This window comes from Misgurnus anguillicaudatus, chromosome 25, assembly GCF_027580225.2.
Source record: "Misgurnus anguillicaudatus chromosome 25, ASM2758022v2, whole genome shotgun sequence".
Classification (NCBI taxonomy): Eukaryota; Metazoa; Chordata; class Actinopteri; order Cypriniformes; family Cobitidae; genus Misgurnus; species Misgurnus anguillicaudatus.
Window position 1 is genome coordinate 29,719,637 of NC_073361.2, and position 244,983 is coordinate 29,964,619.

General features: G+C 37.4%; 20 protein-coding genes and 2 long non-coding RNA genes across 55 annotated transcripts in view; 9 read left to right on the forward strand and 13 right to left on the reverse strand.

Moving 5' to 3' along the window:
• The window catches only part of pak1ip1 (PAK1 interacting protein 1), a 4,460-nt gene extending 4,064 nt beyond the window's left edge, over positions 1-396 (reverse strand). Inside the window, exon 1 of the mRNA XM_055182867.2 lies at positions 174-396. Within this exon, the coding sequence (XP_055038842.1) occupies positions 174-251 (78 nt within the window). The 5' untranslated portion in view covers positions 252-396. The remainder of the gene's footprint in view (positions 1-173) is intronic.
• A 962-nt stretch (positions 397-1,358) lies between these two features.
• esco1 (establishment of sister chromatid cohesion N-acetyltransferase 1) lies at positions 1,359-9,880 on the reverse strand. The gene is made up of 10 exons (XM_055182832.2): positions 9,748-9,880; positions 7,117-9,013; positions 6,575-6,659; positions 6,078-6,144; positions 5,835-5,922; positions 4,594-4,725; positions 4,393-4,482; positions 3,777-3,920; positions 3,497-3,681; positions 1,359-2,278 (listed from the first exon to the last, which is right to left on the reverse strand). Exons 2-10 carry the CDS (start codon positions 9,010-9,012, stop codon positions 2,131-2,133), a joined length of 2,835 nt encoding a protein of 944 aa, XP_055038807.2. The 5' UTR covers position 9,013; positions 9,748-9,880; the 3' UTR covers positions 1,359-2,130.
• A 410-nt stretch (positions 9,881-10,290) lies between these two features.
• Positions 10,291-18,303, forward strand: rbbp8 (retinoblastoma binding protein 8). Its single transcript, XM_055182844.2, has 19 exons — positions 10,291-10,418; positions 10,509-10,683; positions 10,829-10,871; positions 12,150-12,245; positions 12,560-12,657; positions 12,749-12,821; positions 12,972-13,123; positions 13,206-13,292; positions 13,537-13,607; positions 14,036-14,109; positions 15,276-15,555; positions 15,653-15,755; positions 16,912-16,982; positions 17,096-17,195; positions 17,280-17,438; positions 17,587-17,644; positions 17,737-17,824; positions 17,922-18,063; positions 18,187-18,303. The coding sequence occupies exons 2-19, from the start codon at positions 10,578-10,580 to the stop codon at positions 18,288-18,290; spliced, it is 1,905 nt and encodes a 634-aa protein (XP_055038819.2). The 5' UTR covers positions 10,291-10,418; positions 10,509-10,577; the 3' UTR covers positions 18,291-18,303.
• A 1,434-nt stretch (positions 18,304-19,737) lies between these two features.
• On the reverse strand, positions 19,738-26,729 carry tmem241 (transmembrane protein 241). The gene is made up of 15 exons (XM_055182868.2): positions 26,534-26,729; positions 26,298-26,344; positions 26,130-26,207; positions 25,972-26,053; positions 25,659-25,736; positions 25,516-25,544; positions 25,228-25,279; positions 23,824-23,878; positions 23,677-23,722; positions 23,547-23,582; positions 23,434-23,468; positions 22,506-22,575; positions 22,253-22,346; positions 20,957-21,027; positions 19,738-20,854 (listed from the first exon to the last, which is right to left on the reverse strand). The coding sequence occupies exons 1-15, from the start codon at positions 26,603-26,605 to the stop codon at positions 20,797-20,799; spliced, it is 903 nt and encodes a 300-aa protein (XP_055038843.2). The 5' UTR covers positions 26,606-26,729; the 3' UTR covers positions 19,738-20,796.
• Positions 26,730-27,108: 379 nt separating this feature from the next.
• Positions 27,109-36,552, forward strand: riok3 (RIO kinase 3 (yeast)). Its single transcript, XM_055182847.2, has 13 exons — positions 27,109-27,383; positions 28,058-28,173; positions 29,374-29,516; positions 29,608-29,715; positions 30,929-31,038; positions 32,607-32,750; positions 32,837-32,964; positions 33,043-33,225; positions 33,322-33,481; positions 33,767-33,847; positions 33,939-34,028; positions 34,101-34,208; positions 35,923-36,552. The coding sequence occupies exons 1-13, from the start codon at positions 27,348-27,350 to the stop codon at positions 36,031-36,033; spliced, it is 1,518 nt and encodes a 505-aa protein (XP_055038822.1). The 5' UTR covers positions 27,109-27,347; the 3' UTR covers positions 36,034-36,552.
• Positions 36,553-44,400: 7,848 nt separating this feature from the next.
• On the forward strand, positions 44,401-60,053 carry LOC129426483 (myosin light chain kinase, smooth muscle). 3 transcript variants are annotated; one of them, XM_073864145.1, is made up of 16 exons: positions 44,401-44,455; positions 44,599-44,709; positions 48,087-48,161; positions 48,523-48,618; positions 51,209-51,336; positions 51,707-51,862; positions 51,953-52,265; positions 52,662-52,758; positions 52,832-53,035; positions 56,182-56,399; positions 56,567-56,690; positions 56,763-56,915; positions 58,800-58,929; positions 59,019-59,109; positions 59,189-59,329; positions 59,471-60,053. In XM_073864145.1, exons 1-16 carry the CDS (start codon positions 44,416-44,418, stop codon positions 59,674-59,676), a joined length of 2,283 nt encoding a protein of 760 aa, XP_073720246.1. In that variant the 5' UTR covers positions 44,401-44,415; the 3' UTR covers positions 59,677-60,053. The 3 variants fall into 3 exon arrangements, with proteins under 3 accessions (XP_073720246.1, XP_073720248.1, XP_073720247.1); XM_073864147.1 differs by lacking the exon at positions 44,599-44,709; XM_073864146.1 differs by lacking the exons at positions 44,401-44,455; positions 44,599-44,709 and adding an exon at positions 47,073-47,240.
• Positions 60,054-62,431: 2,378 nt separating this feature from the next.
• On the reverse strand, positions 62,432-65,191 carry LOC129426486 (uncharacterized). The gene is made up of 6 exons (XM_073864171.1): positions 64,991-65,191; positions 63,485-63,544; positions 63,320-63,361; positions 63,016-63,230; positions 62,710-62,869; positions 62,432-62,602 (listed from the first exon to the last, which is right to left on the reverse strand). The coding sequence occupies exons 3-6, from the start codon at positions 63,324-63,326 to the stop codon at positions 62,442-62,444; spliced, it is 543 nt and encodes a 180-aa protein (XP_073720272.1). The 5' UTR covers positions 63,327-63,361; positions 63,485-63,544; positions 64,991-65,191; the 3' UTR covers positions 62,432-62,441.
• Positions 63,521-72,994, reverse strand: LOC141349110 (uncharacterized). Its single transcript, XM_073863879.1, has 8 exons — positions 72,426-72,994; positions 70,752-70,969; positions 70,466-70,547; positions 70,249-70,359; positions 69,931-70,134; positions 65,311-65,499; positions 64,991-65,170; positions 63,521-63,544 (listed from the first exon to the last, which is right to left on the reverse strand). The coding sequence occupies exons 1-8, from the start codon at positions 72,723-72,725 to the stop codon at positions 63,521-63,523; spliced, it is 1,308 nt and encodes a 435-aa protein (XP_073719980.1). The 5' UTR covers positions 72,726-72,994.
• Positions 72,995-74,592: 1,598 nt separating this feature from the next.
• Positions 74,593-90,490, reverse strand: LOC129426495 (uncharacterized). 6 transcript variants are annotated; one of them, XM_073864164.1, is made up of 7 exons: positions 80,969-81,125; positions 80,718-80,890; positions 76,507-76,724; positions 76,234-76,327; positions 75,998-76,096; positions 75,435-75,641; positions 74,593-75,142 (listed from the first exon to the last, which is right to left on the reverse strand). In XM_073864164.1, exons 1-7 carry the CDS (start codon positions 81,018-81,020, stop codon positions 74,954-74,956), a joined length of 1,032 nt encoding a protein of 343 aa, XP_073720265.1. In that variant the 5' UTR covers positions 81,021-81,125; the 3' UTR covers positions 74,593-74,953. The 6 variants fall into 6 exon arrangements, with proteins under 6 accessions (XP_073720265.1, XP_073720267.1, XP_073720266.1 ...); XM_073864166.1 differs by lacking the exons at positions 80,718-80,890; positions 80,969-81,125 and adding an exon at positions 90,358-90,490; XM_073864165.1 differs by lacking the exons at positions 80,718-80,890; positions 80,969-81,125 and adding an exon at positions 90,094-90,336.
• On the reverse strand, positions 82,518-86,990 carry LOC129426500 (uncharacterized). 2 transcript variants are annotated; one of them, XR_008638452.2, is made up of 3 exons: positions 86,663-86,990; positions 85,113-85,308; positions 82,518-82,751 (listed from the first exon to the last, which is right to left on the reverse strand). It is a non-coding gene; the product is annotated as an uncharacterized lncRNA (long non-coding RNA). The 2 variants fall into 2 exon arrangements; XR_008638453.2 differs by lacking the exon at positions 86,663-86,990 and adding an exon at positions 86,600-86,624.
• A 944-nt stretch (positions 90,491-91,434) lies between the features above and the next one.
• Positions 91,435-95,360, reverse strand: LOC129426494 (uncharacterized). Of its 2 annotated transcripts, none has more exons than XM_073864167.1 (5): positions 94,861-95,360; positions 93,582-93,799; positions 93,345-93,420; positions 93,000-93,065; positions 91,435-92,766 (listed from the first exon to the last, which is right to left on the reverse strand). In XM_073864167.1, exons 1-5 carry the CDS (start codon positions 95,185-95,187, stop codon positions 92,437-92,439), a joined length of 1,017 nt encoding a protein of 338 aa, XP_073720268.1. In that variant the 5' UTR covers positions 95,188-95,360; the 3' UTR covers positions 91,435-92,436. The 2 variants fall into 2 exon arrangements, with proteins under 2 accessions (XP_073720268.1, XP_073720269.1); XM_073864168.1 differs by having other exon boundaries at positions 95,131-95,357.
• A 939-nt stretch (positions 95,361-96,299) lies between these two features.
• LOC129426493 (uncharacterized) lies at positions 96,300-105,456 on the reverse strand. Of its 5 annotated transcripts, XM_055182858.2 has the most exons (7): positions 100,424-101,031; positions 99,837-99,988; positions 97,876-98,093; positions 97,717-97,804; positions 97,351-97,485; positions 96,943-97,074; positions 96,300-96,686 (listed from the first exon to the last, which is right to left on the reverse strand). In XM_055182858.2, exons 2-7 carry the CDS (start codon positions 99,924-99,926, stop codon positions 96,369-96,371), a joined length of 981 nt encoding a protein of 326 aa, XP_055038833.2. In that variant the 5' UTR covers positions 99,927-99,988; positions 100,424-101,031; the 3' UTR covers positions 96,300-96,368. The 5 variants fall into 5 exon arrangements, with proteins under 5 accessions (XP_055038833.2, XP_055038830.2, XP_055038828.2 ...); XM_055182855.2 differs by lacking the exons at positions 99,837-99,988; positions 100,424-101,031 and adding an exon at positions 105,066-105,456; XM_055182853.2 differs by lacking the exons at positions 99,837-99,988; positions 100,424-101,031 and adding an exon at positions 104,373-104,869.
• Positions 105,457-106,258: 802 nt separating this feature from the next.
• On the reverse strand, positions 106,259-115,685 carry coasy (CoA synthase). Of its 2 annotated transcripts, none has more exons than XM_055182846.2 (10): positions 115,503-115,685; positions 113,421-114,134; positions 113,005-113,219; positions 112,545-112,676; positions 110,870-111,059; positions 110,165-110,229; positions 110,007-110,091; positions 109,831-109,928; positions 108,070-108,216; positions 106,259-106,539 (listed from the first exon to the last, which is right to left on the reverse strand). In XM_055182846.2, exons 2-10 carry the CDS (start codon positions 114,094-114,096, stop codon positions 106,456-106,458), a joined length of 1,692 nt encoding a protein of 563 aa, XP_055038821.2. In that variant the 5' UTR covers positions 114,097-114,134; positions 115,503-115,685; the 3' UTR covers positions 106,259-106,455. The 2 variants fall into 2 exon arrangements, with proteins under 2 accessions (XP_055038821.2, XP_055038820.2); XM_055182845.2 differs by having other exon boundaries at positions 115,499-115,684.
• Positions 115,686-116,697: 1,012 nt separating this feature from the next.
• naglu (N-acetylglucosaminidase, alpha) lies at positions 116,698-123,520 on the reverse strand. The gene is made up of 7 exons (XM_055182833.2): positions 122,724-123,520; positions 122,004-122,151; positions 121,746-121,892; positions 121,133-121,218; positions 118,978-119,234; positions 118,032-118,759; positions 116,698-117,906 (listed from the first exon to the last, which is right to left on the reverse strand). Exons 1-7 carry the CDS (start codon positions 123,134-123,136, stop codon positions 117,415-117,417), a joined length of 2,271 nt encoding a protein of 756 aa, XP_055038808.2. The 5' UTR covers positions 123,137-123,520; the 3' UTR covers positions 116,698-117,414.
• A 346-nt stretch (positions 123,521-123,866) lies between these two features.
• pus3 (pseudouridylate synthase 3) lies at positions 123,867-127,942 on the forward strand. Of its 2 annotated transcripts, none has more exons than XM_055182849.2 (7): positions 123,867-123,992; positions 124,546-124,981; positions 125,293-125,564; positions 125,727-125,910; positions 126,141-126,250; positions 126,331-126,509; positions 127,377-127,942. In XM_055182849.2, the coding sequence occupies exons 2-7, from the start codon at positions 124,565-124,567 to the stop codon at positions 127,649-127,651; spliced, it is 1,437 nt and encodes a 478-aa protein (XP_055038824.2). In that variant the 5' UTR covers positions 123,867-123,992; positions 124,546-124,564; the 3' UTR covers positions 127,652-127,942. The 2 variants fall into 2 exon arrangements, with proteins under 2 accessions (XP_055038824.2, XP_055038823.2); XM_055182848.2 differs by having other exon boundaries at positions 123,914-124,046.
• Positions 127,943-128,776: 834 nt separating this feature from the next.
• Positions 128,777-140,129, forward strand: grnb (granulin b). Of its 4 annotated transcripts, none has more exons than XM_055182836.2 (16): positions 128,778-128,931; positions 129,695-129,783; positions 131,925-132,068; positions 132,239-132,361; positions 132,447-132,545; positions 132,642-132,792; positions 133,034-133,066; positions 133,181-133,272; positions 133,390-133,519; positions 136,217-136,314; positions 136,497-136,730; positions 136,810-137,052; positions 137,304-137,567; positions 138,970-139,218; positions 139,481-139,711; positions 139,806-140,129. In XM_055182836.2, exons 2-16 carry the CDS (start codon positions 129,781-129,783, stop codon positions 139,917-139,919), a joined length of 2,208 nt encoding a protein of 735 aa, XP_055038811.2. In that variant the 5' UTR covers positions 128,778-128,931; positions 129,695-129,780; the 3' UTR covers positions 139,920-140,129. The 4 variants fall into 4 exon arrangements, with proteins under 4 accessions (XP_055038815.2, XP_055038811.2, XP_055038812.2 ...); XM_055182837.2 differs by having other exon boundaries at positions 128,794-128,936; XM_055182838.2 differs by having other exon boundaries at positions 128,819-128,940.
• A 1,168-nt stretch (positions 140,130-141,297) lies between these two features.
• Positions 141,298-152,355, forward strand: map3k14b (mitogen-activated protein kinase kinase kinase 14b). Of its 2 annotated transcripts, none has more exons than XM_073864143.1 (15): positions 141,298-141,856; positions 142,752-142,934; positions 146,124-146,211; positions 146,814-147,996; positions 148,078-148,212; positions 148,285-148,414; positions 148,500-148,628; positions 149,159-149,263; positions 149,348-149,511; positions 149,693-149,843; positions 149,921-150,679; positions 150,896-150,969; positions 151,047-151,161; positions 151,397-151,503; positions 151,596-152,355. In XM_073864143.1, exons 2-15 carry the CDS (start codon positions 142,760-142,762, stop codon positions 151,797-151,799), a joined length of 3,519 nt encoding a protein of 1,172 aa, XP_073720244.1. In that variant the 5' UTR covers positions 141,298-141,856; positions 142,752-142,759; the 3' UTR covers positions 151,800-152,355. The 2 variants fall into 2 exon arrangements, with proteins under 2 accessions (XP_073720244.1, XP_055038806.2); XM_055182831.2 differs by having other exon boundaries at positions 146,142-146,211.
• Positions 152,356-154,092: 1,737 nt separating this feature from the next.
• Positions 154,093-167,455, reverse strand: LOC129426501 (uncharacterized). 5 transcript variants are annotated; one of them, XM_073864150.1, is made up of 6 exons: positions 166,993-167,455; positions 163,811-164,028; positions 157,840-157,921; positions 157,594-157,704; positions 156,394-157,141; positions 154,093-154,538 (listed from the first exon to the last, which is right to left on the reverse strand). In XM_073864150.1, exons 1-6 carry the CDS (start codon positions 167,386-167,388, stop codon positions 154,228-154,230), a joined length of 1,866 nt encoding a protein of 621 aa, XP_073720251.1. In that variant the 5' UTR covers positions 167,389-167,455; the 3' UTR covers positions 154,093-154,227. The 5 variants fall into 5 exon arrangements, with proteins under 5 accessions (XP_073720251.1, XP_073720252.1, XP_073720253.1 ...); XM_073864151.1 differs by lacking the exon at positions 166,993-167,455 and adding an exon at positions 164,147-164,506; XM_073864152.1 differs by lacking the exons at positions 163,811-164,028; positions 166,993-167,455 and adding exons at positions 159,867-159,985; positions 160,130-160,564.
• Positions 167,456-168,545: 1,090 nt separating this feature from the next.
• arf2b (ARF GTPase 2b) lies at positions 168,546-173,904 on the forward strand. The gene is made up of 5 exons (XM_055182879.2): positions 168,546-168,687; positions 169,332-169,487; positions 169,774-169,884; positions 172,445-172,569; positions 172,879-173,904. Exons 2-5 carry the CDS (start codon positions 169,340-169,342, stop codon positions 173,038-173,040), a joined length of 546 nt encoding a protein of 181 aa, XP_055038854.1. The 5' UTR covers positions 168,546-168,687; positions 169,332-169,339; the 3' UTR covers positions 173,041-173,904.
• A 1,167-nt stretch (positions 173,905-175,071) lies between these two features.
• On the forward strand, positions 175,072-185,265 carry grb7 (growth factor receptor bound protein 7). 3 transcript variants are annotated; one of them, XM_055182877.2, is made up of 15 exons: positions 175,073-175,266; positions 177,330-177,492; positions 179,058-179,193; positions 179,678-179,834; positions 180,398-180,519; positions 180,663-180,737; positions 181,760-181,897; positions 181,988-182,098; positions 182,200-182,298; positions 182,393-182,473; positions 183,975-184,091; positions 184,177-184,249; positions 184,348-184,432; positions 184,516-184,609; positions 184,705-185,265. In XM_055182877.2, the coding sequence occupies exons 2-15, from the start codon at positions 177,332-177,334 to the stop codon at positions 184,849-184,851; spliced, it is 1,596 nt and encodes a 531-aa protein (XP_055038852.2). In that variant the 5' UTR covers positions 175,073-175,266; positions 177,330-177,331; the 3' UTR covers positions 184,852-185,265. The 3 variants fall into 3 exon arrangements, with proteins under 3 accessions (XP_055038853.2, XP_055038852.2, XP_055038851.2); XM_055182876.2 differs by having other exon boundaries at positions 175,074-175,266; positions 184,345-184,432; XM_055182878.2 differs by lacking the exon at positions 180,663-180,737 and having other exon boundaries at positions 175,072-175,266; positions 184,345-184,432.
• Positions 185,266-189,758: 4,493 nt separating this feature from the next.
• srcin1b (SRC kinase signaling inhibitor 1b) lies at positions 189,759-241,885 on the forward strand. Of its 9 annotated transcripts, XM_055182168.2 has the most exons (21): positions 189,759-190,069; positions 211,037-211,278; positions 218,288-218,311; positions 224,553-224,757; positions 225,033-225,325; positions 226,172-226,914; positions 226,996-227,079; positions 227,250-227,290; positions 229,529-229,552; positions 230,373-230,533; positions 231,599-231,774; positions 231,880-232,010; positions 232,125-232,272; positions 232,362-232,564; positions 232,756-232,967; positions 233,066-233,351; positions 233,430-233,572; positions 233,673-233,858; positions 233,958-234,077; positions 235,944-236,087; positions 241,457-241,884. In XM_055182168.2, the coding sequence occupies exons 2-21, from the start codon at positions 211,087-211,089 to the stop codon at positions 241,478-241,480; spliced, it is 3,540 nt and encodes a 1,179-aa protein (XP_055038143.2). In that variant the 5' UTR covers positions 189,759-190,069; positions 211,037-211,086; the 3' UTR covers positions 241,481-241,884. The 9 variants fall into 9 exon arrangements, with proteins under 9 accessions (XP_055038143.2, XP_055038145.2, XP_055038148.2 ...); XM_055182170.2 differs by lacking the exon at positions 218,288-218,311 and having other exon boundaries at positions 241,457-241,885; XM_055182173.2 differs by lacking the exon at positions 211,037-211,278.
• On the reverse strand, positions 212,100-233,845 carry LOC129426045 (uncharacterized). Its single transcript, XR_008638282.2, has 3 exons — positions 233,713-233,845; positions 218,691-218,895; positions 212,100-212,969 (listed from the first exon to the last, which is right to left on the reverse strand). It is a non-coding gene; the product is annotated as an uncharacterized lncRNA (long non-coding RNA).
• Positions 241,886-244,983: the final 3,098 nt, after the last annotated feature.

Below are 244,983 nucleotides of genomic sequence, written 5' to 3' on the forward strand. Positions count from 1 at the left end.
AGGTTTTAGTGATACCCTATTGGTTTAACATCCCACCGAATAACCCAATTCATTACCAAAAGATATCAAAAGAGACCATAGTTTAGTTAGTTTCTATTAAAACAGCACCTCCATTATATCCAATAAACCCAGATTAGAATTTCGATGATGGTTTCTAACTACTATTAACTTACCTTTTCACTCGTGCACACTCGATATCCAAAGACTATCTGTTCATAACATCCCGCGACCAACTCAACACGATCCCCCATTATTTCTAAACCCACAGCTACTAAAATAACAAACTTTATTAAATATATAATCTCGCTGTTATTGTATAAAAGTTATACTTAAAGATAGCAACGTGTGTTAGCCATGTGAGTACGAACGAAACGCCCACCGGAAGTAATACATTTCATAATAAGTGTCCCTGTCGTAATAAAAGCCCCTTGGAGTACCGTCAAAAATGATTTTTTTTAAATGAGCCTAACACAAAAATGTGTGAAAATTGCCACGTCAGTTTGTTTTTCTTTTTATGTATGACTATGTTAAGTGCAAATTCATGTATAATGCATTATAACACTGTCCAGTACCGTAAAGGGGTCATATTATGATTTCTTTTTAAAGATGTAAGATAAGTCTTTGGTGTCCCCAGAGTGCGTATGTGAGAGTTTAGCTCAAAATATCATACAGATAATTTATTATAACTTGTTAAAATTGCCACTTTGTAGGTGCGAGCAAAAATGTGCCGTTTTGGGTGTCCTTTAAAATGCAAAAGCTGATGAAATGCAAACACTGATCACATTGATAGGGATTTGTTGAAATTAAAACTCAATTGTGCTGTCAATTATTTTTTCTCTGTACTAAATGGCAGTGCCGTGGTTGTATAGTTCAGATTAAGAGGCGGTATTATTGCAATTAGACTCTGTACCTTTTTCGCAAAACAGGCGAAATCTGAATGACAAATTTTTCACATGCTTGCAAAGAAAACAAAATTGCTAGGTTGTTAAAAAGTCAGATTTTGACACTAAGACCCCTTTAAGAAAATCAGGTTTGTTTACATTAACAAGAAAAACATAAGTCGTACCTCATTTTTTTGTTTGTTTAAAATGATGCTCAAACTTCCAAATATATAAAATTTTCATAAACCTAGTTATCGCAGGGAGCTACTTTGTAATTTTCGGTTTTTTATGTAATACACTTCTTTTATATACCCGCAGAAAACCATGACCTATAAGTGAGCTGATTCAACTTTTAAGTGTGAAAAGTGTGGTTCTGTAAAACCAACTAACATCACCAAATTGAAATGCAATATCTCTCTTCAGATATAATACAGTTCAAATTTAAGTGATTCTTCACAAAGTGACACACAAAAAAAGTTGTTTTTTCCATAGGTAAATTAATATAATTCAATCAAAATACATATACATACATAAAATCATTCAAAAAATATTAAAATGAGGGAAATACTATGACACTTATTACACTCCTGTTTTAAAAGTGAATTAATCAAATTTTTTGCGCACGATGACGTGCGAAATTAGTGACTTCTACGAAATCATCTGCCGTCTATCGATGTCAGTGCCATGCATGTAAACCTCTTTAAATGCACATGAAACACGATCAGAAAATATGCTCTCTTTGAAAATAGATGACGTGTGGGGGTTAAAGGGAGATCAGATGAGAAATACATGATTTTCAACCTGAGATTCAAAAGACGTCACCTCATAACCGAGGCATTGCTTACAGTAGTAAAGTTCCTACATCTTCTCAAGGGACCCGAGAAGAAGCACTTACACTGATTTTGCAGTTGTGCACCGGACAACATGGCTTCCACTAACAGGAGATAGGCTGCGAGCTTAACCTGAGACAATGTTGATCATCAAACAAAGCATCAGGTAAAAGCTATTGCGTAGTCTCATTGAAATCCAATGTCAAATGGCCAACATAAAAGTTTGATATTAGGGTCTACACCTTAGCATCCTCTTGGTGAGGAGACAAGGGCCAATTAAACCTTTATAAGACTTTATAAAAATCTTTGTCCATCTCTTATGTTCTTCTTGTGTTTGTTTGGTAGTGAAATAAAGTTCGAGTTTTCCACTCAAATGTTAATATTTTGAAACAGAGTGCTGATGGCACATCCACATTCTGTCAGGTTGGGCGATTGCCGCTGACAAAGTTATAGACCAGAAACCGAGACGTTCCACAGTAATGTGTGGCAAAGAGTTTTCCATCAGGCGTGGGGTCGGAGAAGGCGATTTCATCTTTACTGAGATGAGATCCGTAGATGAAATTATTCCTGGAGAAGAAAAACAGAAAAAAACATTAATGTCTGGTTCTTAATGGGATTTATTTTGATGCTTTAAGCAAATGGACTGTATGTTATTTTGTTAAAGTTTGGTAACCACAGACAGGACACCTGTTCTGTACTTTCATGAATTATCTCCTATAATATAATGCAATTTTAAGACATAAAATAGGTTTGATTATGCATTTAAGTGCATTTAAATGGCATAAAAATTATAAGACAACTACACAGTATTTGTGTTCACCAAAACCACAGTTTGACCCTTAAATGGCGCTGTCACGTGAGCGGGACATCTGAGTTTACTTCAATATTTTGCATACAAACAAACTATATTTTGTTGAAAAGGTCTAAGAATGTAGATTTCACATTTCAAAACATTTTTGCAGTAATAATAATGCAGTGACAGTAATTTATTAATTTGTGACAAGAGTATGCAGCAAACCGTTGACACCTAGTGGCCATTGTTGGTAAAACCACTAAAAGTGTAACTAAATTTTGTGATAATTTTTTATAGTGATAGACCAGCCGATATATCGGGCCGATATTTGCGAGTTTTATGTGTATCAGCATCGGCTGATACGTGGCTGCCATGTTCGCCGATTTTTTCTGCCATTATTTAAAGACAGAGTGCTGGAACCCGCAAGCGATTGCAGGTCATGTGACTAAAAACAATTAACCTTTCCACGACAACATCGAAAGCTCGGCCTAACAGCTGATCATAGCTGAACAAAGCTGGTTTTTATTTCTCATCTCTATGGGCGGTTTCCCAGACAGGGATTAGACTAGTCCTAGACTAAAATGAATGTAAGAACTGTCCAAACTAATAACATCTTTTTTTAACAACATGCCTTTTTTTACATAATTTTTATTATGTAAATTGAGTGAGCAAAAGCAGTATCGGCTCCAAATATCGGCTCAAGAAAATCGGCAGCCCGTATCGGTCATCGGCTAAGGCTGATGAAACAAAAATCGGTATCGGCACTGAAAAATCCATATCGGTCGATCCTTAATTTTTTATATAAAACATATACTTTATCGCATTATTTTTATTTATTACAATAAATTTAAACTGCTACAAAAAACGTATTTAATTTTTGTACTCCCAGACACTACTGTGAAAACAGTAGTTTACAGAGAATTTTAAATATATGACAATATCTGTTTTCTCAGATTCACAGTAACCATCAAAATCACAGATTTTAGCTCTACCTGAGGCACTCGATCATGCGTGAGGCGATTCCTCTCCTTCTCATCATACTGAAGACCCAGATGCGACTGATACCACAGAGCGCTGGTTCAGGAACAGTAGAGCAGCACCAGGCCCTCTGACGCTCGTACATGACCTTCTCTCCTTCTGAACCCTCAGGTACAGACTCCTCTATCACCCTGTAGCCCTGCGCACATCAGCCAGACGAAAAAAGTAGAATAAGACGCACACACCAACATTAGAAAAGAGACACTCCTTGAAACATCTGCATGTTTAGCTGACCTCCTGAATGTGCTCCGCGATGAGGCAGCCTCCTACTTTCTTATCATTTGAAATGAAGAGGAATGTTTTGGTCTGTGAAGGGACCTTGGTCTCCGCCTGGTGAAAGCCCAAGTCATTGTCCACCATTTCTCTAATCTCCTCAACCTACGGACAAATAAAAAACAGAATGAATATGTAACAAGCCATTAAAGATTATTTAAATGCAGGGCTCAAAATTCACTTTTTTATTTGGTAGCACTGGTGCTCCCAACTTAAAGAGTTAGGAGCACCAGCAAAAATTTAGGCGCATCCATCCAAAAATTAAAAAGCACCACAACTACAATGTAAATGTTAATAGATTTATTTTATTAAAAATAAAACACCACCACCGGGCTTTACACGTCCTATGGCCAGCATTTAAAAGTTGGTCTTCTATTTTATTTTATTTTATTTTTTGCTGCATAAATTCCTAAATGAATACCCAAATGCTGTTGAAATAGTATAGCAGCAATAATACTTTAACAATTACAGGTAACATGATTAAGATTACATAGAAAATCTAGCAAACACGTAAAACACTGATTAATTGTGACATTACAAAAGTGACCCTATGTGAAGCTGGAGTAAAAGCAAGCACCTTTTTTAATGCATATTTGGGATCATCTGGCAGAACGAGAATAATTTTGCCATCTGGATACTCTCCCAGAATCCTCTCCTTCTTCCAGCCCTGCAATAGATAAAAGGTGACTTATTCCTCATCTGAACATAAAATATGTACTTGACAAGGACCATTTTTGACCGTCATACTAATAAATATAAGGATTTAGCACTGACGCACCACATATTTGACAGCGCTGATGAACTGATTGTGAAAGAGGAGGTGTTGTGATTCGTCTTCTGGGCTGCTCGGTGAGTACAGCATCCCACATATGTTACAAGTGACAGCACCGAACGCCTTCTGACCAGCATCCTGATAACAAAAAACACACAGCGTGAGCCCCACTAATCCAATATAATCCACCATAAATGTTTCCTGTTGGAAGTGTTTCATTAACATTCCAATATTTTCTGGATTCAATAAACTTATTATTATTATTAGTTTTTTGAGGAAAACATTCCAGGATTTTCCTCCATATAGTGGACTTTAGGGGACCTTAAAGAGTCCACTAAAGTCCACTATACAGAGAAAAATCCTGGAATCAGGGTTCCCACACCTTAGTTAACTTCTAATTCAAGAACCTTTCAAGGACTTTCCAGGTCCAATACCCTCAAATTCAAGGACTAAATGTGGGGACACATTTCAAGTGAGAGCAAGGTAACATCGTGTTACCTTCAAAGATACATTGTTACAGTTCCCTTTTTAGGGAACTCGTGCTGCGTCACTGCGGTGACACTTTGGGGACGTCTCCAGGGGTAAGTGCGTCTGAATGTGTATATCAAATTGAGCCTTAACGACAAAGACAGGGTGACGCGGGAGCCAGTAAGTATTATCGCTATCTGAAATATTGCCAAAGACGACATTACAGGGAGGCAGGAAGTATGGCAAGGGAGACGCAGCGTCTCGTTCCCTTCTCAGGGAACAACAGTTACATACGTAACCAGAGACGTTTTCATGTGTCAAACACAACTATGCAAAAAAGCATTTTGGTATGAATCAACATTCGCATACTGAAGATATAAGCATTTAAAGCAAACAGTTTGGCACGTGTGCTTAAAATGTCAAGAATTTTACGATATTATCCTACACTTTTTTTCCAGAAATCTTTCCAGCAGTTTCAATGAGCTGAATCTATGTATGTATATTTCAAAAACTTGCCAGGGCCTTGAATTTTTTCCCCAAGATTTGCAAACTTTCAAGGATTTTAAGGACCCATGGAAACCCTGTGAAATGTTTTCCTCAAAAAAACGTAATTTCTTCTCGACTGAACAAAGAAAGACATAAACATCTTGGATGACATGGGGGTGTGTAAATTATTGTGAGTTTTTAATGAAAGTGGAATATTCCTTTAACATATAAATAACCTTAATATTAACCTATCAATCTGTGAATTAAAAATTAGAGTCAATGATTTTACTTACATTGCTGGATTGTGCAGGTGTATTTGTAGGTTTTGAACCATTTTTGACCTCTTTCTTGTCTGCGCCTGGTTCAACAACTGAATTTCCCCTATAATCACAGCAGAAAAGCTTGAGCCCATGCATAATAAACAGTATAGACTATGGTTTATATGTTTCCAGATTTATAACTACAATACAACAGAAGATCCTTATGAGGATACCATTCCCATAACACATACAGATAACTAGTATAACTGTTCATACTCGTTGTCGCTTTCTGTTTGCGTCTTTTGGAGAGGTTCTTGTTGGGGCGAGGGTTTTGGTTTACCATCTATAGACAAACGGAAGTTGAAATAGGACACACGTTATAAAGATAAATAAAATTTTAGCATCTTAGGGGTGGGCAATAAATCGCCTGCGATTCTCATGCGTATCTCATCATTTCGTGATTAGTAGTAAATCGCCAACACCTGCTTTCAGATGGAGCGACATTTACTACACAGAGCCGTATTTCACCAAGAAGCTCAGCAAAATCACATACATTATTGGAGGCGATTTGTCCACAATTATGAATACAATCCTGCCTGACTTCTCTGTGAAATACGGCTCTGTGTAACAAACGCCGCTCCATCCGAAAGCAGGTGATGTCGACCCACCACCAATCACCAAACCGGCTTTACTGATGAGATCTGCATGAGAATCGCAGGCGATTACATAATTACACGATTAGTGGCTTACATAAAATAAACACTGATGTTTACCTGTAGTAGTGAGAGGACATGACTTTCTTTCCACTGATGGCTTAGGCTCCGCTTTAGTCGATAAAGACGATTGCTCTGGTTTGACCTGTGAGAGAACAATGCATTTATTTTACACTTATTCAGATTGCTGGGTCCCAATTTGACGGCTACATCCTAAGGCAGATTGCATCACAGCAGCACGACTGAAAATTGGTAAGTCCGTCCCTTAAAAACAGGCCTTAAAAGTCCTTCGAAGGATCAAGCCTTTGAATTCGGATGCAGTTAAAGGCAGGGTGCATTATTTTTGAAAAACACTTCGAGAGTCGGGCTGAGTACCAAAAACACCAGTAAGGGCCATGTCTACTAACCGACATCGTTGCCTGGGTTGCGTATGTGTGGGGCGGGTCTATGAAAACAAGGTCCAGATTCTATTGGGGTAGGGGTGTGTTTGTTTAGGTGATTTCAAATGTAAACATTGGCTTTCAGAGATCATGCACCACACCTTCAATAATTTTATTTACACAATTTCCATTGAAATTCAACACAAACTTTTGGTGTTTGACCTCATTGTTGGGTGTCGCTGGTTTATTTGTCTCTTCTTCAAGACCGTCAAGCTCAAAATCATCTGGTGAATACTTAGGTCTTGGGGTGTAGGGTTTATAGTCCACCACAGATTTGGGCTTTGGGCTGGTGATTCCATTAGGCATGGGTGGTGCCTGAGCAGGGAGAGCCCGTCTGGGTTCATTCGAGCCCACTTTGGGCACACTCTCAGGGACAGGATGCTGGGCAGGGGTGGCGGCCTGGGCAGGTGAAACCGAGACAGCGCCGTCCTCCTCTTTAGGGGAGCCCGCTTGACTCAACTGGTCGGACTTGAGCTTCTTAACACGAGTCCAGGTGAGCTTTTCCCGCTGTAGTTCCACCTGCCTTAGCTTCTGAAAGCGGGTGAGTTTCTTCTTCTCCTGCGTTTTGAGGGGCAATGAAACCTGACTAAGGAAAAAACGTTTCTTGGGTGTGCTATCCTCGAGCATGGGTTCAGCGTTCCCCTCGCTGGGAGTTTCGGGAGGGTCGTTGCTGTTGGAGACCGTTGGCGACATCACTTCATCTGTTTCGTCTTTGGTTTCACTTACCTCCGCAGACTGGCTCACCTCTGAGTCTGATCGATGCTCACTTTGCTCAAGTTTCTCATCCGAAGCTGCAGGGGCATCGGAGGCGATATCATCTGCGATTTCCTCACAAAGCGCCAGGAGGTTGAGCTGCCGAGGAGGGGCTTTCTTGGCGGCAGCCGCCTTCTCCTCTGCCAGGGCGGCAAGACGTGCCTTTGTACGAGCCTGCGGGTTCATCGCTTGCTTTTTAGGAGGTCCTCCCTGTGTTGAGTCTGTTGAGCTTTCCTGGGGCAAAGAAGGAGAGGAAAGAACCTCCTTAGTAATCATTGCTTCGTTTGTTTCCTCGCTTGGTGTTACATCTTTAACATTGGAAGGTGACTGATCATCCTTGACTTTATCGCTCGTCGCAACAGAATCAACCTCTGAATCGTCATAGGTTTCGATCTCTACAACACAATGTTCAATCTCGATATCGTCATCCAGAATCACATCGGAGTCCTCGAGAAAGTCTTTCGCCACATTGGATATTTCTGTACTCTGCACCCTGTCCGGCAAGGAGCAAGTATTCACCAACTCTAACTCACCCATGTCCGAAATGTTTTTACTAGTAAACACGTGTTTTGTGATGCTAGTCTCCTGGATGACTTTGAAAACAGCCTCTAGAGGTGGAGGAGATCCGGTCATCACATCTACTTTTGCATCCAAACTCACTGTAATTTTCTCGATAGGATCTGCTGACAGTTCCTTTGGCTCTTCAAGTGACACTTTGCATGGGAAACTGTCATGAAGTACTGACTGAAGATCAGTTACGTTGGCCACGTTGGTTTTCTCAGGTTGGGGTAATGTGATCTCCTCACTTTCAAGATCGAGAAATCGTCCATAGTTGTGCTCTACTTGTATAGGAAAAAAGGCCGCAGTTACAGTTTTAATGGTTTCGGAGATGGTGGGTTTGTCTCGTTTCACTCTCGAGACGTATTTCTTGGTTCCTTTTTTCAGGACAGTCATATTATGTGACGGTTTATCTCCTAGTTTCTCAAAGTCTTTACAACCTTGTTCTTTATGATTGGCTGTATCAGATGCTTTCCGTCGTTTTCCTCTCGCACCCTTTTTCTGTACCGTTTTTAGTCGGGATGACCGACGAAGAGCCTTTCCATTTTCTTCCCTCGACTGTGGCAGATGTTTCTGTTTAGACACATTCGTTTCCACGACTTTGCTTTTCGGAGGTCTTCCTCTTAAAGGTTTCTTAGGGGTTTGAGATATCGGTGCAGGTTCATCAGATGCTGCAGGGCTTTCCTCCATCCTCGTCTTTTTAGCTTCAGGTTCACAAGACAACATTGTTGTTTTCTGACCGGGCATCCTAAAGAAAACCAACTGAAAGTTATATATGCGATTGCAAAATTCACTGTAGAAAGCAACACACATTAAAGCATGCAAGGAGATATTTGCTTTAAGACATACAGAGATTAAGGTTGAAGCAAATAATACTAGACTGGGCTTATTTTTAGCCATAAGAAATTAGACATATAATCCAAATTATAATTATAATACTAATACTTGCATTAAAACAACAGATTTCCTAAGACAAAAGCTCAAGCTTGTCGCAATTAATTTATATTAAACTTAATATTATACGTAATAAATTATTTTGTATTTACAAGACATTGTATATTCTATATCCACAAAGCCTTTAATAAAGTGCATGAATAAACCAATAAAATGATGAGATCTCAAGTGTCAACATGCCAAGAGCTGAAGTCTCAGATGACATCTCTGAACTGAATATGTCTCATTTATTCCCATTAGTACAGTATAAACTGATTAGAGTGATAAATTAAGCCAATTTCCCATCATAACATACATTAATCTAATTTTATTTGACTGTTACAGTAACAGTCAAGCGATTAATCTCTCTCTCTACTCTGACGTCGACTAGAAAGTTAGCAGAGCTTGCTAGCACTGCTAGCTGCCTCTTTAAAAAGCGCCCGACACCCTTTGTCCTTAACTGCATATATGAAATAATGGACATTTTAATAGGACTGTTATTATAATTAAAAATAAATCAGAAATAATACAGTACGATGCCAAACTTACTTATCTTTTCCTGTTTCTGAACAACAGCTGTTTTCCGCTGTGTGAAGCAAAGTTTAGCCTAACTTCCGGTGCGCATGCGCAGTTGAGTTTGTTTAGTCAGTGACTGATTGAGCGACACCTGCTGGACTGGAAAAGCACTATTTTTCACCTCATGTTTTTTCGACTTGCAAAATAGCAGCATTCTTTTCTTTACAGTAAAAGTAATTTATGTTGTTATTTTAGTTATTTTGTCTTTGATTCGTATATTATTTTTATCACAATTCTTGCATTTACAAAAATGTTTTGTTATCTGCATTGATACTTTGAGAACATTGTGTCTAAAACAATCTCACCTGAAATAAAACTTTACAAATCAAACGTGTAAAAATTTGACTTTCTGTGAAAAAAATATTTTTTAATCGGACATGGTAACTTCTGCTTGCGCCCACTGGATGGCAGTCATACGCATGCGCTTGCGCATCTGAGTTCCCAGAAGCCCCTGCGAGGCGCGCAATGCGAATGTTTTTATAATGGACACGAATTGACAGTGTCTCTTTTTTTTAATTATATATTATCTATATATCTGTTTATACGTCTGTACATGTAGCAAATTATCTCGCAGCCGAATGACTGTTATTAGCTGTACCACCTCCCGTCTTTTTGGACAATTTTGACGGAGTTTCCTTTCACCAGTACGTTAGTAAAAATATCAGAGCTGCGCCTGGATTTTCTATCAGTCCGTGAGTTGTTTATGAGATATGAATGTCATATTGTATGTGTAGAGTTTAGGTGGTTATCACAGGTGTGCTGTTTGGAGTAGATCAGACTTAAGTCTGATTCACTAGACAAGGATGAGTGTTTCAGATCTGAGTGCATCCAGTACACCTTCAGACTCCAGAGACAAACTCCAGGATCTGTTGAATGCTGTGAGGGAATTTCATGAATCCACACTGCAAGGTATAGAGTTTAAACTTCTAATAACAAAAGTTTTTGATAAAATTATGTTTAGTTAGTTTAGTGTTAGTTCACACCAGTGTTAGTATACACCATATATTGATGTTATTTGATGCTTTCATATTGCATGAACGCATGCTATGTTTAGAATTACAGGCAAAAGTAAGCAAACTGAAGAAAGAGCGATGTTTGTAAGTATAAGATCTTCTCACACACAGTACAGTTTCCTTTCCATCTTTATTGTCATATTGGTGAAATTCTTATGTAACCCTGTCTGTGAAAACCCAGCTAAAGTCATTACTGTTTTCTACATAAAATCCTCTTGTATAATGTAAGAACATTCCGTAAAATATTATTTTGATATCTTTAATATTGACTGAGTAAGATCATGTCAAAGATTGAAATCAATGTGAAATTGATCACATGTTTATACTCCTAATCTCATAATTCGAATATGAGACTTTAACTTAATTTCACACACATGGTCGTGTTTTGTCCATTCCTCTCGAGAATGATGGGGAAGAACATGAGAAACAATAAATTACAAAACCAAAAATATAAATTAACATATAATAAAGAACAACCCAGGAAAATACTAAGAATAACCAAACATACGTTTTTTTTTTAATGGAGATTTATACATCATTTGAAAGCTAAATAAATAATCTTTTCATTGACTTATGGTTTGTAGGATAGGACAATATTTGGCCAAGATACAACTATTTGAAAATCTGGAATCTGATGGTGCAAAAAATCAAAATATTAAGAAAATCGCCTTTTAAAGTCCAAATATATAATTATATATATATAAGATTAATCGCATACAAAGTAAAAGTTTGTGTTTGCATAATATCTTTGCGTGTGTATTGTGTGTAATTATATGTATATATTTTTAAATTTATATGTAAAATAAATGTACATATAAAAAATATATATATATATGTAAATGTTTCTTAAATACATGCATGCATGTGTGTGCATTTATATGCAAAAACAAACTTTTATTTTGTATGCGATTAATTGCAATTATTCTTTTTGCAGTCCTAATAAATAATTTATTTTTTATTTATATGTAGGAAATTTACAAAATATCTTCATGAAACATGATCTTTACTTAATATCCTAATGATTTTTGGCATAAAAATCTGATTATTTTGACCCATACAATGTATTGTTGATATTGTGGTCCAGGGTCACATAAACACTATAAATAAGAAAAAGAGTATGCAATTAAAACAATAATAGGAAATTTCACATTATTATGATGTTGATAAAATGATAAGCGAGGTCATGTTTTATCTTCTGTTTGGAATCACAAATACCTTGATTTATTATTGTTGCATTTGTGTTATTGTGCTGACGCATTGTTCATTTTTAACCCGCACTAATTGTTGAATAAACAGGATGAAATAGCAGTGTTTAAAATCATGGTAATGAGACGCTCTGTAATAATCCCCTTTCTCTTTCAGAGATGCTCAGAGATTGAGTGAATTTCACAGCAAGAACCAACAACTAAGAGAACAGCAGAAAGACTTGCAGGAGAAGATCAGACAGCTTGAGAACAGGTGCATTATATTTCAGCTAAGACATTTATGGGTCCATTAACTCTTTAAATGTGACCCTTCCTGTGAAATCCAGGGTAAAGTCTCATGATTTGGAGCCTCAATTTTAATTTAGTTTATTGATTTCAATCTGTGACATTGACATGATCTTACTCATTTAGTATTAAAGATATCAAGATTATATTTTCACACAATGTTCTTTATATTATATAGGATGATTTTATGTAAAAAAAAAAAAGGAAAAAATGAATGATGTCTCATTTATTCTATTTTGTGTGATTATTAACAAAATGTTTTGTTTTGGTTTGTCGTGTTAGGGTGCGTTCTGGACCATGTGACCGTTGTGCTACAACAGAGAAGCAGATTCAAAAGACAAATACTGATAAAGAAAATCAGATTCTCATCGCTGAGCTTGGTGGGAAATTTCAAAACGAGCATTTGTGTTTTGTGTATCAGCATCCAAAATAGTATACAGTGTGTGTTAATTGGAGGATTGTTGTGTTTAGAGGCGGAGAGAAAGAGTCTTACAGATGAAAACAGAAGAATGAGGGTTGAATTGGAGCGACTCCGAAAGTCAAGGTCAGTTTTCAAATGAAACAAATATGCCTGCTTTATTATATACAGATCTATATTTGAATGATTATGTCAATCTAGCAGTTTTTTTATAACTTTATTGAAAACATGTTATATTTGTGTGTCTATTTTAAATTTGTCTCTGTCTGTGTGAAGTTCTCCTCAGCATGTGACTTCTGAAGCGGAGGACGGCATTATTCCCGACTCTCCGCTGCGCCCGCTCTCTTTACCTGTTGTTAGTAAGATGAAACGACGGAAAGATCATCATGTCCGCTATGCTGAGAAACCACTGTCGCTCTCACACCCCGGTCAGAAACCCAGGGACTTCAGATATCTGTAAAACTGTTATTCTGAATAAGCTATTTAAACCTTTTCTCTTGTTTCCAACAGAGCGCAGACGAGGCGATCTGTCTTCTCGCGATGACACCGGCGTGTTAGTTGCTGAGACATGCGAGATGGACGTGACTTGTATTGCAGGTACCACAAGCGTTAATGAAACTTCTGATCAAATCAATATTTAATGTTCCTTACATTACTTATGAGGTAAATAGGCATGTAATAAGCTAAATAATGTATAGGCAGCAGGTTGTTATAGTGAAATATCTGCGACCTGCTGCCTGTACATTATCCCTTACATATAATATGTTTATATTTTAAAGCATTGTATGTTCTGATCCGTGATGTTATTGGGAAGCATTACCTTAATGTTTTGTGTGTTTAGAGCCGGTTAACAAGAAGCATTACAGGACGGTGGTTCCTGAGACCTGCAGAATAGACGTCCAGCCGGAGCAGGTTTAATATTCCCAATATTTTGATTTTTTTTGTTCCTCAAGTTGATCTTAAACTTGATATCAGTATCTCAGTGATTCTTTTCTTTACTGTTTTAAAAAGCTTTATAGCTATAAGCTCAGTATTTTGTTCTCAGAAACATTTTCTATGGGGCAGTTTCCCGGACCAGCATAGTCCCAGACTAAAATGAATGTCTGTCCAGTCTTAATTTGTGCTGACATATCCTAAAATATATCACTGATCTTGTTTTATCTGAAGATGCACAACACCTGTAATGTTTTTTTGTTGTTGTTGTAATGTATGTTTATAAAAATATTTAAATGTCCAGGCCTAGTCCTAGCCTAATCTAAACCCTGTCTGGGAAACCGCCCCTATATCTCTATAGATTAAACCCAGTGTGTGTTTACATGTCCAGTGTGTTTTACCCCCAGTTTGATGAGGATGATGAAGATGGCCTTCAAACTTTACCACGCACTGACACAAGTAAACATCAAGACACAACAATGTGAGCAGGCACTTTTTTAAAGCTTTATTTAAAAGTTTTTGACTAAATAAGTTTTCCATTTGATGTACGGTTTGATTGGATCTGACAATATTTGGCTATTTCCATATTTGGAAATGTGGAATCTGAGGGTGCAAAAAATCAAAATATTGAGAAAATCACCTTTAAATTTGTGCAAATTAAGTCCTTAGCAACACATATTACTAATTATTTTTCTGATGATTTTTGGCATAACAAAATTTATCATTTTGTCCCATACCATGTTTTGTTGGCTAATGCTACAAATATACCCGTGACTGGTTTTGTGGTCCAGGGTCACATATTTATTTGCAAAGGTCAATACTTCCTTGGGTTTTTTCCTCCTAGGACTTTTTTTCCCCGGCTAAAAAAGTCTGTATTTTTTCTCCTAGGGGGTTTTTCAACCCAGGGAGTCAGCCTTCATTGGCTTAACTTAGCACCCTCTTCTATACGTTACATTAGTACAGTGCTTCTCAAATAGTGGGGCGGGACCCCCAGGGGGGGCTCGAAGCAACACCAGGGGGGGCGCGCGAGACCCCTGGGAAAATACTTTCAGGAAGTGTTTTTTTTGCACTGTCACTTAAAGACATTACATCTCAATCACGCTGATAAGCCGCTTGAGTTTTTATTATTATTTATTGATTATATTTAATTTAATATTTCAGTATCAAATGGTCAAAAAATATTATACTTTAAATAAGGATTGTTTTTTTTTTTCAGGCAAATTGATGCATTTTAAGTCTTTTTTGTTACAGACTAAAAAACAATGTTAATGAAGTTATTCTTTGTTGTAAGTTGATCGATATTTCTATTTTTGTGTTTTCGTTAATGTTAATAAGGATACAATGTTTTGCAGATGTGTCATTTTATAGACAAATTATACTATTTACAGTCGCGGCGGAGAGTTGGGGGGCGCGAAATGTTTACTTCTTCCTAGGGGGGGGCGTGGCAGAAAATAATTGAGAAGCACTGCATTAGTAATACGCTCACTTGTAATGTTGATTCATGCTATCTGTATTATGTTATGCTATCTGTCGATTTTTCTGTGTTTTTTCCTGCTTCTATTAATGTAAAGCTGCTTTGAAACAATAACCAATTGTGAAAGCGCTATATAAATAAAATTTTATTGAAAAATTTTAATTTCGTTCCAGCACCACTGCGATCAGGAACGATGACTCCCAATCCATCTTGAGTTCTCGAGAGCAGCAGAAGTCAACAGACGACATCCCGCTCACAACCCCAAACAACAACAAACGCCTGCCGGTTACAGGAAAGAGAAAACACAGAAACTCCAAGATTATGGAAAAGAATTTTGATAGCAGTCTGGATGACCCAGATGAGACGGAAATCAAAAGCATGATGTTTGCTTCTACTCCAGCGAACCACCGTTTAGAGGAGAGACACAACCAGACACAACTGATTGAGACGCAGGTGAGTGGTGACCTGAATTTCACTTTTTGTTCAGTTTGCATAAACAAAATGATTACAGCATACTTGAGTTGGGTTTTAGAGGTTTATTTCTTTCTAGGATTCAAAGATTCCCTCAAAGAGGAAATGTTTGGAGACACTTCAGCACACATCACTCAAAACTCCTCACCCAAAGAGCCAGAACAACGCACCTTTTCCTTACGGTGTGTGTATGCATTTTGTAACCATTACCCATCATGGATAGTTTTATGTTGTTTATAGTTCATTAAGTATATACACAGAAGTATTAGGATGCCCCTTCCAGTCTTCATTTAGCCCAGATCTGAACCCAGCACCTTTGGTATCCACACTTTAGCCAAACACGATTACCCAAACCCACTAGTAAATGCGTTTCCATTCCTATAAGGCAAAAAATATATATTTCAAAATATACAAAAAATGGCCAAAAAATATTTTTACTGAAATATATTTTTGCATATGTTTACAAAATATATTTTCACTGATATATTTTTTGGTCATTTTTTTGTATATTTTGAAATATATTTTCTAAAATAAATAAAATCTTAAGCATTAAAAAATATATCTAGCCTACTATATCTACTTTGTTTATGTTACGAATGTATAAACATAACAGCTTTAAAAAGATTACAATTAAATATATTTTCAACTTCAAAAACATACTTCATAAAATTAGCTTGTATTTAGCATATACTTAAAATTTATTTAGGCAAAGAATCCTTTTTTGCCATATGGGATGTCAAATTAGAAATGTATTTGCTTGCCCTTGAAATACATTTTGAAATATATGTTCATATATGAAGGTTAAAACTAAATATATTTCTATATTCAAAAATATATTCAACTGAGCATTACTTTCTAGAAAATGTATTTAGCATATATTTAAAATATATTTCTGGCCATGGGTTTAAATTGCGCTCTAATATATCGCATAACTGCAATGGAAACATTTTTTTTTCTCGAATTTACAGGTCTCCTGACGTGCGTAAAAGTCATCATTCTTTTAAATATGGCACGGTGTGTTTGGTTGGAGGACAAGACCGAAGAGGTGTGTTCGACCTTATGAGGCATCACAACAACCGGCAAGCCCATGACATTAAAATACCACAAGCGATTCGGGAGTCAACTGCTCTGTATGTTTTCGAGTCGCTCTCGCTGTATTTTGATGTCATCCGCATGTCGGTGTGCCGTATGAAGTCGAACACACGTCGGCATAATTTTTGGAATGACTGATGGCGATACAAGAAGATTGTGTTAACATCAGTTATGGAAACGACGTCATTTTGAAAAAAAAGAAATTCAACGTTATTTAATCTTTAATTTCTATATTCACTTTTAAAGATCAAAGCTGGAGTGTTGATCCGGGAGCAGATCTGCATCAATATGATTCACAACACTCTCCACAACCAGAGGTACAGTCCACAGTAATCCTCAAATCATTCAACTTTTGTTTTAATAAAAATTTAAAGCTAATAATCATTTACTAATAAATAAATAAGTCAAGTTTTAATTTTATTTGCATTAGGCCAGACCTGACTTGGAAACATTGGACAGCGACTACACATTTGTGAGTCACAGTATGCTGCTAAGAGGCCAGAAGAGGCCAGAATTAAGCCAAACGACAGGTATTACCTGAATCTACAGTCCTTTAAAAAAATGTAAACAGTAGATGACATGCTTTGTAACGTCCACATGTGATTGGTCAACAGGAATCGGTCAGAAAGCGAACGACAGCCTTGCTGACATTTTCGATAAGACGGCGTACGGAGAATACGAGTCATGTCCTCGAGATGAGAGCTGTGATGTGGACGTTACACATGCTGATGAAAGAGAGCAAGATGAGATGGGAGAGGAAGAGCAAGTTGAAGGTAATGACCATGTTTTCATCGAATCGTTCAGTATTACAGTAAAAGACACATACACATTTTTATTTATGTTGTTTTGCTCACAGTAGTTTTGCAGTATTTTCTGTAATCCTTGAAACATTTTAATAAACGTGTCATGCTTGTTCAAAAGAATTTCGCAGGCCTGCAGACAGGAAACAAATAAAGTCAAATGGTGATGCTTCTAGCAGGTGAGTATGTTACATTACATTTAAAATGTCAAATATAAACCACACATGACATATATTTAAAAGATATTCGACATGTTGTTTCACTTTAGCAGGAATAAATCTTTTGCTTGCGTGGAAGTTGTGCGCAAGAAAGACGAGAGGAGAAAGCTGAAGGGCCACTATTGTAAAGAGTGTGAAGTAGTGAGTCTGTCTCCTATCCTCATATTGACCAATACATTCAAAATAAAAATGAAATACAATTCAAGCTCATGTATGACTTCAAACTGTGCTCTTTCAGTATTATGCGCATCTCCCAGAGGAAGAGAGAGAGAAAAAACTGTCTTCCTGTTCGCGCCATCGTTACCGGTACATTCCGCCCTCCACTCCGGAAAACTTCTGGGAAGTGGGATTCCCATCAACACAGACCTGCGTGGAGAGAGGTACTGCCAGATGCTTTTCATTGTCATATTTTTTGTGTATGGTTACTTTTATGAGACATTTATTTAATGAGTTTATTATGGACATTGGACGCTTCATTAACGAATGATTGTCTCTTTTAACAGGATATATCAAAGAGGATGAGCAGCCGGACGTGAGGATACGCAGGAGACGACCGTACCTCGCCATATTCTCACCAAAAGCAAAGTCACAAAACAAGCAGATCTGAGTCGAATTGAAAATTTGAAAAAATATGAATTGTATGTTTCTTTTCATTTTTTGTATCTGTGTGTGTGTCACACTAAGTCATATGTTGTCTTTAGATTTTATGAAATAATTTTGATTAATAAACAAATAATCTTACTAAGAATTATGTAAATAGTTGACACTTTTGTATTTGATTTTACCTGTCATTGGTGAAAATACTTAAAATATTATTTATACTGTAACACAATACTATAATAAAAATGTTTTTGTAATATGCTTGTCTGCAGTGCATGCTTACTAAGGAAAATCTGTTATCATATAAGCCAAATCCATAAGGATGCATTTTATCAAAAACATGAGACAGCATGATACTCACAATAGCAGGTAGCGAAAATGATGTGTATATATACAGCATTATTTCAGTCCTGTCCAACCGAGACCTCAGCCAGATTACATATGTCCAGCCCTAGATGTCACTTAGGTGGTTCCGTTTTGGCAAAACATATATTTCAAAATATACAAAAATATATGTACTGAAACATATTTTGAAATATGTTTACAAAAAATTAATTTTTACCAATATGTTTTTTTAATATTTTTAAATATATTTTAAAGTAAACATAACAGGTTTAAAAATATTAAAATGAAATATATTTTCAACTGCAAAAATATACTTAGAATTGTATATTTTATACTATTTTTTACAAGCTTTTATATTTTGGCCAGAACAATAGTTTTTGCTGTCTGGGTTGTACAATATATGTATTTGTTGCTCCTGAAATACAATTTGAAATATATGTTAATATATAAAGGGTTAAAATTAAATATATTTAGCAAATTTAAAAACACTTTTAAATTAAAGCTTTACTTTCTACAAAATGATTTTTAGGACCTCTTTTTTTAGGACCTCTTTAAAGGGTACTACTGCCCTAAATGTGGGACCCTTTTTTCATCACAGTGTAAATGACGTACCACTCAGGTGAAACGGAAAACTTTAACATCATAAAGTATTTTATTTATAGAGATCTCTTCATGTTTTCTTGAAGATGACAGTCATTGAATACGTAAAGCCATTGGACCCGAAGAATATATGAACGAGAGCTTCAGTATCAAGTTTTTGTTTAGAAGGTGCCAGCTTTCAAATCCACCTACATCAGTGTACTGGATCAATGTAGTTAATGTTTTATTTACGTTCACAGTCTAAAAAAGAGGTCTGTAACTTGGCCTGGGAGGATTGTGGGTACGACGAGCACTTGAGTTTAAATTGCATTTGCCACGACATGAGATCTTACCTCGCTAGCTACGTCTGCTGAAGAGAACCAAAGTCTTTAAAACACATATGAATTAAGAGTTTACACTGTATATGCATGTGGTAGGAGGAATTCAATATTTAAAAAGATCATAGAAGATAAATACTTTGTCATTGAATTTTATTTATTTTATTTGTGGGAAATTCATTCAATCCAAAAATGTGCAAAGACAGACAAAGACAGAGCAATTTTACAGATGCAAGGTGCAATTTCTTATTAGAAGTATTGGAAATACAGTAAAATGCCCTGCACACTATAAAAAGTGGAAGTTAGATTAACCTAAAAATATATATTTTTTCCAACTTTAAGCAAAACATTTAAGTTGACAAAAGCTAATTTTTTTGTTTAAGTAGATCCAACTTTTATTTTTACCGTGTAGTTTTAAAATAAAATAAATGTCATTGAGCTCAAACATCAAATTTTTTACAGTACTTGATGTATAACTCATTTTAAAATGGCAGATTTCTATTTAGAAATATGAGATACCCTGACACCTGATTTTCCAACCCTAACAATACAAGCCAACCCAGTGGGCTATTGATGTAAAAAAAAAAAAAATCAAATATTGATGTAAAAAAGCAAAACGTCAAGAAATATCGATTTGATGCAAATTATACGTCACACATATTGACCTACATCTACATTAAAACCAATTTAAGTGTTTTCAGGATTCATTTCCTATTACAACTGGATGACATTGCCACCCAGACTGAATTTAAAATGATGTTATAGCATCTTGATCAAGTCTTGACTAATATTTGACATCAAATTGATATAAACGCACACACTGGGAAAGTAAAATACGTTCAAATACATTTCTGTGTAAACCCCAAAAGAATTTGTAACATTATTCATGATAAAAACAAGGAAATACTGCAGGACGATAACATACAAACATTGAACACTTACAGTAACCGGAATGTTTGGTGCTGAAATAAATGTCAGAGTAACCAGATTACAGTAAACAAAGACTGAAGGAAAATGTAAATATATTACAAAAACATTCGTTCATTATATTAACTACATTCAACACTGACAAGCTCTATGAATGTTATTATAATTTTAGGATTTTTTTGAGGACTATAAGAATCTCATAAGGCAGGAACTGCATATATTTGGGTCATTTTTGGTCCGTGTAAAGTTTACAGATGAAGAGTTCAGAAAAGGGGGACTGATGGATGAATCTTTAAAGGCACTGAATGTTTTCTTCTCGCAATCTTATTGAAGTCTGTCAGAATACATAAACAAGGCCTCGCCAGTGTAATTCAAGATGATGCTACAAAGAGAAACAAAAACAATAGCATTTATTTCATTATGTCATGGTCCTGTTTAAGTCTACTGAAACTCGTGTTGTGACATAAAGTTGTCATGAGCTCACCAGAATAATGTTGCAGGACTGAGCACAGTGTTGAATGTGGTAACAAATGAGGAAAGACCTGAAGCCAATACCTGCATCCAAACACAAAGAACGGCCATTGCCTCATTTACACTTCTTCATTTCTATTCAAACTACACAGGAAAACATTCAAAGCACCTTTGCATTCTTTGGGGCAGTTTCCAGGACAGTGATTAGACTAGTCCTAGACTAAAATGGCACGAAATCCAGACTTAGAAGCTGTCCAGCATCAGATTTTTTAAAAAAACCCTTGAAGCCAATTTTTTTGCACATATAAGATTAAGATCTACTATAACCATTATTTTTAGAATATTTAAAAAATATTTCCTATAGAATTATTTACATTTTTTAGATTATCATTATCAAAAATTATCATTACCGCAACATGACATTATATTAAATATATGCATTTACAAACTCATGTTTCGGTAATGAGAACTAAAAAGTTGTCTAGGTACTATGACAAACAAAATTTCAATTTTTATCTGGAGAGAAAAATAAGAACTGCTTACCTGGTAGCCATCTTGAGTGTCACAGTCAATTATGTCCCTTCCAACAATTTTTTTTAAATGTTAGTTCCTTGAGGGCTTAAACAATGATTGAAAATTGTTGCGGAGGATGAGAACATTTTTCTTGGAGACATTTATATTCCTTATTATTGTCTCTACATTTACCAATAATCACCAAATACCACATGTTTCTTTACTGTAAATGTTTATAGTATAACATGCACTGAAGCTTTTTATTTTTAATTATAAATATTTCCATGTCAAAGAACCCAAATCCAGTCATGGACACGTTGTGGTAATGAAAAATTTCCCCTTAAATGTGGAAAAAACAACAAAATTGGTTTGTATGATATCATTTGAAATCATGTGCAAAAAAGTACATGAAGAGATATATGTAACTGTATGCTTCTTATTTTGATGCTCTTACTTTGCATTTACTTTTTTATCAAAATGTTTCATGACACCTCATAGGTCTAATTTCGCGAGAATCACCCAAATAAATGTAAGAACTGTCCAAATTGAAAACAACTTGCACTGACATATCTTAAAATACATCAGGACCCTTTGTGTTGCCTCAAAATGCACAAAAGTAATGTTTTTGTAAGGCATGTTTGTTAAAACTAGTTAGATTTCCTGGCTTAAGCTAATCGCTATCCGGGAAACCACCCCTTTATACTTTGTGGTTATGTACAGCTAACTTTCTTAAACAAACTAAAGACTTATGCATTTAAAAATGGGATGAACTTTAGGTTTCAAATGTCTGTCTCACCTTGGCCAGGAAGAACGACAGCCCACAGTGTTCCTGAGGTAAACCGCTCCTCAACTTCACCGTCACCAGCATCAGAAGAAAGCCAAATATAGCACTATAAAAACCATCAGGTCAGATTTGCAAATACAACCACTTTCTTTAAATAAAAGAATAAAACATTGTTTTCTTTATTGTTAGAATCTAATAAAGTTTACAGGTTAATGCTGTAGTATGTTTTTGCCAAATGTATAAATGATGAAAAATATCTTCATACCTGCCCAAGCAGCCAGTCTGAAAGCTGTATGAGATCAAGAGAGGAAAGTCCAAGGCACCAGAGAGATCGCCTGAAGAAGAACGAGACATTACAAATATACTGTAGATAAAATGTCTACAACATTTTTCAGGCCAAGGACCCCTTAAATCGATAGAGAGGGAAATCATGGACCCCTAGTACATACAGTATATCAAATTAATGCTGGATTTATATAATTTGTTATGATGGTTACATTACAAAGATATTAAAATAACAAATTCTTGGTATACACAGTCACATAGTGTTAAAGGAAAACACCACCGTGTTTTTCAATACCCCACTACGTTATTAGCTCAACCTAAATGAATTAATATACACCTATCTTTTTTTCAATGCGTGTGAATGTGTTAGCATTTAGCCTAGCCCCATTCATTCCTTAGGATCCAAACAAAAGTTTTATTTTGTGCCACCATACTTACGCATGTAACTACTCATGTAACAGTCTTTAAATAGAGAAGACATGGAAGTGTTTGGTGGCTTTTAAAATCATCCCTGTTTGGAGCCATTGAAATGAATGGGGCTAAGCTAAATGCTAACACATTCACGACACGCTGTACAAAGATTAAGTGCACGCATTGAAAAAAGATGGGTATGTATTAATTCATCTAAGTTGAGGGAAGAACATAGCAAAATATTGAAAAAACGGTGGTGTTTTCCTTTAACATAATACATAACATTTTAAAATTACTAAATAGATTTTAATTCAGAAACCTTCAACTTAATAGTTTTAATTTGTTATTATTAGCCTAATACCTATAATCATTTTTCATTTTAAATTCAAACATTATTTGGAGGACCCCTGGTTATACCACCAGGGATCCCGAAGTGGCCCCGGACCCCCTGCTGTAGATCATAATAATACTGAAAGAGTTGCAAAGCACTTTATTACCTGTTGTGTGTGCAAGGGAGGCAAGTAAAAATGTACTGTAAAAAAAAAAGAGGTTGTTTAATGTATAACAAGTTGTTTTACCACAAACTTTGTTCTGTATGATGTTGACTTACCTGATCACATAGTTAATGAACTGCTCTTCCAAATCACTGGATAAGAAAAGACACAGATAAGTATTAAAAACATTACCAGATGTTAACCGATCTGTTTATAAGCAAAATATGTAAAAAAAAAGCAAGCAACCTGAGGTGGCTGGTCTTTGTGTTCTTCTGGAAGATTTTATATGCGCCTAAATGAGACGATATGCACATAACAAACAAGATGTTCATGTAATGCATCTCACTTTTGATTTAAAGGTTATTATTGCATATCAAACAAATACACACTCACCAACACAGAATAGATGAATGAATGCCCATGTGTAGCCATCATGTGTGGGACCAAACTAGAAGATAAAATAAACACTTTCAATGTTTGCTATTTTACAGCAAGCAAGCAGGAAACAACACTTAGGACTTTTCCAAAATAATGAATTAAGTTTCGAATTTGAAATGAATGATGTGCTTTATAGGCAAGAAAGACACAATTGTTACATGGGTGATTCTCACGAAACCATTGAAACACCACAGCACTAATGATTTTAGCTTTAAAATGTGTAATATAGTAACATTAAAAAGCATCAGAATTAACACAATACTGTGTTCTACCTTGCACAATGTGTGATTTCAACATAAGAATTTATAATTGTAAATTTTATCTCATTTTCTGCTGAAATTCTCATTACCGCAATGTGTCCGGCTGTGTTTGAACATGCGTTATGTTATAATTTAATCAAATTAACACAAAAATATTAAGAAAAAAAAATGGATGTTTTGCTAGACTACTTTAGATGACAGAAAAAATATTTACTGAATATTCATGTGTAATAATAATGAAGAAAAATTAGAAAAATGATGTGTCCATGCCTGATGTTCTCATCCTCCGCAACACTTTTTGAGAACAGTTTAAGCACACATACAGAATTTTAATAAAGTTTGATTTTGAGTGACCAAGCACATGGACCAGTTACTTCAAGATGGCTACCAGGTAAGATCATTTTTTTACAGTTAATTTGAAATATTGTCTTGTCAGAATGCTTACACGACATTTTGATTATCATTACCGCAACAGATGCTTATTAAATGTTAATTTAATTAATAGAAGCATAATACTTTGATTTTAAATGCATGTGCAGAATCTCCAAATTATGTTCTTTCAGGTTTGTCATGTCATTTTGAAAATATGTCAGTGTTGATGTTTTCTGACTGTTGCGGTAATGAGATTTTTTAGGACTAATTTTTTAAATTATGTTACAAAAAGTGTTAAATGATAAGTAAAAGGTTTTAAAGTAATTTTCCCTATTTACTCCAGACTTTGTTTTTCAATGTCTGGTGGGAAAAAAAGTAAATGTAAGCAATTTTTACATTTTCATGCTTGACATTTTTAAAACCAAGTTTTCGTGAGAATCACCCACATAATAGTACTAATTAACCCATTTTCACCTGATGCTGCGTACACCGGCATTAGATGTAATGTTCAGGCGCAAATGGGTTAATACAGGACACAGAGATAATTCAGAGACATCGCTGTGCTTTTGACCGGCTGCTGTAATCGGTCAAGGAAACTTATTCAATTGATATTTTATACATTAGGATACCAGTGCTCGGGTGGCATTTGGGGTGGCAATGCTTTTTCTTATGATGGCAGTTGCCAACCCCATGCCACCACCGCAGATTCGCTCGTGTTTCAACTTACCCAACGATTGTAGAAAATCAGGCTAGAAGCAGAACCCAGCAACATACAAACACTATATTAAGAATATAATGCAACAATTAGATCAAAAGTTTATTGTAGATCAAACTAACAAGAAAATTTTATTTAAACTGAAGTTTGGATTGAAGTTAGCTGATCTATTCTTGATTCAGAATTCAAATTAAAATGCAGTGCTTTTCAGTTTACTATTAGTTCAGTTTACTATTAGTTAATATTATTCCCAAATCTCAAAGTTTTGTACAACCAATTTAAGTCTTAAAAGAAACATACCTTAATACTTTCATCCATGAGGCTTTCTTCTGAGTAATGCAAAAAAAAAGAAATCTAACAACATTAGTACATGAAAACTATTATTATATCTAAAATACTATGAAAAAATTTAAATATCTTTACCCTAAAGCATTCATACTTACCTCTCTTTGAGTAATGATTGCAGTTAGAAACGGAAAGATCTCTGACACATTTTGTAACACAAAGAAGAAAGGAATGGGCTAAATAAAAACAACAACAGAGAAAACTTAGATAGCTTTGTGATGCTTTTAATAATTTAATATTGAAATAAAAAACAACACTTATTTTTCACCATTATGTCTTGTGCGACAGACAGCTTACTTAACATTTTAAGTGAGACTGTATTGTATTGTACTGTACGTGACATTGTATAAAATGACTACTACATAAAATGCAAAATCTGAAATGTATTTTTAGGATGATTTTTGCACTTACCAAAAGTGACAATGCTTTGGACCCAGCATAAATGTTTCCAATAAATAAGAAAGACCCAGGAAGATGGGAAAACACTGCAGATCTAAACACAGACCGCACACAGGCTTATATAGATTGTAACCATTCAATTCAATTATGCAGGTGCAAATCTTACATACCTGGATAACCCATTGATTTCCACCAAACCCAGTTTCCAGATAACCAGTAGCAATAGAGCTCCTGTTGAGGTTTGCCAGCTGTAGATATAATGAGATATTATGTATGTAAGGAATTACATTGTATACTTACGGTGAAGATTTAAACATAAAGAGGTTCTGTATACATACCCCTGAAAAATGGTTGGAAATGTAAATTTCAAGACAGACAGGACATACTGTAAAACACACATGTATAGTCATTCACACTAAACAGAGCCAGACAACTTAAACACATGATTACTTTGAATCAGAAACTGCACAAACCTTTAGGTTAAAGTAGTAAACTACACAACACAGATATAACACTATACACCATTTACAAACAGTAATAATTATCTGAGACTGCTCAGCAGTGGAAAATTTACCTTATTTGTGAAACATGACAAAGTAAAAATAGTGCAAAATACTAAAGCAAGGATCACTCGAGCTACATTCATTGGACTGGATGCATTAATAACTTAAAAAGTTTCTTATACAGCTATTCTGATATCCTTTAATGTCCTGATACTGTCATATTATTTGTACTTCCTATATGCTGCTGGCCACGCCTACTGTGACACGCTGGACTTTTTAATAAAAGTCTGACTGAACCTCTACATTAAAATAAAAAAGGCAACGGATTTTTTTAATTTGGAGTTATAATCATTTAAGCACTAAATTGTTGTTGGTTTATTATAATTATTCGTTATACAAGATTAAATGTAAACCTTTATACTGTCAGTGCCTTTTTATATTAATATACGTTGCCACGAGAAGATGAAATACACAGTAACAATATTACCATTAGCTGCCAGAAAAAAATATGAAAAGCTAATAAAGCAATAATTAATAAATAATACAAGATTTTACGTACATTTCAGTGCTTCACTATCAGCGACCTTTTTTTTTTTACTATCAGCGACCTTTATTTTGAAAGGCATACATGTGTGACGTCACCTAGGGCTGTCTTCTGACCATTGTATCTTGCGAGTCGCTTGATCTATTTTTGTCTGTCATTAACGATTGAACTAGTCGTTTTAAACCGTTCAAAGCCATCATCGTCAACGATAGCGATACGTAGAAGTACCTTTAAAAGTCGATTCAAGTCGATATCAACGAATTTCAGTAAATCTACTCGCAAAAGTCGATCAGCTGTGTTATTCCTAGTCTGTTTTAAACTAAAATCTTCTGACAGTCAAGATGGATCAAGTTGGAGTGTCTACAACAGAAATAAAGGTAAGGTGTATTCGTTTATAATGTTTTAAAACTAATAACTTAGTCTGATAATGTGGGCAGAAGTGTAGCATGTGTTAAATATGAATGTAGTTTAACACCAGGCCTTTACGTCAAGGTTGACTCTATGAGTCAACCTGGCCGGCATGCCTTGACATGTCTGTGCGTTGGATTTAACTAGCTGGTTGACCTAACTAATTTACTCTAACTGACATTTTCCATGTACATGTTTTTAAATGTATTTGAAAGAAAAAATGTGGTACCAGGAATTGTTGGTTGTATCTAGTGTCAGAAGTTAATGTGATCATTTCTAGGATTTATGACCAGGTTAGGATTAGTATAACAAACATTAGCATACGTCATACTTCTATTTGCTTTTCCTAAAGGAGTTAAGACAGATTATATCTTACCACGTATTATATGACCTGTAATCTCAGTAAACTCTGCCTATATAGGCAGTTTCTTTTATCTAAAGGCTGAAAGTTAGTTTTTAGTTTTAGATTAAGTTAACGTAAAAGATTATTATGTTTAGTTATTATAATTTTTACTCTCCTTATCTAGGTGATAGGACTTGTCAATCAACTGCTAAGGTTGAGAATTGGGGTGGAGCTTACAATTTATAATGATTACAAAGTGTACCGCCTCTTAATGTCAATCATGTTTTGATGTTCTTTCAGAACCCTTGGGGTTCCCCGGCCCTGGCGCCTTCACCCTGTTCTCTCGCTGATGTCATGAGCGAACAGTTGGCTAAACAACTGCATGAGGAGGGAAACTCATTCACCGAATGTCCAGAGTAAGTCCACCAATCATACCAAGTTTATTTATTCTGTTGAACACAAGATGATATTTTGATCAATAATGGTTAATGGCACCCATTAACTTACATAGTGGGAGAAAAAAATCCTATAGTAGTCAATGGGTGCCATCAGCTGTGTGGCTACTAGGGGTGTGACGGATCACAAAACCCACAGTTCAAATCACATTACGGTTGCTGAGGCACTTCTGACATCACAAGGGGAGCCAAATTTCAATGACCTATTTTTTACATGCTTGCAGAGAATGGTTTACCAAAACTAAGTTACTGGGTTGATCTTTTTCACATTTTCTATGTTGATAGAAGCACTGCGGACCCAATTATAATACTTAAACATGGAAAAAGTCTGATTTTCATGTAACCCCTTTAATACATAAAAAAATGTTTTTATTAAATAAAAAATACTGTGGTATTTCGAGATCATTTTGTTTTATGTGTCCTGTCAACAACAGAAAGATTTTATGTTCGCTTGCTTTTTGAAACGTGTCTCGCCGTGTGTGCACTTTTGAATTCCAAATGGTGCTTCGGAAAGGAGATGCAACATAAAAAGTCGCTCCACTTAAAGTGAAAATTGTTGCTTTTCTGATTGGAGTTGGACCGGACACATTCAACTGTATGTGCGTCTGGGTCTGTGCATACAGAAAACTCCTCACTTTTAAGGTTAAATTGTTTAAAATAACTTAAGTGTTAACATTTGCAAGCCTTTGAAATGCATGCAAATGATAAACTTTCCCTATTTAAATGTGCGTATTAATGCGCAAATGGCATGTGAGCCGAACCGTGGGTCGTGATCCGTACGGATCACCTTGCCATCCAGTACATCAAAATATCTTGCACCAAGTTTCTGTATTCTGTTGAACACAAGATGATATTTTGATCAATTATGGTTGATGGCACCCATTGATTTCCATAGTGGGAGAAAAAAATACTTTGGAAGTCAATGGGCTACCATCATTGGTCAAAATATCTTCTTTGGTGTTTAACTAAATAAATAAACTCATACATGTTTAAAACAACATGAGGGTGAGCAAATGATGATCCCTTTAACTCCTATTTAAAATATTCTGTAGTGGGCTAAAGAAAACAATTTAGGTAACAGTGGTATTATCACACAGATTTGTTTCATAATTTCTTCACACAAATTGTCTTTTGTAAGCATATTCCCTATATTAATTTCAGTACGGATCTGGAGCTGACCTGCACTCCAGAAACAGAAACATCCAGTGACCTGATATTGGCCCAGATGCTTCAGATGCAGTTTGATCGGGAGTTTGATACGCAGCTGCGGATAGAAGAGAAAAAGTTTAACGGAGACAGCAAAGGTTAATCACATTAAATGCTTGTTTTTTTCTGCTTTATGAACTGTGTGTGTGTATATAAGATGAGCAGTTAATCTCCTGTTTGTATCTACAGTCTCAATATCTTTTGAAAACTACCGTATGGTCCATCCATACGAGGACAGTGACAGCTCTGAAGATGAGGTGGACTGGCAGGACACACGTCACGACCCTTACAGAGCTGGTGAGAAACGATTGAGGATGAATATAATGAAGCTCATTTAAAAAAAAAAAAAAAATGAAAATGTAGGTGGCTGTGCAGAGTTCGGAAATTTTTAAGTTCGGAAATTTTTAAGAACAAAACTGGCATTAAAATGGACAAAATACCACCCCAAATACCAAATGTATGTCAGGTGCAAAAAGTAAGCACGCTTATGTTAATAAAAAGTAAATTTTTCTCACTTGAACGAAAGGAACACATAAATTTAAATGTTTTTGTCTATCTACGTATATATCTATCTATCTAGACATGTAGTAAAAATTTATTAAAGGAATAGTCTACTCATTTTCAATATTAAAATATGTTGTTGCCTTGGCTGGGAGTTGTTGATATATCCCTCTATCATCTGTGTGCGTGCGCGTGGGCGCTGGAGCGTGCTGCGACGCTTCGATGGCATTTGGCTTGGCCCCATTCATTCAGTGGTGCCATTCGGAGATGGAGTTGGGGGTGACCAGGCACATCAACGTTTTTCCTATTTAAGACGAGTAGCCATACGAGCAAGTTTGGTGGTACAAAACAAAACGCAGCGCCTCTCCAAGCGGATTCAAAAGAGGAACTATACTCCACGGCGCAATAGCACCTTTGGGAGTACTCCGACTCGGCGCAGTAACACCCTCCCTCTCCCATTATGAGAGGGAGAAGGGGAGCGGACTTTTCAGGCGAGTCCAAGTACTCCCAAAAGTGCCATCACGCCACAAAATATAGTTCCTCTTTTAAATCCGCTTAGAAAAGCGCTACGTTTTATTTTGTACCACCAAACTTGCTCATATAACTACTCGTCTTAAATAGGAAAAACGTTGATGTGTTTGGTCACTTCTAACTTTATCTCTAAATGGTAGCATTGAATGAATGGGGCCAAGCCAAATGCCATCGAAGCGCCGCAGCGCGCTCCAGCGCCCACGCGCACACACACAGACGACAGAGGGATGCATCAACAATTCTTAGTTAAGGTAATAACATATTTTAATATTGAAAATGAGTAGACTATTCCTTTAAGTAGACTAAATAAAGCTGTTTTTAAAAAGCTTTTTTTCTACAGAAGATTTATATTGTTTATTGTTCTGTAATATATTGTTAAATTATCTGCATTCTTAATATCTGCTAATATTTGAAAATGTTGTCATTGAACAGTTAAAATGTGTTTATTTGAATGTCTATTTTATATTTACTCAAATAGATAAGCCAACAACTACCCCCAAAAAAGGTTTCACCGGTAAAGGCAAGAACATCACCACCAAACACGACGAGGAGGTTTGTGGACGGAAGAACACGGCACGCATGGACAACGTAAGATTTATTCCAAGAGAACATCTAGTGGTTTATCCCATGTTTTTTCTACCAAGTTTAAATAAATTAATTAATGATAAGAATGAAAATTTTAAACCAGATTTACCATTTCATTATAGAAAACTGTGCACAAAAATAAAAAAATGTAAATAAATTATGAATAAAAACCAAACATGAATAAAAACCAGAAAATCATTTACCGTATTTTCCGGACTATAAGTCGCACTTTTTTCATAGTTTGGCTGCGTCCTGCGTCATTAACATGAACCAATATAAAACATTACCGTCTACAGCCACCAGAGGGCGTTTTATGCTGCTCTTCTAGCCCACCCCTGAAAAAATAAACTGAAATTAAAGACAACTGAGAAAGACTTAACACAAACAAAATGCCCCCAAAAGAAAATCCTAGAATTTGCAGATTACAAACTGCAATTAGTAAAATATGCAGCCGGAAAAAAAAATTCTAAATAAATGCGACTTATATATGTTTTTTTCCTCTTCATGACGTATTTTTTTGACTGATGCGACTTATAGTCCGAAAAATACGGTAAATTTTATTTTTGCCACTATTTTTTAAACCTTTTTAATAAATGTATTTGCAGTTTATTTTTCAAGTTTGCCTTTTCATTTTAACTCTTTCCCTGCCAGCGTTTTTTAAAAAAGTTGCCAGCCAGCGCCAGCATTTTTCATGATTTTCACAAAAGTTTAATGCCTTCCAGAAAATTTTCTTCTTTGAATATATAACCAAACAATATATCAGATGAAAGAACAGACCCTCTGCTTTCAAACAAAAAAAACTTTTCATCCTACCTTCATTATTTCTCTTGTAATCACCTCTCAAACATGGGTAGGTTTCTTCAAAAACACCCAATTTTGAGCAAAAAACTGAGATAATTCCATTTTTGCGAAGGACTTTTGCTAGAGATCAGATGCAGAGCGATCTTTAAAACACACACGGAGTCCTTTCTCTTTCACGTGAGGCGCTACTTCTGGGTTGTATAATAGCGGTATTGCGGAAAGACGGAAAATCTCGTAATTGGCGGGGAAGCGTTTTCTCTTAATTGATGAGATATCTCGTCAATGGCGGCGAAAGAGTTAATATTGGCAGTCTTGCCTCGAGATTGTAGTAAAAATTATATGTCAAATCTTAAAAGATTTTTAAGTTATGTTTTTGGGGCTTTTGTGCCTTTTTATTTAGACAAAAAAGTAGAGAGTAGACAGGAAAGTGTTGGGTGGAAATAGGGGAGCGTGATCGCCAAAGGACCTCAGAGCTGGAAAACGAAATCGGGTCGCCGTGAGCACAATGGTGCTATATTTCGGTGCACAAACCACGCGGCTATCAGCGTCAACATGTCAAATCTTAAATTGCATTTTATTTTTCAATGTGACAGAGAAGATAAAATGAAAATGAAATCATTTCATTTTTTTTTATTTTGGCACACATGGTTTTTTATTTTATCATTAATTAAAACATCCACATTTTTTATAGTGATTCAATGATTCAACAAGAAAAATTAATCTAACCCTTCACGATTTGTCATCTCTATCCCTGAATCTGTTTCGGACAGTTTGCCCCTGAGGTACAGGTGGGAGATGGGATCGGCATGGACCTGAAGCTCTCCAACCAGGTGTACAACGCCCTTAAACGTCACTGTCACACAGAACAGCGTCGTAGTGCTCGACTGCATGAGAAGAAGGAACACTCCACTGCTGTAAGCACTCGAGAGATTTGCATTGAGCCTTTATACATATAAACTGTGATCTAACACATTCGTTTCTATGTTGTATGTCTGTACAGGAACAAGCTGTGGACCCCAAAACCAGACTGCTTATGTATAAAATGGTGAATGCTAGGATACTGGAGAACATTAATGGCTGTATTAGCACAGGGAAGGAGTCCGTTGTGTTTCACGCTAATGGAGGGAGGTGGGAAACATCTTGCTTAGTTGCAGAGCTCACATGGTACACATAAGCAACACTACTAACTTTGCTCTTTCTCTGTAGCTTTGAGGAAAAGATCGTTCCAGACGAGTGCGTCCTCAAGGTTTTCAAGACCACCCTGAACGAATTTAAGAACAGGGATAAATATATCAAGGATGACTATCGCTTCAAAGATCGCTTTAGCAAGCTGAACCCCCGCAAGATTATCCGTCTGTGGGCAGAGAAGGAGATGCACAACCTCACCAGGTGATATTCAAACCTGATGACATGTGACTCCAGTTTTAACAAAAAGTGTTTGTTGGCATAGTTATATAACAAATGATTTAATTTGCACACATGCAGGATCAAGAAAGCAGGGATCCCGTGTCCAGAGGTGGTGATTCTGAAAAAGCACATCCTCGTGATGTCATTCATCGGAAAGGACCACGTGCCAGCACCTAAATTGAAGGATGCCACCCTGAACTCTGAGGACATGAAGAAAGCTTACTACCAAGTTTTGAATGTACGTTTGCTCAGATCGGCACTTTATGATGGCAGGGACCCCCACATATAATTAACTTTTATGGAGGGACTCCTTTCCTAAAATAAATATATATATTATATGCATGATATTTTGTATTAAGAAACAGTTAAACTGTTAGATAAGCTAAGAACGAAAGCAAATTGTTTACAAACCTTAATTATTGGCTACACTATGGCATTTTTTGCCCTTATTTGAAACCCTGTTTTCGCAAACGCACAGCTGTCTTTGATTTATTAGACATCTGTATGTTTTATTTACTTATAGATGATGCAACGGCTGTATCAAGATTGTAATCTGGTTCACGCTGACCTGAGTGAATACAACATGCTTTGGCATGATGGACAGGTCTGTAGAAGAAAACATATTTAAATTAATGTTTAATTAATATATATTTAACTTTCAATGATGAATTCATTTAATGGTTTTCTCCATGAAGGTCTGGTTTATTGATGTAAGTCAATCCATCGAGCCCACTCATCCTCACGGTCTGGAGTTCCTCTTCCGGGATTGCAGGAATGTGGCCACAGTAAGTATCCAAACCGGAAAGATGCTGATAGCACTAAAGCAGGAACGCATCCTGAATAAATCCTCTCTTCAGTTCTTCCAGAAAGCCGGTGTGATGGAGGCTATGGATGTGTTTGAGCTGTTTAACACCGTGTCTGGACTGCAGATAAACAGCGATAATGAGGCTGACTTCTTAGCCCAGGTGAGAATAAATGTCTGTTTGACATGACCTAGTCAATTATTTTATCAAACATCTTTCTTTTTCTGAGGGCTGACACATTAAACGACAAATTAAAGGTGCTTTGTTGTTATTATGCTGCTGCAAAAGGATTTCTTTTTTACTGGGTGTTTTTGTCTTGTTTTCAGTACAAATATCTAAAATCTCTTAAATCATGATGCATTTTCTTGATGAGCAAATAAGTCGTTTTTAGACACAAAAAAATCATATTTAAGTGAATTTGTGCTTAAAACAAGCAAAAAATCTTCAAATGGGGTAAGAATAAAAAAATCTTAAAATAAGTTAACTTTTTTGTTAAATGCTCAATTCAAGACATTTTTTACCCCATTGTCAGGGGTTTTTTTTGCATGTTTTAAGCACAAATTCACTTCAAAATTATTAATATAAAAAAAATAGATTTCTTTTGCTTATCAAGAAATTGCATCTTGATTTAAAAAAAAAGATATTTGTACTGAACACAAGAAAAAATACTAAGTAAGAAATCATTTTTTTTGTAGTGTAGACTGCAAAAAATGACTTTCTTAGTATTTTTTCTTGTTTTAAGCACAAATATCTAAAAATAAAAAGTCAAGATGCAATTTCTTGATAAGCAAAATAACCTAGAAAATAAGTCTAGTTTTAAGACAAAATCTAATTTAAGTGCATTTTTGGATTAAACAAGCAAAAAATCTACCAAAGGGGTAAGCAAAAAAATCTTTAACTTTTTTCTTAAACACTTAATTCAAGAAAAAATTGCTTACCCCATTGGCAGATTTTTTTTGCTTTTTTATCCACAAATTCACTTAAATTTAATACATTTGGTCTAAAATTTAGACTTATTTTCTTAGGTCATCTTGATTGAATAATTTTTAGATATTTGCACCGAAAACAAGACAAAATACTAAAGTCTTTTTTTTTTTGCAGTGTACCTCGATTGGTACACTGCAAAAAATTGTTTTCAAGAAAAAAAATTCTTAGTATTTTTGTTTTGTTTTCTGTAAAAATTTCTTAAATGAAGATGCTTTTTCTTGATGAGCAAAACGACCCAAGAAAATAAGTCTAGTCTTTAGACCAAAAATATGAAATTCAAGTGATTTTGTGCATAAAACAAGCAAAAAAAAAAAAATTAGGGTAAGCAAAAAAATCTTGAACATTTTTTTAAACACTAAATTCAAGAAAAATTTGCTTACCCCATTGGCAGATTTATTTTTGCTTGTTTTGTGCACAGAGTCACTTGGATTTCATATTTTTGGTCTGAAAACTAGATTTATTCTCTTGGGTTCTTTTTGAAAAATCATCTTTATTTAAGAATTTTTGGATGTTTTTGCTGAAAACAAGACAAAATACTAGGAATTTTTTTTCTTGAAAATTATTTTTTTGCAGTGTAGAGCATTGCGTTAGCAGCACAAAAGATCATGAGTTCGAAACAAAAGATCATGAGTTCGAAACCCAGGGAACATACAAGCGTCTGCCAGGTGCATAAATGTAAATTATAATGCAAATGAATCAGTATTCCTTTAGCTCATTTGTTAGAGCATTACGTCAGCAATGCAAAGGACGTGGGTTCAAATCTAGCAAACACACCCATCACATATACAGATTAAGAAAAATGTATATTGTGAATGTCACTTTAGATAAAAGCATCTGTTAAATGCGTCATAGAACTGATAAATGATAATGGTGTTGTTCATTTTTCCAGATTGAAGCCCTGGAGAAAAGAAATGAAGATCACGTGCAAAAACCCAGCAAGAAAAGCTTCATAGACCCCAGCGACGGCAGTCCACCCCATTTAAACACCGGTGATGATTAACACCAGCAATATATTCACACAGAAATACAAGGGGTAGGAATCCCCTCTGACCTCCAGTCACAAACAGGTGTGGAATGAGAAGTGCTTCCACGCCCGTGTCAAATACATCATCATCATCACTGCTGTTAACATGTTTGCTTGGTGCTAAAGGTGACACGGATCAGACGTCACTCGAGTCATTCGAGCAAGCTGTCATTTTAACAGACAGTTTTGAAAGATGGATTAAAACAAGAAAAACTAGTTAAAAAAATAATGAAATTAGTAACTATGGAGACACAAGACGTAATCTTGTGTAATTGTGTGTTACCAAAACTGCGGCGAGCAGAGAAAGATCAGTAAAAGGTCTCGCTGTTTGTGTGTGTTGATTTGAGATTTAGAAATGAGCAGGACCGGGAACGGGTTCATTCCCTTCCTTAGGGTTTATTTTATGTGTTAGATAATTATTATTTTAACTTTGTGGTGTCTTGAGTTTTTCTGTAGAATCGGGTTAAGATTAAAATAAAGTCACATGACAATTGACATGCTTTGTGTTCTGCGTTTATTTCATCCAGGGATGTTGATTATTAACATTCAATTGTTTCTTCAAATGTATTATTGTGTGTGTTAGTAACAATCATTATGCATCAGGTTCTCAATCACTGTCCTGTCTGCTTTATGCTGTCTAATATGTTAAAACAAAACCTGTGATTATAAAATGGAAATGTGATTTGACTAAACTATTAATAGATTGAAATGATTGCATTGCATAATGCATGAATGAGTTTAATAAATTTCTATAGTGTAGCGTGAGTTTATGAAATCTCTATTGAATAGCCGACAATCCAATTGGATGACGTATGTTTTTGTTTGGCAGGCTATAACGTGATGAGCTATTGAGTTTCCAGTATTTCCTGTATCCATCAAGTTCTCCATGTGTCTATAGGGTAAACTGTACTAAATAAACCTCCAGACAACTTACAACACATATTTACAATCATTAAATAGCACACACTCTTAAAAAAAAGGTTGGGTTGTTTCCCAACTCGTAATTGGGTCAAATATGAACAAACCCAACAGTTATTTTCAATGCATTTTTGGCAACAACAACCCAGCATAGGCAGTGTTGGGGAAAGTTACTTTTAAAAGTAATGCATTACAATATTAAGTTACTCCCCAAAAAAGTAACTAATTGTGTTGCTTAGTTACTTTTCATGTTGCTTAGTTACTTTTTTTAAGTTAATTTTACGTTACTTTTTCTTTCTTTTCTGAGGCGTGATCTCTTTCAGGCGTTGAAGGTGTTTTTATAACTGAGAAGTTCTGTATTCAGAAATTTCGTATTTTTGTCGCAAAAAAGTCAAGCTCTTGTCTGCCATCTTCATTTCTGACTCAAACTTTACCCACTCAGGCGTGCACGCATAGAGTGCGTAGTTTTATGTGACTAAGTTTTAGTTTAATTCAGTACGTAATTAAAAAAATCAAATTAAACTAAAAAGTAGCTTGCATTACTCTTTAAAAAAGTAACTCAAATATTAATGTGTACATTTATAAAGTAATGCGTTACTTTACTCGTTACTTCAGAAAAGTAATATTATTACGTAATGCACGTTACTTGTAATGCGTTAACCCCAACACTGAGCATACGGTTATTTATAACTCAACAGTTGGGTTTGTCCATATTTGACCCAACTATGGGTTGAAACTGTTATGTTATCTTGGATATAATAACCAGACAGGCGCGTGCATGAAACACAAGATAACTTTACTCAGGAACTCACATCATTACATACCGTGTTCCCACTTAACGGTCCGTACTACAACAGACCCTTACAGAAAGTTCCCATTACAGAACACCTCCCCCTTTTAAGTAAGGACCCATTCTCAAATGTAACATATGGATATAACTTTTTAGAACCTACACATTTACACTGAAATAAATGAACAACTTCTCAAGAACATCTATAAACAACCAACACCTTAGTCCTTTTCTTTCCCCTTCGTTGTGTGTTTTTTTTTTTTCCTTTCTTTTACAAATCAAGACGTTCAGGAGGCCTTGAAACACGGCCCGAACTGGTCACATAAGGTGATCTACATACATCAGTGTCCCTGGACAACTGCACATCTCTAGTTACATGTATAAGAGTGTCACTCTGTTTCTGGTTTTCCACTGTTGTTTCTACAGGGTTTTGAGGTAGCGGCAAAGGAACTGCTCGCATGTGAGTGCGGTTTCTCCTGATCAGACCACCATCAGTATGTACAAGATAAGACCTGGGAGTTTCGGCCTGGCGAACGACAGTCCCTTGAGATTTCTCCTTTCTCAGCCACACACTTTGTCCAGGTCGCAAAGTTGGTAAGGGACGTGTCTTGTAACGCATGTTGTACCTGCGTTGCTGTCTGTCTTTTGCCCACTTGTCTGTTTCCCTGAATCTCTTAACATTTGGCCAGCGAGGAGTTAGAAAGGTAGGAATCTGTGGTACAGTGGAACGCAGTTGTCTACCCATTAAAAGTTGTGCTGGAGAATAACCATTCTCCAAGGGGGTAGACCGATAAGTCAGCAACGCTTTAGTTTTCTCACCACCCCCTTTCCAAAGTCCTTTCACAGTAGCCACTGCGCGCTCTGCTTCCCCGTTTGCTTGCGGATATCCTGGGCTGCTGGTAATGTGTGTGAACCCATATTCACTGGCAAAGTTCTTAAAAAGAGCACAGCTATATTGTGGTCCATTATCAGACACAACAGTCTCTGGGATACCGTGGCGGCCAAACACATCTCGTAAAGCCGCAATGACAGTGTTGGCTGTGGCTACATTTAGGTGCGCTACTTCTATGTAACGTGAAAAATAGTCTACAACCAGAAGGTAAGTATTTTTCTCCCAGAAAAATAGGTCTGTGCCCACCCGCTGCCATGGTCTCTCCGGCACCAAAGTGGTTAACAAAGGTTCTCTGTGCTCAGCCTTGTGCTGTGAGCATGTGCTGCAGTTTTCCACAAGCTGATTGATGTGCACAGACAGTCCTGGCCACCAGACGGCCTGGCGAGCCCTAGCTCGACACTTGACTATTCCCTGGTGACCCTCATGTATATTGTGGAGGACTTCTTGCCTCATGCTGTGGGGAATCACAATTCTTTGGCCCCTTAGGAGCAGCTCTCCAGCCACGGTTAGATTTTCTCTTTCAGGCCAGTATGGACAGAGGTCTGGTGAAAGGGCATGTTTCTCAGGCCACCCAGTCTCACAGTATTGGATGAGTTTAGCGCAGATAGAATCAGCCTTCTGGTTTTCCATTATTGTATTCAGCCTTTTTTCTGTAGCTGGGAGGGCTTGAATGACCGAATCCACAAACACCTTAACATCTCTCTCATTTTCCTTCTCCTCCTCACTAAATGTGTGTTTCACAGGGGCTCTTGATAATGTGTCTGCAGTTATCATTTGCTTACCGGGGACATGCACAATGTCAAACGTGAACTTCATCAGCCTCAGACGGAACCGCAGAATTCGGGGAGGGAGTTCCTCTAGTGCTTTTGTGCTTAGCAGTGAGAGCAGTGGTTTGTGATCCGTTTCCAATCTAAACTTCAGACCCAGAAGATAGGATGACAGCCGTTCACATGCCCACGTTGCTGCTAAGGCCTCCTTTTCTATCTGAGCATAATGTTTTTCTGCCTCAGATAGACCCCGAGAGATGAACACCACTGGTTTCCATGTTCCATCCGTCTGCTTTTGGTTCAGTACGCCTCCGACACCAAAGGAAGACGCGTCTGCAGAAACACATGTCTCAGCTTTTGGGGAGTATGATGCCAACACCCGCTGTGAACTCAGTTCTAATTTTAATTTTTGAAAAGCCTCTGTTTGTGGAGCTCCCCAGCACCATTCATTTTTTCCACAGAGCAGTTCTTTCAGTGGGCGGGTGTAGGATGCGAGGTGGGGTAAAAACTTACTCAAATAATTAGCCATTCCCATCACTCTCCTCACTCCTTCCACCCCGGTCGGTTCAGGCATCTCCAAGATCGCTCTGACTTTACCTGGATCTGGTGCAACGCCATCTGCCCCAATACGGTGTCCCAGGAAGATCATGTTGTCTGTTGCAAACACACACTTCTCATTTAAAGTCAGGCCTTCATCTCTTAGTCTCTTAAGGACCCGATGCAGTCTCTCATTATGTTGCTGCATATCTTCACCATAAACTAATATGTCATCAGCATGACACACAACTCCTTCACACCCTTCTAGCATTTGCGACATTCGACGCTGAAAGTGCTCTGGAGCTGAAGAGATACCGAATGGTAGACGGTTGAACGCATACCGCCCAAATGGGGTAATGAATGTTGTCAAAAGTGAGCTTTCCTCCGACAGTGGAATTTGCCAGAAGCCAGACGTGGCGTCCAGCTTTGTGAATACTTTAGCACCCGCCAGCATTGCAAGCGTCTGCTCTACAGCAGGGAGGATGTGGCGTTCTCTTCGCACCCACTTATTTAGGTGTGTCAAGTCCACACACAGTCGTATCTTTCCTTGGGCCTTGGGCACCACCACCATGCCTGCACACCATGCAGTGGGCTGCGTCACTTTAGAAATCACTCCCATATCCTCCATGCGTTTTAGCTCAACTCGCACTTTATCTCTCATTGGCAGGGGCACACGTCGTGGAGAGGATAGAGCAAATGGAACAGCTGCAGGTTCCAACTCAATTTTGTATGGCTCCTTTAATTTGCCTAGGCCTGAGAACACTGAGGGGTATTCAGCTATAAAGTCTTCCTGTCGCTCTTGTACAGTGTGAAGACGCTGTATTAAGGTGAGAGCTTCAATCGCAGGAAGTCCTAATAAGGGCTTAGACAGACCAGCAACTACATAAATGTCCTGTTCTGTAGTTTTATTTTTGATGCTTAGTTGCCCTTTAAACCGTCCCTTTACATCCAGCCTTTGATTTCCTGGTCCGAACAGTACTTTCCCAGGCGGCTGCAACGCTCCATATTTCTTAGTGGAGAAGTTACTGCTTGGAATTGCTGTAACAGCAGCCCCCGTGTCCAATTTGAAAACTGTGTTTTCCCCGTTCAGTACAATTAGCTCATTCCATCCATCAGTTCCCTGATTATACACTTCTCCAAGGAAAGCAAAATCCTCCTCGTGGCCAGTCTCAGACTGCCCCTCTGTTATGTAATGAACCCCTATTGTTGACTTACATTTTTTTGCAAAATGTCCTTTACGATGACATCTCCTGCAGTCAGCATCTCTAGCTGGGCAGTCTTTCCAAGGGTGATTCTTAATGTTTCCACATCTGCCACATCCATATGACTGTTTCTCCATTTTCATTTTAGGGGGTTTTTGTGTTCTCCTTTCCTTCTTGTGTATAGCCTCAACGTGTCCTATCGGCTGCTCTGCTCCGCGCAGTATTGGCTGTTGTTTTTTTACTGCCGCACTTTGTTTCACTTTCGTTATCGCTTTCTCTAGCGTCAAATCTGCGTCCAACTGTAAGCTTTCTGATAATTTGGCATCGCGTATGCCGACCACGATACGGTCTCTTATCAGATCCTCCTTTAGAGCTCCGAAATCACACTGCTCAGCGAGTGAGTGTACCGCTGTAATAAACGACTCGACGCTCTCTCCCGGCTCTTGATTCCGCTTGTTGAAACGCGCCCGTTCAAAAATCACATTCCTTTTGCTAATGCAGTGCTTATTAAAAGCATCCGTAACGGCAGCATATGACTTCTTTTGTGCATCAGTCAACGGTAACACATACAAAATATCCTCGGCATCATCCCCCGCCGCATACATGAAAGTGTTCACCTGGTATTCCTCTGGCTGTTTATCCAGACCCGATGCGATCCTGTAGCGCTCGAAACGCTTCATCCATCTTGGCCACTCACATGTATTGGTAAAATCAAATTTGCCGGGCAGAGCTAGCTGCGAAGCTAACATCGGTGGTGCTGGCGCTTCTCTCTCCATCTTCACTCTTTTTATTCCTTTTTCCACCAGACTACAGCCTTTTAAGTGTTACATTACGGTTCAGTTCTCTTCTGACACCATGTTATGTTATCTTGGATATAATAACCAGTCAGGCGCGTGCATGAAACACAAGATAACTTTACTCAGGAACTCACATCATTACATACCGTGTTCCCACTTAACGGTCCGTACTACAACAGACCCTTACAGAAAGTTCCCATTACAGAACAGAAACAACCTAGCTTGTTTTAAAGTGCATGTTTATAATCCATGTATATCATGATATAAACATTATCCATGGCATGATTTTGAACACATTCATCATTTTTTAATTAAGATATTGTCTAGTATGTACTAAAGCTGAGAATTGAAAATCAGTTCATATTCTGGAATTGCATCCAAGGTCAGATATATTTAATGGAGTTGTAACATCATCCAAGAAATTCCAAAAGGAAATTCCTATTTTAAATAATGGCTCGTCCCTTGTCTTCCTTGTAATTGTTGAATATCCTCAGTTTCCAGTTGTAGGGCTGCATAACGATTAATCACAATTAATCGTTTGCAGAATAAAGTTTTTGTTTACGTCATATATGTGTGTGTATTGTGTATAATCATTCTAAATAAACACGCATGCATGTATAATTGATATATATATATATATATATATAAGTATTCATATTTATATATAATATAAATTATAATAATGTATATACACCTGTAAATATTTCTTAAACGTATTGTCAATCAATTTGCACAGCCATTTGTTGCACAGTTAAACGTTTGAGTTAAGTTTTGTATCTCTATTTAAGCATGATTTTTTGTACAGTTAACAAATGTGTTTTTTGCAGCTGATTAAAAGGGCGATAGAGATGGTATTGGATCGGTATCGGTATAAACCATAGACCGTAAAAAAATATGGACGTAGTGTCCGTGACGTCACCCATTGGTTTGTGAAGATCGCTTTTGAAGCTTAATGTAGGCGTTGCCTGCCGTCGCCATCTTGGCCGCGCGTCCCCGCGAATTACTCGCGGAAAACCGAAAATGGGTAAAGAGGCGGGACATGGGTGAAGCTGAGGTGAAACCACGCCCGCCTAGCGCGAGTCTAGTGACAGCAGTGGCTGTTCAACCGACACTCAAGCGACCACCACGCCCTTAATTATGCAGAAGTTTAAGGCTTAATATAATCTAAACGGGTGAGTTACAAAAAAATTCACCCCCCTCACACTTGTCATGAAGGGCAAAATTAGCTATATAGGCCAAAAACACTTTTTGTACCAGGCTGTAAACATATTATTTTCTACTGTAAAGTTGGCCATTTTTAACATGGGAGTCTATGGGAATTGACTCCCTTTTAAAGCCAGCCTCAAGCGGCCAGTCGTAAGTCACTTCCGTGTTAACGCGTCTGCACATTGACTTAACATTGAAATCACTCGCGCTTCACGCCTCTACCGCGGTTGGTGTAAATGCACCATCAGAGAGATCGGAAGGTTGCGGTATAAACAGATACTAAAGGTTGTGACAGGGGCGTCATGCACCAATTTTTAAGGGGCCACAGTGTGCACAGCTCACAGAAATTTGTGCATACACAGACATCAAACGAAATATATTATAGAGCTTTCATTCTTTTCCATGGCACCTACATTTCTAACAATCTAAGCGCCTTCATGCAAAAACCTCCAAAATAAAAGTGTAACTTTTATATCAAATACTATTCAATCGCAATAATGACATATTGGCATCAAATTTACATCTGAAACAGCGTGTTTTGTTATTTGCGTTTTTTTAATGACTTGTTTAACGATAGTTGTGTCATTAATGCATTTTGTACTTCCAAATATGAAATTAATGTAATTTTAAAACCATAAAGTACAACGAAAATGACATACCCAATTTACGTGATTAATTTTAATGTTCAATAATGATTAAATTTTTTTTTAGAAAAAATTAGTAGAGGAACGGACTTTTTGCATTAAAATTTACCTCATGAGCATGTGTGATTCCGCCCCCGTGAACTCTGGTGAACTTTGGCGTTGAACCAAGAAGATTAATCTAGAAATCTCTACTAATTTAACGTCGAGACGGTCACATTTTAAACCATACATTTTTGAGGAGGTTAACTGCACATTACCATACTGGGGTTTGGAAATGTTGTGAGCGTTTCTTACACTTTTTAATTCCTCAGATAGCAAAATACAGCACCAACAGCAAGCTCGTGAGCGCGCTCAGGCGCTGACGTCTGCGCTGAGTGCAGCGTCTGCCGCCAAAATTTTAATGTAACATGATCAAAACACTATCAAAACGGCAAAAGTGACAAGGATGCAGCACATAATTGATAATATTGTGCATATTTAACAGATTAAAAGAAAGTGACAGATTAATGAAATCCATTTGGCTCAAAAAACTGAGGACCGAGGGAAGTTCTCCCTCAGTTTGGGCATGACTCCTCTGGGTTGTGGTATCGACATCGGTATCAGACATGAAAAAGTGGTATCGGCCCAGCCCTAGTCCTCCAATAGGTAAGCTAAATCACAATGTGGTTACGTATCTAAACATTGACTTTTGTCATTACCACAATATAATAATCTAAACTGGGAATGTAAAATAATTGGTCAGTTGTAATTGTCTTTCTCATAAGCTTCATCTCATCCTCATGTGTTAGTGGTTGTGAAGAAAACAAAATCAGGTGATGTTCTGAATAATGTGGTCACGAAGGCATCTCTTGTTCCCATCAGAGCTAAACACAAACAGAACGTAACGTCAGAACTCAAAGGTATCTGCTGATTCAGCCGCTCATCTTACCTCTATGTGACATCAAGAGTTTACAAACAGACAAGTCTGGAGTTCCCACACATTATCTATTTTTAATTCAAACATTTACAAAATATTTTAGACAGAGATTAACTGTACTCTGAAGTTGTATGCTTAGTTATGCATGATGTAATGTAAATTAACACCACACTTGGTTATTCTGCACCCGTGTGAATTTCATACATCTATCAATACTCATAAAAACTAGGGATTTGTTTGTTAATTATCTTTATACCACAGGGCTGGAATGCTTTATTCTGATTGGTTGAGAAATGTTCCACGGGTATGCATTATTTTTCCATAAACGCACACCTGACCTGTCAAATGTCCTAAAATAACCACCAGAGCAATGTCTGTGCAACCATGGTATAAGTGGAATAATTGACTCCGGTCCTTTAAATTATGTAAGGAATAATAATTGACGACGGGCCGTTGAATTATTCGAAAATAATTCACACCCAAGCAGGTAATGCAGCGTGAAGTGAAGTGCCGTTATACAGAGCCCATGGGTGACATTAGAGTAAAAAAAAAACTAAAGTTAGTTTCATGTGCTCAGATGAAACTTTTGCGTGCTCATGTGAAACTTTCGAAAGCTCACGTGAAACCTTCATGTGCAGAATTTTTAAAAAAGTTTAGTTTCGTGTGCGCATGAGAAACTATTGTGTGCGCACATGAAACGTTTACTTTCACGTGCGCGTGCGATAGTTTTTACGCGCGCACGCGAAATCTAAACATGATACGTTCACATGCGCACACAATAGTTTCACGTACGCACACGAAACTAAACTTTATTTAATTTTTTCTCCATATCCCCTTAGGGGCTCCGTACTGTTATACCGCAGGTGTGCATTATGTAAGGAATAATTGACGACGGGCCATTGAATTATAAGAAAATAATGCACACCCAAGGTGCAATGCGAAGCGGAGTGCCGTTACACCGCGTGTGTGCATTATTTTCAAATAATTCAAAGGAGTCAATTATTCCTCTTATACCCCGGTTACCACAAACATTGCTCTGGTGCCTATTTTTAAGACATTTGACAAGTTAGTTGTGTGGTTATCAGAAATTAATGCATACCCACAGAACATTTCTCAGCCAATCAGAATACAGCATTCAACAGACCCATGGTATAATTTTAAATAATTCAAAGGACCGGAGTCAGTTATTCCTTTTATACCATGGATATTTTACGACATTTGACAGGTTAGGTGTGCATTTATATCAAAATAATCACCACCCATGGAACATTTCTCAACCAATCAGAATAAAGTATTTAACATGCCCGTGGTATAATTGAAAATAATGCACTCCGCTTTCTGTTGTGCCGCATTACCACCTTGGGTGTGCATTATTTTTGAATAATTCAACAGCCCAATTATTCCTTTCATATTTTATCTGTGATTTAAGCAAAAAAAATGTACAAGAAGGTCCAAAGGTTGTCACTGGGGTGGTACCTTTTCAAAAAGTACCTTTAAAAGGTTCATATTCGTAATCATAGCTGTACGTAAATAGTACATATTCAACCTTTATAAAAAGTACCATCCCAATGACAACTCTTGTACTTTTTTTCTGAGAGTGTGGTGCCTCAATATTTTATACCAGAGGTCTCTTTTTCAGGGCAAGGACCCCTTATGGAGAGAGAAGATAAGCAGGGAGGGACCCCCAGTGCATGTGTTAAATTAAGACTAAATTGACATACTTGGTTATGATGGTTATGTTACAAGGATATTAAAAAATCAAGTTTTTATAAGCCTATTAAGGAATCTTTGTTTCTGGCCTAATTTCATTTTGAATTTAAATGATATTATTTGGAGGCTCCTGGTAATACCAGCACGGACCCCTTGTTGAAGACCATTGTTTTTTACACAATGAAATTTATAATACATTTTTTCAAGTGTGAGATATGTGCCCAATTACTTTTTAAAACATATTATGTTAGGAATAATTGACGACAGGCCATTGAATTATTTTAGAATAATGCATACCCAAGGTGGTAATTTGGCGGCGGAGTGTGCATTATTTTCAAACTAAAGGACCGAAGTCAATTTTTTCACAAAAAGGTCATTTTAAGATATTTGAAAGGTTATGTGCGTTTATAAAAAATAATCAACACTCGTGGAACATTTGCAACCAATCAAAATAAAGCATTTAACAGCCTTGTGGTATAAAATTAAATATTTGCCATCCCATGAAACACTTTTTGTTTAGGGCAGTGGTTCTTAACTCTGTATCTGCTCTGCACATGTTGTGTGTCTCTCTCACATCTGACAGCCTCATTTCAGTTCATAGAGATCTCTAATGAGCTGATGATTTGAATCAGGTGTGTTGACTGGGAGACAAACAAAATGTGCAGAGCAGTGGGCCTCCAGGAATAACGTCAAGAACTGCTGGTATAGAGGATCAGATGTTGTGCAATGTCCTAGAATTCCAAGGAAGCTGGTTTCCTGGATTGAGCAATTTCTACTGTGTTTTGTCTTTCCACAAAAATGCACATATGAAAATATTTATCCTGCATGACTTACTTTCCCATGGGTGTGTTTTTGATCAGATTTCCGCCTGTATCATTTTCATTCTCAAATTCTGCATTATCTGCTTTTATTGTGTTGTTGTTCAGCTCAGTGCTTCATGTTTCCAAATCCAATCCTGCTGGTTGGAAAATATATTAACAAATCTAATCAAACTTGTTAGACATTGTATTTACTTATATAAAACAACAACAGATTTGATCATTTATTTATACATTCCTTCATCAAATGAATCAAAACTTTGTTTTTTAAAGCCCATTTTATAAAGACAATAAATTTACTATTCATTTACATTCATACTCTACATAAATAAAAAAAAGAGGTTATTTTGAGACAAGAAAACCCAAAACATTCTGGACGGCCCAAACAGGCTCATCCAGATTTGGATTGAAGGCACTTCAGATACACACCCACAGAAAGGTAACTATTGTATCCTGCCTGTGTATTTAAAAGTTTTGTTGTCTTAAAACCCATCAGTGAGACCAACAAATCTATCCTTTTGAATATTACGTTGTTAATTTATATTTCGTTTTCTGATTTAATTCAGTTGTGAAGCTCCACCCCCTCACTCTTTTGTTTAGTTGTCCCCCTCTCTCTCTCTCTCTCTGTCACTATTAATGTGATCAAACTGAAACCGTCTGCTGTCAGAGAAACTCGTGAGAAAACAGGCATGCACACGCAAACAAGTTGTGTGTGGTAAAAGTGTAAGGAGAAGAATCTGGATTGATCACACTGGAAAAATGGACTTTATTAAAAAGGATCAGAAGAAAACTTACATTTCCACATTTAAACTTGATCTGAAATCCTCCACAGGACTGAAGACTCCACTGGAGATCTCAAAGAGGAAAGATAATGGGATCACATTGAGGAACGGAAAGGATCGATCAGGTATGTGAAAGCGACTGCCATTACAGATATAAGATTTTTGCATGAAACATTTTCACAACTAATATGTGAAATTGTCTGTGAAATTCAGATTAAAGTTTTATAATCAAATGATTTTGAAGATGATTTCTCCTTGATTTCAATCTTTGACACACTCTTACTAAGTCAATATTAAAGATATCAAGGTTATTTTTCACTGTTCGATGATTTTATCTAGAAAACAGTGAATCACAAAAAATTAATGACTTAATCGGGGATTCACATCAATGTCCACACAAATACCCAGATGATTTAATCATACATCTTATTATTTGTCTGTACAATTTATTTGTGTATGACTAAAAATGTTTCACTTTTGAAACAGAAACTGCTAATACAAAAAATGATCAGAGACCAAAAGAGCTGGAAATCAGGCAAGAGAAACCTAAGAAAATCCTGGAAGTAGTAAAGAGGAGAAAAGGTATGTAGTACAAAACAATGCAAAGTGTATAGTGTCTTAAATATAGATCAATTGCATAGATTTTAAAGTTTAATCCGACTGGAAGTTATTGTAATCTTGATTAGAGATGAGTTGCAATAACTAATAAAATTAAGTTGAAATTGCTTAACTTATTTCAACTATTTTTTATAGCAACTCATCTCTAGTCAATATAAGAAATACTAAATTAAAATGACTTGTAAATCCAATCTGATAAGCGTTACCTTTTATTTTTACTCTCTAAAACCCCGAAAACCCTGTTTACCACAAACTTACAATTGTTTTGCAAAGGAACCACCAACAATTTAACCACTGATTTTTTTAAGTAGGCTTAAAAAGATAATTTTTTTAATTCTTAAGGTTGTTTTTTCTTAAAGGGACACTCCACTTTTTTTGAAAATATACAAATTTTCCAGCTCCCCTAGAGATAAACAATTAATTTTTACCGTTTTGGATCCATTCAGCTGATCTCCGGGTCTGGCACTACCACTTTTAGTATAGCTTAGCACATTGGGCCAAACGGATGGGAATATATTAATATTTTTCCCTAACAAAGTCACTACCTCCTGATCAATTCAATATTAACAGAAAGAAAAAAAGAAACGTGTTGTTGTTATTGTCAAAGCTTAGATTGCTTGATCTTACAAATTTAAATAACAAATTTAAAGGTGAAAATAATTGGTGAAAGCACATACATTTTAATATAGTTTAATACCCCGTTTACACGAAGGAAATACACATATATTTCCCTGCGGTTTGGCCTGTCATTTACACGAAAACCGCGTTTTTATTACAGAAAACGATTATTTCTAAAACCTCCGGCCAAAGTGGATATTTCTGATTACCCCGGTTATGTGTTGCCGTGTCAACTGGGAGAAACGGGGTTTTAGGTTCTTAAAAGTCACATTTTGCGCCAGAAAATGTTTAACGTCATGAGAGCGTCCTTACAGTTTGTTTGGCTACTGATCAATCAGGTTTATGTTGGCTGAATCCCAAACCGCCTACTTCCATACTATATAGTATGTAAAAAGCGCTACTTTGCATACTATATAGTATGGAAGTAGGCGGTTTGGGATTCATGTTTGCTGTTATGAAAGGAACAGGAAGTCGCTCGTGTTCTTCGTTGGTGTCGATTCTGGCGATTTTGATTGGCTTGCATGGCTGTATTCCCCTTCCTACACTGCCTCCCACAGGTTTGGCATAGTTATTATGCCGCTTGACGGCGTATTTATGCGGGTTGATGTAAATGGAAAGTTTTTTTGAAAACGATGTTGTGTGCACGATGTTATTATTGAAAACGGAGGCGGGAAAGTATTCGTTTCTCAAAATACCCGGCTATGTGTAAATGTAGCCTAAAACATGCTTGGTGCAGACTTCTCTTACCTGCATTCAGGTGTTGTACTCACCTGTGTCTCATTATGCATATCATTAGCCACGCCCAGTTCATTCATGGCCTTGTTAAATAAAATGCCTTGCTGACAGCAAGTGACATGACTATTTGAATCTTTGCATGTCTATGGGGTGGTTTCCCAGACAGGGATTAGTTTAAAACAGGACTAGGCCTTAGTTTAATTAGGAAATCTAACTAGTTTTAACAAACATGCCTTGCTAAAAACACTACTGGTGTGCATTTTGAGGCCAAACAAAGGGCACTGATGTATTTTAAGATATGTCAGTGCAAGTTGTTTTCAGTTTGGACAGCTCTTATATTTATTTTAGTCTAGGACTAGTCTAATCCCTGTCCGGGAAACCACCCCTATATGTACACATTACGCGTTCATGTTAATTGGTGTGTATTTCACGGCAGCTGGCATGTCAAGCTGATTAAAACGTTGAGCAGTAATTAAAGTGAGTGTCTTACTTCTGTACAAGTGTTTGCTTTGACTTAGATGATGTGATGATGATACATTGGTGTGCTCAACTAAAATTTTTACATTTATTTATGACTTAGATTATGTTTAGTCACACACTTGGCCTCTGAGACTAAATTATCTCATGCACATGTTTGTAGTAACCTTGTATTTGTGACTTTGTCTGTGAAATCAAAGTCTCATAATCTAAAGATGACATTCAATTCAATTCAATTCAATTTTATTTATATAGCGCTTTTCACAATACTTAATTGTTTCAAAGCAGCTTTACATTAATAGAAGCAGTAAAAGCACAGAAAAATGACAGATAGCACAACATAATACACGATAGCGTAAGCAGTCAAATTTGCTGCGGCTATGACTCGACATTATAAGCGAGCGTATTACTAATGTAACGTCTAGAAGAGGAAGCTAAGTTAAGCCCAAGAAGGCTGCCTCCCCGGGGTAAAAAACCCCCTAGGAGAAAAAAAACCCTGGGCTGTTTAGCCGAGGAAATAAAAAAAGTCCTAGGAGGGAAAAACCCTTTACATTTACAAACTTAAGAGCATCAACGTTTGATTTCAATCTTTGACATGGTCTTACTCAGTCATTATTAAAGATAAAGGTTATATTTTCACAGAGTGTTCTTTACATTTTAGGATGATTTTATGTTGAAAAAATGTGACATACTCAGTCACATTTGTATGCATTTATCATTTCAGGTGCAATCGCTGAGTTTTTGGATGCTCCGGAGCAGGTGGTGGTTTGTGTTGGTGACCGAGCTGAACTACAGTGTTGTTTCAGTAGCGATGAGCCTGTTGCGTCCTGCTGGATTCATAACAGACAACAGGTTTGAAAGAGATATAGTTATGCGTATAACATTTTTCCATTCAAGTTTATAGTTTTGCACTGTTGCAAAACAGCATACATCCATACATCTCCCTAAACAGCCTGATCTCACGAATTTCCGTGGAAAAGTCACAGAATTTTTTGCTAATTTTTCCGTGGCATTCTCACGGATTGGTTACTCAACTGTTTTGTCCTATTTTCTTACCATTGTCGCTTGGTTTAGGGTTAGATTTACATAATCTATTTTCTCATTCGTGAGAAAGCCAAGAAAAAATGAGCAAAAAAATTCTGTGACTAGATCACATTGCAGCCAGCAAAATATGTGTCATAATATACTCCCTTTATCGGTTTATGTTTGTTACTCTCTCTAGGTTGTATCGGATGGTTTACGTTCAAGTGTTAAGAGCACCAACAAAAGCAGTAGTTTGGTCCTTTCCAAAGTTCTTCCTGTAGATGCGGGCAGTTATTCCCTTTTTGTTCGAAACCGAGGAGGCACAGCTCATTGGACGATAAACCTCAGTGTCATTGGAGAGACCCTAAAACTGAAGTCTAAATTAAACCAATATACAGTCCTTGATCATGTATCAGATTTGTTGACTCATCTTTTCCTCTCACCAGACCGTCCAGACCCTCCAGCCTCATGTCCTTTTGTGTCCCAGCTGACCCACACCTCTCTGGTTCTGTCGTGGTCCGGGCCGGGTTACGACGGAGGTTCGGCCATCACGGGTTACGTGGTGGAGTTTCAGAGATTGGACCGAACTGAATCGGGAGACTGGACTGAGCTTGTTAACCAGTGCCTGAACACGTCTTACCGGGTCTGCTCTGGTCTCGACCCCCAGGGCGAGTATCGCTTCAGAGTACGAGCCTGCAATGCAGCCGGAGTCAGTGAGCCCAGCGAGGAGTCGGACTGCATTAAGATGGACACGGCAGGTAGAAAACAATCCCATAATGCAATGCATTTGACCTAGTTTGTTTGTCATATTGGAAATGGAAGAAGTAAAACATATATTTTTTTAAATCTCAATACGTTTTTTTATCCGAATGCCATGAACTTGGGTATATTTGGACGAAATGTGTTAATTTATGTGATATTTTTGCCAAATGAAACATGCATTCAATGTATACTGTGTACACTCAGATAAAGAAGTGGTCACTGGGATGGTACACATTTAAAATGTCCTAATACTGTATGTACCTGAGAGGTACCGGTTTGTGCCTGTGGGGTACCAATATGCACTCTTTATGTACAAATGTGTACCACCCCATGACTGCTTTTGTATCTTTTTCTGAGTATGCGTCAGTGATGCTCGGGCATGATTTTTACAGGTGAACCGCCACAGGAAGTGACCTCATATGCGGACATTGTGATTGACACCACCCACAAAGCCAGGGATGTTTATCATGTGCATGAGAGACTTGGAGTGTGAGTATCAGTCTGTCTATTAGTCTAAAATCATTATTTTGTGGTACAACATAACATGGTAATGTCTACACAGGGGGAAGTTTGGGGAGGTGTACAGGATGACCCATAAGCAGACGGGTCAAGTGTGCGCCGGTAAATTCTATCGGGCCCGCGTCTCGAAAGATAAAGCAGCAGCCCGTAAAGAAATCCAGCTGATGAATGAACTGCACCATCCAAAGCTGGTCCAGTGTCTGGCGGCCTTCGACACACGTTCTGAAATCGTCATGATTCTTGAGTAGTAAGTTAAAGTTCATTTTTTTGAGTCGACTGATAACATTTACACTTTGCACTTTTAAACTAGGTATGGTGGATGTCCAGCATTATATTGATGTGATCAGATTGTTTATATCCATTGCAGAATGGACCACTTGAGGTTTACAGGTTTTTAATACTAGAAGTGGGACTGGGTGAACTGAATGTGAATATTTTCACAATTTTTGTAGGTATACAGTAAATATCTTGGTATTTTCTGCAATGAGAAATACATGTTAATATGCAAGGCAAAGACTCGTGTGAGATCACAATCACCTTTATTAAAACTGCAAAAGATAAAAAAATCCAAAAACAGGGATTTTCTCACTGTTCACATTAGTTGATAAACTTCAGAATATTTGTGCTTAAACGGCTAAAACCAGCCTAAGCTGGATGGCTGGATTTAACTGGTCTCCCAACCAGGTTTTAACTTGTTATGCAGGCTGGTTTAAGAGAGGTTTTAGCTGGTCAGACTGGAAAACCAGCTGACCCACCAGCTTAAACCAGCTTGACCAGACTGGAAGCTTGGCCAGCTTGGCTAAGATGGTTGGCTGGTCTTAGCTGGTCCTCCCAGCCTGGCTATTTTTAGCTAGTGTCCGGAACCCCTCCAAAACCAACGTGCTACGCCGGCTAAAAAGCAACCGGAACCCCTCTAAAACCAGCGTGCGACGCTGGCTGAAAAGCGACCGGAACCCCTCCAAAACCAGTGGGTGACCCTGGCTAAAAAGCTTCCCCCTCCAAAACCAGCGCGCGTCCCGGCTGAAAAGCGTCCGGAACCCCTCCAAAACCAGCGTGCAACGCCAGCTGTAAAGTGTCCAGAACCCCTCCAAAACCAGCGGGCGACCCTGGCTGAAAATCTTCCCCCTCCAAAACCAGCTGGTGACCCTGGCTGAAAAGTGCCCAGAACTCTTCCAAAACCAGTGTGCGACGCCGGCTGAAAAGTGTCTGGAACCCCTCCAAAACCAGCGGGGAACCCTGGCTGAAAGTGTCCAGAACCCCTCCAAAACCAGTGGGTGACCCTGGCTGAAAAGCTACCCCCTCCAAAACCAGCGGCCGACCCTGGCTGAAAAGCTTTCCCCTCGTAAACCAGCGGGCGACCCTGGCTGAAAAGCTTTCCCCTCGTAAACCAGCGGTCGACCCTGGCTGATAAGCTTCCCCCTCCAAAACCAGCGGGTGACCATGGCTGAAAAGTGCCCGGAACTCCTACAAAACCAGTGTGCGACACCGGCTGAAAAGCGTCCAGAACCCCTCCAAAACTAGTGGGTGACCCTGGCTGAGAAGCTTCCCCCTCCAAAACCAGTGGGCAACCCTGGCTGAAAAGGATCCCGAACCCCTCCAAAACCAGTGGGTGACCCTGGCTGAAAAGCTTCCTCCTCCAAAACCAGTGGGCGACCTTGGCTGAAAAGCATCCGGAACCCTTCCAAAACCAGCAGGTGAACATGGCTGAAAAGTGCCCGGAACTCCTCCAAAACTAGTGTGCGACGCCGGCTGAAAAGCGTCCGGAACCCCTCCAAAACCGCGGGTGACCATGGCTGAAACGTGCCCGGAACTCCTCCAAAACCAGTGTGCGACACCAGCTGAAAAGGGTCCGGAACCCCTCCAAAACCAGTGGGTAACCCCGGCTGAAAAGCTTCCCCCTCCAAAACCAGTGGGCGACCCTGGCTGAAAAGCTTCCCTTTCAAAACCAGTGGGCGACCCTGGCTGAAAAGCTTCCCTTTCAAAACCAGTGGGCGACCCTGGCTGAAAAGCATCCGGAACCCTTCCAAAACCAGCAGGTGAACATGGCTGAAAAGTGCCCGGAACTCCTCCAAAACTAGTGTGCGACGCCGGCTGAAAAGCGTCCGGAACCCCTCCAAAACCGCGGGTGACCATGGCTGAAACGTGCCCGGAACTCCTCCAAAACCAGTGTGCGACACCAGCTGAAAAGGGTCCGGAACCCCTCCAAAACCAGTGGGTAACCCCGGCTGAAAAGCTTCCCCCTCCAAAACCAGTGGGCGACCCTGGCTGAAAAGCTTCCCTTTCAAAACCAGTGGGTGACCCTGGCTAAAAAGCTTTCCCTCCAAAACCAGTGGGCGACCCTGGCTGAAAAGCTTCCCTTTCAAAACCAGTGGGCGACCCTGGCTGAAAAGCTTCCCTTTCAAAACCAGTGGGTGACCCTGGCTAAAAAGCTTTCCCTCCAAAACCAGTGGGTGACCCTGGCTGAAAAGCTTCCCCCTCCAAAACCAGTGGGCGACCCTGGCTGAAAAGCATCCGGAACCCTTCCAAAACCAGCAGGTGAACATGGCTGAAAAGTGCCCGGAACTCCTCCAAAACTAGTGTGCGACACCAGCTGAAAAGGGTCCGGAACCCCTGCAAAACCAGTGGGTAACCCTGGCTGAAAAGCTTCCCCCTCCAAAACCAGTGGGCGACCCTGGCTGAAAAGCTTCCCTTTCAAAACCAGTGGGTGACCCTGGCTAAAAAGCTTTCCCTCCAAAACCAGTGGGCGACCCTGGCTGAAAAGCTTCCCCCTCCCAAAACCAGTGGGCGACCCTGGCTGAAAAGCATCCGGAACCCCTCCAAAACCAGCGGATGACCATGGCTGAAAAGTACCCGGAACTCCTCCAAAACCAGTGGGCAACCCTGGCTAAAAGCTTTCCCCTCCAAAACCAGCATGTGATGCCGGCTGAAAAGCATCCAGAACCCCTCAAAAACCAGTGGGTGACCCTGGCTGAAAAGTTTTCCCTCAAAAACCAGTGGGTGACCCTGGCTGAAAAGCTTTCCCCTCCAAAACCAGCAGGCGACCCTGGCTGAAATTGTCCGAAACCACTCCAAAACCAGTGGGCGACCCTGGCTGAAAAGCTTCTGGTACCCCTCCAAAACCAGCGCGTGACCTCGGCTGAAAAACGTCCAGGACCCCTCTAAAACCAGCATGCAACACCAGCAAAAACCTGGCTTTTCAGTAGGGTTCATTGCACAAAACACCCAGTGAATACTAATGGCACCTAAAGTGTAATTCCAACTTTTTCCAAAATCTAAATATTGGATTTTTCAAGGAAAAAGGTTTTTATACAGGTTTTGATTGACATAGCTCGGACTTAATCACACATAAAAAAGCAAAGAATTTTAACTCGTCGTTCTTTTTATTTATTATAGTGTGGCAGGTGGTGAGCTGTTTCAACGAATCATAGATGAGAATTTCGAGCACACAGAACCCACGAGTGTGAACTACATGCGACAGATTCTGGAGGGAGTCCAGTATCTTCACTGTAAACGAATCATTCACCTCGATCTAAAGCCTGAAAACATCATCTGTGTCAACAGCACTGGAACGCTCATCAAGATCATTGACTTTGGATTGGCCTGCAAACTGGGTGAGTTTAGCATTTTTGTTTTTTATTTACCACTAAGAACAAGACATTCAAGAGGTTAACAAACATTTTTACATTTCAAATGTTTGGCTTATTTGATCCTTCACCAATCCTTAAATTGAACAAAACTTCTATGGTCTGGATTTGTTTCTTTTATCTGTATGCTCCAGAGACCGGGAAACCTGTGACGGTGCTACACGGGACTCCAGAATTTGTGGCTCCAGAGGTCATCAATTATGAGCCTATAGATCTGGTGACTGACATGTGGAGCATTGGTGTTATCTGCTATATTCTGTAAGGGCTTTAATAGATGTAACTGACAATATATTTTCTACTCGATGCTCATGCATTTTCTATATTGAACAGGTTAAGCGGCGAGTCTCCGTTTCAGGGCGCCAGCGATGCAGAAACTCTTGCTCTGGTAACTGCAGCACAATGGGAGTTTGACCCTGAGAGTTTTGAAGACATCACGGATGAGGCTAAAGATTTTATCAGTGGCCTATTGGTGAAGGATATGAGGTGACCACAGCAGTTTAAAACACAACTGCATGTAAAATTGACATGGTCTCACATCTCTTAAACTCTGAGCTCTGAGGCATGAAAAGCATTCAAATTTAAGCGGGAATGCAACAACTTGGATGTAGTCCCACATCTCTAAAATGTTATTATATATTGTTAAAATACATGTACGATGTACAAATCTGACTAATCTAACATTAATGTTTCAAAATACCCAGACGTCACAGGCGTGCAGTGAATCTTGGGATAGCCATGGCTGTGAAGGATCTATCTATGGATCATGGGGAAAAAAGGCCATATTTGGAGGCTACAAATTGGGACAGCCTTCGTCATGGCCCGGTGACATCATTTGCCTTTAAATACGGCCTTGGAAGGTCGCAGCCCCTGAATTGGGATGCACCCAAAATGTTCCCTTACAAGAAATCACATGACCTTTTCTGAAGCTCTCCAACTGTAATCACGCGAGCCAACTTGATAAACTTCATGTAATGCGACAGAACTTTTATAAAGACAAATGTTTGTTTAGTTTTAATATAACACACTGCTAGAAAGAAAGGGACCAAAATTCAATCCTCCAAATTCATGTACGGATATGTAATGATATACTTCAAAAAGTGTTTAAAAATTAAGTCCGAGAGATATTGGTTTTGCTGGTTGTTGATGAATAACAGCTGTGAATGATCACAACATGCTTAAGCAGTCATGTCACAAGTGAACAGTGTCCCAATGTGATGTGAGCTATAGGATCCTTACCAGTGCCCCAACCTACACTGCAAAAAATGATTTTCAAGAAAAAAAGGTCTTAGTATTTTTGTCTTGTTTTCAGTAAAAATATCTATAAATTCTTAAATTAAGATGCTTTTTCTTGAGCAAAATGACCCAAGAAAAAAAGTCTAGTTTTTAGACCAAAAATATCAAATTTAAATGATTTTGTGCATAAAACAAGTTAAAAAATCTACCAATGGGGTAAGCAAATATTTTTGATTTTTTTCTTGAATTTAAATGATTTTTTTTGCTTACCCCATTGGCAGACTTTTTTGCTTGTTTTATGCACAAAATCACTTGATTTTGACATTTTTGGTCTAAAAACTGGACTTGTTTTCTTGGGTCGTTTTGCTCATCAAGAAAAAGCATCTTAATTTAAGAATTTTTAGGTATTTTTACTAAAAAACAAGACAAAAATATTTTTCACATTTTTTTTCACAGTGTATGTACACGATATACTAATTCACGACCTCGGGAGCTGATTAAGGGGCTTTCCACACGGAGACGCGTATCACTGCATACGTATAAATTTGTTATCGTATTGGCGTTTCATCCACACGGATCCGGCGTTTTGGGAGACTGAATCCGCTATTTTTTGAAACCGGGTCCTAAAGTGGATAAATCTGAAACCAACACCCTTGCGGTTTCGTCTGTACAGCCAATCCGTATATTTTGTGAAGCGAAAATGTCATCACATCACGTGTCGGAAGCGTCACACGTAACAGCAACAACAATAACGGCGGACAACGTGATTGTGTTCGTGCTACAGAAGCTACTAAAGCCTTCTAGCTTTATTACAGAAAAATCTATCAGAACTGCTTCTACGCAATTGTGGTGACCAACAAGCGATAATGGACAACACCATACGTTGGTTATGCGCATGCTCAAAGTCTTCTTCTCCATGTATAGTGTATATCTGTGGCAGAATTACAGCGCCCCATACTGGTCCGGCATATATACTACACCGCTTTCAGTCGGTTTCAGTGGTTTCGTGTTTACGGATTATTTTTTTAGAGCAAGGAAAAAAAATTATCGGATAGGGAACGCACCGGCTTCGTGTGGACAAAGCCTAAGAGACAGCCTAGTTATTCACCATGCTTTGTATTTGTTCTCACGCAGGTCAAGACTATCCTGTGATAAAGCTTTAGCTCATTCCTGGACAAACTCATTTGCTGAGTCAAACCGCAGAGTAACCAAATCCCTGAACAAAGAAAAGATGAGACGATTCCTGGCCAGGCAAAAGTGGAAGGTATTACTTCTTCTTGGACCATTAGCTAAGATCGTTTTTGATTCATTAGTTGACTTTAGCCTTAAATTCAAATCCCTTCCATATTGCAGAAAACCGGCAAAGCTCTTCTTGCCCTGAAGAGGATGTCTTACAACTCGGGCAAATCTGACAGACCACATTCTCCTGCTGGTTTTGTAGATGGTAAAATTCATACGCTCTCAAAACTAGGGGTCAGGGTTAAGATGTATTTCTGGTTTAATGCCTTTCTTTTAAATTCCAGAGCACGTGCTGGGGAAGGAGGCTGAACAAGCCGTAGCATCTCTGGAAAAGCAGTTGAGAAGTGAACCTCGCTTCCATCAGGTCCTGCGTGATCGCACTGAGAACTGTGGAGCCACCGTGCACCTGACCTGTACTATACACGGTAATGTGCATGAGCTCATGTTGATAAATAATGGTGCCCTCTGCCTAGCCAGACTTTTCATTAAACTCATATTTGATACGGAGTTGGCATCACAAAACGACAGAAAGTTTTGATCACACTGTGTTTCTCGTCTGGTTGCAGGATACCCAGACCCAGAGGTCATCTGGCTGTTCGACGAGGAACCGCTGGAGAAAACCGAACGAGTTCAGATGAATTATGACAAGGATGGCGTGTGCACGCTCACCCTTGATCGCATACAACCAAAGGATTCTGGGATTTACAAATGTCGTGCAGCCAACAGTCTGGGACAGGCGCTGTGTTCGGCCAGACTCAATGTGAGGCTCTGAAAAACAGGATCTGGAAACGTACTTTATTTATTTTTTAAAGAAATTTTTATTTCTTAAACTATGAACACTTGGGAACTCTGGAATGGATGTCATGGGTAAGAAATGCACTTTTAGACAATTTGTCATTTAGTTTTTGTTGTGGATTGTACACTTTTTGCCTCACGCTTTTCTTGTTGCCTTCATTTACCAGTTCAGGTTCTTTTACACTGTGAAAAATGTTATTCATCTTTTATTACTTGAGTAGTTTTATGATTGTACACAAACATTAGGACTGTTTTTCCACCGATTGTAAAAGCCATTTCATTTGTTGTACATGCATGTATATATCCAATGTATGATTTTTTTTTATAAGCGACTGATTAAAACTATTTTATCTATTTGCTATTCTTTGGTTTTTGAAAGACACAGTACGGATGTATAATCTTCCTCCTCTACAAAGGATACATGGCCATGCAGTTTATAGTTTATATGTCCACAAATGATCAGAGTAAAAACTTTGAATCTACAAAAAGTAACTTTTGAAGAAATGAACAGTTATGGTGACAACTAGGGATGCACCGATAGGATTTGTTTGGGCCGATACCGATTCCGATTTAAACAGACAACTTCTGTCCGATACCGATATTAAACACTTGTATACAATACTATACAGTTGGTCTATTAGCTAGTTTATTTCTGCATCAAATTATTTTTACTGAACATGGATTGGATCTAATTAACATTCAACTGACCAACATAATATGAGAGGCACAAATTAAGCTAAAAAAAAATAAAATAAGACAGCATGACAACCTTCAAAGGTGGTTTTTGCTATTCAGCATTTATTTGATAAACAACATCTCATTTTTTTACATATAATGGATTTCTTTATGCAGTTAATTAATAAACAATCGGTATCAGCCTTTCTCGTGCTCTTGCCGATATGCCGATGGTTTCAAATTCATCAAAAATCGGCCGATAAATATCGGCGGCCGATACATCGGTGCATCACTAGTTACAACCAAATAAAATAATTTTAAGAGGCACGAGTATAAAAGTAAATTACAGGTCTATTAAAATAGTTGAGGTCTTGTCACAAGACTGCCAAAGATTTCAGGCTTTCAATGCCAGGGGAGACAAAGTTGTATTTAAAGGAACATGCTGACTTTCTTGGACATATCCCCCAGAGTTAGACAAGTCCATACATACCCTTTTTATTTCCGTGCATTATTTGAGATGATATTACGCAGCGACTGAAAGTAGTCCCCTTGGTAACTTTCAATAGCAGGGGACTATTTTCGGGCGCTGAGTAATATCATTGCGCCTCCTGCAGCCATGTTACAGCAGCAAAGTCCTTGATTATTACGCCAGAATGAGAGTATAGTTCCTAGCCATATCGGCAAAAAAAATTGCACATTTTTTGTCGTCTTAGTACACAATGTACTAACAGAAGAGTCAAGTTTCAAGTAGGAAAATATCTAAACTCTTATTGAACGCGATGCTAAACGGTTTAATCAGATCTAATGAATTATGCTAAGCTATGCTAAAATTGTTACCGCCAGAGCCGGAAATCGGCTGAATGGATTCCAAAACGGTGCAAATCAAATGTGAGCCTTTTTCAAAAAAAATGTGGAGTTTCCCTTTAAGCTGTCTTCAGCTCTCAAACGCATCCCAATATTTATCTTCTTTTTATTGTATTTCTTGTCATAAAATCTTTTAGATGGATGCCTAGGCTTCTTATGTAGAGTGAAATTTGTGTTTGCTTCCATGTTTGTGGCCATCTGGCAAATGGGTGAGTGGGACCATACGGACAAAACAAAGAGTACTGAAGACCTCAATATGAGGTAACCATATCAGTTGAACACATACACAATGCAAGTAAAATTGATATTGTCTTAATTTTTGTTTTTTTCTATTACACTTTTTTAAAAACATTTTCTATAATGTAAACAGGCAGATGTAGATAGATTACTATGGAAGTCTTTCACAACATCCTCAGTACCACCACTGACAAGTTAAAGATGTTATATCAAAGTAAACCTTTATATAAAGGACACGTCACTTATATAAACTAGCTCAGATGTGTATGTGTCTGTGTTGGGGGGTTGTTGTGCGAAAGCAACATGTGGTGTCCATTTAAACATTTTAACTGAAGTTGGTTGAGGTTCCCAGATGATACGGTTGTGAATTCCTGCACTGGTTCTCCACATCGAATGCAAGTCCTGAACAGTCCTTTGGAATGAGTTTTATTGGGCACCAGCGGCTCTTCTGTGTGTTGTTCTTTTACTGCCACTGGATTTACAGTCTGAACAAAACTGTGACAGATCTTGTTCGACGTACCAACTGAATTCATGCCGACATCGTATCTGTTTTCCGGTTGTACTTCAGTCTCTAGTGGTTCTTCCTATGGGGCAGAACAGAATGACTTAACTTCTAAACGTAACTAATCATGTTATGAGCCTATAGTAGCATTATCAAATTCATAACCCAGTCAACAATTTGATCTCTCAGTAAGCTACTCATGATGTGGTCAGAATGTGTGGGTCACGGTGAGCTAAAAGTGTAACCACACACCACACTCACTGCGTGCTCATCCTAAGGTCCCATTGTGAGGTCACTGCACGCTCACACTAAGGTCACATCGTGAGTTCATAGCACACTCACATTATGTTGTAATTTCGCCATTATCTAAAATTCCTCTATTACTGATCAGTCATATCTCAAACATTTACAATTGCATTCTTTATGTCCATTAACAAAGAAAATCAAACAAATCTTTTTTTTAATCAGTTTTCTTGTTTATTTTGTTGTCTTTTCAGTCTGGTGTTGGCATTGGACACAAAAATTTCTACTTGGCGTAAACATTCAGCTTCTGGTGTAGTTCTCGTGACTACTTTTTGCTTCTTCACTTCGATTTCATTCTGTTTTTGAAAAGACTTGACACATCCTGAAACACAGAGAGCAATGGTTTAATGCCGTATAGTTACTAACAACTACTGCTCTTGACATTACATTTACAGTACTGTATACACAAACCTAAACTTGTACACTTACTCGTCAAACATTTCAGGAGCACAGGCGGCAACACCTTCTTCCCGTCTTTCCCCGTCCGGTTGTACAGACAGAGAACGCTGTCCGCCACAATGCTTTTTAGACTCTGTCTCACTATCTCACCTATATTATAGCTGCCGTGGGTTTGGATGAGATAGTTTATCTGACAAAAATACAGAATATTACTAGAATTAAAAGACAATAGTAGCCTACTTCTGCATTTTATTTACATTGATATTGGCTGCACACTAAATAAATGATTGATGAAACTGTCAAAAAATAAATAAATGTGTTTGTAGTAGTACTAACATAAAGCTCACGATAGGTTCTGTCCTCTTCTAGCCTTTGACAAAAGGCTTCAAATGTTTCACAACTGGAGCACTGTTGTTGTTCAAAAAGTTCCTCGAGAACATCATCATCTGCCCGCTTTAGGAAAACAGCTTTCATTTTTGCAAAGTCGTTTATGATGAAAGTTTGTCTCTCTTCCAACATTTGGATATGTTGAAGCATCTTCGTATTCAGATCTGAAATATTTTCATAATCAGACTCTTATTCACCCAAAGATGTTTTATTTCTTTAGAACTAAATAATGTGCAAATGACATATCACATACCAAACATTTGCTCCAAGGTGACTTTGGATTGTGGTTCCTTCTCTGTTATTGAAAATGTCATGAGGTCAGTTAAATTGCACTTTTTGTAATCAATAAAAAAATTCCTAATTGTTTCATCCACACAATGTATGTCAGAAATCCCATACTGGAGAAAGTATAACTCACCTGAAGAAGCAGAGCTTTTGGGATTTTCCTCATCGTTTACCCCACTTCTCTGAAGAGTATCTGTGATGCAGATCGTGCAGATGAGACAAAATTACTTTGTGAATGATAAGCATGTGGGTTGTATTGTTTCACCAGAAAACAGTGTATTCCTGGCCTGAGCTTAAATAACTTTTAGCAGGGGTTTCAGTCATCTCATTCAGACATTCACATTCAATTGAAATAAAAAAAGTATGGCTGCGACTAACGATTATTTTTCGATTAATCGAGTGATTATTTTTCGATTAATCGAATAAAAACCTAAAAATGAACTCAATTTGAATGGTCACTTATTATAGCCAAATTAGGCACTAAATTAGAGTATTTACATTTAGAAGTGTGCTTAAAAAGTGCAAAAGCCAAACACTACTAGAGTTTTACTAATGTCATCTTTTTATTTTGAAATGTTAAGCCTTAAATAAAAATGTTTGTGCAGCTTTTAAATGGTAAAACATCTTTAAATGTCAAAATAATAATAATAAACAAAACGTATTGAGTCTACAGGGATGTGCTGGTGGATAAATTTTGCCACAGATTAATAAACTCATTTTAATCTAACTTTAGACCGTGATGAGTATTAACATTATTCGTTATTAATAAAACAAATAAGCCATATAATATGAAAGTGATATACATGCGCTGTTACACTAATAAAACCTGGATTCCTGCTTACTTTAAAACATGCTTATATAATATTTAATATGCTTAGTTTTTGGTTCATTACTATTTTTTAATGAAAACCTTACAAGAATGAAACTTTTGTCCTGTCATTGTCATTGTGCTGGCAGGGTTGCCAGATCTGCGTAACAAAACCAGCCCATTCAAAATGTGTCCAAATGGCTATTCACAGCCCAAATACCAAAAACTAATTAACCAAATCCCTCTATCTCTAACCAGCAAAAAAAAAACATCAACCTGGACATTTCACAAGACTTTTTAAAGATCCAAAATAAATCTTTGGTGTCCCCAATATGTACATATGTGAAGTTTTAGCTCAAAATATCATATAGATAATTTATTATAGCATGATAAAATTGCCACTTTGTAGGTGCAAGCAAAAATGTGCTGTTTTTGGGTGTGTCATTTTAAATGCAAATTATCTCTGTACTAAATGGCAGTGGTGTGGTTGGATAGTGCAGATTAAGGGGCGGTATTATCCCCTTCTGACATCACAAGGGGAGCCAAATTTCAATGAGCTATTTTTTCACATGCTTGTAGAGAATAGTTTACCAAAACTAAAGTTTTTTTCACATTTTCTAGGTTGATACAAGCACCGGGGACCCAATTATAGCCCCTTAACATGGAAAAAGTCTGATTTTAATTATATGTCCCCTTTAAAAAAAAGCCCAATTCAGAACTCAGCTGAAAAGCGGCAAACCTGGCAACGCAGGTCTGCTGGTCGCAGGGTGAAAAGAAGCGCCTGATAAATGTGCAGCTCGCGTTAGATGAAGACAAATGATGTATACACACCTTCACAGGAAGATGTTTCTGAATTAAGGTCACTTTCATCACAAGTCTTCTTTTGACTTTTTCTCTCCTCATGTAGTTCCACAACTGCAGGATCTCTCTTTGAATAAGAAAGTGATTCCTCTGCTGCTGAGACCCCAGTTGTGTAATCTGAGATATACTGATTTGCTTGATCATAGTCTCCTGTAAGTGGGAAATATATTTATATTTAATTATGTGTATAATTGTGGCAGCTGTACCACAAATGATGGTCTAATAAATTTGTTAAAGACTATTTACATTTTCATGATTTCAATTTTACAAAAAAACCCACAAATTATTGCAATGTCTCCAAAAGGTGGTCCAATGATCTTCACAATATCATAAACCTTCCAGTTGGGCTTTGGTGGAGAATTGTTTTTAATGTTTAAGAGTGATGATGTCCATCGACATTTTAATGTTCCTTTGTCTTCAAAAATCCAACTGATTGGTACGACAGACGTCTGTCCATCACAGAATACACAAATTCGATACTGAAAAAGACGCACAACATATGAATCACAGTCTTTGGATCAAAATCATGTAATAAAATGCAATATATCACAACAAAACCCATTAATGACTTACATTACATTTGTATTGATTGAACCACTGGACGAGGAATAAAATACAAACCTTAAGATGTCTGTACTGTTTGTTTAGTAAAAACGTTAATAAAATAATAATGTTTAATAAAGACATATTTAAGACATTGTTGTTTTATTCATGTTCTCATATTTATATATCAAGTTCTGATGTTAAAAGCACCAGTGTTGTTCAAGCGGACGACGACTTCTATTCTCTTCATTGTGTTTGTTTTTGACTTAATTGCTCGCGTCGCCCCCTGGCGGTTCAAAAAATAATGCGTCTCACCAAACGGACGAGGCGTTTATAGTTGACGCGCTCGCGATCCGCAGAGGTTTGCGTTGGCGGACCAAAGCGCGAGTATAAACAAACCTTTACACCGTTTATGGGCTTTCCTCGATTAAAGCAAACAGTTTTACACCTTTACACGTTATCAGTTTATTAAAGGGGACATGTCACAATACTTTTTTAAGATGTCAAATAAATCTTTGGTGTTACCAGAATAGATATGTGAAGTTTTAGCTCAAAATACCATAGAGATCATTTATTATAACATGTTAAAATTGCCACTCTGTAGGTGTGAGCAAAAATGTGCCGTTTTGGGTGTGTCCTTTAAAATGCAAATGAGCTGATAAAATGCAAACACTGATCACAATAATGGTGGTTTGTTGCAATTGAAACTCAATTGTGTTGTGAATTATTTTCTCTCTCTCTCTGCAAGTGTCAGTGTCGTGGTTGGATAGTGCAGATTAAGGGGCGGTATTATCCCCTTCTGACATCATAAGGAGAGCCAAATTTCAATGACCTAATTTTTCACGTGCTTGCAGAGAAGGGTTTACCAAAACTAAGTTACTGGGTTGATAGTTTTCAAATTTTTTAGGCTGACAGAAACACTGGGTACCCAGTTATGGCACCTAAACATGACAAAAGTCAGATTTTCATGCTATGGCCCCTTTAAGCATAATTGGTGTAGGACTGTGCATGTAAATGCACTGAATGTTGATGACAGGACACTGAATTGGACACATCGTGAGGTTTATGGACTAACCCATCAATACTAAAAGAAATCTCTATGTGATCGTATTTTGAAGTGTTTTGCTCAGAGACAGTATGCTTAATACCTTCTTTTATTCCAAAATATGTGTATTTGCCACCTGTCAAAAACAACAATTTACACTTCAATTAAATTTTGATTAACATTGCTAAATGAGTGCATAGAAATTTTATAAAGTTAATCTGTACCTGATTTTTCATTTATTATTAAACTGCCAGAATGAGGTTCTTCCATCTGCTGGGACGTCAACACAATGTTGCCTCAAAATCTTGAGGTCAGGTTGATATTGAACTGCAGTGCCCACTCAAACAGCTTGTTGTCTTTAGCTCTCTCACTGCTAACATCCATAAAATAATTTTGTCTATTAACTTCATCCCATAGCACTTGGTCCTGCATATTGGTTATGTTAATCCGTTGTGATTCTAAATCACACTGATAAATATCAAAGTTCTCTGAAGGAGTGTTCACTATCATAAGTGTTTATTTTGTTTCTGAAAAGCCAAAATTTTCTTATTTGATTTTTTAAGAGCTCTTTGTGGTGGTCTTTTCAATGCCTTACTTTTTGTTTCCCAATCCTAACAGGTCAAAAGAACTTCTATATTAGTTAACACTCTCCCCGCCATTGACAAGTTTTTACGGCAATCCATATTTCCACTACTTAACTTATAAAACATTGAAACATGCACTAATCCGAAAACAGTAAAAACTCCATGTTTTGATCAGCGCTCTGAATCTGATCTCTAGCAAAAGTCCTTTCAATTCAATTATTTTGTCTTTTTGCTCAAAATTTGGTATTTTTGAAGAAACCTATCCATATTTGAAAGGTAATAAATAAAGAACAAATGAAGATAGAATAAAACATCTGTTCTTTCATCTAATATATTGTATGTTTATATATTTAAATAGGGCTGTCACAATTATGAAATTTGGCTGACGGTTAATTGTCTAATAAATTGTGACGATTAATTGCCTGTTTTAGGGCTTTGGCATTTATGACGATTAATTGTCTGTTTTATTCCTTTGACATTTAATTAGGGATGCTTAACGACTAATCGCGATCAATCCATAGCAGAACAAGAGCTTTTGTTTACATCATATATGTGTGTAAACTGTGTATAATAAATATGTATATATAAATATGCATACATTCATGTATAATTTTAAGGAAAACATTTATTTATATATTAAAGCTCCAGTGTGTACTTTTTTTAGTTAATTCTTAGCAAAAACCCATGTTTTCTTCCAAAAGTATGTGCTCATTCATGTGTAATTACTTCCACCCCACTAATCAAAGTATTCTCGTAAGTGTAGAATCTGCTATTTAAAATACATACGATCGAGTCGCTCTCTGGCTGAATCCATGTTGTGCCTCCATCTTTGAAATACATTCGCCGACGAGGGACATTCCTGAAATTCAAGCTCCGCCTTTCGCGCTTTCAGAGTACACTCAAGCTGGCCGCGAGCTGAAGCCTACGGAGGTTGCATGTGTAGGCGGTATACGTCATCAAGACAGTCTTATTTCAGAATATTAACAATTATAAAGCTGACATTTATTCTTAGTTAATTGTAAATTGATGTAATATGCTTATGACTTGCGAATGTAATGCTCAGTTAATTTAAATAAACAAGGCTTGATGACGTATGCAGCCCGGATATGCGACCTGCGTTAGACTGAATCCTTCAGCTGCACGCCGTGATAAACCTGCGATCTAATGCTTTGAAAGCCTGTTGAAGAACTATTTTCGAGGACATTAAAACAAGTCGCCAAGGAAGCGAAACAGGGATTTTAAACGACAACGCGACAGGAAAAACATCAAGACCAAAGTCAATATTGGAGTTAGTTTTCCAAGATGGGGCTCAATGGACACTGAAGTTGCTAAGTTACTTTATATCTTCACCACGGGTAATTCAGCATATTCGTTTACATCTATACAGTCTATGTTGTAAACTTGAAGTTTTATAGTTCCTTGGCTAACTATAGCATGGGTATGCGTAACACTTGTTAGTGTAAACATGCATGTGGTTTAATGTCTTGGAACAGCCACACGCCGTCTCTCCGCCCATTTATGTAATCTGAGGTAACTGTTACTGAGATAAATGTTTTTCATCTTTTCTGACCTCTAACACAAACACACGGTGTACAGCGCTATTTTTAGCCTTTCATTGATAAAAGCGTCTGATCTGCGCGTCTTTCGTTTCATTTTACAAGCGTGTGAAAGTTGAGCGATCTTATTTCACCAATATCAGAGAAAGCTCTTACATATACACGGACATGTAACGTTTACTTAAACATAAGCATTGGACTCTGACATATTAGTTCGTGTCCATTTAAACCCGTCATTACTCTAGCTCATGATTAAATGACAGAGGGACTCGTCCACAGACCATCTCCTCAGTAATCTGAAGAGAAGCGGTCGAAAATGGACAAAAAGAGACGGATTTAAACACCAAGTGTAGACGTAATGTGTCTCTCTCGTCCACTTGTGATCTGATCGACGAAAACACATCTTAATACCAAGTTTAACAGCCCCTGTGATAATTTCCTCGCGTGGATGAAAAAGGAGTGTCTAAGCTACGTTTATGGTTGCTTTTTGTATGTGATTTTAAGCGGATATATACAATCAGACTTTTTCCACGTTAAACATAAATCTGTGTGCTTTGATGGATCACACGCAAATGACATTGCAAATTGTTCATTTTTTTCATTGCTTTTGCTTTGTAGCTACTGGAAGCCATGTTAACCTTGGCATGACACGGCCGGGCCACCGTACGAGTTAAAACGCGTTCCGAATGGGGGGGGCTAGAAAGTAATATTCAGTTGGTTGTCATATAGACTTTCACCGCTTGATGGGAGTAGATCCTACACAGTGGAGCTTTAAGTATATATATTTATATATAATATAAATTATACATAAATATACAAATGTATATACACATGTAAACATTTCTTTAAAATATTCATGCATTTGTGTGCATTTATTTATACAAAGTTATTATACACAGTTCACACACATATATGATGTAAACAAAAACTTTTATTCTGCTATAGATTAATCGCGATTAATCGTTAAGCATCCCTACATTTAATTTTGTTTATTCACAAAATAATTTTCACACATTTTTGTAATTATTTAAATTAAATATTTTGCAAGGTTTACCTGGCAGTAAATATTAACACATATTTAAAAGTAATTACTTTCCAGGGGTGATGGTCATTTGGCTAGTGAGCTACAAACTGAGTTTGAGACCAAATAAAAGGCTTAAAAATATATATTTTTTTACTTACTTTTATTTCTTTTTTAACAGTTGAAATCCATGGATCAATATCTTCATTGTCTACTGCTGGAGCAACAAAACCATTGCAGACATCTTGGTCAAGTTGGTCTTCAGACTTTATCTGGACTTCTGATATTATCTGGTCTTCATATCTTAACCGGTCCTCCAACTTTATCTGGTCTTCTGACTTTAATTTAGTCTGTGCCGATTCATCCTACATGGCAGAAAATACAGATGTGTTATTTGTAAAGACGTAAGAAGTTTTGATAAAAGGCTAACTTATAACTGGATAACCAGTATGAAGTTGAGACTGTATGTGAGGACTTACTGTTTGAAATGGAAAAGGAACTTCATAGCAGATCTCTGCCACCTCCATATCTTCATCTTTATCTGTGGACTGATGGTCATGGCTGGACTGAGATAAATTTCTCTCAAACTCCTAAAATCCATATATTGGATATAAAGCTATGAGTATGTTGTATTAGATGCCTGCCGACAGTTTAATGAGAATGACAAATCTGCAGTAAATAATCATTTAAAAATACCTCTGTTTTTAGTGCAGGCACATCAGTTAACGGCTCAAATTTTCGTTTTTTACTTCGAGCTAAGAGATCTTCACCACACACCCTAAATGAATGAGATTTAACTGGTTAACTGTATGACAGACTGTATTTAATGAAGCGTTTTGCAGAAAACTTACATTTTTTGAGTCCCATAACGCAGCATTAATTTCACAGGCATTTACTTTCCCATTTACACATTATTCTTATTGATTTTAATCTTTAATGTCAATTATCTAACAAATAATGTTAGCCAGGTAACTATCTTCACCTCTTCAGTAAGTAAAAAGCCAGCTCCGTGTCAGTCCTAAATCCATTTTCTTCTCTGAAGGTTCGCCACAGCGGAAAAGCGTCACCGATGTCGATTGTCGTTTTAGCATGCCGTCTCTCACTTTCACTTTTTGCTTGCATCCCTTCTGGGTTTTGAAGTGTCATTGACTTGATACCAGACAACTGTCCAGAGATCACCAAAAATGAATGATCGTTGATCTATTACAGAGGACAAAACATCATAATTTAGAAAAAACTTCCTTTTTCAATGAAACAAAACGTTTAGTGTGACTGCCATTTAACTCTTTCCTGCAATTGATTAATTAATTCCTCAACTAAGAGAAAATGCTTCGCTGCCAATGAGTTTTTAAGGTAATCAATTTTCCCGCTATTATCCACTAGGTGGCGGTCTTATGCTGAGTTTACACCAAACGCGTTTTGGGCGTCAAAATCGCGTCTACCGCGCCTAGTTTGACGCTTGAACACTTTGAATGCATTCGCGCGTGTAGAGCGGAGTAGACGCGCGGAAAAGCAAGCATATGACGCGCGTCCGAAGCAAAATCCGCTTCTTGTGGGAGGGGCAACTGCTGTGCGAGTGTCTGTTTGCAAGATGACTGATGTTACTTGTGCATTTACCAAGAGAGTTACCAGTTTTTAATGGGTAACCTTATAGGGGGGAAAATAAACAAACGGCGCGGGTCGATAAACGTCACGTGACTCAAACGTGAAGTGTGTATTACAACTTACCAGGTTGCCCAAAGTCCTTACTGACACTCTTCCAAGCGAGGTCCTTTTTATTCCTGTCTCCTCTATAGAAATAACAACGTGTGTCATATAACTTCGAGTGACTGCTTGAGTGAGTGACTCCGGGCGGGACTGCCATCACAGCAGCAGGCAGGCTCCTGATTGATTAACGCGGCGCGAAATTCCGCCAAAGTTCAAATTTTTCAACTCGGCCGTCAGCCGCAAATTCGCGTAAAGCGCCAAAATGCACAAAAGCACAATTCGCGCGTACCGTGCACAACGCTCTATTCGCGCGAGCTTCACGCGCGAATGAGGCGGAAACGCGTCTTCCGCTCCGCGCCGAACGCCTCTTCCGCGCCGCGGGACCTCCTGACGCGCGTCAACGCATCTGCACATTGACTTTACATTGAAATCACTTGCGCTTCACGCCTCTACCGCGGTTGGTGTAAACGCACCATTACGGTGTATGTTTTGATCATCGCTCTGAAAAATTATCTCAGTATTTTGCTAAAATTTTGTATTTTTGAAGAAACCTATCAATATTTGAGAGGTGACAAAATGAGTCCAAATGAAGATAGGATACGTTAAAATAATAAAAATGCTGGCGCGTGAGATGTGCATACGGATGTATAACGTAAAAGTACAAGAACATATTCATTTGCGTACGCACATGTTGTGAATTAGCCGGATAGTTTTCGCGAGAAGTTCAGTTGTGTGTATAATATAGGGGGGTTGTGAAGTTTCAGCTCAAAACACCCTACAGATCATTTATAATGCTATGTTAAAAATGACAATTTTGGGGGGAGAAAAACGCGCTTTTTTAGTGTGTGTGTCTCTTTAAATGCAAATGAGCAGACCCGTATCTAAAACAAGAACATTATAGGAATGGCGATTTGCAAAGATTTATAAACATATACACTTCAATACTTACTGGATTTAAATCTGGATGGCGGATGGTTGGTACTGATCCATCCTTAAGAATCAACTTTTTAGCAAAACCTGCTTTGTATTGACCCTCGTTAATAAAACAGTTTGATGTAAAATGATTTGCGCAAGCATAAACATATTTAGGTAAATCCAGGGCCGCGTTTCCTTTAAACATGAAATGAATCCACTGCGTCTTCAACGGCTCAGATGTCGGTAGTATATGGATACTCTTATGTTCATTCTTACATCCAACTACAGAACACCTACGAGACATTCTTCTCGGTATAACTCCTCTGGTGTGCATACAGCAACGGACAATGTGATGATTTTTAGTCCAAAATACCCCACAAATGACGTATTCACATACGACTCGCGACGCTTTACGCGAATAAGGGACTAACTTCCGGTCTCATGTAAACAAACGGTTTGTGTCAATCTCGCGTTCGTTTTGATTACCTATAGAGTAGTAAAGCATCGTTCATATCTCCAGAGTCTTTAGTTTAACCAGATTACAAAAGACTGACACAGCGGTACCACTTTCCGAAAACAGCCGAGCTGCCGCGAATGAAGAGTGGGCGGAGCATCTGCGTACTAGCCATCGTCGGTAATGATATGAATATAAAACGGGGGACAAAACTTTCTTAAATTAACTAAAGCTAACATTCGGATACAGTTATATATTTGATACATAATCGGAAAACGTAATGAATTACGCGAGTAATAACAATATCATTAATGTATGCACATTTTTCATTTGTGTAAGACTTATATTATGACACACACAGGACATCATCACATTATCTATGAATAACTTTTCATTCACTTTTCGTTAGTGTTGTTTACATTATATTATTATAAATAACAAAACAAAGACGTGAAGTTTTACTTACCCCTGCTGTTCCGCCCCTTGACCACAGTTTCCAGTGATGGTCTATCACTGGAACCGATACATATTTTAGTGTTAAAGGGGTCATATTATGAAACTTTTTTTAAGATGTAAAATATGTCTTTGGGGTCCCCAGAGTCAACCACGTGAAGTTTTAGCTTAAAATACCCCACATAAAATTTATTATATCAAGTTAAAATTACCACTTTGTATTTGTGAGCAAACATGGCCCGTTTTGGTTTACTAAAACTAAGTTACTGGGTTGATCTTTATCACATTTTCTATGATGATAGAAGCACTACGGACCCAATTATAGCATTTAAACATGAAAAAAAGCCAGATTTTCATGATATGTCCCCTTTAACACTGGGTTCTTTGGGATGCTGTACAAACCTTTTCCCTCATAAACAAAATCACGTTTCTTTGGTGACATTGTTGATTTCGTGATCTAACGACAAATCATTTCCGAGCAGGTCCTTGACTTTATCAATAGTCCTGGTAATAAAAAAATACTGCACTGCGTCATATTGGACTGTTTTGGACTGATGTCTCAAATTTCTGTCATACAAATTAACTTTATGATGCAATTGTTTCTCCTACAAGATACAAGTAGTAGAAGTACCATCCCCTTTCTTATATAACTTCTTATTTTACTCTGTAAGTATCATATTTATACAAAAAACGTGGGCTAAAGCCAAGCTAAATTGTGAAAATTTATAAAAAGAAATTAAACAATATGTAAAGACTACACAATATTAAAAACAAAAAAGACTTCTGTGTAGTTACTTTTAAATCTGTAACCTTGACACAAATTATTTATTTTTCGTTCATATACCCGTTACTTTTTCTTAGTACCTCTCTTATTGTTTAATTGTTGTAAGCTGTATATGTTTATACAAACTCTGTGCATATAATATACCATAAAAAAGTAATACTGGAAAAATTATTTTTCCTGTTTAAACGTATCTTTGATTGGCCGAGGCACAACCTTTAACACATGCGACCAGTGAAAAACATTGACACGCCCCCCTACGATCTGCAGCTACCAATAATAGCTGCTGACGACCTTCAGCATTCAGGAAAATTGTGTTATTTATTACTTATAAATACATTTAATTTTAAAATGAAGTTTAATTTTTACTTCTGATTCTCACTGCACATCAAAGTCATGCATCAAATAACTCCTCTTAAAAAGAGCAATCCATCTCAGTACTTGGTTACTTTTTCATAATTTAAACAGGATTTCACAATATTCTTAGTATCACCAGTGACAGGCAAAAACACGTTACATCAAACTAAGCCTTTATTTTTCATCCCACTTTACAAAATCTAGACATACGTGTCTATTATGTTTGCACATTTCCACTGATAAGTGTTATATCAAAGTAAACATTTATTTAAATTCGCCATGAAACAAAAGTAGCGATTCCCGTGGTGATGTATATCAAGTAAAAAGGCTTCTGAAATGAAAAAAGGCAGACTTTAAATTCTACTCCACTTTATAAAAACTAGCTCTGTCTGTGTTGGGATGCTTTTGGGGAAAAGACACATCACATGCGGTGTCCCATCAAACATTTCCACAGAAGTTGGTTGAGGTTCAAAGATAATACGGTTGTATAATCCTGCACTGGCTCGTCACATTAAATTCATGTCCTGAACAGTCCTGTTAAATGAGTTTTTTTAGACACCAGCGGCTCATCTGTGTGTTCTTCTTTTACTGCCACTGGGTTTGCAGTCTGAACAAAACTGTGACAGATCTTGTCCGACGTAGCAACTGAATTCATGCCGACCTCAAGTCTGTTCTCTGGTGGTACTTCAGTCTCTGCTGGTTCTTTCTATGAGGCAGAACAGAATCAGTGACTTAACTTTGAAACACATAACTTGTAATCATGCTATGATGAGCCTATAATAACATAATCACGTTAATCTAATTTGCTAATGACAGGCTGTGTCCGAATTTGCCTCCTCATGCATGATTCCCTACATTAATACACTAGTAAATTCCACCGAATTCATAATAACATCTGAAGCAAACATGTATTTATATCTTGGTCATTTGGGTAGTTAGCTCCAGCTAACTTGAGTTTGAGACCAAATAAAAGGCATAGAAAGAGAAACTGAACTTACTTTAATTTCTTTTTTAGTAGGTGAAGTTGAAATCTGTGGATCAATATCTTCACTGTCTAATGCTGGAGCAACAGAATCATTGGAGACATCTTCTTCAAGTTGGTCTTCTGACTTTATCTGGACTTCTGATATTATCTGGTCTTCAAATCCTTGCCCGTCCTCCAACATCTGATCTTCTGACTCTAATTCAGTCTGTGCCGATTCATCCTACATGGCAAAAAACATTGACATGTTATAAATCATAAGAAGTTGCGATAAAGAGTGTAATTGTTGGGTGAGAAACGCCGCAGCTTAGCATCACTATAGATCGCGTCATGTCAACTGATATCAAGGGTGTAGATTCGGTTTAAATGTTTCTATTTTGGAAAAAAGGACAGTGTGTTTCACAACACTATGCAAACTCAATTTTATATAAAGGTGTAAATCGATGTAAGATTTTAAAATTCAAAGTTTTCCTTAGCTTCGATCGTGCTATAGTTTAGGTTCAGGTCCATACCTCGAGTAGCTGGAGGTGTAATAACTGGACAACCAGTATGAAGTTAAGACTGTATTGGATGACTTACTGTCTGAGATGGAAAAGGAACTTCATAGCAGATCTCTGCCACCTCCGTGTCTTCATCTTTATCTGTGGACTGATGGTCCTGGCTGGACTGAGATGAATTTTTCTCACTTTCCTAAAAATGCATATATTGGACATAAAGCTATGAGAATGTTGTACTGGACAACTGCTGACAGTTTGATGAGAATGACAAATCTGCAGTAAAAAAAAACATTTGAAAGTTTAATGTGTAAATGTTTCTTTCTCACTTTCCACTTTTTGTAGTGCAAGCACATCAGTTAACGTCTCCAATCTTCTTTTTTTACTCCGAGCTGAAAGTTCTTCCCCACGCACCCTAAATGAACGAGAGATTAAACTGGTTAACTGTAGACAGACTGTATGTAAGAAGCAAAGATGTATTGAATTCCATAAAAGTGCATTACTTTGGCATTCCCATTTGCACATCATCCCATTGATTTTAATCTTTAATATCAATTTATCTAACATTTATGTTAACCTGGCAACAATCCTCACCTCTTCAGTAAGTAAAAAGCCAGCTCCGTGTCAGTCCTAAATCCATTTTTTTCTCGGTACGTTTGCCACAGCGGAAAAGCTGCGCCAATGTCAATTGTTGTTTTTGCCTCCTGTCTGTCACTTTCGTTTTTCGCTTGGATCCCTTCTGGGGTTTGAAGTGTCATTGAATTGATACCAGATAACTGACCAGAGATCACCAAAAGTGAATTATCCTTGATCTATAACAGAGGACAAAACATCACAACACCACAATTTAGAAACAAAATCGTCATATCTTTTTTAATATCTTCTAAATCATATCAATAAAAAACAAAGTTCAGTCTGAGCACAAGTATCCTAAAATAAATTATCTTAAAAAGGTGCAAAATAATTTACAAACATTGCATTTCACACTTTACATCACTTTTGGATATTTACATGACAACTCTGTAAGCCAACTGTAGTAGTTACTGTAACCTGTAACTAATCACAGTAGTTATTTGCTCTAGTATGCGACAAAAAAATCACGCCATGTAAGTAAATGGCGCCCCCTCTCGGTTAGGCGTAGCAAAATGGCCGCTCAATGGCGGCTTCACCTCCCGCTGTTACTTAGCGTTATATGCTAACAATTCGCAATCCATTCATTCATTTAAATATCTCCAAAAAACTCTAAAAGAAGAAACACATCTGAAAATGAACCAGGACATCTCAGAATGGTTAAATTATTATTTATTTATTATTAATTATCGAGTTTTTCCCATTTGCAACTGTGGATGAGCAACACAGACACGTACGTTAACGTTAAATATTGTGATAACATTTGTGCAAAATAAAAAACCCTCGCACAAATACGTTCAAAACGTTAGATAAGCACTATAACGACATTATATTAATATGAGGGGTGGTCTCCGTGACAATAATAGCTTTAGCAACGTTTTGGAAGTGGCTAACAACAGGCACATCGACCGAGTGCCGATTTGCTCAAAAATCATAAAAAAACAACAACGTGATAAGTTACTTACTCCTCCGGGAACTAAAGATGGATCACGAATAGTTGGTACAGATCCATCCCTTATTAGCAACTTTTTAGCAAAGCCTGCATTGTATTGCCCCTCGTTCACAAAGCATTCTGAGGTGAAATGATTGGCGCAAACAAAAACGAATCTGGGTATAATTTGAGGCACGTTGCCTTTAAAAATAAAACTAATCCACTGCGTCCTCAGTTCCTCGGATGTTGGGAGTAAATGAATACTCCTATGTTCATTTTTACATCCGATAACAAAACACCGAGAATGCTTAAGCCGAATGTTAGGAGGCATTGTTGTCGCTATCCGATTGTTAAGTCTGACGTCACACGACACCACTTCCGGGTCCAAACGCTCATCGGGGGTCAAATAAAGCTTTGGAAAAAACCTTGATACTAAATGTGATACTGCTGCAGCCTAAATCCAAATCCCGTGAAATGTTGGGGTTAGGATTAGGATAAAATAAGCGATTATCCGGCGAGATTTTGGCAGTTGCTGTATTCCTGCTAGCCTCTCAGACTGGAATAAAGAGAGAAAGCAAGCTGCCGCGAATACACGATTTGAGCTTGCTTGCTTGCTCGCTCTCATAAATAGGTCGTCATACTACTTACTTAGTTATAGTTTGCTAGTAAGCTAAGGTTAACACAGGTAAAGGTAAATTATTTGTTAATGTTGTTAGCTCACTAAGAAACGTACAATTTAAACCGAATGGCTTCATCTGTCAATAGATGGATACAGTCACTACTTACGGATTGCGGTAGGGGTTGTGATGGCAATATAGTCGGTATTGCCCTTTTCTTCAGTGTCAAACGCTTAGCGAAACCTGCTTGATATTGTCCCAGGTTCGAGAAGCTGTCAATTGTGAAATGGGCAGAGCAAACTAACAACTTTGAATTGAAGTGTCGCGGTATCTTGTTATAGATGAACATCAACCATGCCTGTTGACACTGCCTTTCCATGGGAAGGGTATGGAAAGTGCACACATTCCCTGCACAGCCTGGAACGTAACATTTATATCCGTGATCTGCCATTTTCGCTATGTGCACGTTCGGCTGACCTAGAAAGTGGGCGGGTAAATCACGACTGTAACGTCACAGTTGGTGTTATGTTGGGATTGGCCCCGGACCACAAAAACAGAAAAGGGTAATTTTTTAAGATTTATACATTATCTGAAAGATGGATGAATACGATTTCCATTGATGTATGGTTTGTTAGGATAGGACAATATTTGGCTGAGATAACCATTTGAAAATCTGGAATCAGAAAAAAACAGAATTTTGATAAAATTGCCTTTAAAGTTGTCTAAATGGCGTCATTAGCAGGTTTTTATATTTATGCTGGGAAATGTACAAAATATCTTCATTGAACATGATATTTACTTAAAGGAACATAGTGACTTTTTGGGGCTTATTCCAAGTATAGGTCTCTGCGGAACAAAAAGGGGCGTTTCTCGATTTTGAGGTGGTTTTTTTAGACTGGGATTAGGCGGTTTTAACCATTCAATCAAAAAAGTACGGAAGCCCTGAAAAGCCATACATCATTATTTTTAAACCACTTTTCAGTTTGAAGACGCACCAAAATTGGGAAACATCTCTTTCTGACCTCCTTCTCGACTTATTCACCATATCCCCCAGCGCCATAACTCTGCCTGACGCACCCACCGTTAGCTTAGCCCAAAGACTGGAAGTAAATGGCTCCAGCCAGCATACTGCTCCCAATAAGCGACAAAATAACGGCAACATTTTCCTATTTATATGTTGTGATTTCTATAGTCACAGCGTGTACAAATAACAAGGTCATATGAGAGAGACATCTTTTAACCGTATAGACTGTATCAGCATTAACACCATAAACCCGCAGCTTTTGCGGTCATCACGTAATTTCCGGTAAACTCTGTGAAGAATAAATAACAACAAAGTCCTTTTAAGGTAGTTTATTTATATAACAAGCAAAATAAACAACATGTAGATTGCACAGGAACCCAAAACATTTGTTATTTTCGACCAGGTATTTGTTTAAGAGTTCAGTTTCAGAAAGTAGTCAGACTATTAAACAAATAGAAAGCGGAAGTAAAGTTCAGACCAGACGTTTGTTATCGCGTCACCGCACGTGCGCCTGATGAAACGGTCTATAGAGGGTATGCATTGATGTCACTTTTGTATGTGACCATGAAGAAGCACGCCCTGTTAAGTGGCAAACATTCAACAAAATGGCTGGTTTTCATGGTGGGTGCGGCGAAAAAGCCAGTTAAACTGACTATTAACAGCTTAAATTGAATTTAGTTGGACTTGATAGCAGTGGTGAACAATACTTAGTAACATTAGTTACATTTTCCAAGCATCTGTGCTTTATTAGGGTGTTTGTCTTGGGAAATTTGTTATTTCCCTACACTGTAAAGCATAGAATCATACTATTGCATATTAAAATTTATTTAATACACAATTACATTAAAATTGTGTACTTTTACTTGAGTAAAACAAAAACTTGTATTTCTGAGATGTAATAGAGTAAAAATTATGATAATATGCTTTGGAATGTATGTTTTCCAAAGAAAAACACAGATAAAATACAAATACTTGAAAAAATAGTTTTAAGTAGAAAGTAAAATACTTAAGTAGTGTCCACCTCTGCTTGAATTTACTTCTCCTTTCGGTGATATTTGGCAGTCTGTAAAACGATTTCACACTGTACACAAATTCAGCCGCTCTGTCTTTTGCCACTCAGTGGGCGTAACCGCAGTCACTTTCACCGGAGGTGACGTCACGTGCATACCAAGGCGAAGCACTGCTACTTGGGCGGAGTGATTAGCGCAAGCACCGTTGTTGTTTCAAAACCAACGTGACTATCTAGGTAGTACATCCATGAAGTTAAGAATATGGGTGAAGTCTTTTGAAAGAACAAGCAAAACAAAATATTATATATGGTTCTATTATAAAATGTATTAAAGAAATAGGAGTATGTTATGTGAATGTCATATGCCTACAAGTGCTTCACACTCCAGTCCAGTTGGTGGCGGTAAATGCACCATAAGTTGGTTTGCCATCCGCCATAAAAAGTCAATAGAAGAGAAAGGTAGTAGATCCCGAGAACAACCGCAATAGTAGTGGCCACCCTATTTATGTAATAGTGTCACTAACGTTACATTAGATGTAGCAAATGGCACTATTACAGTAGGCTAGTCATCTAAAAACATAACGGAACACTTACCGCAGCCGATTCACGTTGTCCTGTCTGTACTATCAATGATGGGATGGCTGTATCCTTCAGCACAAGTTTCATTGTCCGTGTGGCAAATTGCATTTTTTGAAAATAGTCGTCCTCAGTAAAATGTTCGGAGCAAACCCGATGGCCCTTGATGGTGGCTACAGGTGTGTGTAGATCTATATCCAGAGCAAGTAGCCATTGATTCATCAGGTCAGCGTTTCTGGTTGGAATCCTATGAAATATCATTCTATTACCTGGTCTCCCCTGTTTATTGTTGCAGCTCTTTACAATGCAGTAAACACCCATGATTGTAATGGATTTATTATCTAGCAATTGCTGACTCTAGTCTATTACTCCAACTATGCGCGAACTCTAGTCTCTGCTCCTCACCACCGGACTACTCACGTGCTGCGAGCATATCACTCCGCCCAAGTAGCAGTGCTTCGCCTTCTGAGAATATAGTTCCTTGTATGTGGTTTAAAGATGGCTGTGTGTCTCACTTGACCTTGCCACTTGTACACGCTGTGACCATACAAACCACAACATATATGCTAAATAGGAAAATGCTGGTGCCACTTGTCACTTATTGGGAGCAGTATGCTAGCTGGAGCCATTTACTTACAGTCTCTGTGCCAAGCTAGGCTAGCTAGCTGTGGGTGCATCAGAAGGAGTTAAAGGACGCAAGGAGATGTAATGGTATGTATTGACTTATCTAACTCTGGGAGATACGGCGAACAAGTCCCAAAAAGGCATGTTCCTTTAAGTAAAGATATTTTGTACATTTCCCATAAATATATCAACACTTTATTTTGTGAATGCAGTTGCTAATTATGTTATTTAGACAACTTTAAAGGTGATTTTATCAAAATTCTGATTTTTTTTCTTGTACCCTTACAGAAAAAGCACATGTATTTCACATGTGCAAAACACATCTGCTCACATGTGCAAAACACATCTGCTCACATGTGCAAAACACATCTGCTCACATGTGCAAAACATGCTTTTGGAACACTTTTGTGTGAATCACATGCGAATTCCCATGTGAAACACATGCAAATTCACATGTGAAACACATGCAAATTCCCATGTGAAACACATGCAAATTCACATGTGAAACACATGGGCTCACATGTGAAGCACATGCAAATTCACATGTGAAACACATGCAAATTCCCTTTCAATTTCACATGTGAAATGTGTGCTTTTGGAACATTTTTGTGTGAATCCCATGTGAAACACATGTGAAATTAGTGGATCACATGTGGCACATGTAAAAAAATGGTCATCACATTATGCACATGTGATCACATGTGTTTCACATGGGATTCACACAAAAATGTTCCAAAAGCACACATTTCACATGTGAAATTTATTGTGTGAAAACATGTTAAAATCACATGTGACACATGAAAACATGTTAGAATCACATGCAGAACATGTGTTTTGCACATGGGAAATGTGTGCTTTTGGAACACTTTTGTGTGAATCACATGTGAATTTCCATGTGAAGCACAGGGGATCACATGTTAAACACATGCAAATTCCCATGTGAAACACAAAAAATTGTCATCACATTATGCACATGTGATCACATGGGTTTCTCATGTGATCACGTATTTTTTCACATGTGATGTTGAGAGTTAAAATATATAAAGTAGGCCATACATTTGCTTATCATAACCCAGGACTCAAACTCACCCTTTGACCCCAAGGGTAAGCTATAATCTTACTAAGATGTCGGTGATATAAAATAAAGGCACCATGATGTGACTTTGACATAAGACACATTTTACTGTAAGGAAAAACTGATTCAAATGGAGAATTTATTTGCAAACATACAGCAAATTTTAAGAAGTATCCAAACATATTCATAAAAAAACAAGTATCAATAAAATGCTGTCCATACAACAACAACTGTATATCTGAGTGTGTGTGTGTGTGTGTGTGGGAGAGAGAGAGATAGAGAGAGATATGTGTCTTTATGCATGTCCATTGTTATATGTGCATCAGTCCTCAGATTCTCTTCCAGCAGGCTCCCTGTTTTAGGATAATAAAAAAATTAAAGATTAGAGCAGTACAAGCATCAGTCTCTCTTGATAGCATTTACTTTTTGAATTTCAGGATTAGCTGTTTTTAGTTGTATGATCTTTGTAGGAATGGCCACTCAAATGTGGCATCAACGACCGATTATGAAACCATGATCGTGTGGGTTTATTTATTTTTTGTGGTTATGGCAGCATTTGGTTAGCATTACAACTTTTAAACATTGATTATGATGAACTATGCATGTGCATAATGAAACACCTGTTCTTGTCGCAGGTCCTGGCATATACAGGTAGATACAACAATAAAATGCTCACTACTGTTTCGCCGTGCGAGAATGCATGAGAAAAGTCAGGAATCGATCAAAAGAATCAAAATGCGTGCATCGTAACGAATCCCCGGTTCTTTAACGTTTTAATCGGTTCTAAAATGAAACTGATTCTTGATACCCAACCCTAGTAAGTATTGTTATTTGTATTGGTGTATGATCTTACTCTGCACTTATGGCGCTTTTCCATTGCATAGTACCCCACGGTTTAGTTTAGTTTGGGTCGGGTCAGCTCACCTCACTTTGGCGTGGTTAGCTTTTCCATCGAGCCATCCTAGTGGGAGGGATTATAGGGGTGTCGTTATATTTGCGTACTGCTGTGACATCATACAAGTGAGAGCGTCATTGTACATTTCCATACATTTATTATTTTCTCAGTCCGCCACAAAATTAAAATTGGCCACCACAAATAGATGTTTGCACATTGCGTTTATCACTAACGTTACATCTGTCTCACATGACAGTTTCTGTTCAAACACCGCGGCGTCAGTCGACGGCGCTCCGCTGAGCCTCAATGAAGTTGCATTTAAGCATATAATGCTGAAGTGCTCGATGTGAATGTTCCGCCAAAAACTGCAAGTTTGGAAAAAACTGGTGTTCCTGATTCTCAACCTGTGGATGTTTTTCATCGCTAAAAGGGAGTTTGGGAACTTATAGCAGAGCACAGATGACAACATGTTTGCTCGAGACAGCGCAAGCTAGCACAGGTAAAGCTAATCTACATTATAGGATGACGCGATTTTCTCAGACCAATCAGTGATCTACAGTGTTTTTGCGTCACGTTTGGTATCAGCTCGGGTCGCTTTTGGCGCTTTTCCATTGCATAGTACCCCACGGTTTAGTTTAGTTTGGGTCGGGTCAGCTCACCTCACTTTGGCGTGGTTAGCTTTTCCATTGAGTTTAGTTTCACTTCGCAGTGGGAGGAATTATAGGCGTGTCGTTATATTTGCGCTGCATACGGCTGTGACATCATACAAGAGAGAGCGTCCTTGTACATTCCCATACATTTATTTATTAGTCCGCCACAAAATTAAAATTGGCCACCACAAATAGATGTTTACTTTGCACATCGCGTTTATAACTACCTCTGACTCACATGACAGTTTCTGTTCAAACACCCGTGGCGTCAGTCGACGGCTCCGCTGAGCCTCAATGAAGTTGCATTAAAGCATAAATAATACTGACGTGCACGTCGCGAATGTGCCGCCACAAAATTAAAATTGGCCACCACAAATAGAAGTTTACTTTGCACATCGCGTTTATAACTTCCTCTGTCTCACATAACAGTTTCTGTTCAAACACCCGTGGCGTCTGTCGACGGCGCTCCGCTGAGCCTCAATGAAGTTGCATTAAAGCATAAATAATACTGACGTGCACGTCGCGAATGTGCCGCCACCAACTGCAAGTCTGGAAAAAACTTTTATGTGTTCCTGATTCACAACCTGTGGATGTTTTTAATCGCTAAAAGGGTGTTTGGAAACTTAAAACAGAGCACAGATGACAACATGTTTGCTCGAGACAGCGCAAGCTAGCAGCAAGCCTTAAGCTAAAGCTAATATTTTACATAATAGGATGACGGCGCCGATGACGATTCTCTTAGACCAATCAGTGAACTACAGTGTTTACGCGTCACGTTTGGTATCAGCTCGGGTCGCTTGGAACCCCAACCGAGGTGGAACGAAAAAAAGTATCGGGTACTACGAAGTGATCCCAATGGAAAAGCTCCCAAAAGTAAACTGACCCGACCCAAACTAAACCAAACCGTGGGGTACTATGCAATGGAAAAGCGCCATTTGAACCCCAACCGAGGTGGTACGAAAAAAAGTATCGGGTACTATGTACTGCACCCAATGGAAAAGCTCCCAAAAGTAAGCTGACCCGACCCAAACTAAACCAAACCGTGGGGTACTATGCAATGGAAAAGCGACATTAGAATAGGAATGTAATAGTTAAAAAGAATAATATTTGTGTAAACAAGTTGGTAAACTATAATTTGCCCAAAACTCACAATTTTGTAACATGCTTACCTATTACTAGCTTCACTTTCTCTGTCAGGACTCTGTCTTTGTTCACCAGTGGTCCCTTTTTCCCTGTGACGGAGCATGTTGTCATTTTTTCTAAGGTGGAAATGGAGTCCATCACAGTTCTGGTGAGTTTCTTGTAATTCTCACACTTTTGGGCATAATCCAAGGTGACTGGGTTCAATTTAGTGACAGATGTGTTCTCTAAAGATAAAAAAAACATAATCCTATATTAACAGGCCAGCCCACCTTGGAAAAATATTTTAAATACAATAGTGTAACAACCAAAGGGACAGATGACCCCAAAATAAACATTATTTACCAATTTACCATTATGTTAATCTTCAATATTGTGAGTAAAACCTTACATTCTGTTCATCTTTCAATCTGTTCATATTACTAGGTATTATAGAAATACCTTTCTTTGTGTTCCACAGAGTAACATAAGTGTATGGAATTGAAATGACATAAGGGTTAGTAAATGACAACAGAATTTTCTTGTTAGGGTGCACATTGCCCTTAAAGGCCTGGAGAACTATGTAGAATCTTTTGTTGCCCTGGAAGTAATAAGCCCAAAACCTATGCTTCTTTAATTTTGCTCAGGACAACTAAGAGACAAACAAAGAATTGTGTTTTGTTTTCTCTTAACTTTTACTGCCTGTCTAAAATATACTGTTTTGCACATTAAAGCAGGGGTGCCCAAACTTTTTTCTACCAAGGGCCAAAAATCCAACCTGACTAAGAGGCGAGAGTTTAAAGTAAATGTTGCTGTGTTATATATTAAAATTAAAGTTGCCCTGATTCTCATAATTTATAAATTTCTAATAATAAATAAGCAAACATTACTTTGTTGCCACCAATTTCCCGATACGATACATATCCCGATACAAGGCCGCGATGCACATCACGATACAATAATATTTTGAATTACATTTTTGTTCAGAATTTAGTAACATTATTATTATTATCTGTTTATTATACATTGAATAAGCAGTGTTGTAACTGTTGTGTTTTTGACATTCATTTATTAGCTTTTGGGGTAATTCGTAGAAATACTTTAAGTAATACTTAATAATGTTTTTTTTAAAGCAGATTTACAAATATAGTGCCTTACTCTAAGCATTATATTTGTCTCTCATTTAATTATTCTATATCTATGAATATATGTATACACATGCAGTCAAACCTAATACTACTGTATTTAATAGAAGTTTGCAAGTTGTGCAGACGCGTGCGCCCTTTAACTTTAACTCTACATATTCCGCGAGTCATATGCGTATTTTCGATCAACAGCGATTCGTCATGCTACTTTCAAAAGTGCATCCGAATCGATACAGAAGGTGCTGTTTATATGCGCGCATCGTCAGGCGTTCATGACGATGTATCTTCGTATCGATATTTTGAACACAGCACTACTGTTTATGCATAACTAATACAGTTTTATTTTCAAAGGTAACTGAGAAAATAATTTTGCCAATCATTTTTACATTTACATTTTCCTTTGTCTGTGTGCCACTGCCTCGACCTCCCCATTATTAGCCTATAGTGCAGGGTACCTGAGTTCGTTGAGTTTCGTGATGCACACCTTCAAGTATCCATGTACATTAAAAATAAATGTATTCATTTTAATTCCTTGCATTTAATTTCAATTTACATTTTTGTAATGTACAAATAAAACAAAAAAAATTACATTTTAAAAACTGTTTAATTAGAAATATAAACATCTGCGTCAATGATGTTTCCTTATCTCACGTGGCATGGCTGGCCAAATTAAAGGTCATTGGCCCTAGTTTGGGCACCTCTAAATTAAAGGGATAGTTCCCCCCAAAATGGTCATAATTTACTCACTCTAATGTTGTTACAAACCTGGATAAATTTCTTTGTTCTGATGAACACAAAGGAAGATATTTTGAGTAATGTTTGTAACCAAATCAATTAGAGGCCCCATTGACTTCTAGTATTCTTTTTCCTATTATGGAAGTCAATGGGGCCTCTGATCAGTTTGGTTACAAACATTACTCAAAATATCTTCCTTTTTGTTCATCAGCACAAATAAATGATGCAAGTTTGTAACAACAGGAGAGTGGGTCAATTTCCCGAATTTTATTTTTGGGTGAACTATCCCTTTAAGCAAGTGAATGTAAACAAAACAGGTTCTGTTTTATTTGGCTTACCTTGCTTTGCTTTGCAGTTGAGTGTGAATCATCCACTACCTGAAAAAGAAGTGTATGGAGTGTTGAGGTCAGCAGTATTTTAAATAATGATTATGAAAAATTTCACATCTATCAGCTGTTTACAAACCCAGGTATTGCTAGTGCAGGAGTTTTTAAACGGTATGATAGCTAGTACCCCATATGATAAAGTTTTAGCGAGGGACCGCTTTCCTAAAGTTTTTATCCATATTTTGTAAAGAAACATTGTAATTATGTTTTCAGCAATTTTTTTACAAACTCAAATAATTGGCTACTACTGTGTATACGTTTACCATTTTTGATTTGTCTTTTTCCCTTGAAATTTGCTGGGGAATCTCTTACTGCACGTTCACACTGCCGCCGACCTGAGCTTCCAAAGTTACCGAAAGTCATTCATTTACAATGAAAGCTGACTTCTATCAGCTGCAAGGAGCGTCAAATCCATTGGCATCGCATTTGAGCGACCAGAGCATCAATCAAAAAGTTGAAAGAAGCTCAACTTTATGGTAATGAGGTATGACGCGGTTCAGCGGCAAACAGCAGCAAAACGCCAGCAACCAATCGGAATATAGCCTAGACATTCTTTGCTAGCTGATTCCGAAGAAACATTTCAGGGTGACAAAGACTTCAGAGCGGCCAAAGCGTCAACAAGCTTCCGCGTACTTATCGACAAATGTCCTTGACCAGGCGGCCTGAGCTTTTTTGGAAGCTCAAGTCGGCAGCAGTGTTAACGTACAGTTAGACCACAACCTGAGGGACCCCAGTTTGAAAAAACCCTGCTCTAGTGGACCAAACTGTCTATTTCACAATGGCTATGTTTACATGCACAAAAATTTGTCAATCCGACTGAATTTAATACGATTGAAAGTTACGACGATATAGTTTACATGCACTCTAAACATCTGATTTAAATGTTCGTTTACATGTACATTATATAGAATCCGAACCGAAAGTCTGCACAAGCACACCGCCAGGGTTGCCAGACTCGCATATCAAAACCATCCGAATGGATGTTCAAAACTAGCCCAAAAGCATCCCAATGACTATTCACAGCCCAAATACCAATAACTAAGCAACCAAATAAATTAATCTTTAACCCGCAGAAAAAAACAACTGCTGGAACTGTAGCCCAAATCTAAACTCGAAAAAAAGCAGAGGACTTGGCAACGCTACGCTGCGGACAGCATCTCTCGTCGAGTTCACGCTTTATCTCTGGATAAAAGTTAAAACTGAGTTAGAAAGTTGTTCTTAAGAAGTTTTCAGATATAGGTAATGAAAACACACTTTTTAAAAGGCACAACGCTATATTAATTACTTTAAGTAGCCTAATGTTTTAAAAGTACACATAAACGCTGCAGAATTTAGTACATTGCGTGCACAGCGCGTGACCCCATTAACGTTACGTGATGCATTACCTTGTTGTTGCGTGTTTCTGTGACGAGAATCATGTGATATAAGAGGTAAATATAATACGTGAACTTGGAGCACAAATTTCCATTTTAGAAAAAAATCAGATTTAGAAAATACTATGATTCACGCGTTTACATGCATACTTTTCTCCTGCTGATCGGATCACAGATCGGAATACGATCCAAATTTGCATCCGATCGTCTTCAATCATATTGATTAAGGTGTTTACATGACGACTTTTTAATACGATTGAGCCATCAATATGATTACAGATGGATTATTTGGTTGCATGTAAACTTACCTAATTTGGGGTGATACCGGGTTGCATATTCACTTTATGGTTTGAAGGAGTCTCATCCTCTTCGTTATCATCTTCCTCACGAGCAAAATGTAGCCTTACAAAACAGTGAGTTTCACGTCTTTGTAAACGAAAGTTTAATGCATTTTAGGAAGGATTGTTCCAGTGCACCATTAAACCCATTGTAGAGGTATGAGGTGAAACACAAACACCCTAAAATTCTCGGGGTAGCCGCATATGTCGAAATTTCAGTCAAAACCGTTCTATTTCATCATAAACAATCTGAAAACAGGACTTTAAGTGTAATATACCGAACTTGTCCTTTAAAGGCTTCCGTAGAAACATGGTGGCACAAAATGGCGACTTCCATGTAAGGGAACCCTCAGTGTATGTAGATAAAAACAGCTAATTCTAAGGTAATAAAAACATAACGGTTTATAAAGAAAGGTCTTTATCCACCCCTGATCATACAGTTTTGTATATTATTTTCCATTTCTTTAAAGAGATTCTTCTAAAAATTACACACTGCACCTATAAGTAAGAATTGTTAAATTATCTACTTCTAACCCATTGTTAATTATTTGTAAACATCATCATGAAACAAAACGACTGACAAATTACCAAATTAAAATCTAATATAATACACCAGTATCTGTGTTTGTAATTTCTGTGTGACCCACATGTAGGGATGGTGCCAAGTCTGGGTTGACCAAAAATATGAGACGTTACATACAAGTAACATAAAAACATCTCAAACCATCAGTAACAGCAATGCAATAGTGACACAAACATGTTACTCACATCTGTGCTTTGTGGAGCGAGTATGTTAGCCTATTGCATGTGAAAATAGCTTGCATTGCTAACGTCGTGCTTACTGTTTTTAGACAATATTGACTTGGCTATCGACTTGTTTTGGTAACGTAACTCCACAAGTAGCTCTGTAGCTAACAGTTGTTCTATTTTCAGAACAGCCAACTTATATGTCATTGTCTATCTAACGTTACTTTGCTAACTTTACGGTTTTACTGCTAACAACTATATTACCATGTATATGCTACTGTGTGATCAGAAACAGCAAAAGTCTTACCTCTTGACGAATGCGTTTGATATCAGATGGCCGTTCGTCGTCTGGGAAGGTAAATATGGACGGAATTGCGGTGTCCTTTAGCGCGGTTCGCTTCATTCCGAGTACATTAAGTTCCCAGTCATCCAGCTTAAAATGGAGACTGCAAACCCTCAAGTTTTTTAAGTTTACCGCATCAGTGTCTTCTCCATACTTTGGATGGTTGATAGCCCGCAGCCACTGTTTACACCGCTCCCAATCTTTAACCGGCAAATGGTGAAAACTTACTTCTCGTCCTTTCCTGGTTTTGGGTGAACATCTCGGCACAAAGCAACTTATCACCATGTCGGTATTTATAATAATGTGTCAACTATCGTCAAAGGGACTCACGTGTCTGTAAAAGTTGTATTTAGCTTAGTTGAATTTCCCTCCCGCCCTATCGAACCGGTAGGCGTGACTTGGGAGTGGCCTCGTAGAGCAGCAAAGCAATGCATTCTGGGATTTGGTGTTTTTCATCCACATGAGCAAAAACACATTTTCTGGCTTTTCTCGGCCTAGAAGGCACAAATTTCTAAAAAAACCTTCAAATTTCTACTACTGACCCAATTTAATAATATATTTAACTGGTTGCACCAATTTTAGCATAGCTGAGCATAATCCTTTGAATCTGATTAGACCATTAGCATCGCACTTAAAAATAAGTAAAGATTTTTGATATTTTTCCTATGTAAAACTTGACTCTTCTGTAGTAACATCGTATACTAAGAAAGACGGAAAATTAAAAGTTGATATTTTCTAGGCTGATATGGCTATGAACTATACTCTCATTCTGGCGTAATAATCAAGGACTTTGCTGCTGTAACATTGCTGCAGTAGGAGTAAGGATATTACGCAGCGCCTGAAAATAGTTCCCTTGGTTACTTTCAATAGCAGGGGAATATGTTCAGGCGCTGCCTAATATCATTGCCCCTGCTGCAGCCTTGTTACAGCATCAAAGTCCTTAATTATTACACCAGAATGAGAGTATAGTTCCTAGCCATATCGGCCAAGAAAATATCAACTTTTAATTTTCTGTCAGTAAAATTAAATCTATAGCCTCAGTTATATACTATTATCTAAAAAATATAAATATAAAAACATCAATTGTAATTTTAACAAAGCTATAAGAACATAAATCACAATGCGATTTTAAAAAGCAGTCACACTGGGATTCTCCTCAAATTCCCAAATTGATAACGAAACTCCAAGTAAGAGTTCATTTTTGCAATTGATTTATCGTTCTATAATGTTAACAGGCAGATGTAGATAGATTATAATGGAAGTCATTCATAACATCCTCAGTACCACCACTGACAAGCAAAAAGATGTTATATAAAAGTAAATCTTTATTTAAATAACATGTAACTTTATAAAAACTAGCTCAGATGTGTATGTGTCCGTGTTGGGTTGTTGTTGGAGAAAAGACACATGAGGTGTCCATTTGAACATTTCCACTGAAGTTGGTTGAGGCTCCCAGATGATCCGGTTGTATATTCCTGCATTGGCTCTCCACATTGAAAGCAGGTCCCAAACAGTCCTGTGAAATGAGTTTTATTGGGCACAAGTGGTCCTTCTGTATGTTCTTCTTTTACTTCCATTGAAACAGAGTTTACAGTCTGAACAAAACTGGGGGTGATTTTGTCTGATGTGGTAACAGAGTCCATGCTGATCTCAAGTCTGTTTTCTGGTTGTACTTCAGTCTCTACTGGTTCTTCCTATGAGACAGAACAGAATCAATTAGTTAACTATCGATATAATAACATGTTTATCTAACATTTTAATCAGAGGCATAAAGCAAACTGTGGAAAAAAACTGAAGCTCTCAAAGGTACAATTTGTAAGATATTTGAAGTAAAATATTCAAAAACCACTAGGACAATGTTATACATTTTGTCCAGCTGATTACTAACAATATCTAATGTTTTCAACTACTTATAAATTATGAGAAAATTGCCATTATGGTAAGTTTGTTGATCTGAACACTGAATTCTGTTCCATGTTAACACACTATCGAATTGGACTAATACTGTATCATCTATGACTAATAATTGTATTTTGAACATTACATGAAACCTTACATAATGAAATAAAACAATCTCATCAAACTTGATTGCTTTACCTCATCTGTTAACATGATTTCTCATTTCCGTCTGATTGATGGCCATCAGCGGTTGAGTTATAAACAACAAATCCCATAATTCCATTCTGCTTCAGCATGTCATTAATCTACGTCAGTGTTATTGTTTTGATTGTGCGCCCTCTATCGGCGGATTCTACAAATTGTATCTATAAGGTTTGCATATGCTAGCTTTTGACGTTTTAATACTCTTTAAATGTAGAGAAACATACAATTCCTTAAGGAAGCATCATAACTTCTAACATGCAGACAAGAATTATTTACAAATAAAAAGCAATAAAGACAGAAATGACTTACTTTTATTTTATTTTTAATGGCTGAAGTAGAACTCTCTGGAACAATATCTTCTTTGTTTAATGCTGGAGCAACAGAACTCTGGTTTTCTGACCTCAGCTGGTCTTCTGAATTTATCCGGTCTTCCAACCTCATCTGGTCTTCTTGCTTTATCTGGTTTTCCAACCTCAGCTGGTCTTCTGACCCAAGTTGGTCTTTTGACTTTATTTCGGTCTGTGCTGGTTCAACCTTTTTTGCAGAAAATATTGACATGTTTTTGTAAGACATAAGTTTAAAAAAAAATTCTGAGCAACACTGCAACTCGTTACATAAATACAAATACTAGGTCTGAATTTTAAAATTTGAAGTTGCCTTTAATTTTTAGCTGTGCTATTGTTTACGTTAACATATGTATCTCAAGTAGCTTGAAGGTTATTAACTGACTAACCAGAATAAAACTGTGACTGTATGTGAGGACTTACTGTCTGGGATGGAGAAGGGACTTGATGATGTCCATTTCTGTGCTGAGATGATTCGCTCTCACACTCCTAAAATTCAGATATTTTAGATACGAGTAAGATGTTATGAAGAATGTTTGTAACAAAGCAGATCTGGGGCCCCATTGACTTCCATTATAAAAATATACTATGGAAGTGAATGGTGTGTCCACGATCTGTTTAGTTATTAACATTCATTAAAATATCTTCCTTTGTGTTTAGCAGAACAAAGAAATGTATACAAGTTTGAAACAACAATGACAGATTTTTAAGTTAACTTATTTGATTAACTGTCCCTTTAAAGAGAGAAATGTTTTCTCAGTTTCATACCTCTGAAGCCACATCAGTTAACGGATCCAATTTTCTCTTTTTACACCGAGCTGAAAGATCTGCACAGCACGCTGTCCTTGAACACAAGATTCAAAATGTTCACTCACAGTCAGATTATATGCCAAAATAAAACTACAGAAACCATCCCAAAAATTCAAAATTTCACATTTCCATCTCGTACCCAGCATCTTCTCTAATGTAGACTAATTTAAAATTAATCCCATTGAAAAGTCTTACCTCCTTAGCAAGTAAAAAGCCAGCTCAGTATCAGTCTTAAATCCATGTTCATCTCGGAACTTTTGCCACAATGCAAAAGCACTGCCGATGTCGATTATCGTTTTAGCAAGCCGTCTGTCACTTTCTGGATTTGCTTGTATCTTTTCTGGGGTTTGGGTTGACGGTTTCTTGGTAAGGGATGATTGTCCAGATGCCAACAAAGGTAAATCTTTCGCAATCTATAAAAGAGGTAAAAAAAATCAATTTAGAAAAGGCAATTTCCTATCCTGTTTTGGACACTCGCTTTGAAACACTTGCCCACAGCTTTTAATACATTTTAATAAAGAATCCAAAGACTGAAATATCAACAATGTCTTACATCCCATATCACCAACAAAATATTGCTAGATAAAACAAAAGAATAAAGACAAGACATTAAGACAAGATTAACAACCCACAACATCCAGCACACACAATAAATAGCTACAGAATAAAATACCAATGTCTTCAAAGCTATGACTGATATTGTGTACACAGTACAAGTTGGGCTATTAATATCCTGTGCGTGTTTTGGGGGTTGTTATGTCAATAGTGGGATTTTAGTTAGGTTTGTGTCAATTCTTTAAAGAAAGGGAGATGTTACGGTGAAGTGCCATATATGGTTTGTTTCCTGTCATGACGTTGTGTGTGTGCGCCGGGTCGCGCTGTGGAACGCGGAGCTTGGTAAACAAAGATGCAGTTTAACACAGCTCCTGCCTGTTTAATGTATGAAAGCAAACAGGAACATAGTGGCACATACCAGTGGCATCTGTGCTTAAGATGCCATGCCACTTTATGTTAAAACTGCTACTGCTGAAGAAACAGCACCGCCAGTATGTGTAACAGAGCACCCTAGCTTTGATCCACACATGGATAGGGGAGTCCTTGAAACTTATTTCAAGATTCCTAAGGTGAATTGTCATAAGTAAAAAGTGAGTTTTGTTTTTCACGTCCGTCAGCTGACCTATGGTTGTTATATTTACATCTATGTTAGCCTTTTGTATGTGAAAATAGCTTGCATTGCTAACGTCGTGCTTACTGTTTTTAGACAATATTGACTTGGCTATCGGCTTGTTTTGGTAACGTAACTCCACAAGTAGCTCTGTGGCTAACACTTGTTTCATTTTGAGAACAGCCAATTTATGTGTCATTGTCTATTTAACGGTACTTTGCTAACTTTACGGCTAACAACTATATCACTATTTATATGCTAAGTTACTGTGTGATCAGAACCAGAGTCGAGTATTAGCAAGAGTCTTACCATATGACGAATGTGTTTGATATCAGATGGCCTCGGCTGTTCGTCGTCTGGGAAGGTAAATATGGACGGAATTGCGGTGTCCTTTAGCGCGGTTCGCTTCATTCCGAGTACATTAAGTTCCCAGTCATCCAGCTTGAAATGGCGACTGCAAACCGTCAGGTTTTTTAAGTGTACCGCATCAGTGTCTTCTCTATACTTTAGGTGGTTGATAGCCCGCAGCCACTGTTTACACCGCTCCCAATCTTTAACCGGCAAATGATGAAAACTTACTGCTCGTCCTTTCCTGGTTTTGGGTGAACATCCCGGTACCAAGCAACTTCTCACCATTTCGATGGTGGAAAAGGTGGTGTTTATAATAATATATCAACTATCGTCACAGAGACTCACGTGTCTGTAAAAGTTGTATTTAGCCTAGTTGAATTTGCCTCCCGCCCTCTCGAACCGGTAGGCGTGACTTGGGAGTGGCCTCGTAGAGCAGCAAAGCAATGCATTCTGGGATTTGGTGTTTTTCATTCACACGAGCCAAAAACAGATTTTCTGGCTTTTCTCGGCCTAGAAAGCACCTATTTCTAAAAAAAATACTTCAAATTTTTATTACATAGTAAAGGTGACCCAATTTAATAATATATTCATATTTAAATTGGGTGAAGAATTCCTTCAAATATTTGACTTTTACAGTTTTGTAAAAGTCCCTTCAGCTGATGTACTAATTTTAGCATAGCTTAGCATAATCCATTGAATCTGATAAGACCATGAGCATCGCTTTAAAAAAATAAGCAAAGATTTTTGATATTTTTCCCATTTAAAACTTTACTCTTCTGTAGTAACATCATGTACTAAGAAAGACGAAAAATTAAAAGTTGATATTTTCTAGGCTGATATGGCTATGAGCTATACTCTCATTCTGGCGTAATAATCAAGGACTTTGCTACTGTAACATTGCTGCAGTAGGAGTAAGGATATTACGCAATGCCCAAAATAGTTCCCTTGGTTACTTTCAATAGCAGGAGAATATTTTCAGGCGCTGCGTAATATCATTGCCCCTGCTGCAGCCTTGCTACAGCAGCAAAGTCCTTAATTATTACACCAGAATGAGAGTATAGTTCCTAGCCATATTTGCCTAGAAAATCGCAACTTTTAATTTTCCATCAGAAAAATAAATCTATAGCCTCAGTTATATACTACGATACGAAAAATATAACTTAAAAACATCAATTGTAATTTTAACAAAGTTGTAACAACATAAACCACAATGCGATTTTAATAAGCAGTCACACTGGGATTCTCCTCAAATTCCCAAATTGATAACGAAACTCCAAGTAAGAGTTCAATTTTGCAATTGATTTACCGTTCTGTAATGTAAACAGGCAGATGCAGATAGATTACAATGAAAGTCTTTCATAACATCCTCAGTACCACAATTGACAAGCGAAAAGATGTTATATCAAAGTTAACCTTTATTTAAAGAACACTCAACTTTATATAAACTAGCTCAGATGTGTATGTGTCTATGTTGGGTTGTTGTTGGAGAAAAGACACATGAGGTGTCCATTTGAACATTTCCACTGAAGCTGGTTGAGACTCCCAGATGATCCGGTTGTATATTCCTGCATTGGCTCTCCACATTTTACGCAGGTCCTCAAACGTCCTGTGAAATGAGTTTTATTGGGCACAAGTGGTCCTTCTGTATGTTCTTCTTTTACTTGCACTGAAACTAAGTTTACACTCTGAACAAAACTGGAAGTGATTTTGTCTGATGTAGTAACAGAGTCCATGCTGATCTCAAGTCTGTTTTCCAGTTGTACTTCAGTCTCTACTGGTTCTTCCTATGAGACAGAACAGAATAGAACAAGTGACTTAACTTCTAAACATACAAGTTAATCACATTATCAGTTAACTATCTATATAATAACCCCTGGCATGTTTATCTAACATTGCTAATAAGAGGCATAAACGCAAAAACAGAAAAACAAAACTGAAGCTATTAAGGTTTGCATATGTAGAGAAGGAAGCATCATAACTCTTAATATGCAGACAATAATTATTTACCAATAAAAAGAAAAAAAGACAGAAATTACTTACTTTTATTTCAATTTTAATAATTGAAGTAGAACACTCTGGAACAATATCTTTATTGTTTAATGCTGGAGCAACAGATTGGTCCTCCAACTTTATCTGGCTTTCTGACCTCATTTCGATCTCTGCTGGTTCATTCTACAATGCAGAAAATATTAACATGTTATTTGTAAGGCATAAGTTAAATAAAGTGTAACCATTCCTGAACAACACTGCAACTTGTCAGTTCACGTCAAGAATGTAGACTTGGTCTGAATTTTTGACTATGCAAATGTAAACTGTACTGTCATATTACTATGGAACTTTATATAGGTGTCAATCAATGTGATATTTTAATATTTCAAGCTTTAATTTTAGTTGTTCGTCTGTAGTTTAAGTATCTTGAGGCATATTAACTGAATAACCAGAACATACCCATAACTGCATGTCAGGACTTACTGTATGATATGGATGAGGGACTTCATAGCATATCTCTGGGACCTCTATGTCTTCATCTTCTTTGGTGCACTGATGGTCTTTGCTTGGCTGAGATGAATCGCTTTCATACTCCTAAAATTCAGATAATTTTAAATGTTATGACGAATGTTTTTAAACAAGCAGATCTGGGGCCCCATTGACTTTCATTATAGAAAAAAATTAAGTTGTGGAAGTGAATAAGAGCTGTTTGGTTATTAACATTATTAAATTATTTTCCTTTGCAGAACAAAGAAATGTATACAAGTTTGAAACCACTTTGTTTTTATTACCAATCCCTTTAAATAGGCAAATGTATGTTAATACCTCCATTTGTAGGCGTGTAGGCACATCAGTTAACGGCTCCAATTTTCTCTTTTTACGCCGAGCTGAAAGATCTGCACAGCACCCCGTCCTTGAAACACAAGATTCAACAGGTTCACTGACAGTCAGACTATGTGCCAAAATAAAAGTCTAGCGTCTTACCTGCTCAGCAAGTAAAAAGCCAGCTCAGTATCAGTCTTAAATCCATTTTCATCTCTGAACTTTTGCCACAATGCAAAAGCACTGCCGATGTCGATTATCGTTTTATGACACCGTCTGTCGCTTTCTGGATTTGCTTGAATCCTTTCTGTGGTTTGAGTTGACTTTGTCTTGGTAAGGGATGATTGTCCAGATGTCAACAAAGGTAAATCTTTAACAATCTATAAAAGAAGTCAAAACATAAATTTAGGAAAGGCCATTTACATTTACTTTTGGACACTCGCTTTGAGAAACATGCCCACAGCTATGATTGAGAAATGATCCTTTAAAAGAATTAGTCTTTGTCAGACACGAGTTTGTTGTGTGTGATGTCGCTGAAACTAGATTACACAAATCTGCAAATACCATACCGTGAAAAAATACCATACCGTGTTATTTGAAAAAAAAAATGTCATTCATTCAGAGCATTAAAGGTATTGCGGAGGATTTTCTTTTTCCAGGTGGATCATCAAGATTGGTCCTCCTAGTTGTTAAAGGAATATTTCATTTTCCCAAAAGAAAAATCCAGACAATCCACTCACCACCATGTCATCCAAAATGTTGATGTCTTTCTTTGTTCAGTCGAGAAGAAATTATGTTCTTTGAGGAAAACATTGCAGGATTTCTCTCATCTTTAATGGAGTCCAATAGAGCCCAACATTTAATACTTAACTCAACAGTTTTTTTCAACGGAGTTTCAAAGGACTATGGACGATCCCGAATGGGGCATGGGGGTCTTGTCTGGCGGAACGATTGTCATTTTTGACAGGAAAAATAAAAAAATGCACTTTTAAACCACAACTTTTCGTCTAGGTCCAGTCCAGCGCGATCTAACGTAAATGCGTAGTGACGTAGGGAGGTCACGTGTTACATATATAAAAAACACACATTTGCGGACCATTTTAAACAATAAACTGACACAAAGACATTAATTAGTATCAGTTGACATACAACAACGTAGGAACGGTCCTCTTTCAACACATTCGCGTTCGTCCTCTGTGACCTCTTGACGTATTGCGTGGGGTCACGCTGGCGCATCACGATCGGATCTAGACGAGAAGTTGTGGTTTAAAAGTGGATTTTTTTGTCAAAAATGACAAGCGCTTCGCTAGACAAGACCCCCACGCCTCGCTTTGGGATTGTCTACAGTCCTTTGAAACTCCGCTGACAAAAACTGCCAAGTGTTGATTTAAGTATTATGTTGGGCTCTATTAAAGTCAACCAAAATGAGAAAAATCCTGCAATGTTTTCCTCAGGAAACGTGGTTTCTTCTCGACTGAACAAAGAATGACATCAGCATTGTGGACGACATGGTGGTGGGTGGATTGTCTGGATTTTTCTTTTAGGAAAATGGAATATTCCTTAAATCAGGAGTGTTGCGCAATTGCAGTTTTTTAAAAAGTGGAGAAGGTGGCCTTTTTTAAAATTCGAGAAAATCCTCCGCTAATCATTATGATAAAGAGCATTATGGGTTTTATAATGGCTGATGCCAATAATAAGAAAGCAATGTGGCCGATATATAAAATATGTAATTATAGTAAGTGAGAAACATACAAACAATTTGTGAAACTGAATCAACATTTATTTAATTATTAAATATTTAAATAATAATATTAACATACATAAAATAATTACAGCTTCTTTCCAAACAAAAGATTATAGATATGTATAATTAATGTCAAAAACAGTATTTTATTCCATAATATTAACAAATAAATTGCACAAAGTTACTTTAAAAAAGTGAAACAACCTGTTACTGAGTAATGTTAAAAATATATTACTAGACCAAAAGAGATTTTTGTCTGTTTTCTGCCTTTGAAAAAAAATGCACAGCCCAACTTATTTACTTAGTATAGCTTAGCATCAAAACAGAAACAAAACATTAGAAATTATTTAATTATGAAAACATTGGCTAACTTACTTACAAGCTGTGAATCAGACTGTACATGCAAAGTTGGAATTGATCCCGTTTTTAGACGAAGCCTTTGTGCTAATCCAGCCTTGTACTCCCCCATGTTCAGGAAACAGTCCTCCGTAAAATGCGCGGCACACAATCGAACACTTGAGCTGTACTGGTCTGGAACAGCGTTGTAAATAAAGTTTAACCAATGATTTCTTATCATTTCCTCTATTGGAAGGCCAAACAATGTAGTTTGCCTTTCGCAACGGAAAACACAGCGTCTGTACACGTACGACATGGCGGCAACAATACTAAACCATGAATGAAAGTTACACCTTTCTTTGCGTACACATTAGGGCGGTTTTACGCAAATGTTCCAACCAGTATGACGTCCAACTGTGGGGGTGGGTGTGTGTGAGGGAGGCGTGGATGAGACTTTACTTTTAAAAATAAGATCTCGTTGGGTTTGAAACTTTAATATTTACAGATCTTCTATATGCACAGACAGCGTTTACCACTCTAAAGGCAAAGGAAACCATGAAATCGGATGATGAAAGGTTTCTACCAAAATAAAACAGACAGACTTCGTATGGAAGTAACGTAACCACTCACTGCAAACAAATCAATAGTGACGTATCCTAGTGCACATAGTTTTAGTCATAATCTCAGTCTCACTCCAAATCCAGCGTCGACCTGTGGCTTGTTTACAAAAGAATCCGTGATGAAATGAAGCGAACACACGCGAGCTGGAACCTTTTTAAAATAAACTTCAACCACGCATTCCTAATACCAGAATCTAAAGGACTGTGTTATTTCACAACCTGAAACTCCACAATATTTTTGCGATCTTCACAGGCATGTTTGTTCCTCAGTCGCTCATTGAGTTCTTATTCTTTTGATTTTATGGCAGGCTGCGAACCTAATTCATAGGTGCATACCGCCACCTACTGTCATGGAGTGCAAAGAGATAGAGACTATTCTATTTTTTTAAGCCACTTATCTTAATAAATCTCATGATTTCATTTAAAATTTGCCCTGCATTTGATCCATCATTTAATATAAAATCTTGGTTTCCTAGTGATTGCAGTTCCTCCTTAAGACTTTTCCTTTCTCTTTGATATACATTACATACCATCATTACATGTTCCACTGTTTCCTCTTTTAAACATATTTCTCACAAACCTGTATTGTTTCCCTGTGCAGTTGATCAGATTAGTGATGGGAGTTGATGAAGATTAGTGATGGGAGAAATGAAGCTTTTCGACGCTTCGAATCAATTGAACCAATTGCTTCGAAAATTGATTCAGTTTTTCGAAGCAGTTCGAAACACCACACACGCTGGCGACCCCTGCTGGTCAAAATAGTGTAAAAGCAGATATGTTCAAACATTTTACACTTTTTTTTCACAAAATAATAGCAAGATTTGTATTAAAATATGTTTTAAAAAATTATTTAACTTAATTAAGACATAGTTAAAAGTCTAATATGTGTTTTTAGTTTTATTTAGGGCAAACAAATCATTAAAACTAACTAACCTTTTAATTATGCACATTTTTGTCATTAAATCTGTCTATAAACAAAAAGTAGATAAAATGGCAGTGTTATTAGTCAGAAAGATTAATGTTTTATGAACTTTCATAATAAAACTGACCCGAGTTCACCTAAACATATTAGACAGTGGTCATGTGATCAACTCCCCCTAGTGGTGAACCATCGGATTTTCGAAAGGTTTCGAAACAGTTATGACGTAATTGCTAAAATCACGTGACTTGGGCCAGTTTGAAACAAGCTCCGAACCACTGATTCGAAACAAAAGATTCGTAAATGTTTCGAAGCCTCATGAAGCAGTGCTTCGAAAACGACCATCACTAGTTAAGATAAGAATGTCCTGTTCGTAAATTAGTGAGTATAACTTGCTCCCCTTTATACTCCTTTGAACTTTATGTTTGCCATTTCCTTTTACATGCTTTTATAATTAATTGTTTTTCAAGTTATTATTCCGGTTTGTTTTATACTTTGTAACACATTTAAAACTGTAGTTAAATCAGGCTTGTGCACAATTAAGAATTAAATTGAGAATGACTCCTAAATTCCAATTCAATTCTTGAATTTGAATTGATGTCAAAAACAGGATCTAGAATTACAATTCGAATTTGAATTAAAGGAAGCAGAATTGCAATTCAATAGAAATTCAAAGAAATTCATATACATATTATACAGTAAGTAAAGTGTTAAAATGAAGCTTTCAGTATATGTCAGATATGATTGCATTACATAATCTATCAATTATATTAGTTTGAACTACTTGTACAGATTACATTAACAGAAAATGTTTTTCCCCGAAACTCTAGTCACAAAACAAATAATTTGATTTTTTGTAATTGTAATTTTGTGGAACACGATGGAACATGACTTCATTTCCCAGAATGCTTTACTTTAACCAAGTATTTAAAATGGTTTCCAAACAATTTTCCAAAGTAACTTTCCTAACACTGAATGTATGTGAGATTCTTTCTGTTTTGTTTGTGGAATTTCTTTGAATTGCCATGAATTTAATTCCACTTCCTGTCATTCCAATTCCAATTCAACTTCCTGTAGGGCGGAGTCAATTCAATTCAAATTCCAATTCATAAATTGAATGGAGGCCAATTCTGAAATTCTGAATTGTGCACAAGCCTGAGTTAAATAAAAGTGTATATTTTGCAAATTAAAGCTAATTGTGACTGTTTTTTTATTATAAATGATGTTTTAGTGATTAATATTATTGCTGCAATATTGTGCGTGGGGCATTTTGCTTTTGTATATTTTTAAGGTTGGTGAATTTTACATACTGTTGGATAGTTTAATCTGCACCAATGTGTTATATTTTGTAAAAGCCTTGACTACGGCAGTTAATTGGACCGAATGCACCAAATATAGCCGCCATCTTGAAACATGGGAGCCCCACATCAGCATCATTGTAGGCAATGTAACAGAAATAAAATAACCATAAATCATTATGAATGCAATTTTCTTGGTTTTCTTTTGGTTCGTTTCAACAGTCAAATGTATTTAGCATTGAGTCCAGAAAACAATTAAAGTTTTGATATTATGAAAATCTACTTTTCTAACTTTAATGCATAGTGCTAGTAGGTCTAACACTCATACGCAGCACAAAAGTCCAGCATCGTCTATGAATTCGAAGTACAGGTGGAGATAGTATCTTTACCTAGCTACTTCCTATGACAAGAACCTTGCTCCAAGATGGTGGCGGTTTTGACGCATGCTTAGAACCCCAAGGCGACATCTAGTGTATATATCTATGGAGACATATGAGAAAGCTTCATCAAGTTATAATAAGATATAAAAACAGTCAAAGTTATCGGGGGTTAAGAATACTAACCACTCATTATAAACTAAAGTAGTAAACCAATGAAGTGAACCGATCACAGCATGGTACTGAGCATTTGTTTTGTGTAGGCTAAATAGGGTTACTTTTGCATTATTCCCTTTGTTCTTCACTTTTACAATGCTATGAAATCAGCTGAAGTAGTACCAGAAGTCATTCTTGATGAGGTAAGTCTTTGTGCATTGTATAAAAAAGGGGAAAAATTAGATTTAGGCTACAGAACCACTGCAAAAAAATGACTTAATGTTTTTCTTTTGTTTTCAATCCAAATATAAAAAAAATCTTAAATCAGAATGCATTTTCTTATTGGGCAAAATGACTTCAGAAAATAAGTCTAATTTTAGACCAAAAAGATCAAATTTGGGCTAAAACAAGCAAAAAATAAAATAAAAATAATAATAGTAATAATAAATCTGCCAACACTTAATTCAAGAAAAAAATGCTTACCCCATTGGCAGGTTTTTTGCATGTTTTAAGTACAAATTAACTCAATTTATTATTTTCGTCTTAAAGCTAGATTTTTCACGTAATACGTGCTCTTTAATCAGTAGGAAGTCCTTATCAATCTGAAATCACTGTTAGTTTGCATGCATTTGAAAAAGCAACACTCGTCAAACACTATATATATTTTCTTTACTATCATGAAAATGACTGAAAAGGTTTGAAGAGCAGCAATATAATTATTCAAACAAAGTAACTAAACTGTAACTACACATTATTTTTTATCAAACTGAGAGTACCAGATAAAGGGTTTCAATAATTAGATTAAACGTGATCAGGGCTCCAGACTAACTTTTTCACTAGAAGCACAGTGGCCCCCAACTGAAAATTTTAGGGGCGCAACCAGAAAATTTAGGGGCACACACCGTAAATCAACATGCTAAGCAAATATTCACATTTCTACTACTGTATAACTAATAAATACTTTAATGATAGATGCAGAAAATATAATGTGCTCAAAAAAGGTCAAATTTACTGGTCGCACATGTGCAACTGGATGTAAAATTCAGTGGCACACTCTTAATTTTTGGTGGCAAAATGCGACCATTTGGTAGCAGTCTGGAGCCCTGGTGATGTAACTTACACAAGTTGTAAAGCACCGCACGTTGTATCTAATTATTCAAATCATGGTGTTCATTTGACTTGGTAGTTAGCTAATGTTAAAAACAAGACCTTGCGTTTTCGTCGAACATTTCTGACTGATCCATGAGCATCATGTTTCCCGCCGGTGGTGGCGCCAACACCACAAGCTGACGACGGACCGGGGGCACTTGATGGTGGTGCTGCGTGCACCCAAGGAATCGCACCAGCTTTGAGTCTCACGGAGTTCTTGCCTCGGTATCCCATGTTGCACTCCATTATATCGCCGGCACGATAATCCTCCGACTTAAAGTGAGCGCTACAGACCACCGCGTTTTTCGATACAGATGCAGATGTGAAATCCCGTCTTCGCAACTGCACAAAACGCACCCAAGCACGGAAGATAGCGCAGTCCTTGGTCTTGTCGGGAAACCGGAAGACTCGATGTCCTGACCGGCTGGAGTTTGTGCAACCTCCACAAACACAATGATTTACCATGACGATTAATCAAAAACTAACCGAACAAACCAACTTGCGACTGTTTTTACTCAATACCACATACTACTCTGCACTGAACCTATCAGACGACTCCCTCTGGTTGCGTAATATGACGCGTTGTTGAAAAACAAAAGGATTTGAGAACTCCAAGATGGCGGCTCTGCGCATGGGTGCGTTTGTTGCGAACGCTTTATTGAGTTTCGCCTCTTGGTACTTCTTTACACTTTGTCGCGATTAAGTAGGTCGATATTTTACTTTCGGTTTCTGTAGGTAACCATATACACTTACCTCTCCGAGGTTTGTAACGTAAGCTGAGCTAAAAAGAGTTGGTACTGCATCAGGCTTTAACCTCAGACGATCAGCAAGGCCAGCTTTGTATTGTCCCAAGTTGATGAAACTGTCGTCGGTGAAATGTTTTTCACACACGAAGACAACTTTAGGGATTTTTCTCATCGTATTTACAGACAAAATAAAATTAATCCACTGACTCCGCACATCCTCAGATAACGGGACAGAGAAAAGATGTTTGGGTTCTTGTGGACATCCAAACACTGAGCAAATGTTATGCTTTCCTCGTTTGCTAGTCATGATGTTGTCTCTCGACGAAAAACAATAGCACACGTGGCTGTCTGTCTCTACCCTACAAGTTTTAATGGGCGGGCAAACCAGAAAAAGGCGGGGTAACCTCGCTCTTTGTGATGACACAAGAAGGCACCATCTGAGATGACTTTTTTAAAAGCAGATCGAATACCTAGGGTTTTGTTTACACCCATCACCATTTTAGACCTATTGGGGAGGCTGGGGGAACTCATATTAATTTAAAAAAAAAATAAGCTGGTTTTACCTGGTATCTTGCTGTGTTTTGGTCCCATTTTTAAGCTGGTCAGCTTGGAAGACCAGCTGACCAACCAGCTTTGCCAGACTGAGAGGACCAGGTTAAGCCAGCTACTGCCACCTTAAACTAGCTTTTCAGTAGGGTTTAGATATGAAATATGAACTAAGGTAATCTACTTGTTTATTTTGCTTGTTATCAGAACTCCTCTAAAACTACTTTGTTGTTATTGATTCTTAGCAGAGTTTTCGGAAGTTACGTGCGTTCCACGAAAGCATTTTGTTTATGTTGTTATCTTTGAAACCGTCCATACAGGGTATTTTATTGTATAACGTCAGAATAACTATCAGAAGTTAAAAAATATTGAATTCTCAGTTCATGATCTGCTTAAAAAAAATGTATAATTTTCTGCTTCTAATTTACGAGTACTAAGAAAATAGGCCGTAATGTGCGAATGTTTACCATTATATTATATTTATAGACTGCAGACACACAACTACTTTTAAACACCATGTAAAATAATTTGCACAATATGCCCCATCTTCAAATGAATCATCATAATATCAACCAAATAAATAAATACTTTACCATAAAAACTTTACTATCTCTGACAAAATGATAGTTAATAGAATTAGAAGAGCCAAAGACATTTTTTAACAAACACTTGATCATTTACTTATGGAGATAAATATGTGTACCGAATACTTTATAAATGATTTTAAAAAGCAACCACAATGTGATTCTCCTCAAATTCCCAAATTAACAAAGAAACCTCATCATCATGTATTAAAAAAGAATTTCTAGTCATGCTTTTCTTCTGGATCTCTGCTATGTTGAGTGCAGTGTTTATGAATTAATGTTTTCGGTAGATCTGCGCTCCTCTTTTGTCCGCTGAATCCTCTGCTGTAAAAGATTCCAGGCTTTCAATATCTGGAAAAAAAAAAGAGTTATTTTAAACCATTTATTAACCATTAAAGGTGCTGTGTGTAAATTTTAGCGGCATCTAGTGGTGAGGTTGCGAATTTCAACCAACAGCTCAGTCCACTGCACACCCCTCACTTTTGAAATGCATAGAAAAGCTACGGTAGCCCCCACCGGGAAAACATGTCATCGTTGGAGATAACTTAGTAAGAAAAGTTTGTTTGTTAAGGGTTTCTGTAGAAACATGGCGGCACAAAATGGCGACTTCCACGTAAGGGGACCCTCTGTGTATGTAGATAAAACATCTAATTTTAAGGTAATAAAAACATAAGGGTTTATAATGAAAGGTCTTTATACACCCCTGATAATATAGTTATGAATATTATAGATCTCTTGACCGAAATGTACTTTCTAAAAATTACACACTGCACCTTTAAACTAATGTGAAGATTTGTAATTGAATTATTTGAAATTAAATTAAGTTCTAGGTTGCACTTCAAGTTTACTCCACTAACTCCAAGCTGGACAATAAGATGCCAAGACAACTTCTGATAATATGACCTGGTCCATCAGTTACTGCCAAGATGTGCATTTTACACCAGTTTAGATCAAACTATCCAAACTTCAAACGTTTTTTTTTATGTGATGGTTGCCTTAAAGGAATAGTCTACTCATTTTCAATATTAAAATATGTTATTACCTTAACTAAGAATTGTTGATACATCTGTGTGCGTGCACGCAAGCGCCGGAGCGCGCCGCGACGCTTCGATAGCATTTAGCTTAGCCCCATTCATTCAATGGTACCATTTAGAGATAAAGTTAGAAGTGACCAAACACATCAACGTTTTTCCTATTTAAGACGAGTAGTTATACGTGGTACAAAATAAAACGTAGTGCTTTTCTAAGCGGATTTAAAAGAGGAACTATATTTTATGGCGTAATAGCACTTTTGGGAGTACTTCGACTCGCCTGAAAAGTCCGCTCCCCTTCTCACTCTCATAATGGGAGAGGGAGGGTGTTACTGTGCCGAGTCGAAGTACTCCCAAAAGTGCTATTATGCCATAAAATATAGTTCCTCTTTTAAATCCGCTTAGAAAAGCGCTACGTTTTATTTTGTACCACCAAACTTGCTCGTATAACTACTCGTCTTAAATAGGAAAAACGTTGATGTGTTTGGTCACTTCTAACTTTATCTCTAAATGGTACCATTGAATGAATGGGGCTAAGCTAAATGCTATCGAAGCGTTGCAGCGCGCTCCAGCGCTTACGTGCACGCACACAGATGATAGAGGGATGTATCAACAATTCTTAGTTAAGGTAATAACATATTTTAATATTGAAAATGAGTAGACTATTCCTTTAAGAAGCAACACCAACTGTGCCTGATTAATTGGAACACCACCAAATAATAAACTTATTTCATAAGCAAAGATAACCTGAATAAGTATCCAAAGATGAATGATACACACCTATCCAGACATTACTCTACCTTAAGATGTCTTGGATGACCAGGTATATTTTTTGTATAAATGATCTCACCTGTCTCTGGGTGACATCAGGCTCCCACAGTGTACACAGAACTACATTAGCACGTTCAACCAGCTTTGCATTGGGCCATTGACTTTTCAATCTTCTCACGGCATCCTCTTCCTTCACACCATCACGCTGGACTATACGCTTCACCGCCTGAATGCATACAGTTAACCTGACGTATTGTCTATTTTACATGTGCATACCAGTTGATTATTTATGAGGTATTACTAAATTAAAAGGCCAGACATAATAGTGCAGGATTTGTAATATTTCAATATTTCATTTTAACATCAAAACCTCATTTTATTTAAAATAAAGACTTGAAATACTGAATGCAATTATTTTTACAATAAGAATGTATGTGTTAACATTAGTCAATGTATTAGCTAACATGAACCAACAATAAGCAATATAGTTTATCAGCACTTTATTAACCCTTATGTGTTGTTGGGGATTTTTTCATCCACAAGTAGGTTTTTTTACTCTTAATTTGTCCACAACTTTCTCTCAGTTTTAGCAAATTGAATGATTTTTGGTGACAAATCTTATATTTACATATATTTTAAGAAAATGCTTTGAATTTTGAAAAAAACTCAACCATATACCGTGGGCAAATTTACTACCCTTTTGTGTTGTGGCTATAAAAATGTATCGGTTGAATATTTTTACCATTTTTTTTTATAAATCTGTTAATCAACCTTGTTCTGATCAAAACTACCAAATCTTCATAAAAATTCCATGATTTTAACTCTTTAATTGCCAAGTTTATTAGTGGTGTCACTGATTTGGGGGGAAAAACGCGCACAAAATGACAGATTTTAAATATAAAAAGTGATTGCAACCTGGATTTTTTAAAACCTTTTTCACAATCGTGGGCATGTCAGAAATTGGTAAAAACATTGGCTTTGAAGCATTTTTAGTTTGTGTGTGTGTGTTTTTGAGTTCATTGTTCAGTTTACTTGAAGTTGTTTTTGTGTTAATAATAGATGATGTTCAGAAATCTGATGCAGAGAAGATTTTTACAGAAAATCTTTTTTTCACGCACGCACACACACACACACACACACACACGCTTTTATTATGGAGTTACACTCCATAAAAAACGTACAAGCCAGAAATTAAGCTTTGTTTTTTGCACAGGGCTACTAAAGGGTTAATAGTGTCACATGGTGATCAACAGTAAAAATGACAAATTTGACCTCTTAGCAAAAGGAAAAAACACCAACATTAAAAAATGCATGATAAAAAGGTATAAAAATAAATGAGGGAGAAAAAAAAATTTAAACTGATGCTACACAGAAACCGGATATGCTTCGGAGCCAATGTTTTTGCCAATCTTTGACGTGCCCAAGATTGTGAGGGGGGTTTGGAAAGATCCAGGTTGCAATCACTTTTTGTATTGAAAATCTGTCATTTTGTGCGTGTTTTTTCCCCAAAAATCAGTGACACCACTTATAAACTTGGCAATTAAAGAGTTAAAATAATGGAATTTTTGTGAAGATTTGGTAGTTTTGATCAGTACTGAGGTTGATTAACAGATTTATTTTTAAAAAAATTGGTAAAAATATTCATCTGATTCATTTTTATAGCCGTTTAATTTAGTGGATGTTTTCAGTAAATTTGAACGATGCACAAGGGTTAAATGTTAGTTAATTCCAAGACAATTGTTCACGTTAGCTCATGCAACAACTACTATTAAAAAAATACAACCTTATTGTAAAATGTTACCAAGAAAATATCCAGACTGCATTTAAAAAAGCTTAGTACCTCTTCTTCTGGGACGGTAGCCACCCAAACCTCATGAACCAAATGTGTCCATCCTGCTTCAAGTAACACAGCTGCATCCACCACACAAACCTGCTTACCTGAAAACAGAAAATGAATCACAAACAAATAAGAGGATGCTCAGGTGATGCAAGAAAAGATGGACACATTTATCTCACCTTGTTCTTTAGCCAGTAGGATTTCTTTCTTTACCAGCTGTGCGATCTCTGGCCACACTATATCTGTCAGCGCTTTAAGACGTTCCTGAAATTACAAACATATACAACATGAACAGGATGGAAAAGCTTAATTAGATTTATCTGAAGTGTTGCTTTACCTGGTTACCAAAAACTTTTCCGCCAAGTATTCGTCTGTTAATGGTCTTATCCTCATTAAGTATATCTTACGAGAAAGAAGAAACAAAAATACAGGGCATTTCACTTTTGCAGGCACAGATTCTGTGTCATATGAATTTAAGAAATTTATTAGGCAATAGTGAAAAACCCTGTTCTGGCTGTTTTTACGACAACAACATTTAGTTGTCCTGAAACGCAAACTTTTGAAGACGTGTTATTGAAGTGCAATTTTTTGAAAACAACGCCTTGCACAAACGTCTTTGTGTAAACTGCAAATAGTAAACTTTGTGTTAATAGTCATGCAAAAGTTTAACTAAAACAACAACGGCAGCCCACTCACTGTGTTTGTGCTGCTCAAGATACTGAGTTTGTCCAACAAAGTTTGTCCACAAAATGTCCAGGGTCACTTAATAAATCTATATCTCAATGCTTTTGCTGTCTTGATTGTTTGTATTTATCGCTCTGTAAAAGGATGTGTATATGCGCAGGCATGCAGTGTTTCTTTACAAAGTAACATCGCCAACTACATTCCTGGCACGCATAATGCAACAGTTGAAGTTGTTTAAGTGTTTAAGTTGTGTAAATGTGGATCTTTTCAATAACCTTGTGAAATTTTTCAAAAACGCAAAGGACAAAAACTTTTTAGTTTCAAGTACCATGTGTGAATGTAACCTAATACAACATACCTGAGCCGAACTCCTGCAGGACCTTATGGTAGGCAGATGTGCCGGGTAGATAAGCCTCATGACCAAGCTGATCGCAGTCGATCCGCGCGGCACCGAGACCCTCCAGTCTGAGCGCTATTGAACTTTTCCCCGACCCACTGCCCCCTGTCAGACCAATCACATACGGGTCTGGAGAGAGATCGGGTCGAGGCTGTAATACGAGAGAATATGATCAAGTTTAGGTAATTCACTTAATAAGAAGTCTTTTTTAACTATTCATCGTGTCCTAATAGACAGTTTATTTAACAGTACTTAGTCAATTTTCTAAGTTTGTTCATTTACCAAGAAAACATGATAAAAACTGAGAGTATGCGACCATGAAAAAAAGGCCTACTCTTTGTAGAAACAGCCAAAAATACATTTTATGGGTCAACATAACGATTTTTATGCCAAAAATCATTAGGATATTAAAGGTGCAGTGTGTAATTTTTAGAAGGATCTCTTGACAGAAATGCAAAATAATATACAAAACTATATGATCAGGGGTGTATAAAGACCTTTTATAATGAACGGTTATGTTTTTATTACCTTAGAATGTGACGTTTTATCTACATACACTGAGGGTCCCCTTACATGGAAGTCGCCATTTTGTGCAACCATGTTTCTACAGAAGCCCTTAACGGACAAACTTGTTTCTGACAATGACATGTTTGTCCTGTGGCGGCTAACGTAGCTTCTCTATACGTTTCAAAAGTGAGGGGTGAGCAGTGGACTAAGGAGACGCGTATCACTGTATACATATAAATTTGTTATCGTATTGGCGTTTCATCCACACGGATCCGGCGTTTTGGGAGACTGAATTCGCTATTTTTTGAAACCGGGTCCTAAAGTGGATAAATCTGAAACCGACACCCTTGCGGTTTCGTCTGTACAGCCAATCCGTATATTTTGTGAAGCGAAAACGTCATCACATCACGTGTCGGAAGCGTCACACGTAACAGCAACAACAATAACGGCGAACTACGTGATTGTGTTCGTGCTACAGAAGCTACTAAAGCCTACTAGCTTTATAACCGCAAAATCTATTGCTTCTATGCAATTGTGGTGACCAACAAGCGATAATGGACAACACCATACGTTGGTTATGCGCATGCTCAAAGTCTTCTTCTCCGTGTATAGTGTATATCTGTGGCAGAATTACAGCGCCCCATACTGGTCCGGCATATATACTACACCGCTTTCAGTCGGTTTCAGTGGTTTCGTGTTTACGGATGATTTTTTTAGAGCAAGGGAAAAAAAATGATCGGATAGGGAATGCACCGGCTTCGTGTGGACATAGCCTAAGCCGTTGGTTGCAATGCGCAACCTCACCACTAGATGCCACAAAAATGTACACACTGCACCTTTAAGTAAAGATCATTAAAGATATGTAAATTTCCTACTTAACATATATTAAAAATGTATTTATTATTAGTAATGTGTGTTGCGAAGGACTTTTCTCAACTTTTTAAAAGGTGATTTTCTGAATATTTGGATTTTTTGCACCCTCAGATTCCAGAATAGTCGTATCTCTGCAAAATATTGTCCTATCCTAACAAACCATACATCAATGGAAAGATTATTCATTTAACTTTCTGATGTAAATCATAAATTCAAATTTATGAAATATATAAAATAGTGAAGGTGATGTTCATACAGATGGAGGTTTAAGCAGTGTGCCTAGTAATCTTGTTCTCAGGCTGGAAGAACTTATCTTCTCCTCCTCGATGTCAGCATGATGGGCGTCTTTAAGTAACTGTATCTCGTACAAAACAAGCTCTGCCAAACTCTATATGAAACACAAAAAATCACTAGAACATTAAAAATAAAAAGGGTTAAGACTATAAAGAACCCAAATGATGGTACTATGGTTGCCATAGTAACAACTGCACTAATGCTACTAATAGAGTTATGTTTAAAAATCACAGCCCTCTAGTTATCATCAAATACATAGACGGCAATAAACATCTTTATAAAATTTTACTTTTTTGTTTAAAAGGGAATTACATTAGTACATGTACAAAGAGGTTGTGGTACTGTGGTGTCCCACAATAACACATAAAAGATAAACATCTATTTATATATGCTCTATAACAACCAATAACGTAACTTCTCACATTTTCCACACGCTTCCTGTTGACAGCTTCACCTCCTCTTCTCGTCTCCTCGCTGACCACAATGCACTGAAGCTCCGGGTCACTTATGGAGGGACCGAAGGGGTCGGAGAGAGGAAAGATTTCATATTTCAAAGACGGTTTGACGTCGTTGAGAAACTCCCGCAGTCTGTGTACTCGATGATCGTACGGCTCGATCAGTTCTTTCAAGACTTTATCTACACATAAACATACAGCGGAAAGTCAAATATACTGTAAAAAAAGTCATGCAACCGTTACGTGAATTTGTCCCTGTAGAGTTATTCCTGTCAACTGTTTCTTTGTGGCTGCAATCTCTTTATCTTTTGGTGAAGCTATTCTACCACAAACATGACATACAACATAAAAACATACACAAACATTTGTGTCTCCGTACTTACTTTTTAATAATTCTTGGTCACATACACCAATGACAAAGCGTCTATTGGCCAGCAAACAAGAAATATTCAGCAGGGTCTTGTGGGCACCGTGTAGTCGATCAAAAGTACCGCCCACCACCACATCTGTAAATGACTGTAACTGTGTTTCCTTTCTTCCTCCTCTGTCATCATCTTCCTCACTTGTAACTTCTTCTAGTGTTGGTTGCAGAAGGACAGAAGAGAGACCTGGCGTGCAGACGTAGCAATGACCGGCGTACCTCTTCAGGCACTGGGTGACCGGCGAGGACTGGCCGGGGTCTTGGATGGGGAAGTCAGTCAACACGACCTCTGGTGAATGGGAGAGTGTTTGCGGGGTGGGAAAAGGTCCATTCGAAGCAGCCGAAGACATTCCCGATTGGGCACGGATGTTCGTGAGCAGCACCCTGACGTCCAGGTGCCCGCAGATGTCGGCTGCATTACTGTAAAGGCGAGAGATAAGAGAGCAGAGATCTACAACGGGCGGGATGTAGACGGGCCGCACCTGCCCACCTGTGCTTAGGTTGAGCCCAGGGTGGAGATGAACGTAAAGAGTGCGCTCAACCACCTGGGCGGCCGAGGTGAGGACGGGTGCTATGCGGAGAGGAAGGACGTGTAGTGGTGACGTAAGGACGAGGACACCTGTGCTGAACATGGACATGACTGACAGCTGATATGGCCACCTATTCCTTTAGGAAGCTGAAAGGATTGAATGACAGATGTGATTAAAACAGTGTGGATATGGATGGCTAAAGAAAAAACATGTTGAATTGTTACTTTTTTAAGTAAAATGTTTACCACTTGATTTATACTTAACTCTTAACTTTCCAAAGTTAGCTGTTAGACTTCTAGCATGATATTCTTACTTGTAAACATTGCATTGTACACTGTTTATTGTTTGCTCTTTCATTTAAATGACGTTTTTACCCAAAGACAAAGTCACCTACAAAAGTAAGCAAAACAACTTTAAAGGTGGGGTGCATGATCTCTGAAAGCCAATGTTGACATTTGATCACCTAAACAAACACGCCCCTACCCCAATAGAATCTGGACCATCTTTTTATAGACCCACACCAAACCTACGCAACGATGTCAGTTAGTAGATGCGCACTTTACTGCCGATTGGCTACAAGTGTGTTTTGGTACTCGTCCTGACTCCCTTTTCCAAAGTGATTTTCAAAAATCAAGCACCGCGCCTTTAATTCATGTATAAATTAATATAAATGTAAAACAATTAATCGCAACTAATTATTTGCAAAATAAACATTTTTTTAAATCGTGTGTATGTGTGTATCATGTATAATAATTACGTATATAAATACACACAGATGCAAGTATGTATTTAAGAAATATTTACATGTATATATACATTTTTATATTCTATATATAATTATAAATTATAAATGTATAAATAATTATTTAGACATAATTATTATACACAGTACACACACACATATATATATTTATTTATTTTAAACTGTTATTCTGCAAACACGATTAGTCGCGATTATTCGTTTTGCAGCACTTGGATATTTAAACCTAAAATAAATAAATAAATAATGATTCAACCATGTAATTTGGGCTGTTGTATGCATGCATAAAGTTTAATGTTTAACTTCTCTTGCAACCTTTTTTAATATATAACCCACATATTGCAACTTAGCAGTTTTTGCATTATATAATTATTAAAGACAATTTCAATATAACAAAAAGAACATTAAAATGTTCAATTAAATCTGACAGAAATGACTGTAATGAACAAAATAGAAATCCAACCGCATTACAGAAAAAGCTAAATGTCTTAAAGGAGTAACTTGATCTTGACAAGATTTCACAACAGACTGTAAAGTTTAACATTAATGCATGTAACACGCACGCGCGCGCACACACCTCAATCTATACTGAACATTACAGCTTTTGTATAAGAGTATATAAAAATTTAAATCACACCCATAACTACTGATGTATAAAATCAGCTGATCTCATATATTTATCCTGCACTGCAGCGAAAACAACACACACAAGTGATCCGGAACAGCACATTACTGTAAAATCATACATACCTACTTAGTGTAATATTGTTGCTTTTGGGCGTTTTGAGTCACTAAACGCGAAATAAAATCTCTGAAGGCAACTGCGTAACGTCGACATTCATCATTATGACTTTTATCAAGACTTGTTTTAGCTCACACAGGAGCCCAACCACGACCAGTCGACCTACGCAGCCATGTGCTAAAATACCGATCGCTGATTGGCTAACAGTTCCTGGCCCGGTGAATTATGGGAAACGCAGTTCGTAATGGGCTTCCTTTTCATCGACGTGTAAAAAGTGTATTTGCTATACATTCTCACATTTTTACTTGTTGACAACTATTGCACTTTCTTAAGTTTTTCATATTTTTAACTGCGCTTGTTTTGTAGAAGTTTTACATTTAATAAGTTTTGCTTTGTGATGTCATCACTATCCAGACTGCTGGATTTCTTACTGATGAGCAAGCTGAAGAAACAACTTTTCATTTGCTTTAATATTGTTTTTATTGTAAAGTATTATGGGCTTATTTTTAAAATTCTGTAAACAATTTTTTTGAAAAATTCTGTAGCTTATTACCCAAGAATTTTTTGTGACTCTTAGAAATTACACCATTCAATTGTAAATTTATAATGAACCTATAAATCTTTCTTGCCAAATATTACATTCATAAATGTACATTGTCAGCAAAAAAGTCCTCTTTTATGATTTTTATGAAAGATTCACTAATGTGAATTATATAAGGAAATCATCAAAAAATTAGTTAGGCTTTATTACTATTCTATATAACTTTGTTCATTAATTTCCTTTAGAAACCGCAAAATCCCGTATTATGGTGAGTTCATCACAACTTGAACCATAATTTTGTATGCTCAACTAATCTGACACATTTATATTTAATCAACTGCATGTATTTTTTATTATATAGGACAGGTTATCAGGACGAAACATATGTTGCTTGCTGTCATCTTTATGTTGGTGGTCTTATTTGTGATAGGGGTAAAAAGCAACCCCCTCGGAAATGACAAAATCTATTTTGAAATATGAACATAGTGAGGATGAAACTAGTGAGGATTTTTTTTGTCTTTGTATACTGCATAACAATGTAATTTTATTTTCTATAAGGATTGTTTTCGAAGAATTTAAACCAGAAGCAAATTATCTCTGTATGAGATGTCTTCTATAATATAATGAGAGTTTGATGATAGTTTTTTACAATATTACTACCAAAAGTTTTATGAAAAATCTGGCTTTTATTTCAAAATACAAAAATAGCTTTGCAGTTGTAGCACACTAAGTTTTTGTCTTTGCTGGTTTTTACGAAACAGAAGATAGTCAGTCAGGTTCAGTCTAATCTCTGTCTAAACAAATATCAATAACCTAAAATTAAATTGCAATTAAAATTCTTAAGTCTAAATTTGTATCCTTTAGTAATAGACTAGCTATTACGTACAAAATGGCAAAAACTACCAATTTCTACTTTTTAACCACAAAAATATGTTTAATCTAATTTTTAACATATAGCATCTATATTATATTTTTACCCAAATTCACATTTTGAAAATGTACAGTATATACAGTTTATGTGCCATACAAAACAACCTGAAATGAAAGCAGCAACTTCTTAGACATCCAAGCATACCATCCATTTCAGTCATGCAGAAAAGTTGCACTTTACATTATTTTCTTGCATTTTTATGGTGGTAGCCAACCTCAATACGGTGATGGGGCCATCTTCAAAAAATGTTTAACTTTAAACCGGATGTCATTTAGGTAGCAAGCTATAAACATGTCGACCACTTAACTAACTGTATTATAAATTGCTCTGCAAGTTGCCTTTCAAACACTGTCAGTGGTGTTTACAAAAAACATTAAAAGAAATTGTATAGACGCTGCACTTTGATTGTATATCAATTTGATATATAATGATTCATGGATCATTTCTGTGATTCAAAAATGTGTTGTCATTAACCTTTTCATCGCATAAGGATAGTATTTCAAGAAGATTCGGTGTGCAATGTCAAAAGTGTCTCCTATTGGTTTGGAGGGATATTTTCTCTGGTTGAAGACAAACCCTTTCTCAACCTGAAACACAGCTTGGTTGAAGACATCCTGTTTGAAGGGCCTTGCCCTGTCAAGACACTCCACTAATGTATTGACAAACAAAGCCCAACGTTGTAAATAATAGTCCTCCACCAGACCACCCCACTCTTTGCTGGCATAGTCCAGGATGTTGCCATCGGGTCCCCAAAGGGTGATCTGATTTCGTGCATTGAAATCGTACAGCTGAGCTTCGTGTTCGTCCAGAGCCTGGGACTGTGCCTGCTCGAGCCACGCCCCCAACAGGAAATGTTCGTTGCTGGAAAGAAGGCGATCCAACTCGGGTAACAGATCGTAAAGGAGCACACCACCAGCCGTCAGAAGGTCGGGAAGCTTTTGGGTCTGAGAATGAAATGGGTGACAGAGCATTATTACAGATGAAATAGTAAATATCCAAGGTTTTAAACTGTGAATATTAGCACGCAGATGTGGGGTATGTTGAATAAAACATTTCGTTTTGAGTCTACCTGAAATGCATCACGTATCTCCTTGTAGAATTCGGTCGTGAGGAGCTGAAGGGCCTGCCGCGTTACATCAACTAGATCATATCGGAAGGTTTCCACCGCAACCAACCCAGGCGCTGCCTCGAAGAGCAACTTCCACGCCTTGTACAAGTCAGCTGGTTCATACCAAACGTCCGTCTGCATGCGCAGAGATGGACGATGGACCAGAGGGCTTCGATTGTGATTCTTGTATAGAGGAACAGTGCAGTTGTACACGCCCTGAAACAGCAGTCGCCATGCCAACGCCAAGTTCTCATCCATGCTGCCGTAGCGGCGCAAGGCGTACAGCGATGCCCACTTGGAAAGATTGACTGGTTCTTTGCGCCAGGCCAGCTCGCTCATGAGTTCGTAAACCACCGGGTTCTGCTCGATGCCCTCGGGGGCCAAACCCAACCCCACCAGAGTGGAATTTGGGAAGCGGAGGGCATCAAAGGGGCCGGAGTTAACACGATCCACCGTTCCAAACAAACCACTATTCCCACCGAAATTGTGCAGCATGCACCAAATGAAAGGCTGGCCGTAGAAGGAGTTAGTGGAAGAATAGACAGGCATGGATTCAGCAAAGAGATCCAGGACAATCATTCGTCCCAGGGGAACGCCATGTAACAGGGCCTTGACCTGGTCTGGTTTCCAGAACAAAGGGTCATGGATAAATAGCCAACCCTGCATCAGCCAAATTGCTTGAGGATCCACTGCCAACGACAGAAAGAGACAGACCATGAATCAAAGGAAACACTTACCAGACATGAGACACAATAGACTGCCCCATAATTTACCCGGGTCAGTTGTCGGTTAAAAAAAACAGAGCAACTCAATGTGCCAATTTCTGCCAAACAAAAATAAGCAACTGCAACATCACTTGATGTTCATCACAGGATACATTCAAATTCCCAAAAAATGGATCAGTTACCTGAAGTCATTGTTTTAAAAACTGCCTGGCTAACAGATGCCAGGTAAGTGGGGTCTGAGGAGGCCGGGCTCATTTCATTAAAGGTGTCTGTGTTGTAAATGTGGTCTGTCCCAAACTCCTTAATAACCTGAGATAAGAAAAGAGCTCCGATGTGCTGGAAGAGCGGATCTCGAGGGTCCAGCATGTGAGCGCAGGAGTAGCTACAGTTAAAATGGCTCCAGGGACTCAATTTGGTCACATTTGCTTTGGGAAATAACCTGAAAGACATTTTACAGTTTCTTAAAGCAAGCACAAAAAAATGGGGTAAGAATTGTTAAAGTGTTTAAGAAAAATGTTCAGAGATTTTTTTCTTATGACATTGGCAGATTTTTTTGCTTGTTTTAAAGGATTAGTCCATTTAAAAAAAAAACATCCAGATAATTTACTCACCACCATGTCATCAAAAATGTTGATGTCTTTCTTTGTTCAGTCGAGAAGAAATATATATATATCTTTTTTTTGGGAATAACATTCCAGGATTTTTCTCATTTTGATGGACTTTGGTGGACCCCAACACTTGGCAGTTTTGGTGCAGTTTGAAGTTGCAGTTTCAAAGGATTCTAAACGATCCCAAATGAGTCATAAGGGTCTTATCTTGCGAATCGATTGTCATTTTTGGCAAGTAACAAAAAAGATGCACTTTTAAACCACAACTTCTCGTCTATCTCCGGTCCTGTGACACGCCAGCGCGACCTTACATAATTGCGTAATAACGTCGAAAGGTCACGGGTTACATATATGAAACGCACATTTGCAGACCATTTTAAACAATAAACTGACACAAAGACATTAATTAGTATCATTTGACATACAACAACGTCGGAACGGTCTTCTTTCTCCACACTTGTAAACACTGGGGCGTAGTTTCGACAGGTCATCCATGACCTCTTGACGTGATGACGTATTACACGAGGTCGCGCTGGCGTGTCACAGTGCATATTTTTATTTTTCTTGTCAAAAATGACAATCGTTTCGCTAGATAAGACCCTTATGCCTCGTTTGGGATCATTTAGAGTCCTTTGAAACTGCCATTTTAAACTGCATTAAGTGTTGGGGTCCATTAAAGTTCATTAAAATGAGAAAAATCCTGTAATGTTTTCCCCAAAAAACATAATTTTGGTAACACTTTACAATAAGGTTCATTAGTTAACATTAGTTAGCTACATTAGTTAACATGAACTAATAATGAACTGCACTTATACAGCATTTATTAATCTTTGTTAATGTTAATTTCAACAATTACTAATACTTTATTAAAATCTTGTTAACATTAGTTAATGCACTCTGAACTAAGATGAACAAACAATTAAAGCTTAAATTTGTAACTAACATTAACAAAGATGAATAAATACTGTAACAAATGTATTGCTCATGGTTTTTTCAAGTTAGTTAATAATACATTAACTAATGTTAACTAATGAACCTTATTGTAAAGTGTTACCATAATTTCTTTTCGACTGAACAAAGAAAGACATCAACATTTTGGATGACATGGTGGTGAGTAAATTATCTGGATTTTTTTTTAAGAAAATGGACTAATCCTTTAAGCACAAATTCACTTAAATTTTATGTTTGTTTTTTTGTCTAAAAACTAGACTTTTTTTCTTAGCTCGTTTTGCTCATCAAGAAAATGCATCTTGAAGGGATAGTTCACCCAAAAATGAAAATTCTGTCATCACTTTCTAACTCTCATGTTGTTACAAACCTGTATAAATTTCTTTGTTCTGATAAACACAAAGGAAGATATTTTGAGAAATGTTTGTAACCAAACCATTCATGATCCCCATTCACTTCCATAGTATTTTTTTTCCTACTATGAAAGTGAATGGGGCTCATGATCAGATTGGATACAAACATTCCGCAAAGTCTCTTCTTTCATGTTCATCTGAACAAAGAAATGTATACAGGTTTGTAAAAACGTGAAAGTGAGAAAATGATGACAGAATTTTCATTTTTGGGTGAACTATCCCTTTAATTTAAGAATTTTTAGATATTTATACTAAAAACAAGACAAAAATACTACGTAAGAAAGTCATTTTTGCAGTGTATACATCAACGAAAAATTGTGAATGAATAAATGAGAACGAATGAACAAACGAACGAATCTATTCCACACCTGCTAATTCCCTCAGGTACAATCCCTGAAAAGGCAGGCAATACAGGTATCATTCCAAAAGCTCTCATTCGGTCCAAGATTTTAAACTAGAAAAATTTAAAGATAAAAATCATATTACACATATATTCATGTGTATATTTATAGGTGCAGTGTGTAAGTTTTAGCATCATCTAGTGGTGAGGTTGCGAATTGCAACCAACGGCGTAGTCCACTGCTCACCCCTTGCTTTTGAAACACATAGAGAAGCTACGGTAGCTGGCACCAGATAAACATGTCATCGTCGGAGACAACTTAGTAAAAAAAAGTTGTCCGTTAAGGGCTTCTGTAGAAACATGGCAACACAAAATGGCGACTTCCATGTAAGGGGACCCCCAGTGTATGTAGATAAAAAGGTTTCGTTCTAAGGTAATAAACACATAACGGTTCATTATCTTTGTACACCCCTGATAATATAGTTTTGCATATTATTTTGCATTTCTGTCTAGAGATCCTTCTAAAAATTACACACTGCACATTTAAAAGAATGTAAAAACATTATAAACTTAAATGTTTTAGCATTATTTAAATGTTTAGTCATCATTTGATCTGATCTTATTAAAAGAAATGTCAGTACCTGTAGGTTGAGCTGTTTGACATGCCAGGACTGAGGAAGTGTTCCACCCCACTGAAATAAGTTCCCCATGCGGTTCCACGCTAGGAAAGCTGGACCTGTGAAAAAGCGATCGATCTCTGTCTGGTTTAGACCAAGAGACAGATAAACCTGCAACATCATGAGAAACAATTCATACACTGGAAAATTATCTGTTTCCCCAAGTATAATACACCATATTTGTAACATTTCTGAATTAAATATTCAGATGAGATCTCTCACCTCCTGCCACAGCGCCTCCTGCCCAGTGAATGCCAGGGGAAGGTTTATACCGTTCAGTGCCATCCAGTCAATCTCTCTTTGCCATCTTGGCCAGTCCCACCACACAGTGGAGTAGCTCTGGGTACACACATTCTGATAATACCTAAATCTGTGGATCACACAAACGCTACAGTAAATGAAAAGTTATTTTAGGGATATTTGCAATCACTTTTGTCATCTATATAACAAACATGGCCTTATCTATGGTGTCATAGTTTGTGTGTGGAATTCACAGGATGGCGGTATGTATGAGAGTAACATAACACAGGTTTGCTCATGCAGAAGTAACAAGATAAACACACATCCAGACAACAACAAAGATCCGACTACTACAACAGTGACCGCCACTCTCTCACTGAACAATGCTGGGTTTTCACAGTCCTGTTTTGGATCAGGGCCAGAACATTTGACAGAGACAAACACAACAGAACGATCAACTGCATATACATGGAGATAAATAAAACAACTACACAAAACATGGATAATATCATACGTACAGTCAATACAGAATATTTAAATCATGTTAAAATAAAGACTTCTATAAAATAAATAATGAATTATGAAGGAATAATGTAAAAAAAACTCCAAATGTGAAGTGTTATTCATGTATCAGGTTAAAACTATGGAATGCAATTATACACATATTAAAATAATAAAATCATAACACATGACGTCATTTACCTGTGAGGCGTGCTGATGCGCAGGACACCGGTGACTGGAGGCAGAGGTCTCGGGACATTTAATTGATCCCCGGACCAGGACACGTGACAGTTGCAGAAGTACTTCAGATAGTTATATATACCGGTGGCCACCGCCACCCCCGTGGAGCCCACCGCCATGATCTTGTCGTTTCTCGCGGATCGCAGCTCACACACGTCTGAACTGTCATTGGATAGAGTCCTGTTGACCGACACGATGAACTCTCGGGATCGGTTCCCCAGGAGCCGTCTGAGTAGATCCACCACAGCCCTGGACTGAGTTTTATCGCTGGCTCGCGCTCTCAGATGCGCCAGGGTGTGAAACTCACCGAAGATGCAGTGCAACATTGTAACACATAAAAGCGCGAGTATCGCACCCCGGCTACAATGTATCATCTTGTGTCCCGTGACGTCACATACATCGGCGCAACATTTGCAAGTTATTTAAACTTTTCTACTATTGATGGTCTTCGCGTGAGCAGGAAGCAGTGTGTGTCAATGGAGAACCAGACCACCAATCACGAGCCTCTCTGAAGGGCCACTTCAGAGCTTTAACCAATAAGAATTTCAGATTTAAAGCGAAAGGGCAAAACGCGGTTGTATTCATCACATGATTCAGTTTTGTTTATAATTTTTTTAAACATCAGCATTTTTTTGCTCAAGCAAGTGTGGCTTTAGTTTACCATGATAAACATGTCTGCAAAACATTTATCATAAATCAGTGCGCGCCTTGTTATTTACCAGGAGGAAGATGTTAGAGCAAATTTAGCCCTAACATCAAGTAAAAAGTTAGGTAAAAATAAAATTATCTAATATTATATCATTAAGACACGGGAATTTTTCTGTAAAAGTAATTTTCTTATTATAATAAATGTATATTATGTATTACAAAATTCCATTTTGTATTGTATAATAAAATAGTGTTTTGGACTGAACATGGATTATTTTATTATAATTTAGTTTTAAATAAAGTTTTAGCTGAAAATGTATGTACTTCCAAAGGCGTTTAATATTATGTTATTGTGCTCACAATATTTATTTTATTAACATGTAAAACACATACGGACATTGCATGATTAAAATATATATACAAAGAAATAATTGCGCTTTCAATAGTGATTTTATTGCACTTTATTGGTGCAAATGTTTCTGGACTTTCAAAATAATAAATTAGTGTAGCTGTGTTGGGACTTTTATTTTGACAGGCAGTGTCACGGAAGCTACAGCAGCGGCATTGTGTTTAAAAGTCACGGTACATGATTAAGTGTATTTTTAACGTATTAATCAAAATTCAGAAACGATGCAGGTATAGTTGGATATATTAGTTGTTGTCGTTTTATAAACCTTGTTTTACAACATTGATAAAATGCCTAGCTGTCTAAAATGTCTAAAGGAAACAAACACGTGGAGATGTGCGCTTTAAATGTCTAGCTAATGCATCCACCTAAAAAAATAAAGTGGTTATGCAAATCTAATATTTGAAACCCATTTATCGTATTAATATCTAAATTATTTAAATGACTAAATGTATTTTTCTCATAACTATAATCTCTGTGGTTCTGTATTGGTAATGTGATGGGTTTTATTGGTGGGCTTTAATGTTTCAGATGGAAACCAATTGATCACCTTTAGTCTTACTGGAATAAAGCACAAAACACTACTTAAAATAACTTTGTAATGGTTTTTAATGGAAAACAGTTGATGGTTCATAATGGTATTTGTAATGAAAAGCATTTGAATTAGAATTTGTATTGTCTTTAGCAAACACTGCATGCAACATAAAAAATAATGTTATTTTTTTACAGATCTGAATTTAGTGTAGTCATGACAGAAGAAGCGCTCCTTGCCCGTGTCAAAGCTTTGGAGGAAGAGGTTGAGAGATTGAAATCTCAGCTGAAAGCAGGCAAACATGAATCTGTGGAAGAGAAGACCGAAGAATCTACCAGTCTCGAAGCAGATGTCCTAAACCACCAGAAGGGAGAAGAGAACAAACCCAAAGGGAGGAAGCGAGGAGCAGAAAGACCCTTTGACTTTTCTGCCCACCCTCGCAGGCATGTGGCACTGCGGTTGGCATATCTCGGCTGGCAGTATCAGGGCTTTGCTGTCCAGGAAAACACAGACAATACAGTGGAAGCCCGGCTGTTTGAGGCACTGCTAAAAACTAAACTGATTCAAGACAGACAGACCTCCAACTATCATCGTTGCGGACGCACGGATAAAGGTGTTAGTGCTTTTTCACAGGTACAGGGATTTCCATTTACAAAATTTTGTCTGTTTCAGCACCAGGAAGAGTCTCATAATCTAATAATGAGATTTGGAGCATTAAAGATTGATATCAGAGATATCAAGGCTATATTCTCACATAATGTTCTTTACATTATGTAGCAGGGTGATTTTATATTGAAAACCAACAGTAAATCACAAAAAAAATATTTTAGCTGTTTTCAAAGACTTGGTCACAAATGCTTTTATATATTCTAGGATTCCCAGAGTCATAGGAATCCTATTTGGTCGAAAACTTTGGAAACCCTAATGTTTGCTCTCATCTCCAGGTTATATCCATTGACCTGCGCTCCAACCAGTATGATGGAGGTTTAGGTGTGACAGTCCCCGCTGGTGTGGAGGGCAAAAGCAAGCCTGCTTCAGATGAATTACCTTACGTTAAGATGCTGAATCGAGTTCTGCCTCAGGACATCAGAATATTGCAATGGGCTCCTGTAGAAACCGGCTTCAGTGCACGATTTGACTGTAAGTCAAGAACCTACAGGTACTACTTTCCTCGTGGAGATTTGGACGTGGATCTTATGGCCGAGGCAGCAAAACGGTTAGTAAATTGATATATCATTAAATAATCATTATCAACAAGCATCTTGGGTGCTTCAATAGAAGTAAAGATATCTGATTTTGAAGTGTTTGCTTAGTGATCTAGAAATAGTGCAGAATTCTAAATATTAATTGATTTTATGTCATAATCCTGGTGATGCAGGTATGAAGATACACACGACTTCAGAAACTTGTGTAAGATGGACGTGGGTAACGGAGTCCTGCAGTTTCAAAGGACTATCCTGTCTGCCAGCGTCCAGCCAGCTCAACCCGAACCCACCTGCTCTAATGATCCTCATCAACTCTTTGTGTTTCAAGTCAAGGGTCTGGCTTTCCTCTATCACCAGGTCAGGAGCTCATTTTTATTAATTGCCAGTCATTTTACATGGTGCTTTGACATCAATGAGGCCAGTTCAGGTCCAGAAAAGCATCTTTGCTGTCCATCCATAGATCTGCTGTACTTCCTCTGCTCCATATTTGAGACGTTATTAATTATTTCATTGCACAGGGTTTATTTAAACTTCAGCTGTGGCCTATAATAAAAACTCAAGTTTTATCTTTATTTGCTTGTTCTCAGGTTCGCTGCATGATGGCTGTGCTGCTTCTTATTGGACAGAAACTTGAATCTCCAGAAATTATTAATCAACTTATGGATGTAGAAAAGAACCCAAGGAAGCCTCAGTACAGGTGGGCTGCATTTCAGCATTTACATAGCTAAAGTCCAATCATGAAGCAGATCTTTTACAGTGAATGTGTTTTATCTTTAGCATGGCGGTGGATTACCCTTTGGTGCTGTATGATTGCCAATTTGAGGGTGTGAACTGGCAAACAGAACCTGAGGAGGAGAACCACGTCCTTAATTCTCTTCACCAACACTGGGTTCAGACCGCAGTCAAGACACAGGTTCTGCTCGGCATGATCCAGGGTCTCCACAACACAACCACCGGTCTGTGCTTGCTTACACAAAAACTAAAGCTATGTGACATTAATCCTTATTATCTTTTCCTGAATCAAAGAATTTCACCTTTATCGAATATGTTTGAAATGTCACTTTTGATTTGACACAGCATGCAAAAGCGATTTATTAAAGGGGTTGGTGCTAAAAAGAACATTATTTTGTGTATTTGGGGTAATGATATGCGTTTACATGGTTTAACGTATTATTGTTACATATATTATATAAAAAGTTTTTATACTGGCCCAGTCGAGCCAGTGGTTCAGGTTTTCACTTGCCCTGCCTAAATTTTTATTTGCCCCACCAAAAAAAAGATTTTAGTGTCACATATTTATAATAATAATTAAAAAAATATATATAATTGTATACCTATACATTTTATTCATCATTTGTTAAGACAATTGGCAATTTTAAATGTAAACTCTAATTCTGAAATTTAACAATAACACGCAACAGTGTCCACAACGACCAACAAGGTAGGAGAAAACTCATGACATTGCTGAGAAGTTGACGTTTGCGACACTTCAAATGTGTCTCAATGGTAACATTGCATAAGAATACGTACAGACAGATGGCCACAGGCAGAAAATATATATTAGTGACTGAGGGCGAAGCACTGGCCCCACAATACTGTTTAGTGGCTTGAGCGTCTTTCACGCTGGCCCTGTGCCATCAGGAAGTCTTTTATGGTGAGCCCTGATACAGTTAAAAATGTTGTCATTGCATGGTTTCACAAACTACTTAAAAAAATCCTGGATAGAATAAAGCAAGCAGTACTCAAGTATTATTTTTTGAAGTTGAGTAGTTGCCTGATCAACCTAGTTGTGAATGACTGATAATCTGTGTGTGTTTCTTCAGGTGAGATGTCCTCGCTGCAGTGCTGGTTAATGGAAGGAACCAGGCAGAAGAAGTACCAGCCACTGCTGACGCGGCCACGCTGTGAGAGTCTGGAGTCCAGAATCCAGCACTTTGTGAAGAGAGGAAGACTTGAACAAGAGGAAGGAGAAAACGGGGAGGAGACCACGGTGTTCAGGGGGAAACGTTCAAAACATTCCCATTTGACCCCAACAAACCACCAGCAGGAGAAGAAGAATGAAGCACAAACTGAAGATTGCTCATCACAAAACCTGTAAATGGAAATTAACTTTGCTTTCACTTTTAATGTGTGTGAAATAATTTAAAGGCATCAGCAGAAAATGTTTTTTTTTTCTAAGCGGTACAATTATCTGCATTTTTCAGTTGAAGAAAGTCATATTTTATTAAAAGATTATTTCATGTTTTCTGTTAATGTTTTAGATTAATTTTTGAAGCAAAACTTAATTTTTTTATGATCTCTTGAAATAGTGAAAAGCTTGTGCTGTATTGATTCTGTTGAACTCGCTGCATCAATTAAAAAAAACTAAAGCTTTTCAACAACCTGAAAATCGGAAGGAAAACGGACAGATTTTATTTGTAAAAATATAAATCATATATCATACAAAAGCCAAAGGTATTGTGTAGGTAGACACTACAATTTAGCCATGTAACATAAAAAATGCACAGAAAATTTTGAATTTCACTGTCACAGAAATTTAATTCCCATAATCTGACCTCCTGACACATGGTGAAGAAGAGCGGGTATTACACATACAGCAAAAAATATTTTTAAATGGCCCAAAAATATATTTGCTGAAATATATTTTGGAATATGTTTAAAGGGATTTATTTTTCACAATTTTTTTAAATATATATTTTAAAATATATTGTAAAGCATTTAAAATATATATTGAGCCCTCCATATATTTTAAACAAGGAAATTTATTCACGTTGCATTGTTTAAGTTACAAATGCATAAACATAACAGGTTTGAAAAGGTTAAATTACATATATTTTTAACTTAAAAAAATATACTTTAAAAATAGCTTATAATTAGCATATTTTTTCAAGAATACATTTCTTGCCATATGGGCTGTAAAATTAGAAATGTATTTGCTTGCCTTTCAAAAACATTTTGAAATGTATGTTGATATATGAGAGTTAAAACTAAATATATTTTCAAACTAAAAAATATACCTTCATGTTTGAGTTATCTTGTTGTTTTCCTAACGTAAAGCACGTGACATTTCTCTTGTCGCTCAACAAAAAGGTGCGTTCGACTGCCGTCGAAAGAACTGACAGGCGGATGACGTCAAAGTACCGCGAGAGACTTCTCCGTCTGATACTTTTAATAGCTCTCGCGGTACTTTGACGTCATCCTCCTGTCGGTTCTTCGTCGCCGCATGAAGTCGAACAAGCGAGTGTCACATGAGCCGGCAGTCACGTGACAATACGACAAATAAAGTCAAAAGACACAGCTATATTTCACATTAGAGGAGCCACGCGCATACATTACTCAGTTTTGTTCAACTTTATTCACTTTGAGACTGCAAATACGGTACGGTCAGTAAGTGATTTATGTTTACATTCATAGCGTGTTGTTTTGATTGAAGTGAGCTCTTTGTTTGGCTTTATTCCGGCCATTTTCACGCGCTTCCGTCTGACACAATAATAATAAACATAACTGAAATGATTCTTTTGTGTCAAAAACTGATGAATATCAACTAGTTTATTTAGTGCACGCTGTGAAACGATACTTGTCAACTCAAAATGTATTTAATTACATTGTTGTGGGACACACGGCAGGTGATGGTAATCATAGATAATGATGTTTATGTAGGACAATGTTTTTAATGTTTAAAATGTTTGGAGATTAGCATCTGTTAAAGTAAATAATATGACATCATTTTATAACAATATTTTGACCTAAAACGAGAAATGTATTACTCAAAAACCATTACAAAATACTGTAGAAGGTCCATGAACAACAATGCCATAGTCCTGTTATATTACTGTAGTATTCAAAGGGTTAACGTTATGGATCAACATGGTAACTTGGTAAAAAACAAAGTTGTTCATTACTAAAATGTATTGATTTCCCTGTCGGTATGAAGTGAATTTTCATATGTTCCCTATGTATTTTGACGGCCAGGACGTAAACTGAATCTTAAAATGTGGGTCATGAAAGGTAATCATGACCACACAAGTAAATCTTCAACTGAATCACTTGAGGACATGTCGAGCCCTGTAGATTTAAAATATTGAGGTGTTGCCAAAACACTTGAAAAATTTTTATTAAGTCATATGTTCTTATGTTATAGTGCAAAAAAGTTGGAGTTCATGGGATTACATCTGAAAACTTGAAGAATAATAGTTTCTTGCAACTGCAGTTACACACATACACACAATGGTAAGTTCGGTAAGGTGTAGTCGCCCTCAATCTTCCTAAAGGTATGTTGTATTTAATATATCGCCTGTGTTTCCCAAAATCCCAAGCACACACATGATTCAGAAATTCATCGTCCACATCGCCAAGCAAATGCAAAAAAATTAAAACCTCATTGCAAAGTAACTGTCGACTTTTTACCATTCACTTTAGTACATTGTTAGGTATTCGGTAACCTTGGGAGGTGTCCGTGCCAGGCTCAGCGGGATTCGGCACTAGAGCCTAGATCTATGATTTGTTCAGGTTCAGATACTATTCTTTAAAGGGGACATTTTTTTCATGTTTAAGTGCTATAATTGGGTCCCAGTTAGGGATGCATATCAATTAATCGCGACCAATCTACAGCAGAACAAAAGTCCCTGTCCACATCATATATGTGCGCGCACTGTATACAATAACTCTGCACAGTCAAATGCACACACATGCATGTATATATTTAAGCAATGTTTACATGTGTATATACATTTGTATATTTATGTATAATTTATATTATATATAAATATAAATACTTAATATATAAATATATTTTTTTCTTAAAATTATACATGCATGTGTGCATATTTATATATACATAATTATTATACACAGTTCACACACATATATGATGTAAACAAAAACCTTTATTCTGCTATAGATTAATCGCGATTAATTGATATGCATCCCTAGTCCCAGTGCTTCTATTGACATAGAAAGTGTAAAAAATAACAACTCAGTAACTCAGTTTTGGTAAACCATTCTCTGCAAGCATGTGAAAAAATAGGTAATTGAAATTTGGCTCCTCTTGTGATGTCAGAAGAGGATAATACCGCCAATTAATCTGCACTATCCAACCACGGCACTTCCATTTTGTGCAGAGATCACGTCATTTGCATTTTAAAGGACTTAAGACTTCAAAGACTTATTTATAAGTAGTTTACGAAACAAAGAAAACAGCAATTCAAAAATAACAGCGAACACGATGTTTGGCACAAATGTCTCCGTAGCCTCCCCATTTATAGCCCCCAAGCCACACAAATACACACTTGATTGTAGACCTCTCTTTATTCGGATACAAACTCATCACATCTTTTTCTGGTAATGCATTAAGTGTGTATATATATGTATCCTATCGAGTAAATTAAACTTATTGTCTCATATGCATACATTAGCAAAGAAAGAAAAAATAACTCATCTAGGCATAGGTTTGTCACTCGTCCTGTACTTTTTTCTACATACTTCTGCTTTCAAGGCCTATTTGTCAGGGGTCACACAGAACATACCAAAAATAATCTTTATGTTCAGACGGCGTTAAAGATTCAACATCGTCTGTTACAAATCTCACTTTTGTCTCTATAGAAAAATGTGTCATTTCTTTTATTGGTCTGTTTTTGTTGCCTAATTTACATAATCATCAGGCTTGTGGTATTGATACTTGATCAGGTACTTGTCTTTATTGCGTTGAATTCTTTCTTCGTTTGCGTCCTCTTTGTTCCTTCGGCAGACCTTGTTTAATCAGATTTAATTTCAATTTATTGTGGTTGACTAGGATAGTGCACTTTATTTTTTGGGTCATATATCAAATCTGACACAACAGGTAACAAACAAAAATGACTATTGATTGACTCATCACATGTTTTCACTGTCTAGTCTTGTTTAATGAGTCTAAAGTCTGCTGCACTGTCAGGGAAGTTGTTTTGTAAGGAATAATTGACGACGGGCTGTTAAATTATTTGAAAATTATGCACACCCAAGGTGGTAATGCTTTAATAAATATTATAAACCGAATAAAAAGTCATTACGTTAGCTTATTTTCTTCTTATAACTGAGCCCAGATTAACATGCAGTATGCTTCACACTTGTTAGATAGGTTGGGTAATGTGTGAAACCACTTGTTAAAGTGTTGTAATCAGTCTGTTGGACCGCTGTTTTAAGATCTTATAAAAAACCAAATCTAGTTGCTTTCCATGTAAACATGACTACTAGGTCTTTGTTGACCTTTATGTGTCAAAACATTAATAGATATTAATTATGTGTATGTGAATTAATAATCTAATTAATTAGTAACATCATTAAATAAAAATTGAATTTGATCTCGATTACAAATGTGATTTTCCTCTTTTTGTTAGGTGCGCACAGGTGTTGTAGTGTTACTCTGTGTATGTCTGAATGTGTGCACCGCTTTGGTTTGTCCTGATGGAGGAGTATGTGCAGACGGAAACACCTGCTGTCTAACACCGTCGGGAGGGTACGGATGCTGCCCCCTGCCCAATGTAAGTGTTTCAAGGGTGTATCTATACCTGGCATAATATGAAGTTCATTAACGAAACTGTTCACTCGAGATCTAAAAATATAATCATTTACTTCACACTTGGTCTTAATCACAGGTAAACAAGGTATATAATGTGCACATCATGTATTTGTTTTTTATGCACATTTGCAGGCAGAGTGCTGTTCAGACCACTTGCATTGCTGTTATGAGGGCACTTTGTGTGACCTTGAACATGCCAAGTGTGTAAACAAGACGCATATCTTAGATTGGGTGGAAAAAGTTGCCACAAAGCAGGTAACGCGCATACCTACCCGGCCACAAAGCTAGATAGGCATTAGCAAATATGGGGTATTGAAATGCTTCTCCGTTTTGTTTCTAGGAGGCTGTGGTTTGTCCAGATCAGGTGTCTGAGTGTCCCGACGACAGCACCTGTTGCCAGATGCCTGATGGGACCTGGGGCTGTTGTCCTTTAAAAAATGTATAACATCCGCTTGATCATATTACTGTTTAAATGCTGTTAGATTATAGATGGTAACCTCTGTGTACTATATTGTGTGTATGTGTTTGTATTTAGGCTGTGTGTTGTTCAGATAAGCGACACTGCTGTCCTGAAGGCACGACCTGTGACCTCGAGCATTCAAAGTGCGTGTCGCCCACTTACAGTCCCTCTCCTCTCTGGAGAAAGTTTGCCGCCCGCCGCAGGACACCGATAGATAAACAAGCAGGTAGGATTACATAAAATCATCTTGTATAATGTAAAAATCATTCTGTAACAATATAACTTTGGCTTATTTAATATTGTGAAAACAAACCTATTTTCCAAATCTTATCATTTAGATTATGAATCTTCTTTATGAATTAGAATAGTATCATTTGCATAAATGTGATTTTTAGTTTTTATATACTTTTTAAAAGTGCTTTGTGGTTGATTTTGTATTTTATGTTGTATTTATGTTATTGCACTAGATTCACCTACAAAAACCAGTGACATTAACGATGGTAAGATTTTTGTTAAAGTTTTTTATATGCATGTCTTCAATATCGAATTTGAATAAATATATCAGTTTTTTTTTTTTAATAAAACCTGTCAATTGTGTGCTTGTGCGTACACAGTGGTCTGTCCTGACCAGACATCCAGTTGTCCAGATAATACAACATGCTGTCAGCTGGGCAGTGGGTCCTATGGATGCTGCCCGATGCCAAAGGTGCTTCATGTTTGTAGGCTTGCTATTCAATTTATTGTTTCTTCCTGTAAAAGTTCTGTATGTGGGTTTTACTGATTCTCTATTTTGCTGTTTTTCACACACATGTTTTTTTTTCAGGCTGTGTGTTGTTCTGATCACGTGCACTGCTGTCCAGAGGGCACAACCTGTGACCTCGTCCACGTCGCCTGTGTGTCAGACAGTGGGGTCACGCCAATGGCCGTTAAAATCCCAGCATTCACTTCCAGAGGTAATCTGTTTACTATGTATATCATTCAAAATTGACTTTTTAGCAGTGCTAAATATAATAGAAAGTTAAAATACTTTTTGGTAACACTGGCTTTGTTTACATGCACATAATTTTGTCAATCCGACTGAATGGAATCAGGTTATGACAGTACAGTTTACATGCACCCTAAACATTGCAAACATTGTTAAAAATCCGAACCAAATGTCTGCGCAAGCACACACTCAGGGTTGCCAGATTTGTGTATCAAAATCAGCCCAATGCACATTCAACACTAGCCCAAAAGCATCCCAAATACCAATAACTAATAAACGAAACCTTTCATCTTTACCCCGCAGAAACAGTTTAACTTGTTGAAACCGTTTAAAAGTACCGCAAATCAGAAGGCAAAGACTTGGCAAGGCAGCGCACAGCATCTCTCTTGGAGTTTATGCTACAAAGTTGAAGAAGAAAGTTGTTTTTAAAAAGTTTTCAGATATAGGCAAACAAAACACATTTTTCGAAAGTTATGACGCTATTTCATTGCTTTATGTAATGTTGTGAAAGACATAAACTCTGAGGAATGTACAGTGCGTGACCCCATTAACTTAACTCTTTCCGTGCCATTGACGATTTATCTCGTCAATTAAGAGAAATTATTTGCATAAAAAGCGTGTTTCTGATTAATTTACCGTATTTTCCGGACTATAAGTCACACTTTTTTCATAGTTTGGCTGCGTCCTGCGACTTATAGTCAGGTGCGACTTGTATGTCAAAATTAACATGAACCAATATAAAACATTACCGTCTACAGCCACCAGAGGGCGTTTTATGCTGCTCTTCTAGCCCACCCCTGAAAAATTTAACTGAGAAAGACTTAAAGGATTAGTCCATTTTCTTAATAGAAAAGTCCAGATAATTTACTCACCACCATGTCATCCAAAATGTTGATGTCTTTCTTTGTTCAGTCGAGAAGAAATTATGTTTTTTGAGGAAAAACATTGCAGGATATTAATGGACTTTAATAGAGCCCAACATTTAATACTTAACTCAACACTTAACAGGGGACTATGGACAATCCCAAACGAGGCGTGGGGGTCTTGTCTAGCGAGACGATTGTAATTTTTGACAATATAAAAAAAACAAATATACACTTTAAAGCACAACTTCTCGTAATGTAGATCCGGTCGTGATGCGACAGCTGACCCCACGCAATACGTCATGACGTTAAGAGGTCACAGAGGACGAACGCGAAACTCCGCCCCAGTGTTTACAAGCATCTTGAAAGAGCACCGTTCCTAAATTGTTGTATGTCAACTGATACTAATTAATGTCTTTGTGGTAGTTTATTGTTTAAAATGGTCCGCAAATGTGCGTTTTATATATGTAACATGTGACCTCCCTAAGTCACTACGCATTTACGTACGGTCGCGCTGGACCGGACCTAGACGAGAAGTTGTGCTTTAAAAGTACTTTTTTTTTTCTTGTCAGAAATGACAGTCGTTTCGCTAGATGGGACCCTTGTGCCTCGTTTGGGATTGTTTGTAGTCCTTTGAAACTCTGTTGAAAAAACTGTTAAGTGTTGAGTTGAGTATTGAATGTTGGGCTCTATTGAAGTCCATTAAAATGAGAAAAATCCTGCAATGTTTTCCTCAAAAAAACATAATTTCTTCTCGACTGAACAAAGAAAGACATCGGCATTTTGGATGACATGGTGGTGAGTGAATTATCTGGATTTTTCTTTTGGGAAAATGGACTAATCTTTTAACACAAACAAAATGCCCCCAAAATAAAATCCTATTCTGCAGATTACAAACTGCAATTAGTAAAATATGCAGCCAAAAAAAAAAAAAAAAATTCTAAATAAATGCGACTTATATATGTTTTTTTCCTCTTCATGACACATTTTTTGACTGATACTCCAGAGCGACTAATAGTCCGAAAAATACGGTATGTTAATCTGAAAGAAAAACGTTATTTACTCATTTTAAGCTCCGTGTATGTTTTAATAACCGTTCTGAATCTGATCTCTAACAAAATTCCTTCAGAAAAATGCAATAATTTCGGTTTTTGCTAAAAACTATTTTATTTTTCAAGAAAAATACCCATATTTAATCATTTATAAGCAGAGGAAAAAATATAGACAGAATAAAATGTTTTTCTCTCATTTTCTTTGTTTGTTTGAAAGCAGAGGGTCTGTTCTTTCATTTGATATATTTGTATGTTTATATATTTTTAGAAGAACATTTTCATGGAAGGCATTTTGTAAAAATCACAAAAATGCTGGTGGGCAACTTTAAAAAAAATGGCTGGTGGGGAATGAGTTAATAATGCGTGTTGCCATTGCCTTGCTATTGCATGTTTCTGTGACGTGAATCATGTGATGCATAAATATGAGGTAAATGTAAGATGTGAACTTGAGCAAAATTCTTCTGCACATGTTCACGAGGTATTTTGAATCCAATTAAAAAAATTCTACAATTGTATTGGGTTGGATTTTTACATGAAGGCTTTTTAATCCGATTGAAAACTTTCTATCAGTAAGAACTGTGCTGAAATGACTCAGACATGTGAATGATTGGCACATACAGGATGCTGTTGTGTTATCAGAGAAGCTGCAGAAGTCTCTGTCAGAGATCAGATCCTACATGACCAGACTCATTACATTTCACTTTATTCAGTCTACTTAGACATTTTCTCTCTCTCTGTCTGTCTCTGCAGATGAAGCAGTTCCCTGTAATACAACTGTAGCATGCGCAAGCGGCACTACCTGCTGTAAAACCCTTGAGGGCGTCTGGGCCTGCTGTCCTCTACCCAAGGTATTCAACCGATTAGAATAGAAGTGATCTAGTATCCTTTATGCAGTTAATAACAAAAAACATAACTCTAGTCAACATCTTCTAGTTTGGAGACTGCAGAAATCAAACCTGTAACTAAACCGAATTTTATTGGGAAAAGCCAAAACATGATTTGATCAATGAGAATCTCTCCACACCTTCAGGCTGTGTGTTGTGAAGACCACGCCCACTGCTGTCCGCACGATACTGTGTGTAACATCGCTGCAGGCACCTGTGACAACCCTGCTGTCCTCTCCATGTCTGTGCCCTGGGTGGAAAAAGTGCCCACCTTTCCAATAGCGGCCAATCAGAAATGCGATGAGACGTCGACGTGCCCTGATGATGCCACCTGCTGCCGCCTGGCGTCTGGAAAGTGGGGCTGCTGCCCATTGCCACAAGTAATCTTTTTTTTTTGCAGTGTAGAGTTAATTCACTTTGAGGTGTTGCCACAAAATGATGTTAATATACTTTTTGTAGGCGGTGTGTTGCGATGACCATATCCACTGTTGTCCAAACGGCACTGTGTGTAATGTGGCTGCCAGCACTTGTGATGGTGCCAACGATCAGGGTGCTTTTATTTCTGTGCCTATGGTGAGGAAGATCACTGCCGTGACTCCGCCATTCCAAAACCAAAACTGTGATGAGACGTCTGTCTGTCCAGCGGGGAACACCTGCTGTAAACTGAACTCGGGTGCTTGGGGGTGCTGCCCTCTGCCACAGGTACACAAGCATAGGCACGTTTAGTGTTTAGATCTCCATCTACATATAACAAATTCACAGAAACCTATAGGCATCATTTTAAGAGATGCTGCGTTATGCGTTTTCACCAGAATGTAAGCAGCATGTGTCCTCTATTAATGATGCAATCCCAGAATGCACTGCAACATGCATATGTACAAATGTTTCATTTGATACTATGCTGAAAACTGTATGTATGCTGTAGATTAAATTTGCACGCTCTCTGACTTCAGGCCGTGTGCTGTGCGGATGGTGAGCACTGCTGTCCGCAGGGATCCAAGTGTGACGTCACTCACCAAACCTGTGTCCGATCTGGCCTTCCCAGCATGCCCTGGTTCAAGAAGCTACTTGCGCAGCCGGACATTAATGCTGAGGTTCCTGCACTGACACATTCAGAGGACAGAAACATGTGTGACAATCACACCAGCTGTCCACGAGACGACACTTGCTGCTATATGAACAAACTGAGCAAGTGGGGGTGCTGTCCTCTGCCAAAGGTTAGACATACAAACATAAACACATCTATACCGACATTAGTTGGCAACTATGAACTATGTTGATATCAACTATATTGATGCTTGGTTCTTTAAATTATCTGGAAGGTGGGACTTCCATTGCATTGAGCATTGCTATATGAATAGGAGAAAATCTTGTTATCAAATATCTTTGTTACAGCAGGGAAAATAATGTTTTGACACATCAGCATTTTTATCAGTAAGGGGATTTCTAAGTGGGCTATTGACACAAAATTTCCACCAGATGTAGCCATCAAGCCAAATATTTAGTTCATACAAAGAAATCAGAACATTTAAGTATACAAGTTGAGTCATAATAAAGTGAAATGACACATGGAATAAGTATTGAACACACTTTATTTAATACTTTGTAAAAAAGCCTTTGTTGGTGATTACAGCTTCTATACGCCTCTTGTATAAAGAGACCAGTCGTCTGCATTGCTCAGGAGTGATTCTGGCCCAATCTTCCACACAAATGGTCTATAAATCTTGAAGGTTCCTTGGGCATCTTTTATGAACTTTGATCTTCAGTTCTCTCCATAGATTTTCTTGGGAATTTAGGTCAGGTGATTGACTGGGCCATTCAACCAACTTGATTTTCTTTCTTTTGAAATCACTTCATTGTTTATTTGGCCTTGTGTTTTCATTTTCAGCTTTCTGGTAGATGGCATCAGATTTTTATCCAGAATGTCCTGGTACATTTCTCCATTCAATAATATGAAGTCTGCCAGTACCCCTTGCTAAAAAGCAGCCCCAAACCATCATGCTCCCACCCCCAAACTTAACTGTTGGTATGGTGTTCTTGGGGTGGTGGGCAGTGCCATTTCTTCTCCAAACATGGTGTGTAGAATGACTTTCATCTGACCATACTATAGTCTGCCAATAATCCACAGGCTTTTCCAAATGCTCTTTCGCAAACGTTAACCAAGTCTCAACAAAGATCTTGAGAGAGTTCTTTGCTTTTACCCATCATGAAGTCTTTCCTGTGTGCCCCCTGGGTAATGAGAAGCCTTTATAGGCCATCAATTAGGACTTAAGCAGCTGATATCAATTAGTACTGATAGAGGGTTTCTCTCAATACTGACAGATTTCAGGTGATCTCCTGGCTTTCTATTCCATTTTGCACATTGTTCTCTTCATGTGTTCAATACTTATTCCCTGTGTCCTTTCACTTTATTTATTATGACTCAACTTGTATACTTAAATGTTTTGATTTCTTTGTATTAATTTAATATTTGTCTTGATGGCTACATCTGGTGGAAATTTTGTGTCAATAGCCCACTTAGGAATCTCTCTTACTGATAAACATGCTGATGTGTCAAATACTTATTTTCCTCTCTGTATAAAGCATATTATATATTCTAAATCATTTGCTCTTTTCAAGGCGGTATGTTGTGAGGATGGAGACCATTGCTGTCCCAGTGGTTATAAGTGTAACGAAGGAAAAACGACCTGCACTAAAGCCAATCACGAGATCCCATGGTACAGAAAACAGGAGGCCAAGGTCACTCAGAAGTCTGCGGTGTTGCTTGGAGACAAAGATGTACAATGTGACTCCACCACCAGTTGCGCATCAGGATCAACCTGCTGTAAATTACCCACAGGGAGCTGGGGCTGCTGCCCTCTTGTCGAGGTAAATCTTTTTTTAAAGCAATGTCCAACTATAGGCACTTTCACACATCCCCATGTGGTGAAAATCAAGATTTTATTGTTGTTTATATGTCTGTGTGGTGTTTTTAATGTGTTTTAAGACAAACCATGTTCTTTACATGTTGTTTGTTTGGATTCCTGTGATGTCACCGTTTTTGTTTTCCTATGTTTGCATTTGTTTGATTGCCTTAATGAGGTCTCGGGATGTGCTCTTCACTGATTGGTTAAATGCTCTCTTTATTTAGGCTGTGTGTTGTGAAGATCATATACACTGCTGCCCACAGGGCTACACCTGTAATCCTCAGGCTGCAACCTGTATCAAACCCTCAACTACACACAGTGTCTCAATGACACGAACACGCACACGCTCTGATGATGATGAAGATGTGATGTGTGATGCAACCACACGCTGTTCAAAGACACAGAGCTGCTGTAAACTATCAGACTCAACGTGGGCTTGCTGTCCATATAAAGAGGTATTGCTCTTAGAAATCTAAAGATGCAGGCCATTTTATGTTTGTCTTAAGTGCACATGTATTAAAAAATATATCTTTTACTCTCGTTTTGTAGGCGGTGTGTTGTAAAGATATGAAGCACTGTTGCCCTATGGGATACAAATGTGATATGGAAGTGAAAGGTTGTACTAAAGAGTCCATGGACAGCTGGTGGGACAATGCACTTTAAGCAAAGATGGTGCTTGCAAAATGTCACTCCTACTGATTTTATACTGACGCTGATTCTCATCTGCACGCAAACCGGTGCCAATTTTTTTTCTGGACCGGGGAATCTGCATCCAATGTTTTAGTTTTTACCAGAATAAAAGTCCTGTGGTTAAGAATAAAATTTAAATGCTACATTTTAATATTAAAGAAAAAGTTCACCCCAAAACAAAAACGTTGTCATTATTTACTTACCCTCATGTCGTGTGATCATCCAATGTCTTTGTTCTTCAGAACCCAAATGCCTTTATATTATATATATATATAATATATATTTAGTTTTGGGTTTTCTTGTTACTATGGGAGTGGACGGTTATCGCCTTTTCAAACCTCAAAAGGATTCTTAAGTGTTAAATAAAAACTCCACTGGACTCGTGACGTATATTTTAAATCTTGCGAAAGCGTTTGGTGAAAAACAAAATAAAATATCATCATTATAATCCATTTTTTGAGCTGTGTCTGTCTTTCAGCACACATTCTCTTGTTTGGGCAGTTTTAGGATGTTTGCTTTAAAATAATGTGTAACAAAAAGAAGAAAGTATTTGGACTAGTCGAATGGCTATTTATTTAACACTTTTGGGTCCTTTTAATGCTTAAAGGGTTTTTTGGTTACTAGTGGAGTGGAACCAGAAGACTCAGTCACCATCCACTCCCATAGTAACCAGAAAACCCAAAACAACCCTTCATAAAATCGGCATTTGTGTTCTGAAGAATTAAAAACATTGGTGGTTCAAATGAGTTCAAGTTTTTGTTTTGGGATGAACTATCCCTTTAATATTTTAAATGGACTCAACTTTTCTGCGTTTCACAGTTTTTGAAGAGTTCAGGACGTTTTTTTTTTGCACCATTATGAGAATTTAATAAAAATATTTTCAGATCTTGTACCAAATTTGAAAAGCTGCAGAGATTTAACGTGGACTGTATACAAAACTGAAACCTAAACTTTAATAACAACTGATTATACAATATGATTTCGATAAATATTTTTTCCAGGCGTGACTGGAGCTTTGATGTGATTGAAAATTCCCACATGGGTCACAACTTAACCATCTCATTTCTGGTAGATTAAAAGTTTAATGCAGGAAAATCAAATGATTCGCTTTTCATGCTGAATGTTTTATTTAGATTGGCCGCTTCTGACTAAACATTTTTAAACATTTTATCAATGCCTGAAAAATATTTATAAATATTGGATTTAGGAGAAACACATGTCATTCTCATTATTCCCTATATAGTATATTTTAAGCTTTATGTTTTCTTAAGGGTGAGTTCAATCTGACTGAGCAATTGTTACTTCAGATTTTTTTCTTTTTTTGCTAAATTTGTTTTGTTATGATGATTATTCAAGCAAAAAGACTGAAATAAATTCTTTTAAAATAGATTTAAGATTGACTCATTCATTTCTCACATAACTGTTTTGATAAACTCTGTCCGGTTGCTGTGACACCTGTTGGTCACAGATTGGTTAATAATGTTGCTGGGGTTCGAGAACCATATTTGCAAAGACTGGTGGGATATCTGGTGCCAATTTTTATAAATATTTGTGTAAAACCCTTCACCAAGGTCTTTGAAAAGAGACCCACAAAACAGATTCAAATTCGAGTTCTTAAATATGTAAAGATTAATTTGATGTTTGTGTTTTAAGAGAGACTGTAAATGCATCGAGCCAATCAGAAAGCCTGACACAGATCTTCCAAATGGCCGTCGGCTGGTATCTGGTTTCACAGTTTGGAGAGTTTATATGTGTGAGGTCTCACTCGTACCGGCTTAAACACGGTCGGTTGCCTTCAGAACCGAAGATTGAAGAGATTAAAATATATCTATATTCCCAAAGTGATTGACTCAAAGAAACAAGATCATTTTGGAGAAAGCTTTCAACGTCTTTCCTGGCTGTATCTTTTGGTATGTTGATATTTTGTGTGTCTAAATGTTGGACTTGCACAACACATGACACTTCTCTTGTGTTGTGCATGTTGAATTAAAACAAGGTTTGGACAAATACTAAACAAAGTAAATGTTATGCATGTTCAGGATCATGTGTGTGTTGTTGTTAGGAAACCTTGTTAAACCTGAAGTCTGGTTATGTTTATAAAGGCCAACATTTTTATAATGATTCCCTGTTAAATTTAAAAGAGATATCATTTCAAAAACTGACCTAGGTGATCCCTAATAGTAAATGAAAACATTATTTGTCAAATGTATTATGTTTTACCTTAAATGTAATAATGTCAGCTGGTTTGTGTGAGGGTAGGTTCAATTATGGATTGAAAAAATCATTAACTTGCTATGAAAACAAAAATATATGAGATGTCTTTGCTACTATATTGAACCTGTGTTTGTGTGTGTGTGCGTAAACCTGAAAGGTGTGAATACTGTAGATAATAATGGCACTCCAAGCATGCATTAGTTAAAATTAGAAACCAGTAGGGAAGAAAATCATCACCTTGACAGCAGCAAACAGCAAAACAAACTTAAAGTGAAAAAAAGATGCTTGATTTTGATAAATGATCCGGTGTGAAAAAGTAAAAGCGAGACAGCTGATAGGAAAGAAGGACGTATGCGACTTTAAACGTGCCAAAATGTCACTATGCTATTAATATACAAACCAGCTGCTCTCGAATGAATCCACAACACGATCAGAGCATCTGTGAGCGTGCCTGTATGTATCTGTGTCAGGAAGTAGAAATGAATGATGAAAGTGGTGGTATAATTATTTCATTCACTCTCTTTATCTTGGGAACGTTCCCAAACATTGATATCCATCCCATGTTTTCTCATTGCCTTTTGTCTTTCATAGATGGAGGAATGGCCATACCTACCATGTTTCATTCTAGCAGGCTTACAGAGGTGAATGAGACGACCACAACGTCGGGCAGTGAGTGTAAAAAACACCCTGGGGTCCAGACAAGAGCTCTGGATGAACTTCAGACGTTGGACATGAAGGACGATGAAATATTATACATCAGTGCAGAGCCAAGAGGTGAGAGAGGACAGTTTCTTTAAAGAGCAATGGGTTCACAAGACTTTGCCAACCACTTTATTTACAGCAAAATATTGTGGTGATGGTCTATGGCAATGCAGTCAGATGCTATTTAATTACATTTCGTTTTTTTTTCAACACGGTACAATTTTCGGCATAATTTAGTTTATAAAAAATATTCATCATTGTATAAACCTGTTGAATTACTATAGGGTGATAACAGGTACATGTTGTAGTCAAAGTCATTATTTTATTTGCTTTGTCAAATATTTTTAATTATTTTAATAATTTGGTACTCATTGTAATGGATCACAAGATGTTAAAGACCCTAACAATATAATATTTTCTGTAAATCTATTGTATAGCTGAAAATCATGATTTACTTTTGTGTGAATGCATGAGGTGCGTTTGAAGTTGTTTGAGCGAGTGATGGCGGCAGGGACGTGCACAGACATTTTGAGGGGCAGGGGCTCAAGTGAAATAAAGGGCACTTCTCATAATTATGTATATTTTTTTCTTTTTTTTAAACAAAAAGTATATATATTAACGCAATTCTGACTTCCTTTTTTAAATATATTTTTTAAAAGTTAATTAATTTTATCTTCCTCAAACTCACGCAATTGTTTAATTTTCAAAAGATGTCTACAAAATAATCAGTTGTTCACACAGACACCATGGTCTCCTTAGTAGTCTAGGTTTATAGAGCAGCAAAGGAAGCCATTACACAATGTGCATGTTTTGAAAACATTAAATTACACATTAATTACAAATTTGTTAAAATGCTAAAAACAAAGTTGTGACTGCCGAGTTAGCGCTACATGCCAATAAATGCTATATCATATGCTAGCGTTTAGCTGATTAGTTGTTAGTTGTTACTCAAAATGTATTTTTGTCTGATAAGGGCTCAAAATATAAGGTCTGTTTACTAATGTGAGCTTCTGGCATGAGCCTCAGAGCAAAGCAATCAGAGCAGAGTTCAACATTATTATTCATGACCCTTTCAAATAGGGCAAAAATAGACCATTTAATTAAAATGACAAATTCTAGGGTTGTAAATAGACATGTAAAAACGTTTCTGGATAATTTTTGCACTTAATAAAGCAACATACCTTCTATGTAATTGTCAAAGAACAATTTAACATATTATGACAACACATCCTATGGCACCTTTAATCTTAGGCCTAATCTATATTTGTTGTTTCTGACATGTGTAACCCTAATAAATATGAAACCTATTTTATTTGTATTTTATATTTTACTTTTTTGTGATGTCAGTGAAAATTCAGACTGGGCAAGTAAAATACTGAACCATCAGATTTCTTCCCAATCTTCTACAGCACTCCACTATAACACATTATACTTATTTAACAGCCATTACAAAAAACGCAAACAAAAAAGCTTAGGCCTACTACTGTAGTTAGCAATTATTTTATTGTTTGTGCTTTATTATTTTATGAGCAGTCTGTTTAAACTACATACACTACACTGTTACAAGTTTGCAACTCTTCAGGTTAATATGGGATTGCCATGGAAAACAATGTCTCTGAATCGTTATGTGTAACAGCGTGTCCCATATTTTGTGCATAAAACTGTTAATATAAGAATGCTTTCTTCCTCACACACTTACCGGTAGCTGCCTGCATAATCATGCCCATGATCGCGTCTCCTGCAGCTTCATAATATTGCTCGGCTGAGATTTGGCGCTTGAAGCGCGAATGATGCAGCACGAGTGTAGACAAACCAATCATAAGTTAGAGAGGCGGGACTAAGGAAAGGTAAAGCCAATCATATTAGCGATGTGAATTTTGGAGGCGGGACTCATCTGTTAACCGTTTGTGTGCCACAAATAGCGCTATTTTTCTTTATATAAGAGTTTAAATCTCATTTAAATGATTTCTGAATAAATTCATGTTAAACTAATAAGCAACAAGTAAAAAACAAGAAACAGACAGACACCAGTTGTTATATGAATAAAGATCATATTATTATTATTATTTTTAAAAAGCACCCCAGAAAAAAAGGGCACTTTCTCTCCAGGAATAAAAAGGGCAGGTGCTCAAGCCTCCTTTGATGTCTATGTGTGCACGTGCCTGGATGGCGGTATTGGTAACCTAGTAACCAACAGTAAATAAAACAAGACACCCTAAGGGTTGAAATTAAGGGTGCGTAAAATCTGTGTTTTGTTACATACTGTCAACACTGTTACTCTACTTTGGTAAAAGAGTTTGACGGTGACAGAATTGACACTAATTTGAACAACAAGAAATCATAATTTTCAGCTATATAAGACCCTTTTTTTACAGAGAACATTATATTGTTATGGCCAGTGTTGGGGAAAGTTACTTTTAAAAGTAATGCATTACAATATTAAGTTACTCTGCAAAAAATAACTAATTGCATTACTTAGTTACTTTTCATGGAAAGTAATGCTTACGTTACTTTTAAGTTACTTTTTCTTACGTGGCTAAGGCATGATCTCTTTCAGGCAGGTGTTTTTTATGACTGAGAAGTTCTGCATTCAGAAATTGCATATTTTCCTAAAAAAAAGTAACTAAAATATTGTGTACATTTATAAAGTAATGCATTACTTTACTTGTTACTTCAGAAAAGTAATATTATTATGTAATGCATGTTACTTGTAATGCGTTACCCCCAACACTAGTTATGGCCTGAAACATCTTAATCCATGTCAATGAGTACCAAATTATTAAAATAACTAGAAATTCAAAAAGTATAAAAAAAATAATGACTTTAGAAACCAAATGTTACCTGCAATTATACAATCACTTCTTAAGTAAGCATTTTTAGACTGCTATAATTTGTATTTATGTGTGATCACTTCTAGCAATGTTTAGATTGTGTGCAGGGCTGCATAATGATTAATCGTGACTAATTGTTTGCAAAGTAAAAGATTGTGTTTACATCATATGTGTATTGTGTATAACAAATACACACACGTGATGTAAACAAAATCTTTTATTCTGCAAGCGATTTGTCGCAAATTAATTGTTATGCAGCCCTAGAAACAGATAAACTTTTATCAAAAGCTACTTGCAGTGAATTCAAGCTATACATTTTTGTCAAATTCACAACTCTTGGATTACAGTTGAGCTACAGAAACACTGATGTTGTGCACAGAGATTTTGTAGATTGTATGGTTTTATGTATATGTGTACATTTTTATTTAAGGTTGTATGCATTTTAAAGGTGGGGAATGTCAAACCTTTGACGTTACTAGTAAAGAAGACAGCAGCGTTCAATCTTACATCAGCAATAGGTAAATGCATGCATGTACAGTGTGATTTTTTTTTTCATTTTCCTCTTATTTAAATTACATAATAAGAGACTTTCCGAAAAATTATCCCTACCTGTCATTGGGGCAGTACCACTGATTTTGCCAAGTGAGAAACGTCCTCAGGACAACATATTGTGTTGACCCAAAGACAACATTTTTTGTAAATAAAACCCAAACTGACCCCAAACCCCAACCCTAACCATAACTGAATCCTAAAATCTGTGGAAAATTATGTGAAATACTAATAATAAGTGAAAAACAATGGTCTAGAAGAAGTTTTCTGAAATTTGATTGGTTGATTGAAAATGTTGTCCCAGGGTCAACATACAGTAATGTTATTCTGAGTACATCAACCACTTGGCAAAATCAGGAGAGTCTGGCGGTACCCTTTCAAAAGGTAAACCTTTGCACCAAAAGAGTTCAAATTAATACCTCAAAAGTGCATATTGGCACTAAATGTACCCATAACTGTACTTAAATTGTACATATAGGACCTTTTTAAAGGGTACAGACCCAGTGGCAGCTAGTGACAATTTTTTTTGACAGTGTACATCAATTATTAAATCTCACTTTGTTATTGACAGGTCTCTCTCAGACACATCATGCACTTCAGTTGAGGAAGAGAAAAAAGCTACAGCTCGCTCCCTTAGGAAACATCACCGAAAACACAGAATGGAGACCAAACGTGTAAGAAAACCCAGAAAGACTTGTAGAGGACCTAATGATGAGCAAGAAAGATTTAAGAGTGCTGGATCAAAAAGTCGCAATGATCCAATGTTTTCCAAATTGAAAGTCCAGGACACTCAAACCCCAGACCCCCAAAACGGTCAAAAAGTCAATCTTGAAGATGTCCACCCTAGCATTACCTGTTTATGTCTTCACAGACTGAAGTTAGACTTTCCTTCAACCATCGAGTCTCACAGCGTGATATCTGACCGTGTGGAACCAAAGTCCGACTCTGTCTATATTTATGCAGAAAGCATCAAAGGCTTTGATTCCACTTGTTCTACCTTTTTAGCAAACAGTGATACCAACAATCTCAATGCCGTAGGCGACAACAGCAGTGGACGAGGCCCTGTATCTGTCTGGAATGAAAGACTCAGTCAGGACTCTGTGAATTTGTACATCTCGAGTGAAAATAAATCAAGTTCTGGTTGCAGTACGGAGGCTACGGCAGGCTCAGAATGTTACAGTAACCGGTTTAACACGAATACTGATGACTGTGATATTGACTCTAATTGTATTTACACAGACTGGGATAGGAGACACATGAGTACAGTAAGCGGCTATCGTTGCAGTCTTGCCGAGGCCGAATGGGGTTCAGCATCATCCAGTTACAATTCTGACAGCTCGTGCTACACCACTGACCGGGACGAGGAATCCTCGTACTGTACCATAGACAGACGGACCTACAGCTCTGATCCGGACGGCTGTGTTTTGGAGATTCCTGGTGTCTTGCCAACAAACAGCATTGAAAAGATTCACTTTGAGTCACTGGCAGAACACGAGGAAGAGTTTGTGCCGGGTTGTGATGATTTGACACCGGACACCGTAGATGCCTGCAGAGATGGAGAAGATGAAATGAATTTAAAGTTAAATTCTGAGTTGTGCCCCAAACTGAATTTGGGGGAGCTGGAACGGGGCGTTATTCAAACTGACCTCTGCCACTTCTCAGACATTTTTTGTAAAAGGATTAAAGAAGCAACACAGGAGAAAGTCTCAGAGAATATTCCTATAAATGAGGGATTCCTGTTCCACCCTAAACAGGTATGTGATTCATAAGTAATGCTGGTCAGGTGTACAAAATCATCAAAATCAAGGTTTTTTTATATTGCACACAATTTTTAGTTTCTCCAAGGAAAGAGCTCCAAATATCGAGAGGGTCTTGAATACTCGGTTCTCCGTCACATCCAGAACGGCTCGTACGGAGACGTCTTCAGCATCCGAGACAAGCAAACAGGATTTACATGCGCTGCCAAGAAGGTGCATGTCACCTTTCAATTTTTAATTCCTCTGACTTCCCGTGGTTTTTCATGGTGTTACTGTCTTGTGCAGATTCCTCTGTGTAGTTTTCGATGGGAGGAGGTGGAAACGTGGAGCAGACTGAACGGTCCTCACGTTCTCCAGCTAAATGGAGCGGTTAGGGAAGGACCCAATGTGATGCTCTTCATGGACCTAAAAAGAGGTCATTACTAGAAGTCCATACAAGGTGTATTTTTTATCATTATTTGGCGCAAGGGTTGTAAGGTGACATCTCTCTGTCTGTGCAGGCTCTTTAGCTCAGGTCCTGAGAATGAGGGGTCGTATCTCTGAAGGTTTGGCTCTTTATTATCATTCTCAGGTGGTTCGGGCTCTTGAACATTTGCACAGTAGATGTGTGGTACATCTGGATGTAAAAGGTTAGACGTTTAGAATAGTGTCAAAGGGTTTTACCTAAAATATAATAAAACTTAACACACATTAGTATGGAAGCCTATTTCCGCCACATAGGAAAAAAATCATGCTCTGGTAAATCAGAATTTTGAGATTTAAAAAATAATACTTACTTTTAAGTTGATAATTATAAGATTAAAAAGTTCAAATTATGATTTTAAAAGACATAATTATGAGATAAAAAGTCGAAGTTATGAGATAAAAAGTCAAACTTTAAGTCATAATTTCTTTCATAATTATAACTTTAAAAGTTTTAATATCTTATAATTTTGACTTTAAAAGTCATAATTTCAACTTTTTATCTCATAGTTACGATTTACCAAAGCAGGATTTTTTTCTTATGTGGTGGAAATGGGTTTCCATAAATTAAAACTGGGATGATTAATTGTGATTCTCATATATATGGTTATATAAAATATAATCACAAGAAATTATATGCTAATTTTAAAAAGATATCTGTATCTCATTTTCTTTTTGTATGTGTGTGTTTGTGTAGCTGATAATGTTTTACTGTCTGAAGATGGTAGACAATGTTACCTGTGTGATTTTGGCCTTTCCGAAACGCTCAACCAGGGTGGATACAGCACCAAAACCTTCCGAGGTGACCACACGTATACTTACGCTATCCTTCATAACCACATGCACACTCTCTGCATATACATCATAGCATATTATGTGTGCACAGGTAATGTTTTGCGTGGCACAGAGTCTCATATGCCGCCTGAGGTGGCGAGAGGAGATCGGCGCTCGGCTAAAGCGGATGTCTGGAGCAGCTGTTGTATGTTACTGCACATGCTCAACGGACATCAACCCTGGACACGATACTTTCCTCATCCACTCTATCTGAAAGTAATCACTCTTTTGGATAAATGCTTGAAGGGATAGCTCACACAAAAATTAAACTCTGTCATCATTTGAATGTTTGTAACCAAACCGATCAGAAGCCCTATTGAATTCTTTCCTACTATGGATGTCAATGGGGCTTACGAACGTATAATTTGTCTGTCTATGTTTCCAATTTGTCGTGTAGATTGTGAGTGAGTCGCCTCCTTTATGGGAGATTCCACCTGACTGTGACCCCCTGACCTGTGATGTCATCAAAGCCGGACTGGTTAAGGATCCGAGAGACCGACACTCGGCGTCCGAACTGTTGCAAAAGACTCTTAAAGCCCTCGGAACAGGTGAAAACTGGTTTGGGAAGTTTACAAAGTACTTTTGTCTGTAATTTACTAAGTATAATGATTTTATCCACCTTTAGTTTGTGGGCTATCTGGTCCTGGACCAAATTTAACACCAACATTTGAGGACTGGCCAAAAGTGTGCTTCTATCACAATTCTCATGTCTCATCTAACATGGCGACTCAAAAGCCCCCAGAGTCCTTGGTCAAAACAACGACTCCTCCTGTCTCAGAGGACCTCTCTGCACCCAAAATCCACTGGGTCAGCACATGGAGAGAAAGAGCAGCCGATGAGGACGATGATGATTTAGACTCCACAGAGAAAGACTCGGAGGAGGGCGAATGGTCAGAAGATAAAATGAGCCATTGGATGGAGAGATACTGGGGTGAGGAGAATAACGACAGAAATGTTGAACAAATCCATGCAGATGTGAATGGAGACACTGGACTCGAAGAGACAGACACAGCTAAGGTCACGATCTCCAACCAAACGAGAGATTGGGAAGATGGAAAAGATGCCATAGAAAGAGAAACTTATGGCATGGTTGATAATTTAACAGAAAAGAGAGTTGTGTTTAGAGCTTGTGGTGAAAATTGTCTTTTAGAGGAACCGGAGAGGTGCGATGTTCAGATCAGAAGCTTTGTGGATGATGAAGAGACTGATGAAGAGGTGGAGAGCGATCTGGAGAGTCTCAGAGAACTGGGCAACGACTGGACGCAGGAGGAATGGGAACCGTTCCTACAACTCCAGACGCTTTATCTGCCTAAAGAACTTCATCCGCAAAGTGACGACACCTTCTCTGATTCTGATGAAGAGTCAGTCACGCTGAGGAAGAGCGGTGAGTCTTTTTGGTTAAATAGTTTTTATGCCGCATGAATGCCACAAAAAAATCGTAAACATGAGTGGGAAATTAAAGATTTTCTTTAAAGGAATATTCCACTTCTATAAAAAATCCTAATAATTTTCTCAGCCCCAGTCATTCAAGATCTTTAAGTCTTTCTTTGTTCAGTTGAAAAGAAAATACGTTTTTTGAGGTTTCCATATGATTTTGCAGAGCAAAAGGTGGCAAATGAGTCTAACGAACCACAAAATGTTACCTGCGACTCTGAGCAAGACCTTTCTGAGGAGGTAAACACATGCACAAACATCTTAGCATTTTATGAAGTCTACCAGAACAACAACTAACTGATTGTTTCTCCTTAAAGGATTCTGATGATCTGAGCTCAGGCGTTTTCTCCTCATGCAGCAATACAGATGCTCAAGGCTTCAACGTTGATTGGTCTGTGTCAACCAATCAGACCTCTTCTTGCTACTTTGAGGGTCAGTTTTCTTTTTATTCAATTCAGTTTTATTTCTTTAAAACTTTTAAGCAACTTTTTTAATTTACAGGGGCTTATGCATGTGCATAATTCAGTAGAGCATTTCATACAGTACTGTAGCACAAAAAGGTTTTGGATTTGATCCTACTGAACACATATACTGATAAAAAAGCATAGCTTGAATGCACGTAAATCGCTTTGGATAAATGCATCTGGATTTCTGTCTTTGTGTACAGGTCTTGGTGTAGATATATGGGTTGAAGATATAAGTGGTGAGAGTTTAAAGATCAGAGAGAGACCTCATGTGAAAATCGGGCATGTTGCTGTAGGCATCAGTGAACAGGTGAGATTTTTTTAGCGAATCGAGAATATTTACTGCTAGTTTGCTCATAGACAACTGAACATCAAAATGCATGCATTCATTTCGTATGACAGATATCTATGAAAGTCTTCAGTCTGGCTACCCTGGACGGGCGTCTGGTCCCTCCAGATATGGAGGTCTGTGAGTCGGGCATGTGGCTCCAGTGCGTTCCTGCTCCTGATGGAAGCTCCAGCTGGGATTGGAGGGTCAGAGATGGGAAACTTGAGCTCCAGGAATATGATGAACATTCGGATACCTGTTCAACATTACCAATCTAACAAGAATGACCTTAACAGACAGACACAGGAGTTGTAGACACCCAATACCTCTTTTAGCTTTATAAAACGTTAGCTGAGTCATTTCTACTAAATTGATTTGATGCATTGAGGATTTATTTGAGACACACTTTTGATATATTTTAGGAGTTCTTGCAAACATACAATTTATGCATACAATACATACAGTTTATATACACATAAGATTTTTTTTTTTAGAAATTAAATAAGTAATATATAAAAGATGTACAGGAAGTTGGAGAGTTATGTACATAGTATAAAACTGTATAAATATAAATGTTTACATTATTTTATATTAATATATGGATGTTTATTGATTGTATTGCTGTGGGTTTAATGCTATTGAAGACATCAGGGTACAACATCCCAGTATATTAGTCGTCAGATTTATAAAAGACCGAACTGCCTTTTAGTTTTTTTTTCGAGCCGAGCTCTTGGATGCGTATGGTGGGTGGAGATAAAGAGTTGAGTACGCACAGCCTTTGCATACTAATCCAATAGCTGTGACATTGATGTAAATAAAATATAAAAGCACCAATGGTCTGATTCTCATTTATACATTTCCTTTGGTGTGTAAGTGTGTATTAGTACATGTTAACGATATGCAACAGGTAAAACCTCAAAGTAAATGATGACGCATGTTATTGTCTCCAACGTAAATCTCTTTTCCTGGACTATGACAAATACACGGATTATAGGCAACAGTTTACTTCCTGGGATTGGTGATGTAGACAAGACCGACATTCATAATTCCTCCTGCTTGAGACTCACAGCCTGTTAATTCCTGTTATTACACGGCTCTCTGGAATGCTTGATTCTGATTGGTCAGTTGAGACATTTGCAGGTTTGTTCTTTTCAAATAACCGCTCCAAAGTAATAACGCATAGGCGGTGCTACTTGTATGTTTTAAATCCCTCCGCGCCAACAAAGATGACTGTTTGGCGCCATCTTGTGACAAACACTGGACAACCACAATTAAGAATGGAAATTTTTGACATTAATTTTAACATGTACGGAAAAAACAAAAAATTTAAACAGTGGATAGAAGAACGAACAATGTCAAGACACAGAGAGCTTACTGAGACTGAACTTGACAAAATAGAGCATGACAGCTACGAAGCCAACACACAAAAAAATACAGAATGGGCATTAAAACTTCTCAAAGACTGGCTTAAACAGAAAAAAATGGAGACAGACAAGTATGAAGCAGAGAATCTTAATAAGGTATTACGATCATTTTATGCATCTGTGCAAAGTTTCGCAAAAGGATAAAATGTTAATTTAAAACAAATATGCCAATAAAATGTTTCAAATTCATATTACAAGTAGCCTTGTAATAAGCGGGATAATGTAGAGGCAGCCGGTAGTTATCGGGAAAATAAGCCCCTTCAGTGTGATACAAGACCCTCCGCTTCGCGTCGGGTCCTGATCACACTGTCGGGGCTTATTTCCCGATAACTACCGGCTGCCTCTACATTATCCCTTACTTAGCATTGCAACCGAATCTTTCAAACATGGTAAGGAGCGTCACATTTCCTGCTGACATATGAGGTATTCAGGCCAATCACAACGTAAAGATTAGCTGACCAATCAGGGACAGTTTTGTACAAAATCTCTGCATTTCAGGAAGAAAGTGAAATCTGGAGCTGCAAAAATGTACGGCATGTGGAAAGTGTGTTTTTTTTAACCATGAACCACTCTAACACATTGTATTATACCAAATACACAAAACGTTTTTTTAGCAACGAAACAGGTGCCCTTTAAAATAACTATGGCGGTCAGATACAGCCATGCATATATATATAAAATCCAGAATATGCCTTTGTTTAGCATGAACAAAACTCTTTTTAACTGTTAGTAAGTCGAATGCATGAAATGCCATTAAACCCCACCTTTAAAGCTGGGTTCTTTGGGATGCTGTACAAACCTTTACATGCCTTACATTACAAACAAAAACACTTTTCCTTAGTAATGTTGACAAATCTTTTCCAAGCAAGTCTTGATAATATGCTTTAAAATAGGTTTACGATACTGTACAGCATCACACCACACATCTTACCTCCGCCGCCTTTGTGTTTAAATGAAGCAACGTATCTGTATGGTTAACACTGATTGGACAACGCACAGCATTTGACCAATGTCAGGAATGATTTCGACGCCCACTACGACCTGCAGCCACCCATACTAGTTGCTGATGACTTTCAGCATTCAAGAAAATTTTTGTTTACTACAACTTGTAAATCCTTTTACAATATTCCACCCGTGATGAGCAATTATGTTATAACAGAGTAAACCTTTATTTTTCATCCAACTTTACAAAATCTACATGCGTCTTATTTTTGCACATTTCCACTGATGAAGATGTTATATCAAAGTAATCCTTTATTTAAAGGACACTCCTTTATATAAACTAGCTCAGTTGTGTATGTGTCTGTGTTAGGTTGCTGTTGGAGAAAAGAAATATGCGGTGTCCATTTGAACATTTCCACTGAAGTTGGTTGAGGCTCCCAGATGAACCGGTTGTACATTCCTGTACTGGCTCTCCACATTGAAAGCAAGTCCTTAAAAGTCCTGTGAAATTAGGCACTAGCCGTTCTTTTACTTGCACTGTCACTGGGTTTACAGTCTGAACAAAATTGGGAGTGATTTTGTCTGATGTAGTAACAGAGTCCATGCTGATCTCAAGTCTGTTTTCTGGTTGTACTTCAGTCTCTACTGGTTCTTCCTATGAGGCAGAACAAAATCAGAGACTTAAATTTTAAACACATAATAATAATCATCATCATCATGTTAATATTTTTTGGTAGTTACAGGCATAAATGTAAAGCGTTGCCTTGGGGATGACAAAAAGACAGAACTGAAGGGCCGTTCACACTTTAACGATAACTACAACTATATAGCGTCCACACATTAAATAACTTTGTTTATTCACTCTATCACTTACCTTCAATGGGATTCCTGTAATAAATGTTTTGGCTTTTCTTGTTGTATTTACAAATTAGATATAGCAGATGTCCTCAACACGCGTTTTGCATAACTCTAAATCTAGTACTTGGTGTAATCTTATATCTTAGTCAATGTATACATGGGTGATTCTCACAAAACCATTGAAACACCACGGCACTAATGATTTTAGCTTTAAAATGTGTAATATAGTAACATTAAAAAGCATCAGAATTAACACAATACTGTGTTCTACCTTGCACAATGTGTGATTTCAACATAAGAATTTATAATTGTACATGTCATCTCATTTTCTGCTGAAATTCTCATTACCGCAATGTGTCCGGCTGTGTTTGAACATGCGTTATGTTGTAATTTAATCAAATTAACACAAAAATATTAAGAAAAAAAAATAAATGGATGTTTTGCTAAACTACTTTAGATGACAGAAAAAATATTTACTGAATATTCATGTATAATAATAATGAAGAAAAATTAGGAAAATTATGTGTCCATGCCTGATGTTCTCATCCTCCGCAACACTTTTTGAGAACAGTTTAAGCACACATAAAGAATTTTAATAAAGTTTGATTTTGAGTGACCAAGCACATGGACCAGTTACTTCAAGATGGCTACCAGGTAAGATAATTTTTTTACAGTTAATTTGAAATATAGTCTTGTCAGAATGCTTACACGACATTTTGATTATCATTACCGCAACAGATGCTTATTAAATGTTAATTTAATTAATAGAAGCATAATACTTTGATTTTAAATGCATGTCCAGAATCTCCAAATTATGTTCTTTCAGGTTTGTCATGTCATTTTGAAAATATGTCAGTGTTGATGTTTTCTGACTGTTGCGGTAATGAGATTTTTTTAGGACTAATTTTTTTAATTATGTTACAAAAAGCGTTAAATGATAAGTAAAAGTTTTTAAATTAATGTTCCCATTTACTCCAGACTTTGTTTTTCAATGTCTGGTGGGAAAAAAAGAAAATTTAAGCAATTTTTTACATTTTCATGCTTGACATTTTTAAAACCAAGTTGTTTTCATGAGAATCACCCACAAATAAAAAGCATTATGTAATTTCCCTGCATCAGCGCTGGATACATGAGGTAATTTTATGTTATGGACCTCAGCAATGAGCTTCTCCACCATGTCATCTGTCACTTCAAATGTGCATGCACTTGAAGTTCAAATAGATTTGACTGGCTGTCAATGGTTTAATGTTCATAAAATATATAAATAAATAAAAAAGCCCCAAGAAAGTGATCCCAACAATATTGTTAATTGTATCTTTATCGTTGTAGTTGAACTTCACTATACTTTTTTTGTTTAAATATAATTTTAAAAATCATTATTACATATAGTTATCGTTATTATGTGAACCGCACTTAAGGCTGTGTCCAAAGTTCCCCCCCATACCCTCATTCACTATTACCTACTTGAATACACTAATAGAGTCCACTTGAAGGAGTGAATGAAAACAAGTGAGTAAATTCATAATAACATCCGAGTTATTCATCAACATCTATTTATATCTTTTCAGTTTGTGATGGTCATTTGGGTAGTTAGCTCCAACTAACTTGAGTTTTAGACCAAATAAAAAGGCATAAAAAAGAAATTGAACTTCTTTTATTTCTTTTTTAGTGGTTGAAGTAGAAATCCGTGGATCTTCATTGCCTAATGATGGAGCAACAAAACCATTGCAGAAATCTTCATTAAGTTGGTCTTCTGACTTTATCTGGACTTCTGATTTTATCTGGTCTTCAGTCTTTAGCTGGTCTTCTGATCTTGCTTGTTCTTCCAACTTTATCTGGTTTTCTGTCTTTAGCTGGTCCTGTGATCTTGCTTGCTCTTCCAACTTTATCTGGACTGATGACTTAAGCTGGTCTTCTGACCTTGCTTGTTCTTTCAACTTTATCTGGTTTTCCGGCTTTAGCTGGTCTTCCGTCTTTAGCTGGTCCACTGATCTTGCTTGCTCTTCCAACTTTATCTGGACTGCCGACTTAAGCTGGTCCACTGATCTTGCTTGTTCTTCCAATTTTATCTGGTTTTCCGGCTTAAGCTGGTCCACTGATCTTGCTTGTTCTTCCAACTTTATCTGGTTTTCCGGCTTAAGCTGGTCCACTGATCTTGCTTGTTCTTCCAACTTTATCTGGTTTTCCGGCTTAAGCTGGTCCACTGATCTTGCTTGTTCTTCCAACTTTATCTGGACTGCCGACTTAAGCTGGTCTTCCGTCTTTAGCTGGTCCACTGATCTTGCTTGTTCTTCCATCTTTATCTGGTTTTCCGGCTTAAGCTGGTCCACTGATCTTGCTTGTTCTTCCAATTTTGGCTGGACTTCTGACTTTAGTTCAGTCTTTGCCAATTCATCCTACATGGCAGAAAATGCACACGTTATTTGTAAAGACATAAGAAGTTTTGATAAAGTGTGTAATTGTTGGTGAGCAATACAGATCATAACTGATGTCAAGGATGTAGATTTAGTTTACATTTTTTGATTTTGTAAAAGGTTGGTGTTTCTAAGTCAGTTCCCTATCTCTATAGGCTGTGAATCATTGACTAGAAATTTTTGGGGAACGAACATTCCAGGGCATTGGAAATATTTAGCGACTGACATGTCGGACTGAATGTCCAACTCCCTGATCAATACCCTGACTACTGAACAAGGGAACTTGTTTAGACACACCCTTTGTTTCATAACACTGTGCTAACTTACCATCAAGTTCAGTTGTGCTATAGTTTAGGTTCATACCCTCGAGTAACTGTAGGAGTAATAAGAACTGGACAAACAGTATGAAGTTGAGACTGTATTTGATGACTTACTGTCTGAGATGGAAAAGGAACTTCATAGCAGATCTCTGCCACCTCCATGTCTTCATCTTTATCTGTGGACTGACGGTCCTGGCTGGACTGAGATGAATTTCTCTCACTTTCCTAAAAATCCACATATTGAACATAAAGCTATGAGTATGTTGTGTTGGACAAATGCTGACAGTTTGATGAGAATGGTTATTTACTGCAGATTTGTCATTTTAAAGTCAAACATGTAAACATTTCTTTCTCTCGTACCTTTGCTTGCAGTGCAGGCACATCAGTTAACGTCTCCAATCTTCTTTTTTTACTCCGAACTGAAAGATCTTCATCACGCAACCTAAATGAATGAGAGATAAACTGGTTAAATGTAGACAGACTATGTAATAGTGCAAGGATTAGTTTCAAGTAGGGCTGTCACAACGATTAAATAATCGTCCCATCGCAATTGTTTGACCTCATCGTGAGAATTTCAGATCACCGCAATGATTGCACATCACTTTAAAAAACACAAAGGGGAGCTGCAGTGCCTGTATAAATCAGATGGCGCTCCTGTGTTACAGGACAGTGTAACGCAAAAAATCAAAACCATAGCCATTCTATACAGTGGAAAAAACAAACTGCAAAACTTTGAACTGCCAGGTAAAACATACATTTCCAAAAAATTTAGGGAAGTGAAAAATTCTATTCTTAAGGATATGTAAGTAATTTATTTTTTTGCAGACACTACAGACATATGGTCAAGTAGCCTACTAATATTAACTTATTAGGATCATGTGTGAAAATTATTTAATAAACAAACAAAAACATTATGTGAATTAAATGTCAAAGCAATAAAACAGACAATTAATCGTCATAATTGCCAAAGCCCCAAACAGGCAATTAATCGTCATAATCCTCACAATTTATTAGGCAATTAACCATCAGCCAAATTTCATAATCGCGACAGCCCTAGTTTCAAGTTTCCCTACTGAAATAAAACGAATAGAAACTAGGGATGCTCCGATCAATCGGGCGATAATGCTTGCTATGTTTCTCAATGAATTACGGTGAAATGCCGCTACATCCAAAAGCCAGGGGGCGCTCTTGTGCAGAAACTCAAAATGCGCTGTAGACGAGGAACAATACACACGCAGCTGTGATGACACGCAGCTCCATGAAATGGCTGAAGGATATATTATATTGCTGTTCTTAAAACCTTTTCAGGTATTTTCATGATAATAAAGAATATGTTTAATAATTATGTTTGACGAGTGTTGCTTTTTCAAATGCATGTTATAAACGACTCAAACTAACAGTGATTTTTAGATCGATAAGGACTTACTGATCAAAAGCCGTAGTACATGAAATAGCTGTAATAAGATCGGCTGTCAGATTCAGAATAGTGATCGGCCACGTATTATTAGTGGAGATCGGCATTGACCGGAGCATCCCTAATAGAAACTATTTCAGGAAGTCAAATGCTGTGTTCACAGCAGCCGCGGTAGAGGCGTCAAGTGCAAGTGATTTAAATGTTAAGTCAATGTGAAGACGCTTTGACGCACGTCTGGAGGTCTTGCGGCGCGGCAGACGCAATTCTGCCTCAATTGAATTGACAAATTTGAACTTTGGCGGAAAACGCACCAGGATTACGGGAATCGAGCGGAGTTGCAGAAGCCTCTCCCATGATGCGAATTTCCGGGTGAACGTCTTGATGACTAGAATTTCACGCACGAATGAAGCAAGTAAACTCAAAATGTTCAAGCGAAATTGACGCCTTAAACGCAGCTGGTGTGAACCCACAATAATGTATTTAATGTTTACCTTCGCTAAGCCCCGCCCTCCTTAGCTACTGTTGCTTTGGCACCTGTCAAGTCTATGGTGTCAGACATTCCCTATTAGATAATTAGTCATTTTTTGGCGAACAGGTGAAATAACTGAGAGGGCAAGACAAAAGGGACTGCAGTATGCATTCAAAGGATATAACTTATCCAAGACCATAATATGCAACCAATTAGAAAATAATTTAATCAAAATTTAAGCACCAGCCTCATACACTGATTGACAATACACAAGTCGAGAAACTGTTTTTTCCATGCACAGCAGTGTAATTTAATAATTATAAATCAAACAGCTGATCCATATGTCTGTGGAATAAACACAAGACATTAGCTTGACCACTTTGCAACGATAACATTCTCCCGCTTATATTTTAAGCGCGCCAGGTTACTGCTTACACCTTGCACCTAGTAAAAGCTAGAGATGCTGAGCCACAAGTTACATCAACAACACAACCTTTCACCAACCTTTTCCTTGAAGATCTCTGGCAAGCCCCCTGATGTCCCCTCTCTAGAACTAACGTTAATGCCGGGAGAGCCGCGATCGGATTGGGGTCCTCGGGAGTAGGACGTCCATTAACAAAATGCTAAAATATTTTTTAAAAGTATGTCAGTCAGCCTCCGTCTTGGCTTAATCATCTTATTTTACGTTTAAATATATGCATTATAAAAAATATTATTTCCAAGCAATAATGTGCCGAGTTAGCTAGCTAGCATTAGCGTGCTCTCACCTTGGAGCAAACGTAGGTGTTTTTGTTAATCCTGTCGACATTTAGTTGTGAATGAGGCCTTCCACACAGCGTGATCCACGTACGGCATTTCTCTCCTTGGGTTTTAGGTTTCGGGAAGGGAAAAAATTCCACCCCTCCATCCAAACTTTTAGGATACCGGGTATCAGATTTACACAAGCCATACGCACAACGCTTCGGCATGTTTCCCTCGCTCGAGAGCTTGACAGACCTCCCGCGCCTAGTTACGGTTGCTAAACATTATTGGCATGTGGCGGTTTTCGGGCGTGGCTTAGCGTGGATCTCTAGTTGTTACGTGTTTGCTTCCATTATTGGACGTAAACTGGTAAACAGCTGATCGTTCATAATGCTCTCCACTACGCGCGGCGCGTGATTGTGCAAGGGCTAGCATCGCAAATCATAGCTTACATCAACTTTTACTAGCAGTGTTTTAAATGGATTTCTCCAAATAGCATGACAAACTTTACCTGTCAAGTAAAAACTTCGCGACTGCAGCATCTGTGGGAAGCCCAACCTGTGCTTTTAGCGCACGCCAGCGTGTGAAATACTCTCCCAAAAACACTCTGGTCTTGTTTCTTTCTTCAGTAGTCTTTCTCCTCTTGTCATACACTTCGTAGACAGTTTTTCTCTTGCGACCCATTTTGAAAAACACGCTGAGAACGGCAAACTTCAATGAATGGCTGCTCACCACACAAATACACCTTAAAGTGCGCATGCGCAGAAAGGGACGCGCACGTACGGCGGCCTTTAGGGCTGGTTATACTCGCGCTTTGGTCCGCAACGCAAGCCTCCGCGGATCGCGCGCGCGTCTCACCAAACGGACGAGGCGTTTATAGTTAACGCGCTCGCCGTTGCACTATTTTTTTAACCACCAGGCGGCGACGCGAGCAATAAAGTCAAACACAAAGAAGAGGATAGAAGAAGTCGTCCGCTGGAACAACCCTAGTGCTTTTAACATTAGAGTTTGATATATATAAATATGAAAACACGAATTAAACAACAATCTTTTAAATATGTCTTTATTAAACATTATCATTTCATTAACGTTTTTACTAAACAAACAGTACAGACATCTTAAGGTTTATATTTTATTCCTCATCCAGTGGTTCATTCAATACAAATATAAGCCAAACATTCTGATTCATGTAAAATAATTCGTGTTTTAAACTGCAAAGTTTCCATACTTTACTTCCAGAGTGTCAGATAAATATATACATTGTTTTGCTTGGATTTATCAAAGAGATACGTCACAGGCTTGCCTGCTCGGACAGAATCGCCTCGAGTTCGGTCATTTTCGGATGCGGAGCCGCGCGGAAAGTTACAAAAAATGCCGTGCACAGCGCCACGCGAAATGGGGTCTCGCGCACCCAACGCGCGCGACCGCCCACTCCGCGTTGACGTCATTTTTGCCGCGCGCACCAACGCGCTCTTGCGGACGCGGCGACTATAAAGCCTAGTTTATGGTCGCCGCGTCCGCAAGAGCGCGTTGGTCCGCGCGGCAAAAATGACGTCAACGCGGAGTGGGCGGTCGCGCACGTTGGGTGCGCGAGACCCCAATTCGCGGGGCGCTGTGCACGGCATTTTTTGTAACTTTACGCGCGGCTCCGCATCCGAAAATGACCGAACTCGAGGCGAGTCTGTCCGAGCAGGCAAGCCTGTGATGTATCTCTTTGATAAATCCAAGCAAAACAATGTATATATTTATCTGACACTCTGGAAGTAAAGTATGGAAACTTTGCAGTTTAAAACACGAATTATTTTACATGAATCAGAATGTTTGGCTTATATTTGTATTGAATGAACCACTGGATGAGGAATAAAATATAAACCTTAAGATGTCTGTACTATTTGTTTAGTAAAAACGTTAATGAAATGATAATGTTTAATAAAGACATATTTAAAAGATAGTTGTTTTATTCATGTTCTCATATTTATATATAACAAACTCTAATGTTAAAAGCAGTAGGGTTGTTCCAGCGGACGACTTCTTCTATCCTCTTCTTTGTGTTTGTTTTTGACTTTATTGCTCGCGTCGCCGCCTGGTGGTTAAAAAAATAGTGCAACGGCGAGCGCGTTAACTATAAACGCCTCGTCCGTTTGGTGAGACGCGCGCGCGATCCGCGGAGGCTTGCGTTGCGGACCAAAGCGCGAGTATAACCAGCCCTTAAACTAGGCTTTTGTCGGGTATGCATTGACGTCACCTTTCCACGTGACCACGCCGGAACTCGCCATGTTGAGTGGCAAACGTTCAACAAAATGGCTGGTTTTCATAGCAGCTGCTGCGAAAACGCCAGTAAAACTGACTATTATAAGCTTAAAGCTGTAGTCTACGATGTTGAAAATCGGTCGAGAAAGCCGGAGACGGTTGGGAAGTTTTAACAAACGCATCCCGCCCCTCCACAAACACAGACTCCCCTCTGTGCTACCTGATGCTAAACGGCTTACATGCCAATGCCGATCGGCAGCATGAGCATGTTGTCAGACTGATAAAAAGATATTTATGTAACACCTCACACCATAAATGTATAAATAAATGCTTACCTGCTCAACAAAAAGTCAGCCACGTCAGCGTCGGTTTTCAGTCCCAAATCTCCCTGTATCTTCCTCCAACGGTCAATGGCGGACCCTATATTAATTCTACTTCGAGTCCGACGTTCTTCGCATTTTTTTTTAATCTCTGCTCTTTCCTCTACAGACTTTCTTTTTCGTCCAACCTTGAGTGTAGGGGCAAGCAGGGGCCGCTTGCTGCTGTCGGTTTGTTGTTTTTCCATTGCTGAGCTGATGCTACTTTGCTAGCTACCATAGACTGTCAAGCTGCTTGCCCGCGAAATGTTATGTCGCAGGAGGGGGACGCGAACGCCAGGTGGAGTTTCAAGTGGAGCGGGATTGGATGAGAGCAGTTGACCAATGTAAGCTGTCCGGTGTAGCAGCCGATTTCGTTCCCCTCGGAATGTCTGTTTACCCCTTCCAGTCGAAAAAGCGTTTCTGCGGACAGCGCCTGCGCATGTACCTAAGCATATCTGCGTGTTTTTTTATTTATTTCTATGTTTTAGTATAGCATAGCATATAGAGCTTGTACAAACTAATACAGCTCACAATAATCTAAGCTATAAAATAAATATTAAGAAACAAAATAGCTGGGTGTACAAAAAAAGCGAGAAGGGGAACAGACATTCCGAGGAGAACGAAATCGGCTGCTACACCGGACAGTGGTCAACTTCTCTTGCGCTTTACATCCAGTATTTTTTTCTCTTCATATTGTTAGGATTTTACTGTAGAACCATAACCAGCATCTTAACGAGGTTATTAATAATGAACAATCTTTGAAATCGTAGAAAATAGTTTTAATACCCAATTACATTAAAATTGTGTACTTTTACTTGAGTACGTTAATGTACTTAAATATTAAATGTAAAACAAAAACTGAAATTAATCAGTGGGGGTAACCGCAGTCAATTTCGCCGAAGGTGACGTCACGTTCATACCCTCTATTACCAAAATGATTGACAACTAGGAAGACCAATATGATAGCATACTCTAAACACCCTGCTGAAACTCTTTTTGTAGCAACATTTTTTAGTCCCCAACAGTGCATTATGTTTGCAGACGTCAACATTTCCATTTGCACATCATCCCCATAATGTCAAACAATTTATTTCTAACCTCTTCAGTAAGTAAAAAGCCAGCTCCGCGTCAGACCTAAATCCATTTTCTTCTCGGAAAGTTCGCCACAGCGGAAAAGCTTCGCCGATGTCAATAGTTGTTTTTGCATGCTGTCTGTCACTTTTACTTTTCGCTTGCATCCCTTCTGGGGTTTGAAGTGTCATTGACTTGATAGCAGAAAACTGTCCAGAAGACAGCAAACATGAATTATCCACGATCTATAACAGGGGACAAAACGTTACAACATCACCATTTGGATAATGTTATGTCTTTAAACAGTGAGTAACAGTCCTCTTTACACAAGATGCACTCATGCGCCGATTTTGATTTTCTTACCACCTGTGGTTCCGACTCCTGAACGGAGTCTTTTAACGTTGGGACCGCTTCATCAATCAGTTGTAAACGATTAGCAAATCCTGCGTCAAACTGTGCCTTGTTTGTAAAGCAATTGTCTTCGAAATGCAGCGAACAAACATAAATCCATTCGCATTTACGTTTCTGTCCGGGGAAAATAAACTGCATCCACCGTTGTCTTACGTCAGGGTTAGTTGGAAAGCTGAACAATGTTTTCTTCTCCTTACACCCCAAAACACACTTCTTTTGTCGTACCATTGTTGATTCTGTATATAAAACAAAGTTGTTGCGTGCAGTGATGCCTGTAAAGCGCAATAATTCTTCTTCTTTTGGTGTTATATTGGCGGTTGGCAAACAACTTTTTGGCGCATTACCGCCACCTACTGATTTGGAGTGTCGGTCAGGAACTATCTATCTTATATTCTTTTAAATAATCCTGGCTGTATCCTTTAAATACTTTCACCAAGGTATACCGACAAAATATCTGAAATTCGTTTATTGACTTTGACAACAAAATCTGTTACAATAAAAGTCACTCCCATCTTATCTTCCCTGTCTTTTAAAGCATCCGAATATATGTGTGTAACAAAAATAATTATCTAGTATGTACCTATTTGTTGTTTGTATACTTGGTTTTGTTTCTTCCTCATTTCATATATCTAATAATGTCATATCTACTGTAGGCTGTAAAATTAAGCACAATGGAATTGTTACCCATAGAACTGCAGGACTTATTTGGGTTTCATTTATTTCCACTTCTTTTATTACTTTAGGCACTTCCAAACCAAAACTTTTGATTTCTTTTTTCTCTTTTACCCAACATGGTGTTATATTAATCTTCGCGGGATGATCTTGGATATACCCTCTTATATTTACCCAATGGTCCTTCTCATTTTAATGCCATCTCAACTTGTAATTGCCCCTGTACATAATCTTAAAGCAGTACACTTTATCCTGTCCAACTCTTTTAGTAAACTAGCAGCGGATTGATACACTATACACCAATATTTAACTATAATGTATCAACCCAAAATGATTTTCAGGCCCCCCCCCACTCTCTTCCCATTAAACACCTCATCACATTCAATACTATTTTACATTTACAATTTTATGAATGTGCATTTTCAAAGTGATTTTTTCATCAAACCCAAAAATTAAAAACATGACACATTTGTATTTCTTGTCCATATAATTTCAATTTAAACTCTTTACTTTCTACATTTTGAAAACAATAAAGTTTTCGTTTTTTCCACAGAGAATTTAAATCCCCACTTATATGATAATTTTTCTACCTCAGTGATAGCTTCTTTAAGTTTCTGTACAATAAATTCTTAATTCCTTCCTCGCTTCCATATAGTACCATCATCTGCATAAAAAGATATAAAGCCACACTTTATCCACTTCCGTCTCTCTTATTCCTTTTTGTTTTAATAGTTCTTCTTACCTTTGCTTGTATAATTTTATAGTTGATTAAATCTTCAAAACGGTGAGTCCTTTTAAGTACTTAAAAAACTTGATTTCTTTCCTTATACTTTTCCACGTTCTTCCTTCCACCATAGCACTATCTTCCTTTTCCTCATTCATTTTCTTCTAGGAATTGATTGATTTGCAGCCTCAATTATTGTCGACTTAATACTCTGAATTAATATCTCCATTTTATAATCAACATTAATTAATCCAAACATTTCATCACCGTTTTCCCCTTAATTTAACCAAGTCTGCCTTATTATAAACTCAACTTTCTTCCCAATTATTTCATTTATATCACATCTTATACCCATCTCTAAAACAACTGAGTAGTGAGTGATCACTTCCCATTGTACTTTCCTTCTTCACTTCCCACCAACATCTCCCTGCTAAAGACTCAGACATAATTGTGGTATCAATTTCTGTTTCTATTCCATTTACAACAATTATTCTACTACCATCTCCATTATTTACACATATTAAATGTTTTAATTCCATTATTTCCTCTATTACCTCTCCATTCGGGTCATTAACACCCATCCATTACCATTGTCCCTATCTCTCCTGACACTATTATAACCAGCCACTACAAAATCCAGTGAAGATTTCAACCAAGTTTCCTGAATGCAAATAAACATTTCTTACTAATTTATAGCACCTTTCAATTCCTGACCGTTTGCTATTAGACGTCTTGCATTCCATTGAAGGATACGCATCAGGCCATACTATACTGACTAGATGTCTTTCCCTGGGACTCTTCTAGTTTTCTAGTAATATGATACATTGAAATAACTTAACAAACAAGAATTTTTTCAGTACCTTTCATGATTACTTTAATTTTCTCTGATTTGTGTTTTACATGAGCTTTACAATTAATAACATATAAATAATATAAAATTCTGCATGTTCAGAGAAGTCTCTCTTGAGTCTCTTACATCTTCCTGGCTTCTTGCATTATTGACCATAACCTCTCCTTTGTTTTTGTTTTTCTTGAACTTGTTTATCGGCCTCTGCATAACTTAAGTTATTATTTGTTTTAAATTTGTTGGATCTACGGTCCGTTTTCTTACTTCACGTCCTCCATATTTTACACTATGTTCTCCACCACAGTTACAACATTTTGTCTTTACATTTTTTTCACATTCCTCATATCTATGCTTTCCCCAACATTTTGTACACCTTTTGTTTCCTTCTGCACACTCCGGCAATATTTCCATTCTTTCTGGTAATGTTTCATCCTGAAACTCAATGAATACAGACATGCTGGCAGTTCTTTCTCCATTTATTGACTTGTAACCTGAAAAGTAAGCTTTCTCATAGTCATGTCATAATAACTAGACATTTATCAACAACAAGCTTACCTCTGTAATGCTTTTTCGCGTTTTTGTACACGTTGAAGTTGAAGGATTTGGGAAGAACTTCTTCAGAGCCCTGGGCGTCTTGAAGGGAGTAGGCTCCCGGTCGCTTTTCTCTGATGCCTGAGATGAACACGCTTCTTCAGCATGGTCTCCTTCCTCGTCTGTCAATTTATTAAACACAGGCAGGTCGCGTTCCAAACGTGTTATTAACTTATCACAGGGATGACACATGCGAAACGATTTTTCTGCTGTTTTGTGGAGTTTTACTCCTAAACGGAGAAGTTGTTCGTATAAGTATTTATCTTTACTGTTTCTCTCAAAAATTAGTCTCGATTTAGAAATTACTCCATTTCTCCTTAAATTCCTTTTACAAAAACGGCAAAAATCGTTTACGCTCATCTTCTTCTACTTCTTCCAACGTGCGTGCAGTTCAGTTCTGTTGACAACAAGTAAGCGTCGCTTAACATACGTCACACACTGCGTTGCTCTGATTGGTTGTAGGTCTATCCTGCAGCGTGCAGTTGCATTTTTCCCTGGTTCGGTTGAAACACGCCCCATAATCACAGCCCAATCGAGCGTATCAGACTCAAATTCTGATTAGAATGTATGACAACGTCAGGCTAGCTACTAAGGAGATGAGTAAAAAAAAAACAAAGCGAAAAATATGATGAGTGTCGTCCTTCTGCTTCTTTTGTGTTTAATAGCGGTGGCAAAGCAGATTTTGGTGCATTACCGCCACCTACTGGGATGAATACCAAGGAGGAGGAAAAGGCAAATACCATTAAAAAATAAAAATATGTTTATCTGACGTGTGTCTCTCAAATACTTAAATTATATTTGGTAAACCCTTGATTGTTCATGTGCACTCTGGAATAAATATTTAATTGCTAAATTAACTTTTAATCCTTTTAGTTCTTCCACAAATAGATCTCTTCCCCCATGCATGCACTCATCTGTCTCACTTTTCTCTATATGTGCAAATACTGATTTAATCTGTTGTGCCCAATGCGTAGCCTAGAGATAATAGTATCTTCCCTTCTGGATCCATATTTCCTCTTGCACTCCCCACTTTATCCTGAAAATTATAAAGGTGTCTTCTTTTTAACTCCTCATTCCAGTTTTCTTGCCAGATATTTATAACAGATTTCCTTATAATGCACTTTGCTTAATGGTATCTTTATATCGATGTCATCCTTCTTTATACCCAGCGTTGCCATTTTATCCACCATCTCATTTCCCTCAACTCAAACATGAGCTGGTACGTTTTTGTAATGTTTTTACGTAGTGGATTAATTCTGTATGTGTAATATAATATATCTAATTTTCCACTTTTTGAGTTGCACAATGCTGAAAATGAATCGGAGCTTTTGACTACATTTTTCTTGAATTAAGCTAGGGTATATTATTATTATTATATTGTGCGCAAAGACTCAAATCATTTAAACTGAGGCGTGTCAATACATCGGAAGTAAGTACTTCCTCATTTCCCAAATCCACCCGGATCCTTCTTTCATCCTGATTGGACCTTACACGCAAAAGGCGGGATTATGCGTGGTTCTCCTTTTACGATTGGATATTTAAGAACAGTAGGCGGAGCTTGTGAAGCCGGTGCGTTGAGTTGCGACATACGCCATTTTGCAGTGACAGCGGTGCGCTAAAGCAGTGGAGACAGAAAGCCCAAGAAGTTCCCGTTTAGAGGTGATTTTATTTGACTTTTTTCATAATAAACATCCTTATTTTGTTGACAACTGTTTTGAGACCATTAGTAGTTTCTTTCTTAATTTCTAAATGTCCGAATTTGTCAGTTAAAGCGTCAGTTAGCTGCTCATATCTTGTGTGTGGCTAGTTGGCTAATCTGCTAAAGATGGTTAAGCCATAAAATCAGTTTGTTTAAAGAAAACCGCTCGAAAAACGTCATATTAAATGTTTTATACTTTATACACGTTTAAAGAGATATGTCAGCTTATTGTACGCAATTAACAGTAGAGACAAGTCTGTATTTTGTAATGTTATTATAACAGGCGTTTTATGGCATTACATTTTTTTGACATGAAAATAACGCACTAGTTTTATATTAAGATCAAGTTAGTTAGACTTATATTTGGCTTAGATCTAAAAATAAGTTATTGAAGACTGCTTTAAAGCTTAGATATTTTTGTTAGTTGGAGATCTCTGTCTGCTACTGTATCCACCACAGTGTGTTCAACCTGATAAACTTGTATTTAACATTTCACCTCTAGTAAACTGTTGATGAGTTATGGCAATCTGTATTTGTTCAGACATCATATACATATTTATTTTAAACCTTGCCTTAACTTTCATGCCTTTTATCTCGTTCGCAGTGAGAAGCATGGGGAACGTCTTTGCAAACCTGTTTAAGGGTTTATTTGGGAAGAAGGAGATGAGAATTCTCATGGTTGGTCTTGATGCCGCTGGTAAAACGACCATCCTGTACAAACTAAAACTGGGAGAAATCGTTACCACCATTCCTACTATTGGTACGTATGAAGACTTCATCTGTTTTCATTGTTGTTTGTCTTTCACAGTTTGCTAGTACAGTATCTGAGCCACACACCCTGAACACACACATTTCACATGCACTTGACTTGTATTGCATGGTGCACAAAAAGTCTTTGTTCTTAACATTACTAGCTGACTTTATTTTTAGCAGAATGTACTTTAGTTGAGTCCTACAATATATGTGCTGATCTGAATGTTTAATTTGTGTATGTAGGCACTGGCTTGCCATTGAAATCATAATTTTTCATCTAATGTGTTTTGCAGGTTTTAATGTAGAAACGGTAGAGTATAAGAATATTAGTTTCACGGTTTGGGATGTCGGTGGCCAAGACAAAATTAGACCTCTTTGGAGACATTACTTCCAGAACACTCAAGGTCTGAGAAGTTATTCCAACAATCAAGAATATAGAAAATATAAGTCATTTTTTCAGTGCATTTTATTGCTACAGTTGCCACTAGGGCTGGGTATCAAATATTGATAACTTATCGATATTAAATCATATAAATAAGAATGGAATAAAATTGCTAAATTGGGCACAACACCCAATCCTAGTTGCCACCACATATCATAAAGTTTTAAGTTTTTGCAGGGGAAGGCTGTGTTTACTTGACAATGCTGTAGTAAAAATCAGAAAATTTGTGTTTACGAAAGTTTCACATACACACGGCAATGCTGTCAAAAAGATCCACGTTTACACAGATCCATGAAGATTTTAAAATCTGCTCTATTGTGTATGCCAGGCCAGTAAATGGTGACGTTACCTTGTAAAGAAGCACTACAAGCCTGCGCACATTAGTACTGTGTTCAAAATATCAATATGACGATACATCGTCATGAACTTCTGATGATGCACGCATCAATACTGCCCCTTCCATATCGATTCGGATGCACTTTTGAAGGTAGCTTTCTGTGTCTGTCTCACCCGGGTATGCATCTGCACACCTTGCCTAATTGCTCATTTAAAATCGGTTGTATGAGCAAGTTTGGTGGTACAAAATAAAGCGTAGCGCTTTTCTGGGCGGGTTTGAAAGAGGAACTATGTTTTGTGGCGTAATAGCATTTTTGGGAGTACTTAGACTCTGCGCAGTACACCCTCCATCTCCCATTATGAGAGTAAGAAGGGGAGCGGACTTTTCAGGCGAGTCGAAGTACTCCCAAATGCTATTGCGCCATGGTGTATGGTTCCTCTTTTGAATCCACTTGGAGAAGTGCTGCGTTTTGTTTTGTACCACCAAATTTGCTCGTATAACTACTCGTCTTAAATAGGAAAAACGTTGATGTGTTTGGTCACTTCTAACTTTATCTCTGATTGGTACCATTGAATGAATGGGGCTAAGCTATATGCTCGAAGTGTCGCAGGGCACTCCAGCGCTTACGTGCACGCACACAGATGATAGAGGGATGTATCAACTCTTCTTATTTAAGGTAATAACATATTTTAATATTGAAAATGAGTAGACTATTCCTTTAACACATTTGGGAAGAAACATGACAAAGAGCTGCAGGTGTAAAATGTGTGAGCGTGAGAGCTAATACATAAGTAGCAAAAACACAACTGGTACAACACTCCTTATTTAATGTACAATAAACCGATAATGATAGTAATAATAATGTTATAAAATTCTGAACAAATACATAATTCAGTATTGTATGATACGGCTTTGTATCGGAATACGTATTGTATCAGGAAATTGTTGGTGATACACATCCCTAGCGCATATAAACGTTTGTCTACTCTGGGGTAACGTGACGTTAATTATTTTGTGTCCGTATGGTTCAATTAAATGTAAAAGGGTATAAAAATTCTCTTTTTTTGAGGACCAAGTTTATTTTTGGTATTTAATTTTGACAGAATATTTGGGGGATATTGCAATGTCAATGTGGTGTAACCGGTCTCTGTCAACTGGTGTAACCGGTATTTTATCAAATAAAATATAAATGTATTCATAAACAAATGTGGAATAAAATATAATCATCTTGTTTAGTGTAATTAATTTTTTTTACATACATTTTTACCATTTTATCATTTGTCAAAGATTATTTAGCACACAGAGCTGTTTTCAGCATATGTTCGGACAAATATTACACAAACGCATTAAAATTTACATTTAGAAACGAATAAAATAATAAATTTAAAATGATTTTTTTATGATTACGCTTGCATGCCATCAAGGTGGATGAATATTTAATATTTCTTATTCTTTGGTGCAATTGGCGGTTACACCATTTGACATTTTCAGGTCCATTCAGTCTTAACTTTCATAAAAATGGTGCAAATGTAATTGTATTGAATAAAATCAACATGGATACACTGTGTGCATTGAAATATACCTGATGCATGCTTTTAAAACAAGTTTTTTAAAAAAGATTTTTTAATTTCTCATCTTTTTGTCATCCAAATACAAACATTCAATATGACGAACGCATCAAGCAGCTTACTTTAGTCAGAGTAGGTTTATGTGACCTTGGACTATAAAACGGCAAATTTTGTATGGAAAATTGGTGATAAACTTGGTGTTTTGAGCAGCACAAACAGTCCTGTAGGGTGTCGTTGTTTTGGTTACACTCTCACATGCCTTTAGACCGAATCAACCAAAATAATGTGCGTCCCAAATCGTTATACTATAATTGTCGTTATACTTGAACTTTAAAAGTTTGCCTTTTTAGGGCCCAAAAAAGTAATCATTGTGTAAACGATCCGCCAAACTGCATAAAAAAAGTCCAATTTATGGCTGCAATCGTTGTCGAGTACACAGCTTTTAAATGGACTAGCGACTTTGAATTGTAGTACTTTTTTGTTAGAATTTCATTCATGGCGATGTTGTTAAAGGGTGAAATGTTGCGCACTCATTTGTAAGTCGCATTGGATAAAAACATCTGCTAAATGAATGCATGCATAGAGTTTTTCTTACTATTACTGTCTCCTTGTATTAGGTCTGATCTTCGTTGTGGATAGTAATGATAGAGAACGAGTTAATGAAGCCAGAGAGGAGCTGACAAGGATGTTGGCAGAAGACGAGTTGCGTGATGCTGTTCTATTGGTTTTTGCAAACAAACAGGCAAGTATCATTGTTTGTGCTTTTTTAGCATTAGTTTGTACACTTCCCATAGTCATGGACATCTAGTAATTATCACACGTTTTTCAAGGCATGGAAAGTAATAGATTTTAGGGTTTAGTCTTTTTTTTTAGTTGTGGTCAGCTCTAAACTTTTCTTGGCATGATGTTGCTCTGTTGCAATTTCCTGTTTAACATTAATTTAAATGTTTTATTATACATTCTTATCCAGTAATCATAAATGACTGAAAGGGTGATGTAAGTAAATAAATCAGTTCTTCAAATTGTGCTTTGTATTAATTTTCTCTCACAGGATTTGCCCAATGCCATGAATGCAGCTGAGATTACAGATAAACTCGGACTTCACGCCCTCCGTCATCGTAACTGGTACATCCAGGCCACCTGCGCGACCAGCGGCGATGGGCTTTATGAGGGGCTTGACTGGCTCTCCAATCAGTTGAAAAATCAGAAATGAGCTCGCTTGCCACCTCCAAATTTCTGTGTGTTTGTTGTATGAATGAGTAGATATTTGATTGTGTGTGTGCGTGTTTGAGAGAGCGAGTCACACACAGCTACAGTACTGACTCAGAGTTTGACTGAACTCAAGAACCCTACATCCTCCTTCCCTACATTCATTTAGGATCGGGCATCGCTGACTCAGACTGTGTTTGTGTGTGTCATGTGTGCATAGTAAAGCGTTTATCTTTAGTATGCACGTCAGCAAGAATGTATCGTGTTTTCGTGTGTATGAAGGCTTCTCTTGTCTGTTTGCTTGGTTTGGGAATGACCCTGGCGTGCCTTTTTTTACACACACCTCTCTTGTCGTTCCACCTCACAAACTGTAATATGACTCGTTCTGTCGCAGCATACTGCACCATGCATGGTTTTCATATGGCAAAGAAAGAACCAAGGTTATTATAAATCAACTGTTCTTTGCAATAACGTAATCCTCTTGTATTCAGTATTACAAGCATGCTGAGTATATAACCCATCACGTAGTGTTTTAAATTGAAATTTGACCTGCCCTGTGTATCTTTAGAAAAAATACATTGTAACCTGTATCAGGTCAGGATCAATTTACCCAGACACCCCGACCACAACCATCCTTGATCGTTCTTTTGAGTCATTTGAAAATCGTGCCGTTTTATTTTTTTGGCTTTCAGATTTGTTTTAATTTGTGAATGTGTTCAGATGTTGGTAGTGGAGCCTGTGAGCAGAATTTCTGCTGTACACTACCAGCTAACCAGCCGCCTCACAGATCCCAAGCACAAACACAGACTGCTGAACATTCCCCCATTAAATTGTTGGATTTGATTTGAATTAAAAACGTCAAATATTACGTGTTGCTGTTATGTTTATTTGTTGCAAACTGAAGAATGCAAACATGACCGAATGTTTCTAAACCCTTAAAGTTGGGGGGAAAGTAAAAAAAGTATTTTTGTAAATTCTGAAGTCTTGACATGGATCAAAATTTTTGTCTATAAGTCTGTGGCTTTAATCTTAGGTAAACTTAGAATTTAGAAAAAAAAACAATTTGCTTAAAATAGTTGTGTTTATATGTATAAAATAAAAAAAAATAATTATCCTGAGATCCTGGGTAGAAGTTTTGTAAGAATCTTTGTTTTTGTACACCTTACAGTAAACTAACAATGATTATCAATTAGAAAATTTGTTTCATTATGAGATTTTCCATTGTTTAATATTAATATATTAATGGTGTGCATATTTACTAACAACACTGAAGCTTGTCTGAGTTGGGAACTGGTTCTAGTTGTCACAAGAGTCATGCATCTGTAACTATACAATTAAGATTCAAAAGTTGAATGGCATTTATAGATATATATTTCTCTGGTGGGGATAAATTTGTTCAAAACAGACCTAAATTGGAATGTTTTTGTGATCTCTGTCCTTCAAACACAAATCGCAATATTGTCATTTGTTAATAGCCTATGGGCAAACAAGTGAACTAAGACACGGTGACACATACATTAGCCAAGAGTCAACAGTACATCATAAAGACAGATTTGAACTGAAAGGTTAAGTTGTTTTTTCAGTACAAGGGAATTTGTCATAAATGTCACCGTATGTTGTTTATCATTTTTTTATAATTCTGTAATTGGAAATTTTCTGGGTCAAAGCACGTGAACAATTTCATTTCATACTTGTTTTACTGGTTGACTCACATTGTTAGCCCATGTCCTTGGAATTGACTTTCAAAATACCCCAATCATGACATAGCCTAACTTGCATTCACTGTAGTAAACATGTCAGCTAGCCATTTTCTTTCTATATAAAACGACGTTTTAACATTCATACTACTATTATTGTCTTTTATTTTGTATAAACGTAATATATCATGTAGTGTTTATTAAAAGAAATAGCCTACAGGAGTAGTTAAACACGTCTGAGTTATTGAGAAACAGGTGTCAAAATAATACTCTTTAACTCAAGGCGCATGCGTGAACTCACCTAGGCTACGTCTCGCGCACCTGTAGACGCGTTAGCTCCGCCCACCGCTGAGGTGTTTTCAAGCGAAACTCTTGAGTGGAAACTAGAAGTTTGACGGGAGAAGACGATGTTACTCATGCTGGATGGACTGAATAACACACCGGACAAACAGTCACACGCTTCTGCTAATGTTTTTATAAACCGATACCGATTTATCGAAGAACAATAACTCAAAAGAAAAGAGCGCGAGCTGGTGAGTTTTTCCATCTTGTAAACGCGTGACAAAACTTTATCAACAGGTGTGTTTTACGAATGATGATGATACTTGAATTATAAAGCTTATTTCTTATTAATAGATGTTAAAAACGCTTGTCTGGGATCATATATAGTTTAAGTCGGTTTAAAGTGAGTTTAAATGTACTTTTATAAACCCTTACGAAAATTAACCATAATTTAACTACTGTAACCACACTTTAACTATGGTATTTGTTGTGTAACCACGGTAGCCGGAAATTTGCCATCGTCCCATTACATTTTAATTATGATTTTTGTAGGGAAATTTGATAATAGAAGTTAAATAAATCTGCCAAAAACATACTATACTTTTACTATATGAATTTATTATATTTAAATGTTTATTTAATGGTAATAATTACCATGGTATCTTGTATTTACAAGGTGCTTATACCACTGTAGTTTTTATTATGCAAGCAGAGGGTTAATTTTACCTTTATGAAAATCAACCATGGTATCATTATAGTAAACGTGTACTAACCATGGTTAAACTACGATTCATGTAGTGATGCAATGGTAAATTTGTAGTTGCCATGGTTTTACCACAAACGTCACGGTTGAAGGGATAGTTCACCCAGAGATGAGATTTCTGTCAACATTTTCTCGTCTTCATGTTGTTGTAGACCTGTATGAATTTCTTTTTCTGATGAACACAAAAGAAGATATTTTGATAAATGATGGTAAGAACACAGCTGATTGTAACCATTGACTTCCATAGTAGGAAAACAAATATTATGGAAGTATTGTGATAAATAATGAAGAAGATATTTTTATAAATAATGGTAAGCACACAGTGATGGTACCCATTGAATGCCATTGTATTTGTTTTTCCTACTATGGTAGTCAATGGTTACAATCTTACCATCATTTATCAAAATATCTTATTTTGGTGTTCATCAGAAAAAATAAGTTCATACAGGTTTAGAACAACAAAAGGATGAAAAAATTATGACAAAATTGTCATTTTTGGGTGAACTGTCCCTTTAAACTGTGGTACACCTGTAGTAAATCCATATGTTGTTTATTTTTAAGTGTCATGTTTGTTTGTGCCTTACAGTAGCTGGTTGTGTTACTGTAACTGCATATATACAAGCAATTCTAGAATATTGAGTACAGTTTGCTTTCATGTTGAAAACTTGCAAAGTATTCAAATTAGCTTTAGGTAATAAAGCAACCGAAGCCAAGATAAACAAGAGCTGACACGCGCAACCTCTTGCTTTCATTTTCCCCATCCTGTTTGCGCGCCACTTCTGTCATGAGATTGTTATTACTTTAGGCTTGATGTTTAGAGCAGCACTGGATTGTTAGTTTACTAGTTTCTGGTGCACGGTTGTATCTTTATAAGCATGAAAAGGGTGTTCTTGGTGGTTTAACTTCTTTGTTATTTCTTGTAAGCGGAGCTCTCAGCCTTGTTCAGATACAATAGAGCTTTATTTCCCTGAGAGTGACATCATCTTTAATTTGACAGGTGCAAAACAGTGTTTGTTTGTGTGGTTGAATGTTGACTTACACCTAGTTTACCATAGAGTGCACAGAAACTATGCGAGTTTTATTTGTTTAACCTTACTGAACCTTTGTGCCGTTAACATACAGACTTTTTAAGAATTGTCAACAAGTGTCAGGTGTTGTTTTTGTTTGTTTTTGTTTGCGTGTTCATGCGGATGAGTTTCAGTGCCAGCTTCCTGGTTCACAAGTTCCCACCTTCTGCATCCAGACGCAGTAAACAGTAGTGTCTAGTCGACAGTTTCGACTCCTTGGGCAACAGCGAGTAAAACATTAATAACAATAGGTGTGAATAACACGTGCATATTTAGCACACATCATTAATCCGGCTGAAAAGCAGGTTTTGCTGTGTTGCTTCTCGAGCAAAGACCTATTTTGGGAAGGGCGAGTGCAAATTTGTATTGTTATGACATGCTCAGAGTAGGAAATATTTTAGTGCATGAATCATGTGTGTAGGTGGCCAAATGTTTTTACAGTACTGATGTTTGTCAACGTAACGTTATCCTCCTTTGGATGTAGTAATGGAGGTCAAAGGCTGCAGGCCAGATGTGGAAGTTTTTAGCGGGTCACCGGCCAAGATGATGTCTAGAAGAAATTCTCTATCAGTCGGCTGTTCTTCATCCCAGAACCTTCAGATGTCAACGCCTCGATCTCTCCCTCTGACCATCAGAAATACATATGGGTAACTGAACACAATTCATGTTAGGATAGGACGATATTTGAAAATCTGAAAGGGTGCAAAAAATCTAAATATTGAGAAAATCTAATTTTAAAGTTGTCCAAGTGAGTCCTTAGCAACACATAACACTAATGATAAAGATTTTTTAATACATTTACAGTAGGAAATTAAAGGAATAGCCTACTCATTTTCAATATTAAAATATGTTATTACCTTAACTAAGAATTGTTGATACATCCCTCTATCATCTGTGTGCGTGCACGTAAGCGCTCGAGCGCGCTGCGACGCTTCGATAGCATTTAGCTTAGCCCCATTCATTCAATGGTACCATTTAGAGATAAAGTTAGAAGTGACCAAAAACATCAACGTTTTTCCTATTTAAGACGAGTAGTTATACGAGCAAGTTTGGTGGTACAAAATAAAACGTAGCGCTTTTGTAAGGGATTTAAAAGAGTAACTATATTTTATGGCGTAATAGCACTTTTGGGAGTACTTCGACTCGCCTGAAAAGTCCGCTCCCCTTCTCACTCTCATAATGGGAGAGGGAGGGTGTTACTGCGCCGAGTCCAAGTACTCCCAAAAGTGCTATTACGCCATAAAATATAGTTCCTCTTTTAAATCCGCTTACAAAAGCGCTACGTTTTATTTTGTACCACCAAACTTGCTCGTATAACTACACGCACACAGATGATAGAGGGATGTATCAACAATTCTTAGGTAAGGTAATAACATATTTTAATATTGAAAATGAGTAGACTATTCCTTTAACAAAATATCTTCATGGAACAGAATGTTTACTTAAAGGATTATTCCACTTTCGTACAAAATTTCTGATAATTTACTCACCCCCATGTCATCCAAGATATTTATGTCTTTCTTTGTTCAGTCGAGAAGAAGTTTTTGAGGAAAACATTCCAGGATTTTTACAGTTTCAATCAGTGGGGGCTCATGACTTACTTTCCGAGGAGGCACGAATGCGAAACTCATCAAAACATCGTCATGTGCTATTAAAATAAGAAGCATACAGTTACAAACATCTCTTCATGTACTATTTTGCACATTATTTCAAATGACATCATACAAACCAATTTTGTAGTTTTTTTCACATTTAAGGGGAAAATTTTCATTACCGAAATGTGTCCATGACTGGATTTGGGTTATTTGAAATGGTAATATTTATTATTAAAAAATCTAAAAAAATAAAAAGCTTCAGTGCATGTTATACTATAAACATTTAAGTAAAGAAACATGTGGTATTTGGTGATCATTGGTAAAGGTAGAGACAATAATAAGGAATATAAATGTGTCCCAGACCAATTTTTCTCATCCTCCGCAACAATTTTCAGTCATTGTTTAAGCCCTCAAGGAACTAACATTTAAAAAAATAGTTGGAAGGGACATATTCCTTTAATGTCCTGTTTGTACCAGAAGTCAAATCGATAATTTTGACCAATACAATGTATTGTTGGCTATTGCTATAAATAAATCTGTGCGACTTATGACCATTATTTTCTAGTATTTCCAATATTTTAAATTATATTTTTTCCCCATGTGTTTTCCACCTTTAGGTCTAGAGGGGATTTCCGTGCATTCTCTGCTCCAGTGATTCCCAATCCGTTTCCAGAACTCTGCTGTCCGACACACTCGCCCGTGCTGAACGCGTCTCTCAGCAGCAGGGATGAACCGACTGAAAGCAGCTCGCATGTAAGAACGACTGGATGGTTTATTTGTCTGCGTGGCAGTTAATCTTTGACAAACTGACAGAAAGCTACCCGTGGCGGTATCAGTTCTTAATATTCACAATAGGTGACAGGCACATGACATGCCTGCCTTTGGGAAAAACAAGCTGATGTTTGCATGCGCGTGTACACAAAGACATCACAGGGCGTTAAGTTTATAGTCAAGTCAATAGTACTACACAACAACCTTTTTCCACACAAACAGTACATGACTTTATGAAACACACAAGTTTTTTTGCGTGTGCATCTTAGATTGTGAGTGTTTGTATGTGGGTCTATATTTGTGTGCTTAATAATAAAAAGCTTTGTGTGCACGATCGCATGCATGTGTGTTTCTTGGTAATCCTTAAAGTTATTACATCAAGAGTAAAAAGATCACATGCACATCTTTATTTATTTTCAAATGACCTTCTTTGAGTTTGTGTCTGATAATTTGTGTGTGTGTATAGGTTTTGAAGGTATATGGGGATGGTGCACACAGTCGTTCGGTCCTGGTGTCATCGAGTGCAACCGCACGTGATGTGTGCCATATGCTGGCTCAGACGGCACACTGTATGGATGAGGATACCTGGGCTCTCACAGAGCATCATTCTGCTTTGGGTCTGGGTAAGACTTTTTGATATAAAACTAAAATAAGTGAACTCAAGTGTGCCAATTCTTTGATGCTCAAATAATCTCTAGAAATATAGTTTAAGTATTATAGGTCCCACCTTTTTTTTTTTTTTTTTTTTAGAAATGATAGCAAGTCAATTGCTGATTCAGATTGTTGCAGAAACAATCTGCAAAATATCTAGGAAAGTATCTAGTGGTCACTCATTTTGTGCACTATACCCATGCATTTTAAATCTATAATGATTAAAAATGCATATTTAAATACAATTTAATATGAACAAAATCATTGGTTACATTTATAGAATTTCAATTTGATAGAAAACACACCTTTACATGTAAATTGTATATCTTGATTGCACTATAAGGCTTTTTGGATAAAAGCGTCTGCAAAATGCATAAGTGTAATTTATTATTTTGCATACCAATCTTTAATGTGGTTCTCCCATAACATTTTACGATATTTTGTAACAGGATTTTTAGTCATTATCTTTATAATGTTTGTTTATAAGGCCCATTTGCATTCTAACTTGCATGTGTGCACATTTGTGTTTTTCCAGAGCGTTGTTTGGAAGATCACGAGCGTGTGGTACAGGTCCAGTCTTCCTGGCCACCAGACGGGGACACAAAGCTGATCTTTCGCAAGAATTATGCCAAGTATGAGTTCTTCAAAAAACCTGTGGTATGAAACCTCCCCTTTGTTTTTTGAAGTTTTGCATGTAGGATTCAGGGATGTTTTAGTCTCATTAGACACATTACACACTTTACTTTAAGAATTTTGTTTTAGTTTAATGTATTTTCTATTGTCTTTTCCATGCCATGCAGCTGTTTTTCCCTGAACACATGATCTCTGACAGTGCTGATGTCACTAAAGGAATGACATCATCAGAGCTTGTGCAGGTAGGAAGGTTTTAAAACCAATTAACTCTTTCCCCACCAGCGCCAGCATTTTTTATGATTTTCACTAAAGTGAAGACCCTCTGATTTCAAACAAAAAACCTGTTTCATCCTACCTTCATATGTTCTCTCTTTATCACCTCTCAAATGTGGGTAGGTTTCATAAAAAAAAAATTGGGAAAGTTTTGGAAAAAAAATCCATATTATTCCCTGTATAATATCATAAAAATTCTAGACTTCTTAAGCACACGTGCTAAACTGTTCTCTTTAAATGCTTATATCTTCTGTATACCAATGTTGATTTATACCAAAATGCGTTTTTGCAAAGTTGTGTTTGACACATGAAAACGTCTCGGGTTACGTATATAACTGTGCTTCCCTGAGAAGGGAACGAGACGCTGCGTCTCTCTTGCCATACTTCCTGCGTCCCTGTAACGCCGTCTTTGGCAATATTTCATATAGCGATATACTTCCTGGCTCCCGCGTCACCCTGTCGTTAAGCCTCACCATTGGTTGAATTTGATATAAACATTCAGACGCACTTACCCCTGGAGGCGTCCCCAAAGTGTCACCGCAGTGACGCAGCGTGAGTTCTCTCGACAGGGAACTGTTACAATGTATCTTAAAAGGTAACAATGTAACCTTGCTCTCACTTGAAATGTGTCCCCACATTTAGTCCTTGAATTTGAGGGTATTAGACCTGGAAAGTCCTTGAATAGGCTTTACGCCCAGCTGCACAACTTCCTGAACTTCAGCCAGCTCCTTGTTTCCTGTTTGCCATTATTGGACAAACTGATTAATCCAGGTGTGCCTGCCTCAGTAGTCACAACAACAATAATCAGACACACCTGGTTTAATCAGTTTGTCCAATAATGGCAGACAGGAAACAAGGAGCTGGCTGAAGTTCAGGAAGTGGTGCAGCTGGGCATAAAGCCTATGGTAAACAATTTAGGGAAATATAATGTACCACTACAACCAAGATTGCTTACCTAAACCTGTATCTCTCACTTTTTCTCTCCATGTAGAATATGGTAAAGAGTGGCTCATGTCCAGAAATCCAAGGGTATCTGCATGTGAAAGAAGGTGGAAAGAAATCCTGGAAGAGACTTTACTGTTTCTTACGGCGGTCTGGATTGTACTGCTCCAGCAAAGGCCAATCAAAGGTGACATACTGTACACATTCACAGCTCTGCTTTAAAGTAAGACTTTATCATCACACGTTTATATAAAATTTGTGTCATGTCTATTTATAGGAACCTCGACACTTGCAATTCATCGCAGATTTGGAGGATCTGAACGTGTTTACAGTGTTTAATGGGCGTAAACTTTATGGCGCACCAAGCGAGCACGTCTTCTGCGTGAAGGTAACCAGTAGCGATAGTGACAGGATGCTCCGATTTATTTAAAATAAATAAATAACATGCAGTTCTCAACAGTGGTTTGTGTGTGTGTGTGTGCGTGTTAGGGCTCGAAAGACAGGTTTCGCTCTCAGGATCTGAAGCTGATGTGTGCTGACAGCGAATCGAGTCGAACGTGCTGGATCACGGCCTTCAGATTGTTTAAGGTTCGTCACACACAAACTCAATTTGCACGTACCGATCAGACGCAGTAATAGAGAATAGAGTTTGTAAGCATGTGTGTGTGTGTGTATGTTTTAGCATGGGAAAAAGCTCCAGTGCAATTACCAGATCGCCCTGTCCGGATATAGTGTGAACAAACCATCACGCCCAGAATCCAAGGTAAAGTAAACACATGTAGTCGCCACAATTAAAGGCACAGTATATATTATTTTTGCATGAAAATATCCAGAAATCACATGTGTACTTGCATTATCCAAATATTTGAATCCAGAGAATTCGCTTTATGGGCATTTCACATGGTTCTCGACAGTTGCGAGTGTCTAGTTAATTTTTAATAGGAGACGGGCTAAATGGGGGCGGTTCCAGAGGTGGAGAGGAGTTGGTCCACACGCCTTGTTCGTGCATCCAAAATCCTGCCCCTTCTGTGGACACGGCTCTTCACGACAGGCACCATTAAAGATAAACATATTTGCACTAAATGCTGCACAAAACGCTTCCATTATACGAGAAAAGCTGTAGCCGTGCTGCGATTCTGCCGCATTTCGTGTGAAACACCCATTAGGCCTTTGTTTATACATTTTGGCCGAAAAATAACAAAAGGTGACTTTATTCAGCATTGTCTTCTCTTCAGCGTCTGTTGAGGGGCACATGCGCGAGACTGGAGTCACGTGGCTGCGGTGACGCAGATGACGTGTTATCCTCAGACATGTTTGCGTTTTATTTTTTTTAAACTTACAGCTTGTGTCTCCCTCAGACTGTAAACGAAACCCAAGCGCACAAAAAAACAAACAGCTGGGGGGCACGAGATAACACGTCAGCGCACAAAAAAAAAAACAGCTGGGGGGCACGAGATAACACGTCAGCCGCGTCACTGCAGTCACGTGACTTTAGTCTTGCGGATGCTCTTCACAACAGAAGAGAAGACAATGCTTAATAAAGTAGTTTTTTTTTAGACCACAAATGTATTTTCGAACAAATTCTAACTGACCCACTGATGTCACATGGACTATTTTGATGATGTTTTTATTACCTTTCTGGACATGGACAGTATACTGTACGTAGATTTTCAATGAAGGGTCAACAAACTCTCGGACTAAATCTAAAACATCTTAAAGCAACACCAAAGAGTTTTTTTTACCTTAAAATAACGTTTCCAAAAAAGTTTCAGTCGTTCATCCACTCGCAACAGGGTGAACGGCACTTTCACATTCACTTTGCAGCCCTCTATCGGCCAGAACTGCACTAAAGAAGTTTCCAACCGTCGGGTCCCGGTCCTGTAGGTCCTGGCAGACCTACAATCCAATCAGAGCTATGCTGCAGTATTTACGACAGTGGTAATGGACAATTACGCTTCTAACCTGTAGAGGGAGCAAAGAGCAAAAACTCTTTAGTGTTGCTTTAAACTGTTTTCCGAAGATGAACGGAGGTCTTACGAGGTTGGAGTCATTAATGACATTATTTTCATTTTTGGGTGAACTATCCCTTTAACAGACCTCTCAGGAATGACGCAGATTTCACGCGCGCCTCTTAGAAATGTATTTGCGCAAAAACTCTAGCATCATTTGTTTGCATCAACAATGTGCCGATGCTTTGGTGTCCTGTGTGTAATAGTGACATTCACGGGCTTCTGTTCTCATTATTTCTCTTCTGTTCCCATCAGTTTACAGACAGAGATGAGTCGATGGTTGCTATGGACTTTTCTGGGAACAGTGGACGGGTGATCCAGAACCCACATGAGGCCCAAAGTGCCGAGCAGGAGGAGGGACACAACTGGAGGGTGAGGAAATCTTTTCATGGAGTTTAGCAAATACCTATTTGAGAAAATCATGTGATCACTCAATGAGGCGTTTATTTTATTTCAGAAGCGAGAGGCTCTCCGTTATAGTTTACAGAACAGCACGAGTCAGGGGTCACGCGTCTCCCGCGAGCATTCTCGTGAGTACCCTTCAGCACATTTACATTAGATTTATGCATAAGTCAGACATTTTAATCCAAGTGACATTACATTATACATTTATGTATATCCACAGCAGTTCATCGAGCTCAGCCGTGGTTTCATGGGGGTGTGTCTCGTAACGAAGCTCAAAAACTTTTGGAGGAACAGGGCCAAGTCGACGGGTAGGATTTTCTTTTTCTGCACCATTGCACCAATTTTATTGTCAAAATGTATATTAATATTTCTTTTCTCTTTGGTTCTTCAGGATGTTTCTGATTCGTGACAGTCAGCAGCACATGCAGTGCTTTGTGTTGTCCTTGTGTCACAAACTGAAGACAAAACACTACCTTATCATTCCTGTAAGTGCTTGATTCATGAATCGGTACATATGTGCGGTGTTTAGCAGCAGATGTCCAGGTCTATATGCACACCTTTCTTTGTTTTCTCTCTATAGTTGGTACAGGGGCTGCGGCAGTACTACACTATGGATGATGGTGTCACGCTCTTCACGGATCTTCTGCAATTGGTCGAGTTTCACCAGATTAACCGTGGCATTTTACCTGTGTGTCTGAAACACCCCTGCACCTGCATTGCACTCTAAACCTCAAACTTTGACTTTGTACTTTGACCTTTGCCCCAAAATGACCTCACACAAATCACCGGACCTTTTAAAGTTCTCACTCCTAGAGAATGTCAGGACATTCTGAAGTTTTTTACAATATATACCTCGAGGGCAAGCCTTAAAATGGCTTCATGCTTGAGTACATGTCAATTATTTATTTTTTTATAATATGTAGGAGGTATATGTAAGTCCAACTCATTATATGTTTATAATTTCTTTGTTTACAAACTTTTTGTACTTGTGTCCAGATCCCAGTATGTTTTGAAACTATGCAGCTGAAGGAGTTTTCTACTGTCGCTTTAACCACTAGGTGTCACACTGATGCTTTGAATAGCTTACAGGCTGGTCCTTAAATAATAATGCTGGTTACATTTATTAAAGTTATGTGCAAATGCATACGAACCTATGAGGGTATAGAGCGCACTTTCAATGTAGCAACAAATTATGATGTCTCATGTAATATGCACACATAAGTTAAACAACTAATTAAAGCCAGTTTGTTTATATATGTGGTTTTATGCATTTGATTTATTGTATAGTTGTTCCATATCACCATAGAAAAAAACATTTTGGTTTCCTAAAAGAACCTTTAACATCTGAAGAACATTTCTGATTCACTAAAGGTTTTTAAATTAAATAAAAATGGTTTTCTGACTGAAAGGTTCTTTGTGGAACCCAAAATGGTTCCTTTAGTCTATGGCATCGCTGTGAAGAACCTTTTAAGCAGATTTAATTTTAAAGAGTGTATTTGCTTTGCTTTATGGACTTTTCTATGAGCAAAGCTACTATTGAAGACAAGAGTGTGCTTCTGGTATACTTCATTTACATTAAGATCACTCATACATCCATTGTCATGTCACTACATCATTGTTGCCATGGTGATTATGCCTTTAATATTCAAGGTGGACTGTTAAATATTCAACAGTTTGAAAAAATATTTTTTATATCCACTTTGACTTGCTAATTAGTCCGTGGTTGGTATTCAAGTTTAAGGGGGTGTGTACACCAAAGCATTTAAACGCGTCTGAGACGCCAGGTGGATGCCGACTGTAGGGGCTTGCTAGCTTTATTTCAGCTAAGCGCTTTGGTTGTTACGATACTTTGTTTATCAGTCGTTGAACAATGCGCCGGTTGGTTGTTGTGATATTTGTCCTGCCCCTCCTCCACTGTGATTGGACATCTGTGGGAGAAGTGACATTGACGAGCTGAGCATTTTCAACTTGGGCGCTCAGGGCTAAAGGGGGTCGCACAACGGACGCGCAGCTCAGCGCCGCACAGTGTCGTGTCTAGGACAACTCTGAAGTATCGTAAACCGCAATGTGCACATTAAAAAGCGCGATGTTAGCAGCCAATTTTAATCGATAATGATTTTGGACAAATGTGATGTTATTTAATGTTAAACTATGTGAGTGGCGCGACAGGGATTTGAGCAACTTCCTGAGTCGTAGCTGGGCGGCGTCGTGTGTGTATACTCATAGAAAACAATGTGGTCGTTTTTTTTCCTAGAACGGTTCGACGCTGAGCTGTGTGCCCCCCTTAAGTGTGGAAAAATGGCGAGCGTGGGTGCTCAGTGCTAATTAAAATGCTTCCATTAAAAACAACTAAAAAATACACCCCGCACTTAAACGCCTTTGTGTGCACTCCCCCTTAGCGACACAATTTTCAAAAACGCCAGCTGCTGGGGGGTTTTGTCAGGGCTGAGCGCAGAGAGTTGATAAATGTTCAACTTTGGGCGTAACGCTTAGCTCATCAATGTCACTTCTTACTCGGCTGTCCAATCACAGTGGAGGATTTCAGTCCATCGAGAACTGATTGGATTGTTGGCGCTAATCGCTGCGATGTTTTCCCTGGTAGAAACAAGTCTCTGACAGCCCCGCCCTCTCGCATCATTTCTCGTGACAGGAAGTAAAGAAAGGTCATTTCGAGGAGGGGTACATGAATTTTTTATAAAAAAAATAAATGAAGTTCACATTTATAATAAACATTACAAGAGTTGTACATTTTGATTTCATGACGACTTTAACTCTTGTGTCTGCTTTCCTTTATGTCCCAATCATCTTGCCATAGCTCCATCTTACCAACTACAGACACTCCGTCCCCTCTCTCTTAGTTATTAATGGTGTATGATTAATTTAAGACTGAACTGTACTCCCAAACTTTCATAAAAACTTAATCCCTCTCTAACACACCTTTACAATACACATACTGCACATCCAACAAAAAGTGTTTTCAAGGTGAAATATGACTCCTGAAACCAGGACACATCGAGAAAACGCTGCTGGATAAGCAAAATAAACAGATTAGGGATTGGGAAAATTAAATACCTTACAAAAAGTCAATGTTTTAATAATAAACAATTCTCACATTCCTATAATAAACTTTGAATTCAGTTAGCCCAAGATCTATAGCATTACCTTGATGAGATCTATTGCATTAATAAATACATAATGCAATACCTTTATTTCTGTCCCAGAAGTATAAAACACTGTTGTTTAGGAGAGGTTCATGTTATATTTCAATGGAATAGTTTTCACTTCTGAAGCTCAGATGACACATGACTCTGAGAGTTCATTGTGACAATGTGGATTGAATTTCAGATGCTGTTACGGTACGGTTGTCCTGTCCCAAGTCTGTCCTGCCATCACTGTTTTGGTATCTCCAAAATAAATTCAGCAGTTAAAATTAAGGTGGACACACGCTTACAGAAAAACCACAAATTTTAAATTTTTCACATACAAAAACCTCACACTTAAAAAAATAGTTTGCTGCCTCATATTTGACTTGTGATAAGTTGCTATCCCATATAGCAAAAAAATATATATATATTTTTTTAAATATATGCTTAATACATTTAGTAGAAAGTAAAACTTACTTAAATATATTTTTGAATTTAAAAATATATTTTACTTAAACCTTCATATATTAATATATATTTCGAAATTTATTTTTTTAGGAGCAATAAATACATTTTAGATTTTACAACCCATATGACAAAAAATATATTTTTCCTGGACAAAAATATATTTTTAAAATATATTTCAAAATATAGACAAAAATATATTGGTGAAAAATACATTTTTGTAAGCGTATTTCAGTAAGTATATTTTTTGGCCTTTTTTGTATATTTTGAGTATAGGTCTTGCAAAAGATTAATTGAAATTATTTGCATACAAAATAAAAGTTTGTAACTGTATAATATATTTGTGTGTAATTATTTTATATATACACAAATACACACATATGTGGGTGATTCTCACGAAACCATTGAAACACCACGGCACTAATGATTTTAGCTTTAAAATGTGTAATATAGTAACATTAAAAAGCATCAGAATTAACACAATACTGTGTTCTACCTTGCACAATGTGTGATTTCAACATACGAATTTATAATTGTACATTTTATCTCATTTTCTGCTGAAATTCTTATTACCGCAATGTGTCCGGCTGTGTTTGAACATGCGTTATGTTGTAATTTAATCAAATTAACACAAAAATATTAAGAAAAAAAATAAATGGATGTTTTGCTAGACTACTTTAGATGACAGAAAAAATATTTACTGAAAATTCATGTATAATATTAATGAAGAAAAATTAGGAAAATGATGTGTCCATGCCTGATGTTCTCATCCTCCGCAACACTTTTTGAGAACAGTTTAAGCACACATACAGAATTTTAATAAAGTTTGATTTTGAGTGACCAAGCACATGGACCAGTTACTTCAAGATGGCTACCAGGTATTTTTTACAGTTAATTTGAAATATTGTCTTGTCAGAATGCTTACACGACATTTTGATTATCATTACCGCAACAGATGCTTATTAAATGTTCATTTAATTCATAGAAGCATAATACTTTGATTTTAAATGCATGTGCAGAATCTCCAAATTATGTTCTTTCAGGTTTGTCATGTCATTTTGAAAATATGTCAGTGTTGATGTTTTCTGACTGTTGCGGTAATGAGATTTTTTAGGACTATTTTTTAAAATTATGTTACAAAAAGTGTTAAATGATAAGTAAAAGTTTTTAAATTAATGTTCCCATTTACTCCAGACTTTGTTTTTCAATGTCAGGTGGGAAAAAAAGTAAATTTAAGCAATTTTTACATTTTCATGCTTGACATTTTTAAAACCAAGTTTTTGTGAGAATAACCCATGTATACATTTAAGAAAATTTGTATGTATGTATGTTTATATTTTTAATCTATATATAATATAAAATATATTAAAATCTCAACAAATAAATAAATATATTTTATTAATATAATAAATAAAGTTTCTTAAATACATACACGCATGTGTGTATTCATATATACAAAATAATTACACACAGACACAGTGCACACACATATATTATGAAAAAACAAACTTTAATTTTATATGCGATTAATCAGAATTAATCTATTGACAGCCATAATTTTGAGATATATTTGAAAATATTTTTTTGCTGTATTGGATAACATATAAGCTAAAAGAATCTGCTAAATATGAGAAGTTAAAGAGTTAAAAAAAAATAAAGCAGCAAATTAAAATGAAAATGTGAATTCTCCTGCAAAATTCATGGTTTTTGCACATGTGAAATTCATGCTGTTGTAATGTTATATTTTTTATATGTAATTTTTTTTTTACATAAGTGTGACCATGTGAAATCCAGGTCTTTGAGATTTTCTGTGCAGTTAACAAATTAATTCATTATAGTTGACCTATACTGTATCTTTATTAAAATGTTCCTCTGTCATGCAAATCAGCTCTCCTAGTACTCTCCTCTTCTGCATTTCTCTCTCCCTTTTGCAGCCTCCCGAATCCCCCCCTTCTTTTATCTCACAATGGTTCAGTCCATGAACCTGCTCAGCCCATGTGCAGTGTATTGTTTCACTGTACCTTTAAGAGGAGAGGGGGGTGCGCTGGTGGTGTGGGGGTTTACATGAATATCAGATGAGCTTGGTTTGTGCCATGCGGACCCGCACACACACTCAAACACACAGACACACACAGCCACTCATCACACACACCACGCTGGCCAGCCATAGGCTGGTGAAGACTCCCACCATAAAAGCTGAGCAATAGAGAGACACGGAGAGAAGAGCTCAAGATGGATATTAAAGAAGAGATGAAGGAAGAAGACGCCGCCGTGTGAGACGGCTGAGAGACACAGAGGAGATCAAACGCTGGTGGGAGGACAGACCAGCATCAGCAGGTATGTGGCGATGCAACATCATCCTCATCTGCTTTTCCATTGACAGCATGAAGCACTTCTGTAATAACCTGATCTGGTTTCAGTCATTGTAAGCTTTGCATGCTTAAAGGGACGCTGTATGCTGCGTAAAAGCAATCAATATTCATACGGCACTTTTTGTCCTAATATTCACAGAGCCAGAGAGACAGACAGGTGCATTGAGACTGTGTTTGGTGGACACATCGTGTCTTGATGCATGGCTGCTGTGGATTTTAATGCATCGTAATGGATCCTTGATGTGCCCTGAATATGTGTGTGTGGTGTGCTATATGAAGAGATGATGTGCTTTAAACTCCTGTAAGTGTTTGCGTGTGGACTGATGGGATGTGGTCGCCGTCTCTCCATCATTTTGCGGACTGCAGAGAGAGTGAGACCGTTGGATAGTGTGTGAGAGAGACAGACAGCGGGACCGAGAGACCTCATTGAGTGATCAGTAAGAGAAAAGTGCTTCAAATGCAGACAAACAGAATACACAATACAAGATGACTTGCAGAGATGTATGAAGACATACGGGTGATTGTATAGTGTTGTAGCGGGAAAGAAGATGATAATGAAGTATTGATGACATGACATATTTGTGATTGGGAAAGAAAAGACTGAAATATCATGTATGAGATGACTGGTTAAGAGAATGGAGGGAAAGATGATGATGATGGATGAATGTGGAATCTGGAAAGGAGAAGATGAGAGGATGTGTTGTTGACCGAAGGAGACCATGGAGAAAGAACTGAGCTGATGAAGAGAAGTAAGAGGAGAAAAGTTAAACCATGCCAAACATAACTAACACTGACAGATAAGTCAATAATCACATCTAAGTGACTTCTATATTGACTTTAACACGTCCTGGAGCAAATGGATTTTAATAGACGATTAAAGATGATGCTTCAGCTTATTATTGAAGTAACAGAGTGCTGCGAAAAGCTTTATATGTGACCTTGGTCATCATTTTTTGAAATTGAGATTTATACACCATCTGAAAGTTGAATAAATAAGATTTCCATTGATGTGTTGTTTGCTAGACAATATTTGGAATGTTCTAATGTTGTGTTCACTTGTAATCTTTATATATGATCTTTTGAATATTTTATTTACCAAATCTTGATTCTGCCGAACTTCATAATTACAGAACAATCTCCAAATTGCCCCTTTTGTTAAAAGTCCTGGAAAAAGTGGTTTTAAGTCAACTTACACTATACTTGATCTCAAATAACATCCTGGATCATTTTCAGTCCGCATTTAAGGCTAAGCACAGCACTGAGTCTGCTCAATTAAGAGTGACAAATTATATTTTCTTATCAGTCGACTCTGGAAATTGTGCAGTCCTTGTACTTTTGGACTTAGGTGGACCATCATATTTTGTTGAAAAGATTACACTATGGGGTTGGTATCTGTGGTGTGGCCTTAGATTGGTTTGAGTCCTACCTCTCAAATAGGACCATATTTGTAGAAATTGCAGAAATTTTCATCATCCCCAGTACCAATTACTTGTGGGGTGCCTCAGGGTTCGATTCTGGGTCCAGTTTTATTTTCTCTTTATATGCTTCCACTACGCCAAATCTTTGAACGTTTAAGATCTCTTATCACATCTTTGCAGATGATACCCAGCTCTATTTACTACTAGACTTGGGTGGTGATTCTGTTTGTTCTCTGTTAGCATGTTTAAAGGACATAAAAGGATGGATGGATGAAAATTTTCTTCTGTTAAATGAAAACAAGACAGAGGTTATCTTGTTTGGCTCTAAGTTACAGATTGAAAATCACAGTAAAACTCTGAGTCACCTTCAGTGAAAACATCATTCATGTGTTAAAAATCTAGGGGTCATTTTTGACTCTGATTTGAAGTTTGACAAACAAATAAACTCCGTGGTCAGAGCTAGTTTTTATATCCGCAAGGCTTTACTATTGCAATCCCCTGTATGCTGGAATTAGTCAGTCATCTCTGTCACGCTTTTTGGACTAAAAAGAGAGAACACATTTCACCAATTCAAGGCCTCTCTTCATTGGCTCCCTGTGAAACAAAGAATTGACTTTAAAGTTCTGGTGTTCAAAGCTCTACATGGACTCGCCCCTACTTACATATCGGAACTTTAAAGTTTTTATTCGCCTCGGAAATCACTTCAATCTTCATTTCAGTTATTTTTAAATGTTCCGAAATCGCGTCTGAAAACAAAAGGATGTATACATGACTGCGATTTGTTCTGTTTTTACTTTATTTTAATTGTTTGTATAATTTATTGCATTGTTGTTTTGCTTGTGAAGCACTTTGGTCAACCTTCGCGTTGTGTAAAGGTGCTATATAAATAAACCTTCACCTTGTTATATTCTCTGACTCAAGACTTGATATCTTACATAATCTTTCTTGTTAGATGTGTAGGTAGTCTATTTTTACTGGATAACAAGGAAAAATGTTTAAAAGGCATATTTGTATGAATGTACTGACTACGCTATCTTTGAGATTTGATAGATTTGAGGTGAATCATACATGTATGACAGGACTGACAGACAAAATCATGACTGATAGGATTCATCTTGTGCTGTGAGTTTAAGACAGAATGACTTGAGGACTGTAATTTCACTTTCATTTTACTTATTAAAATATTTCTCTTTCTGTAGGAATTCAAAGGCCTTTAGGTGTAATGAAGTCTAAAGATCATATTAAAGGATTACTCCACTTTCATAAAAAATGTATCGTAATTTTCAGCATAAAAGTCCTTTAACTTTTCATCTTGTACTAGCCGTGTGACGTGCTAGCATAACCTTACCTATTACGTAATCACGTGAAAGGTCAAACATTACATATGTGAAACGCACACTTGCGGATCATTTTAACTGACACACAGACATTAATTAGTATCATTCCACATACAAAAATGTCAGAACGGTCCTCTTTCTCCACACTTTTAAAGTAACCAGTGGAGCAGTAGTTTTTAGCCTTGTGATGCGCCGTGACCTTACATATTACGGAATCACGTCAAAAGGTCTGCTAAGCGCATCACAAGGCGATGACAATGGGTACCCAAGACCCTTATGCCGCGGTTAGGATCATTTAGAGCAGTGGTGGCTTGTGACTTCTCTATCGAGGGGCGCAAATTCAAAATAAGTGTTTGGAGTGTCATGTGTGTTGCTCGCGTTTTCAAAATATGTGTTTGTTGCGTCATGTGAACCATGTGCATCACATGTTTTGTCAAAATAAGTGCCTGCGGCACACGCATCAAAACCGTTTATGATAAAACAGTCACTCACGTTCACAAAATACACGCAAGACACTCCCTTAACAGTAAACTCTGATTACACATGAGATTATGCGAGAATCTTGCAAACGCGAGGGTCTCTTTTATCATAAACCCTTTAGACGCATCTGCAGCACACTGCAAAAAATGATTTTCAAGAAAAAATTCTTAGCATTTTTGTCTTAATTCTTAAATTACGATGCATTTTCTTGATGACCCCAAAAAATAAGTCTAGTTTTTAGACCAAAAATATCAAATTTAAGTGATTTTGTGCATAAAACAAGCAAAAACAATCTGCCAATGGGGTAAGCAAATTTTTATTGAATTTTTCTTGAATTTAGTGTTTAAGAAAAATTTTCAGGATTTTTTTGCTTGCCCCATTGGCAGTTTTTTTTGCTTGTTTTATGCACAAAATCACTTGAATGTGATATTTTTGGACTGGAGGCTAGACTTGTTTTCTTGGTCGTTTTGCTGGTCAAGAAAATACATCTTAATTTAAGATTTTTTAGATACTTTTACTGAAAACAAGACAAAAATACTAAGATTTTTTTTTCTTGAAACTAATTTTTTTTGCAGTGCAGGCACTTTTTTTGACAAGACACGTGATGCACACAAGATCTCTCAACACGCCGAACACATATTTCGAAATAACGAACCACAAACACGACAGGCTAAATACATGTTCTGACGAACTTCGCATCGTGCGCCATCAAAAAAAGAAGTCACAGGTACCAAGGTCTGGAAACCACGGGCGCTTTGAATGGCCAAGGATTGCCATATAGAGGCTGTATGATTGACACGTAAAGCAACCGATCACGTGTCACTTTGTGCCGCGTCATGTTTAGGGTTGAGGTCACTAAATTTCCTACATTTACTGTAAATGACACCAGCTTGATTCTGATAACATGGTAGCAAACATCATTTGTAGTTCTCAGTTTACTGCACAAGACTCAAAGTGTTTCTGGTTGTGTTTGTATGGTTTGTTCATTGAATGTCTTGTAGCTCTGAGAATTGTGTAGCATCTGATGGTAACGCTTCAGTCATCAACAGCGCTTGTGTCTCAATGGGATTGTGTGTGTGTGTTTGGTTTATGACACAAAGAAAGTTGTGTGTGCATGATGTGTGTGTTAGAGCTGATTTAAGATGAACATGTTTTTCTCTGTCAATGTCGTTTGAGAAGATGCTGTGAGAAGAAAGATGAGTGTGTCTCAGAGAGAGACAGAGACACACACAGAGAGTGAGAAAAAGAGAGAGAGAGAGATCAAAGAGATTTACAGAGAGACAGAATAAGAAAGCGATAGATTTGGAGGCTTTCCATGTAACCATTTCTTTGAAAACTATGACAGGGACTGTTTTGCAGACTTAAACGGTTAGTCGTCCTTCCAAAAAAAGTCCTGTCATCATTTACTCAACCTCATGATGTTTTAAAGCTGTATGGCTTTCTTTCTTCTGTAAAAACGGCAATAAAATATTCAGCACATGTTCTGTCTTTTCAATACAATACAAGGGTTGTCATACTCCAAAAATACTCAAATGTTCCCTAGAAGAAAATTACAGGTTGGAAACAACTTGAGGGACAGTTAACGAAGCAATTTTTAGGTGAATGGTAACATCAATATATCAGTATGTGCTTATTAAAGAAGGATATAAAAATGTATTTTCCTATATCGTCAATAGCCCTTAAAAGTTTTAAAATTTGAATTACATTTGTAAAAAGATTTTTTAATCATTTCTTTTAGCACATTTGCAAAATACATAAAAGTCATACACAAAAGCCCATAAACTCTGCATGATTTATAAAGCAAGAACAAGCTCTCAAATCAAAGCTGAGGTAACGTTGCACCTCCTGCTGAAGGAATCTGAATTAGGTTGTGAGGGATGAGGGTTTCGTCTGAGGAGTAAATGAGTGTCAGGAGAGATAGGATGGAAGCCGATGATAGGAGCTGAGAGACACACTGCGTCTCTGTAGACTGAATAGATTAAGAAGTCAGGCGCATGTGCATACCACCCGTGGTTAGATGGATTATAGTAATGTGTTAACTGTCTGAGTACAGACGCTACAATTTTTGCATTTATAATATAACTCTACTAAATGCTACAATTAAAAGAATAAAAATATGCTTTTGTTTTAATATGCACAATGTAAAAAAATAGCACCTTTGTTAAATCAACATATATGTTACTTTAACTTAACAAATTAAGTTACAATTTCAACTTGATTTGAAAAGTATTTAAGAAACACATGATTGACGCTACATCTGTATATACACTCACCAAAAGGATTATTAGGAACACCTGTTCAATTTCTCATTAATGCAATTATCTAATCAACCAATTACATGGCAGTTGCTTTAATGCATTTACGGGTGTGGTCCTGGTCAAGACAATCTCCTGAACTCCAAACTGAATGTCAGAATGGGAAAGAAAAGTGATTTAAGCAATTTTGAACGTGGCATGGTTGTGAGTATTTCACAATCTGCTCAGTTACTGGGATTTTCACACACAACAATTTCTAGGGTTTACAAAGAATGGTGTGAAAAGGGAAAACATCCCGTATGTGGCAGTCCTGTGAGTGAAAATGCCTTGTAGAGGTCAGAGGAGAATGCGTCGACTGATTCAAGCTGATAAAAGAGCAACTTTGACTGAAATAACCACTCGTTCAACCGAGGTATGCAGCAAAGCATTTGTGAAACCACACGCACAACCTTGAGGCAGATGGGCTACAACAGCAGAAGACACCACCGGGTACCACTCATCTCCACTACAAAAAGGAAAAAGAGGCTACAATTTGCACAAGCTCACCAAAATTGGACAGTTGAAGACTTGAAAAATGTTGTCTGGTCTGATGAGTGTCGATTTCTGTTGATACATTCAGATGGTAGAGTCAGAATTTGGCATAAACAGAATGAGAACATGGATCCATCATGCCTTGTTCTCACTGTGCAGGCTGGTGGTGTTGGTGTAATGGTGTGGGAGATGTTTTCTTGGCACACTTTAGGCCCCTTAGTGCCAAATGTGCATTGTTTAAATGCCACGGCCTACCTGAGCATTGTTTCTGACCATGTCCATCCCTTTATTACCACCATGTTCCCATCCTCTGATGGCTACTTCCAGCAGGATAATGCACCATGTCACAAAGCTTGAATAATTTCAAATTGGTTTCTTGAACATGACAATGAGTTCACTGTACTAAAATGACCCCCACAGTCACCAGATCTCAACCCAATAGAGCATCTTTGGGATTAGGTGGAACGGGAGCTTAGTGCCCTGGATGTGCATCCCACAAATCTCCATCAATTGCAAGATGCTATCCTATCAATATGGGCCAACATTTCTAAAGAATGCTTTCAGCACCTTGTTGAATCAATGCCACGTAGAATTAAGGCAGTTCTGAAGGCGAAAGGGGGTCAAACACAGTATTAGTATGGTGTTCCTAATAATCCTTTAGGTGAGTGTATATTTATTTAGATTTTTTATAGCAACTTCGCACTAGGCAAGAAAGTTGAAATGAATTGTAATTTCAATCTGTAAACTTAGAAATTTAAGTGCAACAATGAAATGTCACAGTGTGCTTAAAATGCAGGACATAACTAATATGACTGTCAGTAACAGTGTGTAACCACTGTTTGTCAAAATGTATTTATTTTACGGCCAAAAGTCTCCAAAAACAGGTACTGAGAAAAGGTCATGTGATCTCACCCGACACAAACAGCTTTTTCTGGGTCAGCTGTATTGTCAAGAGTACACATTTCTTAAAGTTAACCATAAAAAACTGACACAAATCATGGGATTAAAGTCTAGGAAATATTTTGAAAGAAAAGTAACACTTAAATATATAAAATAGTTGTAATGCACTTACAAAAAACCTGAGGTGTTTTAGAAAAATGTAATTGTAGTGGAAGTTGTTCATATTCAATCTTTGTATGCTTTTGTGTTTACAGCTTGGAAAGATGCTTTAGCAAGACGTGCCAAATGTAACCATCTGTCAATTTCTTCCTGCTGTATTTTCAAGCAAAAGCCACCGTTAACACAAAATAATTTTGTCTGGCAGTTTTTTTGGAATTGGGATTATTGGGATTTTAATATACACTTTAAATGTATTGCAATATAAATTGGACACAGTAGTTTAATATTTAATAATATGTTTTCAGCAGGAATTTCTGGACTCACCCCTCAAACTTGCTTAGCAATCTCATTGCACCTTTTTTGATTGCTTTCCAGGCATTTTTTATTCTTGCATCTCTGGCAATAGAGTCACTGTTTGCTTCTAATACAATTTCTTCTTTTTCTTTATTTATTTCTTTACGCCATTCCAGCATCTATGGCTATATTCATGGTGAAAACCAGTTTCCACGCAAAAGATGTAATCTATTAAAAAAAACATTACGGGAGAATAAGCGTGTACAGGGTGGAATCGGAGGATGATTCATGTATGCACACTTGCAGGTGATCTGTGATTTACAGTGTTGAGGAAAGTTACTTTTAAAAGTAATGCATTACAGTATTAAGTTACTTCCTATAAAAGTAACTAATTGCGCTACTTAGTTACTTTTCATGGAAAGTAATGCTTATATTACTTTTAAGTTACTTTTGCATTACTTTTTCTTACTTGGCTAAGGCTTGATCTCTTTCAGGCTTTGCAGGTGTTTTTATGACAGAGAAGTTGTGCATTCAGAAACTGCATATTTCCGTTGCAAAAATGTCAAGCTTGCCATCTTCGTTTCCGACTATGACTGTTCCCACTTAGCCGCGATGCATAGAGTGCCAACACTGCGGGTGTGCATTATTTTCTTATAATTAAAAGGACCAGAGTTATTTATTCCTCTTATACTACGGTTACCACAAACTACGGAGCCCCTAAGGGGACATGGAACAAAAATTGTGAAACTATCGCGTGCTCATGTGAAACTACCGCGTTTAGTATCGCGTGGTCACGTGAAACTTTCACGTGCGCATGTGAAACTTTCGCTTTCAAAGTTTCATGTGAGCACCCGAAATTAAAGGAATAGTCTACTCATTTTCAATATTAAAATATGTTATTACCTTAACTAAGAATTGTTGATACATCCCTCTATCATCTGTGTGCGTGCACGTAAGCGCTGGAGCGCGCTGCGACGCTTCGATAGCATTTAGCTTAGCCCCATTCATTCAATGGTACCATTTAGAGATAAAGTTAGAAGTGACCAAACACATCAACGTTTTTCCTATTTAAGACGAGTAGTTATACGAGCAAGTTTGGTGGTACAAAATAAAACGTAGCGGTTTTCTAAGCGGATTTAACAGAGGAACTATATTTTATGGCGTAATAGCACTTTTGGGAGTACTTCGACTCGGCGCAGTAACACCCTCCCTCTCCCATTATGAGAGTGAGAAGGGGAGCGGAGTTTTCAGGTGAGTCGAAGTACTCCCAAAAGTGCTATTACGCCATAAAATATAGTTCCTCTTTTAAATCCGCTTAGAAAAGCGCTACGTTTTATTTTGTACCACCAAACTTGCTCGTATAACTACTCGTCTTAAATAGGAAAAACGTTGATGTGTTTGGTCACTTCTAACTTTATCTCTAAATGGTACAATTGAATGAATGGGGCTAAGCTAAATGCTATCGAAGCGTCGCAGCGCGCTCCAGCGCTTACGTGCACGCACACAGATGATAGAGGGATGTATCAACAATTCTTAGTTAAGGTAATAACATATTTTAATATTGAAAATGAGTAGACTATTCCTTTAACCTAAAAAAAAATTCTGCACATGAAGGCTTCGCGTGAGCACATAAAAATTTCACGTGAGCACATAAAACTAAACCTGTGTTTTTTTTAAACTCCAATGTGACCTTAGGGGCTCGGTAACAAACATCGCTCTGGTGCCTATTTTTAAGACATTTGACAGCTTAAGTGTGCGGTTCGCAGAAAAATAATCAACACCCATGGAACATCTCTCAACCAATCAGAATAAAGCATTCAACAGGCCCGTGGTATAAGTTCCGTTTAATTCAGTACATTATAATTTTTTAAAATCAAATTAATTAAACTGAAAAGTAACTCGCATTACCTTTTTAAAAAAGTAACTAAAATATTAATGTGTACAGTTAAAAAAAGTAATGCGTTACTTTACTCGTTACTTTAGAAAAGTAATATTATTACGTAATGCAAGTTACTTGATATATTCCTGATGAAAGTCTTGTGTAAGTGAGGATGAGGACGGTAGGCTGTTTATATTACACAAGGGTGGTACTTTGTTGTTTTTGTGTATTTGTTCGTTGGTTTAGACAATTATCTGACATAACGGTTTCTCCTCCCATGCGGCTTCACATTCTTGACAGTAAAGACACCACAGAGATGAAGACTGACTCTCTCTTTCTCTATCTCTCTCTCCCTCTTTCATTACTGTTTGGATTATGGATTTCCATATCAGGACAGAGTTTCCTTTGAAGGCGCCTGCAGCTGTGTGCTATAGAGTAAATGGCTGTGTGCTTCACTTCTCCATCATTTTCTCTCTCTCTCTCTCAATCGCTCTTGTTCTGTCTTTTCCTTGTTTGGACATTTTTAACTCTTTTGGAGCTGTGAATGTATTTTAAAACACCGCTTGTACGTTCTTTAGCTTCTACAATAGCTCACATTTACATACATTCAACTTCTCTCGTCTCTTTGTGAAGATCAATTCCTTCCATTCAGACTTTATTTCATGTTGGGCAGTTGGCATGTTTCTCTCTATCCTCAATGTCTTCCCTACATCTAAAGTGCATATCTGTATGTAACGTTAGAGTTTTTGAGTGGTACTATTAGTATTGGGTTTCAAAATTCCTTCACTCCGACTGGACTATGAAAAATTGAAACAAGATGATGGATGTAATCAAGAAATTGGTCTCCTCCTGCATTAAACCCAGAAAGTTTGGGGAGCAGATGGTCGGCCCTCAGAACACCACAAAACATTTCGTAAAAAAATCTGCCCAGCAACAGCTTAGTTTCTTGGTGTCAGGTGTTTATCAGTTCACTGGGACACCAAAATTATGTTTTCAAAGCTACATTCATATTATAGGCGGATTTTAGGAAGAAGCTTTCACTAGATTTGCTTTTAAGTTTGCCAGTAAAGGTGCAAGTCAAGATATATCCAAATAATCTAAAATCTTGCAAATGTGCATATTGCAACGTTTTGCAATAAGTGAATGATTTTAATACTTCAAAAAGTTAGGTGTGGTTTGGCAAAAATAAATATTTTCAAATATAATTTTAAATATTTTCAAAATATATAAAAAAATGGCCAAAAAATATATGTGCTGAAAATATTTTGAAATATGTCTACAAAAATAAAATTTTCATCAATATATTTTTTGTGTATTTAAAATGCATTTATATTAAAAAGCATTTATATTTATGTTGCATTGGAAGAAAAACTGTGTTATAAAACTTGTTTGAAAATATATAAATTAAATATATTTTAAATGTACTTTTTTTTTTTTTACAAAATTTTACATTTTATACATATCATACACTCACCAAAAGGATTATTAGGAACACCTGTTCAATTTCTCATTAATGCAATTATCTAAACAACCAATCACATGGCAATTGCTTCAATGCATTTAGGGGTGTGGTCCTGGTCAAGACAATCTCCTGAACTCCAAACTGAATGTCAGAATGGGAAAGAAAGGTGATTTAAGCAATTTTGAGTGTGCCATGGTTGTTGGTGCCAGACGGGCTGGTCTGAGTATTTCACAATCTGCTCAATTACTCGGATTTTCACACACATCTATTTCTATGGTTTACAAAGAATGGTTTGAAAAGGGAAAAACATCCAGTATGCGGCAGTCCTGTGGACCAAAATGTCTTGTTGATGCTAGAGGTCAGAGGAGAATGAGCCGACTGATTCAAGCTGATAAAAGAGCAACTTTGACTGAAATAATCACTCGTTACAACCGAGGTATGCAGCAAAGCATTTGTGAAGCCACGACACGCACAACCTTGAGACGGATGGGCTACAACAGCAGAAGACCCCACCGGGTACCACTCATCTCCACTACAAATAGAAAAAAAGAGGCTACAATTTGCACAAGCTCACCAAAACTGGACAGTTGAAGACTGGAAAAATGTTGCCTGGTCTGATGCATCTTGATTTCTGTTGAGACATGAGTCAGAATTTGGTGTAAACAGAATGAGAACATGGATCCATCATGCCTTGTTACCACTGTGCAGGGTGGTTGTGGTGGTGGTGTAATGGTGTGGGGGATGTTTTCTTGGCACACTTTAGACCCCTTAGTGCCAATTGGGCATCATTTAAATGCCACGGCCTACCTGAGCATTGTTTCTGATCATGTCCATCCCTTTATGACCACCATGTCCTACTTCCAGCAGGATAATGCACCATGTCACAAAGCTCAAATCATTTTAAAATTGATTTCTTGAACATGACAATGAGTTTACTGTACTAAAATGGCCCCCACAGTCACCAGATCTCAACCCAATAGAGCATCTTTGGGATGTGGTGGACCGACCGGGAGCTTCGTGTCCTGGATGTGCATCCCACAAATTTCTATCAACAGCAAGATACTATCCTATCAATATGTACCAACATTTCTAAAGAATGCTTTCAGCACCTTGTTGAATCAATGCCATGTAGAATTAAGGCAGTTCTGAAGGCGAAAGGGGGTCAAACACAGTATTAGTATGGTGCTCCTAATAATCCTTTAGGTGAGTGATTTCATACTTGTACTTTATACATTTTATACAAACATATATATTTTTTGCAAAAAATATATATTTTTTGTCGTATGGGTTGCAAAATTAGAAATGTATTTGTTGCCCCTGAAATACATTTTGAAATACGTGCTAATATATGAAGGGTAAAACTAAAATGCATTTTATGTAAGTCAAAAATATATTTAATTAAGCTTTACTTTCTACTAAATGTATTTAGCACATGTTTAAAACATATTTTTTGGCCAGAGAAATTTATTTTTTTGCCGTATGTGGGATGCTAATGCCAGCAGATGAAAGAAGGTGCGGTGGCCACATCCAGCCATTTAGATGTTTATCATTACCGCTAGGTGACATTGGGGTCAGAGTAACAGGTTTTACTGTTGATGAAACACGCAGATAGCATGATAATTCTTTTAAAACACGTCCTCTGACACTCGTCTCACCCTGGAAACGGATACATTCGTGTCAATCCTCAATCTTTGACTGTTTAGAGTCTCCAGTGGGTGATCTGTCACAAGGTGAAAGGTTAAATGGGATTTTTGTCGTTGCTGAGACGAGAGAGACAGACAGAAAGGAGAGAGAGAGAGAGAGATGTTAATGAAAATGTAGTAATGGGGGTCAAAGTTTGTGCTTCATTTAAATCCTCTGGTGAGAAATCTTGGCGCACTGATGGTTTGTGTGATGTCAGTTTGTCTCATGACAAAATATTACTTACAATACAGACAGGATGATTTAGAGCCCATGCTTACTTTTTTAGTATTTTCCCTAAGCAACATGGCTCTTTAGTTAACTGTGTGTGTGTGTGTGTGTGTGTGTGTGTGTGTGTGCACGCATGTTGTTAGCTGCAGAATTAGTTCAAGCTCAGTATTTCTGCCTCCAAATTACTTTCAAGTCTGTGTTTATGTCCTGCTGTTTTATCTGCTATTACTGATTAACATCTCATCAGACTTCCACCTTCCAGCAGGTGCTGTGTGCTCTCAGAGATATTAGTGATTGCTGTTTAATTTCCTCTTTGACGTGATCGCTTTAGTGTCGGTAAAACGAGCTTCACTGTTACTCATAGCCTTAAGCATTAAACTTTGACATGTAATCCTGTGCTCATTCTCAGACATCAATGACACTTTAAATCAGGAGGTGGCTTGTTGAGGAGAACTGGGACATTCATTTTTGACGCAATCACAGCCATGGGAAAATCTTATCGTTTAGAGGTAGAAGCTCAGGAGATTTGATTGTTTTTTGTTGTGTTTCAGTTTAGTCGCAGATGTTTCTCATAGAAATGATTAGGAGAAATAAAATAGAAAGAAATAAGAGAATTTTTATAATGCATTAAGATTAAGGAGGTATAAAATGTCTCTTGGCTTCTGTTGCTTTGGATAAACCAGGTTGCTAAAAACTTTTAAAATATATTTAAAAGCTTGTACTAGTTGCATCACTTCACACTGCAAAAAATGACTTTCTTACTTAGTATTTTTGTCTTGTTTTCAGTACAAATATCTAACAATTCTCAAATTAAGATTTAATTTAAGAAATTAAGAAGTATTTTCTTGATGAGCAAAATGACCTAGAAAATAAGTCTAGTTTTATAAATTATACATTTAAGTGAATTTGTGCTTAAAACAAGCAAAAAATCTGACTAACTTTTTCAACTGCAAAAAAATATTTTCAAGAAAAACAATTAGTATTTTTGTCTTGTTTTCAGTAAAAATATCTAAAAATTCTTAAATTAAGATGCTTTTTCTTGATGAGCAAAACAACCCAAGAAAATAAGTCTACTTTTTAGATGAAAAATATAAATGATTTTGTGCATATAACAAGCAAAAAAATCTGCCAATGGGGTAAGCAAATTTGTCTTGAATATTTCTTGAATTTAGTGCTTAAGAAAAATGTTCAAGATTTTTTTGCTTAACCCATTGGCACTTTTTTTTGCTTGTTTTATGCACAAAATCACTTAAATTTGATATTTTTCGTCTAAAAAGTAGACTTATTTTTTTGGGTCGTTTTGCTCATCAAGAAAAAGCATCTTAATGTAAGAATTTTTAGATTTTTTTCTTGAAAATCATTTTTTGCAATGTACTTAAACACTTAATAAAATAAAGTTTTCTTACCTCATTGGCAGATTTTTTTAAGTCATTTTGCTCATCAAGAACATACATCTTGATTTCATAATTTTTAGATATTTGTAATGAAAACAAGACAGAATACCAAATGAGAAAGACATTTTTTGCAGTGCAACATGGAAAGAACCTATATGAGGATATATGCGCATATATGAAACCTATATGCAGCTTATATGCACATACAGCGTATATGCCCATATATGATAACATATATGCTGCATATATGCCACTTATAGGCAAAATTGAGGTGCATATACAGGCCATATAGGTCTACTGTATTGCTTCTTTATACACATATAAGCCCTATACATACAAGATATGTCTACTATATAGTTCATGGCAGGATCTGGTCATTTTGTAGCTCATATCTCACTTTGGCAACTGTCATACATGATGCCTAGCTCATATTTTCTATAATCAAGGCAATAACTTAGAACTAACTAAAAAAAAAATGCAATAACTTATGTATGTGCGAACACGTGAAATTGGTATCACATGTAATTGGCATGTTATGGACATGGCAATTAGAGGAGATGAAAAGCTATGATGTCTACACATTTTCCTGAAACATTTACAAAGACAATTCTTTCTTGTATGAAGATAGTGGAAAAGAAGGACTTGTATAACAAAATGGTTTATGGCTACTGTTAAAAGCAATTTGACGACAACATGTTGGCATAGATGGTAGAGCGGGTCGTCTCATGATCGGAAAGGTTGGGTGTTCAAATCCCGACAGTGGCGCTGATGGGAGAGTGGATCGTCTCTTGATCGGAAGGTTGGGTGTTCAAGTCCCAACAGTGGTGAGATTAGAGAGCAGGTTGTCTCATGATCGGAAGATTGGGGCCTTGAATCCTGGCTTCTGCAGTTTCAGGCTGTCTTTGGTTGGACTTTTATTTATGTTGCCTAGCAGCTATGGATTTTAATAATTTTACTAATATATAGGTGAACAAATAGGTGCATATATGTACATATAATATAGAAAATATATTAAAAACATATATTAAAAACCTATATTAAAACATATATGTTTATATAGGTTCTTTCCATGTTTCTGCTACAATACATGAAGTGATACTGGTCCAAGTTTTCCATCTTTTCCCACTTCTCAACTCATTAAGGTTGAATCTGATGATGGGAATCCCTGCTACAGTAGATACGTTTGATAACAGCTCGTAACATCATGAGATTCACAAGTTGAGGTGTTTCTGTGAATGTGTGAGGACACAGCTGGGGTGCTGATCTCGGATCAGTTGTCAATAGTGGTTACGTGCTGAGTTTCTCACATTAATTATTTATTCTGTGGTCCTAAAAAAATCTGTGTACATTGTGTTGATCTCTTCTCTCTCTCTCTTACGCTCTCATATAGATCACAGTGTGTACTGTGTCCATGAGGACATTTAATAGCACTACTATGAGTGATGGCTTTCTTCACTGTGATGTCATAATCTACACTGCTAGACACGTCCAAGGCCGCAGAAGCATTTTTCATTGCGTTCTAAAATTACAATCTTACGATTACCAGACCAGAAATAAATCAGAAAATAAATCTGTCGTACACATTTTTTTCAACTTTTCAGTTGTGCTTGGAGTAGTTCAGTTCATCTCAACATCACTGAATACATTTTTTATTTGATCAAAACTACAGTTTTCCTTTGGTAAGGGGGAGGGCTGTTTCTAGCCATTTGGACACCCTATGCGAAATCCATACTGGCACCCCCCCAAACAACCAAACAAGATCAGATACAATTTTACATGCAAAATTACATTTAAAAAATCCTGTGATCATATAACACTCAAATCTTAAATGCATTAAAGTCAATAAAGCTGTAAAATAAAAATGTATCTGTTTTTATTGTCTATTAAAGTCTATTAAAATATGTGTGCTTTTTGCATGCTTATTTTTCTTTAGGACAATGATCACATGTGCATTGCTTGATAATTACATATCAATTATCATGAAAAAATATGGGTTAAAAACAGAGTAAAGTAGAGAAAAACAAAGCTGGGGTCTTGAAAAACTGCTTTTGGGCAAATCACACATACATTCTGATGCTGGTTAAATATTTTGTCCATTTTGTCTTAAACACACAAGTTAATTTTTAAAGTGCATCTATTTCCTTGCTAAATAACAATGTTATTTTGTGTATTAGGTATAATACAACGTGTTTGCATGGTTAAAAACACATTATTTGAACAGATTTGAAAAGCTCTGTGTCCCTGATTGGCCAGCTAATCTGTACGTTTTGATTGGTCTGAATACCTCTGACGTCAGGAGAAATTATGATAATGTCTGCCTTGTCTATATCACCGATCCCAGGAAGTAAACTGTTGCCTACAATCTGTGTGTTTGTTGTAGTCCAAGAAAAAAAGATTTACATTGGGGTTTGTACCATTTGCATATCATTAACATGTACTAATACACACTTACACACCAAAGGAAATGTAAAATCGTAAATTGGACAATATGTGCTCTTTAATTTTGTTGCAGAGCTCATTTTTCACTTATTCAAGTCAGTGAAGTAGCAATCAAAATGTATATGCGCTCTTTCGCCCCTGCAGCTGGTGGCGCCCTAGGCGACCGCCTAGTTGCCTATGCCTAGACACGGCCTTGGGTAAGAGTTGCAAGGAATTTTATCATAAGGTCTAAACACTTTCTTTATCTTTTAATATTAAAGAGTACATAGTTTTGTTTTAGTGAAAATATTAAAGTATACTGCAGTTTTTTGTTCATGTACATTACATTTTATTTATGACTCCGCTAGTCTTCCTCCTGTTTCCTTCTTCCCAGCCCTTTTTCACCCAGCTTTCTTCTTTTCTCATCTGATCCCGACACCAAAAGAGAGATCATTAATCTTCAGGCCATTTTAGAGCCGAGAAATCCCAGAATCCCTCGACACTTACGCCTGAGCGTTTATACCTGCTCTGAGACAGAGAGGGCGCGGAGGTCGAGACACCTGTCATGGCTGACGTGCTTTATGTGTCTGCGTGAGAAGTGTGTTAAAATCAAACTTTTTTTTTACACACACGTTAGATGCGATAAATTCAGCTGATGTTCATTTATTATAGTTAATAAACTTGGGATATTATAGATGTTTAAAATAAAGGGGGTGGAGCATAGTATTGATTATTAATAATTGAGAGGTTTCAAAGGTGATCGCTGCTGATTGGTCAATGGAGAGCTGTGCTGGTTGGTTATTGAAAAGGGTTTCTAGGTGAAGTGTGTAATTATTATGATAATAAAATACTTTCTTCTATAGCACTTTATTATGCAGACACAGCTGTTGTGATGTGAAGGTTGGTTTCCCTAAAGACTTTAAATGTTGTTACTTCAGATCAGCATTACTGTTTGTCTGTTTGCACACAAAAGCACCACTCAGAATCATTTAATATTAACTGAGTGTATTATTTTCAATGAAATAATGTATGCAAAGTGACTTACAGTGCATTCAAGGTATACATTTAATAAGTATGTGAATCGAACCCACAACCTTTTTTAGGTCAGTGGACTGCTGTATACCTCTTTTGTAACAGGCGTGTTGTTTATATAACTCTTCCTTTGTTTGTTTCTTCCAGGTAGCATTATGAATAAATGATCTGTAATTAGCTTTGAATATTAAACAGTGTTTGTCTGTACTGTACGTGTCTGCTCATCTCAGACTGATCTGTGATCTGCGTCCTGACCTACTGCTGGGAAAATGTGTGTTAGCTCAGCTAGATAGACTGTTTACACACCGACATGGCTTCAGTCCAAGTCACCCTCAGTGGTTTCTTAAGTTCAACTCTCAGCATCAGACCACATACTGGGATAAAAACAGATAATAGCATTCAGTATTTCAAAGTAGAGATGCATCAAAAATACATTTCTGTGCCAATACCGATATTCAATTACTTGGAACAATACTGATAAATGCCGATAGTGTTGTTATGAAATCTTAAAAGTGTAGTTCTGATGCATTTTTCCGCCCCTTTTCATTGCCAGGATATAATCTGCCCTGCTGTTATTAAAGAGCACCTATTGTCCAATTCACGTTTTTACATTTCCTTTGGTGTGTGTACGCTGCAAAAAATGACTTTCTTACTTAGTATTTTTGTTTGGTTTTCAGTAAAATTATCTAAAAATTCTTAAATAAAGATGTATTTTTTTGATGAGCAAAATGACTTAGGGAATAGGTTTAGTTTTCAGACAAAAAAATTATATACTTTAAGTAAATTAGTGCTTAAAACCAGCAAAAAATCTAGTGAAACAAGTTTACTTTTTTCATAAACACTTAATTAAAGAACATTTTTCTTATTCCATTGGCAGATTTTTTTAGTGCTTGTTTTAAGCACAAATTCGCTTATTTTTTTGTCTAAAAAATAGACTTATTTTCCTAGGTAATTTTGCTCATCAAGAAAAATACATCTTAAATTAAGAATGTTTAGATATTTTTATTGAACACAAGACAAAAATACTAAGTAAGAAAGTTTTTGCAGTGTAGGTGTGTATTAGTACATGTTATAGATATGAAAAAGCTACAAACACCAAAGTAAACGATGATGCAATTATCGTGTCTCCAATGTAAATCTCTTTTCTGGGACTACAACAAACACACGGATTGTAGGCAACAGTTTACTTCCTGGGATTGGTTATTTACACAAGACCGACATTATCATAATTCCTGCCGCTTGGACTAAGCCTGTAAGTTAACTCCTGTTAGCATTGCATTGTTAGCGAATCTTTCAAACATGCTAAGGAGCGTCACATTTCAAACACAACACAACGTACAGATTAGCTGGCCAATCAGGGACACAGAGCTTTTCAAATATGTGCGTTTCAGAAAGAGAGTGAAATCTGGAGCTACAAAAATTTACAATATGTGGAAAATAATTTTTTAACTATAAACCACGAGAACACATTGTATTATACTGAATGCACAAAATAACCTTGTTTTTTAGCAATGAAATAGGTGGACTTTAAACAATCGGCCGATGCTTATCTGCTCATACAGGTTATAGGCCGATATATGTAACCCATTTTATGAAGTACATATAAATAACATGCAGTGTGAAAAGTCATGCAATACACGCCAGCCCTTCCCGTTCACTTAATACTGCGCATCTTTTCGTGACATTTTATGTATTGGTTTCTCAATTTTTGAGTTCAGTTTTTTAAAACATTGTCGCTTGGGTTTGGATTTGCTTTAAGATGTCATTTAATATATCGTTTTTTCCATGTTTTTGTCTGTTTTGAAACTATGTTTGCTTATATTTAAAATGAGGTTTGAATTAGGATGTCATTTTATGTAACAAAAAGTTGTTCTAACCCCAAACCCAAGCGACAATGGTAAAAAACGGAAAAAAAAAGAAACCAATACAAAAAAAGACATATTAAAGATATATTAAGTGAACGGGAAGGAGAGGTGTATCATATGCATGCAAAATTGAAATTTGGTGTATGTATTGCACAACTTTTCCAGCCTGATCTCACGGAAAGTTGTTTCATAGTCAAAAATTCTTTTATTAAATTATTCATGTCCATAGCACGAAATTCAACTTTTTTCGTGCCTTGAGCACGAATGTCTTTTTCATGTCACTTAGCACACATTTCTTTAAATAGTTTTTCATGTCCGTGGCACGACTTTCTTTTTTGTGTCATTTTATGTATTGTTTTCTCATTGTTTTTTCATATTTTCTTACCATTGTCGCTTGGGGTTGGGGTTACATTTTTCTAACCCAAACCCCGAGTTTTAAAAGCAGAAGAAAAACATGTAGAAACCAATACATAAAAGTACATCCTAACCCAAACCCCACATCTAACCCCAACCGACAATGATTTAAAAATAGAAAAAAAGAAAACAATACATAAAATGACACGAGAGACGAAAAACTATTTATAGAAATTCGTGCTGAGTGACACGAAAAAGACATTCGTGCTCACTAAAAAGAGACGAATTTCATGCCATGGACACAAATAAATTAATCAAATTTTTTCGTGACTATAACACGACTTGCCTTTTCACACTGCGTGCTATTTATGGCATTGGGCTGATACATCAGTGCATCTCTAATTCAAAGTATTCATATGTATTCAAAAAGAAAGCCTTTTGAGTAAATTCTTATTCAGTGTGAATCTTTAAGCTTGGGTAAAATAATAAAAAATTAACTAGTTAATTGAGCTAGCTCTCTTGGTAAAGAATGGAGCTTGCAACAGCAAGGTCATGGCTTTAAATCTCAGGGTCTTTCAAGATATAAAGCTTATTGCAAATGCAAAAGCATTCATGTAATGTAAATGTACTGTATTATAGCTGTGTGTGAATTTGCATGTTAATGCAGTGCAGAAATTAAGAAACAGATCTCTTTGTGTTTGTGTAATGGATTAAGCGCTTGGGTCTGTATGCCTGTGCATGGCGTCATTCTTAGCTTAATAGAGCTATTATACAGAGATGTGAAAAGAGAGAGAGAGAGAGAGAGAGAGAGACAGGCCGAGGATCATTAAAGTAAACAAACATGTGCGAAACCTCAGCTGTCTCACTGGTTTATCCTCAACACACAAATCTTAAAATCAAAAATCTTCAGAAAACCTGCCTGTTTTATCACGTTTAGCCTTTATTACATCATCGCTCAATTTCCGCTCCTCCATCTCAGTCTCTTATCTGCATTCCTGACTTCCTCTTCCCTCTATTACCACATCTGTTCCTTCATCTCATTCAGTTTTGATTTGTCTATATCCTACATAGTGTGTGTAAAAAGGCTTTGTGAATGTCAGCCATGTTTTATAACCAGCATACAATGATTTGAGACGCAATAATCCTAATGTTGCATAGTACTTGCAGTTTGTGAATTGGGATTCAGATCCAACATGCCAAACATCTGCTGTTGACATTTGCTTTCTGCTTTTTCACCCCACAGGTTTGTGAGAGAAAGAGAGAGAGAGAGAGAGTAGAGATACAGTTCTTGTGATGTTGCGTGGGGATGATGCAGAATATCAGCGCCGGTATCACACTCTGGGCAGCTCCACACGCCGCCTCTCCAACCCGGACATGGAGGCGTTCGCTAAGCTCCACAAGGGCGGCGACGTGGAGCACCAGAGAAACAAATACCCACCGCAGCACGCTGCCACCCTCGTCAACACCAACTGTGCCCGACAGCAGGTAACACCCGTGTGTATGTGAGGGGACGTGTGCCATGTCTGTTTATTGTTGTGTTGCATTGTGTATGTGTGTCTACAGAGCAGAAGTGGGCTAGCGTTTAAGTGCCAAATTTTGGAAGATGAAGTTTTGAATCTGGCCTGTGTTGTGTCTAAAGATGCAGGTAATATACACTCACCTAAAGGATTATTAGGAACACCACACTAATACTGTGTTTGACCCCCTTTCACCTTCAGAACTGCCTTAATTCTACGTGGCATTGATTCAACAAGTTGCTGATAGCAAATGTTGGCCCATATTGATAGGATAGCATCTTGCAATTGATAGAGATTTGTGGGATGCACATCCAGGGCACGAAGCTCCAGTTCAACCACATCCCAAAGATGCTCTATTGGGTTGAGATCTGGTGACTTTGGGGGCCATTTTAGTACAGTGAACTCATTGTCATGTACAAGAAACCAATTTGAAATGATTCGAGCTTTGTGACATGGTGCATTATCCTGCTGGAAGTAGCCATCAGAGGATGGGTACATGATGGTCATAAAGGGATGTACATGGTCAGAAACAATGCTAAGGTAGGCCGTGGCATTTAAACAATGCCCAATTGGCACTAAGGGGCCTAAAGTGTGCCAAGAAAACATCCCCTACACAGTGGTAGCAAGGCATGATGGATTCATGTTCTCATTCTGTTTACGCCAAATTCTGACTCTACCATCTGAATGTCTCAACAGAAATCGAGACTCATCAGACCTGGCAACATTTTTCAAGTCTTCAACTGTCCAATTTTGGTGAGCTTGTGCAAGCTGTAGTCTCTTTTTCCTATTTGTGTTGGAGATGAGTGGTACCCGCTGGGGTCTTCTGCTGTTGTAGCCCATCTGCCTCAAGGTTGTGCGTGTTGTGGCTTCACAAATGCTTTGCTGCATACCTCGATTGTAACGAGTGGTTATTTCAGTCAAAGTTGCTCTTCTATCAGCTTGAATCAGTCGGCCCATTCACCTCTGACCTCTAGCATCAACAAGGCATTTTCGCCCACAGGACTGGTTGATTGGATAATTGCATTAATAAGAGATCGAACAGGTGTTCCTAATAATCCTTTAGGTGAGTGTATGTGCATTTCCTAGGAATCAACCCCACAACCTTTGGATTGTTATTGCAATGCTATACAGACTGTGCTACAGGAATATTATCTCATGGAAATTTAGGCCTTTGAGCACAGCCTAGCTAACACATAGCTGCAAGGTAAAACCAACTGGGAATGCCTTAGCATCAACGTATAAGCAGGATCAAGGCCAGGCTTGAATGATTGATGGCCGGTCTGCCTAATCAAAGCTTCAACACACACAACACCATTATAAATAACGCAGTAAAACAGTAAAGCAATAATTTGAATGATTTATGCTTGCCGCAGTGCATTATGGGAAGCAGAGTCTTGCCTCCAGCACAGGTATATTTACAATTTTTATCTTGCATGGGAAATCACAAATCGCTTTTCCTTCCAGACACATCAATCTACTTTTTGCTGTGTTTTAACAAGTGTGTTATTTAGAAATTCTTATGGTTTGCCGGTCTTTCCCTCATCCATCCTCTCTCCTTCTGTCTCATCATCAGCTTCATTTCTCATTGAATCTGTCCTTTTCCTTTTATTTGCTCTGTATATTTACTCGTCTGACTGCCTCGGCCGTCTCAAAACACCACTGGAATGAGAAAGAAAGAGAGAGAGGGAGAGAGAGAGAGAGAGGGAGAGAGGAGTCTGCCGTTACCATGGTAACCAAACCCATGTTGGGAAATCAATGATATCACATCGGCCAGCTAACATAAAGCAAGGGAAGGTAGTGGGAGGCAGTGGAACTCGGTAAAGACCGAAATCGGCAAATATGAAATGGTACTAACATCTGTAATGTGACGCGTATCTGGATGGACACGCTTTTGGGGTGGGACTTGATTTTTTCCTCCATGGGGATGTGGGATCGTGAACAATGGGCGTTTCTCACCAGAATGGAGTCAGTGAATGTGAGTTTGCGCTGGATTGTGGAGGACATCACCTGCAGACACTTCTGAGGAGGTTTTGTGACCACGACAGGGAAGCTGATGGTCAGGTTCATCCTCCAGAGCATCTTCACGTATCTCAATGGTAGCACTTTTAATTATTTATTATTGGTAGCAACCATTAAATTATTGGAACGATTTTTGAAAAGCTCCATGAGTAATATGCCTATATATGTTTATAGCTGTTTGTTTATTGCTAAAGGTTCAGTTGCCGGCATAGCCCTGACGTCATCATCCTAAAAATCAAAAGTCGTCTCAGAGGCGGTGCAAGTTATTCTATTTTGTTGATTATAAAAATTCTAGTTTTTTCTGTAGAATAACCTGAACTAATTAATGATTAATTATAATAGTAAGCAGGAATGTGTAGCTGGGTTTTTGTTGAATTACAACAGAAAGAATGAGAGACAAACTGCAAGAAAAAAAAGAATCAGATTTACAGTTTAGAGCTGAAGAAACAGCAGAAGGAAGCAGAGAGTCAGCCAACAATAGAAGTAATAAATTACTGATGCTATCATAACTTCATCAGCACATTAGAAATCTACACTAAACTGAGAGGGGGGGGGAGACCCTAGCTGACAGCTTAAGGGCTTGATTGGTGATGAGGTTGCTCAGGTGGGAAAAATGTGTATTCGTGTGTGTGTATTAACCATGGTTTTACTACAGTAAAAAACCACGGTTAGTGTAGTAAAACAATTGTTACCACAAAATAACCATGGTATTAGGGTTTTTCAAAATTAAACCATGGTTACTGTAGTAAAACCATGGTTTTGCTAATAGTACTTAATACACCCACAAAGGTGTCCAATCCGGCCCGCATGATGATTTATTATTAAAGGGGTCATATCATGAGATTTTTTTAAAGATGTAAAATAAGTCTTTGTTGTCACCAGAGTGTGTATGTGAAGTTTTAGCTCAAAATACCTTATAGATAATTTATTACAGCATGTTAAAATTGTGCCATTTTTGGGTGTGTCCTTTTAAATGCAAATGAGCTGATGAAATGCAAACACTGATCGCCATGATGGTGGTTTGTTGAAATTGAAACTAAATTGTGCTGTCAATAATTTTTCTTCCTCTTTTTCTCTACACTAATTGGCAGTGCCGTGGTTGGATATTGTAATAAGATTCGCTACCTATGTCACAAAAGAGGCGAAATCTGAACGACCCAAGAATGGTTAACCAAAACCAGTTACTGGTCACATTTTCTAGGTTGATAGAAACACTGGAGACCCAATTATAGCACTTAACTCTTTCCCCGCCAGCGTTTTTAAAAAAAGTTGCCAGCCAGTGCCAGCGTTTTTCATGATTTTCACAAAAGTTTAATGCCTTCCAGAAAATGTTCTTCTTCAAATATATAAACATACAATATACCAAATGAAAGAACATACCCTCTGCTTTCATACAAAAAAAAACACGTTTCATCATACCTTCAGTAGTTCTTTTGTAATCAGCTTTTGAATATGGGTAGGTTTCTGCAAAAACACCACATTTTGAGCAAAAAGCAGAGATAATTCCATTTTTGTGACGGACTTTTCATAGAGATCCCATTCAGAGCGATCTTTAAAACAGACATGGACATGCAGCAGCTTGCCAGAGGGCAATACTTCCGGTTTTAAAAAGTTGCGGAAGTGTGCCACCTAGTGGATAGTAGCGGTATTGCGGAAAGACGGAAATACTCATCATTGGCGGGGAAGCGTTTTCTGATGGGGAAAGAGTTAAACATGAAAAAATCCGATTTTCATGCTATGAGACGTTTAAATATTAAATACATATTTTTAAAACACTTTCAGGTGTGACGCAACATCGTTTGCATCTAGTTTAAATTGGAGACATGCGGAAAGCGGCAAAACGTGGACAGATTCACAGGCGAAGCATTGACGGACCTCACGTGGTCCTTGTGCACCCAAACATTTTGCAGTTTCCGCAAGCATGCCTCTTGTTTTCTCTGCGTTTTAAAGGTGCAGTGTGTAATTTTTAAAAGGATCTCTTGACAGAAATGGAAAATAATATACAAAACTATATTTTTAGGGGAGTATAAAGACCTTTTTTATAATGAACTGTTAAGTTTTTATTACCTTAGAATGAGGCGTTTTTATCTACATACACTAAGGGTCCCCTTACGTGGAAGTCGCCATTTTGTTCCGCCATGTTTCTACAGAAGCCCTTAACGGACAAACTTTTTTTTATAAAGTTGTCTACGTTGTTTTCCGGTGGTGGCTATCGTAGCTATGCGTTTCAAAAGCGATGGGTGAGCAGTGGACTGAGCCGTTGGTTGCAATTCGCAACCTCACCACTAGATGCTGCTAAAATTTACACACTGCACCTTTAAGTGAATATTAACACAATTATTAGCACACTAAGGTTTGAAAAAGTTATCCTGCACTCAACGTAAAATGAGTTTGACACCCCTGAAAGCTCATGTTAAGTCGATATGAAACAATGTTACCAAACCATGTAATTTCCATGCGTTTCTGTGCATGGGTTAAACAGGATATTTTGTAACACTGAATGTAAGACTTGTGAGACATGGCCAACGGAGCAAGGTTTGAGGTGATGGGCTGAAGAGAAAGATCAATGATCGATGATGTCGGTCAAACTGAAAAGTTGTTTTTAAATGAAGCCGAGAAACAAATGACAAACATTTTAGTTGTCTTCGGAATAACCTGCAAATATGAAACATTAATAAATAGACCTAAAACATGTAGAAGTTCATTACTCTCGGCTGGTTTCAGAAGTCCAGTATGTTATCATAGCAACAGTATAGATGTTGGTACAGCAAGCATGGCAGCAGGTGTGGCCTGCCGCAGTGAGAGAGAGAGAGAGAGAGAGAGAGAGAGAGAGAGAGAGAGAGAGAGAGAGAGAGAGAGAGAGAGAGAGAGAGAGAGAGAGAGAGAGAGACTGCTGCAGTGAGAGAGAGAGAGAGAGAGAGAGAGAGAGAGAGAGAGAGAGAGAGAGAGAGAGAGAGAGAGAGAGAGAGAGATTGTAATGCAGGTCAGGTTGAATTCTTCCTTGACAGCTTATTAAAATCTTCTTAAATCTTCTGCTGCTCTTGTAATGTGTCTGGGTGTGTTTTGGTGTGTGTACAGTACGTCCCTGCGTGTGGATTAATGCGTAGCAAATGCCGTTGTGTGATCGTTTTTGGGCATTGTAGGTAGGGTTGCAAAGCTCTGGAATTTTGGAAATATTCCAAGTTGGAAAATGTAAGGAGTTAAAGAAAATTATTTTGAAATTTTTGTTAATTTATACAAGCTGTACCACAAACAAACATTTGCTTCCACGACATCTGACTCATCTTCATCCATGTGCCACACAATTCTCATATATTCCTGTGTATTTTCCATGGAAAGTTTCCAAAATTCTCATAATTTTGCAACCGGTACCTTTGCACATTTGTGGGTACATTCCTCTGCCCAAAAATAATGTCTAGTAAAACTAACTACACTCTAATGTGCTGGGTTGTTGCATGGGTGGGTAAAATATTGACAAACTTAACTGTTGATTTAAAAAAGGTGCATATTTGACACAACACTCGACAAATGCTGGGTTATTATTGGACAAAAGATGTTGTTTGCTGGGTTGTTTTAAACTTATATTAACCTGTAGCCATTGGTTAAAACCAACTCAGCATTTCTAAAAGTCACCATTGGCTGAAACAATCCACATTTTTAGAGACGTCAGCAGAGCTCTTCTCGTATTTGTCAAATCTGAGTAAAACATGTTATCTGTTATTGTGATTGGTCAGATTTGATATAAAAACTGACCTGGCCAACAAGACTTTTTTGCCAAGAAGTTTTATGAAACCTTTTATTACTTAACTGTAGTTTTCTTTTTATATTCTTTACCCAGATCTTCAGGGGCCGGTTGCACCAGCTGTGCGTAAGTTACAACGTAAATGGGCCCTAATTTACAACTTACGCACTACTAAATGTTTTTGCGTTGCACCATTAAACTTAGTTTAAACGTAACAATACGTTGTAACTAAATATTTACGGAAGCCTCTGTCCGTGAATAATGATTGGAATAAGATGTCAGCCAGATTATATTACATCGATGAGCTCGTATAAATTATGAAGAGCCGCAAGTTCGTCAACGAGTTTTCAAGAACTGTTTAATTTTCTGTGTATCCATCAATTAAAGCAACACTATGTAGTTTCCATGTAAAAATGACTTACAGCTCCCCCATGTGGTTGAAAAGCGCAACAGTGGTATCAGTGGTACCTGGTATCAGACACTCTTCTGCAGGCAGGGGGAGGGGCGGGGCTGTGTGCTCTACCCTCCACCGCCACTTTCAGAGTGTGCTTGTAGCAGCTAGGAGGCTGCTCAGGTTGCAGCAACAGTACAATTTGTCCAGTTAAAAGTTGTTCTATCACTGAACTAATTTAATAGAGACATTATTTAAAGGTAAAAAACTACATAGTGTTGCTTTAAAATAAGATTTAAAATTTCTTCCTGCATGTGTGGGGATAGATATTTTCAATTAAAAGTGTAATGTTTTGAGTTCGATAACGTTTGCTTTAACGTCTTTTTAAACTTTCAGTTTAGGCAAGACAAGAATGAGTTTGAAATTACGTACTGTTCAGACTATTTCCTGTTTACCCATTATAAGGCTTGTGATTGGGTTAAGAAAAATAGACGTCATTCTATGGCACAACGCATTACCTTACGGAGAGCTTACGACCTACTAGCTACGTTCTGCCTTAAGAACAAATGGTGCAACCGAATTAAGTAAAGAGTTAGTTATAAACTAGCTAGTAGTTACTAAGCCTCTAGTTTGGACTTTACGTCTCAGTTTAATTAAGAACTTACGAACGACTGGTGCAACCCTACCCAGGTTGTCAGTGATGAAATGCTTTAGCTTAAATTTATGTAAGACTGTAACTTATAGCAGTTTTTTCTGTTTCTCTCTCTCTTCTGCCAATTTCTCTTTTGCTCTCTCATTCTCCTGCTCGCCCTGTTTCTCTCCTAGCAACCACATTACTGGAGTTTTAAGGTAAGTTAGACCTCTCTCTCTTTTTCTCTCTCTCTGGATGCATGTGTGTCATGTTTATCTGTGTTTCAGTTTGATTTAATGATCCTCAAGGGAGAATTCGGGTAATAAAACATCAGCTACGGCAGACATAAAAGACGCGATATATCACAATAAATCAACACAATGAAAGCAAACTAGACGTGCATGACACAGAATGGCAATAAATAAATGAAAACTATAACTGCAATAGAAGATAATGTCATCAAGTTCATGAACGTGCAACAACGCTCCACTTAGAAATCCTTTGGTGGCCTACGAATTCAAACCGGACAAAGCTAAAGTAGCTACAGTTTCCTGGATTTTTTTTTAAGATGAACTGAATTCAGAGGCAAAAGCTCACCTGCGGGTGATTTTATTCACACCAGACCAACTCCCATCTCTATTATCGGTGCACCCTCCAACAGAGGAAACTTCAGAAGACTTCTGCTGGTCCATTGGCCTACATTTTCGTCTTTTTCAAGCCAAATCAGTGTAGGAGGTCTTCCAGGCCTGAGACACCACAGTCAGGCTTAAAATGAGACAGCAGGTGCAGCTGAGTGGAAGACCTGTGAAAAGATGAAGGTGACAAATTAAAGGGACACAAGGCAGCATTTTTATGTTAATAAATCATCTTCGTAAGTCGGTATATGGTTAAATGCCTCATTACATGACGAATGAAGACCCTCTCGCCTGCCCCTACCGTCTGTAGGAAGAATACCCCACTTGCAAGTTCGCTGTATCCGACCCGGTGTCTTTCAGTCTCGTAAAGTCTCAGATATAGAAAGCATTTACTCCCAGACACTAGGGGTAGCTAGTAGAGAAATAATACTCAGACTTGCCTTGTGTGCCTTTAAGATCAAAAGTATTACGAAGTCCTATAATGTAAATAGCCCACTTTTAAAGCTCATAAAACACACACTGTTTCTGCCCATCTCATGTTTTTATTGAGTAGTATTACATCCTTCATATCACCGAAGAGTCTTTAGTTTGATCAGATTTATATAAGACACATGAGCTGTAGCGATTCCAGAGAAGCACGAAATCCAAGAGGGTCTTATTTTGTGCAACACACACAAAACATTATCCCACTATCTCTGGATAACTTATTATTCACTACTTGTTCGTGTCGTTTACATTATATGCACTTACGCACAGATTGCCAACAAAACAAAGACATTTGATGCAGTTTTACTTACCGCCTGCAACTCATGACCCTGTTGGGACCGCCCCATTCCAACAAAATCCAGCATTAAACAAACATACACGCAAAACTCGGCTGCTACTGCGGATAAACAACTATATCCAATGTTTCCATAAGGCTGGCTTACTTGGAAAGCTGAACAAGTCTTTTTTCTCCTTACATCCAAAAACACACTTCTTCTTTCGTGCCATTGTTGAGTCTTGATATAAAACAAAGAAGTCGCGTGAAGTGATGTCTGTGACTTTTACTCGAAGGAACAATATGCTAATAAGCGTCCTCGTTCTCACTCTGATTGACTTGTGGGCGTGATTTTCCGAGGGAAGTGCCCATAAAAGGAACACAGGGTCACTGATATGTAACGGGTACCCATTTTTTTTAAAAACTTACAGAAATAATGTGCTGTACTGTATGTTCATATTCATATAAAGAAAAACATCTATGAAATGGAAGCTGTCTGACAATCCCAGGCATCTCAAGTGTATTGATAAGCCCACAGCATGCTGGATTGCATGAGAACTCTCCGTGATTCTGAACCTCTGGTACCTACTTGTTGCATTTACACATAGATATTTTAAATCTCACTATTATTAATATGAAAATGAATAATACACATTCATAATGAATATCAATTATGAATAGATTCTATTACAAATGAAAGCTTTTTAATTAATTGCCATTTAGAAGACACTCATCATACTAAGTGATTAAAAATGCATTTATTGCTGGAACATTTTTACCCTTGAGCATGCTAAAAAGTTAAAGGGGACATTTCACAATACTTTTTTAAGATGTCAAATAAATCTTTGGTATCCCTAGAGTACATATGTGAAGTTTAAGCTCAAAATATTATATATATATAATTTATTACAGCATGTTAAAATTGCCACTTTGTAGGTGCCGTTTTTGGGTGTGGCCTTTTAAGATTGCAAATGAGCTGATATCTGCACTTAATGGCAGTGCCGTTGTTGGATAGTGCAGATTAAGGGGTGTTATTATCCACTTCTGGCATCATAAGGGAAGCCAAATTTCAATAACATATTTTTTCACATGCTTGCAGAGAATGGTTTCCCAAAACTGGGTTGATCTTTTTCACATGTTCTAGGTTGATAGAAGCACTGGGGACCCAATTATAGCACTTATGGAACATGAAAAAAGTCTGATGTCCCCTTTAAGTGTCGTGCTTAACTTTTAGTTTCAGTGATAAGGGTTACTTTAACATGCTTGACATGTCTCACCATCTACCTTCCATTTCATTAACCTGAATTGTGGAATTACAACGTTAAACAGTTCTTCCACATTTCTATGTTCAGGATTATTTGGGCGGGGCTAAAATGGTGGCTCAATGACACACTGGAGCCACCGAGCATGGCCCCACCCCTAACAGAATCGCGAGCATGCATTCAGGTTGTAGCGGTATTTAAAAGTTGAAACAGTTGGCTGCTTTCCCGCGAGTGGGCGTGGTTTCAGTGCAGACAGCGGACACACCCCCAGCGTTTGAGAGAAGAGAATTCTGCCTGTTTTTCCAAGATTTTGATCATTTTATTTATTTGGCATCATTTAAATTTGGCTGGGTGGTTAATATCACATTTTTTCTGTAGTGTAGAACACATTTAATATCGACTTGAAGAACCATTTTTGATTCCAATGAACCTTTCAGTCAAAGCTTCTTAAAGGAACCATTTCTTTCTTACCATTACCATCAGCAGAATCAAAGTATCTTTCGTGCAACAAATTAATTATTTAAAAATATTTTTTGAAGTGTAGAGCTGAATATTACTGCTCCGCAGTCAGTTCATGACAAAAAAATTTCTTCCCTGATCAATCGCTCAGTAGACGTTGAGGTCAGCAGTCTTGTGTCTGTATGTCAGGTGGATCAATATTATATGGACTCGACTCGGTGCTGTCTGTGAATCTGTGGTACCAGAACAAGTCAAAGAGCTCAATGGAAGTTCAGATCAGTCTGAAGCATCGTAGTTGTAACAGCTCAAACGTGTGACTCCATCTTCTCTCTGAGGTGAGGTGTAACTCACTGAACTGTCAGAGCCCACAGGAGTAACACAATATGAAGCAGTCACCTCAGAAACATATGCAAACTGTGTCAGCGACAACAAACTGTTCAAGAAACCTCAGGAATGACTCATGGAGGATGCAGACTGTCTCACCAAGTAAAGAGACTCATACCAGATGACTTTTGTTTGTACCTGACATGATGTCTTATTTGTGTCAAGGGAGAGGTAGACTTTATCAGCACATAACCAAGGGAATGGATACAGACATTTTATAAACAATTTTGAGGATACCAATAATGTATTAAGACAGAGACAGACAGTCAATGATGCAGAAAATCTGAATGTACATAAAAATACTGTATGTGTCTATATGAGTGATTCTCACGAAAACTTGGTTTTAAAAATGTCAAGCATGAAAATGTAAAAATTGCTTAAATTTACTTTTTTTCCCACCAGACATTGAAAAACAAAGTCTGGAGTAAATGTGAACATTAATTTAAATACTTTTACTTATCATTTAACACTTTTTGTAACATAATTTTAAAAATTAGTCCTAAAAAATCTCATTACCGCAACAGTCAGAAAACATCAACACTGACATATTTTCAAAATGACATGACAAACCTGAAAGAACATAATTTGGAGATTCTGCACATGCATTTAAAATCTAAGTATTATGCTTCTATTAATTAAATTAACATTTAATAAGCATCTGTTGCGGTAATGATAATCAAAATGTCGTGTAAGCATTCTGGCAAGACAATATTTCAAATTAACTGTAAAAAAATGATCTTACCTGGTAGCCATCTTGAAGTAACTGGTCCATGTGCTTGGTCACTCAAAATCAAACTTTATTAAAATTCTGTATGTGTGCTTAAACTGTTCTCAAAAAGTGTTGTGGAGGATGAGAACATCAGGCATGGACACGTCATTTTCCTCATTTTTCTTCATTAATATTATACATGAATATTCAGTAAATATTTTTTCTGTCATCTAAAGTAGTCTAGCAAAACATCCATTTATTTTTTTTCTTAATATTTTTGTGTTAATTTGATTAAATTACAAAATAACGCATGTTCAAACACAGCCGGACACATTGCGGTAATGAGAATTTCAGCAGAAAATGAGATAAAATGTACAATTATAAATTCTTATGTTGAAATCACACATTGTGCAAGGTAGAACACAGTATTGTGTTAATTCTGATGCTTTTTAATGTTACTATATTACACATTTTAAAGCTAAAATCATTAGTGCCGTGGTGTTTCAATGGTTTCGTGAGAATCACCCATATACAGAAATGCTTGGTTTTCAACCCATGATTGAAAGTATACGTATTTGTCTATATTTGAAATGTAACCCAACCATGAGCTTTCTTTATAGTGCAGTCGTTTATTTGCTTTGTGAATATAGTGTAAGTTTGACACTGTATGGGACGGTTTCCCAGACAGGGATTAGACTAGTCCTAGACTAAAATAAATGAAAACGCTGTCCAAACTGAAAACAACTTGCACAGACATATCTTAAAAAATACATCAGTGCCCTTTGTTTTGCCTCAAACACAAGTAATGTTTTTGTAAGGCATGTCTGTTAAAACTAGTTACATTTCCCAATTAAACTAAGGCCTGGTCCTGGCTTAAGCTAATCCCTGTCCGGGAAACCACCCCTATGAGTTGTGTTTTTGGGGGACGTCCTCTGATTATATCTCACTGGAACGGTATTTCAGGATTGCTGTTGTTAATACCCATCAGACACCCATCTGCAAACATCTGTCCTGTCAATCAATGCTTCACCCGCTCTGATTGGCTACGATACACGCCAGTACAACTGTCTTTACCAATCAGAGGTACAGGAAGAGTTTGGTCAGGTCAAGAAATAGTTTTATGCGGGCATCTTTTCATGTTATGCACCGTCACATCTCAGACATCCACATGTGTGTTAAGGAAAGCAGATATAGTAAGTAGTTACATTTACTGTGATATACATTTAAAAATATATTTTAAGTGCTTGCATATACAGTGGTTTAACATTTGCCTCTAATCTCTTTTTATATGTAAGTTATCAGTCTGGTTTAACTGGTTAACTTTTGAACTGGGTTCATTTTTAAGGTCTTACTGAATAAGCAGTGTAAAATGGATTTTACGTTTTGTGATGTTACTGTAGAGTTAAAGGAAAACAACACCGTTTTCAATATTTTTCTATGTTCTTACCTCAACGTAGATGAATTAATACATACCCATCTTTTTTCAATGCGTGCACTTAATCTTTGTACAGCGCGTTGTGAATGTGTTAGCATTTAGCCTAGCCCCATTCATTCCTTAGGATCCAAACAGGAATGAATTAAATAGCCACCAAACACTTCCATGTTTTTCCTATTTAAAGACTGTTACATGAGTAGTTACACGAGTAAGTATGGGGCACAAAATAAAATGTGGCGTTTTTTTTTTAACGGATATAAATGAGAACATATTGTATGGCGGAAGAGCACTTAGTTTGCAGCAGTTCGACCTGGGGCGCAGCAATATTGATGGAATTGTTTTCGGTGGTGTTTACATTGGTGTTTTCTTTTAATGGACATTGGCCAGTGTACCATGGATATGCATTCGTGTGTTTATATGCAGCTCTTTAAATTTAATGTGGAATAATTAATGTGGAGTTGTTTCTATTATTATAAATGTTTGTGGTTTGCATTTTGTAATGCAATACAGTATGAAATAAAGTTCTATAATCAGCGTTCCAGCGTATAAAAGTGTAGTCTCAGATTTTTCAACACCTACTGTTTTCATATGTGCAACTCTGTCTTAGCTTTCTATTTATCTTCTTTAGAGGAGCACAAACTCAAGGAGCTTTACATTACGCACACACATACACATATCCCAAATGTCCCCAGACAGTGTTTTCCACCACATCACAGAGGTTTCATTACCCTTGCAAAACTGCTAATTCTGTGATACGAGCAATTAGAGGCATCCCGCCCTCCTGAAGCACACTGATCTGTTTGTCTAATCTCCAGGCGAGGACTCCACGCAACGCTGCCGGCCTGCAGCAGCAGCAATCGCTGGGTGAACAGGTCGGAGGGCGACTGTGCTATGCGTCTGCGGAGAGTTTGGAGAGCATGGCCGACGCTGAGGTTCCTCTGGGCTTCAGTCGCTCCAACATCCTCAGACAAAGCCTGCCGCTGGCACGATCACCCAGCCAGGCTAAACTAAGGGCTCCAGGTACCACACGTTAAATGGGTCATGGGTGTATATGATTGAAGAATATTTTCCCAGATGTTTGTCAAGGGTTTTAAAAATATGCTTACGATGAAGCTATTCATTTTGAATTAGTTTAAGTCTTAGTCTTTGATTCAGATTATGACTTTTTAAGATTTATATCAGGACTCTTAGGTGAGGTTACGACATCCATTATCTTCTTGTGAATGATGACTGGTCCTTAAATTGTATTTGATTGTCTCTCTCTGTCTTTCTCTCTCTTTCTGTCTTTTTTCCAGCTGTGTTGTTCCTGCAGTTCGGTGATGAGACGCGTCGGGTGCACATCACTCATGAGTTGACCAGTATGGAGACACTTCACGCCCTTATCGTGCACATGTTCCCACAAAAGCTGACGATGGGTGCACTGCGCTCGCCCACCACAGCGCTGCTGATGAAAGATGAAGCACGCAACATCTTTTACGAACTGGAGGATCCTCGTGACATCCACGACCGATGCCTCATTAAGATCTACTGCAGAGATACGCATTATAACCCCATGCACCACGGGCATATTGCCAACGGGGACATGCGGGTGAGTAAAGCTGCATCTATCAATCCATCCATTTATCTTTACATTCAACAATTTTAATGTATATCGGATAAATCATACAGTACATACACTCACCTAAAGGATTATTAGGAACACCTGTTTAATTTCTCATTGATGCAATGGTGTAATGGTGTTTGGGATTTTTTCTTGGCATACTTTAGGCCCCTTAGTGCCAATTGGGCATCGTTTAAATGCCACGGCCTACCTGAGCATTGTTTCTGACCAAGTCCATCCCTTTATGACCACCATAATGCCCCATGTCACCAATCTCGAATCATTTTAAATTGGTTTCTTGAACATAACAATGAGTTCACTATACTAAAATGGCCCCCACAGTCACCAGATCTCAACCCAATAGGGCATCTTTGGGATGTGGTGGAACGGGAGCTTCGTGCTCTGGATGTGCATCCCACAAATCTCCATCAAGTGCAAGATGCTATCCTATCAATATGCCAACATTTCTAAAGAATGCTTTCAGCACCTTGTTGAATCAATGCCATGTAGAATTAAGTCAGTTCTGAAGGCGAAAGGGGGTCAAACACAGTATTAGTATGGTGTTCCTAATAATCCTTTAGGTGAGTGTATATGCACATTAACACACATATAATGACCTCAGTAACAGTTGATAACGTAGTAACATTTTTCATAGTATATTTTGATACTATTAAGATAAAGATTCACTTATTCCTTAAAATGACTGAAAAAATCAAGCTGTAGCATTCTTCTGTTCTCATGCTGTGAATTCATTTTGTCATATGTCATGTGCACTTAACTCTTCCTGTCTGTCTCTCTTATTTCTGTCTCTCTCTCTCATTATAACTCCTCCAGAGAGAGCTGGTGTACACCTCGAGGGAATCGTCTCCCACGCGACGTTTAAACACAATGCCGTCTTCCTCTTCTCCCTCTGGCTCTCCTTCTCGCTCACAATCTCGTCTTTCTTACGCCGGCGGTCGTCCTTCCTCTTACTCGGGTCCCCATCCTTCGCCCCAGATGCATCCTTATCAGCACCCACACCATGGCCACGCCCCTCAGCAGACTGGCCACCCCCACCCTGCATACAGCCCCTCCCCCAGTGCCATTTTGGAACGCCGTGATGTAAAACCGGATGAAGAAATTAATTCCTCATCGAAGAGCGTGGTGCTCCTCAAAAACGAAGCGATATACGCTGACCCGTACGCTCTCGTGCAAGATGCCCGGGCCTTGGCGTACCGCCGCGGCTCTGTGCGCTCCATTGCTGGCTACCCCGCCGCTGCGTTACAGTGCGAGCTCGAGGGCGCCCTCTACAGATCCGGAGGACCCATATATGCAGATCCGTATGCCACTGTGGGTTTCCGCACTCTTCCCCCAGCCTCACCACAGAAACTGTCCGATGGCAGGGATCCGTATGGGAGCCACCCAGGTCGAGGGTCACCTGGGAGACATGGGTTTCGTAAAGATGGCACCGTATACATAGAAAGCCCCAAAAATCGTCCAGGAGGGCCGCCGTTGGAGCAGATATGTATGCTCGGGGCTCCTGGAACAGATGGGGGGCCAGTTTACAGCTCATCATTACCTGGTAATGAAGAAACCAGGTGAGGTGTTTTTACTAATATACATATATATTAATGTGATTAAATGTGTGTGTGTGTGTTTATAGTATTTTCTGTCTTTAGAGAGCGTATGGAGGCCATGGAGAAGCAGATAGCGAGTCTGACTGGTCTGGTTCAGAGCGTCCTGACTCGTGGACCGGACAGCCCGTAAGAAATCTTATTTCAGTACCATCATCAGTAGCTTGACATTCAGGTTGAAATTTAAGGGTTTGATGAAAATTCAGATTATTAACAATGTTATGGACATTTACTTCAAATAATATAAAATACTGGACTATTAGTGTATAAATGGGACGTGTTTCATGTTTGTCTTGCAGTGAAAAAGCTGAAACAGCGAGTGACTGCTCTGCTCCTGAAAGTGAGTATCACCCTGTGCATTTATCCTTTCAATTTAGTCTTTAGTGTCTAAACTAACAGATTTATGTGTAGATTCTGCAAATTGTGACATTAACTCTTTCCCCGCCATTGATGAGTTAAATCACAAGTTATCTTGTCAATTAGAAGAAAACATTTCCCTGCTAATGATTCCTGACCAGCACAGTTAAATCAACACTGCTGGTGTTTATATGAGTAACATCAGACCTGGTGGTCCCCATATATACACCAGCAGTGTTGATTTAACAATGGTGATTTTGCTGTGAGTTTTTACGGTAATCTGTATTTCCTCTATTATCCACTAGATGGCGCTCTTACCGAATTTATAAAAACTGAAGCAAAAATGAATTTAGTTAATTTTAAACTACGTGTATGTTTTGATAATCGTTTTGAATCTGATCTCTAACAAAAAACTTTTTTTACAAAAAAAGCAATTATTTCAGCCTTTTGCTCAAAATTTTGTATTTTTTAAGAAACCTACCCATATTTACAAATGAAGATAGGGTGAAACGTTTATTCCCGTTTTTTTGAAAGCAGAGGGTCTGTTCTTTTATTATATATATTTGTATGTTTATATATTTTTATAAGAAAATTTTCCTCGAAGACATTTTGTGAAACTGGGCAACTTTTTAAAAAAAGGCTGGCAGAGAATGAGTTAAAGCGCGGCTGTAACTTTTTAAAAATTCCTTCACTAACAAACAGAACTAGAAATAAAATGAGAAAAACAGGTTACTCATTCCCTGAAGGGTAACCTAGAGGTCAGGTGCTATTTTTTCTTCTGTAGCGAACTTCGAAAAATACTAAAAGGATGCAACTTAACTGGGTCTTGTTATAATGATGATATGCCAGTATAATCTCATAATGTTTACGGTTTATGAGCTGCACAGAGAAGCATATATCATAGATGTTTGAGTGCTGAATGGTAACACAGTAAATGCTTTGTTGTACTCCCAAAGATGTGCTTTGTTTCATTTACTTGTATAGGCTACATATGTGAACCAAATTAATACTTCTGCGTCAAGTAGCCTAGGCATAGACATGTACCCTACACCGTGGCCTTTACGCCTTATTCAGCCTGTAACCATGTTGATTCCAAAACGAGGCTGTGAGGGATGGATGTCCAAAGCGTGCGCTTTAAACCTATTGTTTTGTACCTGGATGTTGGTCATTCAGCCATTAAAACACAGAAAAATTTCCACAGGACAAGAACCTCAGAAATCATGGATTGTTAATGAGAAGGGACATATGATCTAATTTAGATGAGATAAGAGCAATGTGTACATAAAATCTGTTTTGTTATTAGCCTGTTGGTTAATCATTAATTTCTCATTTTGTAAGCATGCTTACTTTTCTTTAAAACACTAATATAGTCCTATAACTAAGTACATATCTCCAATACGTACAGATTACAAAAAACGCAAGGCATGACCAGCATCCTGGTACAAAACAATAGGTTTAAAGCGCACGGTCTGGATGTCTATCCCTTACAGCCTCGGTTTGGAATCAACATGGCGGCGGACTGAATAAGGCGTATGCCATAGCCTGACGTACACCTCCCCAAAAATCGATCAACGTGTCAATTCTATGCAGACTGCAAGCGCTGTGATTGGTCTGATACAACCCCTCCCTCAGGTCAACAAAAATCTGCGATATATAGCCTTGCATTTCATCATACACTTTTTCCCCTGTGACTGTAAAAACAAAAATGGACCAAGTTGAGGAGCAATATTTACCAACTCTGTAACAAAGTTGGTGTCTATTTGCTGCCATTACTGCTGATGCTTCTCCAATGATGCTTGCTTATAGAGGATCATAAATAATGTAAACACACTAATGTAAATAGGCTGTTTTGTTACATAGCCCAATGAGCCCAAACCATTTGTTTGTCAATGCAAGCATCATTATTGCAATACATAGTGTTAAGATTTGGGAAGCTTATCCTCTATAATTTGTACATAAACCAGTAATAGCGATCACTGGCATAGCGCAACATTGCCCAGAGCCCTCAAGCATTATGGTGGCAACTTTTACTAAAATCTAATTGTAAACTGTCTTATTCATAATTGTTTATGCAAATTAACAAAATATGTACTAATGCAGCAATTCATGTCAACACTGTATTAGATCGTGTAAGCAAGTTTTATGCTTTGTAGACCTGATAAGAATTTTATATGTATGTGTGTTGTTTGGGACAGATAACTGGTGACTTTTTATATTTCAGCTGGCAGGTTTAGAAAAAAGAAAGGTATATTATATGTTTGGATGTCTGTCACGCTCGGTTTTCCCTATATGTGTTGCATTATAAACTGTCTTGCATTGCAAAATCCTCAGGGGTGTGTATGAAATGTTTTCATGCTAATATTCAGGGATCTCAGATCCTGGAGTTTGGAAACCCTCTGTGTACTGTACGTACAGTATATACAGTGTCTATCAAAAGTATTCACCCCCTTGGACTTTTTTACTTCAGTGATTTTAAACTCTTTAAAAGTACTTTGTGTTGACAAGTAAAAATTAGCATAAGGTAGCATAAACTGTAAAAAAGTCAAATGAGGTTAGAAGATGCTTTTATAAACACTGCATATATGTCTGTCCAATGAATAATCCTGGAATGTATTTGTTGTATCATGGAAATTCCCACTAACACTCTTGAATGTCCATGTACAAGTATGTTCTGTCTGCTATTTTCCAGTCTTTCAAATAATCAAAAGGTCAATAATTGTGTGTGTGTTTTTTAATTATATAACATTAAAAATGTTATGCAAACTACGATTTAAATGTATGTTGCATGAATATACAAGTACAAAACTCAGATTGCCCACTTGGTATTACTATAGGTTTGTTATTGGATGTGACTCTAAACTTTTATCTAGTAGTACTCTGTTTTGCAAACTGACACGTAACGCAGGATAGCTAATAGGCTTATGGGTAATCACAAATACTCGCCTAATGTCAAAGGTCATTGTTTATTAAAACGCATTTATTGCCAGACAACATAGTTGCATGAGTTCCTACAAGGTCATCAATATTTAACATTAATGACTTTTGCTCCCGGCTTGCATTGGTAGTCTCGTCGCCGTCTGCGCCTCTGGCCTTGATGCCACCCCCACCCACTGGAGTGTCTCAGCCAATAGCGATGTCCCGTTTACAGATGCAGCTGCATCTCACTGACCTGCAGCAACATACGGCTGGACTGCGCAAACATCTGACAGAACTACGACAACTACAGGTGAGGGACTGCACTGTAAAAATTAATTTCTTAGTTGTTTTAATCTTGTACACTCACTGTACTCAATTTATGCAAAATTGCCAAATATATTAAGTCTTGTTTTCTGGAGAAAAAAAAAGAAAATCAACGGAGCTTATGCTTACATCAGATAATATTATCTGCCAGTGGGCTATTTTTTTTTACCTGTTTAAGTTAAACTGAAATTAAATTTCTTTTTCTAACCCCGCTGGTAGATATTTAAACCTGTTTTAGGCATAAACTAATTTGATATTATTTTATTTTTTTAGAAAACAAGACTACATCCCTTTGGTTACTTTGCTTTTCAAGTAAATATATCTAAATGTAGGATTTTTTCAGATATTTATACTAGAAGACAAGACAAAAATACTACATTGTAAAAAGTGGACGCTGCTCTACTTAATTTTTTTAATTAGTAACCTTAAGCTACCAATTGGCATTACCAATTGAAGTAATTTTTTAAGTTAATCCAACTTTTGTTTTTACAAGTGTATTGTGTGTGTGCCTTCAAGTTTTTATTTAAAGGAACAGTATGTAGGATTGTGGCCAAAACTGGTATTGCAATCACAAATCTTGTGGCTAAAACTGGTGGCCAATACACAACATGACAACATAAACATCAGTTGAGGGCTGCAACTCCACTTTTTAAATGACAATATCCTGGCCAGACCACTGTTGTTAGTGATATAAGTATTTGAAATGAACATGATTTCTTAATGTCTAGTAACATATCAGGGCCATTTTATGATTAATTGATATAAATTTCTTACATACTGTTCCTTTAAACTTAAAACAAAATTACCATATGAATATGAAAGTTAAAAAAATCTATATCACCCTAAATGCTTAAAGTGATAGTTCACCCAGAAATAACATTTCTGTCATTAATCATGTAATTTGTGATTTTAACACAAGTTGTCATTTGGCTTCAGACATCGTATCGACTAATTTCATGTCGCTTTTATCGTGCTGTATTGTCATTTTTGGAGCCCAAAAGCCCCAGTCTCCATCTTTATATACTAGTTCGTATGCCTTTGTGTCTTATAGTTGCAGAATCAGGATTCTGTTCAGGCTTTATTAAGACAGACAGAGTCTGATTTGGGAATGTGTCTGATCGAGGCGTCTCGGACACAGGAAGATCCGTTACAGCGCCAGCGCCTTCTTGTGGAAGAGGAGAGGCTTCGCTATCTTAATGAAGAAGAGCTTATTATACAACAACTACAGTGAGCGTACAGTATACACGAAATCACTCACTATACACCAAACAACCCTGACTGCCCACTGTCGTCTCAAATATGTGCTTTTCAAATGTTTTGATGTTTTTACAGTGATCTGGAGCGCTCTGTGGAAGAGATGAAGACAGGGGCGGGGCTAAACCATCACCTGATTACAGAACAGGAAATAGAACAGAAGAGTCTAGAACTCCGAAGACTCGGAGAGACTGTGACTGAACTCAGTAGTGAGTGACCAATGAACAAAGAGGGATTTGTGCAGACTTGGCAACCTAGATACACAAATAACACACACATAGAGTATATGTAAGTCATATTTTGTCTGTGCCCTGTGTATGTAGATCAGTTCCCCACTTTGCAAAGTAAGATGCGTGTGGTGCTGAGGGTGGAGGTGGAGGCCGTCAAGTTCCTCAAAGAGGAGCCGCTCAGATTGGAGGCGTTGTTGAAACGTTGCAGGAACATCACCAATACGCTCGCTCTACTGCGGAGGTAAAACACACGCTCGTTCAATCCGTCACGCACACACATAGTCTCCAGTACTACGGCTAAAGAAGTCTTCAGTGTGCTGATTTGTACAGACAGGTGTCAGAAGGTGTATGGAGAACCCCGGATGACTTCAGCAGTTCTGTTTCGAGTATGAGCGAGACTGACTTCAGCAGGAGCTCGGATCTGGATATCCTCACGAGTCCTTCTCTAAATCTGCCTGACACGTTATCTATCTCCACTGCACTCTCTGCTTCATTGGGGAATAATCCCAGTCTGACCAGTGCTTCCAGTTTTGGTAATCACCTGTGGTTTTATTACAGTTTCACGCTTTATATACTATAATATTTTTTAAGTATTGTAATTGACATACTGTAGGAACATTTTTGTTGAATACTAAATGGGTGGATTTGGAGATAATGTGTTAAATTGACTGACTGATCAATGGATTTGCTGATTGAATCATCGACTCATTTGAACTGATTTCAGGGGGAACCACTAGTCTATCTAATGTACTCGGCTCTACCAGTAGTCTCACAGGCAGTACCACACTGGGTAACTGGTTAGCATCAACCGGAGCAACAGACTCCATCATGCCTGAACTGAACGGGACATCTACAGGATCAGTGAAGTCCAGCGGGCTGGAAGATCTGCCTCCACGCAGAGAATCTGATAAAGGCGTTTCCGTGGAGGTCCGACTGGTAATGAACATACTAGTTTTCTTGTTAATGTTTGAAAATGTGACCTCTATCCACAACATTTAACCTGTAATACAGTAAGTGTGTGAATGTGTCTCAAGGCCGCAGAACGAGACTGGGAAGAGAAGAGAGCCAGTTTAACTCAGTTCAGCGCTCAGGACATCAACCGTCTGCTGGAGGAAACTCAAGCTGAATTAATGAAGGCCATTCCAGATCTGGACTTTGCCGCCAAGCAGATCACCAAACCGGCCGTTCCCCCCAAACCCCAGCTGTCCTCTCTCCCAGCGCCAGGTTCAGCGTCTTCAACCCCGACCTTAACACCTGAACACCAACCCAAAACCCCACCAAAACCACCCAGCAAAGATGGCATCCCGCGCAGGGGATCAGGTGACATTATAGCACTTGATTGAATGGTTGATAAACAGATAAATAGATTGATTAACTAATGACGAATCGATTATTTAGGAGAGTTGACCGTACCGCGGTATCGAACAGAAAAGCTGTCCAAGTCTCCGCCCCCTCCTCCCCCAAGACGAAGTTTCCCGTCAGGCCTTGGGCTCACGACCAACAGCAGCGGAGAAGTTATCACCATAAACAAGAGCGTGAAGGTGAAATGCTCCCAAATTTAGATGCATTTTTGATAAACAGATTTAGGCTTACTTAATGCTAAAAACATTTTTAACCCCAGCTTCTGTCTTGTTTATGAAGAAGTTAGAGAAGAGTGAAAACAGAGAGGATTCAAACATACCGATTAACTCTCAGACGCCGCCGGTCAAACTGAGACGACCCTCGACCTCCGATGGGCCCCGGCCCTCATCCACACCACCGGCCATCGCAGCTTCTGGAGTAAAGGAGGATGAAGATGATGAGGAGAAGATAATAGCCGAGCTGGAGGTAAAGCACACGATGGTCATAATTTTCAAACAGGGCTGAGTTGTGCGGTTTGTCATTCAATACTTGCACAGTTTTTAGTCATTAAGGTTTGTGCGACAGGCGTTTCAGAGAACCCCAGTGAAAGAGAAGCTCGCGGTTCAGGCCAGATTCCCTGCAGATGTCTCATCTAACAGTGTTGACAGGGCAGGCCAGTGGATCAACAGCTCTCTATGGAGAGAGGTACAGTGATATGTGAGGTGTCAATCATCCGCTGTCCCTCTCAGAGCTTTCTACAACTTCTGCCGCTGTCTTCCACTAATCTTTTAACCGACTTCACTCTCTATCTCTCCTCTTGTTGTTTGTAATGTCAAACTCTGGTTATATCTGCAAAGTGACAGTAATGCTGTGGCATGGTTGTACTGAATCAATTTTAATGAGCTTAATGCATTGGAGAGAACCTTTAAAAGCCCAGAGCAAACAAGAAACACAAAATACATGTCAGCTAAGGGGGTCTAAATGAACTCCTGTTCTGTTTACACCTTCATCTAACATCATCGGTTTTATTTGTTGCATTAACTTTAATGCCTGTAAGGATCTAACGGGACACCTCCTGTCGGTCTATTAGATTAGCTTTGCTAAAGGGACCCGAGATACATAATAAGTTGCATTATGTGTTGTCCAAATGACAGATCAGGTGTTAAAGTGTGAAACAGTGCTAATTTCAGTTTTCTGACACACATGCATGTTGTCTGTCAATATCTAATATGTGCTGGTCAAGATGCTACACTATACAGTATTTCTTACATTCCCTGTTATTTCTCTCTCTTTAAAAAAATAAGTCCTTCTGTTTTAATGAAACATTTCCTGATTTCACTGTTTGAAATGATACATGCTTTTATCTAGATTTTTGGTTAGCTTTTGTCATCGACATCTTAACAAATTTAGACTCATTATGGTTAAATTAAAACTGCAATCCGTAACTTTAGTCAGTTAAAAATAAAATACAAATCACATTTTAAGTAAATACATAAAAAAATCTGTGTTTAAAATGTCTCCTTACCTCATGCATATATTAATTTGACCCATTGATTCGACTTTATGCGGCGTAGCAGAAACGGACACGTGGATGACGCCAGGGTGCCGCGAGAGCGAGTCGAAATTAGACTTCTCTGTATGATGTCTCGAACCGCTCTCGCGGTACCCTGACGTCATCTTTCTGCCGGTTCTTGCCGCGTTGCATAAAGTCGAACGCACATGCTAATGATTGAGGATTGGTCAGGTTTGCTTGATTACGTCTGTAAACAGAATACAACTATCGCGTTTGTGTGCTGCTGTAGATGGAAAAATGTTTCTACTTTGTTCAATTTGATGGCGGTGTTTAATCTGTAAAATTCAAGCTGGAGAATATCATACATGTCAATTTTTTACATTCTTGCATCTGATAGAATCAAACTGAGGAGAGTTTCTAGTTAAAAAGTTAACGCGACAGAGCTTGTGCTAAAATGTATCTAGGGATTAAATACTGAAGCAGAAATTTCGTCTGAACGGGTAAGACATCAGCAACGTGATTTATGTTGAAACATATGCTTTCATTTAGTCAGAACAAGCACGATAAGATGTACTTGTCATGTCAATGTAACGTAATGTAATATAATAACAGATTCGCTTTAACGCAGTGATGATCACAGACATCAGATTCATCTGCACGCCGGGCGAAATAATAACAGCAACAATAACAGCAATCCATAACTTTTTTAATAAAATACAAATCAGATGTTGAGTAAATACATTGCAAAGTATGTAAAATATCTCCTTACCTTGTGCATAGACCCTTTGAATCGACGTTATGCCGCGTTGTAGTAACGGACAGGCGAATGACGTCAAAGTACCGCGAGAGCGATTCGAAATTATACTTCTCCGTATGATTTCCATAATCGCTCTCGCGGTACCGTGACGCCATCTTTTGCCGGTTCTTGCTGCAATTTGATGTTTCAAATAGAAATTGTGATTAAATGGCAAAAGTTACGGATTGCAGCTTTTTTGTTTTCTACTATCAAACAACAATCTAACTTTCGGTTGCTTATTAATGTTTTCTTGGTTTCTCAGCCTGTAGGAACTCCACCGGGCTCGGCTAAACTAATGCAGTCGTCTGCTGCCTCTCGCCTGCGACACCTGCAGCAGAGCAGTCTGGAGCGCAAGAGCAGAAAACAACAGGAGGAGTTTCCCAAACTTCAACAGGGTCAGCAGCAGGTATTTCACTTCTAACAGAACCTGCTATCGTGTCTGACCGGCGTTCTCATTGACTTCACCTCTCTTCTACGCTGTGTTGACTCCAGAGACTGTACTGTCTGTTTCAGAGATCCACATTATTGTTTTCTGCACAGATGTGAAGTGTTTTACAATGTGCAGTGGGGTTCATTAGACACAGATCGCATTACATTCACAGATTTCAATTACAGATTTTTCTCTTTTACTCCAAACACATTTTTCTTCCAGGACAACAGAACAGCACAAGCGTATTAGTGCCAGTCTACCATATAAGGTATTAGCCAAAGGAAATAAAAACATGACACTGGATTCACAACATATTTTACTTCCGTTACACAATGTATCTCAGTGGATTAAAAAAAAAAGAATTTATTTTAACCATCAAAAATGAATCGTGCTGTGACACGTAAGTGTTTTTTGTCAGATAGTAGTCAGACTTGAATGCAAGCTCACAAATTCATGCCTAGATATTAATACCTATTCAGCTGTTCATTCACATTATCCAATAGCCCGATCAACCTAGTGACCTTAACAGAAATGCAAAGAGTTGGATCAAGTTGTTATACTTTGATAATTTATTTGAAATATCAATTCCTTCTCAGTTAGATCATGATGAATAAAATCTGACGTTTTCCATGTTTAAGGGCCCAGTGCTTCTATCAACCTAGAAAATGTGAACAAGAACAGCCCAGTAACTTAGTTTTGGTAAACCATTCTGTCCAATTGAAAATTGCCTTCCCTTGTGATGTCAGAAGGGGATCTTATTATAATTATACCGCCCCTTAATCTGCACTATCCAACCACAACACTGCCATTTAGTGTAGAGATCAGCTCATTGGCATTTAAAAGGACACACACAAAACGGCACATTTTTGCTTACACCTACAAAGTGGCAATTTTAACATGTTGGAGACACCAAAGATTTATTTTACATCTTAAAATAATCTTGTGAAATGTCTCTTTCAAGGAGTGAATATGGTACGTTTTGACTTATAGCTTAATTTGCATGGAGGGTCAGTTGGAATTTCTATGTTGTTCATTGCAAATATTCCTAGTTTCTGCTCGTGTTAGCCTTTAGAGACCAATCATCAAATCTCATGACAGCAGACAACTCTGGGCCAGATCCGGCCCGGAGTAATTTGCTGTCTTAATATATACATATATAATAGCTTGTAATGTGAAGAAGACCCACATTAAAAACATATTAAAGTGTATATTTTTTCACCATTAGAAACTAATGTGCGTTTGGAAAAATTGCATTGTATCAACCAATGGTTTGAGGTTGGGCGGGGCAACTTGTTTCCCAGACTGATGTAGTCTTTTATTCTAGTATGAAAACACTTATTTAGGACACTATGCTGATGATAGTCATTGAGGAAAAAAAGGCACTTTACCTTTAAAGAGGAAAATGCGACTGAACAATGTATACAAGCGAGTGAACAAGAAGCGAAAGGAAGAAATGTGCTTTTTAATGCAGCGTTGCACAGTGTTGTCTTATCAGTCAAGACAGCTTGCAAAGTCAGCGTTCCCCTAAATGTATCCCGAAAGAAAGAGAAAGATGGGACATTTAGTTGGAAAGAGAGGCAGAAAGATAAGGAAGAGATAAGACTGAAAGGTTTTATGCCTCTCTCTTCTTCATCTGCTCTCTCTCTCTCTCTCTGCCTCCCGCAGGGTTAAGCTGAAGGCTATTAGCTAACTGTACGCTTCAGATTTATCCAGCCTGCTGCAGTCTGTCTTATTCCCCTGTTATTTCACTTCAAGGGCAAATTAACGTCTCAAAAATGAAAACAGTGATTCTTTTAATTCGCAGTGACATGAGTGCAAGATAAGATATTTTACAGACAAACCAATTAAAGGCAGTCTTAGGAGGATCTTTTGACATATAACTGTTAAACTATAACTAATATACTATTTTCAGTTGTATATAAAGGAAATCACCATTTTGCGTCGCCATTTTGCACCGCCATGTTTCTACTGTAGCCCAAAACATCAAACTGCTCTATAGAGTGCGTTTCGTCACTACGTTGTCTCAGACGATGCCATGTTTGTCCTGTGGCGGCTACCGTAGCTTCTTTATGCGTTTCGAAAGGGAGGGGTGAGTGGTGGACTGAGCTGTTGGTTGCAGTTCTCAATCTCACCACTAGATGCCACTAAAATCTTCACACAGAAAGCATGTTCAGTGAACAATGACTACAGTTTCAGTTTGTTTCTTACAGAAAGCTATTGCACGACTTTACTTATGCATATGCATTACTTTATATTGTGTGCGTTTCAGCAGTAAGCTTTGTCGTGGCAGTAAAACCCAGATGCACTGTGTTGCATTGTATAGCAGACAGTAAATCAGACACGTATATCTCCTTTTGTGTAGGAAAGAAATTATTTGGAATGACGTGTGCTGAGTAAATGTTTGATTTATTTAATGAAAAACTGAAGAAAGTATACAGAAAGAGAGAGATTTTGTAAGAAGCCTCATCTGTCAATCAATCGTCTTGTAGTCTGTTGTCAGGGATACCCATCATCACTCAGCGTTTCTAAGGCACAGACTGAAAGAATTAAATGGACAATCACCATGGCAACCACAAGAGACGGGCAGGCAGTTCCTGTATAGCAACCACCCGAGTCTTTGATACCATTTATAAACCTCTGGTTGGGTAAAATATGGACAAAACCAACCATTGGGATTACTTTAACCAATATTGGGTTGTTTTAACATATGGTTGGGCAAACATGTAAACATGTTAAGTTTACTATTTAGTCATCTAACTCTGAATTTGTTTCAAACATTTTGCAAAGTGTAGTATGTTATGTGTCAACTATCAGAACTGCAAAAATAGTATGATAGTTTGACATGTTTATAAAAAAGATGCCTCGTATTATATTCCCGTAGATATGCCTCTGATAAATGCACTTAATACACTTTAAAAAGTGTTCAAAGAAGTAAACTACTTGTGAAAGGGATCGCTCACCCAAAAATCAGAATTTTTGTTAATATAGGGCTGTCACGATTATGAAATTTGGCTAACGGTTAATTGCCTAATAAATGATGACGATTAATTGCCTTTTTTTTGTGGTTTGACGATTATTATGATTGTCTGTTTTATTGCTTTGAAATTTAATTCATTAAATTCATCTCCATGTTGTGATTATTTAAATGAAATCTTTTGCAAGAATTACCTGGCAGTAAATATTAGTACACATAACACACATTTAAAAGTAATTATTTAATGAATATATCTTTCAAAAACTGAAAATTCTTCAAAAGAAATAAACACAAGAAAGTGTCTAAAAAATACCTGAAAATTAAAATGCAATATGCAAAATAAACTATACCAGAACAGGCCTAAATAGTAGCCAATCCTGCTAAGGTCATATTAGTACTGGATCACATTCCTGTAGTGGCTGCAAAAAAAAGAATAATTTCCTGCAGCTCCCCCTTGTGTTTTTTAGAGAGATTTGCAATCATTGCGGTGATCTGAAATCATTGCGAGATCAAACAATCGCGATGAGACGATTATTTAATAATTGTGACAGCCCTATTTACTCACCCTCAGGTCATCTGAGATGTAGTTGAAATAATATAATGATAAATAAATGATGCTCAGTTTCTGGTACAGACTGATCGATTGGCTTCATAAGACCTTTAAATATCGTAATTTTTTGTGTTTACTCTTTTTGAACTATCGGAGACACAGTAGCACCCCAGGGTTAATTATAAAGTCAGTGCCAAACAGCTCCGGCTTTATTCCCAGGCAAGGATCTGACTAATCTGGCACGCCGTAGATTCAGACAGGCCGTCCTCTTCCAGAAAGGAGTCTGCTTGGGCTTAATAGGAGGTCTGTGCCATGAATCTGTCCGTTCATAGCGCCGCTCTGTTGGCTGTTAAGGTGCAACACAAAAGTCTGTAAAGATTCAGTTGGATGGGATTATTTATTCCTAAAAGGTCAAATAGTTTGTTGGCCCCGAGTGCCAAGGACGATTTCTATAGTGGGTGAATGTGTCATTTTCTGGCCTCGCTCTCTGTTTTGTTTGTATCTTAAGGGTTTCGAAGGTTGCTGTAGATGTTTAATAAGGTGAACTAAATCCCGCTTGTAGCTCTCGGCCCTAAACACGATGTAGGAAAAATGATTCAGCCTGCTTTTCAAAGCACAGTTAGCAGTGTTCTTGATTTCTGATGTTAGGACAGGGATAGATTCAAATCTTTTATTTGGCGAATAATTACTTTATCTGAGGAAAAAATGACTGTGTAGCGAGTAAAAAGATTCATCATGAAGGTGAAGAAAATAAATGCTGCTAAAGATGTTGTAAATGAAACCCTGTTACATAACAGATGTCACATTGTGTCCTTATCAAGTGCGATATGACAAAAAAACATACAAGCAGTACATACAAACAGCCAATCATTTATATATTCACTGCACTTTTTCTTCTTAATCAATATGGTTTGACTGTGGGCGTGGCTATACCGTGATGATGTGAATTAGCAACAGAAAAGTAAAACTGAGCTTTTTAATAGTGTGCCTGTTCACAAGACTATATTTTAAATCAAACACGAGTTCTGACTGTGAGGGTGTTTTCATAGCACACTAATATATCTTATACTTGCAACAAAGTGTTAATAGCATGATAAGTGTATCAGTGTTTCAGTGTTAGACTGTTGATTGATTAAACGTTATGAATCAATAACCTTAAATGTCCTTTTTCTTACTGCGACTACCACTGTAACTAAAAATGAAGAAACACCGCCCCCTCATGCTTATTAGAGATATGACAACTTGAGAAATACACAACATTAAAATGATCTCCTCTAAATCTATGCATTATTTTTTGTAACTACATCAGAAAGATTTTTAGAAAGTATTCATTTAATCTTTGTTTTTCTCTCTCTTATCCACTGACCTGTCCAAACTTGCTTGTATCTGATCCTCAGTCAACCCTTTCCTGATCCTATCATAGATCAAGGCTTTTATGTGGATATAAAGTATATGGTTTAAGATAAATATGCCTCCTATACAGTGCATTCATACAATAAGAGAAACATAAGTAAGTACAGATAAATTTAAAAATAAGAAATGAATAGGTTTCTAATTCATAATTCAGGATATATGAATAAGAACATTATATACTATGCTATGGTATGCTCAAAGTGGTTTTGTCTGTGATTAAAACCTAGTGACCTCTTAATTTCAACATTTTTGTTGTATTATAGTAGAACCCTCCACTACTTTTTGCCTTTCTACCTCAGACTGTCCTATAAATCTTGTTTGTACTGGCATGTTGACTATCAGCCTCTTCGGTACTGTCCTTAGTGTCCCTATACGCCCCTTTTACCCTGAGATCTGATCCTATCCAAGGTGCCCACCGCGTGGCGACGATGACCCTGGAAATCCAGGAGAGCCACAGGTGACCACTAAATCACACATGGAGGCAAAACCTCTCCGAGACTAAAGCACAAGGCATCTCACAGTACTGAAGAGCTTTGACGGAGGTATGAATCTGATACTAATTTCACAGTAAAGTCTCATAAAAAGCTGCTTGGACATTACGGATCACAACCAATTTATCTACTGTAAAGTAGCAAATGTCAAACTACAGTACAACTTGCATAGAAATGTAAAACACTTAAATGGTACAACAATGCTAAAATAAAATGATAAATGCGTTTTAGACACAAGCTTAAAGAAATATTTCACTTTCATAATTTACACACCCCTTGTCACCCAAGATGTTAATGTTTACAGTTTCAATGCAGTTTAAAATTTCAGTTTTAATGCAGCATCAAAGGGCTCTAAACGATCACAACAAAGGGTCTTGTATAGTGAAACGATCGTCGTTTTTGCAAAAGAAAGTACTTTTTAACCTGGCGCGTCACAGGGCTGGTGCAAGGAAAAAAGTTCTGGTTAAGAAGTACTTGAAAATGATGATTGTTTCACTAGATAAGACTTTGGTGTCTCGGTTGGGATCGTTTGGATCCTTTGAAGCTGCATTGAAACCGTATACGGTTGAGGTCCACTAAAGTCCACTATTTGGAAAAAAATTGTGGAATGTTTTCCTCAAAAAACTTAATTTCTTCTCGACTGAACAAAATAAGACATAAACATCTTGGATGACATGGGGGTGAGTAAATTATCTGATTTTTTTATGTAAGTGGAATATTCCTTTAAGTCGAAATATAATAGACTTTCTCTTTATTGAAATAATAAATATCTCTAGCACAAAACTTAAAAACACCCTTTTAAAAATAAAGGTGCTACACGATGCCATAAAAGAACCATTTTTGTCTAAATGCTCCCAAAAATAATTTTTAAATTCAAAATGTGTAGTAAAAAGATATCTAAGATTACAAAATTTAAAGGGACACTCCACCCGCCGATCTCCGGGTCTGGCGCTAGCAATTTTTAGCATAGCTTAGCATAATCCATTGAATCTGATTAGACCATTAGCATCGTGCTAAAAAATAATCAAAATGTTTGGATATTTATCCTATTTATAACTTGACTCTTCTGTAGTTACATTGTGTACTAAGACCGACGGAAAAATAAAAGTTGCGATTTTCTAGGCAGATATGACCAGAATGAGAGTATAGTTCCTAGCCATATCTGCCTAGAAAATCCCAACTTTTAATTTTTTGTCGTGGTCAAAATTATTGATTTTTTATAGCAAAAATCATTAGGATATTATTTAAAGATCATGTTCCATGAAGATTTTTAGTAAATTTCCTACCATAAATATATCAAAACTTTATTTTTGTGAGTGGATGTGGTTGCCATGCACTTCAGTTTTAAAGGTGATTTGCGAATAGTTGTATCTCGGCCAAATATTGTCCTATTCAAACCATACATCAATAGAAAGCTAATTTATTCGATGTATAAATCTCAATTTTTAAAAAAATTTACTCTTATTTTATGGTCCAGGGTCACTAATGGTATGAAATAAGTACCTTTCACTGAATGGTTCTTTGAGGAACCAAAATGGTTCTTCTATGACATCGAGCTCTTGTATAGCTCAGTGGTAGAGCGTTGCATTAGCAGCGCAAATGATCATGAATTCGAACCCAGAAAACACATACTGACATAAAATAAATAAATAAATGTATAGCTTGTAATGCTGTAAGTCGCTTTGGATAAAAGCGTAAATGCATCGCTGTGAAAAATCTTTCAAGCACCTTTATTTTTAAGCGTAAAGGAAACACTATTCACTATACACTGTTAGCAAAAAAATGAACCAATTGACTAATAATGATTTATCAAGGATAAGCTAGATTTTTATACGAGATTAGCTTTTGTATTTTTATACTAAAAAAAAGATTTACTGTATCTAAAAGTCCATAATTCATGTTAATTCTTGCAATGCCCAAGATCTGATATGCATCCAATGAAATTCCCGCTGTGCAATCTGATATGTGAGAGTGAATTTACATTAAACACATTTTACTATACATACATGTGAAGCACTTTGTGTCACTGGACCGAACATATTAGCGCTATAATGAAAGACCAGCTGAAGGTGAATGAAACTGATTTCATTGAATGAATGCCAAGGGTTTATATACAACGGCTCCACTGCCATTGTTTTCCTCACTTTAAGAGAAGGAGGTTATGTGTATACTGTATATTATATAAAGGTTTATGCTATAGTTTGGTGGTTGTGTCCATCAGAAGCCTGGTACATACCTCATTTTCTCATTTACTGTATTAAAGATTTTATTGAATTAGAAAATAAATCCAAACTCTGAGCATCGTATGATGTGTTAACATACTGCTAAATGTCCAGAATATATGTACAAAACAACAGTGTAACTGTGTAGCTGTATATAATCTGTATCATGTTTATTTAGGGTATTTTTTGTAATCTTTTTTTATTTGAACTAAAAACTTGCGAGAGTTCTGAACTGCATGTAGAAATCTTAAAGTCTGCATGCAGAATCTTCTCTCTGTATGTTTTGTTTACATGTGTAAGATGGATGGATTTCTGTATTTAAAAAGAGTTTTTTAATAAATAGAGTCCTATGTAAGTAGATGGGTCACATCAGATCCTTTTCACCGTTGTCTCAAATCTATAACAAACCATTCAACCATTCCAAACCTCGATTAAACCGAAACGCTTTTCATTACTGCAACTGATACGAATGTAAATATCTATAGACGAATTCTTGTGATCAAACAATAACAATAAAAGTGTGAATGCAATGTTGACCAATAGAAATATATCTATATAAAAATGTTATAATGCAAAAGTTGTATTAATGTCGATCAAACCTCGTCTGGTTCTGTATGTACAAGAGACTGTTGGTTTTGAATGTTCTCGTGATGTTTTGTGATTATTAAAGTGAGTATCTTCTACAAATGTCTTCCATGCTATTTGTCCTCCATTTATAGGTTTTTATTTGTGAACCGCCATCATCCAGTATAAAACCTTTGTGATGTCAAATTTATGTAGAACAAAATCATGGATTTATATGAAAAAAAAACATCATATACATATACAATACTAGACAAAGCCAGTTGCTATACATTTACCAGAAGCATTTTAAGAATACATCGAAAGATTTTACTAAAATGTGGTTGATAATTATAAAGATATATTTCACAGAACAAGTTTGGGTCATATTTACCCCCAAAATTAAAAGGAAATAAATAAAAAGTAATTTAAACAAACATTACAATTTCTTAATTGTCATGGAAGTAATAAAAAATCATTTATATCTAAAACTAGGTTTCCATTGTACAAAATGTATTTAGCTCACTTAGTAGAGCATTACATTAGCAACACAAAGGTCATGGGTTTAATCTCAGGATCACAATGTAAATATACTGTCAATTTAGATTTTGCAATAAAGAATCTGCTGAATCCTTCGATATAAATGTAAATATTTATTTAA

Bases quoted from the DNA above. Each gene is read 5' to 3' on its own strand.
- esco1 (XM_055182832.2), bottom strand. From the start codon at position 9,012: ATGCCCGGTCAGAAAACAACAATGTTGTCTTGTGAACCTGAAGCTAAA. The intron at 5,923-6,077 runs GTATGAACAGTT...CTGTGATTATAG, and splicing joins CAAACAGAAAGCGACAACGA to GGGAAATTCAGTTGTTGAAC. The intron at 3,682-3,776 runs GTCAGCTAAACA...TGATGTGCGCAG, and splicing joins TCGCGGAGCACATTCAGGAG to GGCTACAGGGTGATAGAGGA.
- rbbp8 (XM_055182844.2), top strand. From the start codon at position 10,578: ATGAGTGTTTCAGATCTGAGTGCATCCAGTACACCTTCAGACTCCAGA. The intron at 10,872-12,149 runs GTAAGTATAAGA...TTTCTCTTTCAG, and splicing joins CTGAAGAAAGAGCGATGTTT to AGATGCTCAGAGATTGAGTG. The intron at 13,293-13,536 runs GTACCACAAGCG...TTGTGTGTTTAG, and splicing joins GGACGTGACTTGTATTGCAG to AGCCGGTTAACAAGAAGCAT.
- tmem241 (XM_055182868.2), bottom strand. From the start codon at position 26,605: ATGAATGTAGCTCGAGTGATCCTTGCTTTAGTATTTTGCACTATTTTT. The intron at 23,879-25,227 runs GTAAGTTGAAAC...TTTATCTTCTAG, and splicing joins TGATTTTCTACAATCGTTGG to TTTGGTCCCACACATGATGG. The intron at 23,583-23,676 runs GTTGCTTGCTTT...TTTCTTATCCAG, and splicing joins ACAAAGACCAGCCACCTCAG to TGATTTGGAAGAGCAGTTCA.
- riok3 (XM_055182847.2), top strand. From the start codon at position 27,348: ATGGATCAAGTTGGAGTGTCTACAACAGAAATAAAG. The intron at 33,482-33,766 runs GTACGTTTGCTC...ATTTACTTATAG, and splicing joins CTTACTACCAAGTTTTGAAT to ATGATGCAACGGCTGTATCA. The intron at 34,029-34,100 runs GTAAGTATCCAA...TCCTCTCTTCAG, and splicing joins ATTGCAGGAATGTGGCCACA to TTCTTCCAGAAAGCCGGTGT.
- LOC129426483 (XM_073864145.1), top strand. From the start codon at position 44,416: ATGAAAAAGTGGTATCGGCCCAGCCCTAGTCCTCCAATAG. The intron at 52,266-52,661 runs GTAGAAAACAAT...TGATTTTTACAG, and splicing joins CATTAAGATGGACACGGCAG to GTGAACCGCCACAGGAAGTG. The intron at 53,036-56,181 runs GTAAGTTAAAGT...TATTTATTATAG, and splicing joins ATCGTCATGATTCTTGAGTA to TGTGGCAGGTGGTGAGCTGT.
- LOC129426486 (XM_073864171.1), bottom strand. The intron at 62,870-63,015 runs GTTAGTACTACT...TATTTTTGTCAG, and splicing joins GAACCTATCGTGAGCTTTAT to ATAAACTATCTCATCCAAAC. The intron at 62,603-62,709 runs GTAAGTGTACAA...TCTGTGTTTCAG, and splicing joins GCTCCTGAAATGTTTGACGA to GATGTGTCAAGTCTTTTCAA.
- LOC141349110 (XM_073863879.1), bottom strand. From the start codon at position 72,725: ATGCACACCAGAGGAGTTATACCGAGAAGAATGTCTCGTAGGTGTTCT. The intron at 70,548-70,751 runs GTGAAGATAGTT...TCATTCATTTAG, and splicing joins GCTTTTTACTTACTGAAGAG to GGTGTGTGGTGAAGATCTCT. The intron at 70,135-70,248 runs GTAAGTCCTCAC...TCTGCCATGTAG, and splicing joins TTCCTTTTCCATTTCAAACA to GATGAATCGGCACAGACTAA.
- LOC129426495 (XM_073864161.1), bottom strand. From the start codon at position 81,020: ATGGGTGTTTACTGCATTGTAAAGAGCTGCAACAATAAACAGGGGAGA. The intron at 75,642-75,997 runs GTAAGTCATCCA...TTTGCCATGTAG, and splicing joins TTCCTTTTCCATCTCAGACA to GATGAATCGGCACAGACTGA. The intron at 75,143-75,434 runs GTAAGTTCAGTT...TCTGCCTCATAG, and splicing joins CTACTAAAAAAGAAATTAAA to AAAGAACCAGCAGAGACTGA.
- LOC129426494 (XM_073864167.1), bottom strand. From the start codon at position 95,187: ATGGTGAGAAGTTGCTTGGTACCGGGATGTTCACCCAAAACCAGGAAA. The intron at 93,800-94,860 runs GTAAGACTCTTG...CCTCTTTTATAG, and splicing joins TCAAACACATTCGTCATATG to ATTGCGAAAGATTTACCTTT. The intron at 92,767-92,999 runs GTAAGTCCTCAC...TCTGCAAAAAAG, and splicing joins TCCCTTCTCCATCCCAGACA to GTTGAACCAGCACAGACCGA.
- LOC129426493 (XM_055182853.2), bottom strand. From the start codon at position 104,777: ATGGTAAATCATTGTGTTTGTGGAGGTTGCACAAACTCCAGCCGGTCA. The intron at 97,805-97,875 runs GTAAGACGCTAG...TTGTGTTTCAAG, and splicing joins GCTTTTTACTTGCTGAGCAG to GACGGGGTGCTGTGCAGATC. The intron at 97,486-97,716 runs GTATTAACATAC...TCTGAATTTTAG, and splicing joins CTACACGCCTACAAATGGAG to GAGTATGAAAGCGATTCATC.
- coasy (XM_055182846.2), bottom strand. From the start codon at position 114,096: ATGTCCATGTTCAGCACAGGTGTCCTCGTCCTTACGTCACCACTACAC. The intron at 112,677-113,004 runs GTGAGAAGTTAC...TGTTTCATATAG, and splicing joins ACAGGAAGCGTGTGGAAAAT to AGTTTGGCAGAGCTTGTTTT. The intron at 109,929-110,006 runs GTGAGATAAATG...TTCTGTTTTCAG, and splicing joins CCTACTGGCTAAAGAACAAG to GTAAGCAGGTTTGTGTGGTG.
- naglu (XM_055182833.2), bottom strand. From the start codon at position 123,136: ATGATACATTGTAGCCGGGGTGCGATACTCGCGCTTTTATGTGTTACA. The intron at 122,152-122,723 runs GTAAATGACGTC...TGTGATCCACAG, and splicing joins CGCATCAGCACGCCTCACAG to ATTTAGGTATTATCAGAATG. The intron at 121,219-121,745 runs GTACTGACATTT...AAATTTTTCTAG, and splicing joins TCAAACAGCTCAACCTACAG to TTTAAAATCTTGGACCGAAT.
- pus3 (XM_055182848.2), top strand. From the start codon at position 123,997: ATGATTAAGTGTATTTTTAACGTATTAATCAAAATTCAGAAACGATGC. The intron at 124,982-125,292 runs GTACAGGGATTT...TCTCATCTCCAG, and splicing joins GTGTTAGTGCTTTTTCACAG to GTTATATCCATTGACCTGCG. The intron at 125,565-125,726 runs GTTAGTAAATTG...CTGGTGATGCAG, and splicing joins ATGGCCGAGGCAGCAAAACG to GTATGAAGATACACACGACT.
- grnb (XM_055182836.2), top strand. The intron at 132,793-133,033 runs GTAGGATTACAT...TTATTGCACTAG, and splicing joins ACCGATAGATAAACAAGCAG to ATTCACCTACAAAAACCAGT. The intron at 133,067-133,180 runs GTAAGATTTTTG...GTGCGTACACAG, and splicing joins AACCAGTGACATTAACGATG to TGGTCTGTCCTGACCAGACA.
- map3k14b (XM_073864143.1), top strand. From the start codon at position 142,760: ATGGCCATACCTACCATGTTTCATTCTAGCAGGCTTACAGAGGTGAAT. The intron at 146,212-146,813 runs GTAAATGCATGC...TGTTATTGACAG, and splicing joins CAATCTTACATCAGCAATAG to GTCTCTCTCAGACACATCAT. The intron at 149,512-149,692 runs GTAATCACTCTT...TTTGTCGTGTAG, and splicing joins CTCATCCACTCTATCTGAAA to ATTGTGAGTGAGTCGCCTCC.
- LOC129426501 (XM_073864150.1), bottom strand. From the start codon at position 167,388: ATGAGCGTAAACGATTTTTGCCGTTTTTGTAAAAGGAATTTAAGGAGA. The intron at 164,029-166,992 runs GTAAGCTTGTTG...CCCCTGTTATAG, and splicing joins CGCGAAAAAGCATTACAGAG to ATCGTGGATAATTCATGTTT. The intron at 157,705-157,839 runs GTACGAGAGAAA...GTGGATTTTTAG, and splicing joins TGCCTGCACTGCAAGCAAAG to GAAAGTGAGAGAAATTCATC.
- arf2b (XM_055182879.2), top strand. From the start codon at position 169,340: ATGGGGAACGTCTTTGCAAACCTGTTTAAGGGTTTATTTGGGAAGAAG. The intron at 169,885-172,444 runs GTCTGAGAAGTT...TCCTTGTATTAG, and splicing joins TTACTTCCAGAACACTCAAG to GTCTGATCTTCGTTGTGGAT. The intron at 172,570-172,878 runs GCAAGTATCATT...TTTCTCTCACAG, and splicing joins TGGTTTTTGCAAACAAACAG to GATTTGCCCAATGCCATGAA.
- grb7 (XM_055182876.2), top strand. From the start codon at position 177,332: ATGGAGGTCAAAGGCTGCAGGCCAGATGTGGAAGTTTTTAGCGGGTCA. The intron at 179,194-179,677 runs GTAAGAACGACT...GTGTGTGTATAG, and splicing joins CGACTGAAAGCAGCTCGCAT to GTTTTGAAGGTATATGGGGA. The intron at 182,474-183,974 runs GTAAAGTAAACA...TGTTCCCATCAG, and splicing joins CATCACGCCCAGAATCCAAG to TTTACAGACAGAGATGAGTC.
- srcin1b (XM_055182168.2), top strand. From the start codon at position 211,087: ATGTTGCGTGGGGATGATGCAGAATATCAGCGCCGGTATCACACTCTG. The intron at 226,915-226,995 runs GTGAGGTGTTTT...TTCTGTCTTTAG, and splicing joins CCTGGTAATGAAGAAACCAG to AGAGCGTATGGAGGCCATGG. The intron at 233,352-233,429 runs GTGACATTATAG...TCGATTATTTAG, and splicing joins CATCCCGCGCAGGGGATCAG to GAGAGTTGACCGTACCGCGG.